This window comes from Stegodyphus dumicola, chromosome 6, assembly GCF_044657685.1.
Source record: "Stegodyphus dumicola isolate Sdum_Otavi_A_Nest chromosome 6, ASM4465768v1".
NCBI lineage: Eukaryota > Metazoa > Arthropoda > Arachnida > Araneae > Eresidae > Stegodyphus > Stegodyphus dumicola.
In genome coordinates, this window is record NC_140773.1 from 149,394,943 (window position 1) to 149,625,635 (window position 230,693).

The following is a 230,693-nucleotide window of genomic DNA, read 5'->3' on the forward strand; positions in this document are numbered from 1 at the left end:
TTTTAATTCATGCATTCAATATTTTCATTCGTTTGCTAATGATCGTTTACAATCGTTTGGTATCTTAATAATACGAGGGCTATCCAGAAAGTAGATTACGTTTTGGAATAAAAAAATAAACAAAGTATAGGAAACAAATTTTATTATATACAGATGAAAGCCACACTCAAATACTACTTTTCTACATAGTCACCATACAAATTAAGGCATTTATCGTAGCGATGTACGAGCTTGGAAATTCCTTCGTCGAAAAATTCGGCCGCCTGCGCCTTCAACCACTTCGTTACCTCTTCTTGCCTTCCATCTTGCACAAAACTTGTGGTAACCAAGCTTTTCGCTGATGATTTCGTGCAACAAACTTCGCGAAATTTGTGGAAAACTCAAAGAAAGTTCCGTTATTGTGAAATTTCGATTTTCACGGACTTTAGCATCGACTTTTTCGAGAAGTTCGGCGGTCACTATGCTGGGTCTCCCACTTCGATCTTCGTCGTGAACATTGGTTCGGCCATTTTGAAATCTTATGACCCACTGACGCACTCCACCTTCAGTGATAATGTTGTCCCCATACACTTCACGAAGCTGCCGATAGATTTCTATCGGTTTACAGTTTTTTGCAGTCAGAAACCTTATTACTGAGCGCACCTCGCAGCTCGCGGGATTTTCAATTAACGCAGACATTTCAAACCGTCACAGTATCTGAACGGAGCACAGCACGAACCTCTCACTAGCACGGCTAGATGCAGACTGAGCTGCGCAACGCTCTGACCCCAAGATGGCCGCGCTAGCCCCGCCCCTAGCGGACACAGACGGAAACGTAATCTACTTCCTGGATGGCCCTCGTACATTTGTGAGAGAAAATTCGTTGCGTTAAATGCTAACACTACCACACAACACACAAAAGTAGATTTATAATTAAAAAACTCTCGCGCAGAACATTATAAACCTACCAATTAAACTCAGTTAAAATATAATTTTTCTTTAAATACGAAGCTATAGCATACTTATATAACTTGTTTTTAAGAAGAATCGTAACCAATATTACGTCATAAAAAGGCGTGTCCAAGCATAAAAGAAGTAAACACAGCTGATGAGCCTATGACTGATGCAGCCTACGTTTGATGCGGCCGATTGCAACCAAAATACCAGGTGCACATCTACATGTTATAGCAGTCCTATATACAAAATTTCAACGTTCTGAGGCTACTCGTTTTTGAGTTATGCGAGATACATACGTTCGTACAGACGCCACGAAAAATTCTCTTCAGAATTAATTTTAAAGTAGTTTTATAATTTTTTTGGAGGAAAAGAGTCTTTTATTCTGTCCTTACGTACAGATATCACGCAAAAACATCGTTAAATTGCATTCGATAGCGGTCAAAATGGATATTTTCGTTGAAATATGTTGCCTGAAACTTTTCGCGATTACAATACTTCCTTTTTACTTCGTACAAGGAAGTAAAAAGAGCTTTGGCGAATATAATGAACGTCGTTGGCGAATATAATGAACGGATATAAGTGTGGGTGTTGGAAAAGGTTGTTGATTGCTAACTAAATATCTTAAGCTATGGACATTTTTCTCCTAATAGTTAATAAATGGTTTCTCCTAATAGCTATGATAAAATTAAGACTATTAAATTTGAAGTAGTATACGTAGCGTATTTGGAAACTAAGTACCGTTTCATTCTAGCGCCGTCGCAGCGCTGTGGTAGGCGTCCCGCGCATGCGCACTAGTCTTTCTTGTTCACTGACTCTCAATTGTCGCCATTTTGGTTGCTCTATGTTGTGTTTTCAGTTTGCTGCGCACATTCAAATGTTTAAGACAATTAGTTCTCCCGCTGGCTGTGAGATTCGTGCCGTGATTAAATTTTTGAACGCGAGGAATGTTAAACCGGCCGAAATTTATCGTCAAGTGACAGAAGTTTACGGTGAATACGCGATAAGTGATGGAATGGTGGAAAGTGGGTAAGAATGTTTAATGCAGGTCGAACAAATGTCCACGCCGAGGCTCGGAGTGGTCGGCCTTCTGTTGTCACCGATGATTTGGTAAGGAAAGTTGATGAAGCAATTCATGAGAACAGACGTTTCACAATGACAACTCTTTCAGAGGCATTTCCACAAATTTCACGTACTGTTTTGTTCGAAATTGTGTATGACCGCTTGAATTATCGCAAACTGTGTTCCCGATGGGTTCCAAAAATGCTCACTGATGTTCACAAAACAAAGCGACTTGGTAGTGCCCTGACCTTTTCTCACGCGGTACAGTGATGAGGGAGAAAACTTTTAAAACCAAATTGTGACAGGTGATGAAATTTGGGTGTGTCATTTCACACCAGAATCGAAACAACAATCGACGGAGTGGAAACACACTCATTCTCCGAAAAAACAAAAGTTCAAAGTGACAATGTTATCACAAAAAATCATGTGCATTGTCTTCTGGGATAGGAAAGGCGTTTTGCTTACTGAATTTCTTCCCAGAGGTGAAACCATTAATGCGGCACGATATTGTGAGACTTTAACGAAACTAAGGCGTGACATTCAAAACAAACGAAGAGGAATGCTCAGTAAAGGAATTGTGTTGCTCCATGACAATGCTCGGCCCCATACTGCTGGTGTCACTCAATCGTTAATTCGACAGTTTCATTGAGAGCAGTTCGATCACCCGCCGTACAGCCCAGTCTTGGCGCGGTCCGACTATCACTTGTTCTTGCACATGAAGCGCGAGCTTGGTGGCAAGCGCTTTGGATCTGACAGACAGACAGACAAAGTAGACAGATGTCTTGTTTTGCACCGGCTAAGTCTTTCTGCACCGATGGGCGAAAAAAATCAAGCATAGGTGCGAAGGAAAGGTATATAGAAAGGGGGGCAATTTCGTATTTGAGGAGAGTAAAAAGGAACTTCGTACATTTTGTACGAGTTCAAAAGGCCAGAAAGAAAAGATGGGACAAAATAAAATTTAAAATAAATGGCTCAAAAATAATAGAGGGGGGAAAAAAGGGCCTATAAAAAGAAAAGGAAAAGAAGCAGAAAATATCCTAAAATACGATTGTGTCCATGAGTGTAGTTAAAAGGAGTTCATTTGCAAAAATTAGTGTCTTTAAGAAGCAAACTTTAGCTAAGTTAAAAAATAAATAAATGAATTCCTACATGGTAATGTGTATGCCCTTATCTTGAGACCTAAGTAGAAAAGACATATATCATCACAGAGATGTACATAATATTTTAACTAAAGTAACGTTAACTATTACCGTTCCCAAAAAATTAATGTATATTTCAGAAAAACAGTAATTGACAAAATCATAAATCCATACACACTGTGGGAGCATTTCAGCAAAAATAAATTATACAGTTTATTTTTTCTTAAATATTAGTTAAATATAAAATTAATTTATTAGTTTAATCGTTGTAATTTATTGTAGTACAAGTTTAACAAATTCCGTCCCACTGTATTTATATAAGGTCATAATTCTAAGTTTTGAGACCTGAAAAAAAAAGTCGGGGATCTTAGTTACCAAAATCACAATCTATACTCATCGATGGTCAAGAGATCCCCATTTTTCCCTCTCAAGAAATTCCTAAGCACGAAAAGAGGGGCCTCCGAAAGGTGTGAATTGCTGATAAGAACGGACTACTGATAAGGAATGTGGCGGCTCTATGGAATAGTTACGAAGAAAAGAACCACATCACTTGTTACTATTTCTAACTATTGTATAATACTAGAATCTTATGAAAATAATAAATAAAGAAATTTAATGGCACTTTAATGATAGAGAATAAGATATTGTATAGAGAACAGAATGTTACTTATCTGAATATTTCGTGTCAGGGTTTCTTTTGGATTTCTCGTGTTGATAGTGAACAGCTTTCGTGATCGCCTACTTCCCTTTGGATCTAACGATGACACGAAAAATGCTTTGTGGTTATCGAAACTGGCGGGAAGTTTCTTTGACGATGGTATACAAAAACTGGTCACCCGCTATGACAAGTGTTTGATCATTGGCGGAAACTATGTTGAAAAATAGTTTAAAACATGTATTTTCATGTAAAAATAAAATTGGATTCGCAAAAATTGTTTTTGATATATGCAAATATAGGAATGTTTAAATATTTGTTTTTTAAATTTAACGTAGAATCGGGTAAAATAACTGAGTTTTTCTTCGGTTTAATCGGTAATGTTTGTATAATGGTAAAGGTATGTATATTCATAAGAGTTATACTGTCTCATGATTTTGGCAATGTTTCGTTTATAAGAAAATATATTAGCTAATAAGAGAATTTTTGAAATTAGTAAACGAATGAAAGCCAACGTTATGGAAAGAAAACTAGAAGCATTTACATTTGCAGAAGTATATCGAAGGTCCTTTTCTTAAAAACAGCAGGTGTATCGCGGTTTCTATTTCTATTTCGTTAAAAGCTGAATTTGAAAAATAGTAATTTTCTATGATGTATGGTCAAATAAATGAACAGAAAATCCACATCATGAATGAAATTCATGTCTTACATCGGATTAAAAAGAAATATTCTGAATCTATGTGTTTATGCATATTTGGCATAAAATGCGTTTATTTGCGTTATAATTTTAACTAAAAAGATTCTTATAACTGTATGTCGCCTTTAAATTGAGTAAAAATGTCAAGTGCATTGTCTAGCGGTATTAATATACTTGCGAAACGTGTTCTAAAAACCTGAAATTTCGAAAGATGTTTAGAAATGAGCAACGTATGATAAGAGTCCCTATTGTATCTCTAAATCAGTTATAGGTTAAGGTGTGTTTTGGATAGAAGAAGGTAATGTTTGTGAAAAATATACTAGTTCTATTTTGAAATGACTAATAATTAAATATTCGCGTTTTTTCAATTAAAGAAACTTGTAGTACTATCAAATAGGATGTAAGTGAAAGACATTGCGGTTGGAGAGTGTGTAGAGACATTAGGTATTTTGGAAGCAGGAGAGATGAAAAATATACAACGCTTTCACCGGGGATCGAACCACGGACCTCTGGAATACGCACCCAGCGTGCAGACCATCACACCACGAAGGTATGCCAAGAAGGCGGGAGAAAGTTATGCGCTAGAATTAAATGAAAAAACAATTAAAAAATAATTCATTAATTCTAAGATATCTTCTAAAAGTCTGACTTTTAGAAGTCAGATGTTAACATTTAAAAAGATGCAACAAAGTAAAACCATAGAATACTGGTAATTCACTTTTGAAAAATGTTATTTCGGGTAGGATTGTGAAAAAGTTGGTTTTAAGAATTTCTTTGTGCATGTGATGCTGACTATTGCTAGTTTCCCTTAAAAGGTTTCCATGAACCTTAAAGGTGTACACAGATGCAATTAGTGCAGGAAAAAGGTAAAATTAGCATACTAAGTACATCTAAAATATGAAAGAATAATCGTGTGAGTGATGTAAATCATTTGAAATACTGAAATATGACGTAGACTAAATATCAGAAGATGTAAGAAATAATTTGGTATGTCTGGATGAAACACTGAATGTGGTTGTAAAATTAGAAACGAAAATTACGAATACACTTAAAGGTAATCGGAAAACATGATGTTAGAAACTTTAATCTGTTAACTCAGTAAAAAACTCAGTTATAATAAATGTGTCGTCTTACCAGACTTGGATATTGAGTTAAGTCTTAAGTCCTTTAATTGAATATTGTTCAAGAATACTTTCCCTTGCAATGTAATTGCTTTGAGTACAGCTGAGAGATATTTTCTCAGGCAGAGAGAATATCTCTTAGCTCTCACAGATCATTAAATCATTTAAAAAACTCTTTGTTTAATAAAAATTACGTCTTTTATTTACTTTCTTGGAATTTCAAGACATTATTTTTCAAGGAAAAAAATACAAGAGGAAAGACATCATTATAATTAAACAAAAAGAAAGTTTTTTTGGACACTTCTTAATGACCTGTGATGAAAAACAAACGAGACTAAACTAACCTCTATATAATGGAATAGCAAGCGAAAGGTATTAATGACCAATCCCCAATTCTTCTCAAATTATTCTTTTGATCACGACCTACTCTAAACGAATACATAGATTTGTGCTGGAAAAAAAAAAAAAAAAAATCATGGAATCCTTTATTATTTCAACTTTGACGTTTTTGACTTGATTGAACAAAAGAATGAAATTTATTATTATACGATGGGCGCGCAATTTTTTATTAAATAGTTGGTTTATTTACGAGTGATTATGCCAGAGGAGTCATACACGTCAAATCACCAAAAGCATGCTCAGACTTGTCACATCATCAATGAGACGTTTCGTTTCTACATATCTTCATTTGGCGGACACGACGTACCATTTAGCGTACACGACGTTTTCATGGTCTTCCTTACGAGAAATTGGAATAATTTCGCGTTGCTTAAACAAGAGGTTACATTAAAATTTATTGTTCATTGTATTTTAAGGGCAATAAATATTTCATGAAAAGTAATAAGTCGAGATGGAAATAAGTGGATGGATATAAATCGAGACGGTGACTGATTATAGTTTTTGCTCATCTCCCTCCCCTTGCCTCAAATATTTAGAATGAAAGAATTATTGCACTTTTCAAAGTGACATTGCATATTATCGATATCTTAAGGAACACATAATGAATAATTTGAACAAGCGTTATAAATTACTTTAGATCAACAGTCAGCAACGAGCCGATGGAGTGATGATACAGTACTGCTACAGGTAACTAATAAAAATAATGAACTAGAAAAGGAGAATGCTGGAACACTGTACCCACTGCCATTTATAATCAGGAAGATTTTAATAAATATTGGCGAACGCCTTCCGAAGTTCAAGAAAGAAAACAGGAACAGCTTAAAAACTTAATTGATAAAAAAAATGATGTATCATTAACCTATTTTCCTAGAAGACACTCAAAACCGGAAAATTATGCAATATTTTTCACTCTCCTTAAGGAATTGTTAAAAAACATTAGTAACAGGAAAATAATCCCTGCTTAGAGAGACTTTCATAACAGGAAATATGATGCAATATTTTTTTAAACGTGATACCATATAAAAAGAGAGACTTTACGAGTCATTTTAATTCAGTTGCATAAATTACATGTCGTGCAAAATAAGGTTTTGAGGATAATTACAGATGTGTACTATTTTGTCAGAATTTCCTTGCTCCATAAAGATCTTAAAATTGAAGATATTAAAACATATCTGCACAACATGAGCAACAACGCCGCTACTTGCGATTTCGTTAACTACTCACATGTTTTTAATTACGAGATTTTACAAGAAGACAGACGTATCAAGCCACCCGTGGCTGACTTACTTCCTGATTGTGACAATAACTTTGTTACTTAAATTTTTTGTACCTTCATGCCTACCTTCTTAAGATACATATATGCATTATGACCACCCTGTTAATAACATGTAGGAAGCCTTAAGCACTCAAAACTGCCAGCACCGGTGAGGCATTGACTCCATAAGGTGCTGATAGGTAGTCTGAGGTATCTGGTACCAAGCGTTGACCAACAGTCCTGCAATGCTCGCACATTTGCAAAGGCGTAGCGCAGAAGCACGAATTTGGTTTTCCAGGTGGGACCACAAATGCTTTATTGGATTAATGTCAGGTGAATTTGGAGGCCAATACATTATATTTATATGTATTTAGCGTAAGTATATTGAAACACTCAATCGATTTCGAGGGCAGCTAAAGGTCCCTCCTCATCAGGAGAAAGAAATACCTAGAAAGAAGAAAAATAAAATAAAAGGGAATCTCAGAAACACGTGGTCCTTATCAGCACTGCACGTGGTTATAACCGGATTTTACACTGGCCGCCTACTTTTACTGAGCCAGGCTATCTGATCAAACATGTAACACAAAGGACAAGAAAAATTAGCGAAGTTAAAAATAGGGAGCGAGGGGCAACTGCACCTTCACGCTCAAAATCTGTGAACTTCTAATAATGGAAAGCAACCACTGAACGGATTTTTATACCCTCTGGTAGTACCAAACGCGAGGAGGTAACGCCATCTATCGGCAAAAATAACTGAATTAAGATAGTAGATTTTTAAAGGCATTAGGAAGGACTGGATTGGACTTCAAATCATTAAATAAACCTCCTAAATCTTTGTGAATATGAAAAGCCTCAAGAAAACCCAATTCACCTATGGAAGAAGTCTTTTGGATAATTTTTGCAGACCCAAAGTCAAAATTATGGTTAAATGTCCAACTATGATACGCTATTGAAGACTTGTTAATTTCGCCTTTTCTGACATAAGATTCATGTTCCTTGATACGAAACTTCAACGCCCTTTTTGTTTGGCCAATATATCTTTAACCACACTGACACAAAAGTCACGAGAACGTTCCTCAAAAAACTCCCTGACGATTCGACCCTTATGACACGGTGCATTATCCTTTTGGTAAACACCATCCCTCGCCGGAAATACTATTGTCATGAATGGGTGAATCTGGTCTGCAACGATGTTCACATAGTGCACAGACGTCAGGGATTGTTTTATGGGGATTATTGGTCCTAATTTGCTCTATAAAAACATTGCCCACACCACAATACCCCCGCCACCGGCTTGTTTCCGTCCAACTGTGTATCCGGGAGACAAGGTTTCGTTTGGAAATGGGCGCATTGGCAGACGCCTGTCGATGTTGATGGACCAGAAAATGTGATTCGTCGGACCATGCAAATTTCTTCCATTCTTCTAATGTCCAATTCCGATGTTTCTTGGATCATTCCACACGCAGCTGGCGATGACGTGCCGTCAGTGCAGGGACCTGCTTCCATAAGGCTGAGGAGCCTTATGCTTCAGTTTCCGGCTACGTAGGCCCATATGCAGCAACGTACGCTGCACAGTGTATTGAGAAACACTGTCTGGATCGCCACTGTTGTAGCTGGTGGTGATTTCGGCTGTTGCAGTTCTTCGGTCAAGGCGAACAATGCTTAATAATCTCCGCTCTTCTGTGAAATTCAATGCGTTGTCGACGACACACTGCTGGCCAGCGACTTGTCGTTTTACCATCCATACACCACTTTCGATATATGCTCACAACAACTGCCCGTGAACAGCCCACTAAACGTGCCGTTTCTGATACTGATGTTCCCTGTCGCCGAGCACTAACGATCTGACATTTATTGAAGTCTGATAAATCAGCTGCTTTTCCCATTATGTCACTAATTGCGCTTACGTTTGGAAAGACAATGCAGAGCCGTTTCATGTACTCCAACATCAGCCGCGCAAGTGCAGTGATTTTGTTCTTGGGCGAGTTTATTGTTATAGATGGAGGGTGGTCATAATGTAATGGCTTTTTCGTGTATATATATATATATCGGAGGAAGGAAGGTGTATATATATATATATATATATACTACCAATGGCGTAACTAGAACTCTTCCTCCCCTATGCAAAAAATTTTCTTGGGCCCCTTTCCCAATAAATTAAATGTGCTTAAAAATAAACAAACCGCGAAAAGTTAAAAAAAAAAAAAAAAAAAAGGGATTTCAGGAGCCAATGTTTTCATGATGATTTTTATCACATCTGGATTAATTGTTAAAAAGTAAAAGCACGATCTTAGGGAACCAGTTAAAAAGTACGTAACATGAAGAAAGAATAAAAGGAAAATAATTTCCCTTGACCAACTGGTGAAATGAAAATTTGCTTTAGTCTGGGTATTTGACGTCAGATGATTTTAATTCAGTTACTTAAGACTTTTTCTGCGAGTGCGAGACAGATTTTTCTCTCCTTTCACTGAGATGCATACTGATAATAAATGAATAAGTAGACTAGAGGAGAAACACGCTAATGTGACAATCAAAATCGTAAAAACAACCTTGTATTTAGCGTAAGTATATTGAAACACTCAATCGATTTCGAGGGCAGCTAAAGGTCCCTCCTGTGATACTTCTTTGGCGATATGAAGCAACTCCAATGATGGAACACAGCAATAACTTTTATTTAACACTCAAAAATGGTGACATACAAACAAGAAGAGAAAACATATTCTAAAAACTTATTTTTTAAAAAATAATTACATGCTTCGTGCGAGAAAATGCATGCAGCTCTCGAGCCTGTATTTCAATATTGCCAGTAATCTGTACATTATTTATTATTCATCTATTTCAAATGCAAGAGACATTAATAACGATATTAAAGCTGTTACAACCTCTTCCCCAACGGAGAGACTTTTTCCGAAGGGAAAAGTTCTGTAAAATTCGAAAGTTTATGAGGTCTGCATTCTGAATTATTTCAAGAAGAGGTAATTTCTCCCATAAGTTCCAAACTTTAGACCAAAATTTTAAGTTTTCAACAAATACCTTTTACACCACATTTAAATAGAAAAAAATGGAGAATGATCAAATTAGTCTTCCTTTTTTTCTCGACGGCGCCTAGATCTCTTCCATGGTGGACCAGTTCCTCGGCTATAATTCACAGCAAAGCCTTTCCTCAGTTCATCTGTGCCTTTCGGATAATATTCATTTGTCATTCGCTTTCGACAATTGTTTTCTTCGTCTATTAGTAGCGGCTTTGATATTAAATTAAAAGCCGAAAGATGATGATAACGCTGCATTGCAAAATGATTCTCAATATTAATTTCTTTATCGTTTTTCAAATTTTCGTGAACATCTTCCAAGTTTAATTCCGGTGATTTAACTTCTTCTTCAAAGACATCTCTGAATGCTTTATTTTCTTCCTTCATCGGTTCCAAGATCTTCTCTTCAGCTATTTTTCTTTTCCTTTGAGCTCTAGTAGAACGGCATTAAAATGGTATCCCTAAGTTTACGTTCAAGTGATGAACTAATAAAATAAGACAATTCAATATCAACAGGAATTTATGTTCAGTGATGAACTAATAAAATAAGGCAATTTAATATCAACAGGAAGAAATAATCTGGTATCACTAACATTATGTTCAGTGATGAACTAATAAAATAAAGCAATTCTTTATGAACAGGAAGTAATAATCTGGTATCACTAATATTATGTTCAGTGATGAACTAATAAAATAAAAATACGCACGATTATTCGATCTCGGTCAGTGCCTCCAAAATAATTATTACTGTAATACTTCTTTGGCGATATGAAGCAACTCCAATGATGGAACACAGCAATAACTTTTATTTAACACTCAAAAATGGTGACATACAAACAAGAAGAGAAAACATATTCTAAAAACTTATTTTTAAAAAAATAATTACATGCTTCGTGCGAGAAAATGCATGCAGCTCTCGAGCCTGCATTTCAATATTGCCAGTAATCTGTACATTATTTATTATTCATCTATTTCAAATGCACGAGAGATTAATAACGATATTAAAGCTGTTACACTCCTCATCAGGAGAAAGAAATACCTAGAAAGAAGAAAAATAAAATAAAACGGAATCTCAGAAACACGTGGTCCTTATCAGCACTGCACGTGGTTATAACCGGATTTTACACTGGCCGCCTACTTTTACTGAGCCAGGCTATCTGATCAAACATGTAACACAAAGGACAAGAAAAATTAGCGAAGTTAAAAATAGGGAGCGAGGGGCAACTGCACCTTCACGCTCAAAATCTGTGAACTTCTAATAATGGAAAGCAACCACTGAACGGATTTTTATACCCTCTGGTAGTAGTACCAAACGCGAGGAGGTAACGCCATCTATCGGCAAAAATAACTGAATTAAGATAGTAGATTTTTAAAGGCATTAGGAAGGACTGGATTGGACTTCAAATCATTAACTAAACCTGCTAAATCTTTGTGAATATGAAAAGCTTCAAGAAAATCCAATTCACCTATGGAAGAAGCCTTTTGGATAAATTTTGCAGACCCAAAGTCAAAATTATGGTTAAATGTCCAACTATGATACGCTATTGAAGACTTGTTAATTTCGCCTTTTCTGACATAAGATTCATGTTCCTTGATACGAAACTTCAACGCCCTTTTTGTTTGGCCAATATATCTTAAACCACATTGACACAAATTCCCCAAGAATTCAAGACAGAAACGCAATCTTTTAAAATCGAAGGGTGAATTTTATTAATAGGGGAGAAACCGACTTGAAAATTGAATTTCTGGAGAATCCATGCAATTTTATAGCTAACAGAAGGATAAAATGGAAGCACGACAAGGTCATTAATATTATTTTTAACAGTGGAATGTCTTCTTTGATAGGAATCTGAAAATTTTTTAACGGCTTTATCAATAATCACGGGAGAAAATCCACAGTCAATCACAACTACTCTCAAATAATTAAGTTCATTGGTAAGCAAAGATTCAGAGGAACAAACTTTAAGCGCGCGGAATACATAATAGTAAAAAGAAGCCATTTTTTGCTTAACAGGGTGGCATGACTTGGCATGGGGTGGTAAACAAACTGCAAAGGGTTTACGGTACACAGTGGTGCTAAAATCAGTTTCATTGCGGATTATAAGAATATCGAGGAAGGGGAGGGAATTGTTGGATTCAATTTCAAGAGAGAATTGGTCGGCTGGACCAATTGAATTCATAATAGATAGAATCTCGGATAAATCCTCTTTATAACCGTCAAAAAGTGCTAAAGTGTCGTCAACATACCGAATCCAAAGACGAAAAGATAGTTTATCAAATAATTTCATCTCAAAATAGTGCATATAAATGTCAGCAAGTACCGGACTGAGAGGTTTACCCATAGCCAATCCTTCAACTTGACGAAAATATGCATTTTGGAAAACAAAGTGGGTTTGACTCAGAGAGACTTTAGTAAGCAAAACCAACTCATTAATTTCAGTACGTGTGAAGTGAAATTCCCGAAGCCTAGTTTCAAGACAATTTAGTGCTCCTTCGACCGGAACATTAGTAAACAGTGATTTGACATCAAATGAAACCATAATGGAACGAAGTGGAGAAATATTTTTAAGTTTATCAATGACTTCAACAGAATTTTTTACAGTGTGAATATTGTTAGCAAGTAGAGGAGAAAATCTGGAAACTAAATATTTGGCCAAAGGATATGAAACAGTACCTATGTTTGAAACAATTGGTCGAAAAGGAATACCGGTTTTGTGGACTTTTGGAAGAGCATAAAGCCTAGCGCAATTAGTAATAGGTGGAATAAGTGATTTTTTCAACTGAATTGGCAGAATATGAGAAGACTTGATAGCACTTTTAACTTTTGTGAGGTCCGAAGTTGAATGATCTTTAGGGATCGAGCAGTATGGGCCTTCATTTATCAGTTAGAGACTCCAGTAATATATGTGTGTTTGCCCATAACAACGATGCGTCCACCCTTATCAGCTTTAGAGATAATGATATTAGTATCAGAATGAATTTCACATAAGATCTCATTTTCCTTTTTGCTAAGATCTGAACCCAAAGATTTGTTCTTAAAATTAATGTTATGAGTAATTAGGTGGCGGATTGTATCCTTCTACGTTTCCGAAATTTTGGAGAATTTAGAGGCTTTCTCTATAGGGGCGATGATTTGAGGAATTGAAGATTTAGATGTCTTTGAAAAATTGAAATTATATTTTAATACTTTTAACTGATCCTCCGAAAGATTCCTATTGGAGACATTAACGATGGGGTTAACGTTTACAGTGGGAAGATCAGCTAGATAGGTGGGACTATCCGACTGGTGTGTGAGCTGAAGGAATTTAGAAATAAGCACATTTTTATGCCGTTGACAAACGGTATCGGTTCTAGACCAGGAAGTATGTTCAAATGAGGAAAAATGTTCAGTTGAATTAGCAATTTTTAAATGGAGGTAATATAATTCAAATTCAATTTTAGATAAACGTTTGCACGTGTCCCTTATAATATGACGAAGAAGTGCCAATTTGAATTTATGCAAAATTTTTTAAACGTGAATGGAAGCTTTAAGGCTACATTTCACATGTATAAATTTGGGAATGATATTTTGATGTTTGCATTTAAGTAGAAACTGCAGAATTTCGTACGCTTAAGGCGTAACTTACAAAATCGGTTCCTGTCAGTGGACATATTGTGACAAGGGTACAAGCAAGAAACAAGTGAACAAAAGAAATATAATTCCAAAAGTCCAAAAAAGGAATTACTTATAACATGAAAAAACACCAATAAATAATGAAGAGAATTTTCATCAACATATGACAAAAACATTCCAAAAGGAGAGAAACATCCAATACTGAAAACCAATAGCCATGTGGAAAGAAGCAACGAAAGTCAATCTCGTGCACGTGGTAAACCGATATAAAGTAGAATTTCCTCGAAAATGCCAGTTGATTAGCATAAACCAAATCCGAAAAACTAATAGTCACGTGGAAAGAAGTAAATAAAATGGTGCACGTGGTAAAACAATAAACAGCAAAATATTCTCGAAAATGATGGTTGATAGATAGCACATTGAAAAAGTAGGATTAATTATACTAATTAAAAACTTAATACAAACCTTTAGGTTCATTTTGGCTTTGCTAAATGTTCACCTTAAATTTTCTTATATAGTTAGTAAAAAAAGAATAATGGAAAAACTTTGTAATAACGTGAAGTAAAATTTCATGTTATTTGTGTTTTCAAGATGGGTACCATTGTTTGAATACTTTTTTGAGAGGCTGTACGTCGATCTTTAAGTATGGTCGTCTTACTCCCGTATGTTCTCTTTTTGTCACTTGGGATTGTACACCTCGCATTTGCTGCTTATCTTCTGCAGATTTCTTATTCCTTATGAGATCCTTTGCAAACATGACTTCGCATCAACCTGAAGAACATTTTCCTTAGCAGCAGACATTTTTACCATTTTCTTCAACAGGGGCATATTACCTCTATTATAAAACTACACCACTGATCTACATTTGTGGAAATTCTTATAACATCTTAGTTCTAAATTACTATTAAATTGCCCTGAATTTTTAGTACTAAATATGATCATCCAAACTTATGGTTAAATTTACCTATTACCTACTTATCCTCCAAAAAATTGTATGTTTTAACACCTTATTCCCTACATTCGTATTCTTTACACTTTTTATCATAATATAGTTTCTGCTTCGCACAGGTCTTATCGGAGATTTGCCCATGAAAAAAAGGCTTGAACAAGTAAAAGTATTAATTTATTTAAATAACAATTTGCAAACTTCTCTTCCTGCAGACAGATTACTTGAATTACAATATTTTTTACCACAATTTCAGTCGATCTATGTGTCCAATAGTAGCTTTGCTTGATGAAGTAATAATACTACAGAAGAGATAACTAAAAAGTTAAATCCACACAAACTTATAAAAAATACGGATTTCAGCCAGGACAGTTAACAAAAGTGAAACATGCCATAAATACAATCTTCAGGTAGAAAGGGAAAAACTGCGAGAAACAGTATATTATTAGTCTGCAGCCTCATACTGCTAAACTGTAGATTTATTCAGACTGATTTTACAATAGTACACTCCATAGCCAAAACAGTGTTGGGAGACGAGATCTGTTCCCCCCCCAACACTGTTTTGGCAAGTTTCCCAACACACATAAGAATGTGTGTATGTGTGTGGGGGGGAACAGACTCCATGAACCTTCGAAAGAAAAATATTAAAACCTATAGCAAGAAGAAATGGCATTCTTAAAAAAAATAATCTGCTTGTTGACAAATATTCATGATGCTTTAGCAGCACTTAAGGAAAAAACGATGGGCCAGCAGATAACTAAACCAACTTATATATTAGAGAATAATAAATATATGAAAGAGTTTATCAATCCAACCCTAAACATACTATAATTCACTATTTTCTAGAAAACTTGAAAATGGTATTAATATAGCTGGGTTCTGCTTCATTCACTGCAAGTTTAAACACATATTTATTACACATGTTTAAAATTTATTTTCTCAGTTCAGGATCTAAATTAAAATACAAACAACTTTTTACTAGAAATAACTGTAAGAATAGGTAACTAACTGATCAATCTGCTGAATGTTGCCCTGTACCTGGTTCTTCTTTTGGCATTTCTAAAACAGCCTTTTAAACAGATTCAGATTTTTGACTATATGACATATAAAGAAACATAGCCTACCCCCCCCCAAAAAAAAAGCAACAACACAATAACAATAATAATTTAAAAAAAAAGAATAAAATCCAAAAAGATTCAGATTTTAACAAATGCTCAAAAGCGATCTTTTAAAGTTGATTATCAAGGTCATGGCCCAGGTGGAATAGTGAAATATTTTATAGGATATTAGATAAATATGAATTTAGACGAACATGGGATGCTATATATATATTCTGCTTATTTAAAAAGTAAAAAAATATATATAATGCAATTCTATAAAAATATTTAATGTTTTTAATTAGGTATATCATGAATTAAGTAAACTTTCATTTAAATCAATAACATTAAAAAGTAAAAAAATAATATTTTTGAGAACTGCATCTATTGCTTTTAAATAGTTTAGTTTGTTGACAGACATATTAAATACGAAATAATAATATCTTACTTTTTTCAGAAAGGCAACAGACCGAATGAAAAGTTAAATGAAAAACTCAAATCATATTTTGAGACTAATAGCCACTTTATGATACAAAATTACAAGAAATGCAGACACTGCTCTTTAAGATACTTATGCAATGAAACACTGTAAATCGGTATCTTGCATGCAATATCTAAGAAATATTAAAATATTTTAATCAAAAATATATGCACAAAGATTTATGCATTTTTGGGGGTAAAAGTTGTTGTTGTTTACTCACATCTGACTTGTATGAAAAGCAGTTGACCATACAAATTCCTGCAAAATTTTGCTTATTAACGATGTGTTAGCCTACCAAGGAGTGTTAATTTCTTAACCAAATTTAAATTCACAGTTTATTTCAAAGCTAATGTATCTAATCATTATGATTTTAGTATGTAGTTTAAATAAAAATTATTATAAGTAATTAAATACAAAACACAATATTAAAACTAGTACTTTATAATTTAAAGATATACACAGAATATACAAAAATATTTAATTTTTCTTCCTTGCTTTTTCTGTTTCTTGTTGATATTGTTGTATTAACTCTTGCTGGACTTCACCTGCTGCAGGAGAATAGCGTGCATATTCCATAGAAAATTCTCCTTTACCTTGAGTACTGGATCTCAGCTCAGATGAATATCCAAACATATTATTAAGAGGAACCTTGAAAGAAAGATGGAGGGAAAAAAAAGAAGAGGTAATGCAAATAAATACATTAATAGCAAAGGCTCATAAAAACTGAAATAAATATGCCAGAGCACTACAGTAGCATTATACTTTAAACAAACATTAAAAAACTAAGTCAGCATTGACACAAGGCATATATAATAAATTATTTAAATTCAAGGATTATAGAAAGATTTAACCCTAATTATGATTAAGAGTTGAGGCCTTAATTACAATTTGCTATTTTGATCAAGGCAGAGCTTAAAGAACATCTTTTTTTAACACAAGAATATCAATTTACTGATATGTATTTACTGTTATAATAAAAACCTCCAGCCTAGAGATCATTGTTAAAAACCCATGAAGATAATTCAATAAGCAGAAAGAACCAACATCAATCAATAAATATCTACAAAGAGGTGTGGTCTATGCATGTACCAAAAAGGCAAAACATGCTTTGAACAATGTCACAAAAAATATTTGTTCTTTAAAATTTATATATATAAAAAAAAAAAAAAAACCCACTAAGTCTTTTTTTATCCTTATTTTACTCAGTTTTTTAATCCATGTAGCCAAAAGTTCTTATTATGTAGGTTATTATACTTTCACTGCTATAGAAAAATTACATAAATGCTTATTTTTTTATTTTTCTGATGATTTAGTTTGTAAAATAATGTAAATAATATATATATTACGCAGTTCTTACATGCATTTTTTTTTTTTTAAATTCGTAAATTTTGTCATTTATTGGAAACGCGCACGGAGAAAGGTAAGTTTTTTTTTCCCTACTTCCTAGGTACGTTTCAAAGTCCTAGACGCGCGGTTGTTTCACAGTGCGACCACCACCCACAAAACAATGGGCAAGAGTAGATTTTTTTAAATTCATATATTATTTGTCTCTAGGATCATAATATTCAATTTCTAGAGTTTTTAGTTAAAAAAATTATAAAAATAATATCGCGCGCTTCAAAGGGTTAATGTATAACGGACAATATAAGCTAGGCTAAAATGATCGAATTATCTATTTCCGTTAATGTTGCAGATTGCGTTGTTCCTTAATCTTCTAATTGGATCCGGCTTATTATTTTTTGCAGATTGTTAGAGCAATTTTATAAAAAGTAAGCTTGAACTTTCGATTATGTCAAAAAGAGTTTCCGATTCTGGAGCTGCCAAAGGATCTAAAAAGCGAAAGCATGTTTTGATGTCCATGAAACAAAAAGTGGAATTGCTGCAAAAAATGGATAAAGGAATAATATCGCTTCCGATAGTGAAGAAAGTGACAGAGAGGTTATTGAAAACGAAAAAATTTTGATTGACAAATTAGTCGGTATTCTCGACACAGCAATTACAGGACTTAAACAGCGGAACTTTGTAACTGAACAAGGAATTATGTCTGTTTATAGAATTAAAGAGAAAGTATTAGCACATAAAACGAAGCAACTTAAACAATTTATATTGAAAGAAATGTTTAATAAAGTAAACAAATAAATATTATTATTATTATTATTTTTTTAATTTTGATACCCTTTAGATCATAATCGTTCTTTATTTCATAAATTACGTTTTTATATTTTTAATTTTATGATTTCTGCATGCCATCTTACGAGATTTAAATTGATGATCTATAATTCTGAAAAACCCCTAATCCGGAATTGCCGATGTCCCGAGGAGTCCGGATTAAAGACTTTGTACTGTATATATGTGATATTTTAAGGCATAGTTTTTATGGCTGAGTGGAAAAGGCAAGAAGAAGATGTTGACAAAATTAATTTCAGCGGATCACCATCTTTATTTTTCGGCACATCAAAATTATTTACTTTTTGATCATAAGAAATTGCAATAAGTTTTATATACACATTACGTCATCTTAGATAAAGAATAAAGAAGAGCATAGCAGCATAGACATGTTTGGATGGCAGAAGTTAGGAAAAGGAATGACGTAGTTGCTTTCGAAGCAATATTTACCTTTACTCGCATTTGATACCAACTACTGTGAGTTATCACCAATAGATCAAGTATGCCTTAGGCCTTTCACGTTTGTATCAAAAAGAAGATGTACTATTGGTACATCTATCACCCAGAGGTGTAGAATACATTCAAAAACTCTAAGATTTGGAGTAATCTGGTCGTGGGGAAGCAAAAGTTTCCATAGATCTTAAGTTGTAAAGCAATCTTTTACAAATGGTCGCATTCAGTCTCTACTAGATATTAATTCGGAGTTATTTAAGGAGAAGCATTCTGAATTGAGAGCACTTTGTCACAAGATAGGAAAACAGTTTAAGTCTGCGTTCAATTAATCAGTAATGCCCTTAACATGCACCGAAACATCAAAGTTCAATCTGACTTTGGTCAAAAACAAAAAGTGCATAAAAATTAGTAGAATTTGAATTCACACACAATTGTCTTTGGTCAAAAACACAAAGTTAATAAAATTTTGTAGAATTTGCAGTCACTCAAAAGTCACATCACATGAAGACACGTTAAAAATTTATTTGCAGATACGTCCATGTGGGCATGTCAATGAAAAACGTAGCACAATTTCCACTTCAAATCTTGGAATTAAACATTAAGTTTACAGTCATGAATACAAAATACTTGATTAAATACAAAGAAAAATGAACTATTTACATATTTACAGTTACCAAGGTGCATTATTGTGCGGGGTCTTTTTACCACGCTTTCAATTGTAGGATCGTAGTAACACAAACTTTGGAGGGAGGCGTATCCTGAGTTACTTAAACTTTCAAAGAAATTATGAGACAAGATTAATATCTGTTCGTGCATGGCTTTTACGTTAAGGTCGTGCTGAATTTCCACATTTCTCACATACCAGGGAGCTTTCACTATGGAACATAGAATTTTATTCTGGAGAATATCAAGTTAAGCATGCTCTGTTTTATTGACAGTTGCCCAAGCCGGCACAGCATAAAGCATGATAGGCCTTATTAAGGTGATATAGAGAGTTCTTTTGATTTTGATTGATAATTTAGAGTTCTTGCCCATTAGGCTGTAAAGTGCACAAAAGCCACATTTGCTTTATCTGCCACTGCTTTCACATGATAGGCGAAGGTGAGCTGGTTATCAATAATAACTCCTAAATATTTGTAAGAGCTTTTACGCGGAACAACTTCATTCTTAATTTTGATCTCATTATTGATTACACTTTTTCTGTATTGTGTCTAAAAAGAACAACACAACATTTGCTTGAGTTTAAATTTATCTTCCAATCTTCAAACCATTTATTAACGATGTTAACTTTTAACTGCAATTTGTCCATGGCGAGTAATGGGCTAAGTGAATCCGTGAGGAAGACCGTGTCATCTGCATATTTATAAATTTTACAGTCTAGAGGGCTTGGCAAGTCGTTAATATAGATGTTGAAAAGACAGGGATCGAGAACTACTCCCTGTGGGACTCTCCTATAAATTTTTTTCTTGCGACAAAGAGCATCTCATACTTGACTTGAAAAGTCCTGCATTTAATATGAAATAAGGAGCTGGATGAAACTGACAGGAAGCAGAAAGTTGCTAAGTTTGTGGATTAGTTCTGCGTGCCACACTCTATCGAAAGCTTTTTCAAAATCGAGGAAGCACGCAGCAACATCTTTCTTTTTCTGAAAATTATTTGCAACATATTCAACAAGGTTCAGAACTTGATGAGTGGTTGAATGTCCACTTCTAAAGCTGAATTGTGAGCTCTCAATAAGATCAAGCCTTTCAAGGTGAGTTTTCAGTGTAATTTTTAGAATTCTTTCAAAAACTTTCCGAAAAGCAGGGAGCAGGCTAATAGGACAAGTAGTTGGTGACCAATTTAGGATCTTTTCCTGGTTTTGGGATGGCGATAATTATACTATGTTTCCACTGTTGCAGAAAATATCCCAGTTTTATGCAAGCATTAAAAATTTTTGTGAGCAGAACAATGCATTTTCTAGGAAGAGCTTTGAGAGCATCGTTACTAATTTCATCAAAGCCTTTTACTTTTTGGACTTTAAGTTGTTTAATAATTTGCCTTAGTTCTCTGGGAGAGGTGAGTTCAATAAAATTAGAGGGGGTGCTGCCTTTCAGAGACTGAACTGAGTACTGAATTTCTTCTTCAAGAGAAGTGTTTCCTTCAGGGTGTGGCTTGAAAACTTTTCCTAGCTCTTCAGCCAGCCAATCTCAGCTTCTGAGTGGTGCGTGACAACCATGTGATTAATAGGAGAGACAGAATTGGTTCTGCTTGTTCTTAAGAGACCAGGCAATTCTCCAGACTTAGTTCGGTTGTAAGTTCATATTTTCAAGTAAGAATTGTTTTTAATTTTCCTATTTAGGTAATTTAAGTGTCTTCTGTCTTGAGGATTTCAGGATAACTGCCATTGTTTCCTGGCTCGATTTCTTCTTTTAATTAACTCTTTTATTCTAGTCGGGAGAGCAATATTTATACTAAGTAGGCGCATAAGTATAGCTAAGCTGTGATTGGTTAATTTTAGGTTTTAGTTCTGTTTTTCAAGCAGTGTTATGTAATTTGGATAGATATCGAATTTGGGAGAAAGGATAAACTTTGGGGGGGGGGGGGGAGAAAAAATTTAGAATAGTGAATTTTGATGTTGCCAACAATTTGGATGCATAGCCATTGTATTTTATTATATCTTATACATACATGTAAATAAATTACAAACAATAAATAACAGTGACTAAATAATTATATAAACAAAACAGCAGTTGGCTCATAATTAGAAATTTAAATATTTTTTAATTCCAGGTGCCTGGGCAAATATTTCTTCCCTTATATATTCAATTTTTACTTTAGCCAAAATGACTTTCTCTTAGCAGTGACTCAAAATTAGCTTACTTCATAGTACTCCTTAATCTACTTTTTACAATTTTTAATTTTGAAAAAGCTCTCGCATTCAACTTATGTTGTAGATAGGGTGAGTCCAAACTTATAAGCAAAAAAGACATTGGCCTATACATTACTACATAAATTATATTTCAAGAGTAATTTATATACACACAAGGCACAAGTTTTCCAAAAACTGCATTTAGCTTTGGATGAATGCTCATTAATAGATAGAGCACTTTCTCCTTCTGACTTGGTATCAGATTCAAAAAAATGAATTTCAATTGAATTTTTTAGTATTTTCCATTTAATTAATAGGTCCTGATATTCATCTTTACGATTATCAATTGTTAAACCTACATAGTACCTGAATAATATAGAAAATTAGTTGAAAGTGTTTGGCGACAATGAATTTAAAAAGTTTTTGGGATGAATAAGTGATATGTCTTCATACAACTTCCTATGCCCTTCAAACCTACTTTCCATTGATGAAATGGTGTTATCCATTATAAAATTACGGACAGTAACTTCGAATTGTTTGATAGGGCAATTGAAATTATAGTCGGACGATTCTTCATCATCCACTTTTTTCTCTTTTTGGCGTCTTTTAGCAGGTAGTTCTTCTGTAATTATTATTATTTCAATCCATTGCAAACGATTTTGATGATTTAAATATTTTTAGAAATGGCTTTTAAGGAGCTTGTAGTCTCCCTAACTATATTATATGCTGGGATGTAATCTAATCCTTTAGGATGTTAATGATTCGTTACTGGCTGAGTATACTGAAATATTTTTAAATACAGTCAAAAGTCTTTAATCCGGACTGGTCAGAACTTCAGCGTATTGGTTATTCTGGATTATAGATCATCAATTTAAATCTGGTAAGATGGCATGCAGAAAATATAAAATTAAAAATATGAAACCATAATTTTATGAAATAAAGAGCAATTATGATCTACAGGGTATCAAAATTTACAAAAAAAAAAAAAAAAAAAAAAAAAAAGCTTAATATTTATTTGTTTACTTTATTAAACATTTCTTTCAACGTGCGCATGCGTAAAGCATACATTAAGCATAGTCGAAATTAGAAAATTGCAACCAGAAAATTATTTGTGTGTATTCGTGATATTTATAATGATGAGGAATTTGATTTAAATCATATCAAAGGCAGAGTACATCGAGATGAAATACTACATTTAGTAAGGAATTATAAGCCGAATAAAAAAAAATCATCTGCTCTGAAGATAAGGATAGTGCTGACAGATCAACTTCCAGTTCATTGCGCGCCGCAACGTCCCCCCCCCCAACAGAGCACCGTGAAATTGATAAACAAATTTCGGAATGGTTAGAGAAACAAAGGATTATGCCTTTATCTATTTTTTGCAGCAATTCCACTTTTTGTTTGATGGACATCAAAACATGCTTTCGCTTTGTAGATCCTTTGACAGCTCCAGAATCGGAAACTCTTTTTGACATAATTGAAAGTTCAAGCTTACTTTTTATAAAATTGCTGTAACATTCTGCAAAAAATAATATGCCGAATCCAATTAAAAGATTAAGGAACAACGCAATCTGCAACATTAACTGAAATAGATAATTAGATAATTTTAGCCTAGCTTATACTGTCCGTTATACATTAAACGTGCATGTGTAAACGTATCATGCACATGCGTTTATGCATGCACAGAAAGTTTGTAGCTTTGAGGTCCGGATTATAGATCATTTCGGATTATGGACGCCCGGATTAAAGACTTTTGACTGTATATGTGAGCAGACAAAATTATTCTAAAAGTTGATATTTTATCAAGAGTATATTTTGCTATTTATCATATCTGTGCATTTTATGTAATGGAAGATATACACTACAAAGTCTGTAATCCGGACATCCATAATCCGGAATGATCTATAATCTAGACCTCAAAGCTACGAACTTTATATGCATGTGTAAACGCATTATGTGTTTACGCAAGTGCATAATGTATTTATGTATGCACGTTTAATGTATAACGGACGGTATAAGCTAGGCAAAAATTATCTAAGGCATTTCAGTTAATGTTGCAGATTGCACTGTTCTTTAATCTTCTAATTGGATCTGGCTTATTATTTTTTTAAGACTATTAGAACAATTTTATAAAAATTAAGCTTGAACTTTTGATTATGTCAAAAAGAGTTTACAATTCTGGAGCTGCCAAAGGATCTACAAAGCGAAAGCATGTTTCGATGTCCATTAAACAAAAAGTGGAATTACTGCAAAAAATGGATTAAGGCCTATCCGTCTCAAAATTATGCGAGAAATATGGCATTGGAAAATCCACTGTATATGACACAAGAAAAAGGGACTTTTGAATTTTTTGTGAAAGCATCTTAAACAACTTACATTGAAAGAAATGTTTAATAAAGTAAACAAATAAATATTAAGATTTTTTTTTGTAAATTTTGATACCCTTTAGATCATAATTGTTCTTTATTTCATAAATTACGATTTCATATTTTTAATTGTATCATTTCTGCATGCCATCTTACCAGATTTAAATTGATGATCTATAATCCGGAAAAACTACTAATCCGGAATTGCCGTAGTCCCGACGAGTCCGGATTATGGACTTTGTACTGTACTTTTCATGAAAGTAATGATTCTACACACATTCCCTCATGCGCATGGCTGTCTCGACGAGTCATATGTGTCAATTCGATCGTTCGAGTTTCTTGATCAGCTCGAAATCTCTATGTGTTCGGTCGCGTGCTGGCCCTATCTGCCACTGCTACACAGACCATCAAATATGCATTAAGGCAACCATCAAAATATTAAATTTCATATTAAAATATCTCATACATTAAATAAATCTACAAAGAATTTAATCTTAAAACCTGAGAATAAGACCAAAACTACATTTTATAGAAACAATAGTTAAATCATTTCTGAGGCATACGTGCAATTTTAGAGTGCCTGAGAATAAGACCAAAACTCCTTTTTATATAAAACAATAGTTAAATCATTTCTGAGTCACACATGCAGTTTTAACTTTTTTCATTATAACATGATACAGTAGGCACTGTTAAATGTGACCACATTTGTCTATGGCTATTTTGATAACATTAAACAATGACAAAAATTCTCCTTCAAAATAGCAATGAAATTTGACCAATTTAAGATAAATATCAGCAGAAACATATGATCAGGTACTTTTACAGCATTTTAATTAGGAAAACACAAAAATTTGTTAATGAACTATTTATAAAGTATTTAATGTAAAAGTTAATTTATAAACTGTTCATAAAGTTTCTGAAAATTTCTTGACCTACACTATATCACTTTTAACCATAATACTTGGAGGGCATTCTTTATTGAAAGAGAACATGCCTGTATAAAATTAAAAATTAGGCAAAAAAAGCAACCCGAGTTTCGTGTAGATCAGTGCTTTTCAACCTTTTGACTAACGCGTACCATCTAAACAAAAAATGAAAACCTTTAGTACCACCACTACAAAGCACTACTACCACCACCACTCTTGAACAAAGCTCAGATCGCATAAATTTACGAGTGTTAGAGAAAAAACTCAATCAGGATGCTGAGGTTTTAATTTTTGAATTTAATAGTTAAAAATAGTACTTTGCTTCTTTGCATACCACCGGTTGAGAACCCCTGGTGTACATATTTACAGAGAATTATTTTTTTCAGAAAAAAAAAAAAAAAAAAAAAAAAAAAAAAAATTCTGCAGAATCTGTTTCTGTTCCTGAAGCTGAAGTACTGTCTGATTGCTGTTACAGATAGACACACATATGTGTGATAGAATGATTCAAAAATCTATACCAAACTAAGCTTGCTTTTTCTTGGTTTTAGTTTAAATGGTTGATTAAAATGGAAATCAATCTGTTTGGTGACTTAATCTTTTACTTGGCGACATTTCTCTATCATTTGGAAATTTTTATAATCTATTTTGAATATTTGGAGACTTCAAATTAAAAAAAATTTTTATGTAATATTTCGACCATATTAATCGAATAGTTGATCACAATAAGCAATGTATCATCATGTTTTCATATACAAATCATACGGATTTCCATAATTCAGTAACAATATCTGAATGATCACATTACATGCCATCTACTCTATGTCATACATATCGATTCCACATTTAAGTAATTCAGTATATTCCTATACTATTTATTAATTTTTTATTTTGTGCATAGGCTAATGAAAATGTCCAATAAATTAATATTCAAGTTGTATATATGCCACATGAAGATGTCATTAACATTAGTTTGTTGTTTTCCTGGACTATTAGTAAATCACAAACTTCGTATCCCAGAATTATCAAGTCATTTAACACTGACTCAGGTCTGTAAAGCATTAAACATAGCCAAAAATGTCATATCAGGACTATGCGCATAGTTTAAAGATACTGATGATACAGGCAACCAATTTGAGGCAAAAAATGTGCCACAACAGACTTTCAGGACCGTTATGCGGCAACAATTGCTAAAAGAATACGTGATGTCAGACCAGACCATGTGTGAAAGGCTGCATAAAAGAAGACTGTAAGCATGGAAACCCATGATTTACATCAAACTAATTCAGATTGTAAAATGTACCCAGTTGCAGTGATGCAGAGATCAATCATGATTGGAGTACGACAGACTGAAGTCAAGTTCCCTTTACTGATAAGTTTCGTTTTCACATGGAGAGTGATTCCAGATGCACTGCAATGTAGAAAACATCTGTGAAAGGCAGTGGTACAGAGAAGGTGGAATCATGGAATGGGTGGGTTCCTTTTGAATGGCTGCACCGACACAGATTTTTATCAATGCAATTATGACTGCTGAAATATACAGAGATGAAGTTCTTGATCATTATGTCAACTTTTTTAGGCTTACCAGTTGGTGATAACTTCTTCCTAATGAATGATAATGCTTGTTCCCAATCATGCTGCACTAACAACTGATTGTCTTATTGGCAAAAGAATTCAACAAATGTAGTGTTCTGCATATTCTCCAGACCTTAAATCTGATAGAATCTGTGTGGGATGCACTAGGACACTGACTTGCATCCCTTCAGACTCTTCTCAAAGTGATTCAAGGTGCTATTTATTATGGATACTTTGCTACCCTAGAATTTCTGCAAAATCTATCATGGGAAATAATTGTAAAACTGGTATAGGTGACCACACACCTTGTTAATTTTTTCCGGTGTCTACAAACCACATAATAAAAAAGCTTTCAAATTCCAATTTAAAATACAAATTTCGCTGGTAAATTTAGGTAAGCAACAATAGCAACAAGAACTCCTAAAACTGATACCATTCTTAGGAAGGTGAGCAGGAAAAGGAGCAATTATTGATCAAGCAACGCAATAAGGAAGTACATATTTGATGATAAAGAGGTTTTTAGAATTAAGAACTTTTTTAGGAGATGCAGATAACCCTAATGTTTCACTAACAGAAAGACTGTGGAATGATCTTGCAGAATTGGAAACTCTTCTTTCTATACCGTATATACCCACAAAAAAGCTGCAATCTGAAGAATTGACAGGACGCAAGAATAGAAGAATGAATGGGATGTTTTTCCTTTCTGAAATGGAGGGTTTATTGCAGAAAAAATCATTTCTTCAATGAAGAAAAGAGAAACTATTTTGCTAGACAATGAGATCTTGCTGGGTTCAATATATGGAGATCTGAAACACCGAATTTTCTTGGATGATGAACAAATTAAAAAGGCAAAGAAAGCCATCTATGAACTTTCATTAAGAATGAAATTATCCTCAGAACAGTTGGAGAATTCGAATCAGGACAGTCAAACTGCAGATATTGCAATTGAGTCTCTATCATCCTTTTCCATTGATGAATTACGAGGGCCATCCAGGAAGTAGATTACGTTTCCGTCTGTGTCCGCTAGGGGCGGGGCTAGCGCGGCCATCTTGGGGTCAGAGCGTTGCGCAGCTCAGTCTGCATCTAGCCGTGCTAGTGAGAGGTTCGTGCTGTGCTCCGTTCAGATACTGTGACGGTTTGAAATGTCTGCGTTAATTGAAAATCCCGCGAGCTGCGAGGTGCGCTCAGTAATAAGGTTTCTGACTGCAAAAAACTGTAAACCGATAGAAATCTATCGGCAGCTTCGTGAAGTGTATGGGGACAACATTATCACTGAAGGTGGAGTGCGTCAGTGGGTCATAAGATTTCAAAATGGCCGAACCAATGTTCACGACGAAGATCGAAGTGGGAGACCCAGCATAGTGACCGCCGAACTTCTCGAAAAAGTCGATGCTAAAATCCGTGAAAATCGAAATTTCACAATAACGGAACTTTCTTTGAGTTTTCCACAAATTTCGCGAAGTTTGTTGCACGAAATCATCAGCGAAAAGCTTGGTTACCACAAGTTTTGTGCAAGATGGGTTCCAAAAATCTTGACAGAGGACCACAAAAATCAGCGAATGGCTGCAGCGTTGAAGTTTTTGGACGCTTACCATAAGGATGGTGACTCTTTACTCGATCGCATCGTTACTGGTGACGAAACATGGGTGACCTATTCCCTATTCCCAGCAATGAAGAAGTGGCTGGCTATGCAGCGTTTTGATGACGATGCACAGCTGCAAGAAGAAGTGGTTGAAGGCGCAGGCGGCCGAATTTTTCGACGAAGGAATTTCCAAGCTCGTACATCGCTACGATAAATGCCTTAATTTGTATGGTGACTATGTAGAAAAGTAGTATTTGAGTGTGGCTTTCATCTGTATATAATAAAATTTGTTTCCTATACTTTGTTTATTTTTTTATTCCAAAACGTAATCTACTTTCTGGATAGCCCTCGTAGATTTTGAGAAATATTTTTGGATAATATTGAAAAGGCTAAGGCAAAGCGAATGAAAATAAGAAACAAGAGTCTTTAGATATAAAAATGAAAAAATACAAACAAGATTTCAACATGGCCTTTGAAGAAATAGAGAAATATGATTGCGCTTGCAAGACCTCTTTTAGAACTTATAAAAATCTATCCTGAAAAGTTCAAAGAAGTAGCTCTAACAGTAACAGCTCTTCCTCCTACTCAAGTTAGTGTGGAAAGACTCTTCTCGGCTCTGAAGTTTATCAAATCAGATATATGGCCCTTCAACAAAGAAAATCTTGCCGAAGCTATACTGTTTCTTAGAAATAACTAATGCCAGTTTTTCCATTTCATAATAAATGCTAATTAATCAACTTTTTTCCCCTGTAGCATCTATTACTTCTTTTATATTAAAAAAATAAGCTGTAACCCATGTGTATATGCTTATATATATATATATATATATATGAGGTATATATATACCTCATATATTATATATATATATGAGAAAGTCAGAGTCATTAAAATTCCAGGAGTCAGAGTCGGTTATTTTCCCTACTAACCCCACAGCCCTGATCGAAAGTCATTATTCATGTGTTCTTTTATTACTCACACTACAGTACAATAATGGATGGGATTCGATGGAATCTGTAGGATTTTGGCTCCTTTTTTAGCTAAAAAGTCAGCCATTTCATTACCAAATATTCCACAGTAAGCCGGAACCCACTGTAAAATAACTTTTTTATGTAAGGTTTGTAATTAAATTAGATATACAGTCTTTAATACTTTGTGAATTGGCAGGTTTCAAAGAGATAATAGCCTGTATTGCAGACATAAAAGCTGACAAAATAACATCATTATCCAAACTCTCACACCTAGTAAGCAGTTGTTGAGAAGCTAACCTAATGGCCTCCAACTCTCCATCAAATGGACTGGCACATGGACTAAGGGACGAATAGGATGCAAACAAATCAGAGAGACATCAGCTCTATTTCTATTCTGAGACAAGCGTGATCCATCCATATATATATAAGCAACCAGTCCTAACCTGATTATTGATGTGTTTATTCTCCCAAACAATAGCCCTCGACTCTAATTCACTTGCCATTTTCTTATGCACAGGCTGGATCAAATGGACTCCATACTCCAAACAACCAACATACAGAGAGTCTGCATAACTTGGAAAAAGTTCACAGCAGGAAGGATATAGAGTCTCTCTTTTCTCAATGGAACTTGTGTTTTTAATCTTCTATTTTTGTTTATGTTATAATTCCTCCAGTAGGTGTTACCTGGAAGACAAATTAGTTTTTCATAAAGACACAAGATCTTTTCCTGAATAATCTTTTCTGTTGGTTTAGTATTAGTAAGCAAAACATAAATTGAATTGGAGTGGTTTTAACTGCTTCAGTAATCAATCTCAGAATTTGATTTTGAGTAGCTTCCAATTTATTCATTACCTCTTTACTACATGCCATAAGAGGATCACAGCGCTAAGTTAAAATAAGTCTAATATACATTTTAAATGTTAAATTAACAGTGTCTCTGCCGCATCCCCACCTTGCACCTGCAAGTCTCTTCAAAATCCTTGATCTGTCCTTTACCCTTGAAGTCATCTCCTCAACATGTTTCAAGTTAATTTCTTATCAAATTTGACTCACAGGTACTTTGTATTATGCGACTCCTTAAGCATAGAATCCCTATAAACAATATTCATATCAGTTGGCTGTCAATTTAGTGGTAAACGTCTGATACACTGACTTTTCAGTATTAATCTCCGTCTCATTTTTATGACACCCATTTGAGAAAATCTTCATTGCAAAATTTATTTTAATAATCAAATGGTTTTGTTTCTCCTTAGAAGCTGGCAATATGCCACAGACGGATGGAGAACATTCTAGAACGAATTCTTACCAGTTTGCTTCAGAATGTTCTCAAAGGCAGGTCAAAACCTATATAATTCTTGACTGCACACAGAGTAGCAGTGTCTCATCAATGTATCACGAGTTGGTGTATCGTTGAGTCTATCGAGTGTTTCGTCGAGTGCAGCGCAAGTTATAGCATGGAGAGTCTCAGGAGTACATTGAGTTCCGAGAACAACCAAACTGAGTCAGGAGCTGTACTCTAGTGCTTTGCCGTGAAGATGTCTTCACCGTTACAGCCCGATAGCCTGAAGGCTGTGTTGCTGATTGTTTCAGTGCGATTACCATAGCTTTTTGACGACTGTAAAAGTGATTTTAGAACTGTTCTGAGAAATGTTGGCTAAATAAATTGCATTTTGATTCGTCATCAAGTGTTGTCATCAATCACTTCAAATCCATGAACCCGTAGAAACAACTGCTGTCAGAAGTGGGATTTGTGAGTGGATACAAGTGACACACCAACAGATAAAAGCCATGGCGGAGACTATAAAGTTCATGGACTTCTTACTTCAGCTGTAAAAGCCTAATCAGAAGAGTTGAAAGCAGCTTAGGCAGTGTGTTCCAGTATTGCAAGAAAATATAACCACTTCTTAAACTAAGTATGTGTCTCAAAATACAATTTGTACAGACACAAACTTGATTCTAATCATAATTCTGATGCAAACATCAGAACTGGCTTTCAGGAAATAGAGGTAAATAAGCACGTACTAACTGCTAAAATTACAGAGGTAAACTGTACACATGATGTGAATGAACTACAGAGTGGTCAGCAAACTGTTTCAGTTCTTCATGCGGACCAAAAATGTGAAAGGACTAAATCTTCAGACTGTGATATGCAAAACAGAAATACATCTGAAAACTCCACAAGGCGGGATTAAGGTTGCCAGAAAGTGGCAAGGGAAGGCAGAGTTGACAGATTTTGTGCCAAATCACCCATTTGGCAATATTGTAGCGAAAATTGCTTTTTTCGACCGAGCTCCTCATAGCTTAGCGGAGAAGACACAGGACTCGAAACCTGAAGGTACCGGGTTCGAAACCCACCAACGGCAAGATGCCTGATAATTGGTTTTTATGTAAATTTCCTTCTTATTTTTCCAGAACATTCCAAGTTTGGAATGTTCCAGCATGTTCACCAACTGTATATAAGTAGCTCTTCATTCAGTTTAAGTTAATAAAAAGTCTTGAGTTTAGACTTGAGTACTTGCCTGTTCATTTGTAGAATCCCCTCATCTACGCGACAGTTTGGTGGAGGCACCGAGTATTTCTCAGTTACTTCGGCAGAGTTACGCTGAAGCCTGTGGATTTGAGGACTTTCTCCTGAGTTTGGACTCTTACAGGATTCGCATAAAAGATGGTTGATGAGAAGGAAACCAAGCAGACTCCTCCAGCAGCAGCTAGTTCCGCTTCGAGTAATATCGCACCAATACTGATCCTGATGTACCAACTACCCAGAAGTATATTCACCGGGGACAGCCAAGAAATTACTAATAGATGGCTCAAGGCGATCGAATCGCCAACTATAACCACTGGGATGATCAAATGTGTCTGGCGAACGTCATTTTTTACCTTGGCGGAAATGCTCGACAGTGGTTCAATAATAATGAAGACACATTTACCAGTTGCACTGTTTTCTGGACTGCTCTTAAGAACACCTTTTCCTGAGCAGCTGATGTAAAGCGCCAAGCTGAACGAGTACTACTCACACATGCCCAGCAAATCGATGAGACGTCTGAAGCTTACAGTCAAGATGTTCTCGCTCTGGATGCATGTCAGAAGACGAGAAAGTGACCCATCTCATGAAAGGTATTGCTGAAGACTTGTATCAGGTCCTGTTGTCCCAGAACTATGACAGCGTCGATGCCTTCGTGAAATGTTGCCATCACATAGAAAGCTTTCGACGAAGACGTATCGCCCGATCACAATTCCAGAGGCTGCCTAATGTCTCTGCGGTGTCGACCATTGCGGACGCCGGTGAACTAAGGTCTATAGTGCGCGCCATCATCAGGGAAGAGCTTCAGAAGGTCCTGCCACAAATTCAGGGCTACACAGAAATAGAACCCGTAGCACCGAATAACATAGCATCTGTGGTCCGGGAGGAGGTTATAGAGGCACTGGCACTGCTCACAGGAGCAGGGAGAAGCAAAAACACTACCCAAAGTTCACTTCCAGTTAGGTCTCAGTCAAGTCGTGAAGCCAGCCAGAGAACTGCTCCACAACGTAGGACAGATCTGTGGAGGACTGACGATAATGTGCCGCTTTGTTTTCATTGCGGACGCCCAGGCCATGTTCTGAGATAATGTAGGGAAAGACGCCAGATATTTGAAAATGCAAGAACCGCAAAGACGTCCAATCCTTGACGGGACAGGGATACTGAATCTACATACAGCTTCGACGATGAATTTGCACAACCTAGTTCTTCCCGAATAAGGAGCAGTTCACCTTATCCGCGACGCTCTCTCAATCGCCGACAATTGCAGTCACCAGTACACCGTTCCCCACGCCGAACCAATGAGGAAAACTAGCTCAAGGGACCTGTACAGGAGGTGAGGACGTACTTGAAGAAAATCCTCCGACGCATAACACAGCCAAGTTAAAAAAGAATAACACTTTTATCACCGTGAACGGACAGTGTTGATATGGGAAAGCCCTTGTTGATACAGGAGCCAATTATTCTGTCATATCCGAAGAGTTACGTCGACATCTAAATGCTCCTATGTTTGCTGAGAATGGACCTGTATTGAACACTGCCCGTGGTAAAACTGTAGCCGCCTCGGGACGCCGTGTATTGATTTGAATGGGACTAAGAAACCGTTTGAATTTCTCATGTTTCTTGAATGTAGTCATCAAATGATACTTGGATGGAACTTTTTCCATGCCATCGATGCCATTATTGATTGTGGAAATCAAGAACTTACACTTTCAGAAATCCTTCCAGACAAAGAATATTTAAATAAGTCATAGTCCTCCTTGTTTGCCGCAACCGATTATGTAATTGAAGCAAACACCGCAAGGCGAATATGTGCCCTGAATTCAGAACTACGGGAAGCAGATGGAGCTATGATTGTTGGAAATAGATTTCTGATGTGCAAAAAAGAACTAGTGATACCAGCTTCAATTGTCACTATAGAGGATGGTTGTGGTAAATTATGGGTAACTAATTGTTCTCGACAAACCCAACTGATACCGCAAAGCCCCTACATGACTTGTTGAAGAAGGATGCAAAATTTTCTTGGAACGCGTTACAGATTGAACCTTTCGCTACGCTCAAAAGGCTGCTGACCAATGGCACTGTTTTGGGACATTTTATTCCAGACGCAGAAACCAGGATACATTCTGACACTAGCGGCTATGGCATCGGGGCAGTACTGGTTCAGATCCAGGATGGCAAAGAAAGACCAATAGCCTATGCATTCAGGTCCCTTACTGCAGCTGAAAGGAACTATTCCACCACCGAAAAAGAATGCCTTGCCATCATCTGTGCAATTAGTAAATTCAGGCCCTACCTCTATGGAAAACCCTTCACGGTAGTCACAGATCACCACTCTCTATGTTGGCTGGCCAATGTTAAGGATCCACCCAGAAGACTTGCATGATGGGCTCTCAGGTGTCAGGAATACGGCGTAAATATCGTCTACAAGAGCGGTCGCAAACACTCTGATGCAGATTCACTATCAAGGAAGCCTCTTATAGAGCCAATAATTGAGAACAATGAAGACATCCCTTTCTTTGCAGCGATCGTAGATTATGGTCAAGAGCAGCAGTAAGACAAACGATTAAAATCCATCATTACAACTCTTAAGAGAGGTGACGCATATCAAAATTATCAAATAAGAAATGGTATACTGTACAAAAGAAGCTATGATCCTATGGGACTGCAATAGCTCTTGGTGGTACAAAAGCAACTTCATAGCGAGGTTCTAAGAAGTCTTCATGATGCTCCAACCGCTGACCATCTCGGATTTGCCAAAATGTACGATCGAATAAGGAGGAAGTACCATTGGCCAGGACTATATGGAAGCACACGGCAGTATGTATCACATTGCCGAGAATGCCAAAGGCGGAAATCACCGCCGCAACGTCCACCAGGACAGCTTCATCTGATAAAATCTCCTGACACACCGTTTACCAAAAGTGGAATAGATCTACTTCGACATTTTCCTGTTACTCGAAATGGGAACCGGAGGATTATAGTTTGTACAGATTACCTTACCAGATTTCCAGTCACAAAGGCAATACCGACAGCTGAGGGCACCAAAATTGCCAAGTTTATAGTTGAAGAAATTGTACTGAAGCATGGTGCCCCCAAAGAAATGATAAGTGACCGAGGACGAAACTTCCTATCCATAGTTGTTTAAGAAGCAATTCATCTATGCAAGACGTCTCATCTTCTGATGACTGCTTACCACCCTTAGACCAATGGTTTAACTGTAAGATTCAATAAGATATTGGCAGACATGTTATCTATGTACGTAGACGTTGAACAGAAAAGTTGGGATACTATTCTACCATTTGTAACCTATGCCTATAATTCAGCCAAACAAGACACAACAGGATTCAGCCCATTCTTTCTCATTTATAGCAGAGATATCCAGACTCCTCTTGACGTAATTTTCCCATACAGTATCCAAGATTTCAAAGATAGTTATGTGCTGTATCTGATCACTAGAGCTGAAGAAGCTACACAGCTTGCAAAATTCCATATTCTTAAGGTGCAAACCACAGACAAGCACCGATACTACGAGAGACATCGACCTGTCAGCTACAACATTGGAGACTTTGTCTGGGTCTTCACTTCAGTACGAATGGTTGGGTTATCTGAAAAGCTCCTAAGACGCTATTTTGGACCGTATCGAAATAACATGGCAGCTCTCCGACGTGACGTACGAAGTAGAAAGTATGGAACAAAATAAGAAATGACAGAATTCAAAAGACATTGTTCACGTATTGAAATTGAAGCCCTATCTTGATTCAAAAGTACAACTAGATGATGAAAGAAAGCCCAATATTTCCAGAAGACCTGTTACAAGAAGCCAGACCAGATCACAGCGGGATGCTGCTTCTTCCTAAGAAGGGGGAAATGTAGCGAAAATTGCTCTTTTCAACCAAGCTCCTCATAGCTTTGCGGAAAAGAAGCAGAACTTGAAACCCGAAGGTACTGGGTTCTTATTCCACCAACGACAAGATGCCTGATAATTGGTTTTTATGTAAATTTCCTTCTTGCTAATGTTATCTTATTTATGTAAATTTCCTTCTTGCTAATGTTATCTTATTTATGTAAATTTCCTTCTTATTCTTCCAGAACATCACCAACTGTATATAAGTAGCTCTTCATTCAGTTCAAGTTAATAAAAAGTCTTGAGTTCAGACTATAGTACTTGCCTCCCTTCATCTACGCGACAATATGCCATAGACGGATGGAAGAAATTGTAGAACAAATTCTTACTGCTTTGGCCCAGAGTGTTCTTGAAGAGAGGCCGAAAAACTATACAAATCCTGCCTATATGTCGAATAGCAGTGTCTCGTCAGCGTATCACGAGTTGGTGCATGGAGAGTGTGCATTGTTAAGGCTGTTGAGTGTATCGTGAGTTGTAGCGTGGATAGTCTCAAGAGTATGATAAGTCCCGAGAATGACCAAACCAAGTCGGGAGCTATACTCTAGTGCTTTGCCATGAAGCTGTCTTCATCATTATAGCCTGATAGCCTGAAGGCTGTGTTGCTGATTGTTTCAGCGTGTTTGTTGTAGTTTTTCTATGACTGTAAACGTGACTTTAAAACTGTCCTGAGTAGTCCTGGCTAAATAGTGTTTTGATTCTTCATCAAATGTTATCATCAATCACTCCAAATCCACAAAACGGTAGAAAGACAACAGTACGCATTGTACTCTACACGTGCACTTCATTGAAGATCTTACCTTAAACAGCAATGTTTACAAATACTTTCTACAGATAAAGTAAATAACATCTGTAATAAGAATTTAAGGAATACTGAATCATACGGTTTAATGTCGTAATAAAAAAATCTTAATTATTGTACAATAAAAAATAACAATTTAGAATATGTCCATATGCTAATTATATTAACTTCTTCAACATTCTGATTATCATCAGAAAATGTATCAACTGCAGCACCAAATAAATAAATTTAATAATAATTTTATCCTTAAAGAAATACTTGGACAAATGTTGAGAGATTTAAGAAAAAGTGTACATACCTCAGCATTGACAATTGCCCAACTATCTACAGTATCCATAGATAATATAACTCCTGATCTTTTATTAAGCTGCGTTATAATAGTGCCTTGGTACTCTGATGGAGCAATTACTTCTACTAACATTATAGGTTCTAATACGTGCCACTGCCCAAAATCAAATACTGAAAAATTAAATATAATAAAATTCAAAAAGAAGTATAAAATATATAATATACATTAACTGGGTAAGTAAATAACTGATAAATTATGAACAAAATAATATCTTGTGGTTATCCATTTCAATACATAAGAAAAATATTTTAAAACTCAATCTCTAGCAATCAGTAAACATTACAGCAATATAAATTTTAATGCCTCACCTTGTTGTACTGCACCTTGTGCAGCAGATATAAATGCTATTTCATTAGAGTCAACAATGTGATGGGAGCCTAAGATAAAAAAGTGACATAATTTTACTATGCATATAAAATAAAAATAACTTAGAAACAAAGCGAATCTTTCCTTTCATTTTTGAATATTAACATTTACATTTCAAGTAAACTTTAAACATTTAAACACTGTTAATCAATTCTAAATTACGCACAGAATTTAGTCACTGACTGGAAAAGTATTTAGTAATGAAGTGACAAAGATAGATAATTCCAGATATATTTTATTTCCCACATGCTTTATAAGTGTAACTGATTTTAAAGAACCAAGGTATACTTCTCATCCCTCCCCAACAGCAAACAGTTTTTATTCAGTATTTATTATTTAACTAATTAAAATAATTCTGCCTGGGACTTTTCCTTAATCATGTGGCTAATTTTTCTTTTCTTTTTTTTTTTTTTTTTTTATGTGCACATCAGACAGCTCATCTCTATTTTGATGCTGGAGAAAGGATGCAGTATGATATAAGTTTTATATATTTATATAATTATGCATTAAAATAAAGGCAAAATTAAAAAATACATTCTGTTTAAATCAAAGCAGATTAACATGCAAATGGATAAAGCAATCTAATTGATACAGTGAATTCTGCAGCTAACAGAAAAAAGTTAAAAATACTATAAGGATTATGTTAATTTTATTAACAGTTAAATTTTAAGTTAAACTTCCTTTCCTATCGATTCTTAATTTCAACTTACCACTTCCGACCAGAGCGTAGTTTTCGAATCCCGTCTGAATACTAATGAGGAAGAGCAGTATTTAACCGTAAAGTTCTACTGTCTTAGTCAGAGAGATACCAGATATTCTGGCTGCACGCGTCCACCTTTTTCGGCTACTCTCTCATAAACTATTACAGTCAAAAGCCTTTAATCCGGACTCCTCGGGACTTCGGTGATTCCGGATTATCGATCATGAGTTTAAATCTGGTAAGATGGCATGCAGAAATTATAAAATTAAAAATATAAAACTGTAATTTATGAAATAAAGAGCAATTATGATCTAAAGGATATCAAAATTTACACACACACCCAAAAAAAAAAGAGCTTTATATTTATTTGTTTACTTTATTAAACATTTCTTTCAATGCGCCCATGTGTAAAGCATACATTACGCATAGTCAAAATTAGAAAATTGCAACCAGAAAACTATTTGATGTGTATTCGTGATATTTATAATGACGAGGAATTTGGTTTAAATTATATCAAAGGTGGAGTACATCGAGATGAAATACTACATTTAATAAGAAATTATAAGCCGAATAAAATAAAAACATCTGCCATGAAGATGAGAATAGTGCTGACAGATCAACTTCCAGTTCATTGAGTGCTGCATCGTTCCCCTCCCCCGGCAGAGTAGCGCGAAATTGATAAACATATTTTGGAATGATTAGAGAATCAAAGGATATGCTTTTATCCATTTTTTGCAGCAATTCCACTTTTTGTTTGATGGACATCGAAACATGCTTTCGATTTGTAGATCCTTTGGCAGCTCCAGAATCAGAAATTCTTTTTGACATAATCGAAAGTTCAAGCTTACTTTTATAAAATTGCTCTAACAGTCTGCAAAAAATACGCCGGATCCAATTAGAAGATTAAAGAACAACGCAATCTGCAACATTAACTGAAATAGATAATTAGATAATTTTAGCTTAGCTTATAACGTCCGTTATACATTAAACGCGCATGCGTAAACGTATTATGCGCATGCATAGATGCATATGTGCATGTGCAGAAAGTTTGTAGCTTTGAGTTCCGGATTAAAGACTCTTGACTGTATTACGCTCGGCCCTTTAGGCCCTTGATAGCTTTGCAGTCAATTAGCGTTAAGGGGCCAACTCTGTTAGAATTTTGATAGCTTCGGCTAATCTCTTTAGTTAAGATTAATGTAGTTTAATTCTTAGGTAAGTTCAAGCCCAAGTGTCGACTTTACTGTACAACTTCAAGACGGAGTTTTGTTAAACTTTAGTTGGAATAATAAAGGGTTATTTCACCCTTCTTACTTATTGTTTCCTGCACACGAACTCAAGTGATTATTCACTTACTAGTTCTTAAGATTCTTCACTTTCAACTGTAACTTAGAATTACACAGTGAAGAATCCTACAATACAGTAAAGGGAAAAAGTTTACAATTGGGTGCCCCTAGTTTTTTGGCGATTCTTTTTTGACGCCAAGATCGGAGCTAGGAAGGCACAATTTGAAGATGGCCGCTACACAAAAGCAAAATGAGAAGTCAAAGAATTGTACAAACTCTGTGTCCATGTAAACATCGATGTAAAACAAAGTTAAAACTATCACGGTAACCAGAAGTGAGGTTTCATAGCAAAAATTTTAAAATAAAATGTCGCTAATCGAAGGGGCACCTAATTCTATACTAGAGCCCAGTAAAGCATCGTTTATATGTTTTTCAAGCAGGTATTAAAAAAAAAAAAAAAAAAAAAAAAAAAGACACATAATTATAATTTTCATTTAAGATGTGATATGTGTATTTTCACTGTAGAAATTTAATGCTACTACTGTACTGCTGCTATTATACAACCTTATTTTTATCAGTGTATTTAAAGTATAATTTTTTACTATTAAAATCTGCGCTCGTCTGTTTGCTTACTTGTTTGTAACATCATATCCTCCAGAACAGTGAGAAGTTGAGCTTCAAAAAAAGGTACCCTCGGATGTGAAAAATTTGTGAGAAGACATTTTATCTTTGTAAGACTTAATTAGCTGAGATATTCATTAAAAACTCTGAAAATGCTAATTTTCGCACTAATTTTTTCCTGTTGCAACAATCTCGCGCCTTGGACATAAAAATGCTTTAATTCAAAAAGTGTTGCCATTGCTCGCTTTTGAATTCTAATGTTTGCTAATAAAAAATTTGTAAGTTTCACAAAATATGATATAAAAATAGCATTGCCAAACATTAAACATATTATTATTATATAGAGTCATATTCTGACGTTGAAGAAAGCATGTGACATCCTTGTATGTCGAAAATGTTTCGTTAATGTCAGCATTTTAAATAAATAGCTGCTATTGGCAACATTTTTGTTTCAGATTTGAATAACTGACACAATATGTTATTGCCAGGTTCTTTTATTGATACTGAGAAAAAGTTGTTACATTATATTAAATTTAAATCATGACATCATACATGCCAAAAGTTTCTGTTTGCTAGTTTGGCAACAAAAATATTACTTATGAATTGATTTTTGCTTGGAAAGAATGAACTGATTTCCTTCATATTGAAATGTTTTTATGCACTTTCTTTTCAAGTGTACTCAGAAATTCAGAACAGCTTTCACTGGAGCTAGCAACTTTGTGTACAGCACATTAAGTTAATAGTTCCTTTTATTTTCAATTTTTCAGTACACAGAACATATAAATATTGCTTTGGCTGCATCCCGCTCATCTGGCAATTAAATTAAAAAATAAACACGATTAATCACAAATTAAAAAAAGTCCTATATATGAAATTTCAGCGTTCTGAAGCTAATAGTTTTTGAGTTATGTGAGATAGTATGTACATAGGTACATACACACAGACGTCACGAAAAAAATCTCTTCTGAATTCATTTTAAATCCTCTTTGAAACCCATTTTGGGGAAAAAAGTTCTTTATTCTGGCCTTAAATACAGATGTCACACAAAAATATCCTTAAATTGCATTCGATAGCAGTCAAAATAGCCATTTTTGTTGAAATATGATACCCGAAAATTTTCGCGATTACAAAACTTCCTTTACTTTGTACATGGAAGTAAAATAGAGAGAACATTCATACTCTTATTTTATTGCACATCTTATAAAATAATATTTTTTAAAGAAGATTTTAATACAAATATAGATCTGGTAAAAGCACAGAATAGGTTGCATTAACGAAGTTTAGTAGGCGGAGCTGTGTGACGTCCATAAATGGGTGGGACTAAGCTTGTGACGTCACAATGTAGTCTCCATGGGCTTTATAAGATATAGACTAAACAAGTAGGCGGGGCGAGCGTCACCGACATGTCGGCAAGAAAGAGTAGCGACGATCTGGTTTACTTTAACACTGAAACCTATGGCGTTTGTATCACATAACTCTTTTTAATTATTAAATGTGATACATTGTATAGTGATGGGGTTATGAAAGCCACAGTTTTTTCCAAATAGGATTTAATATATCTCATTAAAGCACTTTTTACTGCACTCGGCGCATTTTTTTCATGCCTAATTCTTGTACAAACATCTTTACTTTGGTAAAACAGTAAAAACTCTAAGCACAAAATTTATGAACTTAATTTTGCGGACAAATAACGTAAAATTAAATAAGATTGATAGTATGTGATGCGTTGAAATAGATAAGGTAAAATTAAACAAAAATCTGATATATATATATATTTAAATTTAATGACCATTTTCTGGCAGTGATTTTCAAAATTATAATAACATTACAAAACAATCATTTATTTGATTATATCATCATTAACTTATTCACATTAAAGTGGAATATTTATTTTTGTAATTTATAAAATTCGGAGCATAAAATTTTCTGAATGTATTGAAAGGGAAATAAAAAAGGTAAAATAAAATCCTTCGCCCGTAAAACACATACATTTGAAAACAGCATATCTTTAGAATTTTCGCACTGGAGATAAAACTGTTATTTTCCGAACAGTGCTTGCTCTGAAGTCGTTGAGTTTGTTAATCAAAATTTCTTTACATTTTTTACAAAATATGAAATAGATTAAAACAAATTCGAAATACAGCCGTCCAGATGCCCTTGTTCGGGGGGGGGGAGAGGATTACATAATTCAAAATTTGATGGCTGTCGTTTTTGTCACAGTGCGAGAAACATACATGTATTCATGCAGATTCTTCATTATTTGTTCATATAATATAGGGCTATAATATTTGGTAACAACAATTTGGAAGGAGTCACGGACATTTATAGTAAAACAGCGCAAAATACCGCTTCGAAACTAACAGCCTTTCTAGGTTACCGCCCTTTTCGGCTAATAAATGAAATTAACAGTAAATAAAAAAAATCTTATGCAGAACTAAAAATAAATTTTAAAAATAATCACTGTAAAATACAAGCAAAATTAATTATTATGGTTAAATACAATTTTAATATTAGAATTAAATGTATAAAAATTATTAAGGAGTCGAAAGTGTTTATCACTATGATGTATTATGAAATGTAATTGAAATAAAATTCCTTTATAAAAATTGTGCTCATCTAGAATTATAAAAAAGCAGCACAATATAGAATTTTAAAACAAAACTTACAAAAATTCGTTTTTAAATATTTTAGTCCTTTTTACTTATTTACACCAATAAAAAGCATAAAATTGCAAGAGAAAATTGCTTGTTTGAAATTTTCTATTAGTTCAGATTTAAAATATTATTTTCTAAAAGAAGTAGTTACAAGTTTCCTTACAGCATAGGAAAAGCTAAAAAAATATCCAGCCCTGAAAGCATGCAATAGCTTTATAATTATTTGGAACGTTAATTATGCTTGATAAATATGCTAAATATTTAAAAATCAATATCAATTTCAAAAATAAAAATATGTGAAAAAAATAAATATGTGAAATGAGGCACTACAACCAGCTTTTTCTTGACAATTATACACGCTGCAATAGGCAACCAATGTTAAATTTCTGCAAGTCATCCCTACTCCTCCAGATGTGATCAAGGTGACAGCCGGCAACGCCTCAGACGAGGGAGAAAACCCGTTTGGGTTAGTCTATTTCTTATAAGGTCCATGGTAGTCTCGCATTTACACTACGCGTACTTTCTATTTTCTCTTAAAAATAACAATAATAAATTGTTTATTACAGTCAAAAGTCGTTAATTCGGACACCCATAATCCGGAATGATCTATAATCCGGACCTAAAAGAAACTTTCTGCGCGTAAGACCTTTACGACTGTGCATATGTGTGTGCGCAAGTGCAGAATACGTTTTCGCGTGCGCGTTTAATGTATAACGGACGGTATAAGCTAAAATTATCTAATCTATTTCAGTTAATGTTGATGATTGCGTTGCTCCTTAAACTTCGAATTGTATGCGGCTTATTATTTTTTTCAGACTGTAAGAGCAATTTTATAAAATTAAACTTGGAACTTTCGATTATGTCAAATAGAATTTCCGATGCTGGAGCTCCCAAAGGATCTACAAAACGAAAGTATGTTTCGACGTCCGTCAAACAAAAAGTGGAATTGCTGCAAAAATGGATAAAACATGAAGAAGGTGACAGAGAGGTTAGTGAAAACGAAAAAATTTCGATTGACAAGTTAGTCAGTATTCTCGGCACATCAATTATGGGATTTGAACCGCGGAACTTTGTAACTGAACAAGAAATTATGTCTGTTTATAGAATTAAAGAGAAAGTATATCACATAAAACGAAGCAACTTACATTGAAAGAAATGTTTAATAAAGTAAACAAATAAATATTAAGCTTTTTTTTTTTTTTTTTTTTTTTTTTTTTTTGTAAATTTTGATACATCATAATTGTTCTTTATTTCATAAATTACGGTTTCATATTTTTAATTTTAGAATTTCTGTATGCCATCTTACGAGATTTAAACTGATGATCTATAATCCGGAAAAATCAATAATCCGGAATCGCCGAAGTCCCGACGAGTCCGGAGTAACGACTTTTGACTGTATTGTAAATTAATATCAAATTCTTTACTTTTAATTTACATTTATAACATTTAAGCTTAGGCGTTACTGATAATAAGTATAATAAATTGTTTATATTTAAAATTACCATGATACAGTGAGCGAATTCTACCAATTATTAAAATGATAAACAACGTCGCAGTCTCTAATACTTGTAGAGCTTCAATATTTTCAAAGATTTTTATTAAAGCATTTATACAAATAAATTATTTACTTAAATTCATATTGTGGAACATTTCAATTTTATCATTTTTACAAATTACCTTCTTGCTAAAGACATAATTCCTTACATACCAATAATTAGACAATTTTCATTATTTACTAAAAATTTTAAACTTTACATTAATAAAAAAAGAAGAATACTTTTTATTGCATATGAACATCATTACACAGCTTTCATATCAGTTTCTAAAATTCCTAAATCACGCCATATTCTGTGTAGGCATGCTAGAATTCTACGCATTAATAAATAAAAAAATCTAATTTCTCAGAATGAAAGAAAATAATATAATAAAATAAATACTACAAACTTGGAACACTAAGCAATGCTTCACATACGCACACAAACACACATATTATCAATGAACTCATATTATCAAGTGCAATTACGATACCAAACACTACTTATTAAAATATGAGGTAAACGCTACTTCAAGAGTTAAAGTTAACAATTCTGCTACTGTTGAGTAGATCAACGGGCTATCGATATATATCGTAAGTCGGAAAGCGTTATAAACATATCAAAGCCAAAAAATTAAAAATACAATTTAAATGAAAAATGATGTTTTAAATATAATTCACAATTAAAACAACAATACAAATTTAAAATACACAAACGATATGTTAAACACTGCACATAAATAAAGTTACATTACTGCTCGGCATCACACACAACCTCGTTTTCCCTTTTACACAACGATCAGTATTCACTCGAAAAAGTCAAAGAATTCCACAACTCGGTGTCCACGTGCTCATCCATCTATTTTCACTTAAATCAGAGAGTTACTCAAACTCGGCATTGCGCACCACATTAACATTGCCCATGTGCACATCGATCTATTTTCACTTAAAAAACATCCCAGAGTTGCACAAACTCGGCATCGCGCACAACGTCGTCATTGTGCACCACACTGGCTTTGCCCATGAACACAGCGATCTATTTTCACTTAAATAAACATCCCAGAATTGCACAAACTCGGCACTGCGCACCACATTGGCTTTGCCCATGCACACATCGATCTATATTTTCATTTAAAAAACATCCCAGAATTGCACAAACTGGGCATCGCGCTCCACAATGGCTTTGCCCATGTGCACATCGATCTATTTTCACTTAAAAAAAAAATCCAGAATTGCACAAACTTGGCATAGCTCACAACCTCGGCATTGCGCACACATTGGCTTAGCCCATGTGCACATAAATCTATTTTCACTTAAAAAAACATCCCAGAATTGTACAAACTCGGCTTCGCGCACAACCTCGGCATTGCGCACCACATTGGCTTTGCCCATGTACACATCGATCAATTTTCACTTAAAAAATTCTAGAATTGCACAAACTCGGCATTGCGCACCACATTGGCTTTGCCCATGTGTACATCGATCTATTTTCACTTAAAAAAACATCCCAGAGTTGCACAAACTCGGCTTCGAGCACAATCTCGGTATTGCGCACCACTCAAAACCGTCTACACGTCTCAAAACCCGTCTCTCTACTAGTTTCATATTTGTTCCACAAATTGGGCACTTATACGATATTGCAATCAAACTTTTCTCCATACACCACTCAATAATGCTCTTTTCACCTCTTCGCTCCAAGTGATAAAACACCCAGATTCAGATACTCATGCATTCTGCAGTAAGCACGAATTTTGGCACACACATCAATAATCAAAACATTCTTTAAGCAAAAGAATTCTCTTCTGTATTTTCAGAAGTTAGGGTTATAATTTTTAACTCATGCATTCAATATTTTTAATCGTTTGGTAATGATCGTTTTCAATCGTTTGGTATCTTAATAATACATCTGTGAGAGATAATTCGTTGCGTTAAATGCTAACACTACCACACAACACAGAAATGTAGATTTATAATTAAAAAAAAATTTAAAAAACAAAATCTGAAATGTTTCAGATTTTAAATTACTCCAAAGGGGCGTTTTTTAACATTTTGTGTGTTACCTTTCTTTATTAAATATCATGTTCCTCGCACTTAAACCATAAGATCCAGTGCAACAGCAATATCGCAAAATAGTTTTAAAACGAGCATATCTTTAGAATTTCCCATACAGAGACTCACGCGCTGGAGATAAAAATGTTTTTTCTGCACAACGTTGCCATTGCTCGCTTTGAAATCCTTGAGTTTGTTAATCAAAAATTCGTCAAAGTTTTAAAAAATAGGAAATCGATCATAAAACAAATTTCAAATTTGGTCTTCCACATGCTCATATTCGTTGGAGGATTACGTTATTCAAAATTCGATGACTCTATGTACCGTTGTTTTATCACAATACGAGAAATATACATACATTTATGCAGATTTTTCATTATTTAATTTCTTCAAATATAATGCAGGACTCTAACATTTTGTGGCAACAGTTTGAAAAGTGAACCGACATTTATGAGTCCGACGCAAAATGCCAAAACGAAACTAATAGTCCTTCGGGATTCAAATCCCTTTGGACTAAAAAATCTCGCACAGAACATTATAAACCTACCATTTCAACTCAGTTAAAATATAATTTAAGTTTTCTTTAAATACGAAGCTATAGCGTACTTATAACTTGTTTTTAAGAAGAAGCATAACCAATATTACGCCATAAAAACGCGTGTTCAAGCATAAGAGAAGTAAACACAGCATTCACTGATGCAGCCTATTCTGCAATTTAGCCTATAGATCTTAATTTTATTTAAAACAATCCTGCCTGTAACATTTGATTTGAGGTTGATCAATGCATTATGAACTGAATCAAATTCTTAAAAAGTTTTTTCACCAGACTCATGGCAAAAAAATAAAATTTTTTTGGAGGGGCGTGTCAATAAAAAAAAAAATTTTTTTTTGGCATCAGAATTATTTTTTGAAAGTAACATTTGCTTTGATGATATTCTAGGACGATATTATAGGATTCTTTCTCTATAATCCTAGTTTTGCCTGGTTTTGATTAAACAATTTTAAATTATTTCTGATTTGTTCTATCTATGTTAGAGAGATCATATTTATAGCATCCATGTACATTTATCTTATTCTATTTGTTTCAAGCAACAATAGACAGAAAAGGTATTTGAATCAATCTCTTTCTGCAGAATGCTATGAAATTGGCAACTATATAATAGTCTATAAAGAATGTCAAGGAATTTTGGATGACAACAAAGTTCATAATGACTGCAATGGATTTATACAATTTAAAGGAGAGGGGGGGGATATTACATTTATCCAAAAATCAATCAGTTGTGAATAGTCCACGAAATCCAAATTTTAGAATTTTGCCTTCTTGTAACATTTTATTTGACTCACAGTTAAGATTTATTTTGTAGTTAAGTTAAACTAATGATTAAGATTTATTTTGTTACTTTACTCTATGCCTTGGTTTATCACATACTCATTCACTCCAGAGGTTTATCCAGATTTTATGGCAAGTGGTGCCATTTAAATTGAAGAGAAGAATTGTACCCACAGAACGACCTGTAGACTTGATTATTTTTGCTGCCATCTGCTTGTTCAAAGAAGTTGCTGATCAGAATAATCATGAATTCCTAACAAGCAGCAGGGCTTTGGTAAGTGCTGAATATTAGTAGAGTATAGTTAGTCTGATCCAGTTGGTATTGAAAAGTCCTAGCCAATAGCTGTAGTCAAAAAGGCTTAAAATTTTATGTTATATATATAGTTTTTTTTTTTTTTTTTTTAAATTTTAGATTCACTGCACCAGAGCAGTAAGGAATTAAAGTTTAAATTATTTTTTACATGTTGTGCTATATCTTGTTCCCACAACCAGTTAAGCAAAGGACAATAACTTACCTGCACAGCAGCACAGCATAAGTAACAGCTGAGAGTGAGTGGCTGACAGAAGAAATTAATTACGCCACCTCTGAATCACTATGTACTTATTGCTTTGTCGATTTTCTTGAGATATTCTGTAAAAATGCCTATGGTAACCTATGTTTTTTTTTTTCTTATTTTCGCATTATATATGGCAAGGCTTTAATATTATTGAAATAGCTTAGTGTCTCGGTATTTTTTTTTTTATTCCACTATCAGTATTTGTACAGGGTAAAACAATGAGACAATGTTCACTTTTCTAGACTCCATTACAATGATTGTCTTTAAACTTAGAATTCTTACAGGCTGAGATGAAAGAATGTTTCATCAACATTAAAAACATCTTACAGTTCATAACCACCCATTTTTCTAGTAACATCCACTTCTAGTACAGTATCCACATCTCATCTCCATTAATTAACAGTTTCAAAAAAGGAGCTTTTTTATTATTTATTTATTTATTTATTTTTTTTAAGCAAAGAATCACATGCCCAAAATTTGAGCAAGCATATTCTGCTCTGGTAAAACATGGGATACCCATACATGGTAACAGCAGCTTTACATACAAAATCAATTAAAAGCATAATATGACAAAAATACACTTTTGGGTTCTTCATTCTTAGCACAGCACTGAAAGAATTATTATGCCACATCACATACTAGAATTATGCGATGTGTGCAGAAAAGACTTATGATTATTTAACTCTAGACTCATATTTATTAAACATCCACTTTGATCAAGGTACTCCTTACCAGGAGGGAAAAAAATAATAAGAAGAAAATATGCTTCAATTTCAAAAACCACAGAACTTCTGGGATGATCCAATATGATCATTCACATCAATGCATAAATAAATTACTTTCCATCCTTCTTTTATATGACTCATGTTATGTTTACTACCTGATGTCTAAACATATTCATTCTGCCTTCAACTAAATATTTAGGACACTTCAATAAAACAATTAACAACCTCCTCCCCCCCCCAAAAAAAACTTTTTTCCAAAAAGCAAGGAATTAAAGAGTAATATTACATAATGTAAACTGCTGATGAATATATAAAAAGTTTTCAGAAAAGATTATGCCTGCCCCCTCTAAAATTTAATTTCTAATTCTTTAAAAAACATATATTTATCTACTTTTTATACATCCAATTCTTACAGCTATATTTAACATTACAGCCTTCCAATAATAATAACTTTAGCATTACTTTCATTAAATAAACAACCATCAAACTAGAGACAAAAGGTTACAATATAAAGAGGGACATCACAAAATGATAAAGTCAATTTTAAAGCTTATTTTCCTCCCCAGCACTTGTTTTTCCTTCAATGTATCACCTATACAGTGATTATCTATAGCGATAATCTACAAACCAATGTAAAATTTCTCCAAACAATTTGCCTACATTATAGCACCTGGGAAAGAGAAAAATTCAGTAGCATATTATATTTTACAAAACATAAAAATACTGTTTTCTGGTTCAGATTCATAGATATTTTCATAATAACATTGTCAAATGAGCATGAAGAAAGTGACAGTTTACTGAATTAACAGCTCATATTGCAAGAAAAAGAGCTATATACAGTAAGAAGAAAAACACAGATAAGACAAATTCTCCTTAATACATAAAATCTGATGCATATCACCATAATTACTCAAAAAGTAAAGTCTGAAGCAGTAATCACCAAGTGAGATGCTTTCTATCAAAACAATCACAGGTTCTGAACTAACTTAACACATGATATTGCAAGTAAAGATTGTAACCAAGGCTTAGCAGGAAGGTTTCTGCACCTATTTTGAGTTCTAGTTAAACTGTACTAACGTTGAAATATTAATCAATTCAGAATCAAAAGATCTACAAAACAGTACACAAAATAAACACTTGTAAGCATAATAAGAGGCCACAAGTTAAATTAAGCAAAAATTCACAATAAAAAAATTACTTCATAAAATGCCTGAAACAAATTTAAAAAAATTGACAACAACACTACAAATACACTACTAAATATAAATAACAAACACAAATTTTTTACAAGAATTTACAAAAATATGCATTTCAAGATTGACACAATGTCACTAATGCTACATTCGTAACATTATAATTAAGAAAAAAATATTCCCATTATTCATGATTGCAAAGGATCTGTGAATTATTTGACTTACCATCAATAAGAACAAATTCAACTCCAGAAATTTTCTGTCCTATTAATGAGCCTTTTTCGCACATCATGCGAAATCCCTTAAATATTAAAAATATTTTGTAGTGGTAACACGGAATTATGTTTGTTATTTATCTATTCACAATATTTTAAATATTTATAAGCACTTTTTATATAGTTAGCTATGAATTCTTTACAATATATTCTAAATATATGCATCAGTGTTATAACTTTTATATTTCAAACACATGATATATTGTTCTAAGTTTATAAATTAATAAAGATGCAGATAATATATATTAATACAGATGTACAATTTACAGAAGGGATGGCCAACTGTAGGCACATGGACAATGTATGCAATTCTAATACATACGCATGAATAGATTTGTAATTGTGCACAATTAATATCTAGCTTAGATGCATATTTTGTTCTGAGTAAGTGTGCACTAAGTTCTCAACAACTGCCATTATATTTTAAAGCTTAACATTTCAGGACATAAATATCTCATCAGCTGAAACAACCTCTCAACATCTGAAAATTTTATTTTGAATTTATTATGTGTTTTACCTTGGTTTTTTCTTATTATTTCCCTATTTGCGAAACTATTTATAAAGACAATTTGAAATAAATATAAATACAGTCTTAAAAAACACGTTTGTTATTCGAGACTGCATTCTTAAACAGTGATCAAAAACAAATGCGCTGCTTCTGGAAAAAAAAAGATGTTTTTCATATAAACTGTATCTGACATTCACACATCATGCTTAAAAGTTTTGAAAAATAGCAAAATTTTGTCTTTTTCATCAATTTTTTTATAATTACTGAACTTGCTAATATTGAAATGCAATTGTTCTTAATGTGAATTTTGGAACATGAGAAACACGTTAAAAAGTTTAAAACCTGTAATTTAAAATTACTTATTGTTGGAAAAAAGCTAAACACACACACACATTTTGTGAAAATAGCAAAATTTCATTATTTCTGATAATTTTACTTTTCCATTTTTAGTAGAAAACAGTGAACATGTTTATCATTTAAAATTTTCTATTCAAAAGAATGCACCTTAAAGTTAGTTTTTTTGGGAAAATTCTGGCATAATACATCTTGACAGAAGGGTCATCCTAATCAAGCTGCCTCTTACATCTTTTTTAGCCTTTTTAAAAGACCCTTTTAAAAGCTCTAGTTAGAAGTTTGAAACACTGTTCTACAGCCTGGCTGTGACAAGGAAAGCTTTGGAAAAATGGTTATAGTGATGCACCAATCTTAACACGTTTCCTGCCAAACAGTTTTTTGAAAACTTCCCGTTCAGGCCGTGTGGGCCGTATACATTTGTATTATTTTGTTTCTGGCATATGCCTTACAATAATTAAAATAGTGCACAAATCATAATTATCAAGGAAAGGTTGTATAGTTTAACATGCATAACACAACAAACCACTAAATTTATTTTTCTAGGAATTAGTTTAACAAATACCTGGCTGAACATTACTATGACAAGCAAGTTGCATCCTCACATATAATTTTTTTTATTGTACATGAAATGTAATGGAAAAATAGGGCTTCTGCTCAAGGTACGAAATGAAACGCTTGTGAGATGGATGCTAAAATAAACCTACCACTTTATATTCCAAAATTTGTCTCATTCCTGTTGCCCCGGCTGCACAAAACAAATAATGTATGAGAAATTACATTTCAGAAAGCCGGTAGGATACCACCTTCAAAGGGATTATCTAAAAAAGAAGATACCCCAAGGATTATACGGATAAAATGTTACGCACTTAAGATGAATTTGCCGCTGTGCGACTTCTATGTTTCTACATTTTTCTCTAGGCGTTCTTGCTTCAAGAGAATCATCCTTCTGTTACCTGTATTCTGCAGATTATTTTATGTCCAGAGAAGCATCCTTCTACCCCCTGTGATGCGTGATCTGTGTTTCCATTGAAAGTTCGTCGTTCATCAAATGTGCTCTTACCGTTGACCTACTTTTGAGGATGGAAATCTTTTCCTACGTCTACGCCGTTCTGTGTTGCTCTTGAGAGCTTTGTGCTTGTGTGGTGATTGATCGTGTTTTGCAAAAATCTAATCAAGAGTGCACAAAAATGTGTATTTTCGTGTCGATTTCATCACTCGTATTCTCGTCACAATAAGTCAAACAGAAGCAATTAGTAAAAAGATTGGCGATGCAAATGATATTATTACTATTGAATTATAATTACTGATTTAATAATAGTGTTTTTATTTTGAAAATTTTAAAAAGTATTATTTTGGTATAAATGTATTTTAAATTTGGTATTTAAAGGATGTATTTTGGTTTTAATATTGTTTTGGGAAAATTTAAAGAGTATTATTTTTGAGTTAGTTTTATTTATGAAAGTATTATTAAGAGAATAATGGCTAAGGAAAACATCTCTGATCCTGATGATTCATTAAGGGCAGCTAGCGCTGAACCTGAAACAAGTATAATTCCCTTTGACGCGCAGAATGATATGGATATAAATTCATGGCTTGAGTACTTTAACAAAACTCATTTAGATAAAGATGAAACGTGGAAGCTTAATAATGTAGCTCGATATCTAAAAGGTAATGCACTTAGCGTATATGTCAAAAACTGCCATAAAATTACTAAATATGTGGAATAAGTCCAAATTTTAAAGGAAAATTTTTTCGACCCCACTTTAACTACGTTTGGTGATTTTGCCAATTACAAGTACAATCATAAAGAGAACAATAACGCAATATTTTCGCAAAAAATTAGATATTGGTAAAAAATTAAATCTAACTCATGAAATGATCTTGGAGGGTCTGACGGATGGCCTTCCTATAGAATTAAAATCCTTAATGAAGATCAACACACCTTCTGACCCCATCTCTTGGCTTACACATGTCCATAAGCTTATTAAGATTAGCGAAAATCAACAAATCAAAAGTGCACCTCCCAGATTTGTTACTCCGATTGGGAACAGTCCCCAAGATTACAATCGATTTAATAGAAGTAGAATTTCAGCTTCAAGCTATGAAACTACTGTGAGACAAGATTCTCCTAGACACAACAATTTCCAAAGTTTTCAGAGACCAAGTAATTTTTATAATCGGTTCAGTGGTTCAAGATTTACAAGCCATCATAATTATAATTCTCAAAATAGATTGCCATTGCCATTGCCACCCAGTCCCTGTAGACTTTGCACCCGGAACGGAATCCCAAATGCTTTTCACTAGTCTCAGGTTTGTCCTTTCAGAGGGGAGAGATCTGATACACCTAATGCTATGCCCCTTGCAATAGAACCAACCCCAGAAACCCCTCACAGTAGTTGACTATTAAAGGTGTCGGGATATTTGTCCAATAAGAAACGTCTAGAGTGTGTTGTAGACAGTGGTGCCACCATATCAATAATTTCTTCCAAAACAGCTAGACAATTACGTTTAAAAGTACAAAGAGTTAGATCATTTTCAGTAACCCAAACTAAAGGAAAAATAATCTTCAACAAAATATGTTGTATACAAATGAAAATTGGACGGATTAGTAACCAAATTACCTTGTATGTTCTTGATAATAATTTGAATTATGTAATTTTAGGACTTTATGAATGCAAATTATTTGAGTTGAGTATTGATTGTACTAATTTAAAAATTAAACAGAGATCAGATCACATTTCTTGGCTATGAAATAAAAAATGGTAGAATAATTCCCGATAACCATAATATAGAAGTTATTAAGAAACTTAAAAACCCCAGTAACACCAAAGAGTTACAAAGAGTTTTGGGAAGTGTGAATGTGTATCATAGATTCATTCCGAATTAGAGCTCCATTAAACTATTAGAACTATTAGAGCTCCATTAAACAGACTCTTGAAAAAAGATGTCAAGTGGGAATGGGATGACCAATGTCAAAAAGCTTTCGACGAAATGAAAAGAATAATGGTTTCCAAACCTGTTTTACAATTGTATGATTCCAGTAGGCCATGTCATATTTTTGTTGACGCTTCTCAAACTGCTGTTGGAGCTGTTTTGAAACAACCAGATGAAAATGATGTCCTTCACCCTGTATCATATCATTCCCGAACTTTAAGAAATTATGAGAAAAATTATACGATTACTGAGTTAGAATGCTTGGCCATAGTAGATGCCCTAGACAAATTCTATTACTATCTGCATGGACAAAAATTTGTTATACATACGGACCATGCGGCCCTCGTTTGGCTCAAAAATGTTAAAAATTTAAAAGGTAGACTCTTCCGTTGGTCACTCAAACTAAGTATGTTCAATTATGAAGTAAAGTATCAGAAGGGCTCTACCAATATTGAAGCTGACATGCTTTCTAGACATCCTGTTTCACAGCACCTCCAACATTACGTACATTTACTTGATAGAAATGAAATAATCCAACAACAAAAAACTGATAATGTCTGCGGAAAAAATTACCAAGAGATAAATGATATGATGGTAATTAAGAAAAAGAATTTTTATAAAATTGTAGTACCTAAATCTTTAAGATTAAAATTGTTGAATAAAACCCATGAAAATTTTGGTCACCCGAGAGTTCAAATTATGCTTAACTTAATCACCCCTCAATATTATTGGCCTCATATTAGCGAAGATATCGGAAATTTTGTTAAACATTGTCATACTTGTCAACTTAATAAAAAGAAAAAACAGAAAAAATTTGGTCTTATGCAAGACGTACCCCCAACCGACAAACCTTTCGAATGTCTCTCTATTGACACTGTGGGAGGATTTAATTATTATAATTCTACAAAAAAATATTTACATATAGTTATTGACCATGCAACAAGATATGTCTGGGCTTTTCGCTCTAAAAGTGTAACTTCAGAAACCTATGCCAACTGTCTAAAACAAGTATTTTAAATACAAGTCCCCAAAAAAATACTGAGTGACAGGAATGCAGCCTTCACTTCCTCTAGATTCAAAAAATTTCTTAAAAAGCATAATGTTAAACAACTTTTAACTTCATCTCACCATCCCCAGACAAATGGTAAAGTAGAAAGAGTAAGTCAATCAATAGTAAGTCGACTAAAATGTAAAGTAAATTCTTCTTCTAAAAAAGTACCATGGACTAAAGTGCTAGAGCAAGTTGTTATCGAATATAACAACTCCCCTCATACGGTAACTAAGTTCACCCCAGCATACTTACTATTTGGTAACCTCCCTTTTGAATCTCCAATTGATCAAAATAAATACCCTTCCTTAAATGAAGCAAGGGCTTTAGCAAAGAAAAGAACTATCGAATACCACCGAAAGAATAAAACTAGATATGACATCAGATTTGTAGAATCTAAATTTCAACCTGGAGATTTTGTCCTTTACGAGGAATTCGAATACCCAAATACTAGAAAATTGACTTCACCCTATTCAGGCCCTTATCAGATTATGAATAAATTATCTGAAGTTAATTATGAAATCGACAGGGAAAATTTTCACACGAAGAAACCAACTGAGATTGTACATGTGTCAAAATTAAGGTTCTATTATCCACCCGAGAACTTTAAATTACATCATGAATAAATCAAAATTTATAAATCAATAAACTATCTACAACCCTTCTTTTAGTTTTCATCCTGTTGTCCCCCTTAATAGTTGATTTATCTCTCAGTGTCTGAAAAGTTTGTCTGCCCTTTTCTTTTACTGGGCTCCTTCAAACTTGAGTTTCAGGTTCAATGCACTTTCCGTGTGGGAAACACTCAATTGAGGCTATACTACAAGTAGAGTACTATACACTCACATTTCCTTGAGCTCAAGTTTTTGTATGTTTGTGTTATAAATTGTAGCAACAGTTGAAAAATTTAAATTTCAGTTGTTGAATTTCATTTTATGTTTCTGCAGCATCGTGTACGAAAAACTGGTATGGATATTGGAAGTTAAAGTTTGTTTTGTTATCATTAATAAGAGAAAAATAGAGTGACAAAATATGTTAAAAACCTAGCAAAATGTGTATTTTCAACAAGAGTATAAGAGCTCTAGTATCGTGACATAAAAACTCAAATGTTTTCAGTGCCAATGCTAATCCATGATTCTAGCACTAATTAAATGATCCGGAGATCTCCAAAGACCAGTAAAAGACTGAAGATGAGCCTGAATGACAACTCTAATGATTGTACGGACTCATACACAAACTGTGAATGGCATGCCGTAAGATATAAACTTACAAATTCAGTTATATTACTATTTCCTATTGCCGCGTAGCTAATCAGCAATATGTTATTAGTGCTTTATTTGTTCTGCTCTTAGTTACTATATAATAATTTCATTAATCATTTATTATATTTTATATACTGTATTAATTATATTCAAATATTTTATGTCATATTTTATGTAAACATTTTGTGTGCCTTGAGGTAAATCCAATCAGTTTTCCTACTCGCTTAATTTCCTAATAACTAAAATTTCTGCTCTCACTATCTTGACTGTCTTGGGTCGATGGCCTCGACTGCAAGCCTTTTCAGATGGGGGGGGGGATAATCTGTAATGATATTTTTAAATCAATTGATTAAATTAAATTCTAATAATATTGCTTAAGAATGTGTTGGCGATTCTCTACCTAAATTGCATCCCTGTTCCTAAATTTTGGCGAAACCCTTTCTTTAGTATAAAATATATTAACGTGTTGGCGCCCGCCAAATCGCGAAACTCATAAATCTGTCATATTACATAAAGTCCTTTAGAACACTCCTGATGAGAAGATAGCATCACCTCATGATTTAAATTAATATCGCTGATTGGAGGAGCCTCGTGACGCACACATATGTATAAGTAGGGCTTCTGCTCAAGGTACGATAAGAAACGCTTGTGAGATGGATGCTAAAATAAACCTACCACTTTATATTCCAAAATTTGTCTCATTCCTGTTGCCCCAGCTGCACAAAACAAATAATGTATGAGAAATTACATTTCATACATATATCAGTTTTAAATATAACCTCATTTAATCATGGAGCATTTAAATGAAGGCATCAGCAGTAGTATTAAGATGCCTATAATTGACTGCATAATGAATTTTTAAAAAATTCCTCATTTTACAATGATAATACCAAATGGCTTGAACGGAAAGTTTAGCGTGGGGCGCGCAGGGAACGTGTTAATAGATTTTTGATGTCCTTTTTCCATAATGTTCCTGAATAGTGGAGAAGGAGAAATATTGCAATTACCCCACAAAATTCATGCTGACTTAAGTCTGCTGCTTCGAAGTTGAGTTTAAGCATGGTGAAGTTTTGAATAATTGTTTCCTTGGAAAGCGATCGAGCTTTCAACAATTGGTGCAGTGCTAGTGCTCTGATATGTTATCTTTTATCCACAATTACTGCAAAAATCAAATTTTCATGATAAGCAATGAAAGCATTCCACTGGATTACTTGGGTGATGAGTTAATAAATTTTGATTTAGATATTGTGATATTCTGATGGCTTGAAAAAAACTACCTTTGGATTTTCTGTCAAATTTCTGCTGGTTTTGATTTTGAACCACAGAAGCATATAACAATTAAAAATAAAACATAGCAATCACCTAATTTTATATGTTCTTTCAAGTTTACGTAAAGTCTGAGAACTCAGTTTTCTGTGGTCTCAAATGTTAAAGTGAACAAGGATTATGAGCTGTGAAATCTTCTAAAATTGTATCCAGCTTAATGTAGCAGAAATATCAAGTAAGTACAACTGATCCTTGTTCAACATTTTTCTGTAAGCTTGAAGAATGTAGAATTCAAGATGTTTAAAGGAAACCAATGGCAGCTTTTCACAACCAGCAAGTTTCTCCTATCAATCCACAGAAGGATTTAGACCCTGTGGTAACATCCTACAAATGATTAAATAGGTAACAAAACTGCAGTTCATTGAAGTGTTGTAAACAAGTGCAGTGGTCCCCCAATATGCAATTCAGACAGATGAATCTCCCAAAATGCAATTCAATTTGGATCATTTTTCAGACTAGTATTAATTACTCTTTATCAACATGTTTTTCAAGGAAAATCTCACATGTCGTCAAATGGGAAATTATGGTAGAAGCTATATCTTAAGCAAGTCCTGTAAAGGGAGAAACATGGCCAATTCTTCAGATTCTTGTTTTCTATATGAGGGAATAATGCTCTCTTTTCAATTCTTCAAAAATGCTTTGAAATATTTTTTTCAATTACCACTGTATCATCTTTTCTTCCATCAAAGTACAGACAACGCAGTGTTTCCTTTATAGATTGATTTTGCAAATCATTTCTGTTATTATTACAAGTTTTTTCTCTTCTTATTTTGTTTTTGTCAACTACATGAGAATTATTATTTACAAAACACACTATAGTTATATAGTATTTGATAATTATAGTCACTATTTGAAAAGATTTGTAGGAAAAATGATGAAATATTGGTATTTTTAAAAAAATTGTGTTTTCTGAGCATTTTGGGTAAAAGACAAATAATTTGAAATTACAGGTTTTAAAATTTGTTTACGTTTATCATATTCATGCAACTAGGACCTATAGCAACTGGATAGTTGTGAGTTTACTACTGTAAAAAACATAAAAATTTCACCACTTTTTGAAACTCTGAATGTGATTTATGAACAGAAGATGTAATTTTATTTTCATTTTGCTTAGATAAACAATAGGCAACTTTTCTGGAGTATAGCGATAGGAAAAAAAAAAAAGTGCTCTTTTGGCCCACCCTAGTGTGTATAGAGCATGTGTATTTTGAATGTGGCTAAAAATCTACTCTAATAGTGATTAGAGTAGATTGTTATACACTTCATTATATTATTTAAAATTCAAAGCAATATGAATCTATAAGATATAGTGGAACAGTTTAATGTATTATAGTTATCTATCTATTGAGTAGATTATTTTTTCTATGTATTGCACATTGTTTGCATATATGTATTATTTCTTATAATATTTTTATTTAAACTAGTTACATATTGTGCACCAAAAAATTTTGAAAATGCATATTAAGTATTTCTCTGTATTTATGTACTGTATTTTGCTATAATAAAAATTATGAGTAATTTTTTTTTCCTCACTGGTTGAACAACTAGCTCTATGCCTGCAAAAGTACGCTAAACCATCTGCCTCTTCCAGTAATGCAGGCAGCTGAAATCTGCAGTAGAAATTGCTGAAAGGTATTTTCAAACAGCAGCAAAATGTCATACAGTTGGAAGGCATTATTGAATTCATATAGTGAGAATTAATCTGCAGCCAAAGTAATTAAAGGAAGGTGACTCATTTTGTTTCTATGAAAAAAAAAAAAAAGCATGTCTAAAGATTATTGTTGCTTTATAAATGAATACAACAAATGCAGCAGTGAAAAACATGGCTAATTTAAGATTCAGATAAATTATAAAATAGTAAGCAGATCATAATGATAAATGATAACCCATAAGCTGAATTAACTATGATTACCATTTTCAACATGAAATGAATATAATTCAAGTAATTCAGATTATAGTATTTTCTAGAGATTTGAACTGCATATTGCCTGTTGAAATCTTCATACCTTCTGGTACTAGAAAAATCAGTCATTTCTAACGGGGGTGAAAATGGGGAGTAGAAAAAAAAAAAGAAAAAAAAATTACCGAATAACAGTAATAAAAAAATATTAATAAGACATTTGAGAATGTGTGTATTAAAGGTGTGTATTTAAATTTGGCAAAGCACACTAGGGCTATCTGCCTAAGAGGAGGGATGACTTTCTAAGGGAAACTGGCTCGTATACACGTTACACATGGGGAAAACCACGAAAACGCCCATGCAGCCAGCCCGTTCGCGGGATTCGAACCTCGGACCGAACTACCAGTGTTCAGCGACTTTACCACTCGGCCGCTGGTGGGCCTCATTTGAGAATGAAATATTTTTTATTTCTTTTTATCTTGAAAGCTTTGATATTATTTTTCTACTGTGTTTCTTATTTCACATTTAGATTTTAATTTTGAATTTTCATTAACTTTATAATGTTTTGGAGCTATTAATTTTAGATCTAATCAGGGTGATCAAGAACATTTAATACAGTCAAGCTTGTAAAGATCAAACTAATCAAGATTAGGGCAGTAATTTTACTGCTGTAAAAATGTCTATAATTATTTTCATGAATTATAGGGGATTTCTTGAGATTTTGCAAATTTCAAGTTTTTTCCCAAATTTGACTTTTTCCCCCATAATTATATAACAGCTATTCAATTATTTCAATATTTAAATAACTTTAATACTATGCTTAGAGTTTAAGAAAAATCAAAACCAAAACTTTTAAACTTAAATTATTCCTTAAAATTTCAAATCCTATATTCGCAATTCCACCACCATTTTTTTAATGATAAAGCTACAAGTTTGCTGGCTTACATTTTATTACCTATTTGCCGGCATAGAAGATGCACTTTTTTTTTTTTTTTGAAAATAGGTTTGAAAAACAGGGTGTGTCTTATACGTCGGTAATCAGTTTTTGAATACATGCATTTCAGTTTGTGAATGGTTCAAAGCTTCCCAGGATGCTGTGAAACCAGAGACAGTGGTTAAATCGTTTAACGCTTTCGCGGCGAGTTTCTTTCTTTTTTTTTCTTTTTTTTTTTTAAACAGAACAATTTTGATAACATAAACTATGAGAAGGGCACACTAGAATGCTAAAAACTAAGATGTTATATTTTTAGAAAAATTTTGAACACTGATTTAGGACCGGGATATATATATGTCCCATCAGTCCTGACCACTGGGACATACTATGTGTCCCAGTAGTCTTCAATGAGTAATTTTGTAAAGAAAATCAGTGATTTTCTAGTCATAAAAATTTAATTATGAATGGTATGGTTTGAAACAATCAATGCACAATGGGACATTACAAATCATGTACATTATTTTAGTGCACGATTCCTTCTTTTGTTGTGCACATTTACAGCACCGCCGTCATGTTTTTGTTGTTACTGGCAGATGGTCACCAACATTAAGCTTCGTGATGTTTTGGATGGGTGTCCAGTTCCTCTATGGTGTTGATACTGTGCGTTGAGCTTTCCGGACGTCATCAAGAATTCTGCAAGAGGTACAATGAAATCAAGAAGTGGGGTTCTTATATGTTTGAGTTCGCAGTATGCAATCCATGAGTTGACCACTGCGCTCATCAATATGCGAAAAAATACTTTTTTCCATCACTTGCAAGATTTTCGATCTAATTCATAGACATTTGCCATTTGATCTGCAAGGTCCACACCTCCCATGAATTTGTTGTAGAATTCGATTGCCACAGGGCACTCAAATTCTTCTTTGCTTCCATCTTTCATGGTGCGATTTACTTTTGCATATTTAGCTTCGTGGCAATTACTTAGCATTATCACTTCCTTTGAATCAAGCCACCTCACACACAATGTTCCATTTTTATTTACGAGAAACTCAGCCTCACCCCTTTTGCTTAGTTTTGTTGCAAAATTAGGAACATCTTTGCGTGTTTTGATGCACGTACCAACAGCAGAAAATTTCAGGGTTTCCATCAGATGCACGCTTGTAAAAAATTGATAAAATGCAAGCATCACGTCTTTACCTCAGATTGTCTCCGTTAGCTTTGATACTACTCGTTCCCTAAGTGTGCCCAAGTTCAACCGTTTCTTTTCTGGAATAAATATTCATGTCATATACATATCCTGTTTTTGAATCACATTGCTGCCAAATTTTTATCCCTCTTTTCACAGGTTTCAACGGCATATATTGTTTGAGGGATGAACGTCCCTTGAATTTTGCCATTGATTCATCAATAGATTGATATGAGCTTTCGCTTCGGCACTGTTTGAAGGTTTGTTTCAGGCACGAAACAACCTCATCAATATAATATGTTTTACTTGCATTTTTCTGGTTCAGTAAAATACAGTTTCGACAGCAATGTTTTACATCTATCTCTTGAAATAGCATTTTTTATTGCTATGTTTCCCAAAGAAGGATTAGATGACTAATAATGAGAGAATTTCGGCACCCTATTGTAAGACATGACAAGCATGCATCCAAGGACAAGCATAATTTCGAAGGGGTCTGTAGGGTGAATTGTTTGTCCTAACTTTTTGAGTCGTTGGTTTGTGCATTGGGAGATCCAAATCATAAGACTTTTTGGAAATATCTTGAGAAACACGTCCAATTCGGTAGCTGAATGATTTAAGCTGAATAACAAACTAGGTGATGACTCTGCTGGAATTGTCATTCAGGGTTGGAAAGTTGAATCTGCATGAAACCATAAGATTGGTTTGCAGCCTGAAGCATTAGCTGATGGTATCTAATCAACTGATGAAAGTGATGCCGTAGCAGTATCACTCAAAGCATCGCTGTTCTTTGTATTTTGGGGAATGGTATCCGATATCCATTTCACACTCGTCTGAATCAGATGAGTACTGCAAATTGTGTGTTGGATACCGAAAATCAGGATCGTCTATTTCATCATCCAAATCAATATCTTTGTCATCTGACTCTTCTAAAATTTTTTTGATTTCTTCATTACTAAGTCTGTGGTGTCGAGTCATTTTAGATTGAATTAATTTGTGCCTTTATTAAAAATAATAAGCAACTATTTCAAAAGTAACTGAAAAATATAATATCTAGAGAAATGATCACATAGGACTGTTGGGACAATGTGTTCCCACTATCCAAGACGAGAGGGACACATATGTCACGATAATAAAAACGGAAGTAAAACTTTGCCACTTACCAGTTTATTAGAGGTAATCCGCTTCGTGAGTAACTTATCTGGCCTTAGATTTATTGATAAATCAAAATTTAATCGAAAACAGGCGGTATTTTCCAAAGCTAAGCTATTTACGTTCGTAGAGTATGGAATGAGCTGCTACAACACTTCAAAAACGCGGGACTTGCATTATGTATGGTAGTGCCATCTATGTTCTGTGAATGAAAATACCTTAAAAAATATTGGCAGTACTGGTGGGAAAGTCTCCCATTAGACAGAGAAGCATTTCCATCCCAAAAGCATTTTTTGAAATTTGCTTGGGACGTATGTGTTCCGTTAGGCGTGAAAGGGTTAAGAAGTATGGCATCAGTAATGCACTAGATGGTACAGAGGACAGTTTGTTGAATGATAACTCAGATGCTGATTTAGAAGAAGTTTCAAGTGACTCTTCATTTAGCTCTGCAGACGAGTGCCTGGATTTTGACAAAACAGATTAAAAACTGTTCTTTCCCATATAGATTGGGTACTTGCAGAAAGTATTACTTTGTATTAGTATTACTTTATATTTAAAATACTGTTAATTCATTATGATGATCAGTAATAAACTTTTACCCTTCAAAAATGTGTATGAAAAAGATGGTGTGCCTTATAGGCTGGTGCATCTTATATGCTAGCAAATATGGTAATTGCATTAATAATTTTAGAGGAAACAGCTCCTCCATGCTATAATACTCAACCTTAATCTCAGAATGAGTCACACAAGTAAAAAAATGCACCTAAAAGAATCAGTATGGCAAAGAAGCATTACACGTGAAGTCTGTAATATTAATGTAAATCCTAGGCTGTAAAATGTTCTCAATGTAATTATAATGTAAATCTTGGGTGATTTAAAAAGAAATGGATTAGAGTAGATATCCAGTATACTGTATGCCATACATAATCTTAATTTTCCTTTGAAAACTTAATATAGGCAGACCTCAAATAAGAGACAATAAAAAGTTCCAGTATCTTAGCTATGTAATGACGATATTCAATGTACTGGGAATACATACTGCAGAAAAGCAGGCATGGAATCTAATGGCACTCACATACCACTAGATCACGGTGTTGTAGACACGAACAGAATTCATCTGGGAAAAAAAATGTCAAGCCATTTACTTCTTTATTCACAACATTTTAATCTCTACTGAATCCATACATGCCTATGGTGAAAAAAAATTCTACTGTGTCACAGATAATACTAAACCATACGCTGTGTATCATATCCTAATTCTTGAGCAAGCATTTGTGATATGGTTGTATAGTCCATAAAGCCATGCACAAAAATGCTTACCCTCTCATCTAGTAGCATGAAGAAGCTGCTGGCATTTTCATGTTAGTGAGTTAGTCTTTATTTGCAACAAAATGACCCATTATGTCTAATAAATGTTCTAATATGTTTTTAGAGATAATCTGTAATCTTTGTATGCCAAAATTCTTTTCTGATCAAACTCTGGAACCTGATGAATGTGGCTCCTATATATCTTAAGAAGACATAAATTACATCATTCATGCACAAGAACATTGAATAAAAATAATTCAAATGCTCATGCAAAAGAATACCAAGCAAACACAGCTCCGGATCCAGTTCAACCCTTATGTTACTTCTAAACAGTATTACTTTTTCATATAATTTGTATATGTATAGCACTGCTAATCATTTGCATGCTTTCTAATATGCAAATTTTGGGTCCAACAAATCTTTAAGCAATCACGAATATCGTCTTCATCTTCAACGTGATTCTAAACACATCCAAAAACTAGTTTCAGTAGACTTTTTTTTTATTCTTGACAAAGCAAGATTCATAAGCAGAAGAAAATAATTTATGAAATTATGGCTCATATATTAACAATCATTAGCACATTGCTATGTAGAAAAACAGCAGGGAAAAGGAATGAATAAGAGTGTTCAAATTATGGTTTGTTATGATATTTCATTAGTAGAAAGTGTTCCATAAACATTAACCTTAATGATTTAAAAATTAAGCAAAAGAAATGCTACTAAACCAGGGGTTCTCAGCCTTTTTTGCTCCATACACCCCTTTCACCACTGTTAGAAGATCAGCGCTGCCTCCTTTCCCAAACTTGAAAAATAAATATAAATATTTACCTAGATTTAGATTTTTTTTAAAGTGTTTAGTAAATTAAACAACAGAAAGGGTAGAAATTGTTGATAACTACCCAAACTTGAATAAAAGTTTTTTATTTTTTTTTTATTTTTTATTTATAAATTAAAACTAAATGCTTAACAGTTAAGAAAAGCTACATTTCCCTCTGAAAATGTGAAATTGCCCTCGATTGAAAAATCCTGTACTAGACAGAGAACATTTTGTTGTTATATACGCTTGCGTATCAACAATATTATTAAACAGAATGGTGTATGATCTTAAGACTTAGATCTTAAGATCTTAGTTCAAAAACAAGTTTTTCTAATACTTGCGCAATAGCTGCAAAGTAAGGTAATAATAATCTATTTACTAAAGAAATATTGATTATATTATCTCCTAATATAAATTTAGTAGAAGTATAAAAAATGAATGAACCCATATGCAGGAAGTTTAATTCCGAAAAATTGTGTTTTAAAGTAATTTGAATGTAAATTATTAAAAATGTTTTACGGGGACTTGATTTAAGTCATGAATAACAAAATTTCAAACTTTGAAAAAGAAATTAAATTAAAAGCAAGTAATTATCGCTATTGATCGGAAATTAGTTGCCTTTTCAAGGGGAACAAACCAACTCCCGTTCAATCAACAATAATTAATAAATACGAAGGTATTTCGTCTTTTACTCAAGTAAGAATGGTTATGCCAAATTGGCAAATTAAGTTAGGCCAAATAGTTCCGTGAAGTGATGGGATTTAGAACCAAAGTAGAGTACTAAAGAACTCATTCTGAATTAAGCATTTTCGCTAATACAAATTTTGAGTGAAAAGCAATTTATGTAATAAAATTTATAAAATACATAAGTAAATGTCCCCCGACATCTTCGCTTTTATGCATGTTAATTCAAAACTATTTGTATAAAAATTAAACAGTGTTAATCTTAATTGGAATTATGAAATAGAACTCAAAGTAATTGAAATAAACATTAAAAAATTAAGAAACATAATGCTATCTTTGAAAAAACAAATCAAATAATAAAATTTGAATAATTAATATATATATATATAATAATAAAAAATTTGTGAAATGTACATGAAGATATAAAAGGCCAGAAAATGCATTAATTAACTTACGTTCTTTCTAGTGGGATGTCGGTAAAGTGTTTTCTTCGGTGTCTTACTCAGAAGGGGTGTGTGCCGTTATTGGCAGCGGGGATACTTTGAATTATTTCAGGCATCGAAACTTGTGAGAAGTAATTTATGGGACATGGGAGGGACATTTGTTGCGGAGTTCTTATGTGAGTGAAAATGTGCAAAATCAATGGCAAATACTATTCATTCGCAAGAGTGAATCACAATACAGTAGTGAAAGTAAGACAAAAAAAAAAAAAAAAAAAAAAAAAAGAAGAGAAAAATTACTTTAAATTCAGTTAAAAAAAGAAACCACAAAGTGAAAACAACTGACATACTCACTTATATATCAAAAAATATATTTTCACTTTCTTGTTTTTGTTTTCAACAGCGCTTTTTTTCCATTGAATCGCTGTTCTTTATGATCATTAAAAGAATATTTAATGGAATATCAAATTCAGTAATACTTTGCTATATTCTCCACCATACCTCCATTCAAAAATGTTGATTTCTCTTCCCATTTTCCATTCCCTTCTTTTAAGTCAAAAGAATAACTGTCATTTGCTTCCTCTTTCAATGAAACAATAACAGAATTGACAAATGCACAGACCACACCAAAATGACTAATGTGCTAATTTTCTTTATGTGCTTGGTCTCTTAAGGATTTTTAGAAATTTGTAACCACCTATTTGTGTTTCATCCTCCATACAACATACTGTTGCTTAAGAGAATTTTCAATTAAAATTTGCACTGTTGAAAAATATGATCATGATGCTCAGCTCAGAATTCCATTAGTAACACTTCCATCTCTAATTCAAGGTAAAATAGTTTTGGGAGAAAATTATTTCAGATAAACATAGGAAATATATTAAATTTAAACTTAAAATGCAGATAAATAAATAAATTTTTGATTCTGTTAAAAATAATTAGCTACCAATAAAGTACTTTACATATATATATATAACTTTTTTTTTCTTTTCCTTTATTTTGATTATGGCAAAGGACTTGAGAGCTGTCTGTGCTTAAGAGAAGAGATGCCTTTGGAGCCTACATTTCTAAATGTTACACAGGGAAAAAACCATTAAAACAGCCTTTTGCCGGGATTTGATCCTGGATTGCACTACCAGTGTTCAGCAACTTTATTGCTTGGCACCGTTGAGCATTTATATAGTATGATAGATAGTGTTCATAGCATAATAATTCAAATAGTAATATTAAAATTCCCACTATTTTCTGGAAAAAAAACCTACCTTCTCAATTGAAGGTATAAATTGCTTTGGAATATTTGTACCAGTTGTGGCATCAGTAAACACTACTTCAGTATTCTTAGAAGGTGGCAAAGGCTGAAAAACGAAGTTACACTCATAAAAAAACATATATTACCTAAAATTGAATACAGTACATAATTAAATTATAATGCCTGAACTTAAACAAAATAATTAATAATAATATGAATACAAATCTTACCCTCATTTTCCCAATAACACCACCATATTGACCAGCACCACCACTTTGCTTTCTATGTAAATAATCAAATTCACATGGCGCAATTAAAGATTCCCGAAAAGCTACTTTTGGCTTGCCTAGTATAACAGGTGTGTTATATTCTCGCTCCATCCTCTAAAAAAGTGTTTAATTTTATCAACAGATCAGAAAAATCTCAAAATATAGCATATATAGAAATATTAAATTTACACAATTGAATAAGCACCTGAAGAACAACAGAAAAATTAACTTTTAAAAATAAATTACAAAAAATAGAATAAATTAATTAAAATTAAAAAAAAATATCTCTTTCAAAGAAAGCTAAGGAGTTCTTTTCGTCAATTAACTAAGATTGAAAAACTAATCATACATATTTATTTTGGAATGTAAAGAAAAAAATACGCAGTTTATCATCTATATTTTGCTTTAACTTCAATATTAGAAAAAGTGACAAAGGTTCGATTGAAGTATTTTTGTTATCTTTTAAGAAATCTAATTACAATATACAAACTTTTTCCAGAGAAAAGAATTTGTGCTTCATTGAAAGCAAGACTGGTTCTAATGCGTTCTGACTGGTGACTAACGTGTAGATTCAATGGAATGATTTTAATTAAAAGAGAATAGTCAACGAAAAATATAATTTTAATTAAGAGAAAATAGTTGACTTTATATTCAATGGAATGAAAAACTTTAATTAAAAGACAATGGTTTATTGTGTTGATTAAATCTAGAAACATACAACTATTTTTCATTTAATAAATCTTTTTTATCCAGCCAGATTATAAATTAACCAAATTTCAGCTTCAATACACTTACAGAAAATAAATGGCAGTAGTATACAACACATTACTTCCTCCTCGTCCCCTCCGAAAAAAACTAAATACTTACATTCCAAAATCTTAAAAAATACCAAGAAGGCCAAAAACGTAACAGTTTAGATTTATTAATACTGTCAAAAGTTGTTAATCCGGACTCGTCGGGACTTCGGCGAATCCAGATTATTGATTTTTCCGGATTATAAATCATCAGTTTTAATCTCGTAAGATGGCATGCAGAAATTCTAAAATTAAAAATATGAAACCATAATTTATGAAATAAAGAACAATTATTATATAAAGGGTATCAAAATTTACAAAAAAAAAAAAAAAAAAAAAAAAAAAAGCTTAATATTTATTTGTTTACTTTATTAAACATTTCTTTCAATGTAAGTTGTTTAAGTTGCTTCGTTTTATGTGATAATACTTTCTTTTTAATTCTATAAACAGACATAATTTCTTGTTCAGTTACAAAGTCCCGTAATTGCTGTGCCGAGAATACCGACTAACTTGTCAATCGAAATTTTTTCGTTTTCACTAACCTCTCTGTCACCTTCTTCATGTCTTTATCCATTTTTTGCAGCAATTCCACTTTTTGTTTGATGGACATCGAAACATACTTTCATTTTGTAGATCCTTTGGGAGCTCCAGCATCGGAAATTCTATTTGACATAATCGAAAGTTCAAGTTTACTTTTACAAAATTGCTCTTACAGTCTGCAAAAAATAATAAGCCGCATCCAATTCGAAGATTAAGGAACAACGCAATCATCAACATTAACTGAAATAGATAATTAGATAATTTTAGCTTATACCGTCCGTTATACATTAAACGCGCACACGAAAACGTATTCTGCACTTGCAAACACACATGTGCGCAGTTGTAAAGGTCTTATGTGTCAACGCGGAGCATGCGCAGAAAGTTTTTAGTTTTGAGGTCCGAATTATACATCATTCCGGATTATGGGTGTCCGAATTTGATGCTAAAGCAAAGTTTAATGTTTAAAGAAATTAAACATTTAGCAGTAGTAGCAATGAAAGCTCCCTGAGATATGTTGTGCAGACATTGAAGACAATAAAAGATTTTGAACTTAACCAATTTATTAACAATATAATAAAGAATAAAAACACAAAAATAAATGTCAACAATATTAGAGTATTAGGAAAAATATAATATAATCATCATTCATCAAATATTTTTACCTGTACTCCAAAACACTGGCATTCTATACAAACAAAAAAAAAAAATGTCCTAAACAGTGACTATGCGGCCTAAAAATAAAGCTGGCTACCCATTCAATAAGTCCATAATCAATGGTCAAGAAAAACACCTGAAAAATTTAAATGTGAAAACACTTAAAACCGGCCTAACTCCGTTTGCACAAGGAGTCGTCGCCGCTCACGTATTTTTAATTCCGCCTTCATTGAAGAAACATGGATGCCGCCCACGGCAGTAACTCACAGGATAGCCTCTGGAACCGAAGAACTTTAATCTGGAACCATCATCTCGCAAACCGGAATCAAGACATTTTTTCACCGGACTGCATATGCATCCTTTTGAAGGGGCTGGAAACTGCTCACTCACTTGCCGGGAAACCAGGAACTAGAAGGGTTGAGCCAATGCCAATGATTTAAAAATTACGGAGTGCCTATGGTTCAAAACCATTTACCTCCACATCAGAGTTACTAAAAGCGAGCAGAAATTGGAAAAATTTGGCATAAGTGATTTACTTGATGCTCAATAGAGGGAGCCACAGGCTCGAGAAAGTTTAGGGATAGAGATGAGAATATAAAAACTTAAGTATCATAATTTTTTTATAAGTTTTTAGGTTTTTATAATTTTTTTGTATTTTATATTTTATACTTTTTTTGGTTTTTTATAATTTTTTATACACAGTACAAACACTAAAGCAAAAAGCGGATAGGAAAGAGTTTACGATTAATAGGCTCATTGGCATGTGGCTTGTGTTGGAGAGTGCAAATAATTAATGGAATCGCGATGAAAATATTCTTAGGCAGATTTAAAATCTGCGGGAAGGGTTGAGCTTGGATCTTGGATCATATCTTTACTGCTGGCTTTAGCTACTAGGAGCTCTTACCAGTATATTATCATTTTACCATAGGCCATAAAGTTAAAAATTTAAGAGGTGTATTTAAAATACACCGCGCCCGAAGGCGAGATCAATAAATGAGAGAACTCATAAAATAAGTTTTGCTAAGTTGCATATCATGGCATAGCATGGGTGATTATATACGTAAATGGTGGCGAGAAGCGAAATGAAATTCTAAGCTTCTGCGTGAGTCAAGAAGAGCAGGAGCACGTGATCAGCGTCCGGCATTTAGACTGGTCGAGGAGTCAGAGTTCGAAAAATGAAGTTTTTGTAGTTTTTGGCAATAAATAAAGTTCGAACATAGTAAAAGCAACATCTATTTGTGAATTTAAGAGTCTTATGTCTTTTGAAACACTTGAAAATCTTCAAAACTTGCGATATAATCATTAAATGAATAGGAAACTGTAAAAGGTGAAAATGAGGTCATGTAGCTCACTAGGGCTAATGAGTGAGAGTAAGCACTTGGTGTTACCACGAACTTTGATTTTAAAACACACGATACGAAATATTAAAAATAAAAAGTAAACATCTTGGTTAAATAAGTAGTAAAATGAAGAATTCATCGATGAAAAATAAAGTCCTAATTTTGCAAAGTTCATCTTTCTTGAATAGTAATTTTTTTTTTTTTTTTTTTTTTTTTTTTATACATTATATACACTACCACCACTTAGAATTGTGGTGGATCGTTCGAGGTCTTTTCACTACGTTCTCAATAGTAGGGTCATAGTCTGTAAGCGATTTAATAGCTTCATAGGGAGAATTTCTCATATCTTCAAAGAAGTTGTGTGCAGAAATTAGGATTTGGTCGTGAATTGTATTGATATCCAGGTCTTTGTGAATTTGAGAATTTCACACGAACCAGGGTGCGTTCACTATGCTACGTAAGATTTTGTTTTGGAGTACATTTAATTTTTGTCTGTCTATTTTTCGGGCAGTAGCCCAGGCTGGAACTGCATAGAGGATTATTGGTCGAATAAGTGAGATGTAGATATTTTTCTTGATACGGAGGCTTAACTTAGAGTTTCTTGAAATTAATGAGTAGAGAGCAATGAAAGCAGCGTTAGCCTTATTTGTAACATATTGAATATGATCTTTGAAATTTAGGGTTTTGTCAATATAGACACCTAAATATTTATAGGAGTTGGCAACAGGAATATCTTGGTTATTGAGTCGGATATTTATATTCACTGGGATATTTTTTCTGTATCTGCGAAAGAGAACTACGCAGCATTTATCAGTATTTACTTTGATTTTCCAGTCTTGACAAAATTTGTTAATAATGTTGACTTGGAGCTGAAGTTTCTCTAAAGCATTATTTGGACTTCGTGAACTGGTGAGGATGACTGTGTCGTCGGCATATTTGAGTATATTAGAATGAAAAGGTAGAGGCATATCATTTATGAATATTGTAAAAAGCTTCGGTCCTAAAACACTGCCTTGAGCTACTCCACTGTAAATCACTTTTTTTGAAGAGATTGCTTCACCACAGCGCCCTTGAAAAGTACGATGTTTAAAATAAGAATGCATAAGCTTAATAAAGCTGTTTGGTAAAAGGAAGTTAGATAGCTTATGAAGTAAGCCAGCATGCCACACTCGATCGAAAGCTTTTTCGAAATCGAGGAAGCATGCCGCTACTCCGTTCTTTTTTGTAAATTCTTGGGCAATAAATTCAACTAAATTTAATATTTGATGTGTGGTATTGTGGCCTTTGCGGAATCCAAATTGATGCTTGTCTATTAGATTAAGGCGTTCTAGATGATTGGTGAGCCGAGCACTAAGTACTCGTTCGAAAACTTTTCCAAGCGCTGGCAGAAGACTGATGGGTCTGTAATTATTTGCTAGCTTTGGATCTTTTCCTGGTTTCGGGATCGTAACAATGATCGAATGTTTCCACTGCGATGGAAAGTAGCTGAGTCTAATACAAGCATTAAAAATATTTGTAATTAAGACTATGCATCTTCTAGGTAAAGCTTGCAACGCTTCATTAGAAATCATGTCATATCCTTTAGCTTTGCGCTTCTTTAATTTTTTAATAATTTGCTGAACTTCGTTTGGAGATGCAGGCATAAAAAAATTAATGCTGGGACTGTTGAGGATGCTACTGACAGAGTAATTAATATCTTTTTCGTGATCAGAATTTTTATTTTCATGTTGTTTAAAAATGTTTTCTAATTCTTTTGCATGAATTTCAGCTATGGAGTCTTCGGAGTGGTGAATTTTGCCCATGTGATACAGGGGGTGAATTTGATTGGGTGAAAGATTTCTGAGTGATTTAGCTACTTTCCAAACAGAGTTTGGGTAAAGATCCATGTTTTCTAGGAAATTATCCCACGAATTTGATCGATGGGTGGCGATGTCTTCTTTTATTTTTCTGTTTAAATAATTAATATGACGTTTTTCAGTAGGATTGTGAGTAATATGCCATCTTTTTCTAAGTCTATTTCTTTCTTGTATAAGGGATTTAATTTCTTCTGGGATGTCATAGGGATTTTTATTCTTGACTGTATAGGTAGCATTATTGATAGCGTTTTGAATTTTGGAGTTTAATCTGGTGATTTCCAGCTCAATATCGCAGTCGTAACGAAGTGTGGCTCTGCTGTTAACAGAATTTAGCTGTTCGGTAACCATATACCAATTAACTTTTGTATGAGCTTTAGGGAGAGGGGGATAAAATCCATAGAAGTTGAAGACTATAGGGAGATGGTCAGACGAAAGTTCTGGGAGAACATCAAGATTAGGAATATTAGGAAGGTTTTTCATCAAAACTATATCTAAAATATCCCCTAGTCCGTTGTGCGTATAGTGCGTTGGGTAATTGGGAGCAATGAGATTGATGTTACTATTGTGGATGAAGTTGCTTAAATTTTTTCCATTTCTATTTGTGACTCTACAGTTCCAAGAGGAATGTTTAGCATTTAAATCACCTGCTATTAAGGTGGGGTAGTTATTTTCAGTAAGTAGTTTCAGATTATTGAGATCAAGAGTGCTGGAGGGGGGATTGTATACGGAGATAAAAAGAAAAGGTTCTCTAAAACCACTATAGATAAGTACTGCAGCATTTTCTATAGTACAAGCGGGATTTAAATCATATTTGGCTGTTTTGATATGGTTTTTAATGAGAATTGCGTTTCCTCCCCCTCTATTATGTCTTCTGTCTTTTCTGTAGATGCGGTAGCCTTATATTTTAAATTTGCCGCAAGAGCGGAGATGGGTTTCATTTACTAGCATAACATCAATGTTATGTCTAGTAAGAAAATTTGAAATTTCCACTTGTTGGTATCTGATGCCGTTTGCATTATAGTAACAAATTTTTAAGAAGCTATTTGTAGCTGAGATAAAATTTATTTGACTATGAGTTTGATTAAAATTCATAGTTTAGATTTGAGAAATATTCAAAGGCCGCCATACCGACCTCTAGTTTGTCTAATATTGTTTTTGCTGTTTTAAATTTCTGAAAGAATTCTTTAACTTGAGTGAATTGGATTTTTATCCAGTCAAAAAAGCTAAGTGGGTTTGAGTTTGTGTCTTCTGTTTTACTAGTGTTTTCATTTTCCTTGGAAGTATTCCATGCATTTTTTGGTTTGTTCTCAGGGAGTGAAGGAAAATCCTTTTTGTTAAATTTAAATTGTTCTTTTTTCTTTTCTTCTTTGAAAGCTTTAGATTCTTCGATTTGCTTCTGAACATTATAAGGATGTTTACTGCAACCTTTGAAGGAAGAAACGTGATTTTGCCCACAGAGGGCACAGACAGGGAGTTTGTTGTCATTTTTTGTTTGTTTACAAGTGAATGTTTCATGAGGCTCTGCACATTTTAAACAGCGAGGTTTATAGTGACATTTGTCCCGTGTGTGCCCATACCTTTGGCACTTATGGCACTGCACGGGTCCAGGGCGAGCTTTAAAAGGCTCAATGAAGACATCCAGACCTCTGAGTTTCTTTAGATCATATATTCTTTTACCTTCTTTATTTCTAGTACATTCTGCTATAAAAACAGGAAGATGAACTTTCTTTCCTTCAATAGTGTGAATTACTTGTCGAAGTTTTTGAATTGGGATACCTTCTTGGGCAATTTCGTTTTTGATTAGTTCCATATTAGCTGTTTTTGGAAGTTTTTTAATTATTGCCTTGATAGGCTTTTCACTGTTGAGTTTATAAGTATGAAAAGGAATAAGTAGTTTAGTTAGGTATTCAGTAACTGTGCGGTAGTGGTCTGAGTCATAAACTCTTATGGTCAGTGTACCTCCCCTTAGGTTTCCATGATATTTTTTTATATTTAATTGCTCTTCAAAATCTTCTTTCATCTTATCCCAATCCCCCGTGAAGTCTGCTAAGACTATAGGGGGAATGTGTCCTGCTTTTTTGTTGGGTGTAATAAATTCACCTTCCTCTGCTTCCATATTGTCTTCAGGGTTTAGTTCTTCGAATTTATTTTTTTGAGCTGGTTCTTCAATTTCGGAATTTGATAGAGTTCTTTTATGAGTTTTTCTAGGGGTTATGTATCCTTCTTTATCTATTGTGGTTTTCTTTTTGATTCTAGATTTTTGACTAGCAGTAATATCAGATTGATTTGTTTCCTCTGTTGGATTATTTAGGGTTTCTTTTTGTTTCATTTCATTAATGTATAATTCTAAGATTTGTATATCCTTTTCCATAGCATTGACGTGGGCTAAGTGAACTTCAGTCGCATTTTTTGGATTAAATGAATTTTGATAAGCATGAAACTCAGAAAGCATAAGTTGCTTAAGTTTTTCTAAGTTATCGCAGGTAACTTCCAGATTTCTGTGATCACACACAGATTTGATACGGTTTTCAATCGCCTCCTTGTCCATGATATGCATGAATCCTAACTTTTAACCTAATGGCGAAAAGAATAAAGAAAACATACTTATCGTGAACATCAAGAAGAGACGACAGCAACTCAGGATCAGCTTCAGTAGTGAGAGCAATGTCGTTTTCCCTTACTTCACAAAATCGCAAGAAAAGCAACGCCGTAGACAGAAAGAACAATTTCTTTAATCAACAGCAACACCTCATGCCAGCACTACCAAATCGAAAGAAAGTGCAGGTCTGAAGGGTTGAGCCAGAGCGACGCGAGATACTTATAGCAGAAGTAGGAATGATGTCATCTCACGGCAACCAATTAGCTATCGGCACGAATCGGCTTTTCAGATGACATAACATTGTTTCGTTTTTGCATCTCAATTAGGTTGAAACAGTCCGTTCTCAATACAAACAGTGGCAGCAAGAAAAAGAAGTAGAAGTAACTACTATATTACATTAAAATAAGGACTAACCTAAATAAACATTTCAAGGAGGAGAGATGATGCAAAAAAAATAAGCTATATTTTCCAACAGAATTAACGACTTTTGACTGTAACATGTATTAAAAATAAACATATTTGGAAATATTTAATTAAATTTGTATTTACAGCAGCATTTGGTATTATTTTTTTTACAATTCTGCCATTCTTTTTCGATAACACATATTTATATTTGGAAAGATACCAGTTTTATTTAACCCTTTGACACACGGTGGTCGCACCCTGAAACCACCAATTTTCAATTTTTTTTCTCCTCTTCCTTCCGAAATTTTTGAGTAAAAATCAATTGATTACTGATCTTTTACCTCTAAATAACAAAAAATGACTACAGAATCATACATGTTTTAGGTCTTAGTTCTTTAAATTGGATGCCTTTTCAAATTCATTTTCAATGAGACAAAATAACTTTCTTTTATTAATATAAACAACTTTGAATTTCAAAAGTTATTCATCGCACATCATTATTTCTATCATAAACAATAAAAACTAGCAATAATTAAACTGCATATATAAAAAAAACCCTCTATATGTATGGCATTTGCTTTGTGGTTTCAGGGCGCGACCACAGCCCCACTAGAGCATTGTGTCACGATGCTCTAGAGGTTCAGTGGTCGCGCCTTGAAACCACTGCTCTTCACAATGGCGTTTGCTTGCTTCTCAAATAGAAATGTTTATTTTTACCCGGATATAGATAAGGGGTTTTGAAATCACAGAGCTATTTTATTACTAAACAATACATGCACCTGCCCAGTAAAAAGGTCTTTCTTTTCCAGAGACTTTTTTCTGACCTCAACACACTTGCTCCCCAAGCTAGTATTGTGATTTTATAAATTATTTCCTTTGGTTTAAATTTAATTTAAAAATATAAATCGCATAAAGTTTGATTTAAATTAAAAATATTTTATGAATATTTTGAGACGAAATACGAATAAAATATGTATGAATGGGAAACGAATGATCTGTACCAAAGCCAAAAAGACCAAGCCCCCCCCCCATTAACATAAAAACCCACAAATTTCACGTGCCAAATGAAAACAATTTAAATAATGCTGGGCATATACCAGTGAAATTTAGATCCAATCAGTGTACATTTTGTAGCACAAGGAAGAAACATCATAGAAGAAGATACACATGCAAAACGTGCAATTTGAGTCTATGCATATACCAAAAGACAAAACATGCTTTGTGTTGGAAAATATGACTTATTGTAACCCTTTTACTGCATCATCTCTCCTCCTTGAAATGTTTATTAGGCTTAGTTCTTATTTTAAAGTAATATAGTAGTTACTTCTACTTCTTTTTCTTACTGCCACTGTTTGTGTTGAGAACGGACTGTTTCAGCCTAATTGATATGCAAAAACGAAACGTGATGTTACGTCATCTGGAAAGCCGAATTGTGCCAATACCTGATTGGTTGCCGTGAGATGACGTCATGCCTACTTCTGGTATAAGTATCTCGCTTCGCTCTGGCTCAGCCCTTCTAGTTCCTGCTTTCCTAGCTCTTGGGTGTGCGGTTTCCAGCCCCTTTTGAAGGATGCGTGCAGTTTGGTGAATAAGTTCCTTGGTTCCTGTCCACAAGATGACTATTCCTAAATAAGTTCCTTGGTTCCTGTACACAAGATGACTATTCCTGAATAAGTTCCTTGGTTCCTGTATACAAAATGACTTTCCAGAATAAGTTCCTTGGTTCCAGAGGTTACAATATGAGTGACTGCCATGGGCGGCATCAATGTTCTTCATGAAGGTGGCATTTAAATAAGTTAGCAGCGATTCATGTTCAACTACTGTAAGCAGAGTTAGGCCGGATTTAAGTGCTTTCAAGGACTTAATTTAAATTTCAGGTGCTTTCTTGACCACTGATCATGGACTTATTGAATGTGTAGCCAATTTCATTTGAGACCGCATAATTTCTGTTTAGGACATTGTGTTTGTATTGAATGCCAGTATTTTTGGAGACCAGGTAAAATATTATTTGATGAATGAAAGTTTGAAAATGATGGTTATATTATATTTTTTCTAAGACTCTGATATTGTTTAAATTTACTCTTTGTGTTTTTATTTTTTTTATATATTGTTAATAAATTGGTTAAGTTTGAAACCTCTTTATTGTCTTCAATGTCTGCACAACATATAATCTCAGGGAGCTTTTATTGCTACTACTGCTAAATGTTTAATTTTATACACTTTAAACTTTGCTTTAGCATCACTTTGAACAGTGTCACAAAAAAATATTTGTTCATAAAATTTAAAAAAAAAAAAAAAAAAAAAAAAAAAAAAAAAAAAACTTTAACCTTTTTGTTTAATTTCCTTATTTCACTCAGTTTTTTTTAATCCATGTAGCCAAACGTCCTTATTATGTAGGTACTTATACTTTCACTGCTATAGAAAATTTACATAAATGTTTATTTTTTAACTTTTTCTGACCATTTAGTTTGTAAAATAATGTAAAAAATATATATATTATGCAGTTCTTACATGAATTTTTTTTTTAAATTCGTAAATTTCGTCATTTATTGGAAACGCGCATGGAGAAAGGTAAGTTTTTTTTTTTCCTACTTCCTAGGTACGTTTCAAAGTCCTAGACGTGCGGTGGTTTCACAGTGCGACCACCACCCACAAAACAATGCGCAAGAGTAAATTTTTTAAAATTCATATATTATTTGTCTCTAGGATCATAATATTCAATTTCTAGAGTTTTTAGTTAAAAAAATTATAAAAATAATATCGTGCACGTCAAAGGGTTAACAGGCATATTTTTCATTGATGCAATATTTAAAATATGAGAACAGTACCTGTCCTTTAATAATATTTATAAATAATGTTCCAGAACATTATTTATAGGATAAGGATATCTTCCAATAAATATTCTGGATAGGGAATCAAATTTGGATGACATGGACTGTAGTCTGCAGGCTTATTTTGCTTAAGTTTCTAACAAAACAGCACATCGTTAGATGATACTTGAAGATTTTTTTTTCTTTAGCAAAAATTAAAAATCTGCATGCATGTTACAATCTTTTAGTAAAAAAGTGTTATTTATTCAAGACGAATAACTAAATAAAAGTAGGATTGCTTTCATTTTGGTATTAAATACTATACATTTTTAATTCTTTAAAAAGGAAACATTTAGAGTACTTTAAAATGCAAATTAAAAATGAAATATTTAAAATGTTTTGAAATAGAAATAGTATTTTAAATAAATACAAACAAGATGATAAAATTAAATTTACATAATAACAGCATTATAATAATAATACAGTCAAAAGTCGTTAATTCGGACACCCATAATCTGGAATGATCTATAATCCGGACCTCAAAGCTAAAAACTTTCTGCGCATGCGCCGCATTGACACATGCGCATAGGTGTTTACGCATGCGCGTAAGACCTCTTACGACTGTGCATTTGCGTGTGCGCAAGTGCAGAATACATTTTCGTGTGCACGTTTTATGTATAAGGAACGGTATAAGCTAAAATTATCTATTTCAGTTAATGTTGATGATTGCGTTGTTCCTTAATTTTTGAATTGGATGCGGCTTATTATTTTTTGCAGACTGTAAGAGCAATTTTGTAAAAGTAAACTTGAACTTTCGATTATGTCAAATAGAATTTCCGAATCTGGAGCTCCCAAAGGATCGTACAAAAAGAAAGTATGTTTCGATGTCCATCAAACAAAAAGTGGAATTGCTGCAAAAAATGGATAAAGACATGAAGAAGGTGACAGAGAGGTTAGTGAAAACGAAAAAATTTCGATTGACAAGTTAGTCGGTATTCTCGGCACAGCAATTAACGGGACTTGAACAGCGGAACTTTGTAACTGATCAAAAAATTATGTCTGTTTATAGAATTAAAGAGAAAGTATTATCACATAAAACGAAGCAACTGAAACAACTTACATTGAAAGAAATGTTTAATAAAGTAAACAAATAAATATTAACCTTTTTTTTTGTAAATTTTGATACCCTTTAGATCATAAATGTTCTTTATTTCATAAATTACGGTTTCATATTTTTAATTTTAGAATTTCTGCATGCCATCTTACGCGATTTAAACTGATGATCTATAATCCAGAAAAATCGATAATCCGGAATCGACGAAGTCCCGACGAGTCCAGATTAACGACTTTTGACTGTATAATTACAGAACTTAAATTCTACATCTAAAAATAAACATACTGAATTTTTAAACTGAAATTTGGATTATACATTTCGTGGCATAATGCTTGAATTTCATCTAACGAAAGTTCATTTAATTTACATCTTCCTATTTTTCTTATTTCACCACAATGCTTCCTCATTCCAGAATTTATGTAGATCTGAGTGGCATGCAGTTTTATTATAAAGTTAGAAAATTGCATACAACTGGATATGAGAGTTTTGGTATGCAGCTTGCTACGAAAAGTTAGGGAGGGACTAAAAAATAGAAGGCTTATAGCCTATAAAGGGGGGAAAAATAAATATTAAAAAAGGCAACATACCTAAAACTAGGAAAAATTAAAATTCAACTAAATCAAACAATTTAATAAAATTAATTTGAATACAATAGGAAAACTAAAATAACCTGAATGAAGTAATTCAACCACATGGTGACTCTATTCAAGATTTTTGAGAATGGTATTTAGAGTCGAGTTGTAGGTGGGAGATCTGATAAAAATGAAGGCAATAAAAAAAGTAAGAACTAAGTTAAGTTGTATAGATGTATTCCATTAAACTGAAAAATAGAAATGTTGGATATTGTAAACATAGCAAATAAAAGTCTGAAATTTAATTGGAATTAATTTTGCTATTATAGTACAGAGTTTGAAATCCCGGATGATCTAATATCCAGACTTCTCGACTGCAGCACGTTTTCTTCTAACATAACAGCATGTGCAAAGTTTATGATAAATTCAGTTTTTAATGCACACTTTTTGCATACTGCAGCTGAGACATCTGAAGGTCATTTCTATTCCTCCTTTCAACCCTTTCCCACATCATGGAAAGTGCCAACAGGAACTCCTATGACTTTGTTTTTACTGGGCTTTTGTGCTACATGGTAGTCTCTTCATAAAAGTTATGACACATGCATGGTCATGGGTGAAACTTTGGAAAATATTTTTTTATCAATTATTTTGTGTTACTCATTGATGTGTATCATACGGAAACCTTTGAACGTGAGAACAATAGTGATTTGAGTGAGGAAACTATAGAGACCAATAATATTAGCAGTGAATCTTAACAATATATTTCGGATGCTGATGATAATAATAATAATATAGAAAAAAGAAATGATGATTATACGTTGTATGTAAGAATTAATCTTCTAAGTGGTGAAAAGAGAAGTATGCAAACTGCTCAAAGATGAAAAAGATGAATATTCTGAAAGTGTTACCAGGCCTAAAACACTATGCAAGGATATAGATGATGAAATAGAATCATTTTTGAAAATAACTGATATAAATAGACTTGATGAAATTTTGGAACATACAAATAAATATCTAAGTTTTCTAAAAGATAAATACTTAAGAGACATAGACTGAACTGTTACCTCAATAATAGAAATGATAGCATACTTTGGATTGTTATATTTATATGATAGGAATAAAAAAAGGAAACCATGTAAATATAAAAGAATTGTTCTCAAGCATGGCATTAGAATTGAAATAACAAGAGCTGTGATGGGCAACAAGAGATTTTTATTTTTGATAAGTTGTCTTCAATCTGATGAAAAATAAAAAAGACAGGACAAATTGGCAGCTATCCAGAATATCTTTGAATCATTTCTAAAAAATTGTAATGGTAGCCACACTTTGTGTAAATCTGTCATTATTGATGGGATGCTGCATCCCTTTCGAAATAGTTGTCAATGGATCGATTACATGCCTAGTAAATGATCAAAGTATGGAATAAAATGTATGCTTTGTGTGGTTCAAAAACATCTTATACATCTGGCCTCGAAATTTATTGTGAAGCACAACATAGCGGTTGTTATGCTGCTTCAAACAGTCCTATGGATGTTTTGAAAAGATTAGTCTTTCCACTTGACAACTTATACAACAGATAATTACTACACAAGCATCCCATTTGCAGATTATTTACCACAAAAGAAACTGACTCTTGTTCGAACACTGGAAAAAAATAAGAGGGAGGTAATACAGGAATTTTTGCCAAATAAGACACCAATGGTGGAACAGCAGTATTTGATTTCCAGCTGGCAAAGTCCTTGTTTCTTACATTCCTCATAGAAACAAAGCTGTAATTCTCTCTATTATGAATGATGATGTTAGCATTGATACAACCACAAATAAACCTGAAATAATCACAGATTATAATGCTACGAAAAGAGGAATAGACACCATCGATAAATTGAGTGCAACCTACTCAGTTTCAAGAATCACAAGGAGATGGCTTTATGCTATCTTTTTTAGTCTTCTGAATATTGCTAGGATCAATGCCCATGTGCTTGCAAAGCAAACTAACACAGCATCGTGCTGAATGATCTTCCTGAAGAATTTATCTATTAGTCTTATGAAAGAGTATCCTCATTCGCACGCCAAAATCCAAACATTACCTTCTGACATTTTAACATGTCTAAGCCATAATTAGATTGCTTCTAATGATTCTAATCATAATTAGATTAATTCTTCTAAGTACCATAGCAGTCCTCATTGAAATGAGGAACATGCGGTTTGCGTGTCAGAGAGGAAAAAAAAAAAGAGATCATCAATATCTATGAAATGCAAGACACGCCTTAGATAAACATGCAAGTGTCATTCTATTACCAAAATTATTTGCATGGAATGCAATGTGAACTTCGAACATTGAGAATTCTGTTTTTCTATTATTACTCTACTCTATTCTCTTTCTATTATTACTATTCTTTATTTTCTTTTATTTCTATTTTTTAGAAATAAATAAAAAACATTAAAAAGTTATTTTAAAATTAGTTTTTGTAATCAGTAGGAAATAAATTTCCTTGCAGAAGTAGGTAACGCTAAACTTACATTTTTTCCTACCAAGGTGAGTGTAGTTTCCTTTTTTATTTGTCTCCTAGCGGAAGTACCCATTGACAGTTAAGTTAAGACTGAGCATTTAACAGCAGACAGAACAATACTGCTATAATCCCCCTCTAATAACAATACAAAAAATACGATTCATAGTTGTACACTTTTCAGTCTAATGCGATATGGAACTCGCATAAAAAATTTCGACAGAAAAATAAACTAATTCTCTCTCATTATATCAGCAACAATAGCAAGCAGTTTTTAATGATTTTTGTCTTTCTAATCGAATGATTGTAAAAGCTCAAGTTCCATCCAATATTTCACTATTCAATTTTAGCTGATTAAATGTGGCAAAAAAATTCATCATAATTGATCAGAAATCAATAATGTAAACAAACAAGCAAATACACAAACAGGGATTCTTCTCCATATATAGAGATTTTGTAAAACTTAGCAATTTTTGGTTAACAAACTCTACAATTTGAAAACAAGCAGTAGCAACACTTTTTGAAATAAAGCATTTTTATCTTAAACATTTGAGACTGTTGCCACTCAGAAAAATGAGTATGAAATTAGTGCTTTTAATTTTTAATTAATATCTTGGCTGATGTTTAAGTCATACTAAGATGGGAATAGCCAAAATGGCTTCCCACAAAATTTTGGAATCCAGAATAATGCATCTAAAGTTTGGCAATGCTATTTCTTCTAAACTTAGAATTTTTTTAACCCTTTCGAGACGGGAAGCGCAAACACGCGCTTATCCCTGAGGCTGGTAGTTTATTTCACGAGTGTCTGTCTATGGCTGGAGGTTTTTTTTTTTTTTTTTATCAAGTCTAAATCCATGAAGAAGCAAGAAACGCACTCATTTTCAGGCCGGCACGCTGGCGTACCAAAGCGTTTTGTCATGATATAAACATTCGCATTTTTATATACCTTTCAATCCTTTTTGCATTCTTTTTTTGCTACTATGTAGAGTTTTTTTGGATTACTATGTGAGGTTTTATTACGTTTTGCATTGCTTTTATTTCGGAAAGCATTCAGTTTACTTTTATAACCTTATACGACTTCAGTTTATTATGGCGAGCAAGCGTTTTTATCAGACGAACGGTAAACAAGCCAATTAGTGATATGAAAGAGAGTGATGATTCATTTCCTAAACACTTAGAAAGCCGTATTTCTAGTGATTCTCATATGGACATTTAGACAGAGACTGAGCTCATTTAGTGTCTATCATCCAGTTCACATGAAAAATTCTACTTTTTGTAAAAAAACTTTCTTGTATTTTTTTATTAATTTAAAAAGTTTATTATTAATGTATTTTATCCCTTGAAACTTTGGAATAATTTGAATAGCGCTTCCGAAAATTATTTAGGAAAAATAAAGGAAAAATATATTTAAATGCTAATTTTAACATATATGATAGCTTGAAGAGCCGACATATAGCATGCCATTCGGAAACATTCCTTTCTTCTTATGTTTATATAATCAAAAACCACGTATATGCGAGTTATGCTAATCTAATTTTAAGTAGAAGGTCAAATCTACTTATATCTGAAACCCATACTTGCCAACCTATGACACTCAAAAATCAGGAGATTTTTCACAATGTTAAAAAGACTTTTTAAATGATGAAAATATAGTTTTTGATAATGAATTAACTTTAAATAGTAACTAATTCTTAAATGCAAGCAACACATACACATAAAAAACATTTTTATTACTTGCATCGTAAAAAAAAAAAAAAAAAAAACCCTTTAATCAGTTTTTGTACAAATGTTATAAACAGTGGCAGATTTTGCTTTCTTTGAGAAAGAAATTTCATAATTTTGTTCCTAGCACGTAGGCCTGCTTTTGCTAATAAAAGTTTTTCTGATTTGTCATCACTAATATTAGATCTAAATTTAATCCTCATTTTCCAACAACACTGAAAATCCTCTCACACTCTGCATTACTATGGGAAACTGTCAAGATGGCCAACATAATTCTAGACAGTTCACTATATTTTAAAATTCCATCACCATTTTTCAGTTTTCCAATTAAACTCCACTGGGTGTCAGTCCTAGCTGATTTTATAACTTCATCCAAGTTTTCTAATTGTAAACTGCTGTTATGCAGCTGTTGGAACTGTTTAAATTTTTCCTTCCTTTTAGAACTCCTTTCAAGATAATAATAAATATCAACAATGTGTTCATCCGCATTTATTGGTAAAGAAGCTGCCCCTTTTTCAGCTAATAAATTTAAGAGGTGACAGGTGCACCTCATAATCTGCAAATCTGAATTTTCCTTTCTCAAGATGCCTGCAACACCAGTCTTCAAGCCTACCAATACTGGTGCATTATCGGCACCAAGTGCTAAGCAATTATCCAGAGGAACTGCATTTTCTTTTAAAGTTTTAATAATTAGCTGTGCTATATTAAAACCTGTCAAATGCCCTTCTAAAGTGGGGACAGAAAGTAAACTGCACTCAATTTCTAAAGACTCTGGATTAAAAAAAGAAACAACAATTGGATACAGTTTTCAATCGGTATTATTGCTTCCGTAGAGAGGCAGAATGGAGCTGTTTTAATGCAATCAATAACTGAAGATTTATTTTTAAAATCCAGTTCTTTAACAATTGCACCTATTTTGATTCTTGAGTATTTCTTATTGATTTCACTATCGGGAAACATTTTTCTAAATAAAACTGCAGCGTGATCCGATGCATTCAGTGGCAAGTTGTGCTCCAGTAAAAAGGCAGAGAACAGATATTCTGCATTAATAACTTTTTGGTCCTTTGTTTCCGAAGAAAAATTTAATTTTTCGTTTTTTTCAAAACAACTCCTGTTGTCCTTGTGTTTTTGTGTACGCACACTTTTTAGAACATCCGCCCTTCCACCATGCGAAATCGAAAAATCGCAACGACAGGCGGTACACATCGCAAATTTATTACATTTCCTTGAGAAAATAATGGAAGGAAAGTCAACTGTATACGATTTCTGAAACATACATGAATATTTCACCTTTCTCACAGACATAACAAAAGATGATAATTTCTAAAACTATTTCCTGAAGGCACGTGTACTCACACAACTCAGGACAAAATGAGAAGAAGTAACTAAAGAACATCCAAATAACAGCTTGCTTTGTCCTCATTGGCTAATATATGCCAGATGACACACAGGTGGAGCACGATGCCCATTGGAGAACTGGAGAATGAAGTTTCTGGATACGTATATGCTCTCACTCACAAAGCAGAAGTTATCTAATTCGCAAGGTTTTGTTTTAGATATAATCTATAGAAAATTCAATTGCTTTCAGACGTCCAAATCCACTTTTTTTTTTTGTTTTTGTTTGTTCATATAACAAAGTAATTAAGCCAAGTTCCATAAAAATCACGAGAACTTTAAAGAATAAGAAAAAGTCGGGAGAAATATATTGTAAATCGGGTTGGCGGGAGAGCAGTCGAAAATCGGGGGTCTCCCGCCTAAATCGGGAGAGTTGGCAACTCTGGAAACCATATGGACATACAATGCCATCTTGTGCCGAAAGTTATAGTTTTTAAAACGTTCCAGGACACTGGCACTGGCCTGGGGTTAACGAGAAAAGGCTCCGGCACACCAGCGTGTCGACCGGGAAATGAGTGCGTTTCTTGTTGGCACGTATATGTAACAGTCGGCGCGAAAAACACAAACTCGAAGATTTGAAAGTGAGCAGTGTCAGATTTTTATCTCCAGCATGTGAGACTTTAACCACTCAGAAAAATGAAAGTGAAAATTAGCATTTTTCAGAATTTTTGATTAATATCTCTGATCAAGCTATTTTTTTTTTTTTTTTTGGAAAAAAGTTGACAAGCATTTAAAAATAACTTTCTTTCATTTGAATGTGACTATTCATATTTTGCAATAAAAAGGTTAATATTTTATTTCTTAACAAATCTATTATCAATCACGCATTTCTGTCTTTTTCGTGCCAAAAACAGTAAATTAACTGATGTTGTAAAAAATACGATGCGCGCGTGCTCATATGAAATTGCCAAAGCATGCGTGCTGGAAGGTTAAAGATTTTTTTTTTTGCAAAAAGGGAGAAAGTATTAAGATTCTGAGAGTAGTATATACAAGATATGAACTTTGTAACTCAAAAACAGATTATGTCAATCTATAAAATTAAAATATTAGCATAAAAAATGAAGCAACTTAAACAACTTTATTATATATTGAAAGAAAAGTTTAATAAAGCAAATAAACAAATATTCAGTTTTATTTATTTTTTTTTTAAACTTTTACTCTTTTATGCTTCATTTTTTCATTAACAAATATTTCAGATTTTTAATTTTATATTTTCTCCATGTCATCTTACTAGATTTAAAATTCAGAAAATTTTCAAATCCGAAATCATGAAAGTCCTAATGAGCTCAGATCTCGAACTTTGTATTACATTAAAATTAATTTCAGAAAAAGTAAATGTTAAAATATATATATATATAAAAGACATGAAATTTGGAAAAAGAAATTTAAAATTAAAAAATTAATTAAATTTTAAAAAACAAAATAATATTAAGAAATGCATGTAAAAAATAATTTTAAGAAGAGTACTATGTAGGTAATGGGAAGTAGAAAAAAGCTGTGAAAAGGAAACTTCACCAATTTGGCACAAAACAGGACTAGAATAGAAATGGCCTTTATTAGTAACAGAGATAAAGAGACTATTCACATATTTACACAGATATTTACAATTGTTACACATTCTGTAATTAACTCTGACTTTGGTTTAAGTAAATTGTATCATAGGTAAGAATTAATTACTATCTCTTGATTAAATTCATTAATTTCACAGCATACTACCGAATTTTAATAATTTATAAACTTAATTTTAAATTTCTAAACTTTTGTTTTTATATACAGTACAAAGTCCGTAATCCGGACGTCCATTATCTGGACCTCAAAGCCACAAACTTTACACATGCGCGCAATGTATGCTTTATGCATGCGTGCGTTGGAAGAAATGTTTATTTATTGGAAATTAGTTGACTTTTCAAGGGGAACAAATAAACTCCCATTCAATGAACAATAATTTTATATATACCAGGTAGTTATAATTAAACTTCCTTTATAAACGGCATCTTACAGAGAAAACAGGTGAACGGAATGCAACAAAATTATGTATATGGGCTATACACGATATACGCGCTCGCAGAATTTCGAAAAATAAAATTTAGTTCCGAAATGTCCACCAGAGGGTTCTTTCTCAGGAAAAACACGAAATTTAACACAGTAAACTACCAAAACGGAATACAAAAACAATATTAACAATCCAGAATAAGAATTATGAATAATAAAATGCAAAACCGGGAAAAGCTGTCAGTTGTAGAAGAAAAATGTTTAGACTTGTATGCTTGGGAAGAAGAGGAAGCCGATGTTTAAGTCGATGTTTCCGCTGTACTAACGACGGTCTCTTTATTTCAAATGTGCGTTATTGGTGTGGCTGTTTTACGAAAACAAGGGGAATGCTTCTGCTGTAGTTCATGAATTCCGTCATAGAAAAAGCCTACAGCATGGATCATTGTCTACTAAAGATATCCGAGCCATGATTAAGAAATTTGAAGAGATGGGGAAATTAGGAGTTTAACCTGGAAGAGACCATAAATGTGTTACACCGGTACTTGTTGATGCTATCAAGATAGCTGTTGACACACAGTCACATACATCAGAGTTTGGGGGCAGTAGCACATGTGTAGTTTCTTGACAGACAAGCTATTCTTATAGCACAGTCTGAAAAGTATTCAGAAACATAATGCATTACTTCCCATGCAAGATCCGCAATACCCAGGAGCTGCTTGATAGGGACAAGCCTCAACGTCTCTCATTCGCAGACAATTTTCTCAAGATAATGACTGTTGATTTGTCATCGCCTTGGAATATTCTGTGGAGTGATAAGGCTAACTTCTACCTCAATGGGACAGTCAACACACAGAAATGCCACATTTGGGTTATGGAACATCTGCGGATCCATACTGAAATTCCCCTACAATCTCCAAAGGTCACTGTCTGGGGTGGATTCACGGCAACATTCATCCTTGGGACATTCTTTTTTAAGGAAATTGGTGAATGTGGGCCTGTCACATGTTCCATTACGGGCCATTGGTACCATGACATGCTGCAGACGATTGTTGTGCCGCAACTACAGCAAAGCGGGGTCCTTACGTCGACCATTTTCAAATAGGACGGTGCGCCCCCACATATTTATGGGTCCGTGAAGGCGGTATTGCTCGAACACATAGCAGAGGAACGTGTTATTAGTCGCTCCTTTCCTAATCCATGGCCACCACGTTCGCCGGATCTAACTCCGAGCAAGGCATTAAACTTCATAACGCTTCATGTGCGAAGCCTCACAACTGATCAGTTACGATCTGCTATTGAACACACTGTCCATCAACTTGAAATTTTGCAGGTGAATGAGGGTGATCATGTGAAGCATCTTTCCCTACATCATCCTGGGCAACTGCCTCCTCTTGTGCAATTTTGTCCTAATCTGTTCTTGTTTCTGCAAACTGAATTGTTTTTGTATCTCCCTTATCTTTACTTAATGTGGTTCGATGACAAGGTGATCAGAAACTAGTCAATAAATGTTAATATTATTTCTGTACTCCGTTTTGGTTGTTCATTGTGTTAAATTTCCTGTTTTTTCCGAAAAAGCACCCTCTGGTGGACGAATCGGAACTAATAACTCTTTTTAAAAATTCCAAGAGTGCATCTTGTGTATAGTCCATATACAAAATCTCGCTGCATTCCGTTCATCCAATGATAAAAACTTAATATTTTGAGTAAGTTTTTAAACACTTCATCAGTTTCTTCTTAAATCTGCACCACAGAGATTTAAACCACTTTTTTTCTACCTCAAAATTATCCCGCAATTATCCTGCATGCTTGTTACATGGCAAGTATATCATTTTTAATCGAATTTAATGCATTCTCAAAATTTTCTACAGATAACATTGTCTTCTCAGCCATGTGAGGAAAAACAGTCTCAGTGTAGCCTATGGATGTTGTAAAAGGCAACTAGAATAGGTACCCAGTGTCCAGGGAAATAGCCAGATAATCTGCCCCTCGGAATTGTATCAGGCGACTGGTACTCCAGGTTGGGGGGTTGGGTATGAGGCATGACGCCCATAAAAGTCCTATTGCTATGAAATCAAAGGAAGAATTTTCTGAATGACCTACGCGGAAGCGACTTGGAAGAGATTTGAGGGACATGAAATTTGGAACTTGGTATTTGCATTTGCTTTCAAGAAGGGCCCTTCTGCTTTAATAGAATCAATGGATGATAATAAAATTAACTTTGATAGCACTTCAGGAAGTGAGATGGATAGCACAGAGAATTCAGGATGGCAGAAATTTTGCTATATTTTACAGCTGTGATGCTGAGAAACATGTGTTTGGAATGGGTTTGCTTGTTCTTAAAAGTATTAGACATATTATTATCAATTTTGAAGTTAAGTCTCCCAGGTTATCATTTTGAGTGCCACACATATTTCTTAGGCAATCCCATTCAGGCCACACATTGCCGCTTATAAGAGCTGGTATTGTAGGGCCAGTGATTCTTATCACTGTAGAAGATCGTTTATGTTTGGAATGTGATTCCTATAGGCATTCATTCAACACGTTACACGCCAACTCTGTTTTGTAAATAGTTACATTCTATACAAAGATATTACGAAGCAGAAAATTAGCATTACTGAATTCTGGAAAGAATTAGCGCTATCCTTTACAAGTTGTGAAAAAGAACACATTCCATCGAACAGAAATATAAGAATATCTAAAAAACGACAACATAAACTCCAAAGAAAACCAGGAAAAGCGTCTGAAGTATGGAAATATTGTAAATTATGTTATGATAAAAATGCAACAGAAGCTAGTAGAGTAATGGCCAGAAAAAAGACTAAGAGAGTTGTCACATTTTGTAATAGCTGTAATGGAGAACCATTTTTATATTACCGTGTTTCAATGAAATCTATTAATCCTGTAATGAATCAAAATTAAGTAAAGTTTAAATAAATTTTCTGTAATTCCATAAAACAGTGTAAATTTTATAGTTGTATATCATGTTACACGCTGTCAGCCAGTGGTGGACGACACAACCTATGTCTGGTGTCAGCCACAGATGGCTGACGTGGCACTCAACGTGTTATGTAGGATTAGAATGAAAGGTAGATTCTTTAATTATAGTATAATTAATATATGTACACCAACTGAATATAAGAATGAGGAGGAGAAGGATATTTTTTATGAAAAAGTTCACACACCTGTATTCTGGAAGCCCCAAACATGATATAAAGATAAAGCTAAGAGATGCAAATGCAAAAATAACTGAAGGAAAATAGGTTCAGATGTTAACTTTTGGAGGGCAGCATATATAAGCAAATTATAGAAAAATATATTCATTAAAAATTTTCAGTTATAAAATTTTTTTAATTCTCATGAAAGTACAAAAGATTTAATTCATTACATCAAGATAAGGCATCTTTAAAAATAAATAAATAAATAAATAAATGTTAACTTTAATAAAAAAAAAAAGCTTGACACATAATCACACTTACCTGGGCATATATTTCTAAATGAAGTTCACCCATACCTGACACAACTGTCTAAAATGTAAAAGTTAAACTTTCAGTATTTGATTTTCAGTCATTTAAAAGAGAAAATAAAAATAGCTTCATAAAGATACTTGCGTAGAAAGAGTCCTTTTATTTGTTGCAACAATAAACACTCTACTATGATTACAATTATAAGAGACTCATTTAAAATAAGGTATGTCAAGGACAGACAAAAAAATAATATAGTAGTATTTTGATAATCTGCACAGCTCGAGACTTAAGACTGTGGAAATTAGAGAATACCAGGGATTATAAATCACATTTTTCTGAGTTCCTGTTTACAATGTTCCCTTCCTAATATTTACACTGAATCTGGAATGTATGCACATAAAGAACTGACTAAAACACAATGATAACTTATTTAATCAAGGTTTACTGAATACGAAGCTATAATTAACAAAGATAAATATTATACACAGCTATATAAATTATTATTACTATACAAAATCATTATTTTTAAATAGAACTACACACAAAGAAAATTATTCCAAAAAAAGGGGAACACAGTGCAAAGATAGAATAGAGAATTTTCTTGAAGATCAGAACACTTTTCCAAAAAGCAATGAATAATTTTATGTAAAAATATTGTGTATCTACCAACAAAATGACTTTCAATGTTATTTTTACACTTTAAGAGGAAAAAATATTACTACATAAATAAGCTATTGACAAAATTCTTAGCAGTAAGGTATTCCTTAAAGAAAATCCTTACACTAATTCTGGCAACATTCCATGTTTGTGCTATAGAATTAACAAGACTACAAAAAGTACTAAAACTGAAATTTCTGTTCAATTCCTGTTTTCTTTATAGTGTTTTTCATTTTTAATTTAAAAAAAAAAAACTTTAAAAGTCCTATTTTTAAGAATGTATTCCTATTTGCCATGGCATAAAACATGTTTGCTTGATGTGCACAGTGTAAAAAAACCAGCTACAAGGAGTGTTTAAGTTGAAAAGCTACATCTGAAAAGATGCAGACAAACAAATTCTTGGCGCACTAACCACATAATTTAAAATAAATATTAAAAGACAGCAGGACATAAACCCAACAGTAAAGGTTTATCCAAAGCAATTGATTAATAATTATTCATAATTTGTACTTATAAAAAGAGAATATTTAGTTTCAGAAAATAATAAATGAATTTAATAAAAAATAAATTTGTTTCTTTATAGTGTAATTTTGTTAAAGTTTATTTGTATAACACATAAGAAAAAATGGTACTTTTGATTATCCCCACCTCCTGAAAAGTATTCATAAGCAACACACTATGTTGTCAAAACAGTTTCACATGCAACAAGATTGTAAAGTCCAGTTAATATACTCTGTGTTAAAACAGGGATAGTACTAACTCCACAGAAGAAGGGTTAAAAGTACCCTTTATAAATTTTTTTAAATTTACAATTCAACTTGATGCTAAAAAATTTTATCTCTGCTTGGGCGGTAACTGAAAATCAGATAATGAAACTAAAAGTGGAAGATATTAACAAGTGATAGAACTAACCTAAAGGGCTCAGCGAGATTCCCTTACTTAATCCACCTTCGAAACTAGTGGCAGCAAGTAAATGCAATTAAGCCACGTGAACCAGCAATAAGCAAACGTATCTACGGCAGAGGTGGCAGTTATAGCCTAACTCTCTTCTCTTTCCCACTGAAACTCGGCTTTTAAATACTTTCTTCAAACTAGAAATTTGCATTCTTTCACGTGCGCTGCAAAGTTTAAATATTCTGCTACTGACAATTAGGGGAATGAAGGCTTATAGAAAAGTTTGAAATTAAACTTTAACTTGCTAGTTAATATAAATATAAATCCCTACAAGATAATATGCAAGCACCAGACTTTCTAAGGGAAAGTAGGTTTGTATTACACATAAAGAAAACTATGAAAACTAATAATTTTTTTTTTCGAATGGTGAGCACTATTTTGTCTTTTTTTTGACACTGGCTACTCCTAAAGTTAGAAGTGGTTGCCATTTTATTGTAGGGGCACCTAATAGGTGGCCACTTTTACCTCCTATGAAGGGATGGACAGTTACAACCATGCCTTCTTTGGGAATTGAACCCATGCCCTTCGGTATTGTAGTTAGCTCCCCTAACTACTATACTAACTGGGCGGCTCAAAACTAATCATGCAGCTGGCCCATTCACGAAGGTTGACAGTGAGATTGAACTAGCAGTTTTCCACAGAATTTTAGTTCACATTAACTTTAATTGAAATAAAATTATAGATTAAATAATAAAATCATGCATTAAAATGTATTCTATCATTGTCAAGGTGGTATTTGGCAAAAACCGATTTTTTAGCTCATATAATCAAACACTATATAAACAGGCCAAATGAAACAAATATAATGCGGGTACAAAAACTAATGTATACTTTATTTTAGGAAAGCTTTAATTTATTTCCAGATGTAAATAAATCATTTTAAGTTCAAATGTATAATAAAATAAGTAGATGACAAAAGGTATAAAACCTTCGTTCCGAAAGGAAATTTGAGTTGCCTTATTTGATATTCTGTGTGGCTTTACAATTAACATGCAAGAACAAATTTAAACTGATATGAGAAGATACTTACTTATGGAATAGCAAATATAAATAGTCAACAAATATAGACATCAAATGGAATACCTATGAAAAGGCACTACCAGAGACAAATAATAATGAAATAACATTTCCTTTATGATGAAGATTGACTTTAAGTCTATGATATTGTTACAAAATGTACAGGTGCGGTAAGATGGCTTCCCTGCAAAGCAGTTTTAGGGTTCCCATAAAATGGCAAAGGAAGGAAGGGTTGCCACATTTGGCGAGAAATCTCTCATTTGGCAACAAAACTGGCGATATACCATGTACGGTTGGAGAACCTTCTGGAACGAATTCTTACCGGTTTAGCCCAGAATGTTCCCGAACACAAGCTGAAAGCTATATAAACCCTGCTGGTCCGCAGTCAATTAGTGAGTGCGTCTCAGAGAGTGTGCCTCGTCTAGCGAGCCGTGCAGAGTCGATTGAGTTGACAGCTAGGCAACGAGTGCTGAGTGGGTCAGCGAGTGCACCGAAGGAGTCTCTTAGTGTATTGAGGTTAGTGCATCGTTGAGAGAGCGTGTTGAGCTCCGGGAACGACTGAACCAAAAAGTCGGGAGCTGTGCTCGTGTGTCGTTGAGTGCATCTCGATTTGTAGCATGGACAGTCTCGAGAGTATGTGGAGTTCCGAGAACGACCAAGCAGAGTCGGGTGCTTTGCAGGAAGCTGTCTCCATCGTGATAGCCTGAAGGCTGTGTCACTGATTGTTCCAGCAAGTGTATAGTAGATCTTCGACGACTGTAAACATGTTTTGGAGCTGTCCTGACAATACTGGCCAATAAAGTGTGTTTCGATATTTAATTAAGTAGTGTCGTCGTTATTCACTCCAAATCCACACGAACCCCTTATGAACGTGAAGGAAGAAAATAACGTTACAACTGCTGTCAGAAGGAAGAAAAGAAAAACGCAACAACTATCACGAGTTGTAGCGTGGAGAGCCTCGAGAGTACGTGAAGTTCCGAGAACGACCAAACAGAGTCGGGAGCTGTACTCCGGAAAGCAGAGTCAGATGCTTTGCAGGAAGCTGTCTCCACCGTTATTACCTGACAGTGTGAAGGCTGTGTCGCTGATTGTTCCAGCGTGTTTATAGTAGATCTTCGACGAATGTAAAAGTGTTTTGGAGCTGTCCTGATCATTATTGGCTAAATAAAGTGTGTTTCGATCCTTTATCCATTGTCGTCGTTATTCACTCCAAATCTATGAACCCCGTACGAACGTGAAGGAAGAAAATAACGTAACAACTAGTGTCAGAAGAAGCAGAAAAGGAAAAACGCAACAACTGGTATCAGAAGTGGGATTTGAGGGTCAATGCCAGTGACAAGACCAATGGAAGATCTTTTAAGACAGCTCATGACTGCCTTTGCTGAAATCCAAAAAAAGATGGAAGCCGGAGAGGAGAAGTTGAAAGCCGGATATGCTGAGATAAAAGCCGGATGTGCTGAGATAAAAGCTGGATATGATGAGATAAAAGCTGGATATATAAAGAGATGACAGCTGAGATCAAAGCCAGACTAGAAGATAAGAAAGCCCGGGGAGAAGGAATAAATGTCGGCCAAGAAAAGGTGCGAGAGCACCTCCAACAGGTGAAAGTCGAGCTTCCGGAAGAAACTGGAGCCATGAAAGAAGATGTGGAAATGAGAGAAGTGGCATCTGAAGAGTCAAAGGATGAAGAAAAGAAGGAAGTAGCTAATGAATTGTCTGAGAAAGATCAAGAAATTAAGGATGAAACATCTAACAGGATTAAACAAAAAGAACAGAAACATGAAGAAATAAAAGACAGGAAAAAAGCTTTTGATTCTCAAGTGCCTGAAGTGGAAGAAAATGAAAATGCAACTGTTACGTTCGTCAAAACTGATAGTGAAGTTACAAAGTCGCAGACAGCAGGTGTTGAACCATCTGAAAGTACATGTGATGCAGAGATGGGAGAAGCTGATGTACAGCTTAAGCAGTGCGCTCCAGTATTGCAAGAAAATTCACCCACTTCGCAAACTGGGTATGCGTCTCATAGTGCTGATTGTGCAGACAAGGACTTGATTCTAAACCTGGATACTTGTGTTTGTGAAGAATCAGGCTCCGTTCATGACTCTGATGCAGAATTTGAAGCTGGTTTCCAGGATTTGCTGGAAAATGAACATGTACCAGCTACTGAAAATACCGAGGTGGGCTGTACGCATGCTGTGAATGAACTACAGAGTGGTGAACAAACTGTTTCAGATCTTTCTGTGGATGGAAAGTTTCAAAGAGCTGAATCTTCAGACTGCTCTATGTTAAACATAAATATATCTGAGAAATGCAACGGAAAAGTATTTGGCCCAGGTATAAATAATGAAAAGACTGAGACTGAAATTCACTCAGAACTTTAATTTGTATAATTTAAAATTGCTCACTCAGAACTTTAATTTGTATAATTTAAAATTGCTATGTATTTAATTTGTGTATATAACTTGTGTGTAATGTAAATGTCTGTTTCTTTAGTTATGTTATTTGTTTGTTCTTTTGCTTTTTGTTTGCATCGAATTATGCTTCTGACCAAGGATTGTACTGCTCGAGACGTGCAGTCCTTGGGAGGGGGCAGTGTTAGGAAATGTACAGGCGCGGTAAGCTAGCTTCCCCACAAAGCAGTTTTTGGGTTGCCATAAAATGGCAAAGGAAGGAAGGGTTGGCACATTTGGCGAGAAATTGCCCATTTGGTGACAAAATTGGCAACATACCATGGACGGTTGGAGAACCTTCTGGAAAGAATTCTTACTGGTTTAGCCCAGAATGTTCCCAAGCACAAGCCAAAAGCTATATAAGCCCTGCTGGTCCGCAGTCAGTTAGTGAGTGCGTCTCAGAGAGTGTGCCTCGTCTAGCGAGCCGTGAGGAGTCGATCGAGTTGACAGCTGGGCAACAAGTGCCGAGTGGGTTGGTGAGTGCACCAAAGGAGTCTCTTAGTGTATCATGGTTAGTGCATCATTGAGAGAGTGTGTTGAGCTCCGGGAACGACTGAACCGAAAAGTTGGGAGCTGTGCTCATGTGTCGTCGCGTGCATCGTGATTTTTAGCGTGGAGAGTCTCGAGAGTACGTGGAGTTCCAAGAATGACCAAGCAGAGTCGGGAGCTGTACTCCGGAAAGCAGAGTCAGGTGCTTTGCAGGAAGCTCTCTCCACCGTGATAGTCTGAAAGCTGTGTCGCTGATTGTTCCAGCGAGTGTATAGTAGATCTTCGACGACTGTAAACGTGTTTTGGAGCTGTCCTGACAATAATGGCCAATAAAGTGTGTTTTGATGCTTAATTAAGTAGTGTTGTCGTCATTCACTTCAAATCCACACAAACCCTGTACGAGCGTGAAGGAAGAAAATAACATAACAACTGGTGTCGGAAGAAAGAAAAGAAAAATGCAACAATATGATTTAATGCTTGATTTTAATGAGAGAAGGGAAAACATATGGTTGTTGTTAGTATAATTTATTTATTTATTTATTAGTATAATTTTATTTTCTGATATGCTCTATTGGTAAATATTATTTAAATAAATTAATTTCGTTCTCGAATTAAAATTTGCTTAGAATTTAACTCCTTTACATTTTTGTAAATATATATTTTTTTAATACTTAGTGCTTTATTTGGAAAAGTTAATATATACTTTTACTCATGTTTCCCATAAACTAAAATCTAAAATTTATTACTTACACTAAGTTGCCAGAAAAAAACATCTCACACCTGCTCATAAGAACTGATCCAAATTTCTGTATCTTGAATATAAATCAAATAGATTTCTGAGGAATATTTTTTCAGTTTAAAATATCCATTTACATACCACAAAGTACAGTAACTGACAAAAGGTGAGTGAATATTTATGAGTAAAAAAAATGCATATAAATTACAATGTATCAGATTTTAATACAGTTACTGAATTTACATTTTAACTATCACACTTATTAACTTTCTGCAATTAATTTTGTGATGAATTTTCAAAATAGATCAATATATATATATATATATGTATGTATGTATATGACACACAGAAAAAAAAAGGTGTAGTTTTAAAGATTAAATTTATTTTTCACCTTAAGGGGTCCAATCCAAATTATTACTACTTGAAACAGTCCAAGTTTCTCATATGTTACTAGTATTTCATTTTTCATAATTATTTATTTGCTGCACCTGATTGGAAGACGACATCATAATAAAATAAAGCTTTCTGTATTCTCTGCTTTGAAGTGCCAGATCTATGATTATAATAGTGTGAGTGTGATCTATGATTATAATAGTGATAATGTAATAGTGTGAATTTCATACATAGTTTAAAAGAGAAGTACAGCAGTGTAATTGTACTAAGTCAAAGTACTGAAGTCAAAGTTTTTTTTTTTTTTTTTTCACAGAGCTTTGTGAAAAAAGGCTCTTTTTTCCCCTTCCCTGAAGAAAGTAACAGCTCACTTTTGAGCATGTTGAAAAATGGCTAGTTATTTCAACTAAATACTAATTGATGCGATTATACTTTAATATACACAAATACTGATGATATATTGGATGAATTTCCTCTCAGATTTTCACAGGAATGTTCAAGTGTTTCTCATGTTCTTCCCCAGCACTGGACCGATAGAGATAATGACTTTCAGCAACCCCATCTGCCAGATCTAATACCGTGCAATTTCTTTTTTGGAGAAGTTTGTTACAGACGCCGCCCAGTCAGTATAGTGGGCAGGGAAGCTGACTGCGATGCCAAAGGACCTGGGTTCGAATCCCAGAGAAGGCATTGTTGTAACTGTCTGTCCCTTCATAGGAAAGACGATGGTGGCCCACCTATTAGGTGCCTCCATAATAAAGAGACCACCACATCCTGCCTTGTATAGATTAATGGACTGGGTTACATTTGTAATTGTTTACAATCTGCCATTGGAAAAAAAAAAAAGTTTGTTAAAGACAAAGTTTACATATCACTAAATTCATCCACAAACTTTGTGATAGGATAATACATGGACTATAGGCTGTTACAGTTATAAGCCTGTAATGCATGTCATAGAATATGGACTCGATAAACTGAGTTTGAAATGAATTTGATTATTGTGTGAATTTATGTCATACAAGCTGCACAGGCAAAACAACTGTAATCAATATATGAGAAACTCAGACAAATATAGCTGCTAATGGCAATACCCCTTTAAATAGAAAAATAAATTTTTAATCGATTTCGGAAACTGTAGTATTCTTTAGAGCATGTTCCAAATTTATAAAAGTTAGTATCTAAGGAATAGAACATAACAATTTACATAAAATTAAAATCATTTCAGAAATATTTAGTCAAATAATAATATACAAGATATAAAAAAAAAAAAAAAAAAAAAAAAAAAAATTAAAAACTTTATAAAAGTTGAAACATACAATCAACAGACACTAAAGAGACCACAACTTTCATCTGTTATCAAGGAGCATTCACTATATCAAAGCATAACTGTGTCTTACTTTGTAGATCTAGAGAGACACGAGCTGTCCATTTATGTAGATTTGACTGTATTTAAGAAACTGCTTCACTGTTCACTAATTTGTTACATTAGCCATGCATATCATAAGAAATAATCTTGCACATGCACACATTTAACAGTACTTAATTTTTAATTTAGTGTTTAATGAGTACAAAATGTAATTTTCATTAGTGCCAAGACTCACATATGAAATGTTAAAATTGTCATCTAAGTGTGCATACCTTATAATAAAAACTAAAACTAAAATTTCCTACAATGTACTTACCTCTCGACTTTCAGTATCGAAATATAACTTAAAAGTAGGATCTTCTTTAGTGAACCTATTTACAGCTTTCGAAAAATTCTCAACATCTGTTCGGTTTTTTGGTTTTATAGACATGGAGATAACAGGATCTGGCACATACATAGATTCCTAATGAAAAATGCTTTAGTTAAAGTCAGCTAAACTTGTAAAAAAATCAACAAAAAGATTAAGAAAGCTCCTTCTAAACACAGAATACCCTCACTTAGCATTTTTTTTGAATTACAATGGTTTATCAACTGCAACTTGTTTTCACTTAAGACACAATAAGAATTTCACTTACCCAATCCACACAGTATTATTATACAGGTTTCAGGTACAATCGAACTATATACATTAGTCAAAGGATTACGGACTTTGTACTGTATAATAAAATAAATTAATTTCAAACTATTGTGAAAACAAAAGCAAGGAAAGCACTGCTAAAGAAATGAAAATGCAAATTACGGCCCTGGTTTTAAACCTGGAAAGAAGTATTCAAGTTAATCATATGATTCACCCTCTGAATTGCAATATAGAAAGGCATGGAAAGAAAAAAAAAAGAAGAGTATTTAAAAATACTTTTAATATTTTTGTCAAAAAATGCTTGTATAATAAAGAAATTACACTTCCGCCCATTTCATTTCTCTGAGTACTTGATCTCAAGGATTTACTAAAACATTTTTGTCAAATAAATCAGAGACAGCAGATGGAAAGATTTATTAGCACTAAAAATAACTTCCATGAAAATGTATAAGGGTTTTCAAAAGTCGGTTCTTTCTTCATTAGCATAAAATGACCATTAGATCTCTTTTTGTTGAGATGAATCACTGTTAATGGACAAAGGGTAAAGAATTAAAGATTTGACAAATGCCATATATTACTGTTATATACTTTGAACAATGATTGCAAAACTAAAATACTCAGATACAGTACAAAGTCTGTAATCCGGACGTCCATTATCCGGAATGATCTATAATCCGGACCTCAAAGACACAATTTTTTTTTTCTGCATGCTTTACACATGCGCGCTTAATGTTATGCATGTGCGTTTAATGTTTATGCATGCACATTTAGCACAAAAAACGAAGCAACTTAAACAATGTACATTGAAAGAAATGTTTAATAAAGTAAACAAATAAATATTAAGCTTTTTTTTTTATAAATTTTGATACCCTTTAGATCATAATTGCTCTTTTATTTCATAAATTACAGTTTCATATTTTTAACTAAATAATTTCTTCATGCCATCTTATCAGATTTAAATTGATGATCTATAATCCGGAAAAACCCTTAATCCGGAATCGGCAAAATCTCGACGAGTCCGGATTACGGACTTTGTACTGTATAATAAAATAAATTAATTTCAAACTATCGTGAAAACAAAAGCAAGGAAAGCACTGCTAAAGAAATGAAAATGCAAATTACGGCCCTGGTTTTAAACCTGAAAAGAAGTAGTCAAGTTAATCATATACCCTCTGAACTGCAATATAGGAAGGCATGGAAAGAAAAAAAAAAGAGTATTAAAAATACTTTTAATATTTTTCTCAAAAAATGCTTGTATAATAAAGAAATTACACTTCCGCCCATTTCATTTTAGTTTTGTAAATGTAAAAAGCAGATGGTGAGAAAGAGTGGAATGAATCAAAGTATTTTGCACCTATAATTTAATTAATACAATTTTATTTAACATGGTGATTCACAAGTATTAATTAAATATGCCAAACAACAGAATGTATAATCTAAAGTGATGGAAGCTTTTTGTCAGTCCCTAAGTCTAACAAAATTATTTATTTCCTTTTTTGTGAATTTCCAAATGGTGTGCTTTTTTAAAATCATAAAGTTTGAAATAAAGAGACTTTCTTAAAAAATGAAGGTTAAAGCTATAAGTTTTGATATTAGCAAAAATTTATTTATAATCAACGGAAAACATCAGCAATAAATTAATTTTAATTAATTAATTAATGTGCTTTACAGCCATTATTAATATTATCTGTCATTAATATGTATATAAATTATTTATACTCAAAAACAATTATTTCATTAACGTTTATCAAAATTATAATATACACTTTTTGGGGGGGGGAAATCGAAGCACCATGATTTAAGTGCTTGTTTTTGATGAAATTGAATATGTGTATAGCTCATACACAGATAATAAAATGATTACAAAATCAAGGTCATAGTACCTATTCACAGCTCCCAACCACCCATTGAGTGTTCAAATTAGTAGTTGGTCGAACCGCTCCTGGCGGCAATGCGTGCTTGAATTCGTCAAGGCAAGGAGCCGTAGAGGTTCCTAATGTCATCCTGCGACACATTCTGCCAGGCATTCATCAGTTGTCGCTCCAGATCTCCCACATTTCGTGGTGTCCGAAACTGGTGACCTACCATGTCCCAAACATGCTCGATTGGAGAAAGGTCTGGTGCCCTTGCTGGCCAAGGAAGAATATCAACCGTATGGAGACAGTCCAGAGATATGCAAGCGGTATGTGGCCTGTTGGAAAATGGCCTCAGGATGACGTGCTATGAAGGGCAATGCAACCGCCCGCAGGATGGTATCAACACATTGTTCAGCTGTTAAAGATGTACGGAGGATGACTAAAGATGACCTGCTGTCATAAGAAATAGCACCCCACACCATCACACCAGGGTTTATGGCTGTATGCCTTTGTAAAACAAAGGCTGATTGGGACAGCTGGCCCCATCCTCTCCAGACACGAACACTGTGGTCATCTGCTTCAAGAGTGAAGCAGGATTCATCGCTGAATACTATACGATGCCAGTCTGATGGCAGCCATGATGAATGGCTGTGATACCACTCCAGACGACTCTGCCAATGCTGTGGGGTCACAGGCAAATGTCTTAAAGGCCTCTGTGAGCGCAACCCCACCTCATACAAGCACCATATGATGGCGGACGGTACCAAGGGAAGTATAGATAGAGGTGTAGTGTGTTGAATAGTTGACAATGATACCATTGGGGCAGTTCGGTCCTGGCAAACAATCATCCCTATCTTGCCTCACATTTGTGATCCTTGGCCTTTCATAGCCTTCATTTCGTTGGCAATTTCCTTGTAGCAACCATTGCTGCCAACATCTTTGCACAGCAGTGTCTGCATGCTGCAGGTGGTGGCCTATTGCTTGGTATGACCACTCAGCTTCATGTAACCCTAAAATGCGACCACATTCGAAGTTCTTTAGCTGTCTGTAAGGTCTTCGATATCGCTGTAATGGCATCTTTAGTTGCTTTTTTACGGAATTAAAATGCCAGCCATAAAAATAGATAAATTTTCCATTTCTGTTACTGGTTTCATACATTGTGAATTGTGCACTAGAAATGTGTGCTATTATTGCAATTCCTATTCATTTGCCTTGAAAGTTTGATCATTTGCATGTTCGATCAAGATGTTTTTGCACACCAAATTTCGTCACGATCGCAAAAGTGCTTCTTGGCGCTTTGCATTTTTTGCAAAAGAGTGTATGTATTTAATTAACATAATATGACATTTCTGCCATAGAAATTTAATTACAAAATGTAAAGCAGCTATCTATAATATGCAAATTTCAATATATCAGTATTTATAAATCAGACATAGGTACATAAAAGCTTGCAAAATTTTGAGTTATAATTTTTAATTTCTTTCTCATGACTATTTTTATTCTTCCTAAATTATTAATATTTCACTTTTGCTTCCATTTTAAGTCATTAACATCATAAAGCTTATTGCCCTGCATGTATAAATATTTTATTTTAAAGAATAGAAACTTTACACAATTAAGAGTAACTTTTTTTTTAAAGCAAATGCACTTCAGTCTAATACAATTAGACTATGTCCATAAAACATAAAAATTATGGCCCTACACATAATTTTCGGTTCCATATTAGTACTTCAGTCTAATACAATTAGACTATGTCCATAAAACATAAAAATTATGGCCCTACACATAATTTATGATAAGGCTAACTATTTGTATTAGAATTCAAAAGGATATATCAAATGTGATTAAAAATAATCTAAGTTTTAGCTTTGAAGAAAAGCAGCTTAGTTGATGAGACTTAAATTACTTCTGAAATGGGCAACTTGAAATACTTAGAATTATTGGAAACAGTTGTAGTTTCAAACACAGCTTTTTGTGATCACAATAATACTTTAGACCAGGGCTGGGCAAACTTTTTCGGTCGCAAGCCAAAAATCAAAAAAAAAAAAAAAAAAAAAAAAAAGTATGGCAGGCCAAGATAAATTTTTCTAAAATTTTAAAAGCAATATACAAGTATTACAATCAGAGGCGTAGCTAGGGTTTACAAGACCTGGGGACAACTGAAGAATTTCCACCCCTTTCTGTGTGCCAAGAACGAAAAACATTTGATTTCAAAATTTTGTAACGTCTATTTTGCGCACCCTGGATGCTGTGCTTGGGGACAGATGTCCCCCCTTGCCCCACCCTAGCTGCACCACTGATTACAATTTAAATATGTTAATGAGATGAATGAAATTGATATTTCATTTTTATAAGTTCCTTATATTGAGGTTCGAAGTGAGATCTACTGATTCTAAGGAATGAGGCTAAATGCTCATCTGTCAGTCTACTTCTGAAATAATTCTTTCTAAGGTTCATAGTTGAAAACACTTGTTCACATATATAGGATGAAGCAAACATAGGACTGATTTTCTGGGCATGATATATTAAATTTGGGAAACTTACTTTCAATAATGATTTGTAAAACTCTAACATTGGCACATCTAGAAACAACTGCTTGAAATGATTGTGTTAGATTGCAACTCAATTAGTTCAAGTTGCAAATCTGACCTCACTACTTCACAATTTGAGTTGAAAGGCATGGTAAAAATATCCAATTCTGCTTGAATGGCACCGAAATCTTGAAATCTGCGTTCGAACTCAAAATGCAGTTTTTTCAAGCTATCTTCATAATTCTTAAGGTTCTCTTCATTTACTGAGGGTATTGAATTTAACCTCGGGAAATGAGATAAGTCGTTCTTACCTAGCTGCCCAGCAAACATATTAAGTTTTAGTTTAAAAGCTTTGAGATGTGACCAAATGTCGTCGATAAATTGATTTTTCCCTTGCATCTTGACATTCAAGTTGTTCATATGACAAAGAAGATCTGTGAAAAAGGCAAAGTCTGAAAGCCATTTTGTATCTTCTAACATTTTGCACTCCGCAGAACACTGTTTCTCATGGAAGAATGACACAATGTTGTCTTTCAGCTGCCAAACCCGCTCGAAAACACATCCTGCACTAAGCCATCTTACTTTCATGTAATACAGTACATCAGAGTATTCAGATTGCACTGATTGAAGAAAATCTCGAAATTGCCTGTGAGTAAGCCCACGAGATCGAATAGTATTTACAAGCTTCACGACTGCATCAAGCATGGGTTTCATATTCAATGCAAATTTACACAGAACATCTTGATGTATAACAGAATGTCGAAAAACTATACTGTTCCCGGGATAGGTTTGATTAAAGAATCCAAGACATCCAGATTTTTTTTGGTCACATTTGGTGCTACATCAGTCGTAATATTACATATATTTGTTATCATTAAAAGCTCATCCTGAAATTCATGAAAAATATCACATCCCATTGTAGTTCCTTCAAAAAACGCAAGCACGGCAGTTTCTTGGTAATTTCAATGTTTTCATCAACACCTCTTATAAATAATTCTAATTGAGCAGTATCATTTATATCAGTGCTTTTACCCATAGCCATGGAGCAATATTTAAACTGGCCAGTCTTTGACTCTTATAGTAATGTCAAATTTTTATTGATGTCTTCGATTCTAGAAGTCACCGTTTTTTAAGATAAGCTTACAGTCTCAAAAATATTTACCTTCACTGTACATAAAACATCACAAACTTGGAGCATGCATTGTTTAACGAACTCCCCATCACTGAGAGTTTATTATTTTTAGCAATATTGTATGCTACAATGTAACTTGCATGTGTAGCTGCTTCTTGGATACTGTTTACCTTCTTGAACAAATTTTGTCAGCCTGATAATGTTTTACAAAGACTTTCTGCATTTTGTTTTCTTTCATATTTAGACGTTGCTTCGTAGTTGGAATTCTTATGCTTAGATGTGAAATGATGAAAAATGTTATATTCTTTGAAGACTGCTACAGCTTCATGGCAGATGAGACACACTGGTTTATCTTTTACAACTGTAAAAATATATTTTCGGGTCCATTCATAATTAAAAGCACGGCATTCTGAATCAACTTTATTTTTTTAGTAGCCATTTTGGAGTTGAAATATTTTATGAATAATCCAAACAAGCACTAGCTACGCTATGCTTTTAATAATTTCACCACTATTTACAATGATGCCATATGTCTGCAATCTTTCCATACACAATCAATAATATAAGAACTCGCACAAAAGAAAAAGCCGCTGGCTGGAGCTTGAAATGCACAGTCTGCCACATGTGAGGTCTAATTCAGCTATATTTACAATGATGCCATATATCCACAATCTTTCCATATACAATCAATAATATAAGAACTCACACAAAAGAAAAAGCCGCTGGCTGGAGCTCGAAATGCGCAGTCTGCCACATGTGAGGTCTAATTCAGTTATATTGGATTCCCATATGTCTGCTCCCCGAGAAAGAGATAACGCTTGTTGGTGCCAATCTGCAGCTATAATAAGTAAAGAACTTCCACTTTTAACACTTTAACAATTGAAAGCTATCTGTGCTTGCTATATCCATCGATTTACGTTTTGTAGAGAAAGTAAAAAGATCATCAGTCCTTTGAAAAAAAATATTTCAACAAAGGAGAAAGATATATAATATATATTTCTTTTAATCTGCCTCGAACAGGCAAACAAAAATTCTATCTGCGGGCCGGATAGAACCTTCCACTGGACCGTAGTTTGCCCATCCTTGCTTTGGACCAGTTGCCATTAGACATATTGTATTTATTTTTATATCTTGGTCCCCTTAGGGAACAGATAGAAGCTGCATAGAAACAGTCAGAACAGCAAAAAGCCTATTAGAATTGTAAGAATCATACATTTTGCCAATAATTCTTGATAACATAAATTAAGTAGATAATCAGGGTTCGTACACATTTCCTTACATGAAAATTAAGGACTTTTAAGGACCATCAGAGAAAAAATTAAGGACCTATCAGCAAACAAAAAAATGAATAAAGTAATTATCCATACAACTGACTTCATGCTTGTAATTTCACTTTATGAAACTAACAGAAGTGTGTATTATGCACTATTATTAAATTCAATTTAATACTTACCATAAAACAATTTTGAAAATTAAACTAACTCCCTACAAGTTATGAAGTAGATAACATTAAATTAGGAACATAATTTCTTGAGAAACATGTATATGTATATTTTACACTAATAACAGTCACTATTTTAGAGATTTAATGATTATTATTTAACTTATTTGATATTTATTTAAACACAGTCAACTACTATTATAATCACAATGTAAGAATATTTTGCAGATTAAAATAACTGATTTGTAAACATACAATTTATTTCCTTGGTTTTTTGAAAGATATTAGAATAATAAACTGTACAATAAAAGATACAAAACATTTGTGCTTTTTTTAAATCTGAAATCTTTTCAGCTATTTTAACATCTAATTTATTTATGTCTATTTCCTTTTCTTTAACTATTCTTCTAAGTTATTTGCTTTGATAAACAAATCAATGTTCCTGCTGGTCTCAGCTTCATCTGCTAAAGCATCTACTTCTTCATTAATATCTTTAATGTCCCTTTGAGGAAATTTTTTCTTCTGCTTCATATAATCAATTTCTTCCTCAATAATATTTCTTTTCCTCTTTGAATTTTCAGATTTAGTTAAAGATTTTTGTTCTTCTAAACACTGCATATATTTAGACCTTGCAGAAGCTGCTGCTGATCTCATTTCTTTATTATTTTGATATTAAGAACACCTCCAGAAAATTTTATGTAATCAAATACTGTGCATTGAAAAATGTATGATGAGTCACTTAAATTTTCAATTTCAATTGCTTTATTTACAGAGAAGCCCCTTTCCACAGAGGCCTGTCCATGCGACAAGATAAGAATCATTTTCACTATTTTCCATACTTTTGAATAGTGAAAATCATGAAAATAAGAAGTGAGAAATGTGTCAAGAGAAAGATTTTGAGGATCAAAAGTAGAAAATTCATGTAAATTTGTCTTGACTACTTTGTCTAGAAACTCTCCAAACTGCAGCAGAATTTCATCACAATCATCTTGTAAAACACGTTTATTCCGCATTAATACTGTTAGAACTATTTTCATTTTGTTCTGGGCTGTTTCTGGACTTTTAACCATCAATCGCGGGTCTATACAAGATGCATTTCAAATAAGAGAATAATTTATTGGACATTTAGACATTAAGTGTTGTACCATTGTTAAGACACATTGTTGACCTTCTTGTTTAAATGCAAAACTTTCAGCTTGTGAAATGTCCTTCTTGCAGCATTTATCATTCATTAGCTGCTTAGCAATGAATCCCAAATAAACTTTACTTTTATCATTATAACAATTTGGATCATTAAAATTAAATTTATAATGATTTTCTGCTTTAGTTATTTTTGAATATTCTAGTTTCAAAATTTTAAAGTGCTGAAGACAATCATTTACAAGTTTTAAGATATCTTCAGCAAAAAAGGGAATAAGTAGTTTATCACTTTGATAATATTCAAGGAAAGGCAATAATATTTTCGAAAGAGAGAGAAAAGAATTTAATTTTATAAGAAATGTTTTATCTTTAGTTGCCTCCAAAATATTTGAGAAGGATTTCGATGAATTTTTTTTAACTTCCCCATTTCAACTTTTTTAATGTACAGTAGCAAGTCATCCCATATTTCAATGGCTCTTTCAACTGCTGGGACATTTTGCAACCATCGGTAAAAGCAGAACTTCACAGGTAGCTTTTTTAAGCCAGATATACTTAAAAAATCTTCACGTCTTGCAGGAGAATCTTTAAAATTCCAATATAAGGAGGATAAGAATGATATAATGTCCCAGCCAGTGGATGACATCCCATGCTTGAAAGCATTGTTAAGAATGTGTAAACCACATGTCCCTAATGTCAAGCATTGAATGTTATATTCCTTTGTCAAGTCCTGTTCCAATAAATCATAAAATTTCCAGTTTACTGCAGGACCATTCATCGATATTTGTAAGAGTTATGAGAAGTCATAATTTTTTTTTTTTTCAACACATTCTTAATATTTGGATAAAATAATTTCACTTGTTGCATGCCCTATAAATGCAGAAGTAAGGTACTGAGTTCTGACCTTATTTTCGTGATGCCAGTACCTCACATGACTATCTAGTTGCTTCTTTTGATTTGTCAGATTAAGAGTCTCATCAAATAGTAATGTAAAAAACTCAGCATTTTTACAATGCTTTAGTAACAAAAGTTTAAAATAAGGGCCAAGACCAAAATAACAGATATAAGCACATTTCTTTTCACCACATGAAAACGGTTTTGCAATGGAACTATCCGGGAACATTTTAGTGAATAACGGCCCAATATCATCGCACGATTTAAAAGAATAGTGGCTTTTGATGCACTTAAAAGCCCACAATATTTCTGTATCTGTAACTTCAGATTTGAAAAGAATAGAATTGATTTTATTATTTTCTACACTTATTGATGTTGAATTAGCAGTTACATCTTTTCCTGAAGTAGATGGTTCTTCTAATTTGACAAATTCATGATACTGTTAGAAGAAACTCTGCAGTTGAGAAGGGAGAGATGTTTTGCACCTAAAAAGGGCATTACATGCAAGGATTTGTAAAATTAAGTATCGCATATATGTGTATATAATGTATGTATATATATATATAATAAGAAATGTATACTGAAAATATACATTTTTTACTATATATATATATACAATGTCCGAGATCCGGACATCCAATATCTGGAACGATCTAAAATCCGGACCTCAAAGCCACCACCAACCAAATTTTTAGGGCTTATTTGGAGGGAAGGGGTATGCTTTATGCATGCGCATTAGATTTTTTCCCTCATCATAAAAAAACATGCCGGAAATCCCGATTCTTAATCTCAGTTTGGCGCTAAATAAAATATCTCATTATTGAAGAAATAATTATTTTAGCATAAATTTGTGTGATTAGTAACTTGGCTCTATAGCTGCGCATCTGCCTGGCATAATCTCAAACCAAAACATTTGCTAATTTTACACCAACTAATATTTTATATCATCGATGCCGAAATCGCGAATCATTATTTATTGTATTTTGCTTTCATCACCGCATGACAACTTGAGTGATGACTCATACAGCGATGCCAAATAACAGATTATTATCCGATTACAGATTTAAGTTTAAAGCGCTAAAATGTTGACAAGGGGAGATTTAACAGAAATTTCTTTCCTTATGCTAAAAATAGATTTTGTTAATGATACTCATAGGACAAACAATTATATTTAGTGCTATTTGAATTAATAATAACTGATTTGTTATTCACATAAAGCCAGAACCAGCACCAGAGCTCGCATGGCCGCACCAGCCGGCAGAATTTAGGGAAGTTAAACAGAAGTTTTTCATTGCGATGACAATGCCCCAATCATCAATCAATTAACGGAGGGCGAAATCTGTAGTATGGTTCTAAATCCAGAAAATACAGCTACCGATAGTGAAGAAAGTAACAGAGAGGTTACTGAACGAGAAAAAATTTTGATTGACAAGTTATTCGGAATTCTCGACACAGCAATTACAGGACTTGAACAATGGAACTTAATAACTGAACAAGAAATTATCTGTCTATAGTATTAGTCTAAAGTATTAGCAGAGAAAACAAATCAAACAACTCACATTGAAAGAAATGTTTAATAAAGTAAACATATAAATATTAAGCTCTTTTCTTTTGTAAATTTTGATACCCTTTAAATCACAAATGCTTCATTATTTCATAAATCATGATTTCATATTTTCAATTTTATAATTTCTACATGCCATCTTAGTAGATTTAAAATGATCTAATATCCGGAAAAATCTCAAATCTGGGATTGCCGAAGTCCCGACGAGTCCAGACCTCGGACTTTGTACTATATATATATATATTGAAAGATGTTAAAGTTTTTGTATAAGAACTTTAAAACTTAAAAATTAAAATATTAAAAAAATTATAAAAGGTTGGAGATAATATATAAAGTGGGTACATTAGGAAAGAGATAAATAGTGCTAATAGCTGCTATTTAGCATATCAAATGTTGTATGATCTTAAATTCATTTAGTGCGAAAACAAGTTACTACTACTTGTGCAATTGCAAGTTAGTTATATATATATAATACGGAATGTATATTTTCAGTTAAACTTCTACCCAATAACTTTAGTAATTCATAAAAGTTAATTTTGCGTCTAGTTAATTCAGGAAAATTAGTTTCAATTAGTTGTTTTCAGCTTTAAAAATATTAAAAATTTTTTACATTAGTTAGTTGTTTTCAACTAATAATTGTATCGCCATTAGCAAAAATAATGTATTACTATTAACAGCATAGGATTAAACCAAATACTTAATTGTCTATTGAAGCTTCAAAACGTACTTCACTTTTTCTCGACTAGCGTTACCGAATTTGCCCTTGGCGACCTAAAATCGAAATGGAGCCAACAGATTTCCCTCGAAATCGATAACAGACCATCTGCAGAAATAAACTCATAATTCCGATATCCATATATATAGTATGTGTAAAAGAGAATAAACTCCGTAGAAGGTGATAAAATATTAATTTATGGCTTAATTGAAACAAACACAGAAATTAAGCGTGTGGAAAAACAAATTGAAATGATAAAACGAAACTTAATTTTCATGTGAATTTTCAGCGCTGACTCTCCCATTCTAGAAATTTCAATTTGTTTCAGACAAAGACCACATTTAGCTTTATAAGGATTGTCATCCATCAATATCCAGTCTTTGTAGTCAGCTTGATGAGGCCACAGTTTATTGAAAATGCACTTTCCAGGTATCTCGTTGCTATTGGCGTAGGAAGGGTTGTGGCCTTCAGAATCCCCCCTTTTTTTCTCAGCACCTTCATTATCACTTTCGCTTCTTAAAGAACTTCCGGCTTCACGCTTTCGTCACAATTTGCCTAAATTTATGGATAACACCTGTTTCGAAAGATTGGGTGAATAACCAATCAGACACCGATACTTTTGTTCGGGTAGCTAATTGTTTTTTTTTTTTTTTTTTTTTTCCGTTTGCAACGCAAATCCGCCAACAGATTGGTTAAGAGCCGTGTAATTTTAATTCCATATTCATGAAAAATCGCAATTCACACTGAGAATGGCAATCATTAAAAATGATAAGAAATGTCAAATGAGCAAAATTAAGCACCGTTTATTCATTTTGGCTACAATTAAGGACTTTTAAGAACCAAAAATCATTTTTGAAAAAATTAAGGACTTTTAAGGACCATACGAACCCTGGATAATATATTGCCATGACAATTATGCTTGCTTTAAATGCCCTTACAATATTTTTTTTTTTTTTTTTCAGTACAGTCTGTATCAAAGATAACAATGAACTAGTAGTGACTAAGCGTCACAGACATTTTAACTCTACACTTAAAATACACATCACACTACTAATCAATAAAATCTACCAGTATTATTTCCCCCTTTCTTTGAACCCGACATTATTATTGAGGAAAATGAAAAATATTTGATATTTTTAATAAATTGGCAAGCTCACATTTCAAACCTCTTTGAGTAAAGTATTTTACTTTGCCTGAAGACTGATGCTAAATTTCTCAATTTGTTAATGCCTCAAGCAATTAACTCATTTAATTACACAAGCTAACTTATCCATTTTATTTATTTTCTCCATATACTGACAAAAATAGAATATATAAAATGGTTCAAAAATCCCTCGCACATATATATACATGATAAAAAAAAAATTGCTACAGAAATGTTACTTTAACCTTTAACTACTGTGACTTAAATTGTCGCATAACTACTGTGAGCGGTCTCTCAGACCGCTTCTACTAAAAATAAAATATGATTTTTTTTTCTTATTTGAATAAATGTTATTTAATTTCATATATTTAATGTTTTCATGAAGATATAAAGCAATTTTTATACTTAAATCAGTTCATTAAAATAAAATATATACTATGATAATAATTCCTTTGCTTACGTATCTGGATGGAAGAAGTAAATTTTAAAATTCAACTTTTTTATTTTACATTAAAATTTGCGATAAGAATGCTTTAATAAGAATATAGAAAATTAATTTTTATTTTAAAAATTATAATTCGAGCAGCATTTTATACATACTTTTCTACTGCTTTGTAGACGCACCGATTCTTTGCATGCTATATATTTGTAAGCTATTTTCCTTTTTTTTTGTTCGGTGGATAAATATAGCACGTACTTTTTTTATCTAATTTATCGTCTTCAATCGCATTGTTTCCTTCATCATCATTTATTCCGAAAACTCTTTTTATTGTAAGTTTGAGTTCTTTAGGTAAAAATGATGAAGTTATCCTCCGTTTTACATGAGACTGCACTAATTGAATTGCTAATGAAATCTTTTTGTTTCATTTTCGGAGCCAATGGGTTAAGTTTGAAATAATTACGAATGCATTTATTGCACAGATATCCAAGTTTCTGAAGAATATTGCCATAGGCCAACTTCGTGTTTGACGAGCAGTTGGATAGAATGAACGAAGAATAATATTGTGACTACGAGTTCGAACACCCTTGTTGGGCTCTTGAATAGACCATTTGAATTCATTTTTTCCAATAAAAAAATCTCTTGTAGAAGGAGAACATGGATTTTCACTTTCATTGTCAGATATCTTTGAGGTTGTGTCGTGGTCACTCTCCATAATTTCATCATGGGAACTTTCATCAGAGAACTCTAAATTAGACCAATTTTGATCTATGTATTCAATTTGGTCTTAGGTAAGATATATAGAACGTTTTCCGCACGTATTCCAAGCCATTACAAGAATATTTATAAAAAAGCGAAATATGTAACAACGAAAAGTGAACCTTATCAGCCGAAATTTGAATCGTATCTGCTGTGATCGGTCCCACAGACCACTGAGGAGGGAAAATTTAAAAAAGTGAAAGAAAAAATATAGCTACCCAAATGCAACTTGGTATGTGACCTTGGACAACTGATCTAGGAAGGTACTAGGAATGGCAATACCCATTAATTATTCTAAGGGGTGGAAGCATTTAATGGAAAATGTCTCGCGGTCTGAGAGACCGCTCACAGCAGTTAAAGGTTAAAGATATTGGAATAATTATAGGGTTTTTATAACACTGTCCTTCAATTTAAATTTGTAAAATTTTTGTTGCTTGAAGTATATAGAAACAGTGCTGAATTTCAATCCAACTGTGTATTTGAACTGAAAATGAAAATCTTAACTGTCTGATTTACTTTTGTTTTGAGTTCTACTATGCTTGCCACTTAGAATATGCCCAGTTTATTTTTGATATATATTTCACTAAAAGAAATAAGAGTGAAATGCTTCATAAGATTTTACTAAACACTTGACAGGAAATTCCATGTTCAGGCAAACTTATACAATTTTATGGCAATAAGTTTGGCAATAAGGTGTCTCTAAGCTGCAACAAAATAGTATTTGCGAGAAAAATGCAAAGATTTCAGGGACTGTAAAAATTTCTTTACATTTAAGTAATTTTTTGTATTTTTCAGGGGGGAGGGGAGGATGTTGAAAATTCATGGGGAAAGTCTGTAGCAATCTCTGTAAAATTTATGCTTTTTATTTTTTAATTACATCTTTCTTCGAATTTTATGAATGTATCAATGGCTTTCAGACCCTTGTATTAGTACATAATATCAAGGATGTACTTGTATTAGTACATGATATTAAAGGTAGTCTAAAACCATCTAAAACAGGAAATGTCACATGCAGTATTCTAAAAAATTTAGAAGGAAATACACCAACCATTGCAAGCTTTAAATTTTTGTCTGTGACAAAAGAGTCTCCAGTAGCACAATCTAAGCCAAATACAGCACATATATCTCCAGCATAAGCTTCATCAATGTCTTGCATTTCATCTGCATGCATTCGGACAAGTCTAGATGCTTTATGACGTTTGCCAGTTCTTGAATTATACAGATATTCTCCTTTTTTCAGTTTGCCTTGATAAACTCGTAAATAAGTTACTTGACCATACCTTCCAGCCTAAAAGAAAAAAATACACAAATTTCTACATATACAAAGTAAATAAAAAATATACAGGATGCAAACACAAATTAAATAAATGTTCTTTCCCTCTTCATTTTTTACTTTGAATGAAAAAAGTCTACGAGAGAAAACTATTAAGCAAGAGGAAGAAATGTAAGTACATTATTACCAAAAATTTATTAAAGGTATTTGCAGTTTAGCTCTAAGCATTTCAAAACTGGTTATCCATGAATTTTTATATGAAAAATTATGTAAACATTCTTTAAACACAGTGATTTAACAGAAATTTGGGATACTTATTAACATGATATTCTTTCAGAAAGTAACTTTTAACAAAAATGATCTTCATGGAAAACCCTTTTGCTTTTATTACATAATATTAAAACTAAAAATTAATTAATTAAAATAAAATAAAAAATTAGGAAATTTCAAACTGGAAAAAATAAATTCACTTGAAATATGGCAAATTTTAAACAATTACAGAAGTTGAATTTACCACAAAATTAGAAGCTAGAGGTCTTTTTAATCCTTTACATGTTTAATTTTTGTAAACCTTTCTTTATCATTTCATGATGTTTTATTTCTATTACCGTACAAAGTCCGAAATCCGGACTCGTTGGGACTTCGGCGATTCCGGATTAGAGGTTTTTCCGAATTATAGATCATCAATTTAAATCTGGTAAGATGGCATGCAGAAATTATACAATTAAAAATATGAAACTGTAATTTATGAAATAAAGAGCAATTATGATCTAAAGAGTATCAAAACTTACAAAAAAAAGCTTTATATTTATTTGTTTACTTTATTAAACATTTCTTTCAATGCGCGCATGCGTAAAGCATACATTAGCATAGTCAAAATTAGAAAATTGCAACCAGAAAACTATTTGATGTGTATTCGTAACATTTATAATGACCAGGAATTTGATTTAAATGATATCAAAGACGGAGTACATTGAGATGAAATACTAAACTTAGTAAGAAATTATAAGCTGAATAAAATAAAAACATCTGCTCTGAAGATAAGGATAGTGCTCACAGATCAACTTCCAGTTCATTGCGTGCCGCAACGTCCCCCCAACCCCCAACCACAGAGCAGCCTGAAATTGATAAACAGATTTCGAAATGGTTAGAGAAACAAATCATTAAGCCAAGCTGTTCTGATTACGCAAGTAATATCGTACTAAGTAGAAAAAAATGCGGTTCATTTAGACTACGTCTGGACTTGAATGACACTTAAAACCTGGTGAATCCCTTTACGAATATTTAATTGCCATGAGTGAAATAGCCAGTTGCGGTTCTGTTGATGATTCATCAATTCTTGATTATGTAATCAATGGGATACCCGATCAGAGAAGTAACAAAATTATTTTGTATGGGTGTAAAATTATTTCTGAATTCCAAGAGAAATTAAAAATTTATGAGAAAATCCGCATTCCAGATACGAAGAATAAGGATTATTCAAGTACTAACACACAAATAAAGCTTGTGCTATACCTAATAAGAGCAACGAACCAAGGTGTTATAACTGTGGAAGTATAGGGCATGTAATGTATGCACATTCTTTTATGCTCATGCATAAAGCATACAAAAAAAAGTTTGTGGCTTTGAAGTCCAGATTATAGATCATTCCGGATAATGGACGTCCGGATTACGGACTTTGTACTGCACTAAATAAGTGCCGAGTTCTTCAGGATCTATTGTCTTTAATTCTTTCGCCAGAAGACTAGCTGCTTCATTAAAAGCCTTTTTTTTCTCAGTAACAAGAATATATTAAAAAAAATAACAGTTTCATCTTGCTTGATATATATATATACACAAAAATCATTCAGTGATTTTTTTTAATTTAGTCCTTTTATAAGTTTATTAAATCTATAAATCGATTATATAAATCTATTGGCAACTCCTTAAGGACCCACAAAGACCATTTCAGCTTAAAGCTATTTCTACTGTTCAACGTAACACCATAAGAAAATCTGATGCACTCATCCCTCTTTGTTGTTCGATTTAGGATACAGCAGGCATACCTAATTGATGAATTAAACATTTCTTTTGCAAGGATAATGAGATTATTAGATCTTATTGTAGATAATTTTGCTGCAGTTGCATATACTTCGCTATTTTTCCTTGGTATGCTTTACCTAAGCAATTGTTTTAGTATAATTTCTTTTATTTAAAGAATTCCATTTAGTTTCAACAAACAGTCTCAACATCTTCAGGTAAGTATGTTTCTTCCCAAGTTTTAATTTTTTCAAGTGATATCAGTTCTTTGCCAATAGCTTCTTTCCACTAGGCATCTTTTACAACATCTTGACAGGTCTTGGGTTCATTATTTGATATCAACAGCCAATATTCAGTATACAGTTCAAAGCAAATCAGATATTTAGGTTTGTTTGAAGTTTAAAATTATGCATCTGGTGTAAATTTAATTGAAATCAGTTTTATGGGCAAATAGGTCTATGTCCTTCTGCATCAGGAGCAAAAAAGTTCTGCTTAAATCCACACTTTCTTTTCTTGTTTGTGCAGAATTGTAAGAGAAACTTGTACCTGGTTGACCTCAAAATCAAAAGAGTTTCAACTAAACCTCTGCTAAACACAAAGTTGTTCTTTTGCCTAATCTTCAGTTTTACTCTGGTGTGCTTCTCTTCTCTCTTGATTCTTCACAGTTCATCGATATTTTATTTTTATAGATACAACACTTTCTCTATCAGAGCCATTTATTACCATTATTTTCAATTATTTTTGTATGTTCTTCTGTGATTAGTTCTCTAAACCTGAATGCTAATTAAATTCCTCAAAAGTATCAGTTATACTGCGAATGCCAATGGTGAAGCGAGCATAATTGGCACTTTAGGCACGGTATCTTTTTGGTGTCCCCTCCCTGAAAAACACAGAGTAATATAATATAAAGAACATAATACTGTCTTGGGGACGATCTCACGTCCCTGAGGGCACGATACACCCCTTCTCCCGCCTCTTATTATGCCACTGGACTTCATTATTTACATTGTTTAGATTTTCTTTTCATGATGTTTCATGTATGACACTCTGGATGAAACAAACTTCATATACATCTACACATATATTACTGCAAAAGCCTGAAAAGTGACAAACCTTAAATTCTGTCCATAAACAGTAAGATTTACGACAGCACGCGAAGGCATGGATGTAAAATTATCTGTCCTTTCACAGGAGGTAATGGTGGTTGCCTATTAGATGCCTCCACAGCAAAATGACTACTGCTTTTGACTTTAGTAAGGCCAAAGCCTAAAATGGCTAGTGCTCACCATAAAAATAATAATTAAAAAAAAAAAAAAAAAGTATAACCAGAGAATAAAAGTTCAGAAAATACTGAATTTTGGATTTTTACCAAATTATTTTAGTAAATGCCAGCAGTTATTAGAATGCAATACACTGTTGATATGAAGAAGTTTCTCAAACATATAAAAAATTTCTAATACTTATGTATTTTGCCACTGACCATTTCAACAAATAAAAATTGTCACTAAATAGTGCGATTTATTGCTAATAGTGGATAAGTGTGACGTTCAAAACACTCATAAGATCTCTGCTTTGGTTTTCTGTAATTCTGACTAATTCTCAGTAAGCCAGTTTTGTTTTTGTGAAGAAAGATGCAAATTAACTGCTATTTTTATGTTTTCCTCTTCCCTGCTATTTATTTGTCCCCCCTTTCCATTAAAAAAAATGAATAAATTTTGGGATCTGCCTTCTGCAAAACAACAATCAGTGAAGTATTTTCAAAGTTACAAGATAGTGGAATTATAAAAGACACGCAAAAACAAAGCGAGTCAAATATTTTTATAGCAGTGAATATTTAGTGGGTTCTGCAGAGAGAGTGGTGAATTCTTTATTGTAAACATTCTATGCAGAAGTGTGATTACTCTAATGGAAGAAATAAAAGGTGGTGAATAGAAGATTTACAAAAATTAACGAAATATAAGCTGAAGATTTGATTTCTTTTCTTTTCTTTTTTTTTTTTTTTTTAATTGAATATTTGTAAGCTAAGCACCAATATAATTTCGCAGATACTGATACTCATGCTTATACTCAAAACATTAAAAGATTGAGGTTCGACGAAATGGCACAAATAAAAAATATAGCAGAACCACACAACAGGATTTAGATATGCATAGGGTGGTCATAAGAAAACTTCTCCCACTATATAAACACTAACAGCCTATATGCTCAACCAACTGAAACAAAATTTCAGATATTGTTATTTGAAGGTTGTGTTGTGTTGATCAAAATTGTGATTGTTTAAGACAATAGAGCTTTCACAGTTACAGTGAGAAAAATTCAAAAGTTAAAGTTGTGCTTTTTTCTGCATATCACAATTTTTTCTTGCACAACAGAGAGCTTATTGTAAAACCATAAGTGGCATTGGAAAAATACACATATGAAAATTAGCAGCATAAAACATTTGCAAAGAATAGAATTTTAAAGAACCAATGAGAACACAAAAGGAGAGGGAACCTTTTCTTTATTGGCATTACAAGTTTTTAATGTGCCCACCTTCATAAACGATACTGCATGCAGGAAATTGTTGAAAGTTTTTAATATGCCCACCTTCATAAATGATAATGTACTGCAAGCAGGAGATTGTTGAAACAATGACAAACATAATGTCACAGGAGGAATCTGTATAACTTCACATTTTATGGCATCTCCCAATTCAGACAAATCTCATGGATTTGATGTGTATACCTTAGATATGAAATAACATGAGATGCAGAAATCCATTGGAGCGAGGTCGAGTGATCACAGTGACTGTGAAACTGCAAAGTTATGGCAGATGACCTTGTTGAACATATATGGCGATGGGTGAAGGAGCACCATCTTGCATCCATACAGTGTAGTTAACGATATTTTACCGCTGCAATTCTAGCATTATGTAATTTTGCAACACAGTTGTATACCAAGCTCTTGTGATGGAGCACATTTTCGTACCTGCTGAAGTGACCTCTTCGAAGAAATATGGATCAAAAATGAATATGCTTATGATGCTGCACCACACAGTCACTTTAGTTTCATGTAAAGCTGCTGGTACCACATTGTGAGGACTTTTGTCAGCCCAGTAAATGCAGTTCTTGGAGTTTAAGATCTCAGTTAAGGAGCAGTGCACCTCATCCATCCATAATATTTGCACAAACCACCTGCTATCTTCCTCATATCAGATAAGGAAAAAATTCACTTTCTTATCTTCAGGTTACAATATCTGGATGTGCTGGAATCGATAAAGAAACATCTGCAGTAGAGAACACAGATGTTTGAGCACAGTGATTTTTGGTGCATTCAAAACTGTGGGCAACACTTCTTGTAGCATGCAATGAACCTGCAGTTATTATATTGTACACTTCTGCAGTATTGCCAGATCATGCAATTTTTCACAAATTTGTGACTTTTAGCAAACTTGTGCTATTAAAATTTTAGTATTTGCGAATTTGTGAAATTTCTGTGACATCCATCATTTCCTTATGCTACTTTTTGTGACTTCAAAGAGTTTTTTAATATATCGTAAAATGCTTTTATGTTAAAATGATGTATGAATTAAAAATAATTTATATAAACAATTTATTTAGGCTTAAATAGAAGTTAGCATTTGGCAATCTTGTTTACATGTGAGCTTTTCTTTTCAAGACTGCACAGTCTGATGCCAGTGTAATGCGAAGGGGGTAAGAGAAAAGGTAAAAAGTAGCAAAGAAAGAAAAAATACTGCTTCAGGACCTCTCCCCTCCCCCCTTGTCCCCTGTATGTTTTGTTTTTTAAGTCAGCCCCCCCTCTCCCCAGTTCTATGGTGATAACAAATCGGACAAAAGAACTTGCAGCTTGTGCACCATATATTAAATACCCAAACAGAGGAAGAGATTAAATTCATTTCCTGATTATAATATTGCTAAGAACCAAGCAATGGAAATTTAAAAATCAAAGCAACACCATTTTTCTAAAAAGCAAAGCAAATAAATTTAACAGCAAAAGAACAAAGCTTTCATAAGTAATCAGGATGTGAAATAAATCAACCACACAGAATGAAAATCTGGCTAAAAAGCATTCCTCAATTAAAATGTTCAAAATTAAGGGGAAAAAAAAAGACTTAGAAAAATTAATTGCCAACTCAAAAAATTTAGTACTAAAGTGCTAACAGTCTAAACATGACTAATCTCTTAAGAATGGATATGCACAAATTAATTTAAAAATAGAAACCTAAATTAAATGAGAATTAATTTAAAAAGAAATGAATATTTAAACAATTGAAAATGAGCAATATAGTTTTAAAATTTTCTTTAAAGCTAAGACATGTAATTAAAAAGACTAAGGTTCATACAATGGTTATTCAGAAAGTACAAAGTTCCAAAATATGATAATTCCTGCACCTGACAAATATCACTAATCTGCCTGTGTGGTATCATGTCTTCAATAACTAAAGAATATGTCATAACAGAAATGTTTCATGTTGTGAAATGTTGACATGTTTAAATCTTGAGCTAAAGATGTTTAACTTGTTTGCTGCTATGTACAAAAATACACATAGCTAGCAAACTGAGTTTATTTGCCAGCTAGGAGACAACTTGTTATGGTCCCCTTACTTAAATCATGGAGTACAAATACTGTTGTAGCAAATGCACAAAATGTTCAGGTGGCATACAGAAACAAATTGGCATACAGAAAGAGACAAAATAGTACACATGGTATACTGAAATGGATCATTTATTTCTCAAAAGATAGATAAAATAATAATGTTTAGAACATAAAACCAATATTTTTTTTTTTTTTTCCCCTTTAACTTAGGAAATGTTACAAACAGACTGCTTAAATTCTTGTTCTCTGACTTGTATAAGACTTATGGAAAACAACATATCACATTTGCAGGAAGTTTGCATGAATGTGCAGGATGGGTGTGTAATTTTTATCTAGTTCTGAGTTGCCTCATAGTTGGCATACGAAGCAAAAATATTATTTCATATGCCAACTATCAGTACATACATGTGAATTTACTATTATTATTATTGCTAAAAGTAATCTGCTATGGCTATATTTAAATAATAAAATGATAAAAAATAATTTAGAAGCATAAAATGTAGAGGATCTTGGAACATGCAAACAGATGTACCATTTCAGTTTTAGCATTGAATATGTTGGTCTCGCCAACTGTGAATTTCTTTGTGTAATCCCTTTTCTGAATGCAAGGAATATGCAACCATGTAAAATCCAGAGGCAAATCTGTAAAGCAATATAGTTATGGGTGAATGAATGATTAGATGATAGGTTCAATTATTCAATATAGGCAGAACAAATGTGCATGATGAAGTGAGAAGCAGCTGGCTATCTGCTGTGAATGATGAACTGGTTTTTCATGTTGATGCAAAAAGTTGTATGAATAGACATTTCACAGTTTTTTGGTTTTTCTTAAAGTTTTGCATACTGTTCTGTATGAAATTGTTACTGAATACTTGGATTGCCGAAAAGTGAGTGCATGGTGGGTACTGAAAATGCTTACCAAGGAGCATAAAGGAAAAGTTTTTGCTGTTGCTTTGGCCTTCCTGAGACACAACGAAGGGGATAAACAATTTAACCACACTGTCACTGGCAATGAAACTTGGATTTTCTACATCATGCTACCATAAGAAAAAAAAAAAAAAAAAAAAAAAAAAAAAAAAAACCTGAAAGGTTTCAAATTTTAAATTATGTCCAAAGTTTTGTGTGTTACCTTTATTTATTAGATATCATGTTCTTTGCACTTAAACCATAAAATTCAGTTCAATAGCAATGTCGAAAAATAATTTTAAAATGAGCATATCTTTAGAATTTCCGATACACAGTTCCATGCGCTGGAGATAAAAATAGAGTGTTGCCATTGTTTGCTTTGAAATCCTTGAGTTTGTTAATCAAAAATTCCTTAAAGTTTAACAAAATAAATTCCAAATTTCAAATTTGGTCTTCCACATGTGCATATTTGTAGGAGGATTTTGTCATTCAAAATTCGATGGCTCTATGTACCGTTGTTTTATCACAATGAGAGAAATATACACACATTTTTGCAGATTTTTCATTATTTAATTTCTTCAAATATAATGCAGGACTCTAACATTTGGTGGCAACAGTTTGAAAAGAGAAACAGACATATATAGTGATTCAACACAAAATCGCAAAACGAAAATGATAGTCCCTCAGGGACAAAGTCCCTTTGGACTAAAAAAAAAAAAAAAAAAAAAAAAAAAAAATGGAATAGAAACATCCTGCCTTGCCATCCCAGTGAAAGTTCAAACAGATCATTTTCAAACACAAAATCACATGCACATTTTCTGATGTCATATTGGTGGATTTCACACCCAGGGACAAACCATCAATCTTACAATGCAATATTGGAAAAACTTGTGATGTGCAACAAATTCAGAACAAGAGAGGCAGCTTGCTTTCTGATAGTGTCATTTATTGCATGACAATGCCAGGCCAAATTCCGCTGTGGCTCAAGATGTCATTAAGCCCTTTGATTGGAAACAAATGAAACTTCTACCATATCCCTTTGCGGTTCAGTGTTCCACTACATGGAACACCCAAATTGAATCGCTTCTGAAACCTTTAAATTCAACCGTAAATAGATAAAAATGCCTTTATCATATACTTTGAACTTTTCTTTTTAAACAGTAAATAGCAGCATATCACAAGGATACACAGAATTTTCATTTATTATGTGCTATTAAAATCCACTTTTTTTCAAGTAATTTTCTCTATTTTTTAATGATATAAAAAATTTTATTTGGAAAAAAAATTAGGCATAATTTTGCTGGCTGTACTCCAAATTATTTGTTCTATATATTTTTTAATCTTTCATATGAAAACCATACGCAGAATCACTGAATGAAACCAGATGTTTCATTAGCGGGAACACTGCGCCTTTAGCGATCTCATGCTGTTACGAATCAGAACATCTGTGCTTAAGAGAGAACATCCGTTGTTTACGTTTCCTGTTTCCGTTGTTTGGGGGGGGGGGATGAATTCAAACAAAGCAGTATTGAGGGGTGAGGTGTGTTTTGTGTTATGAAAGCCCTAATATTGGCATCTCGAATTTTTTGGGAGTAGTTTTTAGGCGGGAATTTTATTAGTAGCTTGACTCATCTTAGACCTGCGCGAATTTTTTGCTGTCGCATTTTAGTCTCATTTCCATTTATTTTCAGTAATTGTGTAGATATTTTTCGTGTATGTATATATTATAGGCTTATTTTTCTTTATTGTTAACATTAATCGTAGTTAATTTTTTTATTATTAATTTTCCATAAATGGCGCGGAGAGGTCTAACTCTTTCCGAAGCGCTCTTTCCGAAAATTTGCAAACATTTTTGTATATAGGACTTGTGTATACAGATATTTATCTCATTTATCCGTATATATTCAAGAATATTGTGTATATCCAGGAAACCATGTATACAGCCATAATACAGAGTTTTTTCTTTCTTATACAAACGCTTCTACTCATTTTCGTGCATCACTGCAATGCTCGCTTAGTCGCACTTTTAAAAGCTCTGGAGGCGCAGTGTTCCACCTCATGGAACACCCACAGAATTAAAACAGTAAGTGCGATTTTTACAAAATTTTACCTGTATACTCCTTTAGGACTAAATAGACTGCATACAACATTTTTTGTTGAAATTCAGATGTTAACATATAGTGCCCCGCAAAGGGATATAGCCATGACATGGCACCGTGTGATTTTCACCTGTTCTTGTACTTCATGTGATCCTTGCGTAGCCAGTGTTTTGATGATGAAGAAGCGAAAAATGCCATGACATCCCGGCTAACTTCACAAGCAGCCACCTTCTATTATTCAGGCATACAAAACCTTGTTTCTAGATATGATATAATGCTGGATTTCTAGGTTGAAAAGTAGTGCAACGTTTGTAAATCATTATTAAATATATATCTGTCTTCATTTTCTTTCACATAGTCACAGAACTTACTTTACGAACAAATTCCACATGTTTTTAGGTTTGCTGTCTGCTTTTTTCATGCTGTTATGGAGATTTCCGGTTATGTTTTTACCAGCAATCCTCGAATTCCATATCACAGATTATGTTCTTACTGCATTAATATAATATTAACAAGACATAGTGCACAATAAAAATTAAGCTTTATTTAGGAACTTCGCGCACACTGCCTGTTTCGCTCTGCTCGCTACTCGTAAGAAATTTCTCCTCTAGGGTTGCCACACTTATCGGAGGGCGCAAGACGCGCTCCTTATCGCCATCACCACAGAGTTTCCCCCCAGTTCCTTTAATGACTATTCAAAGGAACGACATAGGTTATGAAATTATCTTAGAGGATCCGTACTGTCGGGTATTTTTTACATGATTACAAAATTAGAATATAAAATTAGAAAAGATCAAAATGCAATTCAATATATAACAAGGTATTGACACATATAATAAACATGAAATAACAAGAAATATGTTAAGATATGAATTTTAAAAGAAATGTTTTAAATTGTTACGTAAGAAGCAAGTTTCTTAGGGAAGTGAACATGTCTTCCCGATCTGGTGACAGTTTGTGTCTTAGAGAGTTCGTTTGCAGATTTATTCTGCTGAACTGTCTTTAAGTCTTTATTTGTTTTCAGTTCAGGCAAATTAGAGTCCGAAAGCAAATAGGCTGGTTTCACACGGTCTATAGACACAGTAGATTTCAGACCGTTAACATCAATTGTGAAAGTTTTGTCCGTTCTAGAAAGGACTTTATGCGGACCTGTATATGGTTGGCACAGAGGTGGCTTTACTCGATCGACACGTAAGTATACATGCGTACACGACTTTAAGGTAGCACTTACGTAACATTTTTCTTGGCAATGTGCAGATGTTGCTATTGGATTCAATTGTTGCATTCTATGCCTAAGATTCGTGATAAATTGTGTGTCATACGGAGATATCTTAGATGACGTTATCATATCACTAGGCAGCTTGAGAGTTGTGCCATACACCAGTTCAGCACAAGATGACTGTAGATCTTCCTTTACGGCTGTCCGAATACCAAGCATAACAACTGGTAGTGTTTCAGTCCAGTTATTGGTCTCGTGAGCCTTGAGAGAAGATTTTAAATGTCGATGAAATCGTTCAACAATGCCGTTGGACATTGGATGATAGGCTGTTGTTGTGATTCTGTTCGTACCCAAAATGCGCGTGAATTCTGCAAAAAGTGCGGATCTCATTTGAGAACCTTGGTCTGTTGTTATGATCGATGGGCAGCCAAAACGAGATATCCAACAGTTGAAGATGGCTCTGCAAATGGTTTCCGTTTTCATATCCGGGATGGGAATGGCTTCAGGCCATCTGGAGAATCTATCTATTAGAGTCAAAAGGTACACGTTGCCTTCTGATGGAAGTAACGGTCCGACGATATCCATATGGATTTCTGAAAAACGTGCATCAGGAAGAGAGAATGTGCCCAGTGGTGCTTTAGTATGCCTAGTAATTTTCGATTTTTGGCAAGATTCACAGGATTTCACCCAATTTTTGATATGATGTTTCATATCGGGCCATACATAACGAGAACAAATAAGCTTCGTAGTAGCTGCAATTCCTGGATGTGACAGATTATGCAGATGATTAAAGATGAGTCTGCGAAAGGAATTCGGAACAAATGGACGAGGAATGTCTGTTGATATGTCACAAAGAATATTACCATCAGAATATTGGCACGGTTTAAATTCCAGTTTCAAAGATGATGTGTTGTTTTTGAGAAGGTCTTGTACCTCCGGATCATGCCGTTGAGCTTCCGAAAATTTTTTAAAATCCAAAAATGGAGATTTTGTTATGGAATCAATTTCGATTCTTGAAAGAGCGTCAGCAACGACGTTTTTTGAACCTTGCACATGCCTAATATCAGTAGAGTACTGAGAAATAAAATCTAAATGGCGCAATTGTCGAGGTGAACATTTATGAGGGTTCTGTTTAAAAGCGTATATTAACGGTTTTTGATCCGTATAAATTATAAAATTTCTGCCCTCTAACATGTGTCGGAATTTCTTAATTGCAGAATAAATAGAAAATAATTCCCTATCGTACGCGGACCATTTCTGTTGACTTTTACTGAGTTTCATAGAGAAAAATGCTATAGGTTCCCATGTTTGTTGAGACAACTGCATAAGTGTGCCGCCGATTGCGACGTCTGAGGCATCTACCCAGATGCTTAGCTGGGCTCCGGGAATAGGGTGTCTCAAAAGGGTAGCCTGAGCAATGGCATTTTTGGCAGCAATAAAGGCTTGTTCAGCATTCTCGTTCCAATTTAATTGTGGGGATGAATCCTGAACACGAGAACGAGATTTCTTTTTATTAATATAGCCTTCTAACAATTTTATTAAAGGAGAAAGAATATGTGCTGCTTTAGGTATGAAACATCTATAAAAGTTAAACATGCCTAAAAATCGGCGAAGCTGAGTGAGAGTGGTAGGTTGAGGAAAATCTAAAATACATTTGACTTTGTCAGGAAGAGGTTCAATTCCGTTTTCACTAAGGTGAAAACCTAAGAAATCAATAGACGTTTGACCAAAGGTGCATTTTGAAACATTTATGCAAAGTCCATATTCCTGAAATTTGGAAAATAAAGCTTTCAAATGCCTGCAGTGTTCCTCAAAATCTTTAGAGGCTATGAGCAAGTCATCGACAAAAGCGTAAACACCTTCTAAATCCCGCGTGACTTCATCTATAAAACGTTGAAAAGTCGCGGATGCATTGCATAAGCCGAATTGCATACGGGTACTTTCGAATAAACCGAATGGTGTGCATATGGCGGTTTTGTGGATGTCGGCTGGGTTAATTGGTATTTGATGGTATGCCTTAATCAGGTCGACATGACTAAAAATTTTAGTACCGTGCAATGCAGCAGTAAAATCGGCTAAGCATGGAATAGGGTATTTGTCTTTTATTGTTTGAGCGTTCAATGCTCGATAATCTCCTACAGGTCTCCATTCCAGACTTCCCTTTTTCGGAACCATGTGAAGTGGGGATGCATAATTGCTGCTCGAAGGTCTCAAATGCCCCAATTGCATCATAGTTTGAAATTCTTGTTTTGCTATTTTTAAGCGATCTGGAGCTAACCGACGAGGTTTTGCAACCACAGGTGGATTTTTAGTTATGATATAATGAACGGTGTTATGTTTAACAGGTTGGTTAGGATCTGGTAATCTAGTAACTGAAGGAAATTCTTTTAAAATTTTGTGATATGGTGTATCACTAAATACAGTTTTTACTGAATAAATGCTTGCATTTTTCACGCAACCGACGGTTTTAAAATGCGTTTTTAAATCTTTGAGACATTTGTTTCTGAGATCAGGCACCAATTCAAAGAAATGGAGAAAATCTGCTCCAAGAATGGGTGTACTAACATTTGCTATAAGAAAAGTCCATGTAAACTGTCGTCTTAATTTGAAATCCAAAGAAAGTGTTTTTTGACCATAAACATGAATAGTAGAAGAATTAGCAGCGAAAAGTGTTTGTTGGGACGAATTCCGTTTTTGAGAATTATTTGCTGGAAGTAAGGACACGTCAGAGCCGGTATCGACCAAGAATGAAAGGTTTGTTCTACGGTCACGAACGAACAGGCGACGTGAAACTTGAGGCAAAGAATAAGTCGCCTCTATTTTTTGCTGGTTTCGTTTCCCTGCCATGAACAAGGTTTTGTACATTTGTCATCTCTACACTTTTTCCCAAAACGTCTATGATACCAGCAAACAGAATAATCTCTCCTTTTGGAATTGCTTCTTTCTCTATTGCGATCTCCGCGGTTTGGCGAGCGACCACGAGAAAGAGAAATGCGATCAATACGTTTGTTTAATTTTTCTATTTGTTTAAATAATTTATCCTCAAGAGACTGATCGACTGTGCGAGAAACGGCACAAGTCCCTGGGGTTGGATTTACTTCTAAAATTTTGTCGGCAATTTCTGCAGCTTTATCTACAGTTAAATTGGAAACCGCTGCCAAAATAGACTGAACAGTCGAAGGCAAACGTTGAAGGAATAATTCTAACAATAAGTTATCAGGAACATTTAAAGATTCTGCTCGACGCTTCATATTTCTAAGCAAATCGGAAGGTTTTCGAGAGCCTAATTCTTCTCCAGATAATAATTGGCGAATTTCTTGCTGAGAAGATTCTCCTGAACGATTTATTAACTCAGTTTTAAGCTTTGCATATGGATCAATAGGATCTAGTTTCATAAGTAAATCCCGTACTAGTGATGCGATATCTGGAGGAAGATGAGAAACTACATAATTATATTTAGTAATGGATTCTGTGATAGGTTTGGGAGTGGCAAGAGCAAAGGTACTTTCACACATAATAAACCATAAAGATGGGTCTGATCGGTTATAAACCGGAATTTGGACGGCATGAACATCAGACATTGTGCAAGGTTTTTAAGCCAAAATAAAAGCAAAAATTTAACTAAAGAAAATGAAATTAAATGATAAGTAGAAAACAGAATTATAAAATGATCTATAATTAGTACTCATCTGTGATCTGGAGGATGAAAATCGATGTAATCCATTACTTCTGGTTTGGAGATCTTGAGTGATGGCTTGTAGTCAAAACCGAAAGTGCTTGAGAACTGTTCATACGATTTAACACAGTCCGGGTTACCATTATAGTGATTTCCGGTTATGTTTTTACCAGCAATCCTCGAATTCCATATCACAGATTATGTTCTTACTGCATTAATATAATATTAACAAGACATAGTGCACAATAAAAATTAAGCTTTATTTAGGAACTTCGCGCACACTGCCTGTTTCGCTCTGCTCGCTACTCGTAAGAAATTTCTCCTCTAGGGTTGCCACACTTATCGGAGGGCGCAAGGCGCGCTCCTTATCGCCATCACCACACTGTATCAATTCTAATGGCCAGTACTGTGATCTAATTGCAAGACATATTTGATAAACATATTTGATAAATTTTCTCAAATTTCTTATATCCCCCCCTGGAAAAAAATATATAATCTATATAATTACACATATTGGAAGTTAGAGAATCACTTTTTTTTAATACTTTTGATTACAACAGAAATTTAACAGTCTATCTTGATGAAAGGAAATTACCTCAAGCTTGAAAGCTAAACATATAAATGGCTTAGTTCCATCCCTTGATGGATCCATGAGAAGCTTTTGTGTTCCATTTCTAATAAAATATAAAAGAAATTACATAATATCACAATATAACTCATACTTTAGCTCAAAGGGAGATTTGTAATTACTGCAAGTAAAACTTGCATTAGTAAAAAAAGCATTTTCCACCACATTGCTGATCTTTGAAAAACTCTGTTAAGTTGACGTATAGTAAAAATGCATTCTTATTTAATTCATTAAAGTAGTACAAAGTTATTCTTATTTAATATATTATAGTAGTGCAATACACTTAAATAAAAATATAAAATGATATTTTGAATAAATTAGGAAAAAATAATCAATTAAATCTTAATTTTTCAGGTACAAATTCATTCTCTCATGAATTACAACATTAAAAATACTGTTCATGTGAAATAAAAGGAGCTTACTCAGTTTCTTTGAAAGCATAATTTTCCACTTCAGATGGATTAGGCAAGTAAGAGACAATTGCATCTAATAATGGCTGCACTCCTTTGTTTTTCAGTGCTGAACCAAGGCATATTGGGGTAAATTTTCTTTGCAGGCATGAACGTCTGATTGCACCCTAAAATTATGAGCCACAGGAAGAATTTTTCAAAAATGAGAATTTGCAATAAAAGTTTGGTTAATTATATAAATCTTGTGTAGAACCTTAAATATGACAAAAAGTTGTTTATTGTGTGAGAAATTCAATAACAGTAATTAATAATCATACCTCAAAGCGCACGCACACACACACACACACACACACACACACACACACACACACACACACAAAAAAAAAAAAAAAAAAAAAAAAAAATTTGTTTTTTAACTTTGTATGCTTATAGAAAACGTTACGTTTTACAAAATGCAAACTTGTATATATCATTTTAAAGACAATTTATTACTATTCAATACAAAACACAAAATTCAATTATTTGCAATACAAAAAAAGTTAAACGATAATAGTTATCGATATACATTACACAGTGATGATTGCAGTGAGTTATCAGTACTTAGTAGGGTATTCTTTATTTTTCATTACAGCTTCACATCGACGTTTCATTAAGCTGACAAGAGTTTTAAGCTCTTCTTTCGTTATTACATGATGCCAGGAAACAAAATTATAGCCTCAATTAGTTCCCTTTTATTTGATGGGCGCCTCATTCGAACAAGAGTTTTCAAACGGTGCCACAAATTTTCGATAGGATTGAGGTCAGGACTGTTTCCTGGCCATGACAACAATTTAATGCTCTTTGTACGAAGCCACTCCTTCGATATTTTGGCCGTGTGGCAAGGAGCAAAATCCTGCTGAAAAATAAACGAAGCATTGTTGGGAAAGAGATCTTTGATGAAACGTAGAAGTTTTGGTTCTAGAATAGTGTCAATGTATTTTCTGGCATTCAGTGTGCCATCGATGACATGAAGGCGACCAATACCATCTGCTGACATGCATGACCAAAACATAACACTAACTGGGTTCTTGACAGTTGCTTGAATGCAGTCAGGATGTAGCTCTTCTCCTATTCTACTTCTTACATATTTTCGCCCATCACTACCGAATAACGATATCTTAGTTTCATCACTCCATATAACTTGTGACCACTGATCATCTGTCCAATTAATGTGTTCCTTTGCCCACTGTAGTCTTTTTTTTCGTTGCTTAAAATTAAGATAAGACTTTTTTCGTGGAATTCTACCTCTCAGGCCAACATCTGTTAATCTTCTCCTGACTGTTCTTGAACTGACAGAAACACCAGCATCATTCAGATCACTTTTGATGGCTGATGATGACATTTTTCTATCTTGGAGACATAGTCTTTTAATTCTTCTGTCATCAATAGATGTGGTGCACCTTTTTTGGCCCTTTCCTTCTTTGTTTTTTATTGAATTTGTCTCCTGATATTGTAAACAAAACCTTCGGACTCCAGATGTAGTCACTGAACCACCCACCTGTCTTGCAATTTTAGCATAGGAAAGACCACTTTCTCGTAACACAATAATATTACATCTCTTTTTAGGTGTCCAATCTACTCTTTTATTTGATGTCATTGCTTTTTGACTAAATATTAAAAATTTTTACAAAAATTCCTACTTGTAATTGGAGTGTATAAGAAACAGGTCCTCCTTCTACAGAACAAAGCAAAATAATGAATTGTTTCAAGTGTAAACATGATGTCAGTTTCTACTGGCAGTTACTAACATTTGATTGGTTCTCAGAACAAGAACAGTGATCGACCAGGAAAGCTAGACCTTACAAACCACTTCATAACTGTGTTTTTTATTCATATTAAAGTACATATAACGTTTTCTGCATTGCAAATAATTGAATTTTGTGTTTTGTATTAAATTCAGTAATAAATTCTCTTTAAAATGATATATACAAGTTTGCATTTTGCGAAACGCAACATTTTCTATAAGCATACAAAGTTCAAAAACATAAAAATTTCCAAAAGTGTCCACAATTTTGGCCACCACTGTATATATATATATATTATATTGTGACAATTTAGTTTTAGTTTAACTAATAAGTTATTTTAATGTTTTTGCATTTATACTTTCCTTTTGTACTTGGGTCATGCAACTCATTCTTCCCAGAAAATGATGTAGATTTTAAATGGCAAGGTCTGTATATAAAAGAGATCTGATCAAAACCAGAGTGAGTGAGATATGAAAGGCATTAGAGCTGGAAAATTGAATTAGCTGGTTTGTATATGAATGATTGTAAATCTTGCCTGCATTGAAGATTTCTAATGTCACAGCTGGTCAATGGTACGCAATGACTGACATTTAAATGCGTTATTATCCAAACAAGAAATTGTGGCTCCTATTAGATTAAACTGAACTGTGAATTCATCAAACTCAAAATTTATTCTACATTAAATCAAGTGGGCTATTACTTTGTAATATTTTTAAGACCTCAATTAAAAACTTATCAGATTTATTATATAATTTGCTTTTATTCAATATTTCTCTTTTAAATGAAGTGCACTCCACTCCACAAAAATTCATAATAAAGGACCCTTTCTGATACCCGTTAGGATTCACACACAGTTGCAAGCTCATTTTTTATTATACACAAATACTTCAAGTTTAATAATATGCATCTTAGTATAGGTATGTACAGATGGAGGACAAAATAATGCGAACAACTGTGAAAAAGTATGATGTATTTCACACCTGCAACAGAAGTCTGCCACCTAGTGAGCGTGAAGATAAAGGTATCAGTCTCTCAACAGCATTCACCTGCATTGCATGCTTCGATCGAACTGTCTGTGAGAAGTTGAAATGTCAGACCTGTCAGAGTTCCAAAGAGGAATGATACTTGGAGCACGTTTAAGTGAAACATTGGTTACGGAAACAGCAAACCTTGTGGGGTGTGCAAGGAGTATGGTATCAGCTGTTATGACCGCGTACACGGAAAAAGGTAAGACGACGTCTTCTAAGCACAACAGTGGCCAAAAGTCAAAGCTGGCTGATAGGGATAGACGGGTCTTGAAGCGTATAGTAGCCCGAAAGCACAAGCAATTGTTATCCGAGATAACATCCGAAATGAACAGTCATCTCCAGGATCTCATTTCAATAAAAACTGTCAAAAGAGAACTTCATGCTGCGAACATTTATGGCAGAGTGGCAATGTGTAAACTCTTGGTGACAGCAACTAATGCTTTAAGTGATGCCAGTGGTGCAGAGATCACAAAGGCTGGCCCCCACAGCAATGGCAACAGGTAATATGGTCAGATGAATCGTCATTGCTTCCCATTTCAGATGACCAGACGTGTTTATGTCTGGAGAACACCCAAAGCAGTGTTTCATCCTGACTGCCTTCTTGCCGAATGTGAAGCATGGGGGTGGCGCCATTATGGTATGGGGTGCGATATCTTGGCGTGGTTTCGAGCCACTTATTATTCTGCATGGGAGGATCACATCCAATCACTATCTAAGCATTCCAGGGGATTATGTCCATACTTTTGTCCAGACTGCATTCCCTGGAGAGTGACCGCTTTTTCAAGATGACAACTCCTCTATCCACACTGCTAAGTGTATTCAAGAATGGTTTGAAGAGCATGACGATGCAATTAGCATCTTTGCCTGGCCCCCTCAGGCTTCAGACTTAAATATTATTGAAGATTTATGGGCATATTTGGATCCAAACTTTGTTCCCGATTTCCACCTCCATCTCGACCTTCGGAATTAGAGACCGCTCTGCAAGAGGAATGGCTTAATATTCCTTTAAATATTGTCCATGACCTTTATGCATTTATCCCACATCGCATTCAATCTGTACTTCAGTCAAAGGGTGGTCCAATCCCCTATTAATAAAGATTTTCCATTATTTCACAGGTGTTCCTATTATTTTGTCCTCCATCTATATATGTTTTAACTATATATGCATGTATCTGTACCATATGGTATATATGTGTACACATACACACATACATACATACACATATATAATATATATATATATATATATGTACACATTAAAGGAAGACATATTAACAACACATACAATGTACAGAATCTTATATGAAAATAATGAAAGACCAATACAAAATCTTTATATAAAAAATTTGATGTGGACACCACAAGACTTCCTTGTATGTCCTATTAAATTATACACATTTTTTGCTGCACCTCATTCAAACTTATTTCCTCGAATTTCATTAGAGATATATTTCTCATCCAATTAATTCAGTTCTCACTTCGCGGCAAGGCAAAAATATATATAAACCCAAAACATCTTTATTAAAAATTGAAAAATATAACACCAAGTACAATAAATACAGTTAAAAAAATTATTTTTTTTAAAGATTAAAAGAGTTTCTGCACAAAAACAAGGAATTTGGACAGCAAGCTGGAAGGCTGATTTTTCGATGCACAAAACTGAAAGTTTTCTTTTGGTCCTACTCAGCAAAAAGACACTGAAAGGTGCAGAAACTGACTTACTTCATTATTCTGCTAAGTTTCAAATGTAAACAAGTATGGCTGCTCTAATAGGCTCAATCACACTTAAATAACTTTTAAATTGTTGATAATTCTACAACTATTGCATGCAGATTAACCAAGAGCATAAAAACCTTAACTGGAACATAAGAACAACATAATTCAAACACTTTTAAAGCAAAAAATGCAAAATTTACCATTATATAAGATGTATGTACAGATGTTACAGAAAAATCTCATATGAATCCATTTTAGAATCTGTTTTGGGAAAAAGATTCCTTTATTCTGTTCTTTAATACAGATGTCACGCAAAAACAGCCAAAATGGATATTTTCATTAAAATATGATACCCGAAATATTTTGTGACTACAATATTTCCTTTACTTTGTACAAGGAAATAAAAAATAAGATGCTTTTGAAAGTATTTCATAAAAAGAAATTTTATTTTATTTCTATTCATTTCAAATGATTTATTAAGCTATTCTAAATACACTACTTGATTAGAAATGTAATTATTCTTTTATTTGTTATATATATATATATATAACTTATAGCATCAGCATTAATTTTTTGAGGGAAGGTGAGGGGGACTATAAAAATTTGCACACACAATAGATATTGCAAAGTGACCATAAATTGTAGCCTAAATTATACTTAGCAAAATGACAACAAATTGAAAAACTAAACTATAATTAGTGGAAGTCACAGAAAACAACCCAAGCTCTCTTATTAGATATCTATTCAGATAAAACAATGAGTTCTGAATCTGGAGTTGATGAAAGGTGAAGTTTTTATTTTGTTTCGTTTTCACTACAAAAGTATTAAAAACTGCCAAATATACTTTCCCCCATGAACTATAGCTACTGTACTGATTTTGTAAGATAATTTCTTGAGAACAAAGAATAATTTAGAATAAATTAACTAAAAATTACTAACTATTTCAATAAAATGAAAATAAAATTCTTAGTTCAAGATGAATATGTAAATATTAAAAACATATACAGATCATATTTAAAGCTATTTAAAATCTAACCTATCTATCCATAAATAAATTAAGAATTCAATCTGTAATAACTTAAGAGAACATTTAGAACAAATTGCAATAATTTGATGCTAATGCTACAATAAAATAATAGCCTTACTTAAAGAAGATATTTATGCAAACTTCACATTATTTGTAATGAAATTTTAGCTATTTTACAAATATAACTTATACACTTAATCATATTTAGAAAACTAATTAATAAAATGTAACTCAATATAGCATACATTTATTTTATCACATCATTACAAAATGATCATAAAGAGCAAAATAAATAACTGTGATGCTACATCAAATCCTTTATGTACGAAAACTGATATCAATACCTCTATATCTTCAATGCTTATTGGTTTTTCTTCAAGATAAAGTTCTCCAATAGCGTCATCAGCATTGGATAAATGTTCTATCAAATGAAAAGACTTCAATTTTCAACAGGAAAATGTTTTGAATAAAAGCATGCAAAATACAATAATATTGCGAAATATCTTACATATATAATAAAAATTCAGAAAAAAGTTTAAATGGTAGGAAATTTTTCAATATTAATACATTGTATCACTATTACAGCATAATCTTCTGAATTACAAAATGGCAAGCAATAAAAAGTATAAATATTTACACAAAATGCACAAATTCTCACTATCAGTACAATAAAGAAAAATAATTATTTTTTAATAAAATTACTAACCTACCTATGAGTTCTTGTCGGTAAGTTTCTATCTGATCTAACATAGACGAAGGTGGTTCAGCTTCTCTTACAGTTTCTCTGCATCATAATACATAATCATACATCATAAGTTATGTTACACAAAACAAAGATTTCTTGGTACTTACGTATTATTATCACAACCACCTTAGCAGAAGTTGCCACAATTTCAGAATGTACCAAACTCTAGCAATCATACATATAAAAATTCTACAAGTAACCATCTTATAATAATCCTTCAGTCAAGCAATATCACCATTTTCATATACATTCATTTTGTTATATTTCATATTCCAATGGTTTTTATAGAAATCCCAGTATTTTTTACCGTCAACTCAATTTTGAAATTTCCTTCATGGAATTTGGAAATAGTGAAAGAAATTGCATTAAAATTTTTGCTGGAATACAATAATTTACCATAAAATTGCAAGGAGCGATGATACGATGCAACTGGTAGTTAACCAGCATGCAATGCTACGTTTGTGCAATAATTTGATGTTTTTTTTTAAGCAAAAATAGATTGCTGTGTACATGGGGAGAAGAAAAGTACTAAAAAATTAATGAAGGATTTTGCAAAAAATGTGCTTTTAAATTTATCTTATAATCCTTACTTAACAACTAAAATTTGTATTTAAAATTTTTAAAGAACATTTTCTTTTGATACGCTGATAATGCTTGCCAATTTATGATGAATGTTGATAGTTTGAGAATTTTTTTTTAAAAAAAATAAGATAAAGTAATTTTTACCTTTTCATCAATAAAAAGTCACCAGACTGTGCCATGGTGGTTGGCTTAATACCTAAGTACCAATTTCTTTTATTTAAACATTATCTTAAACCTGAAATATTTAAAAAAAAAAAAAAAAAAAAAAAAAAAAAAACTTACCCACACTCTCCATCAAAATATAAAGCTTTACGTTTGATAATATCTACAACACCAGAAAAATCACTTTCATATCCTATAGGGAGCTGAAGCAATGCACAGTGCTTCTGTAACTTTGACCTAATGATAAATGTATAAAATATGATGCTAATTTTTAAGAACACGATCAATAATGCAATTTTAAGAAAAGATAATAAAAATATTAAAAGTAAAAAATTATATTAGAGGTCAACTTTAAAAAAAAAAAAAAAAAAAAAAAAAAAGACAGATCTCTGCTAATAATCTTGTAACCGAAGAAAAGATGATAGATCCGTTCCTAAGTAAAACCAAAGGTTGGCAAAGATGCATTTGGTAAAGACTTTCTAAAAGAAAGTCCCAGTTTATTTCACACATAAACGAGAAGCATGGAAATTTCAATTAAAATTGTGAAATATTGGTGGTTCCGGCATCTTTTCAACCCACCTGAATAGGATAAGAGAAATACGACCTACAGTTAACAAACCTACCAATATTCCAGAGCTCAAACCACATTGCCATGCAGTTTTTTTTTAAACTTTTGAATTATTTTTTGCAATTAAAAAAAGAAAAATACATTCAAATAATTAATGAAGGATGGTTTTGGCACATAGCTATAAAGAATACTTTACAACTTAAAAAAAATATTGTACTCTCTATTAACAATGATATTTAGATCAAAATTAGTGATTTAATTTTTCAAAAATGTATAATGTTGCAAACATCCAATGCATTAAGACTCTTGTATGGAATTAAGATATTCCATCAATGCAAACTACTTGTAGTTTGATTTCTAATGATGACACAAAACGGTTTTTTTTGGGGGGGGAACTGTTTTATAGTGGTGGTGATGAACAAAAACAGGAGGATGATAATTCATCATCATTTCATCTTGACTGGCTAGGTTTCCTATTTCCTTAGTTGCCTTTTAAGTTGATGGAAGAAATACAAGAGATTACATTATTCTTGCCATTCACACACTTATGATGCATGTACTTATAGTTGGTAGATTTAGACTACTTATTTCATTTCCAGTAATAAAGGTATAATTGGTTTTTCACTTTTCCTACTTTGGAAACTTAATCTTTGCATCCTGACTCCCATTGCAAACATAAAAAGTTCAAAAAAGTTTTTTTTTTTAAACAAATGTTAACATGAAGCCCATAGAAGCAGTCTTATCAAACATACATCATAATATATCATAAATGACTAACACATAACTAAACTTTTCTCTTTACAGTACATGATCAAAATTTTTTCTGCAACAAAGGCTGTATACAATATGAGAACATGAATTATCAACTGTCAAATAATGACAGAAGTTGATTTGCATATTCTCTTCAAGTAGTAACATCCACCAATTGCATAAAACTTCCAGCTGTAGCACTGCAGTATATCATAAAAGCAGATGAACCACTGAAGTCAATTAGATGATAATTATGATTATAAGTGAAGATGATAATTATGAAAGTGAATCAGTTTCCCAAAGCATTAAATATGCCAGTGAAACGAATACAAAGAAATTATAGAAGAAAATAAAAATGTCTGCAAAAACAAGAAGATATTCAAATCAAGTATAGAATAGAACTAGCTCAAATGAGAATGAAGTAGGATAAATCTGTAAATGATTAAATGAATATCGTTGAAGTTTTAAAAAGTAAAAAGAATTCAAGTGGGGAATGAAATAAAAGATAAAGAATTACTTTATTTCATATTAATTAGAAAGACTTCGAAACAAATTTGAGTCTGATGTTAAAATCATTAAAAACAACAGTTGCAGTTAGAAAGTTAGAAAAAAGTAAATGAACTGAGACAAAAGAAAAAGAAGAAATAGAAGCAGGTTGTAAAGAAAATGAAAACTGGATAAAATTGAATAACCATGAAAGAAGATATTTTAATTATGTGACATTTATCAAACAAATGTCATAATAATATAAAATATTTTAATAATGTTAAAAAAATACGAACTTTGTCTTTTAATCAAGATAGAAATGATGCAGAGAATGAAACAAAGGATCAAGACAATAATAAAAATTAAAAAAATAAAATAGGAAATAAATGGATAATAGATTCACATCTCACATGGTAAAAGGTAAAGAAATATTTACCACTGTTAAAGATGAAAAATGACAAATAATGACAACAGAAAAAGCAATTATGAGAAATTCAATTGATACTGATGACATTAAAATATAACTGATAAAAATAAGAGTGAGCAATTCATTGATACTGATGATATTAAAATGTAACTGATAGAAATAAGAGTATTTTGAGACTAGAAAATATTATGCAAGTACTGAATTTAAACAAAAATTTACTGTCAGTATCCAAAACAGATATCATGATTTAAAAGTAATTTTTACAAAACTAAAGCTGAAGTAATCAGTTAACATGGGGACATTCTATATATAGCTAAGAGAAGTGGAAATAATTTTGACGTTGAAAAAAATACAATAGAAGAAGAAGCTAAAATTAGTAATGTTAATGATGAACTAGGATACCAGAGAGTAGGTCATCTAATTTATCAAAGATTAATAAAAATGAAGAAAAACGTTTTTCTGATTAGATTAAAAAATTTTTAAATTTTGAAAGCCTTTGTAAAGATTAGGAAAAATGGCACAAAATTCTTATGCAAGTGTTCAAACAATTTGAAGGTATTTTAGAATAATAGCACACATATTTAGGTGTACTAACAGAGAAGTCAATAGATAGATATTATTATTTTCTAACAGTGGTAGATGATTACAGTAAGTTCCTGTTAGTAATTAAAATTGAGAAAAAGAGTGAAAGTGCAGAATTTTAATGATGAAGCTTTCATTAAAAAGGGGGGCAAACAGGGGAAACAAAAAGAATTCACAATGATAATTGGAAATTCTTAACTAAAAGAATGAAGGAATTTTTTGAAAAAATAGAAATTAAACACAAATTTACATCTTACACTCTGAAAAGCACTGGAGAAGCTGAACTCTTTAATCATACTATTATTAAAACTGTTAGAACTATACTAGATGCAGAATTACCAATAAAATTTTGGAGTGAAAGTGCTAAACTAGCTCTTCATGTAAACAACAGAAATAACATAAAGGACAAAAGTTAAAGCCTAAGACATAAGTCTAACATTACCTATTTTGGATGTGAAGCATATGCTCGTATAAAACAAGAAAAATGTGAAAAGATGGATTTAAAAGCACAAAAAGGAATAATGGTAAACTACAGCATGAAAAGAAGAACATAGAAAATTTATATTTCTGATTTAAATTAAATTCAAAAAGTGACAGATGTAAAATTTAATGAGCAGAAGCTCAGATCAACTTTACTGAAGAGAAATGACCTGAAGCTTAATAAAAACAAAATATTAGAAGCATTTATTATTTTCTACAAGGAACAAAACAACAATTCTGAAAAAAATTTAGGAATAACCAATAAGGATCACAGAAATGACAATACATATAATGATATAACAAATTAAGAACCTGAGGAAATCTCTCCATCAAACCCAGATGATGAACACGACAAAAATAAATCATTGGAAGCACCAATAACATTAAAAGTTAATCAAGTTTAGTCCTTCATACTTTTAGTTATGAATTTCCCATTGTCATTGTGAATTCTTTTAAATTTGTTTTCATATTTGCCTTTTGAGTCCCCTTAACTAACTGAAGAATCTGGAAATGATATTCATAAAATATTGCAGAGAACAGACTAGTGACAGCCATAAAGGCACCAGAAAAATTAAAAGATAATGTAGTATTTATTCAATACATGAAAAATTAAAAGATTATGTAGTATTTATTCAATACATGAATAAAGAATTACCTAAGGCATATGATAAAGTGGAATCTGAGAAAGTCAGTTTTTGCTGCATGCAGTGATAAAGGAACTGAGTTCTATAGATATATAGGAGTTAGTTGAACAAAGTATAGATAAATGTTATTAAAAACCATTGGTCATTTATTAAAAAGAAAGAACAGTGTAATTTGAAACAATTTACAAAGCAGGATAGTAGCAATCATATTTAACCAAAGGAAAGGATAATAAAGATGGAGCTATGCCAGTAATGAGAATTGCAACCTTCAGAACTCTGCAATTGAGTGCAGTTTACATAAACTATAAAATAAAATTTCTGATATAGAATTTATATGAAACAACCACCTGGATTTATTTCAGATACCAACAAAATATATCTTATGAACAAAAATATATATGAAAAATACATATAGATTACCACAGTCAAAACGATACTGATATGAAGAATTATATTTAATATGTTATGAATTAGGAAAAAGAATCTTAAAAGATAAAAATCAGATCCATGTTGTATTTATATTAATGATAAATTCTAATATTTTAATCATAGTATATGTAGCTGATATCATATCTCAATTTTCTGAATCATTCACCTAATGAGAAGTCTCCGAAATACACAAATTTTGGGGAACTGACATCAAACAAGAATCTGAAAAATTTATTCTATGTCAACAAAATTAAAATTTTGAAAAATTTTAAAATGAATCTAAACCTGTTAATGTGTAGGAATATCAAGTGAAAATCTTGATGATATAGCATTTTTTCTACCAGTATCAAAAACAGAATAAGAAGAAACAATAGGTTTACTGATTCACTTAGCAATAAGGCTAGACTTAATTTTCTCTGTTAGTAATTTACCAAGGTAAAACACAGATCTCAGACAGAAACACTGGAAAGTAGTGAAGAGACTACTTAGATGTATTAAAGGAATACAAAGTGCATGTTTCATATACATTCAGAAAATGGAAAATTAAATGCGAGTTCAGATGCGAGCTATGCACCACTGAACATGAAAAATCATTTGGATGTCATTTTATAAAATTAAACAAACATTTTATAACTTGGTAATGCAATAAACAAAGAATAGTCAGCCACTCTGTCTGGAAGCTGAAGCTGAAGTTTTGGAATTCTGCGAATGTGCATGTAAATTCAAATTTACTTGAAGAATTAAGAAAGATGATATAATTGATAAACCTGTGGGAATTAAAACTTGACTATCAAACATTAAAAGATTGGATTAAAAATCCAAAACAAAGCAGTGGCTCAAGGCACATTAACCAAAAATACTTCTTGGTAAAATATGAATATGAATTGAAGCAGATCATTCCTCGAAATCAAGAAGTGTTCTCGAAATGTGTTCGCATGTGTGTTCTCGAAATCAAGAAGCAAACATTTTTAAAAGTATATATCTGCTATAAAACTGAAAGGTAAATTCTAAAAATATGGACATAACTGACTGTAAAAAATTAAGTCTTTTAAGGGTCTAAATAAAGGGGAAATTGTTGGTATTTGTTTATAAAAAATTGATATTTTACTTTCCTTGTTTGGGAATATCAATGTTATCTGCTTGTAAAATATTGATGTATCTGGCCGCAAAAGAGAACATTTTGTCTTTAGCAGATATTCCACTTATGCTGAATACTTATTAATAAGCAACGATAGCTGTTTGTTTTTTGTGTTTCTTAATTCTTTAGAAATAGAAGTTATTTGGAGGCATTAAACTTTAAAAAAGTGATATAGTTAGAAAACTGATGAAATTGTTTTATAAATCTGATAACTGAAGCAAACCTGAACTACAGATAATTGATAGATTAGTTATTCTTTAATAAAAGACTGCATGTAAAAAGAAATCATTATAGTTAAACTTAAAAAAGTACCAAAAAAAAAAAAAATCGATAGGCTACCCGCCACTTATTAAAATCACTTCTGTTCCAAGTATGTTTGAGTTTATTAAGTAGTTGAGTTCAATAGACAGTGATTTGTGTACTGCAGATAGTGGCATCAGTTTGAAACTTACCTAGTTAAAAAATAATTAACAACTGATTTTATTAATCCTAAAATGACAATTAAAAAATTAATGCTAAAATTAAGTTATTTATGCAATTTATTTTTTAATTTAAAAAATTATATTTAAATACTGGATGAAATTTTTTTTACATTTGTTGATGAAAAATATGAAACGACACTATCCATGTTTGTTTCATATTGTTCATCAACAGTTTTTAAAATTGTATTCTCAATTTTGCAAAACTACTGGATAGCTTTCTTGATCAGCATCTTTAGCATTTTTCTAGAATTTGCAGTGTTTTCTAGATTTGATTGATGTTGGCATGTCATCACTTTCCTTTTGTATCACTTTCACTAGGAGTTTCTGTAGTTTTTTTAACACTTTCTATAATAACATGACCAGTTCTTGCATTTGCTTTCTCAATATTGTCCTCAATTGACACACATTCTAAAAAAGAATCTTCATAACTTCCCTCACTGGTGTCTGAAACATTAGCTGTATTTTGCTTATCCTCCAAGGCTTCTTCTACACAAATACGAAGTACTGTTTTAACTGAATTTTAGGAGATTGACTCCCTGCATTGACTATAATATGCATAGCCTTTGTGGAGATATCACTACGTATCGCCTTAAAAAGCTAGCATTTTCCCATGATTCAATTTTGTTTATCATTCTGAACATCCTTTCGATAATGAAATTTGACAGCTTTTATAATAAACCTGTCAGAAGTTATCTTTGTAGGAAAAGACACTAGTGTTTTTTAGATAGAGATCAGAGGTATGTGTGTTGCACAGTTACCTAAATAGTAAATTTATTTTTTCATTTATCAATATCTCACCCCATTTCAAAAGAAAAAAAAGTAAACATATGTTATTTATGTATTATCTGTCGACTGGAAAAATTAGCTACCATCAAACCTCGAAAGTTAACAGAGATTGCACCAATCGCTCTGGCATAATGCTGAATGAACTGATCCCTTTTTAATAAATAATCAGTATTTGACCTACTTTATTTTTGCACTTCATAAAAAGATTTTTGTTGATTTTTACTATTTTGTTAGGTTCCCTGATTGTCATGAACACTACAAGTACAAACTTTCCACAGGTAAATTTTCCAGTCTATTATTACTTTGTCACCGATATTCAGTTGACGATATTGTGTCTATTACTTTACCTTTTTTACTTCTTCCCAAATTTTATTCATTTTTTTTTTTTCAAAATGCAAGGGAAAAATATATCAATAACATTTAATTTATATCCTTGTTCATAAAAACAAGACACAGCTTATCAAAAATCAATCAGTGTTGCATCATACGAAAGTGCAGATGTTGGGAATGTCATGTCTTATCCGTAGCTGGTGTTAACTTGTATTGCTTGCCAACAGGATAATACATAAGCACTAAAAATAGTACTTATCATCCATAAGTTATTGTTGCTATGATAAGTTAGAAGTAAATTCTTGATTTCTTTCAAACATAAAGGTTTTCTCGCTTTTACAGTTATGTGCTGTCTTCTTAACTGATAGATCTATGCTACCAATCAATATACAGTCAACTTGTTCCTTCAGTCACCTGCTCTTCACTTTTAAACATTAATGTGCATTCTGTTAATGTTCTTAAATAAAGTCTAGTTTAATCTGCATTATGAATGTCATGGTGGCTTGCATTCATTTAGCATCCCAAGTAAAATGTCATTTATATAGTTATCTGTATGATGATCTGCCTCTTTCTTCTCACTATGCAATTTCTGATGAAAAATGTTATTTTTTTTTTTTCTTTTCAACTTGCGAGCCATACATCAGTTTACAAAATTCTCTCCTGATATTTCAGAAAATTCCACAGCTTTTATAATGAAATGACTGCTATAATTTTATAGTTTCATATCTTCAAACCATTATAGAAAAATACCTTCAGTGGCTTTCAATATTTCTTTTCTTTCATTTTTCTTTTGTGTATCGCCGAGGCATTTTTATTTTTCATTAGCTCTTCCTCAGCTATAATTCTTTGTTTAAGTAAACTGCAAAATGCTATCTGGAATATTCCCAGCTTAAATGCTGTTTTTGTCTGGATGCATTTACCAAGAACATCAAGATCTTTGAACAATTTATTGTTTAGGCATTTTCGAAATATTACAAACTAAGTGTCCAACAAATTAAAAAAAAAAATGCTTCTTCAAGTAACTTATTTAATAACATTCTAATTATAATCTTCAAGTAACTTATAAAATACATTTCTAACCAGTAGAAAGTTTGCACTTTGTTTGTTAATTCAGTCTGCTGCTTCCTTATTGCATGCATGACCAATGCTTTGTTTTTCCATCAGCCTTCAGTTACTACTCCCATTCCATTCATTAATGCATGATAATGCTACAAAGCATTTCATGAACTTCTTTCTAGAACTCTCCGTAAATATAATATGTATTCTAAAGAGAGAGTTTTGAATGTTGAAACCTTAAAAGTTATGCAGAGGTTGCATTTCCACTTCCTATCAGTTGTATTCGAGAAGAAATGCTTACTCATTTACTATGCCTGTAGAGGATTATTTATGTTAAAAGGCAAGAAAATTCTGCCGTCTGAGCTCTGAGTAGAAAAAAAGAGCTTTAAACACAAGTGTCTCACAGGTAAGGGACTGGGGGGGGTGGAAAATTTTCAGTAAACCCTGTTTCATTAAAGATACCTGAGTGATAAATAAACCACAGTAAATTAAACAGAACAAACCGCTTTAAATAGAATATCAGTCTTTTGCTAATTTGAGTTTTATAAGCGGTGTAAATAAGTTTAACAAACGGCAGTTCTTTCATTGATTTCATCACAATAAATTTAAAAATAATTTTCCATTATTTAAAAATAATCTCAGATATTTCAACAAATAAAAACTGATAATAATATAAATCTAAATCTAAAATAAAAAAGTTCTTTCACTTTTTCTTTCACACTTTTTTCTTTTTGTTTCTTCCCGGCCTTCTTTTTTTGGGGGTGTGTGTGTGTGAAATATTTCTATTATCTGAGTTAATTTAAATCTTCAATACAAATAGAGAATAATAATTATAAAAATAACAACTACCTCATCTGTGAAACAACTCTCATAGGATCAGCACCCATTCTGTCTAGTTTATTGATAAATGCGACACATGGTACACTGTAACGTGTCATTTGACGAGTAACAGTCATTGTTTGAGACTGTACACCTCCAACACTACATAATACAAGAACTGCACCATCTAAGACTCTTAAGGCACGTTCTACTTCAACAGTAAAGTCAACATGGCCAGGAGTGTCTATAATATTTATATTAAAACCTTTCCATTGTACATAAGTTGCAGCTGATTGTATGGTGATTCCTCTTTGTCTTTCTAATTCCATAGAATCCATTTTTGCTCCTACTCGATCTTTACCTCTGACCTAAGAAAAGACAAAATCTTTCAGATATTAAATTTAATTACATGTTTTAAAACTAAAAATTAACTAATTAACTAACAACAATTTCAATTAAATTAGCACATTGTAAGAAAAAAAAAGTCAAAGGACAGATACAGGGTGAGAAAGGGGTAATTACTTTTTTTTAAAGACATATTAATAAAATCATATTCAAACTTTAATCAGAAAATGGGACTCTGCATTATACTGAGCTTTTCGTTTATGGTAACAGTATTTCAGCCTTAATAAATTGCTAAAATTAAGATACAGCTCAGAAAATTAATAACATAAAAAACTAGAAAAATTCGTGATGCTTAAGAAATGCATCACAAATAAATTTAGATTCTTTACTTAATTTTTTAATGCTATCCTCCATTTTATTTCATTATTAAATCATACATGACATCTGACCAACAAATATGTAAATTTCAGTTATATGTCTTAATTCTCACTGTTCAGGATTTATTTGGCAAAATATTAAAAACCTTCTCATTTATAATCCTTTACCAAGTGCCTCTATATCTTTTTATTTCTGATTAAAGCCCACGTCAGAAAAATTATATAAACAGATGCAGAGAGTATAAAAGCCACAGCCAATAACAGTAGGTTTTCTGATAGATTTAGATTCAGTTCATATATTGAATTTCAGCCTATCCTTTGAAATATCAGTAAATGAGGAAGCAGTAGGTTAAATGAGCACATTTAACCTATTTATATTCTTGGAAGATGCACTAGAGAAAATTTTTTCAGCTATTATATTCTATGAGCAAAAGACACTCAGATACAATTTGCCAAAATTATAATACAGTACAAAGTCTGAGATCCGGACTCGCCAGGACTTGGGTGATTATGGATTTGGTATTTTTCCGGATATTAGATCACAATTTAAATCTAGTTAGATGGTGCGTAGAAATTATATAATTAAAAATATGAAATCATGATTTATGAAATAGTGAAGCATTTATGATATAAAGAGTATCAAAATGAAAAAAAAAAAAAAAAAAAAAAAAACACAATTCTTATAATGTAAGTTGCTTTGTTTTTTTTTTTTTTTTTTTTTTTTTGTGCTAATACTTTCTCTTCAATTCTATAATCAGACACACATTTTTTGTTCAGCTACAAAGTTCCACTGTTCAAGTCCTGTAGTTGCTGTATTGAAAGTTATTATGTAACAGGGATTAATTCTGTTGAAATAGAAATGATGGGTTTTATTTTCCTTTCTTTCCTTCCCCCCTTTTTAAAGGTTTAATTTGCTATGTTAACTTCATAAGTAACACCTAGTTTTATTCATATCATTTGGTTTTTGTTTTAGTTACCTTGTATGTTTGCCTAGCTCTTACACAACGGAACACTCCAAGTAAGAACATTTTTAGCTCAACTCGTTGTTGCCACACAGCGAATCTTAATAACTATTCAAAACATTACATCATGTTGCCACTTAGGAAGTTTTAATAATTATATAAAAACATTAAATTATGTTCCACTACATTACTCCCCCTCCAATAACTGCATTACGATTTAAGAGATTCTGGTAGTGGAGTAATGTAGCGTAAGCTGACATTAGAATTAAAAATACTAAATCCAATAAATAAATGCAATTATAATTAAACATATTCAATAATAGAGGTTAGGAAAAATATCCAACATTGTTACTAAAACATAAAGGACGTTTTATTAGTCATCCATTTCGTGAGAATAGAGGTCATTCATTATTGGTCTCAAATTTTAACAGAGTCTGTGTCTTGGGCTGGGTATCAGGAGTTTCTGGTTCCAGCCTTTGCTCACCTGATACAGTCAAAAGTCGTTAATTCAGACACCCATAATACGGAATGAATCCGGACCTCAAAGCTAAAAACTTTCTGCGCATGCGCCGCATTGGCACATGCGTTTTACGTGTGCGCGTAAGACCTTGACTACTGCGCATATGCAGAATACATTTTCGCCTGCACGTTTAATGTATAACGGAATTATCTAATTATCTATTTCAGTTAATGTTAATGATTGCGTTGTTCCTTAATCTTCGAATTGGAACCCGCTTATTATTTTTTGCAGACTGTAAGAGCAATTTTATAAAAGTAAACTTGAACTTTCGATTATGTCAAATAGAATTTCCGATGCTGGAACTTCCAAAGGATCTACAAAACGAAAGTATGTTTCGATGTCCAACAAACAAAAGTGGAATTTCTGCAAAAAAAATGGATAAAGACATGAAGAATGTGACAGAGAGGTTAGTGAAAACGAAAAAATTTCGATTGACAAGTTAGTCGGTATTCTCGGCACAGCAATTAACGGGACCTGAACAGCGAAACTTTGTAACTGAACAAGAAATTATGTCTGTTTATAGAATTTAAAAGAAAGTATTATCACATAAAACGAAGCAACTTAAGCAACTTACAGTGAAAGAAATGTTTAATAAAGTAAACAAATAAATATTAAGCTTTTTTTTTTTTTGTAAATTTTGATACCCTTTAGATCATAATTGTTTTTTATTTCATAAATTATGGTTTCATATTTTTAATTTTAGAATTTCTGCATGCCATCTTACGAGATTTAAACTGATGATCTATAAAGCGGAAAAATCGATAATCCGGAATCGCCGAAGTCCCGACGAGTCCGGATTAACGACTTTTGACTGTATTAAACAATAGGCTGGCTTCAGCCTGTCAATCAAAATGTTTACTTCCTTACCTTTGATTTGTAACAAGAAATATTTTCTCTTTCTTTTAAGGGGTATCAGAAAATTGACCATTTTTTGATGTACCTTTTCTCAAAATCTGCTGTAGATACAAGCTTGAAATTTTCTCTATAATTAAAGTATACCTATCTGATTATACTGAATTGAGCTTTTGAAATATTTTGAATTTTAGAGTAAATTACAGAATATTTTGTTAGGCATAGTAAAATTTAGCACTTTTCTCACACAAAAAAATTTAATTTTTTTTTTTTTTTTTTTAAGTTTATTACAAAAAGCTCATTTCAGTAAATATTAGGGAACCTAATAAATAAGCCATAAAAAGTTTAGATACCTGTGAGCAGTAGTTCCTGAGAAAAGGTATATCGAGTATAAAAAAAATCACGTTTGGAGAAAAACGCGTTTTTATGTAAAAATCCTCATTGATCAAAGCAGTAGATGACATATTAAAACTAGATTTTTTTTACAGTTCTAATTTTCATAGAGATTAAAGAATGGTATTTTGAGAAAGATAAAAGTGAAGAGAATTTGAAAATGCAAAAATCCGAAATCACAATTTTTTGAAGATTAAGTACTTTGAAGGGTCCTTCATAACTGGGTTCTAATGGTTTCTTGACTCTATTAGTTCTTAAGAACACATGAGTACACACATTCATATCTTTATGGACAAAAACTTTAGGAATCATTTTTCGCTGTACCACAGAGGGCTTGAACAACTTCATTTGTATTTGCAATTTATGAAAAAACGTTTGAGGTGTTATAGAAACCATCGGTTTATCAAAAAATTCTCCAGGAAGTTTGAATATTTTTCCATAAACCATTTTTGCAATGGTATATCCAGAGTCTTCTTTTAAGGCTTCCCTAAGACCTAGAACAAATGTTGGAATGAATTCAGATCACTTAATGGAATTATGACATTTAATACCAGCTTTCAAAGTTTGATGAAATCTCTCAATTTTGCCGTTACACTGTGGATGATAGGAAGTTCTGTGTTGAATTTTGGCTCCACACATGACTGCCAAGGTTCAAAATAGTTCAGAAGTAAACTGTGCTCCACAATCCATAATAACTTAATATGGAACTCCAAAATGAGTGATCCAGTTTTCATAAAACACTCTGGCAATGGTTTCTGCTGTTATGTCACACAAAGGAATGGCTTCCATACAACCAGTATAACGATCAATGCAAGTCAAGCAATACACAAAATTATCAGATGGTGAATAAGGACCTATTAAGTCAATGTGAACTATAGTAAAACATTCATCAGGCTGCTGATAAGTTCCTAATTCAGACTTTGTATGACGTGAAACCTTATTTTTTTGACAACCAATACAGGTCATGTCTGTATATCCTTTTTGATATTTGGCCAAATAAATTTGGACGTCATTTCTTTAATCGTCGATTTGATTCCTGGATGAGCGAGGCCATGGATTTGTTGAAATATATCCTTTCTAAACTGCTCGGGTATAAATGGTCTAATGTTAGAAGAAGAGGTATCATACCACAGATTTTTACCAGATGGAAGTAAATAACTTTTGAAATTTAACGTTTTATTTTGAGCTTGTAAATCTTGTAGTTCTTTATCATTAACTTGTTTGTCGCGAATTTTATCATAATCAATGAGTGAAAAAGAGACATTGGCTATTCTTGATAACTGATCTGCGACAATGTTTTCCCTTCCACTAATATGGCATATGTTAGTAGAAAATTTAGATATGTATTGCAATTGGCACATTTGTCTTGGTGATGCCTTTTCGCTCTTTTGTCTGAAAGCATAAACTAGTTTAGGATACGTAAAAATTTTGAAATCGCGACCTTCTAACATATGTTTAAAATGTTTAATTGCAAGATATATTCCCAGTAACTCACGGTCATAAGTACTGTAATTTTTCTGAGTGCTATTTAAATTTTTTTTTTTTTGAATAAAACGCTAAAGGTTTCACTGCTCCATTTTCAAACTGTTGGAGAACTGCACCCATAGCCCAATCAGATGCATCTGTGCATAGTGACAAGGGCAAATCTGAATTGGGATATTTAAAAGAGCTACGTTTGCCAAATCCTATTTATATTTTTCAAAATTAAGTATAGCTTCATCTGACCATTTAATTTTTCTTCTATCTTTTTTCTTAGCACCCTTTAGGTATTCATGAAATATTGCTTGTGTCTTAGCAGCATCTTTCAGAAACGGTCGATAAAAATTAAGCATTCCTAAAAATTAAGAAAAACTAAGAAAAAACTAAGATTAAAAACCAAGAAAGTTCGCATATCATAGATAGTCTCTGGTAATTTATAATTCAATATTGCTTCAACTTTTTCAGGTAGAGGACGAGATTCTTCCGGTGTTATAAGATATCCTAAAAATTCTAAGTTAGCAATACCCACGATCGACTTAGAAATGTTGATTCTCAAACCGTATTTATCTAATCTATCGAAAACAAGTTTCAAGTGATGTCTGTGTTCCTCTTTTGAGGCAGAAGCAATTAATATGTCATTGAGATATGGAAAAGTAAGTCCAGACCTTGAAATACTTCATGTATGAATCTTTGAAAAGTAGCTGGTGCATTTCGCAAACCAAAGCTCGTTACATTAAATTCATAGAGGCCAAATGGCGTAATTACGGCGTTTTTCTGTTTGTCCTCTTCGGCTACAGGAATTTGGAAATAGGCTTTCAAAAGATTAATTTTGGTAAAAAAAAAATTTTTGTCTTTTAAAATGTGGTTAAAATTATTAATCCTAGGGATAGGGTATCTGTCAGGAATAGTTATAGCATTAAGTCTTCGATAGTCTCCACAGGGACGAAAATTTCCATCTCTTTTAGAGACTAAGTGGAGAGGACTAGCCCATGGAGATGTAGACTGTCTTATTATATTGTTTTCCAACATATATTGAAATTCTTGTTTGTAATTTTTTACTGTCTAGCTGTCTTGGCTTGGAATACACCGGTTGAGCTTCTGTTAAAATGTGATGTTTAACATTGTGCTTAACATTTGTTATCAAAAGATTAGGTTTTGCAATATTCAGATACTTGGATAACAGATCATGATATTTTAACTTATCATGTATTAAACTTATATCATTCATTTTGGAGATGGATGTAATGTCACATTGAGTAGTAAGGTTAGTTACACCATCAATTAATCTTTTGTTGTTTAAATTAATTAATAACTTGAAATGGTCCAAAAAGTTTGCTCCGATTATGCCTTTATTAATTTTGGCAATAACGAATGGCCATCAAAAAGCTCGACAAAGGCCAAGATCAAGCGTTAAAAATTTTACCCCATAAGTGGGAATTTCTGTGCCATTGGCGGCATATAATTTGAAGTCACTAAGAAGGTTATCTTCTTTTGTAGCAGGTAATAAACAAGCATCTGCGATCTGCGCCGGACTCAATTAGAAAATGCAAACCCGTGTGTTTGTCAGTCACAAATATTCGGTGTTTGCGGCCATCCTGAACATAACCTGCAGCAAAATCAGCCGCTAATTTTGCTGTTGGTTTAAGTTTTCCGACTTCTTTTGACCCCAAAAGCAGTTAGTTTGACACTTTTCAGGAATGCATTTTGAGCCAAACATGTAATGGTAGTAACAATACTTTCCATTCGGATTAAATATTTTACGTTTATTACTTCTACTTTGCTCTTTGTATCTATCGCTACTACGATTCTGAGACCGAGATTGGCGAGAAACAATTAAAGTTTCTATTTGTTTTTCCAGAGAAGACATTTTTAGCAGTAACTCATTGACTGAATTAAAATTTTTGCCAGTAGAATAAATTTCAGGTTTTGAATTCATTTCCATTATTTTGTCGGCCATTAAAGCTATTTTGTCTAACCCTTCATCGGAAACCAGTAAAATACTTTTTATTGAGTCAGGCATTTTTTCTAACCACAATGTTTTGAGTACTTTATCTGAAATGTCATCAGTAGCGAGTAATCTCATTTTTTGAAGTAACTGACTGGGTTTCATATCCCCAAGGTCAAGGCCAGTGACTATGTGCTTAATTCACTTATTTTTGCTCTCTTTGAATGTGTTTAACAGTCTTTCTTTAACCAAGGCATATTTATTATCAGAAGTTTTATCCATAATGATATAAAATAATTTCAACATATTTTGGCTCTAGTTGAGATACTACATAATTAAATTTGGTATTATCAACAATTATTGCATTAATTTTGAACTGAGCTTCTATTTGGAAAAAAAAAAAAAAAAAAAAAAAAACCTTCAGGTTTTTCTGGCCAAAAAGGTGGAATTTTAACACTCACCAAGTTTCCATCGTTGATGTTCCTTCCATAATCCAATGTTACGGTCACCAATCTTTTAATGTGGATTTGATGAATAAGCGAAATCGAAACTGATCAGCCAGAGCATTTCATAAATGAAAAAATGCTTATTTTGGTCTTAAAAGAAACAGTAAATTTATTTTTACAATTTCCATTCTTGTTTGCAACATGTTACTTATTTTTTACATAAAAATATAACAAACTTTTAAGAAATAAAGCTTATGCAATGCTTATCAAGGAACACTCCAAGTAACAACGTTTTTAGCTTGACTCTTTGTTGCCACATGGCGAATCTTAATAACTATTCAAAACATTACATCATGTTACCACTTAGGAAGGCTTAATAATTATATAAAAACATTAAATTACATTCCACTACAATATCATCTTCATTTATTACCCCTTCTCCACATTTCTTTACAAAATATACTACCGTATTTGACCGCATATAAGATGCACTGGCATATAAGACGCATCCTTATTTAGAGGGCCACACACATGTAGATGTAGAAAAAGTTATGTGTGTCTAAACCTTTATACGGGCTAAAAATAGCATTCAGTATTGAAAGTTAACCTGTGTCCTTCACGTATAAGACGCAGGTAACTTTTTTGAGACCAAATTTAGGAAAAAAAGTGCGTCTTATATGCCGTCAAATACGGTAATTGGAAAATTTCACCTTTGGTTTGCGATATCCGAGAACCTTCAGACTCACAGCTATCATCTTCATCATCTTCCCCATGAAGAATGGTAGCTGACCATAAATCATGCCAAGCACTTTTTAAAGTATCTGGCACATCCTTCTACGATCTCGCGATGCTCCACACAGCAGATTTTATGCTAAAATATCTTTAAAATCCTTTTTAATAAATTTTCCCCGTCAACATTTACTGCATTTAACTTAAATCAAGAAATTTAACACACGCTTTTAAAAATACTACTTTATATTTGCATTTCAGTGACTGCACTTTTCTAATACCCAAAGGCTGAATGATGTACATACAGTTTGGAGGAAAGAATAACATGGGTACATTATCTTTCATTAAAACTTTAAGTGAAATATGAGACGAACAGTTATCTATAATCAGGACAATTTCTGCATCATTAAGTAAACCAACCACATTCAAATCTTGCTGAGCCTCGAGTATGAAATGATTTTCAAATCAATCATACATTACTGCTAGTGTCATCCCTGCTCTTTTATTTGCAGGATATATAACAGAAAAATCTTTACTCCTTTAAATGCTCAAGGTCGTGCATTTTTCCCAATTACAAAAAGTTTATACTTGTGTGTTCTTGCAGAATTTGCACATGCTTAAATTGTTAGTCTAGCTTTGGAATCTTTGACACCAGATGGAGCCTTTTCGGTAGAGTTTGCCGATGTATTTTGCAGTACATATTGCCAGAAGAGTCACTATTAACGAGTTCAATGAATTCTTCTTCAAATAGTTTAGAAGCTTCAGTATCAGCTGAAGCTTTGTCCTCTGAAATTTTTAATTGCATTATACCACATTGATTTTAAAATTTGGTTAACAAATCTGTGGACTACGTGCACAGTTTTTAAGTTCATTTGTTCATGAAATATTTTGGCTTGAGCCATTAGCATTGGACCCATCAGCGGCATGCCTCTGCTGCGGCTCTGTCTGACCATTCAATCATCACTTTGCCATGATCATAACTTTTAGCATAGCAAATAATTTTTCTGTTATTCATTGTGAGTAGGGTGTCAGAACCCACAAAAAAATCACAGTGTTTCCTTTTCTGTTACGTCACATATAATTGATTTTCCAATGCCATATTTACATAATTTTGAAATGGATATACTTATATCCATTTTTTTGCAGCAATTACCTTGTTTGTTTAATGGATATTGAAACATGCCTTGGCTTTGTAGATCCTATTGCAGCTCCAACATTAGAAACCCTTTTCGACATATTCGAAAGTTCTAACTTTAGTGTTCATAAAACTACTCTGGCTGATCAGTTTTCTGCCTGTCCAGCAGATCCTGCCAAAAATAATAAGCTGGATCAAATAAGAAAATTAAGGAAGAGCATAATCTACTCTATTAACTGAAATTCCTTGGAATCAGTAAAGTATAATTTTAGCCTAGCTTAACAGCATCCGCTATACATTATTGGCGATGAAAGACAAAAATGCTCTGTTGAATTTTGTCTTGATTCTATTGTGCACTGAGGCAATTAAGCCTGAATTGTATTAATTTAGTTATTAATTATACTTATGTCTAATTCTTACATATGCTTAAGGCTTAAATTCCCACATATACTTAAACTTACTGATGGCCAGCACTACACATTTTGCCGCATGATGCAGACTCCGTGGGTCTTAAAAATTCTGCTACCAAGTGCCTTCCTAAGTTCTAAATTTTTGCTGCCCCTAATTTGGGTCCTAGTGCTTTCTAAATTCTAAAAAAATTTTTATCCCTTAATTTGGTTACTCGGTGCTTCTCTAAATTCGAAAAATTTTGTCTTCCCTAAATTCTGTTGGCCGGCATGGCCATAAATGCTCTGGCATTGGTTCTGGGTTTATGTGAATAATAAATCAGTTATTCTTAATTTAAATAGCACTAAATGCAATTTTTTGGTCTGTTAGTATCATTAACAAAATCTATTTTTAGCACACGGAAAGAAATTTTTGTTAAATTTCTCTTCGTCAACATTAGAGCATTTAACTTAAATCTTTTATCATCGACAAGTGTGATGTCAACATAAAAATTTCCATTCTCTATGTTATTCAATTACTAATATAATAATAAAAAAAAATTGTTTAGGCACCACTACATGAGTCATTACTCAAGTTGTCATGTGTTGATACACATAACGTGATGAAACCAAAATATAATTAATAATGACTAGGCAGGTTGGCATCAAAGATATAAAATATTAGTTAGTTGTAAAATCAACGATGTTTCTATGTAGAATGCTTCAGTTTGAAATGAATGCCAAGCAGATATGCAGCAACGGAGCCAAAAAATTGATCACACAAATTTAAGCTAAAATGACTGTTTCTTCAATAATGAGGTATTTTATTTACTGCTGAAGTGAAATTAAGAATCAGGATTTTCCATATGTTGTCTTATAGGGGAAAAATCAAATGTTATAAAGCATTTAAAAAATTCCTAAAAAACTTTTTTGTTGGTGGCTTTAAGGTTCGGATTTTAGATCATTCCAAATATTGAACGTCCAGATCTTGGACTTTAATGCTCATTAACATCCTGAGCAGCCTGAGGTTTTGGATCTGTATTTGAACAGTGTTTATTAGCTAAATTTATATAATTACTTAGTTTAGTCACTATTTTCCTTATATTCACTATGATACGTTTACATAACTAAAAGTTAGAAAACAAAATATCTTAAATTATAAGCTATATATTTATAAGCTTATAAATTATAAGTGACAAAAAATACTCATGACCAGATAAAGCCATTCATGCTGCTCAGAGGGTTAAAAATGTCTTTTGAAAATTCATTACATAGAAGAAACCAGAAACTAAATTAAAAAGATAATAGATGGCTTTGGTTAGATTTCAATATACAAAGTACTATCTACTCAGAAGTTTATGAAAATCCTTTTTGAATTCTATGTGTGTTATCTATGTTGGATTGTCTCATTAAAAAATTTATCTTAAGCTATCCCCCCTTGCCAATGAAATTTTTTTTTTTCATTATGCTTCATGTCTTTTACAATTTTATTGAACATGAAAATGGATGACATAAAAGAACAGTGTGATTGCATCAAATTTTGATACAACCTTGATAAAAGTGATGCAGAAATTTATAAATTATTTCAAATTTTGGAGAAAATAATTTTAGTAAGAAGGTAACTTACAACCTGTAAATGTCCCCGCTCCCATGTGCATGTATAAATGTAAATTTAATTTTAGATACCATATTTATTTTAGAGTTAACTTTTGCATACCATATTTACTCACAGATCCCTCTCCCAGCTTTTTAGCATAAGATTCTGAAAATTTTTTAATATTCATATAACGCCATTCAAAAAGCGAGCTTGTTTAAATTTTAAAATGGATTCACCTATATAGTGATTGTTATCATCTTACTAATTTACTTGCTAATAAATTTGGGATGCTTGGACTCTGTTGCAGATAACTTGATATCAGATCACAGCTTGATTAGAGAAGGCATCAATTCACTTTTTAGTCATGGTTGAGAAAAACTGCTACGTAGTTGGAAGCTGGGATAAGGGTGTAGTTTATGACCGGATGGAATTGTGGAAGAAACATGACCAGTTTTGTAGTTGCACACCATTTATTTTTGAATGATGAATTTCTTAGAACATACTCGTATGCTCTTAATCTCTAGAGCAATAGGGGCATTAAGCATGCTACAAATTTTAGTTATGCAATTACATCTTATATGAGAGAGGAAAGCTAGCACAGACCAAGCAATATGTTGTCAGCAGGAAGGCAGAATGGTGAAAGAGGATGAAGAGTTGGATGTGGTACTTTAATAAACTTGGAAAGTTTTTAATTAGTTCTGGATAGTGATTACAGCAATATGGATATTGCAGCGAAATCACAGATGCCTTGAAGGGGTTGTACTTTAATTAATAATTAGTAATTAAAAGATCTATTGTCAATTAGTGCCAATTAAGTTTAATTTGGCAATAAATTGTTCTTCATATTTTTATAACTTACACGCACACATACGTATATATACATAAATATGTAGGATGGTCCACAACAATTAGATGGTTCTGCAAACTGTATGAAACAAATCTCTTCTTACAGTGAGAAAAGTCAGATGACTCTGCCATTAAGATGATGATGTGATTGAAAGATGTTTGTATGTAAACACAGTTGCAGAACCATCTAATTGTTGTGGATGATGCCATCCTACATATTTATGTATATACAGTCAAAAGTCGTTAATTCGGACACCCATAATTCGGAATGATCTATAATCCGGACCTCAAAACTAAAAACTTTCTGCGCATGCGCCGCGTTGACACATGCGCATAGGCGTTTACGCGTGCGCATAAGACCTTTTACGACTGCGCATATCAGTGTGTGCAAGTGCAGAATACGTTTTCGCGTGCGCATTTTATGTATAATGGACGTATAAGCTAAAATTATCTAATTCAGTTAATGTTGATGATTGCGTTGTTCCTTAATCTTCGAATTATTTCCGGCTTATTATTTTTTGCAGACTGTAAGAGCAATTTTATAAAAGTAAATTTGAACTTTCGATTATGTCAAATAGAATTTCCGATATATATTTGTTAATATGTAAAGGATCTAAAGTGAAAGTATGTTTTGAAATCCGAAATCTGTTTATCAATTTCACGCTGCTCGGCGGGGGGATCGCCGCGGCGGGAATGAATTGGAAGTTGATCTGTCAGCACTATCCTTATCTTCAGCGCAGATGTTTTTATTTTATTTGGCTTATAATTCCTTATCAAATGTAGTATTTCATCTCGATATGCTCCGTCTTTGATATGATTTAAAACAAGTTCCTCGTCATTATAATTCGCTTTCGATAGCGAAGAAAGTGACAGAGGTTATTGAAAACGAAAAAATTTCGATTGATAAATTAGTCCGTGTTCTCGACATAGCAATTATAGGACTTGAACAGCAGAACTTTGTAACTAAACAAGAAATTATGTCTGTTTAATAGAATTAAAGAGAATGCTCCGTCTTTGATATGATTTAAAACAAGTTCCTCGTCATTATAATTCGCTTTCGATAGCGAAGAAAGTGACAGAGGTTATTGAAAACGAAAAAATTTCGATTGATAAATTAGTCCGTGTTCTCGACATAGCAATTATAGGACTTGAACAGCAGAACTTTGTAACTAAACAAGAAATTATGTCTGTTTAATAGAATTAAAGAGAAAGTATTATCACATGAAACGAAGCAAAACTTAAACAACTTACATTGAAAGAAATGTTTAATAAAGTAAACAAATAAATATTAAGCTTTTTCTTTTTGCAAATTTTGATACCCTTTAGATCATAATTGTTCTTTATTTCATAAATTATGGTTTCATATCTTTAATTTTAGAATTTCTGCATGCCATCTTACGAGATTTAAACTGATGATCTATAATCCGAAAAAATCGATAATCCGGAATCGCCGAAGTCCCGACGAGTCCGGATTAACGACTTTTGACTGTATATGTATGTGTGTGTATAAGTTATAAAAATTTATTACTTATCTTCATCTGTAAATAATCTCACCTTTTTCCTTCTATGTATATAAGCATTTTGCAATTTGTAGTCATGCTCCCATTACATTTTCAAGTTTTTCATAAATCGGATTAATTATTAAGAGTCCCTAGACAGCTATCTCGGAAATAAATTCACACACATCATACTCCTAGACCAGGGGTCGGCAACCTGCGGCTCGCGAGCCACATGCGGCCTTTTGGATGTGAAGCTGTGGCTCTTTAGTTCCATATGCAAATATTATTTATTTATATATAAAAAAAATATTTAAAAAATGTTCTGAATCGAATTTTTAAAAATTGTTCTGAATTTTGAAATTTTGTAAACTGTAATTTTTCACTCTTCCAACTCAAAAGGTTGCCGACCCCTGTTCTAGACAATAAGTACCGATCCTACAGATTATGGGTGCTCAGGATGTGATGAGCCTAGGAAGAATTACAATGAAAATTACACTGAGAAAGCAAGTAAATTTGTTTTAATTATTTCCATGCTGTTACTTCTAAGGATAGTGTTCTACTGTATTGTTAATCAAGATGACTACTTTAAATTCTATTCCTAGAATTTCTAATTCCTTAAAAACTGAGCCTACACAATCTATTAAACTTTTACAGCAAATTGTATTTGGAACTGTAGGTGATAGGAAAAATAGAGTAAGATTGCATAACTTTTGTGGTTTCTCCATCTGACTTTAAAGCTGAATAAACAAAACAAAAATTACTTATAACTTTAAAGGCAAATGATTTTATTTATGTGTGTAATTTGTTACATCTTAATTATGACTCAAATGCTGATAAAATCTGTGATTTAATATTGAAGAGTCTTTGTGATTTTAGCTTTTAAAATCCAAAAGTGATGACGATGATGAGTTATCTGAAAATGAAAGTGTTTGCAATTCTGATAAGGATGATGATGTTAATTCTGTTCAGTCAGAATCACTTCCTATAAATAATTCAGTAGATTAAAACATTTTGAAGCATAGTAATATTTCGTTAGATTTTTGTAACATTTTAGAAAATGTTTCAGAATTTAATGGTTCTGATACATATCTGGTTAAATCATTAATTTGCAATCTAGAAGAATCTTTTAAATTACTTAAGTTACTTTAATTATGAAAAATTGTTTACTTATTCTGCTAAAGTATTTATTGTCTCTGAAAGGTATTATGCCATGGGAGAAGTTAAAAGAAAATCTTTCATCTGAATTTGGTTCTAAAATAAACAGTGCACAATTTCATAATTTGTTACACAAATAACATTAAAAACCTGGTGAATTCCTTTCTGAGTATTTAATTGCAATGCGAGAAATAGCCAGTCATGGTTCTGTTGATCATTTATTCCTTCTTGATTATGTAATTAATGGAATACCCGATTCAAGTAGCAACAAAATTATTTTCTATGGGTGTGAAACTATTTTTGAATTTAAAAAGAAATTAAAAATATACGAGAAAATTTGCATTCCAGATACGAAGAATAAAGGTCATTCAAGTACTAACACACAAATAAAGAATGTGCTATACCAGTGCCTTACTAAGATATTTTTTCACCTGAGTCAAAAAAGGTAAATGTGTGCCACTATATATATTTTTGTATTAAACAAAAGTAAATGTATTAAAAAAGGCACAGTGGCTAGTGCATCAAGCAGCAGCACCACACGTCCGGGGTTCATTCCCCGGGCTGGGCAAGGTCGACTCAGCCTTTCATCCCTTGATTTCCATCACTTGGGTCGATAAAAATGAGTACCAAGTTCGCTTGGGAACTAAACACTGGGGGTCCTGTGACCAAGCTGACCACTTGTTCAGGGCATATGCTTATGCACCTTGGTGCTCACGGTCAATAAAACAGATTTTGGGCACTGCAGGCTGTGGCTCATTAGGGCTGTTATGCCACTCAGTTTAGTTGTTTTTTTTAATGTATTAAATCAAAATATAATAATTCTTATAGCATAATTATACCATAATTCTTAAAGTATATTTTAATCATAGCTTCGCAAATTCAGAAAAATAATATAATCAATTACTTATATCTTTCAAATGAAAATGTTAATTCTTTTTTTATAAATAAGAAATAACATCGGAATTCACATAGCACTAATTTCCAGGTTTTCTTGAAATTCTTCCTATTGCTTTACTAATTTAAATTTGCCGAAGGTTATTTCCCCTAATAATAACTGACAATTTTAAAAACATAATTAAAGTAATTTTCGAATTCATATGGTCAATTTGGCACCCCTTTTAGTGATTCACTTGAGGTAAGTGCCTCAGTTGCCTCACCCTAGTCCTGGCTCTGCGCTATACCTAGTAAGAGTAAAGAACCAGAGTGTTATAACTGTGGGAGTATAGGCGACAAATCAAAATCATGTAACAATAAGAGTAAAGGATTTAAGTGTTTTAAATGTAACTTATTTGGAGACAAAGCCATGCGTTGTTTCAAAATATCTCCTAAAAATATCCCGGATGCCAAAACTGTAACTCCAATTACTCAGACTTGTCAGAAATTAATGCATAAAACTCTTAATTTAGGTAATTTACAAATTGATGCTTTAATAGATACTGGTAGTAAAGAGATGCTAATTCAAGAAGATTTACATAAGAAGGTAGGTTCTCTTGAACTTGAAACGGCAAATCTACAGTTAATGGATGATTGATGATTCTTCATTTCATATTTGTGTTATCACAGAAAATGAAATGTTTTTACAAGTTATCATTAGTACCAATATATTAATGCAAGGGCAATTAACTGTAAATGAAAAAGGAGTCAAAATTAAAAAATTGCAACCAGAAAACTATTTAAGATTTACTAAACAGTTACCAATCCTACAGCTATATATATATGGCCATAGACATTTACCGATCCTAAAGCTAATATATATATAAGATAAAAAATGTGAAAGCAAACTTCTAATTTTAATTGCCTATAATCTCAGTTTTATTTCAGTTAGGGGACTTCTTCTCTTTGTCTAAAAATATCGCCATAAGTCTAAAATGTGTCACTCAAATTAATCATGCAATCTTACGTAAGCCTGAATGCAGATATCTCTTGCCCAATCAAAGTAATTTGTAAACCAAAACCTTTTTTGACTCCCTCCGAAGTACTGCGACACCCTCTCTCTTTTCGCTTAAGCTTTCATCCTGTTAAGATGCTGCTGCAATCATCTATATTTGCTTCTGTCACTAAAGTATCAAAAATGTTCTGGAAATAGGCACGATTGGAGTGCCAAGTGAATTGTGGCCACCAAAATGTGAATTTAAATAAATACAGAATTTAATCCTGCTCAATTGTTTCATCTTCAAAATGGAATGACACTCAAAGCATCAAGTATCTTTGCATTCAGCATTTCTATGCATCTACATCAATGCTTCCAAAATAGTGCTATCATTACATTTTTTTGACGCAGTCGATTTTCAAACCTACCAAAATGTCTCAAATGCATGGAACACCTGATGCAGAGTTTATTCAACTATCTAGCATCCTTTAACTAGTGGATAAAATAAAAAGAATGCATTCATCACTATTGGTTAATTTCTTCGGTTCCAAATTGACCGTTTAAAGTTGTTTCCATCGATGAAAAAAAATGACGATATTGAAAAAAGTGTGTTTTGAGGTTGCATGATAAAACAGTTTTTTGAGATTCTCTCCAAGTGCATCATTATGCAAAACTTGCTCAATAATTTGGTATATTTTGAAATCTGAAAATGTAATGTGGCATTGTATTATGAAACTAGCAAATTAAAATGTATAAGTATTCTAAAATTTTATTCTGTGAAGATTATTAAATTTTATTGTTATTAGTAAGTATAAGTTTAGTCAAAAATTTTGAATTAATGTTAAAAATTTTGGAATTATTTTGTAATTAAGATTATTATTTAAAAATCTGAATTTTAAGAATTTTCTAATTATTTTGAGAATGAAGTGTATATGAAAATATAAATGAAATAATTATTAAATGAGAGAATATTAGACATTGATAAAATTTTTACAAATACCAAAGATTTAAGAAATTGAACAATCATAATAAATTTATACGAGATTTTAATTAAGAGTAAAATGCATTAAAATTTGTTTGGAATTATGGTAAATGAATGTTATAATTATGAATAATTGTATGTTAAATATAAAGTATGTTGAGAGATTATTGGTTCTGAAACAGCGGCCTGTTTCATCTCTGCATAATAGTTCCTTTTAACCTCATGCAATATAAACTTTGAAAGTCCCATGTTATTTAATTTTTATATAGGAATTTTATTTTTTCATATAATGGAGTGTGAATTTTTTTTAATAAATGGAATGTGGCGTGCAATTTACATAACCACTCGTGAAAATTTTAATACATGAGTCAGTTTAAAGTGGATTTGCCCAAATAGTTGGATATGTATGTGCTAGGAGAAAGCTGTGGGGTCTCCCAGTTTGTATAAAATACAAAAATTGTAAAATAAAAGTAAAAACCATAATTTCAATCATGCTATTACAAATTGATAAAATATTACTTATAAATGTTAAAATTAGTATGGTGTAAAATTTTAAGATTTATTATTATTTGTAATGCCGTATTTGACGGCATATAAGATGCCCTTTTTTTCCTAAATTTGGTCTCAAAAAAGTTACCTGCGTCTTATATGTGAAGGTAATTGCATTAAATAATTGTTTATTTGGCTTTTACAAAACGTGAAAACTAAAAGAAACCACGCTATTGAAACTTTCTTTCCTTGTGAGTGGCCGTCTAAATAAAGGTGCGTCTTATATGCCATCAAATACGGTAATTAATAGGGATATAAAATTTTCATAATTGTGATCCTTTGTGCAAAATTTTTGAAAATCTTTCCCTGAAATATCAAAATTGTGATGTGAATGATCCAGAAACAAGAACATTTTGCAGAATGGACTTGAATTTTAATAGGACTTTAAAAATCTGCAATTTTTTAAAAACAATATAGTGCTTAAAGTTATTTCTGAACTCAAAATTTTACATATTATAATTTTATTGTTCAAAAGGTAATACAGAATGTGAAGGCAAGCCTCCACATGAGATGCTAACATTAACAAAATAAATATAACACAGTACAAAGTCCTTAATCCGGACTCGTCGGGAGTTCGGCGATTCTAGATTAGGGGTTTTTCCACATTATAGATCATCAATTTAAATCTGGTAAAATGGCATACAGAAATTATACAATTAAAAATATGAAACCATAATTTATGAAATAAAGAGCAATTATGATCTAAAGGATATCAAAATATACAAAAAAAAAAAAAAAAACTTAATATTTATTTGTTTACTTTATTAAACTTTTCTTTCAATGCAAGTTGTTTAAGTTGCTTTGTTTTTTGTGCTAATACTTTCTCTTTAATTCTATAAACAGACATAATTTCTTGTTCAGTTACAAAGTTCCAGTGTTCAAGTCCAGTAATTGCTGTGTGGAGAATACCGACTAACTTGTCAATCGAAATTTTTTTCATTTTCAATAACCTCTCTGTCACTTTCTTCACTATCGGAAGCGATATTATGCCTTTATCCATTTTTTGCAGCAATTCCACTTTTTGTTTTATGGACATCAAAACATGCTTTCGCTTTGTAGATCCTTTGGCAGCTCCAGAACCGGAAACTCTTTTTGACATAATCGAAAGTTCAAGCTTACTTTTTATAAAATTGCTCTAACAATCTGCAAAAAATAATAAGCCGGATCCAATTAGAAGATTAAGGAACAACGCAATCTGCAACATTAACTGAAATAGATAATTAAATAATTTTAGCCTAGCTTATATCGGCCGTTATACATTAAACGCGCAAACGTAAATGTATTATGCGCATGCGCAAACGCATTTGAGCATGCGTAAAGGTATTACGCGCACGCGTAAATGCATTATATGTTTACACATGCGCAGAAAGTTTGTAGCTTTGAGGTCCAGATTATAGATCATTTCCGATTATGGACGTCCGGATTAAAGACTTTGTACTGTATATACATGTGAATAAAGTGTTACTTTTCTGTTAAAATATATTTTTATTTTCTAAAATTAATTTTTATGATGATGATGCTGATGACAATGATAACTTATATGTATAATCACATTTCATATGGGCCGTAGGGCTGACATTTTTTTTCCTGCCAGAGCCGATTTCTTTGGCCAATCCACCATTGTCTGTTGTGAGGTTAGAAATAATTTTATAAGTATCAGCATTGAAATTTATTTATATTTTCAGAAATACTCATCTATTTCAGAGCTTTTTGTCTATGGGTGTTGATTGCCATGAGGGCTCTTTGTAGATATTGATTGATTGATGTTGGTTCTTTCTGCTTATTGAATTATCTTCATGGGTTTTTAACAATGATCTCTAGGCTAGAGGTTTTTATTATAACAGTAAATACATATCAATAAATTGATATTCTTCACTATTGGAAGCGGTACATCGAAACATGCTTTCGCTTTGTAGATCCTTCAGCAGCTCCAGAATTGGAAACGCTTTTTGACATAATCAAAATTTCACACTTAATTTTATAAAATTGCTCTAACAGTCTGCAAAAAATAACAAGCCGGATCCAATTAGAAGATTAAGGAACAGCGCAATCTGCAACATTAAATGAAATGCCTTAGAATCAGTAAAGATAATTCTAGCCTAGCTTATACCGTCCATTATACTTTAAACGTGCATGCCTAAAGCATTAAAAAAAAAAAAAAAAAACTTTGAGGTCCGAATTATAGATCATTCCGGATTACAGATTTTGTACTGTATTATGTTTCAAAATTATATCTCTCATGTTTTGCTACTCTAATGATTTTTCTTTCAAAAAGGCTTCTTTATCGCTCTGCCTTTTTCTTTTTGAAAGGGGGGAATGTGTAAGATACAAAATATGAAAGCAAACTTCTAATTTTAATTGGCTATAATCTCACCTAGTTTTATTTCAATTGGGGGACTTCCTCTCTCTGTCTAAAAATAGTGCCACGAGTCTAAACAGCATCATTCAAATTAATCATGCAATCTTATGTAACCCTTAATGCAGATATCTCTTGTCCAATCAAAGTAATTTGTAAAACAAAGCCTTTTTTGATTCCTTCTCTTTTTCGTCTGAAGTAGTACGACACTCTCTCTCTATTTTTGCTTACCCTTTCATCCTGTTAAGACGCTGCTGCAATGATCTATATTCGCTTCTGTCACTAAAGTATCAAAATTGTTCTGGAAATAGGTACAAATGGAGTGCCAAGTGAATTATGACTACCAAAATGTGAATTTAAATAAATACGGAATTTGATCCAGCTCGATTGTTTCTTCTTCAAAATGGATGGATGCTCAAAGCATCAAGTATCTTCACAATCAGCATTTCTATGCATCTATGTCGCAGTGTTCTTACATGTGCTTTCAAAATTGTGATAACATTACATATACATATAATGAACTCTTTGGTAGATACATAATGAACATAATCAGCTCTTTGGTACACACACATGTATGATCAATTGACAATAATTAAATCAAAAATAGGTGACCAACAATCAAACAGGAAGAAAACAAATGAAAATTAAAACAAAAAACTCAGTAAAATTTAAAACAAAGTCTGAAATCTGGACTTGTTGGAACTTTGGACATTCCATTTCGGGACTTTTTTTGATATTAGAACATCAGTCTAAATCTAGTAAGATGACATATCGAAATTGTAAAATTAAAAATCTGAAATAGCAATTTAGAAGTCAAACAACAAAAATCAGTGTTATATTTGCAATTTTTCACAGGATTACTTTCGATGGTTTTTAACAAACCGTAATACTCAGCTACCAAAGAGCAAATGAATAAGATAAGATATAGTGATAGGATAAGTAAAAAATGGCTGGACAGGGGTTAAGTTACTGCCATCATCTATTGATGAAACAAGAAAATTAAACATAAATTCCTTAAAGATTGAAGGTAAGGATGGATTGGAATTAGGGTCATTAACTAGAACAGAGAGTTTTTTTTTTTAATGTGAAATGACTAGAAAATCTAATTCAGCAATGGAGGATGTTTTTGAAATAATTTTGGAAAATGGAAAAATGGAAAGTGCGATTTTCAGACCAGCAATGCTGTCCAACAGAGGACTTATGTGTTTCCTTTTTTCTAACATATGCCTTATGTTCTTTTATGTGAAATTTTAAGACTGTCTTAGTCTGATCAACGTAAATTAAACCACAGTAGCAAGGAATTCTGTAAATATCCCAGGATTCATATCTGAAATGGGGTCTTTAAATATGGAATCGGAGTTTTATTGATAGAAGAATAAACGACCCAAAAGTTAAATTTCTGTAAATTAAGTGCAATTTTATAGCTAATTGATGGAAAGAAAGGAATGACAACAAATTCTTATAATCTCCCAAAACAAGAGTGTCCTTTTTGGTGTGTTAAGACAAGAATTTTTCAACTGCCTGGTTAATAACATTGAACTTGAGACATGCAATTCTCTTCCAATCCACAACATTTTGGTCACACGTAACACAACCAACTTCAACTGATGAAGGTTTACGGTAAATACTACTATTTACTGTAAACCTTCATCGGTTAGCCTTCCACCACACTTCAAATCATGTCACATGACTAAACAAAAGTTAGCTTCATTTTATTCTTTTGTTTTCTGCACACTTCAACTTTGCTCCTCTAAGTTGGCTCTTGATCAAGAACTAAATTATTTAAAAGCAGTAGCTATTGATAGGGACTTTCCACCCAACATTATTAACCAATAAATTAAAATATTCTCATCTCAGCACACCAAAAAGACTTTGAAGTGTGGTGTGTTAGGAGATTATAAGAATTCTATTGTCATTCCTTTCTTTCCATCAATTAGCTATAATATTGCATGTACACACACTTCCAAAAGTTAAGCACAGAGAGGAAAATGCTTATTTCCGGAAGCAAATCAGAATTGAAGAGGATGCAATTCGCTGCAGAGGTAGATGGAAGTATGCAAATATGTTAAGTAACAGCCAATCACACTTTCATATCAAGAAATATGCAAAAAAGGCAGTCTTATAAGAAGCCAGCTTTATGAAGAAGTTGATTGTAAGTGCTGATAGCAGGTGTTTAAAACTTTCGTACAATTTGTTTTCAAGACATACGTGTTTCTATGAGTTCCAGAAGACAAATGGAAGATTCTGAGCGCTGGCTTGCTGTGGGGCGCATTGAAACAGGACAGTCGATCACAGATGTTGCTCTTTTCTTCGGCGTTCATCATTCTGTAATTTCACGTTTATGGAAACAATTCCAAACCACACAGACAGTTGTCCGAAGGCCCGTAGCCGGTCGCTCAAGTTTTACAACCTCCGTGGAAGATCGATATATTTATATTGTAGCCAAGCAGAATCGCAGAGCGACCTCCACACGACATCTATGGTTACAGCGTCCATTGGTTAGGCGATATCTACAGCTACTGTACGCCGAAGATTACATATGAGTGGACTGTACACACGGGTACCTCGAGTTTATGTTCCCTCTATTCATCCAATGAAGAGGGGACTGATTATAGTGGTGCCAGGAACATGGCAATTGGAATGTGTCTGACTGGGGCAATGTCATGTTTATTAATGAGTCAAGATTTGCTCTGGAGCCAGATGACAAGCATCTAAGGATATGGCGTGAACAACGAACATGCAAGCAGTCCCAAAATATCACCGAACATCACGCATTCTGAGGCTGAAGCCTTATGGTGTGGGCAGGGATTTCATTAGGATACCGCACCGACCTGCACATCTTTAAACGGGGTTCTTTGATGGCTGTCCAGTATCGAGATGAAGTCCTAGAACCCATTGTGAGATTGTACGCTGCAGCAGTTGGCCCTACTTTTGTTTTAATGCACAATAATGCACGTCCCCATAGAGCTGACATCGTCAATGACTACCTGGAGAGTGAAGGGATTGCACGTATGGCGTGGCCAGCATATTCGCCCGACCTTAATCCCATTGAAAATCTTTGGGATGCTCTCGGCCGTGCGTATCTTCACGTTTCTCACCTCCAGCCACTCTTACTGAGCTGGAAACTGCTCTACAAGAAGATTGCTTAATTCTGCGGTAGTTGACCACATAATTGAAAGCATGGTCACAAGGTGTAAACTTTGTATACAGATGGGGTAGGGGGATCACATACCCTATTAATGTCTTTTTTTTAATTTTATGCTATTTATTTTCACTTTATACATAATTCTGTTTAAGTCTCCAGTATTTCATTATTTGATAACTTACAAAAATTTAATATTGTTTTCATTTCTGTATATAATTATTGATTTTGTTTATGCATAAATATACATGCTACTTTCCTGCCGAATTTTGTGTGAATCAAAGAAGTATTTGTTGATTTTTTTGCATTTTACATCTTCGTGCTTAACTTTTGGAAATGAGTGTATTTTACAGAAATTTAACTTTCAGGTCGTTTATTCTCCTATCAATAAAATTCTGAGTTCTATACTTAAGGAGCCCATTCTGGATATGTATTCATGGGGTATTTACAGGATTCCTTGCCAGTATGGTTTAATTTACAATCGTCAAACTAAGAGAGCCTTAGCATTTTGCATTAAAGAACATGAGACATATGTAGAAAAAAGGAAACACAGACGTCCTCTGTTGCACAGCATTGTTGGTCCAAAATCCTATTTTTCTGCAGCCAAAATTATTCAAAAAACGTCTTCCATTGGTGAATTAGATTTTCTAGAGGTGTTTCACATTAAAAAAATTTCTCAGTTCTAATTAACGACCCTAATTTCAACCCATCTTTACTTTCAGCCTTTAAGAAAATTATATTTTAGTTTTCTTGTTTCATCAATAGATAATGGCAGTAGCTTAACTCCTGTCCAGTCATTCTTATCTTATCTCATTCATTTGCTCTTTGGCAGCTGAGGTTAATGATTCGGTAAAACCATCGAAACTAGTCCTGTGAAAAATTGTACACATAATGCTGATTTTTGTTGTTTGACCTTTAAATTAATATTTGTTCGGTGTGTTATTTTTACCTAAATCTGAAATAGCGGTTTATGAAATAATGAAATATTTCTGATCTTAAGGAATCAAAATAAAAATCTCAATATTTATTTGTTTGCTTTATTACCACTTCTTTTAATGTAAGCTGTTTAAGTTGCTTAGTTTTTTGTGGTAATATTTTGTTTTTAATTTTACAGAAAGACATAATTTCTTGTTCAGTTACAAAGCTCTATTGTTACAAATCCTGTAATTGTTATGTTGAAAATTCCCACTAAATTGTCAATCAATTTTTTTTTCCAACATCCTCTATGTCACTTTCTCCACTCTCAATAGCAACATTTTCTCGACTTAGAGCTACAATACAGATTTCACCATCCATTAGTTGACTGATGATTATAGCACTGTCACCCAATGAAAAACTCCTGTAGTAACATCTTTGTTTATTACGAGGGCCATCCAGGAAGTAGATTACGTTTCCATCTGTGTCCGCTAGGGGCGGGGCTAGCGCGGCCATCTTGGGGTCAGAGCGTTGCGCAGCTCAGTCTGCATCTAGCCGTGCTAGTGAGAGGTTCGTGCTGTGCTCCGTTCAGATACTGTGACGGTTTGAAATGTCTGCGTTAATTGAAAATCCCGCGAGCTGCGAGGTGCACTCAGTAATAAGGTTTCTGACTGCAAAAAACTGTAAACCGATAGAAATCTATCGGCAGCTTCGTGAAGTGTATGGGGACAACATTATCACTGAAGGTGGAGTGCGTCAGTGGGTCATAAGATTTCAAAATGGCTGAACCAATGTTCACGACGAAGATCGAAGTGGGAGACCCAGCATAGTGACCGCCGAACTTCTCGAAAAAGTCGATGCTAAAGTCCGTGAAAATCGAAATTTCACAATAACGGAACTTTCTTTGAGTTTTCCACAAATTTCGCGAAGTTTGTTGCACGAAATCATCAGCGAAAAGCTTGGTTACCACAAGTTTTGTGCAAGATGGATTCCAAAAATCTTGACAGAGGACCACAAAAATCAGCGAATGGCTGCAGCGTTGAACTTTTTGGACGCTTACCATAAGGATGGTGACTCTTTACTCGATCGCATCGTTACTGGTGACGAAACATGGGTGAAACATGTGAACTGTGAAACGAAATTGCAATCAATGCGTTTTGATGACGACGCACAGCTGCAAGAAGAGGTAACGAAGTGGTTGAAGGCGCAGGCGGCCGAATTTTTCGACGAAGGAATTTCCAAGCTCGTACATCGCTACGATAAATGCCTTAATTTGTATGGTGACTATGTAGAAAAGTAGTATTTGAGTGTGGCTTTCATCTGTATATAATAAAATTTGTTTCCTATACTTTGTTTATTTTTTTATTCCAAAACGTAATCTACTTACTGGATAGCCCTCGTATCATTTTCCCCTTTCTTCATAAATTCTGTTAATTCGAAAATTTTGCTTTTTGTTTATAATATTTGAAAACCTTCAAATTCATGGTCATCATCACAAAGCTTGGCTAAATTCTGCTATACATTATTGTACATATATCATAAAATTTGTGCACACTGATGAAGTTAAGCCTGAATTATATTAGTTTAATTATAGACTATACTTATGACTATTTTTTGCATATGCTTAAGGCTTATCTGAGATAAAAATAAATAAATTCCTACATATACTTAAGGATTGTACGGAGCCAGTGGCTAGATATTTTGAAGTCTTTGCATGTCCGAAATTCTGCTGCCAAGCACCATCATAAATTCTAAAAATTTTGCTTAAATTTTGTATCCCAGTGCCTTTTCTAAATTGTACAGATTTTGCTATGCCCTAATTTTGTTATTGGAGGCATCTCTAAATTTAAAAAAAAATTTTTGCCTCACCTAAATTCTGCCGCCCAGAACTGCTCCACCCTTGCCTTGGGTTTATCTGAATAACAAATCAATTGCTTTTAATTTAAACAGCATTAAATGCAATCTTTTGGCTTATGAGTATCCTTTGTAAAATTTATTTTTTTTCATACGGAAAGAAATTTCCCCTTATTAACACAATTAGCTAAAATCTGTAATCATCGCAATGGGATTCAATTACTAATATTAAAAAAAGTTTAGAAATCATTATTCCTCAAGCTGTTGTGTAATAAATAACGATTCATTGATTTGGCATCAGGGATATAAATTATTCAGTAGGTATAAAACCAACAATGTTGAGTGTAGAATGTTTCGGTCTGAGATGTATACTTAGCAAAAATATAGCTATAGAGCTATACTATTGATGATAAAGGTTTATGCAATAATATGATTGTTTCTTTAATATGGAAGTATTTAATATAGCACCAAAATGAAATTAAGAATTGGAATTCTCCACATTTTATCATGAAAAATATCAAATGTGCACGCACAAAGCATTAAAAAAAAAAAAAAAAAGGGTTTGGTGGTATGGACTTTAGCTAATTCCAGATATTGGATGTCTGGATTTCAGACTTTGGTACTGTATAACAAATAATTAAAAATTCTTTGGTCTTCTTAAGGAGCAGCCAAAACATTTTCAAATGAACTAGGTTTCTGAATTATATAAGGATAATATTATTTTCTTCCTGTTTTTTAGTTGGCTACTTACTTTTGATTTAATTATGACTGCTTGATTATTTAATTAATTGCACAACCTATTGAGCAATATTGTATATATATATAATTATAAATCTTAAAAAAATTACATACTTCATGCATTTCATCTATACGGCCAGTGTAATATAAGAGTCTTTCTGTCAGCGTTGTCTTCCCAGAATCTATATGAGCAGAAATGCCAATGTTCCTAATTTTTTCAACTGGCTTGTGAACCTATAAATATTGATAACACTGATGCTATTTAAATAACAACATAAACAAATTTCACCAAAGATCAGACCATCTCCTTTATTAAATTGAAAATTTAACATGCTGCATATATTAATGATTACTATTTCATTAATAAGTAAAGAATGCATTTTCATCAAGAGTACAAAACATTTTCTATAATTAATGCTCATATGCAGGGTTGTCCAACTAGCGGCCTGCAGGCCATATACGGCCCGCCAAATTATTTTTACGGCCCGTGAGTACATTTTACTATGAATAAATTTATGTTAGTAAATTATTATTCATATTAAATTATTTTACTATGTGAAAATTTAAAACTAATTTGAATTTAAAGTAGGTACTATTTAGTTTGCGTAACTTCACTTAACCTGGCTGAATACAGCAGCAATCTGTTTAACGTCTGATCATGGTTGGCTCAACGTTGGCACCACATATTATATTTGTGGTTGGTTGTTCTTTATATATGGTAGGCGCACATGATACGCACACTACCCTGCGCTATTTGGTTGATTCATGCAATCATGTGAGTGCAGTCTTGTCTAGAATTTGTTGAGTGGTGACTGTGTTATAATATTATTAACTTAATTTCATATTTATTTATTAATTAAAATAATTATTGAATATGAGTGCTACTAATAAAAGAAAAGTAGACCTCGAAAATCAAGAATTTCAAGATTCCTGGGAGATAGATTATTTATTTATTCTGAACAAGAATGGTAAGCCAGTGTATGGAATGTTTACAAATCATAGCTGTGTGTAAAGAATATAACTTGAAGGCCACCATTATCTTTCCATGCATGAAAACAAGTATCATTCGTACACGCAAGACATGAAAATACCACTAGTGAAAAAAATGAAAAAGCAGCTGGATAATCAAACGATTTATTTTAATCAAGAGCTAAAATTTCAAGAAGCATCTGTAGCTGCATCATTTGAAGTTTGTTTAGAAATAGTAAAGGCAAAGAAGCCATTTTTGGATGGAGAATTCATTAAAAAATGTGCCATAAAAATGGCTCAAGCATTTAATGGCTACGAAATGGTAAGAAAATTTCAAACAGTATCACTTTCTCACCAGGCTGTAAGCTAATGTGTAAATGAGATTAGCATGCATGTCACTAATAAATTAGAAAACCTAAGAAATAGCTGCTGCTATTTTTCGGTAGCACTGAATGAAAGCACAGACATTTTTTATACAAGTCTCAAATGCTTATCTTTATAAGAACTGTAAATGAAGACTATAATTATTTAGAAGAACTTTTAAAATTACAATCATTACACGGAGCAACAAAAGGTGAAGATATTTATAAACAATTAAAATGTTCAGTAGAGCAGTATGGCAGATTTGACAAGTGCACTGCTATTGTAACCGACGGTGCTAGAGCTATGAAAGGCAAAAATATTGAGTTCGTGGGACTTTTGCAAAAAGAAGGAATAACATGTCATATGTTACACTATATTATCCATCAGGAGGCATTATGTGGTTTATCCCTACCACTAAAAGACGTAATGGACAAGATTTACAAAATTACTAATTTAATTCGCAGCGGAAATCGTTCTCATACACACCGAAAATTTAAAACATTTTTGGATGAATTGGAAACTGAGTATGGAGATCTGCTTTTACATAGTAACGTTCGTTGGTTAAGTGCTGGAAAGTGCTTGAGGAGATTCTTTACACTTTGAAAAAGTTCATTTTTTTCTCACAGAAATTGCTGTCGATGAAAGTTTGATAGCAAATTTAGTTGATAAAAATTTTATTTATTCACTTGCTTTCCTAATGGACATTACTAATTATTTAAATATTTTGAATAAATCCTTGCAAGGACAAGATCAAAATGTGTGTTGCCTTTATAAATATGTTACTGGATTTAGAAACAAATTAAAATTGTTAAGGTTTAATTTGGAGCAAAATAATTTATTTCATTTTGAATCTTGCAAAGAGATCTATGAAGAAATGAAGGAATGTAATACAGAAGCGAATTTTAAAATATTTCTACCAAAATCGGATATGCTAATTACAGATTTCAATGAAAGATTTTCTCAATTTGATGATCTTAAACCGTCTATTGATTTATTTTGTGATCCAATTAATATTGATATTAACTCCGTTGATCTTAAATACCAAACAGAATTATGCGACCTACAGACTGACCCATTTTTTACATCTCGTGGAGTAACTGGAATAGAAATATTCATATTTTTAGATAAAGAGAAATATCCAAAATTGAGAGATTTTGGACTTCAAATTGTATCAATGTTTGGAAGTACATATATCTGCGAGCGTGCATACTCCAATATGAAATATATAAAGTCAAAATATAGAAACAGTTTGAAAGATTCCACTTTTGAAGATATAATTAAATTTGCCACAACTAATATTCATGTGGACATAAAAGATGTTTTTGCTAAACAATTATGGCCACAATATTCTCATTAATATATTACGAATATTTTAAATTTTTCTTTTTAGCATAAATAAAATATTTTAATTAACATAAACTGACTTTTCATTTATCAACCTTCTTGGCCCCCGAAATGTCTGGTGAAGAAAATATGGCTCGCGGGCTATGATAAGTTGGACAGCGATACTTACATGTATAAACTGTTAATTAGAAGGACTATAACACGTTTACATTATTTACTGGTCATTTAACTAAAATTATCCCAGTTCACAAAAAAAGATATGTGCTGATTGAAAATTTGCTACCTACATATTATGCCATTGATTGTGAAACTATTGCCAAGTAGCCCAATTTAGCACCTGTTATAGATAAGTGCGATGTAACAACCTACTCACAATATCAGCACCCTCGTCTGACATAACCCAGACTGATTCCGAATAAGCTCCCTTTTGTTTTAATGAATATAGATATAAGTTAACTCTTACTGCTATATTTTTTCCAGCACCTGCAAAAGCACTTATTAAAACTTAAAACCTGCCTTCTTTAAAATAACAAGCAATGGCATATTTCCAAAATTATGGGATCTTACCATCAGACAAAATGTGTATTAATGGACATAATATGATACTTTATTTGAAGACAGATTAAAAAAAGAAATTGTGATGCAATGTGAAAAATGGCCTTCCATGATCAATGAGATAACATGTAAGCACATTATTTTTTGTACTTTTCTATTATCAAGACAAAACTCATGTGTATGCACGCATGCAGGTACATACGCATGTGTGCATATACCCATGCATACATTTCTGATTCCAACCCTGATAATAGAAAAGTACCGAATTTTTACTAAGCAATACTGAACATCAAATCAAATCATTTGAATTTTTAGCATAAAAAATTACCATACTTATTGCTACTAAATAATATATTTCATAATTTAATTAAAGAACTACATTTTCTGTCTAAGCATATGAAATAAATGAATCAACGAAAGAAAAATTTTATTTTATAATACTTCAATTTACCCATATACCTAGGACACAGCTTCAAATCTTAAGTACACTTTTGGCTTAATACAAATGAACCTCTATTAAATGAGGTCTCTGTAAACTAAGCTGGCAATAAGTTTGGAGAAATATTCAAAAACAGTAATAACTTAAAAAGGGTACAGAAAAATCAGTAACATATAAGGTTACAAGAAAAGAAATAAGAAAAGGAAATAAAAAGTGAGGATTGATTCATACTTTTATTTTGAAATAAAATAAAAAATTCTTTTAACTGGGTAAATTGTAAAGGCATTCCAGTTCATTATTGCGAATTCTCTGCCAATGCATCACAAAAATAAAGTTTATGCGGACAAACTAAAAAAAAATTTAAACGTGATTTTACTCCGAGTTTGTTTCACATGTAAAGCAACATTTAAAGAAATTAAATCTGCTTTAAAAAGGCATTTTGATTACTGAAAATGTTTTAAGTTATTCAGATGAAAATATGCTGCTATAAGGGGAAATAAAGGTGACTATCCTGTCTTCTAGTTCTGTCTTCATTGAAATGATAAATTAAGATGGCATTGAAGCTTAGAAACAAAATTACAGGGGAACTCATTTTGCATATTGTAAACAACAAAGACAAAACATTACACTGTAACAAATTACAATGAAATATTTGATTTATGTATCAGTTCAAGTTTGAGATTTTGTGGAAGAAGAGGCAATCGCTTGATCTTTTGATAAAATTTTAAACAGAACTGGAAAAGAGAAAACTATGCTAACAGCCAAGCAGAAGCTGACAATGAATTCATAGGAGATAAAAGGATTCAAAGAAATTGTTAAAGATGCCATTTCGGTACTTACGGAAAATCCCGTTGACCACAAGAGACAGCACCATGCCAAACCAAAAAAAAAAAAAAAAAACATTTACTAAATACAGTCAAAAGTCTTTAATCCGGACTCGTCGGGACTTCGGCGATTCCGGATTATCGATTTTTCCGGATTATAGATCATCAGTTTAAATCTGGTAAGATGGCATGCAGAAATTATAAAATTAAAAATATGAAACCGTAATTTATAAAATAATGAGCAATTATGATCTAAAGGGTATCAAAATTTACCAAAAAAGAAGCCTAATATTTATTTGTTTACTTTATTAAACATTTCTTTCAACGCGCGGATGCGTAAAGCATACCTTACGCATAGCCGAAATTAGAAAATTGCAACCAGAAAACTATTTGATTTGTATTCGTGATATTTATAATGACGAGGAATTTGATTTAAATCGTATAAAGACGGAGTACATCGAAATTAAATACTACATTTAGTAAGGAATTATAAGCCGAATAAAATAAAAACATCTGCCCTGAAGATAACGATAGTGTTGACAGATCAACTTCCAGTTCATTGCGCGCCGCGACGTCCCCCCCCCGCGCAGAGCAGCGTGAAATTGATAAACAGATTTCGGAACGGTTAGATAAACAAAGGATATGCTTTTATCCATTTTTTGTAGAAATTAGTTTTTGTTTGATGGACATTGAAACATACTTTCGTTTTCTAGATCCTTTGGGAGCTCCAGCATCGGAAATTCTATTTGACATAATCGAAAGTTCAAGCTTACTTTTAGAAAATTGCTCTTACAGTCTGCAAAAAATAATAAGCCGGATCCAATTCGAAGATTAAGGAACAACGCAATTATCAACATTAACTGAAATAGATAATTAGATAATTTTAGCTTATACCGTTCGTTATACATTAAACGCGCACGCGAAAACGTATTCTGCACTTGCGCAGACGCATATGCGCAGTCGTAAATGTCTTGCGCGCACGAGTAAAACGCCTATGCGCATGCGTCAATGCGGCGCATGCGCAGAAAGATTTTAGCTTTGAGGTCCGGATTATAGATCATTCCGGATTACGGGTGTCCGAATTAACGACTTTTGACTGTACAAGAAAAAACATTCTATTCTCATTATTCTTTCAAATTTATTATATTATCATTTATTTATATTTAATTTTTCATTAAAAATTTCCGTTATTTTTTATTAAAGAGATATACTGTAAAAGCAATTATTTTTGATAGGTTTTAATTTAATTGCCGGTAAGATTCCACAACTTTGAAATATTCAACAGCATGCTTTCTGTAGTAGGCAGGTCCCCCCAAATTTTTTTTTTTTTTCTTTTCTTTTGAAAATGCGTGAAACAGGGGAAAAAAGGAGTCTTTACTCAAGAATAATAACTAACATGTGTAATCAAAATTACACCAAACCCAGTGTGTTTAAAGAAGACTTTTCCATTTTTGGCAAAAAATCATGTAGTTTGGCATCTTTTCTTTAATAGGTAAAAATGGTCGACAGTATTTTCCGTAAGTAACGACATTTCAAATGCCTAAATGTATAAAATAAGGAACCAAGTTTTTAAAATTTGAATGATGATAAAATCATTTCCGCCATGGACCATAAATGGAAAAAAAAATCAGTACTTTTCTGTTTTGCTGGCGCAGGCCATAAAGTCGCCAATAATGGTACAACTGATGCCAAACGGTATATCCTTGCTGATAACCTATTATGCCTCATTCTCAAAACAAGTCGCAGCCATTTCTTATCAGTTTGATTGTTTCTTTCAATACTGGCATATAATTACATAGAATTATTACAAGATAGTTCAATTTTATGCCCTAAGCCGACATCCTAATTTTATGCCATTCGCGGTTCAACTAGGATGCAATCACACTGCTCACCCGAAGGCAAAAATATAGAAAAGACAAAGTCAAGGGTTAAATTCATCAATTCTAAAGAGAATGCACTAGCGAAGTAAAGCACTGCAATTTTACACAATTTCTGAGTAAGCTATTTGTAAGAATTCTTGCATTTAAACTTGTATTCCAAATTAAGATTTAACTTGAAATTAATGTAGATAATTACTGAGAGAATTAGATTTTTGTAACGTAGTTTACGTGAGATTCTAATTTTGGTCAGGTGATGATGAACAGGTGAATCAGGATGTTGAACTATGAAAGCATAGTAAATTCTTAAATTAATGTCTTTTTACAAATTTATTGTCTTTATTTATTGGCTTTTAAAAAACTTTAAACGATATTAAAATGCTTATGCTTTCAAAGTAAATTCTTAGAACTAACATTTGTTGACATTTTTTATGTGTATACTGTATGTTGTCGCCAATAAAGTCTGCTTGACGAGATTTGCGCTGGTGAAAAGGAAAAGTACCAAAAAATCACATTGATGAGTATGGTGCAGAGGATCAATATGAAATGTGAATAAAGTAAAAATTAGCCATGCCTGAAGCACTAAGCAAAGCCATGCCTGCAGCATGTCTTTAGCCAGCCTTAAGCAAAGCTTTTTAAGTTTTAGAGCAACATTTTGATGCTTTTCCTAAGGATCTTTTGTTGATTAAAAATAGGCATGATCATATAATGGCTGAAGAAGTTATAAAATTATTACAAAGAAAGTGGAACAAGAATTTTTATAAATAATAATAATGTCAGACAAAAACTCTTGTATGAGATTTAACAAAATTTCAATAGAATTTGGTTTATTCCACTTTTTCATAAATATTTTTGTCACAAAATAAAATTTCATGTGGTTTATTTGTTGAAAGGAAAAAAAAATTATCTACTTATAAAAGAGTTGGAAAATGTCAATAGGAGAAATTCAGCCTTTATTTTTATCATTTCAAATAAACAATTACAAAAAAACTTGTCAAAAGAAAATTCGACATGATTTTAAATTTTGTCTCTATTAACTGAGTTTTTAAATATCTAAAGCAGCACCTTGGGTCTATCCTGAACTTACTCTCTAGGCTATTGGTTAATTCCGAGGTGCACATCCAATGGATTCCCTCCTATGTGGGCATTAGTGGCAATGAGACTGCAGACACTCTGGGAAAAGACTGCTGCTTTAGAGACTTCCCAGTCAGATATGCTTTGCACCTATACTGAGATGTTCTCTGAGTATATGAAATCACTTAAGGATCTCTGGAGTATCCCTCTAGTATACGACTGGTACTCGAGAAATCGCCTTGGTAGCACCCTATTTTTTTGTGGGTCATAGAAACCAGAAGACTTGCATATGCCATTTTGGCCAGTGGACACTTCAGGAGTGTCTCCTATGAACAAGGGCAGAATGTGGTTAGTCTATTTTAAGGTGCACTTTAGATTGTGTTGTTTCATTTATCGCCAAATTGTTGTTATATTTATGGTAAGATGAGTAGTTGAATGTTATGGAAACTCTATTATGACGTGATTGGTTGCATGACTGCATTGAATTTAACTGATGGGGAAAATATTTGTAAGGGCTTACTTCTGTGTTGGATGTCAGTTAGGAAGTATGTTGCTTATTTTGTGCTGTACACCATAAAATGGCTGTATGCGATATAATTAATGTGAAGTTTCTGCACGATTTGGAATGAAAGGAAAAAAGCATTAATTGGCTGGTGTGTAAATGGTTTACTTAGTCGTCATTATAAATGTCCTGTTTATACAAAGGAAATACGTATGGTCGAACATTAAGATCATTCAGATGGCTTAGAATGGGTTTCTTGCAAAAAAGGTTCATGCAGAAATGCCACCAACAGTCCAGCACTATGGAGGATATTTTTTACTCTTATTTTTGTGAATTTATGTCAGATAATATTTTAAAGTTTTGGGATGCTGTTAAGGAATTTTGTGTGCCACAGACTGAAGACACAGAAATTTCTAAATATGGCAAGTCGATATTTCCTTTTTGTAGTGCCTATATGCGATAAGATGTATTTCCTTTTTCATGTTATTTCAGTGTATGATTTAAAATGCAGTTAATTGATCATCAATTGGCTATAAACTTTGTTCAATTTTGGTGACAAGTAATTTTGTCTTAACATTATATGATGTCATTATTTATCTGATTTTTTTTAAGTGAAAATAGATCAATGTGTACATGGACAAAGTCAAGGGAGTGCACAATGCTGAGTTTGTGCAATTCTCTGACCTTTTTTTTTTTTTTTTTTAAGTGGAAATAGATGAATGTGTACATGGACATCGAGTTTGTGCAATTCTTTGACTTGTTATTTTGGTTTTGTGTAGCAGCCATCTTGAAATTGTGCCTTGGTGGCCAATTGCCAATTTTCGCCAAGAGGCACTCTTAAATATATTTTTACTCAGAAAGTTTTTTAAGACCTGCACCAAGTGTAATGCTGCTCTAGTGTCATCTGATCATATTTTATTTTGTCTTGATTTTACCTTGGACAAGGTTTTTCTGAAACCCCCCTTTTTTTTAGACATTTTAGAGGTATCTGGACTTATGGAATTGGTCTAAAAAAGTTGGATCAATTGGAGGATTAGAAATAACAACAACAGTACCTTGGGTAATTGAGGTTCTTTAGTAATTTTAAAATGAAGCTCATGAATTTAATTACAGTTCCTTCAATGATGGCAGAGCTCTTGTTTCAAGCCTGTCATAATAATCTTATTCTCATTTTCAGGAAGAAAGGAATGTTTCTAAGATTTTTCCTCAGATGTAAATTTTGACATTCTTTTTTTATTTACTAGAAACATTCTCACCATTTTGTTTTGTGCTTTGCATGTTGCTTGTATGTAATATTTAGAAACTGTCATGTAATATTTAAAAAACAAGAGATTAAAATGCAAGATCTTACAAAAACAGGAAATAAACCAATGCATTTGGGCAGACCCGATTACCGCGAAAAGATTGAGATTTTTCGCCTATGTGCAGAAGCATAGCAGCAATCAGCTTAATTGTACATAAAAGCATCAGCTATTTATCATGGCCAATTTACTGTATATTAGCCAGGACAGAGAGATGACACTATGGTTATATGCTCCAGTCATTTATTTATTTATTTATTTTTATCCTATGCCAGATCTAGGCATGACTACCATTACTCTGTGATGAGCAGCCTAATACAGTTCAGAAACATTAAAAAAAAGCACAATAATTTTCGACAGCATTAACTGTTGCCACATCATTAAACTAAGAACATGTGATCAAATGGTCACCACACATGTTATCAATATCACATCATGGGCAAGATGGAAGGTCTGCTATATCAAATCTGTGTAGGTGTTTCATGAGGTAGTCATGTCCAGTTTTAAATCTAAAGTTAGCGAAACCAACAGGTCTAGGTTAACCAACGTTAGCGGCGCTATCACAGGGAATGGGATTCTCTATTAGGGAACCCCAAATATTCCCCTTCACCGAGTCCCCATTCTTCTCTCGAAGATGAGCTCCATCTGACTTCAATCATTTTCTTAGCACTGTGATAGCAATCAGGATGATTGGGTCAAGGGAGAACAGATCCAGCCTTGGCCAGAGTGTTAGTAAACTCATTACATGTGATTCCACAATGACTCCGGATCCACTGCAGAGTAAGATTGTGACCATTATTTATTACAGAATTTATCATAAGCTGACAATTTAGAACAGACCCACTATTTGAAAGCATGACTGAAGAATTGCTTTAATAGTGGTCAGTGAATCGATAAATATCACAATGTACTGATCATCTCTTTTACCAATTTCAGTCAAGGCCATTAGACAGCAGCCACTTCAGCATCACAGTTGGTATGATTCACACCAACAGAGCCACTAACATGCCTAGAGTTAACCCCTGCACCAGCATTATTAGTAGCACCTATAGCAGAACTATCGGTGTACACATGCAGCCAGTGCTTGTTGGATATCTTTTTCCAATAATGGCCAAAGTAGTCATCCTCAATTCCATCTCAGTACAGTATTTTTTACATACCAGTAGAGCCAAGTCTAAATTATAATGTGCCTAGTTCAAATGCCTTAGAAACACACATCTCAAGTAATGGCTGTCTGTTAAAAAAAAAAAGGGATATAAAAATAAGTCAGACACTTCATTTGCCATATGTAAAAATGTAGATTACATATGATTTTAACTTAAGCTCTGCAGGATTGTACATCTTCCAGAAATCATCACACCTCATCAATCTCTCGACCAACTTGACAGCTCTTATTTTTCTTCAACGAGTCAGAGGCTCAATATTTGTTTGCAACTGCATGGCCTGGACAGGAGCAGAAAATGTTCCACTGGTGGATGATTCTCAGGGCATTATTTTGAGTAGTTTCAACCCTGTTGTATAGTGACTCAGAAGCAGTTATGAGAAGTTCAGCACCATATTCAAAAGCAGGCCTAATATCAGATTTATAAGTGGTTCAGAGTAGATGTTGGGCAATACCCCACTTTAAACTCATAAGCCTTTTTTAAGCAGTTATGAGAAGTTCATTTCCATATTCAAAAGCAGACCTAATATAAGATTTATAAGTGGTACTGAATAGATCTTGGGTAGAACCCCATTTTAAACTGGTAAGCCTTTTAAGCAGTCTATTTCTCATGTTGCCAATACCCAGTATCTTGTTAGCCTGTTTATTCCAACTTAGCCTGGTATCCAAAACAGTTCCCAGGCAAGTAGCCTCTTGAGTCCTATAGCCTCATGACTACAGTTATCTATTCTGGAAGCTATATTAGTAAAAATCAACTGCATGATCTGACTCCTCAAAATTCTGCTCAACCCAATTTATCATTAAAAATATGTTTATTTTTGGCTTGATTGTTTCAATAATAAAAATTTCCAATTAAGTTCCCAAAATGGTTTCGATGATTAAATGGCCAATTTACCACTGTCACTTGCTCAACTCACTGGGACTGCTGAACAATAAATCAGCTTTTTAACATTTTAAAACCTGCAGAATGAATTTCTTAATTTTATACAATTTCATCACATATTCAAAGATCAAGATTCAGTTAAATTTATCTTTCAGAGTTTAACATACCCTTTTAACACTATAGGCAATTTTTAAGGAAGAGGAGAAAGCTAACTTTTTACAAAATGTACTTTAAAATACACAGTAAAGATACGTGTTTCTAATACTTACATATACAATAAATAAAGGGAAGAAAACTTACTATTACAGAAGCATGTCGCCATGTATTACTCTGAAAGGAAAATATATATATATATAAAATAATATTAAAATGTGCAAAAATCATATTTTACATGCTATACACTGAGGTTTATAAAGTTTAATAGGAACATTTATTTCAAGTAATCAAACATCAAATAACTGGGAACATCAAAGACTTGCTTCACACACCCACACATACCCCCCCACACCCACCCACCCACGCATGCACACACACACACACATACACACACACAAAAAAAAAAAAAAAAAAAAAAAAACTTATTATAACAGAGCAAGCAATACCCATTTTACAGTCTCATTTATAAAGCTGTTAGAGGTGAAAAAAATGCTAAATATGATGTCTGGAAAATTTACTTTTTATTTCATAATATGCCACCAGATTCAGATTTTTTTCCTGGATCTTTCTCTTTTTCATAACCTCTTTGCAGTCAGAAGGAGCACTGTTAACTAAAGAACTATTCAGTCTTAATGGATAAGGATGACTAGACATAAATTAAAAAGTAATTATGACTTAACTAAGAAAAATAAATGTTATTAAATTTGTATAATATTTAACCTGCCAGACAAAAATATTTTGAAGAAGTTTCAAATGTGAATTGAGAGATCTACTAATTTTAATTAAATTCTTCCGCAATTCATAGAAATTATTTACTGTAGTCTCGTCAGCCCTTACAGTCATAAGGCTCAATTTAATCAAATATTAATTTTCCTGTTTCTCTGTAATAGAAGTAATAGATGATTTGTTTACAGAGAAGAACATTAAGACTTATGGGAACAAATGCTTTCATGGACACTTTCTGTGAGAAAATGGAAATTATTTATATTACTTGTGAGGTAAATTATGACAATTTTATGTACGGAATCTTTTAAAATGATGAGAATAGAAATCAAGTAAACACCTAATGTTTAAAACTTCCAGCAACTTGGAAAGTGACTGGCTCTCAAATAAAAATGTCTTGGATTGATAATCATAAAGTTATAGCATTGTTACATAGAAAGGAAACAGATTATTACATCAAATACATATACAATTTTAAATTAAATTTCATAATTAGTTTTCAAATAGAGCAACAAATTACAAATATTTTTTTTTTCATGATTTAGTTAATATTTTATTTCAACAATACATTGAAATGAAAAGATTGAAAAACACCTTTAACTTCTTTTGTTAAGGTATATTGAAGGGTGCCCCTTCGATTATCATGAATTTGTTGTTTCATTTATGGTAACCTGAGTAGTTGAATGCTATGCAAACCCTATTATGAGGTAACTGGTTATGTAATTGTGGTGAATTTGAATGATGGGAAAAGATTAAGGGCTTGTTTATTGGATGTTGCTTAGAAAGTATGGTGATTATTTTGTGGTTGACATCAGAGTTTCTTAAAACATTTTTCAGTCACGATCCCCAGGACCCCATAATATTTACAAAAATTTTCTGGGACCCCAGAAGTATTGTGCAAATCCGACACACGAATGAGTAAAACTGTCAATTTTTTCACTTGTATTGCAATATACTATTGCAGTTTTAGGTCATTAACTTTAATTTCTAATTTTAAGACATAGAACAATGTGAAAATTTTAAATAAGTAACAGACAAAATGACAGCGTCACGTTCAAAGCAAGGAAAATGAATGTTTATATTATAAATAGAATGCGTCGAAACGTTTTCATTTTTTTCTTTGTATGTATTGTCTTATCTTTATCTATTTTCAGATAAATTGTGTAAAAATATTTGTTAATTGTAAAATTATTATAATAAGTTAAAAAATATCAGAACTGCTAAAATTTTTGGCGACCCCCTGCTGCAGGTCCCGTGACCCCTAGTTTAAGAAATCCTGGTTTACAAGTAAAATGGCTGAAATAAGTGTCCTGTTTATATGAAGGGAATGCGTATGATCGAACGTCTGAGGATACCAGCACTACGGAGGATATTTTTTACTCTTATTTTTGTGAATTTATGTGGCGATGCCAGTATACAGATTCTAGTTTAGATAATTTTAGGAAGTTTTTGGATGCAGTAAAGCAATTTCGTTTGAATGAAGACATGACAATTTCTAAATAAGATAAGTGGATATTTCCTATGTGTAGTGCGAAGATGAATTTTCTTTTTTATGTTATTTGATTATTTGATTTAAATGTAGTTTATTGAGACTATATACTTTTTGTTTGGCTCTAGTGCAGAATTGGCTGCTCCTTTGACTTTTAAAGTGAAAACAAATCGATGTGTACATGGACAAAGTCAAGGGAGTGCACAATTCTCCGATTTTTGTGAAGTGAAAATAAGTAAATATGGATATGGATATCGAGTTTGTGCAATTCTTTGACTTGTTAATTTGGCTTTGTCAGCACCGATTTTTGGCGCAAAAATCACCATTACACGAAGCCAAAATAACAAGTCAAAGAATTGCACAAACTGGGTGTCCATGCATCGCCAAAAATTGTAATGGAGCACACGTAAATATATGTTTACCATTTCTGAATTCAAAGAAGGTGAAAAAATATACAGTACATAATTATTATAGACTTGACCAGCCATCAACGATTTAGTACCAATTCATGGATGACCATGTCCTTTAAAATTTCATAGTAATGATTGTCGACCACTGCTGAAATTTCTGCCAGTGGATGATGGAATAATATGTAAATACCAAATTTACATTTTAATAACTAAAATCAACGTCTAGTTTCATTACTTTTTTTAATGAATTTTATCGCAGCTGACAAAGTAAAATACTTACATAATTTTTTGTGGTGTTTCTATATGATGTAATAATAATTTATGATATCTACGAGGGCTATCCAGAAAGTAGATTACGTTTTGGAATAAAAAAATAAACAAAGTATAGGAAACAAATTTTATTATATACAGATGAAAGCCACACTCAAATACTACTTTTCTACATAGTCACCATACAAATTAAGGCATTTATCGTAGCGATGTACGAGCTTGGAAATTCCTTCGTCGAAAAATTCGGCCGCCTGCGCCTTCAACCACTTCGTTACCTCTTCTTGCAGCTGTGCGTCGTCATCAAAACGCTGCATAGCCAGCCACTTCTTCATTGCTGGGAATAGGTGGAAGTCGCTCGGTGCCAGGTCGGGACTGTACGGCGGATGAGGAAACAACTCCCACTTAAAAGATTCAAGAACTTTACGAGTGACATTTGCCGTGTGGGGCCGGGCGTTGTCGTGAATCAACAAGATCTTAGAGCTCAACATTCCTCTGCGCTTGTTTTGAATTGCTCTTCTGAGTTTTTGGAGAGTTTGGCAATACCTTTGAGAGTTTATTGTAGTGCCTCTTTCCAGAAAGTCCACCAAAATTACACCTTTTCTGTCCCAAAAAACAGTCGCCATCATCTTCCTTGCCGACATTGTTTGCATGCATTTCTTGGGTTTTTGGGGAGAACTTGTGTGCCCCCACTGCATTGATTGCAATTTCGTTTCACAGTTCACATGTTTCACCCATGTTTTGTCACCAGTAACGATGCGTCGAGTAAAGAGTCACCATCCTTATGGTAAGCGTCCAAAAAGTTCAACGCTGCAGCCATTCGCTGATTTTTGTGGTCCTCTGTCAAGATTTTTGGAATCCATCTTGCACAAAACTTGTGGTAACCAAGCTTTTCGCTGATGATTTCGTGCAACAAACTTCACGAAATTTGTGGAAAACTCAAAGAAAGTTCCGTTATTGTGAAATTTCGATTTTCACGGACTTTAGCATCGACTTTTTCGAGAAGTTCGGCGGTCACTATGCTGGGTCTCCCACTTCGATCTTCGTCGTGAACATTGGTTCGGCCATTTTGAAATCTTATGACCCACTGACGCACTCCACCTTCAGTGATAATGTTGTCCCCATACACTTCACGAAGCTGCCGATAGATTTCTATCGGTTTACAGTTTTTTGCAGTCAGAAACCTTATTACTGAGCGCACCTCGCAGCTCGCGGGATTTTCAATTAACGCAGACATTTCAAACCGTCACAGTATCTGAACGGAGCACAGCACGAACCTCTCACTAGCACGGCTAGATGCAGACTGAGCTGCGCAACGCTCTGACCCCAAGATGGCCGCGCTAGCCCCGCCCCTAGCGGACACAGACGGAAACGTAATCTACTTCCTGGATGGCCCTCGTATTATACTGAATTTTCTCCTCCTATTCACTACATCCATATCAGACATACAATCTAATACTTAAAAGAAGGTCATTTATCACTTGTCCTTAAAACTGCACATTAAAAAGATACATATACTGAACTTTAAGCAATGTTAAGTATATTTTTTAAAGCAGATTCAATTTTATTATTTATATCTTCCTAAACCACAGTTTATTGCAGAATCCAGAAATAATTTTCAGATTACCTTCAATTAAGGAAAAAAAAAAAAAAAAAAAGAGATACTGTTCCGTTATCAGGACTGGATTCAGAAATCTTATGTATGTATGCGTGCATAATACATAAGATTTCTGTAAGATACATAAGATTCTGTAAGTATAAATGTATGTGTGTGTATACATATACACATATATATGCATATGCAATACATTCATGCATTTCTTAATCTGGCCTTGATAACTCAACACTACCAAAAAAGGTCAAAATCACAATAGATGATTTATATTTTCTTTACTGTTATATAGTCAAAAGTCGTTAATTCGGACACCCATAATCCGGACCTCAAAGCTAAAAACTTTCTGCACATGCGCCGCTTTGATGCATGCGCATAGGCGTTTAAGCGTGCACGTAAGACCTTTACGACTGCGCATTTGCATGTGCACAAGCGCAGAATACGTTTTCGCTGCGCGTTTAATGTATAACGGACGGTATAAGCTAAAATTATCTATTTCAGTTAATGTTGATGATTGCGTTGTTCCTTAATCTTCAAATTGGATCCGGCTTTTTATTTTTTGCAGACCGTAAGAGCAATTTTATAAAAGTAAGCTTGAACTTTCGATTATGTCAAATAGAATTTCCGATGCTGGAGCTCCCAAAGAAACTACGAAAACGAAAGTATGTTTCGATGTCCATCAAATACAACCAACAAAGTGGAATTGCTCCAAAAAATGGATAAAGGCATATCCTTTGTCTATCTAACCGTTCCGAAATCTGTTTATCAATTTCACGCTGCTCTGCGCGGGGGGGGGATGTGGAGGCGTGCAATGAACTGGAAGTTGATCTGTCAACACTATCGTTATCTTCAGGGCAGATGTTTTTATTTTATTCAGCTTATAATTCCTTATTAAATGTAGTATTTCATCTCGATGTACTTCGTCTTTGATATGATTTAAATCACATTCCTCGTCATTATAAATATCACGAATACAAATCAAATGGTTTTCTGGTTGCAATTTTCTAATTTTGGCTATGCATAATGTATGCTTTACGCATGCGCGCGTTGAAAGAAATGTTTAATAAAGCAAACAAATAAATATTAAGCTTTTTATTTTGTAAATTTTGATACCCCTTAGAACATAATTGCTCATTATTTTATACATTATGATTTCATATTTTTAATTTTATAATTTTTGCATGCCATCTTACCAGATTTAAACTGATGATCTATAATCCAGAAAAATCTATAATCCGGAATCACCGAAGTCCCGACGAGTCCGGATTAAAGACTTTTGACTGTATATTATTTTGTATTAAGCTTCATTGTGTGTTGTGTGAAATAGTAGAAGTGTGCGTGCCACGTAATAAAGATTCTGAAGATTAGGTAAGTTAGTATTTTTAATCATTTGAGGATATTATTTTTATGCATTGTTCTAAATGTAAGGAGTAAATAAATTAATATGATATTATTGGAAAATTGTTATTAGCAATGATTTAGTTTAAAGTAATTAGGATTGTAATCTAATTTTTATTAATTTAATGTATGTGCTTATTTATATTTTAAGTAGTGTTTTTAATTTAATTATATTTTAATTTAATGATCATGATTTTGTGAGTTATACGTTTGTAGTATTTTGGAATACGTTTGAGTAGAATACGTTGAGTATTTTCATGCATTTTCATGAAATTTTTCTAATTTATGAGAAAAAAGCAGTGTACATGGATATAGTGAAGAGTGTGCGCAATGCCATTTTTGTGCAATTCTGGGATGTTTTTTTAAGTAAAAATAAGTCGACATGTACATGGTTTAGTGATATTTTAATTAAATGATAGTTATTTTGTGAATTTTATGTTTGTAGGAATTTGGTATACGTTTCAGTTAAAGTAAACGTGCATGGAAGTAATTTAAATATTTGACACTTAAGTATTTGTAACCATTTGTAATGTTTGTGGTATGAATTTGTTGGTGACGTTTATAATATAATAGATAATTTAGAGGTAAAAGTTTTTGGATATTTTATTTATTTTATACGTGGAAATTTTCATCTTTGGAAAGGGTATATACTTTTTGCGATCAGGTAACTTCATACATGTTCTTTTTACCAGACTTAAAGATTCACAAAATTTTCATGCATTTTCGTGAAATTTTTCTAATTTATGAGAAAAAAGCAGTGTACGTGGATATAGTGAAGAGTGTGTGCAATGCCATTTTTGTGCAATTCTGGGATGTTTTTTTAAGTAAAAATAAGTCGTTGTGTACAAGGTTTAGTGATATTTTAATTAAACGATAGTTATTTTGTGAATTTTATGTTTGTAGGAATTTGGTATACGTTTCAGTTGAAGTAAATGTGTATGGAAATAATTTAAATATTTGACACTAAGTATTTGTAACCATTTGTAATGTTTGCAGTATGAATTCGTTGGTGACGTTTATAATATAATAGATAATTTAGAGGTAAAAGTTTTTGGATATTTTATTTATTTTATACATGGAAATGTTCATCCTTGGAAAGGGTATATACTTTTTCGTGATCAGGTAATTTCATATATGTGCTTTTTACCGAGTTTAAAGATTCACAGAATTTTTTTGCATTTTCGTGCAAATTTTTGTAATTTATGAGAAAATAGCAGTGTAGATGGATAAAGTTAAGAGTGTGTGCAATGCCATTTTTGTGCAATTCTGGGATGTTCTTTTAAGTAAAAATAATTCGACGTGTAAATGGTTTATGTGTATGTGCTATTCTGAAAAGACGCGCAAGGAGTTTGCGATTGTGCACTTTTTCCCAATTTTGCAGTTAATATTTGTCATGATTAAGCAGTTTTGTTACATAAAATTTCTAGCATAAGTGTAATTCTGCTAGTAGATTGTTGGAAAAAGTGTTCAGTAAATAAAAAGAAAAGAAACATGTCTTTACTTCGTGAAGACATAATGGAGGCGGAAAAAAAATAGAGGGTTGATGTAGCAGAGTTGGTCGCCAAATTTTTGCCAAAAAATCGCCAAGTTACCATAATTCAAAGATCAACCCAAATTACATTATGTGATATTTCATTCCTGGTACTACAAGTTTGTTCATTATGGCTAACCTTCCTATTTCTGCGGCTGACTGAGCTGGCTGCTTTAATAAAAAAGTACTGTATTTTCTTCTAATATAAATGCTATGGAAAATGAGACAAAAATATGTATTTTATATTAGGCTGCATTCTAGGACAGCAACTGCACAAGATTTTCAGAAAAAAACATTTAAGGAAAAAGCTGTACTTTATATTCCAGTTAACCGTCCGAGCGGCACAGGATTTTAGATCCGTCATGACGACTGGTATTTAAACAGCATTTATTAATTGAGTTTGTATAATTACTTATTTTAGTCCATATTTTCATAAACTTACATTCATTACGATGATATTTACATTATTACCGAAAGTAAGAAAGCAAAACATCTTAAATTATAAGCTAATATATGCCAAGTAGTAAAACTTCTGATGACCACATAAAGCTCACACGGTTAATATGATGCATTAGCTGAAGCAGTGTTTCTCAAATGTGGTTTTACTGGATTTGAAAATATGTCCTCCACTATTTTCAGATTTAACAAGATTTAACATCGTTTCTTGCTCATAACACTGGTATATCTGCAAAGTCATTAGATTTTTTTAAGAAAAAAAAAAAAAAATGTAATGCCTCCCCACACAATTTAAACTTTGGACCTCCTAATGCTAGATGGACCTGCTTCCAACTACACCACAAAGATACATAGCAAATATCTTATTCTCAAAACTACATGAACTAAGTCTCTGTCTACAAGGTAATTCTTTGTTCTCAGTGTCCATGAGGAATTTAAAAGCTTTGAGAATAAACTTGGTTTGTGGGTTAGTTGTGTAAAATAGAGAAATTTTCCTCACTCATAACCTAAGTACTTTTTCTAGCACAAAATTATATTATTATTGGAAAGGAATTATGCAATGAAATAAATTCACATCTCAAAACTTCATGGTTACAATACAAAACTTATGTTTCAAGTTGTAAATATAATGAATTTTCATGGATCCTTGACCTTTCCATTGCAATTTTGACAGTAACAAATTATCATAGAATGAACAAAAACAATTAATTGCACTCTCTAGTGACAATGGACTTAAAATGTCATTCCACGCAGAAAGTGTGGTTAATTTATGGAACTCACTACCAGTGAAAATGGAATATATTGAACTGTACATTGGTGCTTTAAAATTTATAATTCAATTTGTTTTGTATGTAATCTGGTTTTCAGTGCTAACTGGGATAAAAGAAAAAAAAAAAAAAAAAAGATTGGAATCGATGTTATGTTCTGATCTGAGACTTAAGCTTACCAGCATACATCTAGGCATGGACAAGCTGTGCATGAAACAGCACACTCATTAATGTCATTGATGTGAGTAGCAACATTTATCTAATTTTTGGTTAATAAGATAAAGATTAGACAAACTCTAATAGCCTTGGATTATTAAAAATAAATATAACTGTTCTTATATCAATTAAATTGATTAATAACAATATACAATTAAATAAATTTTAATTAATAGTACAAAAAATTATAAGCAGTAACTTATGTTAAAAAATTGCTTTTGAAAGGAACAAGAGTTAAGGTGATCTATAGAACATTTTAATTTATTAAAATGTTCCCCTTTTGAAAAAAAAATTGAGAACCGTTGAGTTAGACAAAGAAAAGGAAAAATAGAAAATACTTCTAGCAATACTTTTCTTCCCTTCATTTGATTACAAACAAATATCAGAATAAATGAAATAAACATTAATGAATTATTATCACTGCAAGAGTTTTAAAGAGACAATATACAAGCACTTTTTTTTTTTTTTTTTTGTTTATTTAAAAATATATTAAATAGGATAACTCAGATCACTTAAATGGATTTAAATCGTATTTTCAAAGCTACACCCTCAAAAAATTCTAACTGGCATCTATTTCCTGAAACTTTTTTTGTTTTGTTTTGTTTTATGATGGAACTCACAAGAGCAGTGCTAATTTGAGAACATCAGCTATGCTTATTTTGGGAATACTTCATCATTCCTCACCAGAACACAATGGGAATTCTACCTGAAAAAAACTCAATCAAATGATGCTCAGTATAACTCGGCCCTCATTCCCGCATTTTAGATTTTACCTGAGTAAGAAATGGTCAATTAATCTCTTTACAAGGGTTTTTTTAAGTTGTATTTTAGGATAGCAACTTCACAAGATTTTGATACAATTTTCAGAAAAGAACATTTTAAGGGAAAAGCTCCATTTTATATTCCAGTTAATATGAATTAACTAGAGCAGTGTTTCTCAAACTGTGGTCCTCCTGGATTTCCAAAAGTGTCCTTTTCTATTTTCAAATGAAATTAACAAGACTTAATATCATTTCTTGCTCACGAAAGCTGCTACTGTTGTGTAAAAAGACGGTTTACACAACAGCAGAAGTCATTAGATTTTTTCCAACCACCCCCGAAAAAAAAAAAAAAAAAAAAAAAGAAATGCTTCCCCCACATGTTTTGAACTTTGGACCTCCTGATGCTACATATGAACCTGCTTCCATACTTACGTATCTTTCAGATGTTATCGCATAAATAAATGAATATTTAATGCCGTCCGAGGAAGGAAAACAAGTTTTCATATTTGATTGTGTCATTACGACCGGCGAATTCTGTACGCTAATAAGAAAGGGAAATAACACACTAATAGTTGCTTTTTCAGTAACACGCATAAAAATATACATAATACTAGAATCCACCGTATACTAGGATTTTACCGAATATGTACACATTAATAAATGATTAATTTCATTTTTTTGTATGATTTTTGACATGCCGAAATAAATACATCTTCATCATTAACTATAAATGCGATAAAAAAGAGGAAGCCTGCCCAGCAGTCTTACCAACTGAAAAAACACTCTCTTGTTTATTTTTCCAAATAACTGCTGGTAACTTTTCCAAATCATCGCAAATCTATTAAAAAGACGGTTTACACAACAGCAGACAGACAGACAAACAAGGTAAACACATGTCTTCGCTTGCACAAGCTAAGTCCTTTAGCTCGTAGCGTGAAAAATCAAGGTAAATGAAAAGAAAAAGGCCCTGATTGTAAAATAAGGCTCTGGCTGTATAAAAAAAATAATGAATAGATGGAAGATGAAAGAGAAGCGTGGAGTAACCTAACCATGAATGTATCCCAAAGTGCAATGAAAAATGTGCCAAACAAGGCCTGATAGGCTGTTGTAAACATATAGTATGTTGAGAGAGGCTTTGAAAACACTAACCAAATCTAAATAAAGAAGGAGGAAGTATATCTCTTAACTATGTTTAATAATTTACTCATTTTTAATGCAATCATGTTTAACAATCACGTTTAATAAGCGTGTTTAATGGTAATTACGGAATGTTATAAAGTGTTTAATTAACATTCAGCTTAATATTTGTAATCTAAAGAACAGTTTGATAATATTAAGTACATCTATAAATTAGTTTATCTATAAGTAGGATATTTACAAATACTGCTGCCTCGTTCGGTCTACAAATGTTGCTTTAGAAAGAAAAATAATTTGAATATGCAATTAATAACTTTCATTAAAATGCAATGTAAAGATGCATACTCCAATGTCAAAAAGTTTATATTTTAATAAAAAATAAAGTTATAATACCTTTTCATAGCAGTATTATAATTTATTAGGTAAATAAAATTGATTACGTTTTGGCAACAGTGATAACAGAACGTAAAATAGTGTTAGTGGATTCGTGAACTCGTGGCGTACTGACTCGTTACCTTAATTTTTTCTTAAATTTTGTATTTGTGAGTTATCTGAATCTGCCCTAAGAAATAATAAATTTAGCTGAAGGAGGTTCAGTGAGTATAAGTATTCTAATATCCTTTGTTTTACATTTCAGAAATTCTGATATAAACGCTTCTTCCAGTGGATTAAAATCGCATTCCATTTCATAATGCTACTAAATGTGCATCTTGTGCTTTGTATCAGTTTGCACATTATGATAATGAGCGTTTATGGTGTAATCGGGAGTATGAAGGAAGTTATAAAAAGCAGAGGATTTCTGTATGATCTTTTATTCTTGTTTTTTTTCCATGAGTGTGGCTGGTTATTTTTCTTAATGAGTTTTAAATCGTGTCTATATTTCTCTATCAGTGTTAGGCATTGATGTCCAGAATTTTATATAAAATAATTCGACATAATTTATCCTCGTACAGTTTTATATAACTCAGCTTTATTGTATTAATGTACTCAAGATCGATCAAGCCTTCTAGATCGCTTAACGTAAGTGTAACTAATAATAAATGTGAAGAAAGAATTTTACCAGTGACTCTTAGTTTGAATTGCTGTCGAAATTAATAATACAAGACTAAAAGAGGGTATATTGTAAGTATATTGTTGTTCTCAACAACCTCATTTTCCCCGACAAATCCGGGTTTTTTCCGATTATATAAAATCTAGCAAGAATTTACAGCAAATTAGATTTTGTTAAGGTTGTCTTCATGTAAAGTAAATACGAGTCACTTTCATTGAGAAAGTTCCTTGAAGGTATCATTTCTCATAAATCATTCATGAATCAGTTAACTAACATTTCATTAATAAATCAACCAGCCATGCCTACCCTGTTCTGCCGAAATTTGATAAAATTGTTCATATTGTAATGTTTTTTGAGGCTTTATTAAGTGAGGATGTATTAATTTTATATTCATTCATGTTTCACTGCATGTTTTGTATCATTTAAAGTAATTTCTTTTCTTTCAGTTATGGCAAAGTCAAAGAACCACACAAATCACAATCAGAGTAAGCTTTCTTTTATTTAATTTTCTAAAAAGCAGCATTCAATTAAAAAATTTTAGGCTACCATTTGTTATATGTTCCATAAATGGCACATATATTTTCATATAAGGGATGTATACGTTGCTTCATATGAGCAAATGTAGTCTTGATATTCGAGTTTAAAATAAAATGCAGATTGTTATATAAAATTGATTTAAAACTTTTAATCTGTTTTTTTTTTTTTTTTTTTTTTTGTCTCTTTTATCGATTAAAATGCATGTTTAAAAACAGGAAAAGCAGTGTTGTAATATTATGTCACGGAAAAAAATGTTCCAAGCTGTAAGTTTAAATTTAAAGATACGGTAAAAGGAGTTCAAGGTATTTGGCCAGTGGTAATTAAGGTGTGGAAGTATATAAGTTAATTAAAATTTTATGATTGTATAGGTGTGTAAGTACTAGTATAAAAATTTGAAGTTCAGAACACTGTAATGTATTTTGCAGTAATTGACAAAACAGGCAATCTTCTTATTAGAACATAAATTTTATTTCTAGTTCACAGAGATAGATAATTTGAAGAAATTCTTTTCCTTTTCATTCTACTCCTAGCTAGTAAAAACTTCTGAATCTAATTTTTAAAACAATTTCTCATGTACATTGCAGTGTATAAAAGAAAGACTTTTCAGTTGCGCATGGCAGAAAGGTAAACGGCTTGCTTTTACTCAGAAGCATAAAGAACTTGGCACTGTAAAATCTAAAGAAATAATGAATTTCTTAATAAAAGATGATGAAACAGATGCTATAAAAGCCGGATGCTATTTTGTTCTATTTTTAATTGAATATAATCTACCGATTTCAGTTTCGGCCATACCAAAACTGCTGCTATTGTGAAAACGCTTGCACAAAGTACTGTTGCTGATATTCTACAATCAGTATGCAATACATAATTTTCTTCTAAGCACTGATGAAATTAATGATAACAAACTGTACCTTTTGATTATAAGCTTATAGTAAAGGAAAGGGAGTGATTACTTCATTGATTTCTATTTTAGAATGCATGAATAATAACAGAAAAGGTATTTTTAATTTTATAAGTGAAAACTTTAACAGCTAAGGTTTACAATCGAAAAATTGCATATCATTTTCTTCAGATAATGCTAGTAATATGATGGGAAAAATTAACAGTGCAAAATCATTTATCAAAATGCATCAACCAAATATAATCATCCATGGTTGTTCATGCCACTTCTTGCATATAGCTGCAAAAAAAAAAAAAAAAAAAAAAAAAAAAAGCTGCTAAACAATTAATTGGCTCAAATCAAAATGTTATTAATAGATATATATTTTTATTTGAAGAAAAGTTCTAAACGGAAGCACAGCTTCAAAGTTACTCAACAAATTTTGGGACAGAATGCAGAATCTCATAAAATTTTGAAATAATGCAGTACAAGATGGTTGTCTCTTTTAGAATCTATATCAAGGATTTTGGAAATAGTGGGATGCTCTGATTATTATTATTATTTATTTTTTGGGTATCAACCAGGTAACAGTGAGAATGAAGGAAAGAGATCGCAAAACGTTAAAAAAATGTTACTTACCACTAAATTGTACTTGTTATTTTTGAAAAATACTTTGTTTATGACAGTAAATATTAATTTGCAACAAGCTCCTTATATACATAAATTGAGAAGAGATATTGAACTTTTGATGAATTTATTTGTTAGATTCGTAAAACCATCAGTAACTTCTAAAGAAAATGAAGATGTTACTTGAACATCTATTCCATTTCAGAAGTGTAGTAAACAAAAAGAAAATGGAAATTTTGTGATTGGTGCAGTAACAAGCGTGTATTTAAAAAATGCCAAGTTGAATGAAAGTGAATTGAAATTATTTCTTAAATCTGTGCAAGTTTTTTTTTTGTAACTTTGTCGTATATAAATTTCAGATAAATCATAGATAAATTTCCACTAAGTGATCTATTTCTAAAACATGCTGAAGTTGCTGACATCAATTTGAGAATGAAGTTTCATTTTGTTATTTTCTTGATGAATACTTTCTCATCCATTATTGATGAAAAATATCTTAGTCAAGTGCAAATTGACTTTTCTATGTATCAAGTAGATGATTTGAAAGAAATTGCAGATTTGTTTATTGATATAGCATGGGGAGAAATTAAAAAAATATTAATGGGTATATTAAATAACAAAGTATTGCCTATTGTAATGCTTTCTGTCTTAATAATACCTTATTCAAATGCAGCTTGCGAAAGAATGTTTTCTATTTTAAAAAAATCAGAATGAATTTTAACCAAATTTAGGTCCATTCTAAAACTTTCGAAGCAGTTTTGATTGAAAAAATAAATATGCAGGCAAATGAAGAACTGTTATAAAAAAACATTCTCAAAATCAGAACTTAAGCTTGCTAAGCATGCTACATATAAATATATGCATTTGCAAATTATGAGTATTTTTAAATAATTATATGTATTATTCTTAGTTATCTAAATTTTTTAAAAACATTTTATTTCCCTGTGGAAATTAAATCCAGAATAAAGATAAATGATTTATGGATTCTGATTTTTTGTGTGATTAGTAGTGATTTAAAATATTTGCTTCGATGATATATTAGTAGATTTAGTGATATATGTGCTAGAGGAGTTAAATGAAAATTTCTAATTAAATGTGCTTATAATTTATAAGACATATTTTTAATTATTCTGTTTTATATGTGTATGGATTTTTAATGTAATAAAATTGATTACAATTAATGATTAATTAAAAATTAATGAATGGTTAATTAAAACATGCATTGTGCGTGCATTAAGTACGAGTTTGAGTTTTCCTAATTTTAAATTGCACATTCAGCCTGCTCTCTTAAAGAAAGCAGACTGTACATAGGACTTTTTGAGCTTGCAAGCTGTTCCTTTAGAAGTTACAAATCTTTCTGATTGGGAGATGTAAATCTCTTCACAGTTTTTGCATTCAGATAAACTGAACATCCATTTGATGTATTTTTAGACCATTTTTGGCAGCTTCTATAGAGTTATAGAAAAATTTTGTATAGAGTTATAGTGAACCATGGGCAGTGTTTCCATGTAGTCAATTCTGTACTTTTGCAAACATGTCTTGGCACCAAGTCTAGCCCTGTACCAGTTGTCTCTGCCATCTGCCTTTCACTTTAATTAGAATACTCATTTGCAGCCAAAGTGTTTTCTATTATCTGAAAAATTGGTCGATTCCTGCGTACTGTTCCTCATTAAGGAATCGTATTCTTCTTGCATAGCTTTTCTCTATTTTTCTACATCAGGTTTGGATAAAGCTTCTTCTACAGTTTTTTGGATCTTCAAAATTTTCAGTTTACGAAATTGGCATGTTTTTGCTGATAGTTTTCTTGGTCTGCCTGGTTTTCCTGTTTTCAGAAATGTAGGTCTTCCTAGTCCTGTTTCTGAATATTGACCTTGAATTATGCTTTCTTCAATGTCTGCTGTCCCTTCACCAGGCACTTCAGAATTCTTATTGGCTTCTGAGTTTTCATGAGAAGAACAAATTCGATGAATGACTCTTCACTAGGTGTTTCTGAGCTTGCTTCAGTTTCCGGCAGTTCCAAAAATCTAACATCACAACTTATACTTCACAACTTCCAGTTTCCACAGATAATATGCTTTTCTTTCCTCAGCCTATCCAATGAAAATATATTCTTCACTTTTTGGGAGAAATTTGTTATTTTATTTAGATTAGTTAATGCAAAAGCTTAGCTTCTTGTGATACTGTAGACTTTCTTTTAGACTGGGGGGGGAGTACACGGGCTCCCTGGGTGGTGCTAAATGGGTAACTGCCACAAAGTCTTGTGGCATACCGGGGTTTAGTGGGATGAGGTTCGGTCTGATGATGAATAAGCTTATGATGACATGATGGACCGTTCCTCCTTGGGAAAACTGGCGCTCGGGAGGAGGATCTGAAATTCCGAGGACCTTTTAGACTGGAGAGGAGGGTTTTTGGAGGAAGCAGCCATTTAGAAGATACAGGAGAAAAACTGAGTTTTGCGTCTCAGGCCGCCAGATAATACAGGAGCCCGAGGCAGCCTAACCAGCATGTCCTGGCTGCTCTATCAGCTGTTGTATAATCTCGCCTGCCTTATAGTTCCAGGTGGTGCCTGGGTGGGGTCCTGCATTACAGAGCAGGAGGGGTAGGGGGCTCTTCCGAGGTCACTGCTGGCTGCTGAATCTGGGGCTAGCCCTACCAAACTGGCTCTTAGAAAATCAGAAGGAATTTGTCTCCCCTTTCTTCAATCAACTACCAAGATGGATGTCAAAAAAACAGAATCGTATAAAAACGCATCCTCTAAAACCCCCACTTTAACCACTGTAGCTCCTTGTGAGGGAGTGAATGCACTTTTGGGTGCGGACGCTCTTCTCTTTAGGACTGCAGAAACCAGAACTGCTGGTGAAGGGGCGCTTTGCCTTCGAACATGTACGCCTTGAATCCGATGGAGATGGATTCTGACGCCTCTGTCAAAAGTGCTGCAGCAGATGCACAAGCAGATGACCAGTCACCAATGATGGAGGTTGTAAATAAAACAAGATAGAAGAGACAATGCCAGAAGGAGCAGAAACTGCTGTAGAGGGCCCTGGAAAGGTTCGAGGGAAAAAACAGCTAAAGCTGGGGACCTCTGAAGTGACCGTGAAACTCGTGAAAGAGTCTTCCAAGCAATGAAGATTCTCGTAAGAGAGAACGCATTGCTGGTGACGCCTTGAAATGGCCCTCAAGAAACGACGGCTTTCTAGCAGGGGTGTTTGTGCTCCGGGGAAATCCTGGAATTCCGGGGATCGTCGTTCAAAAGGAAGTAGGAATAATAATGAATTATTTATTTTGATCTTGGTAATTTTGTTTCCTTTGAAAGCAGAAAATGCAAGGTCAGTGTGTGTGGTGAAAACTTTTCCTTTCTTTCTCCAAAGGCAGTGATAATGCATGAAAAGGGGGAAAAACTTCTTTTTTGTTCTTTCCTTATTGCGAGTTATGACTCGTATCCCCGGTTCTCGGACATTCTCTTTTTGATTCTTTTCGGCAAGTAGGCGCAGCAGCAAAAAAAGGGAGAGACTGTTCGACCAGATGTGCGATCACGTGACTCTGGGTTCAAAGGTCTTATCTCTCCTGGCGTGGCACCAATAAGTAGAGAAGGGGGATTTTTTGTAGTATTAGCTGTTTGTCATTGATCGCTTCTCAACTTTTTTTTCTCCGATGTGTAAATTTTTCGTTTCGTTTATTGAAATATTTTTTTTATTTATGTACGCAAGAGAATTTCACTATAAAATTTCTCGATATAAATAGTGATATTATACAATTAGAAGAAGGTTTCCGGAATGCATTTAGGTGGAATTGGATTGAACGGAGAGATGGTAATGGGGATACCATCGGCACATGGTGCAAGAAAATAAATGTTGCTGGACAAGCATATTGTGTTTTTTGTAACTCACTGCTAAAGTATGGTGGGGAAGGATTGAAGGCTTTCACAAATCATTCTAAAACTGTGACACACGTAAAATATTCAAAGTGCATTAGACATTCAATGACTTTAAGTAATTATGCTTATTCAAAAAATACTGATGACTTACTGGAGACTGATGCTCGGCCATTGGATATAGTGACAAGAAAAGCACGCCAAGAGGTATTAATAACTTCGTTTATCGCTGAGAATTCTCTTTCTTTCAATGTAGCTCCCAATTTAATTGAATTCTGCAAACAGTTGAGCCACGATCAGACGGCACTAAACTCGTTGGAAATGTCCAGGACTACTGCATGTTATAAGATGAAATATAGGCTCGCAAAAACTATTAAGGAAAATATCATTAAAACTTTAAAGGAGACTCCATTTTCTCTAAATTTGGATGAAAGTACTAGCAATGCTCAAGAAAGTATACTGGCAATATTGGTGCAGTTTTATGACAACAATCAAAATGAAGTTGTAGTTCATCATTTTGCATCTCTAAAGATGGAATCTTGCAATTCAGAAGCTGTTTTTAAAGCAGTTGTTAATACTATTGCAGACTTGCCAACTCTCCCGATTTTCGACCGCTCTCCCGCCAACCCGATTTACAATATATTTCTCCCGACTTTTTCTTATTCTTAAAATTTCTCACGATTTTTATGGAACTTGGCTTAATACTTTGTTATATGAACAAAAAAAGTGATTTTAAACGTCCCAAGCAAAGGAATTTCCTCTAGATTATATCTAAAACAAAACCTTGCAAATTAGATAACTTCTGCTTTGTGAGTGAGAGCATATACGTATCCAGAAACGTCCTTCTCCAGTTCTCCAATGGGTATCGTGCTCCACTGCGTGTCATCTGGCATATATTAGCCAATGAGGACAAAACAAGCTGTTATTTGGATGTTCTTTAGTTATTTCGGTCATTTTGTCCTGAGTTGTGTGAGTACACGTGCCTTCGGGAAATAGTTTTAGAAATTATCATCTTTTGTTATGTCTGCGAGAAAGGTGAAATACTCATGTACGTTTCAAAAATCGTACACAGTTCACTTTCCTTCCATTATTTCCTCAAGGAAATGTAATAAATTTGTGATGTGTACCGCCTGTCGTTGCGATTTTTCGATTTCGCATGGTGGAAGGGCGGATGATCTCAAACATGTGCGTACACAAAAACACAAGGGCAACATGAGCTGTTTCGGGGGGGAAAAAAAATGAAAAATGAAATTTTTCTTCGGAAACAAAGAACCAAAAAGTTATTAATGCAGAATGTCTGTTCTCTGCCTTTTTACTGGAGCACAACCTGCCACTGAATGCATCGGATCACGCTGCAGCTTTATTTAGAAAAATGTTTCCTGATAGTGAAATCGCTAAGAAATACTTAAGTGCAAGAACCAAAAGAGGTGCAATTGTTAAAGAAATGGATTTGAAAAATAAATCTTCAGTTATTGATCGCATTAAAACAGCTCCGTTCTGCCTCTCTACGAATGGAAGCAATAATACCGATTCAAAACTGTATCCAATTGTTTCTTTTTTTAATCCAGAGTCTTCAGAAATTGAGTGCAGTTTACTTTCTGTCCCCACTTTGGAAGGACATTTGACAGGCTTTAATATATCACACCTAATTATTAAAACTTCAAAAGAAAATGCAGTCCCTCTGGATAATTGCTTAGCACTATGTGCCGATAATGCACCAGTATTGGTAGGCTTGAAGACTGGTGTTGCAGGCATCTTCAGAAAGGAAAATTCAGATTTGCAGATTATGAGGTGCACCTGTCACCTCTTAAATTTAGCAGCTGAAAAAGGAGTAGCTTCTTTACCAATAAATGTGGATGAACACATTGTTGATATTTATTATAATCTTGAAAGGAGTTCTAAAAAGGAGAAAAAATTGGAACAGGTCCAACAGCTGCATAATAGCAGTTTACAATTAGAAAACTTGGATGAAGTTATAAAATCAGCTAGGATTGACACCCAGTGGAGTTTAATTGAAAAACTGAAAGATGCTGATGGAATTTTAAAATATAGAGAACTGTCTAGAATTATGTTGGCCATCTGTTCCCCATAGTAATGCAGAGTGTGAGAGGATTTTCAGTGTTGTTGCGAAAACGAGGACTAAATTTAGATCTAATATTAGTGATGACACATTAGAAAACTTTTATTAGTGAAAGCAGGCCTACGTGGCAATTGCTATGAACAAAATTAGGAAGTTTCTTTCTTAAAGAAAGCAAAATCTGCCACTGTTTATACCATTTGTACAAAAACTGATTAAAGGTTTTTTTTTGTTTTGTTTTGTTTTCTTAAACGATGCAAGTAATAAAAATGTTTTTTATGTGTAAGGTATTTTTGTGTTGCTTGCATTTAAGAATTAGTTACTAATTCTTAAATGCAAGCAACAAATGCAAGAATAAGTTAATTCATTATTAAAAACTATATTTTCCTCATTTAAAAAGTCTTAACATTGTGAAAAATCTCCCGATTTCTTAAAAAAATCTCCTGATTTCTGAGTGTCATAGGTTGGCAAGTATGCTATTGAAGATAATAATATTCCATGGGCAAACTTAATTAGTGTATTAATGGACTCATGTAACACCATGCACGGGAAAAAAAAGGATGTTGAAACCAGACTACGATCAAACAAAGCACCTCACTTATTAGATATTGATGGTGACGCATGTCACACAGCTAATAACTGTGCAAAAAAATTTGCTTCATGTTTTGATAGATACTTAGAAGATTTGTTTGATGACATCTATTTTGATATGAAAAGCTACAGTAAAAGAGAAAATTTTTTCAAAATCTGTGAATCCCTTGCCATGAAAAAACTTAAGCCCTTGAAGAGACCAGACCATAGGTGGGTGTATATTTTATGTGTTTTAGAAAGAATCAAAGATCTGTGGGATGCTCTTATTGCATTTTATTTTCACTACTTGGATAAAACTGATAAAGGGGATTATTTTTCTTATGTTGAAACTGTATACAATAAAAGAAATATTTCTGCAGCTCAGAAAAAAATTGTTGAAGGGGTGTATTCTTGCTTGCATTCCCAACAACTCACAAAGGATGCTTTAGCTCGTAAAAAAAGAATACTAAATGAGTTATTTGTTATGCAAAACAAAACTTTATTGCATATGGCATTATATTCAGCAGTATTACCAGACTTCAACACATATATTAAATTATTTGAAACAAAAAAACCAATGCTTCATTTAATACATTCCAGTATTTATAAATTGATGGCAAAATTTTTCTCTTTTTTTATGAAGCCAGAAAATATAGAGTGCACGTCTTATAATGATTTATTAAAGGTTGATGTCACAAATCCAGAATTCCATCTACCTAGCAAAGTAATATTTACTGGTGCAGAAGCTTCCACTCTCCTGAAGAAATTATCAAAAAATCATCCAAAAGCAAAAGAATTCCAAATTTCTCTGATGAAAGCTTATACTAATACTGCACAGCATATGAAACAGAAATTACCCCTTAAAAATTCATATCTAATTAGTTTTACAGCATTAGATCCAGAGTTAAGAGGTAAAACCAGTACAATATTAGCTTTTGAAAAATTATCATCTTTTATGTCTGATATTTTTAGTGATAATGAAAAGTCAAAAGTAGAAGCTGAAATAAGGTTATACCAGAGTGATATTGATATCACCAAAGAAATGCTCTACACATCTGATGAAAGTGGAAATCAAGTCAAGTGTACAATTGATAAATATTGGTCTAAAGTTTTTAATTTAAAAGATGATTTCACAAATGATTATAAATATCCTACATTGGCTAAATTGGTCAAAGCCTGCCTTAGCTGCTTCCATGGCCCATTAGTGGAAAGTGCATTCAACTTAATGGATACACTTGTCACTGACTATAGAACCTTTCTTAAGATTGATTCCCTAGATGCAGTGCAAACTATTAAATATGATTTAATGGCTTCTAAAGAAACCTCATGTAAAAAATATGTCTCAAAAAATCCAATGACTGATCCAATTCACAAAGATGTCTTACTGAATATGAACAGAAGTTGGAAAACATATCAAGAGGACTTAAAAACATTTATTTCAGATGAGTCACCTATAAAAGTCTCTGAAAAACCTTCTACATTAACAGAAAAGCAAACTGCTTCTACCTCTGCATGTGCAGTTCTCGAGGAAATTTCATCAACTGTAAATGAGGAAAATAAAAGTCAACCTTCCTGCAATTATGAAGTTCACCACAAAAGAAAGACAAGCCCACAAACATCAGAAAATAAAAAAAAAGCAGCAGAAATTAGATAATTTTTTTAAAGAATTAATTCAGGTAATTTAAAATATTTACATAAAATGTAGTAGTTTATATGTTTGAAAATTTATGGTTATTAATTTTGCAAAAAAAGAAATTCATTGAACTTTTATAATTAGGTCATTCAATACTTCATAATGTAATTTTTCATTTCTCTCCCCCCCCCTTCTCGAAACTCCAAAATGTTGGTAAAGTAAGTCCGTAAAAGTTTCAGGGGATTTTTTTGGGGTCCCACAAACACCCCTGTTATAGTCAAGCTGTGAGAAAGGCAATCACTCTGCGGGTCGTCTGCAAAGATGACCCCAGAAGCATAACGTCCGCAGATGTGAACTTCATCATTTCTATGATTGATGACCGAATTATCGACTGCTCCATTACCACCTGTAGGGTGCACAAGACAATCCTGCAGCCAAATGGACTCAACATTGCATTTGACAGGGTTGCCACGCTACCTGGAAAACCAGAAAAGGTCAGGGAATTCGGAAATTGACCAAAAAATTCAGGGAAAAGTCAGGGAATTTCATACAACGATCCCACTAAAAAAGGCGAGTTTTGCGCCGACATCGGAAGAGATAACTTTTTGGCGAATTGTGTATCACGTGAGTGTCATTTGAGCAGCTGGCATAGAGCCAATTTTCGCAGTTCCAATTTGATTGTCTTTTTAGAAAGGCAAAGCAAGTTTCCCGCAACTTTTGGTTTCCAGTAACCTCGAGAATCGCATGTGCAGTGCATGAACTAAAGAAAGTACCTGTTCTCGTATAAAACAAAATGGGTTTAATCCTAGTATACCGTACCATGAAGATTAGAATTAAAAAAATATGTATTATAAAGAAGGGAAACCTCTCTGCAACAGACGTGGCTCGATTCCATCATAGCGGGAAACAGCTGTGCATGCGCGATATATCTGTCGCTAAAGCTCGAAACCGGTGTCGAAGTTCGGTCACGTTATCAAGAGTTCATAAAATGAATATTGTTTAAAATGTCTTTAAACTCTAAAGGAAAAGAAAATATTTTTTGGCACAAGTAAATTAATTCATGGATTAGTTATTTTGAGGGGGGGAATCTACGAAAATCCGTTTTTTAAATTATTGCGAAAAATCCAAGAAGAAACGTTCTTTGATAAAACGTTTCTTCTTGGATTTTTCGCAATAATTTAAAAACGGATTTTTGTAGTTTTCTTTTTTGTCAAAGAACGTTTCTTCTTAACACGTGTTTCTCAATTTCCTGTACACATCGCGGAGAGGGAAATTCTGGCCGTTCCATCGTCAAATCCCTTGGCAAATTTTCCCTCCGCTTTTTACATAGACGTTCTTTGGTCAGAATAATCTCCATGTATGGTACAGTGGGATTTGGCGACTTGATGATGAGCAGTAAACGGGTCATTTTGTTTTTGGCGACAATTTTCAAAATCATGCGAAGGCCATATCGTATACTAGAATTTTACCGCAAAATCTTTTTTTTTTTTTTTTCTTTTCTTTTCTTTTTAATAAATACCTTGTCATTTTGCAGTAAAATAAAAAGTAGTAATCAATCATCTAGGATAACCATGTAATATAACTAGTTATATTCGCTAAAATATCGATGATTATTCTAATTAAATTTTTAAGTAATTATCTTTATTTTTATGTTATTCATATCATTTAATGTTGCTTCTTCCCTCTAAATTTATTTATCATTAGTAAATAATATTTCCAAATTTCAGGAAATTTTCTCTGGCATAATCCTGAAATTAATTCTGGCAGTATGATGACATCACGAAATTTAATGCACATATTTTTTCCTTATGTATGCTGCGAAATAAATATAAAATACCTCAATTTAGTAAAAAAAATATCATTAAATATATTTCTTTCTTTCGTTTAGCTGCAGAATGTCTGCAAAAAAAGCCTTATTTTATTCCAGATTGGGCAGATTCTAATCTCAATCTTCAGTGGAGAAAACAACTCCTATTATAATTATATTTGTGTTTTCAAGTGTTAAGGTGCCTTTTAAGAATACACCTCACACAAATTAAATTTACCTAAAATCTAACCTAACTATTAGGATTGCGTTGTGATTTATAAGAACCGGATTAGCCTCGTGTTGAACTGGGAATGATCATGAGTAATAATTAAATAAAACGTACAGTTGTTATCCAATGTATATATCTTAAATTTTATTAAGTTTTTTAAGCGGAAAAGTAAACAAAATTATCAAACAAAGTGTACGAAGAATAAATGTCCTCTAGGATTTATTGAATAATTAAGTGAATTTGCTACACAGTACAAGTAATACCATAATTAATTTACCTCTTAGCACAGCCAGCGTACATTACGCGGATAGACTGGAATTTTCTCGAAACATACCTGGAAAAGTCAGGGAATTTCATTCTCCTGTTTGAGTGGCAACCCTGATTTGAGGACCAAGAGACTGTGCTTGTCCTAAAGACCGTAATCAATGATCTAAAGACCGTAATCAAAGAGGTTTTTTGCTTGGTTTCCTGGAAACAGGTCACCAAAAGATAACGTCAATCTCCTTGAAGCCTGGATGTTAAAAAGATCGCCATCAAGGCAGTCATCCCTGGAGACGGAGGTAACACTGGTGCTCAGAGTGGATCTTGAGCTCATGGATTATCTGGAGGCCCAAGCTTTTTTGTGGTGCCCGTGGCTCTGTGCAGCTGAAGCAGCCGAGGCGACAGGGGAAGTCAATTCCTCCACCCAAGCATCTTCCGAAGAAACAGCCGATGGAAGAAGGGGAGACCGAAAAAGAGTCAGAACCAGAGCCTTCTTTGGAGGTTCGGGAAAAGACCTCTGAACAGGTTTCCCTTGTCACGATTTCAAGAGAAGTCGTGGGTTAAAGAGGTGGCTTTTAACTCTCTCCTAAAATCCTTCAGGGTAAATTATTAACTCTCATCTAACTCCACGCTTGGTTGGCGATAACAAAAAGAATATTTGCCAGTTTGGCAATACAACTTTTAGAATATATAGTCAAAAGTCGTTAATCCGGACTCGTCGGGACTTCGGCGATTCCGGATTATCAATTTTTCCGGATTATAGATCATCAGTTTAAATCTGGTAAGATGGCATGCAGAAATTAAAAATATGAAACCGTGATTTATGAAATAAAGAACAATTATGATCTAAAGGGTATTAAATTTACAAAAAGAAAAGTCTTAATATTTATTTGTTTACTTTATTAAACATTTCTTTCAATGTAAGTTGCTTCCTTACATGTGATAATACTTTCTCTTTAATTCTATTAAACATACATAATTTCTTGTTTAGTTACAGAGTTCCGCTGTTCAAGTCCTATAATTGCTGTGTTGAGAATACCGACTAATTTTTCAATCGAAATGTTTTCGTTTTCAAGAACCTCTGTCACTTTCTTCGCTATCGAAAGCGAATTATAATGACGAGGAACTTGATTTAAATCATATCAAAGACTGAGTACATCGAGATGAAATACTACACTTAGTAAGGAATTATAAGCCAAATAAAATAAAAAATATCTCTCCTCAAGATAAGGATAGTGCTGACAGATCAACTTCCAATCCGCCACGTGAAATTGATAAACAGATTTCGGATTTCAAAACATACTTTCGCTTTGTAGATACAAATTACATATTCAGTGCTAAAAGCAATATCCAAAAGATTTTCGCCGAAAAAATAATTCTGCAACTTATTCAAATTCGAAACCGGAAGGGTTTAATTGCTATTTTATATTTTAAAACAAATAATATAAAAACTGTATTAAAAATTATCTGTAATTAATAAATGTACATTTTCTTTCTATTCATACTTTTTTACTCAAACTTACAAATAGCGCCAACCTGGTTGCGATAATACGTAAGTACCATACTTTCTCTTTAATTCTATAAACAGACGATAATTTCTTGTTCAGTTACAAAGTTCCACTGTTCAAGTCCCGTAATTGCTGTGCCGAGAATACCGACTAACTTGTCAATCGAAATTTTTTCGTTTTCACTAATCTCTGCTACCTTCTTCATGTCTTTATCCATTTTTTGCAGCAATTCCACTTTTTGTTTGATGGACATCGAAACATACTTTCGTTTTGTAGATCCATTGGGAGCTCCAGCATTGGAAATTCTATTTGACATAATCAAAAGTTCAAGTTTACTTTTATAAAATTCTTCTTACAGTCTGCAAAAAATAATAAGCCGGATCCAATTCAAAGATTAAGTAACAACGCAGTCATCAACATTAACTGAAATACATAATTAGATAATTTTAGCTTATACTGTCCGTTATACATTAAACGCGCAGCGAAAACGTATTCTGCGCTTGTGCACATGCAAATGCGCAGTCGTAAAGGTCTGACGCGCACACGTAAACGCCTATGCACATGTGTCAACGCGGCGCATGCGCAGAAAGTTTTTAGCTTTGAGGTCCGGATTTTGGGTGTCCGAATTAATGACTTTTGACTGTACTTCTTTACCACAAATGTCAATTATAAATTTAAGCTGAATATTTTTAGTGTCAGTTATTTTAAACAAAATCTTACATGATAAACTATAATTCTGAAACAAAGTATTAAAATTCAGTAAAAGCTTTTTTAAGAAACCAAAAGTTAATCTTATCTTCAGTGATCAGCAATATCCTGTTATGACAATTCTTTCTCGGACGCAAGTTGTAGAAACACAAAAGATAACATTTAAAGGATCTGCTTCAAAAACTAGGTTTAAAACCGCAGACTTCTGTTATCCGTTTCTCCTTTAAACGAACAAACTCGGCAATTGATGCTAGCAAACTTGTTCTCAAAATTTCAGTAACTTCCTGGGATTAGGAGACTAGCACCATCAAAATTGATAATTGCATTCCTAATTTCCATTATCTCGATGGAACCTTCAATAAATTAAGACTGTAATGTATTTGCAGTAATTGGCAAAACAAGCAATCTTCTTATTAGAACATAAATTTTTTTTCTGGTTCATGGAGATGAATAATTTGAAGAAATTCTTTAGTGGTAAAACTTTCGTACTACTCCTAGCTGGTAAAAACTTCTGAATCTAATTTTTAAAACAGTTTCTCACGTTGCTGAGCAACGGTTACATAATACAAATACGGCATTGCCACTTTAACAATAAATAGTTATTTATTAAATAACAAGATATTACAACGCATATAGAAATAAAACAATGAATCCCAGTTTCTTGTCAAAAATCTATTTAAATGACTAGACAGATTGGTTTATGCAAGAAAGTCCTGCATTTCACTGCAGTATTCCAGTTCAGTATATTTCAGAGAAAATCCATCATTTTGTAAATATAGTCCAAAAAGGTAACTGATCAAGATTTTTGGAGACAGCAGTGATTGCCAAGCATAGATGTTGGCTTGAATTGGCAATTCAAGGATACATTCAAAATGGATTGCTTTGTGAAACTATAATTATACATGAATATTTCATAAAAATATTAGTTTTATTAAGTAATTAATTCAAACAGATTTTAGTTCACTCCCATTTCTTCTTTTTGCATGATCATTATTTTGGATTTCCATTAGTGCTGAAATTTAACATCTTGTAGTTATTTGAATAAAATTGTCAGCATGGATAATTTCTTTTCTTTAAAAGAACTTAATGTCATTATTTGCCAGCTGCCAAATAATATCCATCTTCGTTTTTTTGCCAAAATCTTGTCCGACTGTGTTTGGATCAAAACTTTATGAATTGCAGTATTTTGTGCATTCAAGATAATTACAGAAATTCTATCATTAGTGCATGTTTTGGTTACTGCCTGTTACCTGTAGAGAAATAATTAATGCAGTTTTGCTTGATTAAAACACCACAGCATAATTTTAGTAACATTTGGCAAAAAATTTGTTCGGAAACTGGAAAAGTGACAATCAGTACATTGCAGTAGTCTGCTTTAATATAAAATGAGGAAGCCTGTAAAAATATTGCCAAAGTTGCCTGCATTACACTGTTAACATCAGACATTGGCAGGTTTTGGGTATTCTGTTCTGGTTAAGATTTTTATGCCTTTAATTAACTGCTTGCCTGATTATCCCGAGTTATCTCGGGTTCGTATATATTGCGTTTAATTATTATCCCGAGAAAACTCGAGCGAAGCAGAATTTGTTAGTACGATTTCTTTTATCACGGTTTTACTCAGTCTGGAGGAAATGAAAGGAAATATTTAGCTTTGATTGGCAGTTTGCCAAATTTTGTTGGTCGCGTGTTTCCCTATTGTATAGTATACGTTTGCTTGTGCATTAGTAATGTATAAAAAAGGATGCATGCATTGGAAATAAATAAAATAGTGCCGATGATGGAAGATAGCGAAAGCGATGATTTTTCAGATAGTGATTATAAAGAGGTGGGGGGAAAAAATAAAAAAAAATCTCTCCAACGAGACAATAAATCAAATCCAACGAGACAGTGTACTCTGTGCTCCCGTGAAAGAGATTCCAGCGGTAAGCCAGTAAGAAAAGAGACCAGATACCAGTGTAGAAAGTCAGGTATCACTCTGTGTTGTCCCTTGTTTAAAAAACTATCATACAAAGATTAAAATTTAACTTTTTTCCGTTTGCTCGAGATAACTCGGGATAGTAAACTAATATTAAAAATAAATGCTTTTACACCTTCAAAAAATTAAAAATTCAACTTAAAACCTACATATTTTAATTTATTTCGTTTTGTTGTATTTAATAATAAAATAAAAAAATGTGATGACTTTTTGCAATTTTTTTCAAAAAAATTTGTAAGGGAAGCTGTTAATTTACATGTAATCAAATGTGGCTATGCCTAACTTAGCAGCCATATTTGTTTGTATTTGAAATTTAGCAGAATAATGAATTAAGTCGGTTTCTGCACCTTCAGTGTCTTTTTGCTTAGTGGAACCAAAAGTGAACTTTCAGTTTTGTGCACTGAAAAATCTGCCTTCTTGCCTGCTGGCCGAATTGCATGTCTTTATGTAGAAACTGTACTTTTTATTGTAAAAATTTTTTAAACTCTTTGATGTTTTATTTTATTTGTTTGTATTTTACAGTTTTTAATGAAGGTGTTTTACGTTTTTATATATTTTTGCTTTGCAGTGAAGTGAATTCTGAATTAATTGAATGAGAAATATATATCTAATCAAATTCAAGGAAAGCAAGTTTAAATGAAATGCAACTAAAAATGCATATAATTTAATAGGTCATACAAGGAAGGTGGCGTCCACTTTAAATTTTTTTTATAACTTTCAATAATTTAATTGCCTCAAATCCATTTTAGCAGCATTTTTATTAAATATGTGACTGTTGAAAGTTTAAAAGATATATACTTGATCTATTGTTAATGAATCCTCATTTATACAATTATTTTTTTTAATAGATCGCAAAGACCATCGAAATGGTATCAAAAGGCCATCTAGGTTTCGTAAGGAATCTATGCGTGGAGTAAGTTTTATTAAATTTATTTTGTGGTAAATTGTAATAATTTCCATTATTATAAGTATTATTTGAAACAAAAGCAGCTTTAAAATTATAAATAAGAAAAGCTCATAAACCTTGATATTATTAAGTACCTTTAGAGTAGCCGTTCTCAACCAGGTTAAAGTAGCATTCAAGGATGTTTGAGATTTTGTTTAAATTAAATTAAATGATTATTTCAAAATTATATGCATGACAGTGTGTGTGCAAAACATATTTTATATGCATGCATTTGTAGTTATACCTCACATATTGTTATATCAGTCGCATTTTTTGCAACATAATGGATATTAGTTTATTCTGTGTTCTCTATCTGGGCCTTGCTTATTTCTCTCCTGTGTCTAAAAAATAGTGAGTATACTTATTGTGATAGCAAGCCCTCACTTTTTTTCACTCCAAATTCCATTTTGATATAGGGGCAATGAAGCTTGGATAACAAGACTATAAATAGACTGGTTGACGTTCACTTGCTTTTTTTTTCTCCAAGGCCATTTGGCACCACCACTTTGGCTAACAAGTACGCGTGCTTCTTGTCTTTCACACCTGTGAACAAGAATGGCAATTTTGTGAAAAATAATCAAACATTTCTCATTCCTTTCATAAGTTTCCTGCAAGCCTGGTGTCAAAATTTAATAATTGACTTTTGTGATGTTTCAAGATTTTCCTTTTGTGCTGTGTTACGATGAACCCGCAAAAGTGGTTTATGACTGGAGTTAATGTAGGTTCTTTCTGACCAAATATTTGTCAGTATTTCTGCAACAGTTTTAAAGTTCTGAGAACAGCTTTAGTATTAGTCCTTTTGGCAATTTTTTGATTTGGAGACAAACTTTAGTCGCCAAGTTAGACCCGACTTTGACGATCGGAAAAAAAAATGGCGGATTCTCAATAAAACCTGTTAAGTATAAATATATCTAGACTAAATATTAGCGATCCTGAAAAATAAGCTCTTAATTGGAATACTGGAAAAAAACAGCCTTTCTGTAACTTTCAACTCTTAGTACTGCTATGATAACAGTACACAACCTTGGCCGTCGCCAAGGTAGACCCGACTTTGAAGATCTGAAAAACAAAAGTGGCAGATTGTCAAGAAAATCCGATCTAGACTAAATAACAATCCTAAAAAAAAAGCTATTGATTAGAATAAACAGTCTCTCTAATTGGAACAGCTTGAGTATAGGGCCCCCATTGGCGATTTTTTGGCTTGTCGACCAGGAATGTTGCCAAGCCATGGAAAAGCCGTTAAAATTGAAAGCACAAGTTAGAAAGCACGTTTTAATCAGAAAAAATGTTTAGAACTTAAACAGCAAATTTGAAGGTACATAAGTAAGTAAGGGCATATTTTAAGTAGTAATATTGAAAATACAAGTTTAGCTTGTAAAAGCAGTTAAAATTGAAAATAGATGTTAGAATGCACATTATATATTTAAACAGTGAAATTGAAAATAAATGGAGGCGTATTTTTAGATGTCATACTGAAAATAAAAATTCAACATTTCTAGTACTGCTATGATAAATTCTTGAAACACTGCTGTAAATGAATTTATGGCAGTGATTATGAGTAATGAAATTTATAGAAGGTTAATATTTTCAATTACAAAATATATTAATGCATTAAATATTAATATTTTAAGTAGTTAGTTAATATTTATATTATATTAGTGTTTAGCTAATATTTTAAATTTACAGAAGGTTAATTTTTTTATGAATAATGAAATTTACAAAAGGTTAATAAATGCATTTCAAACTAGTATATGTTACTAGTTTCTGTTATTAAAAGGAAATTAAAAAAATTTCAAATTACAATTAAATGAATTATTGAAATTTTAAAAAAAAGGAAATCAAATTAAATTATAAACTTTGTACCTGTGTTAGGAATACATTTTATGAATTAAATTTTGTGGATAGTAAAAATATTAAGAAGTGTATATTTTTTAATCACTCAATTTATTACAAGTAATTTATAATTTATAAGTCACTAAACACTGGTAGTTCAGGCTGGCTATATGGGAGTTTTTGAGCTAGTTTCTCTTAAAAAGTCCTTTATGAAGGCATCCTTCTTCTGCTAGCCTGCATATATATTTATTTTCTATTCATAAATACTGTTCTCTCCTCCTATTTTATTATTTCTTAATTCTAAATCTTATTTCTGAAGTGAAGAAGTGTTGCACAGGGTTCATACGGTCGTTAAAAGTCCTTAATTTTTTCAAAAATGGTTTTTGGTCCTTAAAAGTCTTTAATTTTGGCCAAAATGAATATATGGTCCTTAATTTTGCTCATTTGACATTTCTTATCATTTATAATGATTGTCATTCTATGTGTTATTTGGATTTCTCATGAATATGGAATTAAAATTGCACGGCTCTTAACCAATCTGTTGACGGATTTGTGTTGCAAATGATAAAAAAAAAAAAAAAAAAAAAAAAAAAAAAAAAACAATTAGCTACCCGAACGAAAGTGTCGGTGTCTGATTGGCTATTCACCCAATCTTTCGAAACAGGTGTTATCTATAAATTTAGGCAGATTGTGTCGAAAGCATGATTGGGAGAAATAAAAAGATTACCAAATTGTTTACATGCAAGAAACAAATAGTTACTGATATGTGCACATGTGAGCATTAATCTCTTTCTTATAACTCCATTGTGTCAATATAGTGGTATTTTAATTTCCGGCATGGACCTTATAAGAAGTAGACTAACCCAAACGAGATTTCTCCCTCGTCTGAGGCGTTGCCGGCTGTCACCTTGATCACATCCGGAGGAGTAGGGACGACTTGCAGAAATTTAACATTGGTTGACTATTGCAGCGTGTATAATTATCAAGAAAAAAGCTGTATGTAGTGCCTCATTTCACAAATTAGAATTTCTATATATTTTTATTTTTGAAATTGAGATTGATTTTTAAAACTTTAGCATATTTATCAAGCATAATTAATGTTCCAAATAATTATAAAGCTATTGCATGCTTTCAGAAATGGATATTTTTTTAGCTTTTCCTATGCTGTTAGGAAATTTGTAAGTACTTCTTTTAGAAAATAATATTTTAAATCTGAACTAATAGAAAATTTCAAACAAGCAATTTTCTTTTGCAATTTTTATGCTTTTCATTCGTGTAAATAAGTAAGAAGCACTAAAATATTTAAAAACGAATTTTTTAAAGTTTTGCTTAAAATTCTAAATTGTGCTGTTTTTTTAAAATTATAGATGAGTATTACAGCACAATTTATTATCTTTATTTTATCTTTTTTCCCCCTTCATTACGCTCAGAAAATTTTATGCTCCGAATTTTATGAATTATTAAAATAACTAATCCACTTTAATGTTAATAATTTAATGATCATATAATCAAATGAATATGATCGTTTTGTAATGTTGTTATAGTTTGGAAAATCACTGCCTGAAACTTTTCATTAAATTTTAAAAAAAATCAGATATTGTTTAATTTTACCTTATTTATTTCAAAGCATCACATACTATCAATCTTATTTAATTTTACTTTATTTTTACGCAAAATTAAGTTCATAAATTTTGTGCTTAGGGTTTTTACCGTTTTACCAAAGTAAAGATGTTTGTACAAGAATTACGCGTGAAAAAAATCGCGAAATGCAGTAAAAAGTGCTTTAATGAGATAAATTAAATCCTACTTGGAAAAAACTGCAGCTTTCATAATCTCATCACTATACAACGTATCACATTTAATAATTAAAAAGAGTTATGTGATACAAACGCCATAGCTTTCAATGTTAAAGTAAACCAGATCGTCCCTACTCTTTCTTGCCGACATGTTAGTCTATTTCTTATAAGGTCCATGGAAGCTGGAAGTTCTTAAAGAGGCAAAAGTGATGATGAAGGTACTCGAGGAAAAAAAAAGGGGAGGATTCTGAAAATATTTGCCAAAATTAGAGCAATCCCAACCTGGAAAGCCACAACCCTTCCTACGCCAATAGGAACGAGATGCCTGGAAAATGCATTTTCAATAAACTGTGGCTTCATCAAGCTGACTACAAAGACTGGATATTGATGGATGGCAATCCTTAAATGTGGTCTTTGTCTGAAACAAATTGAAATTTCTAGAATGGGAGAGTCAGCGCTGAAAATTCACATGAAAATTAAGTTTCGTTTTGTCATTTCAATTTGTTTTTACACAGTTTTGCTTAGCTTAATTTCTGTGTTTGTTTCAATTAAGCCATAAATTAATTTATCACCTTCTACGGAGTTTATTCTCTTTTGCACATACTATATGTATGGGATATCGGGATTATGAGTTTATTTCTGCAGAGGGTCTGTTATCGATTTCGCGGGAAATCTGTTGGCTCCATTTTCATTTTAGGTTGCCAAGGGCAAATTCGCTAACGCTAGCCGAGAAAAAGTGAAGTTCGGAAATACGTTTAGAAGCTTCGATAGACAATTAAGTATTTGGTTTAATTGATAGTAATCCATAATTTTTGCTAATGGCAATACAATTATTAGTTGAAAATAACTAATTAAAAATTTTTTAATATTTGTAAAGCTGAAAACAACTAATTGAAACTAATTTTCCTGAATTAACTAGACGCAAAATTAACTTTAATGAATAACTAAAATTATTGGGTAGAAGTTTAACTGAAAATATACATTCCGTATTATATATACATATATATATACAGTCAAAAGTCTTTAATCCGGACTCGTCGGGACTTCGGCGATTCCGGATTATCGATTTTTCCGGATTATAGATCATCAGTTTAAATCTGGCAAGATGGCATGCAGAAATTATAAAATTAAAAATATGAAACCGTAATTTATAAAATAATGAGCAATTATGATCTAAAGGGTATCAAAATTTACAAAAAAAGAAGCTTAATATTTATTTGTTTACTTTATTAAACATTTCTTTCAACGCGCGCATGCGTAAAGCATAAATTACGCATAGCCGAAATTAGAAAATTGCAACCAGAGAAAACCATTTGATTTGTATTCGTGATATTTATAATGACGAGGAATTTGATTTAAATCGTATAAAGACGGAGTACATCGAAATTAAATACTACATTTAGTAAGGAATTATAAGCCGAATAAAATAAAAACATCTGCCCTGAAGATAACGATAGTGTTGACAGATCAACTTCCAGTTCATTGCGAGCCGCGACGTCCCCCCCCCCCGCGCGCAGAGCAGCGTGAAATTGATAAACAGATTTCGGAACGGTTAGATAAACAAAGGATATACCTTTATCCATTTTTTGTAGCAATTCGTTTTTTGTTTGATGGACATCGAATCATACTTTCGTTTTCTAGATCCTTTGGGAGCTCCAGCATCGGAAATTCTATGACATAATCGAAAGTTCAAGCTTACTTTTATAAAATTGCTCTTACAGTCTGCAAAAAATAATAAGCCGGATCCAATTCGAAGATTAAGGAACAACGCAATCATCAACATTAACTGAAATAGATAATTAGATAATTTTAGCTTATGCCGTCCATTATACATTAAACGCGCACGTGAAAATGTATTCTGCACTTGCGCAGTCGTAAATGTCTTGCGCGGACGCGTAAAACGCCTATGAGCATGCGTCAACGTGGCGCATGCTCAGAAAGATTTTAGCTTTGAGGTCCGGATTATAGATCATTCTGGATTATGGGTGTCCGAATTAACGACTTTTGACTGTATATAATATATAACAAGCAAGGTAGTACAATACTGTAAGACCAATTTGCTCTAGATAACATTTTGCGCAATATGCTGCAAAATAAGTAAATTAGAAATTGTAGTAAGCTCGCCTAAAAGTTACCAGGAGCTGTGGCTCCAAAAGGTTCAACACGTTTTAAGAAACAATGTCATTTAAGGGTGAGATATATATATATTTACACAGTACAAAGTCCAAGGTCTGGACTCGTCAGGACTTCGGCGATCCCAGATTTGAGATTTTTCCGGATATTAGATCATTTTAAATCTACTAAGATGGCACGTAGAAATTATAAAATTGAAAATATGAAATCGTGATTTATGAAATGAAGCATTTATGACTTAAAGGGTATCAAAATTTACAAAAGAAAAGAGCTTAATATTTATGTTTACTTTATTAAACATTTCTTTCAATGTGAGTTGTTTGATTTGTTTTCTCTGCTAATACTTTAGACTAATACTATAGACATATAATTTCTTGTTCAGTTATTAAGTTCCATTGTTCAAGTCCTCTGTGTCGAGAATTCCGAATAACTTGTCAATCAAATTTTTTTCTCTTTCAGCAACCTCTCTGTTACTTTCTTCACTATCGGTAGCTGTATTTTCTGGATTTAGAACCATAGTACAGATTTCGCCATCCGTTAATTGATTGATGATTGGAGCATTGTCATCGCAATGAAAAACTTCTGTTTAACTTCCCTTGATTCTAACGCCTGGTGCGGCCATGCGAGCTTTGGCGCTGGTTCTGGCTTTATGTGAATAACATATCAGTTATTCTTAATTCAAATAGCACTAAATATAATCGTTTGTCCTATGAGTATCATTAACAAAATCTATTTTTAGCATACGGAAGGAAATTTCTGTTAAATCTCCCCTTATCAACATTTTAGCGCATTAAACTTAAATCTGTAATCGGATAATACTCTGTTATTTGGCGTTGCTGCATGAGTCATCATTCAAGTTGTCATCCGTTGTTAAACGTGCGGTGATGAAAGCAAAATACAATAAATAATGATTCGCGATTTCGGCATCAAGGATATAAAATATTAGTTGGTGTAAAATTAACAAATGTCTCGGTTTGAGATTATGCCAAGCAGATACGCAGCTATGGAGTCAAGTTACTAATCACACAAATTTATGCTAAAATAATTATTTCTTCAATAATGAGATATTTTATTTAGCTCCAAACTGAGATTAAGAATCGGGATTTCCGGCATATTTTTTTTATGATAAGGAAAAAAAATCTAATGCGCGTGCGTAAAGCATACCCCTTCCCTTCAAAAAAGCCCTACAAAATTGGTTGGTGGTGGCTTTGAGGTCCGGATTTTAGATCATTCCAGATATTGGATGTCTGGATCTCGGACTTTGTACTGTATATAAGTCGTTAATTCAGACCATAATCCGGAATGATCTATAATCCGGACCTCAAAGCTACAAACTTTCTGCGCATGCGTCACGTTGACGCATGCGCGTAAGACCTTTACCGCTGCGAATTTGCGTATGCGCATGCGCAAAATACGTTTATGAATGCGCGTTTAATGTATAACGGACGGGATAAGCTAAGCTAAAATTATCTATTTCAGTTAATGTTGCAGATTGCGTTGTTCCTTAATCTTTGAATTGGATCCGGATTATTATTTTTTGCAGACTGTTAGAGCAATTTTATAAAAGTAAGCTTGAACTTTCGATTATGTCAAATAGAATTTCCGATATATATTTACTAATATGTAAAGGATATACAAAGCGAAAGTATCTTTCGGAGTCCATTAAACAAAATGTGTATTGTAAACAAAAAGTGTAATTTAACGCCGGGGGCCGGCGTGCAATGAATTGGAAGTTGATTTGTCAGCACTATCCTTATCTTAAGGGCAGATGTTTTTATTTTATTTGGCTTATAATTGCTTACTCAATGTAGTATTTCATCTCGATGTACTTCGTCTTTGATATGATTTAAATGAAATGCCTCGTCATTATAATTCGCTTCGGATAGCGAAGAAAGTAACAGAGGTTATTGAAAACGAAAAAATTTCGATTGACAAATTAGTCGGTATTCGCGACACAGCAATTATAGGACTTGAACAGCGGAACTTTGTAACTGAACAAGAAATTATGTCTGTTTATAGAATTAAAGAGAATGTATTATCACATAAAAAACGAAGCAACTTAAACAACTTACATTGAAAGAATTGTTTAATAAAGTAAACAAATAAATATTAAGCTTTTTTTTGTAAATTTTGATACCCTTTAGATCATAATTGTTCTTTCTTTCGTAAATTACGGCTTCATATTTTTAATTTTATAATTTCTGCATGCCATTTTACCAGATTTAAACTGATGATCCATAATCCGGAAAAATCGATAATCCAGAATCGCCGAAGATTTATTTTAAAAGTCCCGACGAGTCCGGATTAACGACTTTTGACTGTATATACATCTTTCAAAATATAACTACCAGTACCGATTCACTCTTTTAAAATAATTATACTTTAATTAAACTTAGGAGATAATATAATCAATTAATCAATATTGTTTAGGAAATAAATTATATATATATATAGTAAAAAATGTATATTTTCACTATTCAAGTATTCACTGTGAAGTATTCTTATCTTGTCACATGAACAGGCCTCTGTGGAAAAGGGCTTCTCTGTAAATAAAGCAATTGAAATTGAAAATTTAAGTGACTCATCATACATTTTTCAACGCACAGTATTTGATTACATAAAATTTTCTGGAGGTGATCTTAATATCGAAATTAATAAAGAAATGAGATCAGCAGCAGCTTCTGCAAGAAGTGGAGTTCGTTATTTAGAAGAACGTTCAGTATTTAGAAGAACAAAAATCTTTAACTAAATCTGAAAATTCAAAGAGGAAAAGAAATATTATTGACAAAGAAATTGATTATATGAAGCAGAAGAAAAAATTTCTTCAAAGGGACATTAAAGATGTTAATGAAGAAGTAGATGCTTTAGCAGATGAAGGTGAGACCAGCAGGAACACTGATTTGTTTATCAAAGCAAATGAACTTAGAAGAATAGTTAAAGAAAAGGAAATAGACATAAATAAATTAGATGTTAAAATAGCTGAAAAGATTTCAGATTTAAAAAATAGCACAAATATTTTGTATCTTTTATTGTACAGTTTATTATTCTAGTATCTTTCAAAAAACCAAGGAAATAAATTGTATGTTTACAAATCTGTTATTTTAATCTGCAAAATATTCTTACATTGTGATTATAATAGTAGTTTAGTGTGTTTAAATAAATATCAAATAAGTTAAATAATAATCATGTAAATCTCTAAAATATCTGTTACTGTTATTAGTGTAAAATACACTGCTTGATTAAAAGCCCCTGTCAATAGCTATATTTAAAAGCAATAGCTATTGACAGGGGCTTTTCACCCAACATTATTAATCAAGCAGTTAAAAAATTCTCATCTCAACACACTAAAAAGCACACTCTTGTTTTAAAAGATTATAAAAATTCTGTTGTCATTCCCTTCTTTCCATCAATCTGTTGCTCAACATTGTTGGTCCGAAAACCACACTTTCAATTTTTCTGCTGCCAAAATTATTCAAAAAACATCTTCCATTAGAGAACTGGATTTTCTAGAGGCATTTCACATTCATAAAAATCTTTCTATTCTAGTTAACGATCCTAATTCCAATCCAAATTTGCCTTCGGCCTTTAAAGAAATTGTTTTAGTTCTGGTTTCACCAACAGATGGCGCCACTTGCTTATTCTTGTCCAGGCTTTCTTATCTTATATAAACATTATTTCCTATCTTGTTCATTTGCAGCTGAGGATGGTGGTTCGGTAAAACCATCGAAACTAGTCCTGTGAAAATTTTGTAAATATAACGCTGATTTTTGTTGTTTGACTTCTGAATTAGTATTTAGTCAGCGTGTTATTGTGTCTTAACACATAATTCATAGGTAAAATATGTGTTGAGAATATTTTTGGTACTATATATGGATAAATGTTTATTTTTTCCTAATTCTAAAGTATTATGGCACACCAAAAAATTATCTTGGTATTCTTTCATTCAGGTTGTAGAGCAGAGAAGCTTCTGTGCTCTAAATGACAAAGTTGAGTTCATAAACTTCCTAATTTTACAGGACTTCTCTTTGTTGAGGAAGAGGTTGTAGGCTTTAAATACAAATATTATTGGTAAAATCATATACAGTTGAAACAGATGAATAATAATACATATGTTACTAAGTTAGACTATGTTTTCTGTTGTTTTCATGTCTTCTTTTTTTCCTGAGTATATCTTTAATCTTGTGAAATTAAATTGTTAAATAAAGTCATTGCCGTGTTCCATCAATGGAGTTTGCTTTAACTGCAAAATAACTATCACAATGTGATAGTTAAGATAATCCTTTTTCTATTGCATCAATCTGGTATTAGCTATGTAAATTTGGTGAATAGATATGAATTGTTATGAATGTAGCTCACAGATTACTGATCTTACTGATTTTGTTCAAATATATATCCAAACTAGTATTGCACCCAGTGATAAATTATGTTTTTGATAATACATATAAAGTTAAGTTTAAACTTTTTTGGTATTTTTCCAATTTGCCGGCGCAGGTGATAAAGTTGCCAGTAATGGTACAACTGATGACAAACAAAATATCCTCTCTGGTAACCTTTTATTTTTACTGTAACATTTTCAAAACAAGTCGCAGCAATTTCTTATCAGATTGATTGTTTCTTACAATACTGGCATACAGTTACGTAGAATTTTTACCAGATAGTTCAATTTTATGCCCTATGGCCGTTCGTGGGCAGTAATTAAGTCAATTAGGATGCAATCACACTGCTCACCCGATGGTGAAAATATAGAAAAGGCAAAGTCAAGGGTTAAATTTATCAATTGTAATGAGAATGCACTAGCGAAGTAAAGCACTGCGGTTTGAATTTCTGAGTAAGTTATTCATACGAAATAAAATAATTCTTGCATTTAAACTTGTATTCCAAATTAAGATATAACTTGAAATTAATGTAGATAATTACTGAAAGAATTAGATTTTTGTATCGTGGTTTACGTGAGATGAGATTATTTGGAGTCACTCGATATGAACCGGCGAATCAGGATGTTGTCTGATGAAAGCATAGTAAATTCTTAAATTAATCTCTTTTTACAAAATTTAAAACAACATTAAAATGTTTATACCTTCAAAATAAAAAATTATCATTTGTGAACACTTCTTATGTGTATACTGTGTTTTCGCCAATAAAGTCTACTTGGCGAGATTTGTGCCGGTGAAACAGAAAAGTACCCATTTTTTTCCAAATCTCAGAAAGGTCTTTAAATATATATTCTAATAAACTCTAATCAGAGATAAACATTTGTTTAAACATTTAAAAATTGGAGTAGTAATATTCCTGAAACACAAGAATTTTTGTTATTAAAAATGTGTTGTGCTGTGTATGTTCAGGTATACGTATAATCCCTTAAAACAGCAAATTTTGCTTGGTACTGCAGTTTCAATTATAGATGTGCTATTTGAGAATTAACTGATTCAAAGAACTGATTTCTAAGGAGCAAATGCTGATTTAAAAAAGTAGTTTACCCATCGAGTGCTTTTGTTGGAACATGCCAGGAAAGTTCCATTCCTATTTTAGGGAAGAAAAGAATGTATCTTAATCATGTTAAAAGTGAATTTAATTTTTTTCATTTCTTAACTTTTTTAACTATCTTTTATTCTTAAAATTTTATTATTTCTGTCTAGAGGAGGATTAAGGAAGGAATCTCAAAACTATAGTTGGATAGAAAATTAGCAGTTTGATTAAGTTCTTTCTGCTCTTCTCTACATCTTGATTCATTATATGATCTTATTCATCAAGGTTATTGCTGAGTGATAAGTCATTAAAATATTCAGCGAGCAACAAATTCTGATCTGATCCTGTAAGAGAATCATGTGTCAACAAGTATATATTTCAAGAATAAAAGTAGCTGATTCAGTTTAGCCTGCTGTTTTCAGTTTCTTGTATGAATTATAAGACTAATACAGTAATACAAATGGTTTATATAATGGGACTAGCGTAAATTTTAAACATAAGATTATCAGAACATTTGTTAGCACACTGAATGTAGTAGGGAACACGTTGTACTTTCTAATCATTTAATATATTGTGTGGAATCTCGGTACTCTTCAGCTGCATTAGTATTTTATTTTTATCTGTTTACTTATAATGATATTTCTATAAGCATAAAGTATTGTAAATCAAATTGGTTTTCTGTGAAGTTTAGAGAAATGCTGGTAATGAAACTTTAGTACAGTTATTTAATTACATTACATGTATATTAATTATTACAGTCAAAAGTCGTTAATCCGGACTCATCGGGACTTCGACGATTCCAGATTCTCGATTTTTCCGGATTATAGATCATCAGTTTAAATCTGGTAAGATGGCATGCAAAAATTACAAAATTAAAAATATGAAACCGTAATTTCTGAAATAAAGAACAATTATGATCTAAAGGGTATCAAAATTAAAAAAAAAAAAAAAGCTTAATATTAATTTGTTTGCTTTACTTTCTTCGCTATCGGAAGCGAATTATAAAGATGAGGAATTTTGATTTAAATCATATCAAAGATGGAGTACATCGAGATGAAATACTACATTTAGTAAGGAATTATAAGCCAAATAAAATAAAAACATCTGCCCTGAAGATAAGGATAGTGCTGACAGATCAACTTCCAATTCATTGTGCGCCGCGGCATCCCCCCCCCCTTAAACAAAACTTTTTGTTTAATGGACTTCGAAACATACTTTCACTTTGTAGATCCTTTACATATTAGTAAATATATATCGGAAATTCTATTTGACATAATCGAAAGTTCAAGCTTACTTTTATAAAACTGCTCTAACAGTCTGAAGAAAATAATAAGCTGGATCCAATTCGAAGATTAAGGAACAACGCAATCTGCAACATTAACTGAATTATATAATTTTAGCTTAGCTTATACCGTCCGTTATACATTAAACGTGCATGGGTAAATGTATTTTGGGCATGTGCACATGCATATTCGCAGCCGTAAAGGTCTTACGCGCATGCGTCAACGTGATGCATGCGCAGAAAGTTTGTAGCTTTGAGGTCCGGATTGTGGATGTCCGAATTAACGACTTTTGACTGTATATTTCTGTGTGCTTCACACATTCAAAAGAGTTTACTTCAGAGATTTCCCTGTATATAATTTGTGTAAAATTGTTTGTTACTGTTCTGTATTTCTGATATTTTTTCCATTGCAGGTTGATCCAAAGTTTTTAAAAAACTTGCGTTTTGCACGAAAACATAACAAAAAGCTTAGAAGACAAACAAAAGAAGTTTTGAAGAAGGAGGCCCCTAAATAAAGTGTATAAATTATGCATTTTGTAAAAAATAAAACATTCAACCTGTAATTAGTGTGAATTTATTGAGACCTACCATTGGGAATTTAAATATTAGATAATCAATTTTGCATACTTAAGTCTATGTGACTATTCTAATTAATAAGACCCATAATGTAGACCATTTGTTGATTGTTGCAGGTTCAATTAATAGAAGTTCCATTTTCTATTAATATTTCATATATTTTTTAGATGTATATACAGTCAAAAGTCTTTAATTCGAACTCGTCGGGACTTCGGCGATTCCGGATTATAGATCATCAGTTTACATCTGGTAGGATGGCATGCAGAAATTATAAAATTAAAAATATGAAACCGTAATTTATAAAATAATGAGCAATTATGATCTAAAGGGTATCAAAATTTACAAAAAAAGAAGCTTAATATTTATTTGTTTACTTTATTAAACATTTCTTTCAACGCGCGCATGTGTAAAGCATAAATTACGCATAGCCGAAATTAGAAAATTGCAACCAGAAACTTATTTGATTCATATTCGGGATATTTATAATGACGAGGAATTTGATTTAAATCATATCAAAGATAGAGTACATCGAGATTAAATACTACATTTAGTAAGGAATTATAAGACGAATAAAATAAAAACATCTGCCCTGAAGATAACGATAGTGCTGACAGATCAACTTCCAGTTCATTCCCCCCCCCCCCGCAGAGCAGATTGATGAACAGATTTCGGAACGGTTAGATAAACAAAGGATATACCTTTATCCATTTTTTTGTAGCAATTCGTTTTTTATTTAATGGACATCGAAACATACTTTCGTTTTCTAGATCCTTTGGGAGCTCCAGCATTGGAAATTCTATTTGACATAATTGAAAGTTCAAGCTTACTTTTATAAAATTGCTCTTACAGTCTGCAAAAAATAATAAGCCGGATCTAATTCGAAGATTAAGGAACAACAAAATCATCAACATTAACTGAAATTTTTATTAGATAATTTTAGCTTATACCGTCCATTATACATTAAATGCGCACGCGAAAACGTATTCTGCGCTTGCGCAGTTGCAAATGTCTTGTCGTCAAATCATCAAATGTCTTGTCGTCGACACCGCGCATGCGCAGAAAGATTTCAGCTTTGAGGTTCGGATTATGAGTGTCCGAATTAACGACTTTTGACTGTAGTAAACTGCTGCAAGAGAAAAACATTAAATCCGATACTATTTTCTAAATTTAATTTATACCTTCTAATTCAAGAAATTTGGGTCACTAAAAAGAACAACTTCATCTTTCTGTACATCAACTTGTAAGCATTGTAAATTTGATCTGTGGATGGTCTGTGAATCATTGATATTTTAAAGCTTTGTTTAATGAAGTCGATAGAGAGTATGGTGATATAATTGAACTTGCAGAAGTCAGATGGCTGAAAGGAGGATATGTTGGAATAAAATTTTTTTCATACTCGGAGACAATAATGATTAAAAATTAGGTAACATGGAGTGGATTTCTGACTTGGCATTTTCAATCAGTATCGCTACAAAACTCAACAACCAAAATACCAAGATTCTAAAACATGTTTTCTATGAAGCCCATTATATTGTTCATAAAAATTCCTTTTTTGAAATTAGACATAACAGATGTGACTTCGTCAATGTGGAAATTTTGTTTTGTTAACAAATCTGAGGCTGAATTTGAGATTATTGCTCTTCATAGTGATACATAAAAGACAGAAGTGATGATAGACCCTATTAAATACAAAAGCGTATGTAGATGTTTTTGAAAGTGACAGCATTTTTGGGTCAATATGAATCTGCAAGCATGCTTCTTCACAACTTAAAATAATAAAAAGAAAGTACGGAAATATGGTAACTCCAGAACATGTGAAAATCAACTTGGTGCTGGCATGCTGTATATCAGAATAAATGCCAACTTTTAATAAATTGTCATAATATTAATAATCAGATATCTCATAGCAGATTAATGCAGCACTGACTTGGTGAAATATTTGACAATTTAACAGTTACATTTTCTTACATTAGTAATTAGTTGATTAATATGCTTTTCTTTATTTTCAAATGTTTCTTATATTAGTAATTAGTTTATTAATATGCTTTTCTTTATTTTCAAATGTGAAATAAAATTAGTTTCAACCTACATTACACATAAATATGTGCTTTGAATGTTTAAATGCTGAAAGTATATTTTACATAAAAAATCTTATTCGATATTACCATACAATCAGCTTCTGAAGTGCACATTCTTCTTTTCATGATGGAGCTAATTTAATTAAGTCTGGAAAATGTACATAAACTTATGTGTGGTAAATTCCTAGTATACAGTGCAGCTTTGGCACGATTTTGAAAATTATCACCAACACCAATATGACCTGCTTAACTACTCATCATAAAGTAGCCAAATCCCTTGTGCACCTTATCCCTTATGTGTTAACTGTATAATTTCTAGAAGATACCAATCTGAAAATTTCACTGATGGGTGAATAATCATAAGTTTTTCAACTTTAACCATAGGAGAATTATGGCATGCAATGCAGATTATCTTTCTGAAAAATTAGTATTTTCTCACAGGGTTCGTAGCTACATTTTAGTTAAAAAAAAATAAGCATTTTTCTAGCACATTTTAAGAAAAAAAGCATCTGTCTAATTACATCATACACAACTGCATATCCTTAAAAGAAAAATTAGACTTGCAATTTAAAATATGAGCAATGCATACCTACCAACTTTTACGAATTTTTCGTAATTTTTATGAAAATGCGTTTGTCTTTACGATTTTACGATCGTAATCCATTTTTTACGATTTTTTTCCTTTTTCATATGTTTTTAGTGATTTTTGTCGAAATTTTAGAATTTTTTGCCAATTCAGCGATTTTTGCCAATTAAATCGTGTTTTACCGCCAACTACCGAAGGCCCACTAGCGGCCGAGCGGTTAAGTCGCTGAACACTGGTAGTTCGGTCCAAGGTTTGAATCCCGCGAACGGGCTGGCTGAATGGGTGTTTTCGTGGTTTTCCCCATTTGTAACGTGTATATGAGCCAGTTTCCCTTAGAAAGTCCTCCATGAAGGCATCCCTCCCCTTAGGCAGATAGCCCTAGTGTACTTTGCCATAATTAAATACACCACCGACTACTTCGAATCCAGTAACCTGCGGTTTCTCCCAACTCGCCGCTTAACCAGCCAATCCAATGCGATGAACTTGTTTCTCCCACTCTTTTCTTTGTGGCTGCCAG

At 32.9% G+C, this 230,693-nt stretch overlaps 2 protein-coding genes across 3 annotated transcripts; one reads left to right on the plus strand and one right to left on the minus strand.

Moving 5' to 3' along the window:
* Nucleotides 1–16,852: 16,852 nt before the first annotated feature.
* mEFG1 (mitochondrial translation elongation factor G 1) lies at nt 16,853–195,525 on the minus strand. 2 transcript variants are annotated; one of them, XM_085818999.1, is made up of 18 exons: nt 195,378–195,524; nt 185,124–185,153; nt 173,645–173,764; nt 146,489–146,826; nt 137,602–137,718; nt 136,703–136,776; nt 136,337–136,413; nt 130,450–130,604; nt 129,995–130,073; nt 114,660–114,899; nt 99,679–99,825; nt 91,316–91,363; nt 67,501–67,653; nt 67,284–67,376; nt 50,125–50,200; nt 37,196–37,264; nt 36,837–36,997; nt 16,853–17,075 (listed from the first exon to the last, which is right to left on the minus strand). In XM_085818999.1, exons 1-18 carry the CDS (start codon nt 195,438–195,440, stop codon nt 16,905–16,907), a joined length of 2,211 nt encoding a protein of 736 aa, XP_085675125.1. In that variant the 5' UTR covers nt 195,441–195,524; the 3' UTR covers nt 16,853–16,904. The 2 variants fall into 2 exon arrangements, with proteins under 2 accessions (XP_085675125.1, XP_085675127.1); XM_085819001.1 differs by lacking the exon at nt 173,645–173,764 and having other exon boundaries at nt 195,378–195,525.
* Nucleotides 195,526–196,190: 665 nt separating this feature from the next.
* Nucleotides 196,191–227,499, plus strand: RpL29 (ribosomal protein L29). The gene is made up of 4 exons (XM_085819002.1): nt 196,191–196,342; nt 197,244–197,282; nt 214,329–214,393; nt 227,350–227,499. Exons 2-4 carry the CDS (start codon nt 197,246–197,248, stop codon nt 227,449–227,451), a joined length of 204 nt encoding a protein of 67 aa, XP_085675128.1. The 5' UTR covers nt 196,191–196,342; nt 197,244–197,245; the 3' UTR covers nt 227,452–227,499.
* Nucleotides 227,500–230,693: the final 3,194 nt, after the last annotated feature.

Excerpts from the sequence above, each read along its gene's own strand:
- mEFG1 (XM_085818999.1), bottom strand. The coding sequence starts at position 195,440 with ATGATTTGGAAAAGTTACCAGCAGTTATTTGGAAAAATAAACAAGAGA. Across the intron at positions 114,900-129,994 it reads GTTTAGCTTTCAAGCTTGAG|GCTGGAAGGTATGGTCAAGT; the intron begins GTAATTTCCTTT and ends TTTTTCTTTTAG. Across the intron at positions 91,364-99,678 it reads TCGATACTGAAAGTCGAGAG|ACAGTTGTGTCAGGTATGGG; the intron begins GTAAGTACATTG and ends TTTACATTTTAG.
- RpL29 (XM_085819002.1), top strand. The coding sequence starts at position 197,246 with ATGGCAAAGTCAAAGAACCACACAAATCACAATCAGA. Across the intron at positions 197,283-214,328 it reads CCACACAAATCACAATCAGA|ATCGCAAAGACCATCGAAAT; the intron begins GTAAGCTTTCTT and ends TTTTTTTAATAG. Across the intron at positions 214,394-227,349 it reads GTAAGGAATCTATGCGTGGA|GTTGATCCAAAGTTTTTAAA; the intron begins GTAAGTTTTATT and ends TTTCCATTGCAG.